Source organism: Capricornis sumatraensis, chromosome 15 (genome assembly GCF_032405125.1).
Source record: "Capricornis sumatraensis isolate serow.1 chromosome 15, serow.2, whole genome shotgun sequence".
Classification (NCBI taxonomy): domain Eukaryota; kingdom Metazoa; phylum Chordata; class Mammalia; order Artiodactyla; family Bovidae; genus Capricornis; species Capricornis sumatraensis.
Window position 1 is genome coordinate 14,257,027 of NC_091083.1, and position 262,991 is coordinate 14,520,017.

Sequence of the window (262,991 nt, forward strand, 5' to 3'; positions counted from 1 at the left end):
ATTTAGAAAGACGGTAATGACGATCCTATATGCAAGGCAGCAAAAGAGACACAGATTAAATAACAGACTTTTGAACTGTGTGGGAAAAGGTGAGGGTGGGATGATTTGAGAGAATAGCACTGAAACATGTGCATTACCATATGTAAAATAGATGACCAGATCAAGTTTGCTGCATGAAGCAGGGCACTCAGAGCCAGTGCTCTGGGACAATCTACAGGGACGGGGTGGGGAGGGAGGTGGGACTGGGGTTCAGGATGGGAGGACACATATGCACCCGTGGCTGATTCATGTCTATGTAGGGCAAAACCCACCACAATATTGTAAATCCTCCCATTAAATAATTTTTTTTTTAACCTTGAAAAAAGTCATCATGTTGAGGGAGATTGGGCAGCAGTGATTAAACTGTGTAAAAGTTATTTTGGGGGTCTTTAGAATCGGAAGTCCATTGCACTCGCTGTGGTTCCTTCAGAAGGAAAATTTATCACTGCTTAATCCATGCAACTGCTGTTTAATATTTGGGTAGAAGTGCAGAGAGTTAAACTTAGAAATTCTAGTAGAGGGAATTCCCTGACAGTCTAGCAGTTAGGACTCTGTGCTTCCATTGCAGTGGGATCAGGTTCTAGCCCTGGTCAGGGACCTAAGATCTCACAAGCCGTGAAGTGCAGACAAAAAAAAATTAAGTGGACCACACTGCCTTAAATAAAAAAGAAATTCTACTGTAAAAAAGACTCTAGTATGTGTGTGTCTTTGTATGCTCTCTAAGTTTTTGTTGAAATCTGGACATTCTGATTCTCCCACACCTCAGACATGAATGATTTTTATTAGTTGAGGACTACAGTTGTCTTTGTGACTTTTCTAAGCTGTTTTTGCAAAGTGTGTTCTTTGTTGGGGGTGGTGACTGACGTTTCCATTCTGCGATGTCTGCAGCCAGTCAGTGACCTGACAAAGGCCTGCCCCACAGTCTTCCTGTTCGTCTTAGCCGTCTCCTGGATGCTCTGAGGGCTTCCCTTGTGACTCAGTGATAAAGAACCCGCCTGCCAACGCAGAAGACACAGGCTCCCTGGGTCAGGAAGATCCCCTGGAGAGGGAAATGGCAACCCACTCTAGTATTCTTGCCAGTAAAATCCCACGGGCAGAAGAGCCTGGAGACTGCAGTCCATGGGGTCACAAAGAGTCAGGCATGACTGAGTGACTCAACAGCAATAACAGAGATGCTCTGCGGGAGTGACTCAACAGCAATAACAGAGATGCTCTGCGGGAAGCTCCTGCAGCCCAAGGAGGCTGACCCCAAGGCCAGAGTCTGCTCCAGGTCCTCAGTCACCAACGAAACACACAGTCCCAGGTCTTGGGTGACATGGTCCAGATTGCCCACTCTGGCTCCAGCCAAAGGACTTTGGGCCGCTGTCCTCACGGCTCCGGTCCCCACGGCGTCGAGGGTAGTGACTGGCTCCTGCTCACCGCCCTCCTGCAAAGATCAGCAGCCTGTTTTCACCACCTTGCTGTGTCTGATCTGGTTCTAGAGTTTCAAATAGTTCCTTCCAGTCCCTCTTTATGGCTCAGTTTTGCTCTGGTGGAGTTTCCTCCCCTGCCACTTTGCATGACGTCACCATTCCCCAGTGTTTCTCATTTAAAAAATTTTTTTGGCCTTGCAATGTGGCATGTGCCCCCTGCAATAGGAGGCTTAACCCCTGGACCACCAGGGAAGTCCCCCCCACAACTGTTTTTACTCATACACTGATGGTCTGTACCCTATCAGCTGTGACACTAGGGATTCAAAATTGTAGTATTCCAGTTCTGTCATTTCTTCTACACTGTTACTGGCTACTTTTGGTAAAGAAGAGAAACTATTGCTTTCTTTATGGTAGAATTTTCTAGTTGAATTTAAGGTAGAACCTGATATTGATACTGAGAGTAAGGTTTTCTGTATTTGCATACATATAGTGATACACATAGAGAAGCTCATTTTTATATGTAGAACCTTATGTGGACAACCTCATGTATATAATCAACTAATTATGTAGATGTTTTATAACCACTGGGTCTGTGGCTATAATCCCAGCATGAATATAAGTACATGTGATTATAAAAATCTTTAGGGAGACTTCCCTGGTGGTCCAGTGGCTAAGACTCTCTGCTCCCAATTCCAGGCTGCCTGAGTTCGATCCCTGGTCAGGGAACCAGATCCCAAATGCTGCAACTAAAAATTCCCACGTGCCACAACTAATACCTGGTGCAGCCAAATAAATTTAAAAAAAAAACAAACTTTAGGAAGTGCAAAGTTTTTGCCCAGTCTAAATACCTACTTTGTAGGAAGAACAAAGACTATATTAATCGCCAATTAAATGATGCATCAGCTTATTTTTATATTGTTGGGATTGAAAAATCCCTTTGATGAAAGTGATGGCCTCTCAAGCTTTATCGCTGAGATAGGGCTGACCTTGGCAAAGTAAGTGAATAAAAAATAAGAAAAAAAGCCATGAAAACAGCTAATGCAGAGATTAATCCTTAAAGCTCAGAACTGCTGAAGTGTGAAGTTTGATTACCAATCCCAAGGCTATTTGACATGGTGCCCAGACCTGCTCTTCTGGAACTCAAGGCTGGGCTTCAATATTTAATCAGAATTGTAACATACTCTCCAGATACAGAACATGCCATCTAGAATGCGACCTTGTTGCTGCTTGTTCTGGGTCAGCACGCTTTTACAGGGTTTTTTGGAGGACCTTGTTTGGAGTTGTTCTGGGTTGCAAAGCTCTGGTTCCACACAGCACACCCAGCTGCTTGTGAGAGGCCATAGTCCTTCTCCCTGTCTTGATACCCAGCAGGTTTCCAGGGCCACGGATTAAATTCCTTCATTGCTGTGCTCCAGTTAAATGCAAACCTACACCTTCCCTCATGGCCTCCAGAGGGCTGCGTGGTCCAGCAGAGTGCTGGTCAACCACTGTTTCTTAACTGGTATTCAGTTTGTTTGAGGGCAGGTTTTTCTCCCCAGGATGAAAACAAGGTTTTTGCCTCACCTGGTAGCAAAGTTTATGCTCCAATTTTAAATAAAGTTTTATAGCATTCATATTACTGAGAATCTACAGATTCCAACTTCAAAAGAATCAAACCGGGATAAGCCAAGGGCTCCTCTTTATCTGGAACGTTGAATGTGGCTGGGCTTTCTGGTGGTTTCCATGCACGGACCTTTATGTATTTGTAGAATCCAGAAAGGATTAAATAATTTAGCTTGGGTGAAGAGAGAAACTGAAGAGGGCCTTGGACGTTCTATTATTTATAAGGACCACTTGGCTATGAGGCCTGCACTTCACGGGTGAGTAGGCCTGGGTGCCAAGGGTGGGCAGTGCAGGACACTGGACCCCACCTGAGGGTCCCCTCTGTCTCCCTTCCAGGGTCCTGCGTGGGGATTCTAGGGGACAGTGTTCTTTGCCCCCATACACAGGCTGGGGAGTCTGAACAGAGTCGGATAATATACTCCTGGCTCCCTGCTGGGAGGGACAGGGTCAAGCCCTTCTTCTCACCTTCTTGTTTTGTGCTTGGGTTGATCCCTTTTCCCCATTGGGAGGGAGGGAGGGGAAACATTTCTGGAAATAGGATTTGAGCAGCTGGGAACCTGGGGACCCGCGTGCAGGATGGTGATTCTGCTGTCATTCGTGGTATGATGAGCGCAGTAGAAAAGATGTCATAGTTCCGAGGTGTTTAGAATGTCCAGTGACTTGTCCAGCCCTTTTCTAGGACTCTCGAGTCCTGGGGAGGCCAGGGGCATCAGCGTGGTTGTGGTACAGACCTGAGCCCCAGCATATATCCCAGGTGGAGGCACCCTTTCAGTTTTTCAAACCTTGCTGGCCCATCTCAGCGCTGAGGTTTGCCATGTTGAATCTTGGCTGAAAAAAGACTCCCATCCTGGTGTGGAAGGAGGGCTCCTGTGACCAGAAGCAGCAACTCCTTTCTGCCAATATTTTCCCCAGGGTTTTAAAAGCAGTACTGTGCTGTGCTTAAGTCACTTCAGTTGTGTCTGACTCTTTGTGACCCCTTGGACTGTATGTAGCATGCCAGGCTCCTCTGTCCATGAGGATTCTCCAGGCAGGAATGCTGGAGTGGGCAGCCAGTTCCTTCTTCAGGGGATCTTCCCAACCCAGGGATCCAACACACATCTCATAATTATATCTCCTGCGTTGGCAGGCAGGTTCTTTACCACTAGCGTCGTCTGGGAAGCCTAAAGCCAGATAAGGAGCCGGGGCAGCAGCAACCCACGAAGCGAGGAAGTAGGGAGGCGATCGCCAGGGACCCAGCTGACCCTCCTGGCCCACGGCGAGGACAGTCGGTCGCCCACATTTGATCCCTCGAGGGGTGCAGCACGGCGTGGAGGGATGAGGGGGTGTCCCCCTTCACGGGTCCCCTCCCCGGCGGCCGGGGAGCAGGGCCGGGATGCCAGCCAGTCTGGCCCTTACCTTGGATGGAGGTTAGGAAGTGTCCTAGCAAAGGGCGCCTGAAAGGTCTTTTGTGCCTGACCTGTAGAATGCTGGTCTGAATCACACGGATGGCATATGCCTGGATGGCTGAAGACAAAGCACCGGCTCTGTTGGGTCAGGGTCTCAGTTTCCTAGGGATGAGAGAAAGGAGAGGAAAAGAAATTTCTGAATGGCCAGGACTCAACTGTGATGTGCAAAGCTGGCATGACTAGGGTGACAGTGGGCCAAGGGTGGGGGTCCTCTTGCCCCTGAAACAGCCCTTGAGTGGAATTGGGAGGGGGCTACGATCCAGTGAGCCCCCTCAGGATGGGGCTGACTCGTCACTGCTCTTGAGAGGGCCTTCAGTGCCCTCTGACCTCCAGCCCCACACCTGAGTTCTGCCCAACCGGAATCTTAGGGCAGGAGTGCCAGGTGCCCAGCAGGTCCTGTGTGTAAGTGCATAGAGAAAAACATAAGTGAATATTTGCCAAAATAGTAATAATGATATTTTTTTAGGTGATGAAATTTTGGATGACTTTGGTCCTCTTTATACTTACCTGTTTTTTTTCTGATTATTCTATATTAGGTACTTTTTTTTTTTTTAACAGAACAAAGTACTTCTGATTTTTCAAGCTAGTAGAGGACGGATTCCCTGCAAACACATCTCTAGCCTCACTGACCTCCTCCAGCCTCGCGCACCCTGAGCGGACCCTGGTGCCCACACCCCAGCACCTACCCTGCCTGGGCCACACTGCCCAGTGCCCCGGGACAGTGGAGGGAGGCGAGGGCCAGTCCGACGGCGCGGCGTCTTCCTGTCCTGCACACGGCCTGCGATGGGATGGACAAGGAGGAAGAGAACCACTACGTTTCGCAACTTAGGGACGTCTACAGCAGCTGTGACACCACGGGGACAGGCTTCCTGGACCGGGAGGAGCTGACCCAGCTCTGCCTGAAGCTCCATCTAGAAAAACAGCTGCCTGTCCTTCTGCACACACTTCTCGGAAACAACCAGTTCGCCAGGGTGGGTACTGGACTTCACTCTCACAGAGAAAAGCATGGAGAGCCTGTGGTGACAGCTGTGGGCATCTGAGAAACACCAGTTGACTAGAGATATTCATCGAACGAAAGTTAGGAGGAAATGGGATGCTATTTTTCCTTTTATGGAACTCTTGTATTGTAGAAAGAGGTTTCTTAAGATTGCCCTTTTTTAAGCATAGTAACTTCCAGAGATTTTTGTTCCGTTTTTCCAAAAAGATATTTAATGTCTGATTTGTCTGGGGAGTGGAAGGTTGTTATGGATGGTTCACAAAACACAGTGATCTGTGTGCAGCTCACGTGCTGGGTCATTCAGAGGCAGCTTCAAAGTACCTCCAAGGCAGATTGTCTCATAAAATTGCCCAGCGTGAAATTCGTCCAGCAGCTGGACAAAACATCACGCATTGCTATTGCAGGAACGAAGGCTCCCTGCCTTCAGAGGTGCCCTCTGAATGTATCTGTCCCAGATAGGAAGAAAGTGTGCATGGAGTTCTTTTCTCTAGTCCTGACGGGAACAGTGAGAAGCGTCTTAGTGTTCCTGTTTCTTAAATGTGTCCAGATGTAACATATTCATTTTATGCTTGTAATTAATGAATTTTTTTTCTTTTGGCTGCCCTCGGTCGTTGTTGCCAGTAGGCTTTCTCCAGTTGCAGCGAGTGGGGGCTGTTCTTCGTTCCTCATTGCAGTGGCTTCTCCTGTTGCAGAGCCCTGGCTCGAGAGTTCAGACTCAGTAGTTGTGGTGCTTGGGCTTAGTTGTTCCACAACATGAGTGATCTACTCAGACCAGGGATCGAACCCCATGTCCATTCCGTTGGCAGGCAGATTCTTAACCATTAGACCATCAGGGAGGTACACATGTTCATTTTAAAAACAGTGCCTCGGAATTCCCTGGTAGTCCAGTAATTAGGAATCTGGGCTTTCACTGCCAGGGGCCCGTGTTCAATCCCTGGTTTGGAAATTAAGATCCCACAGACTGCCAAAAAAAAAAAAAAAAAAGCAGTGCCTGTAATAGTGTTGGTCATCTTACCTTTGAAGGAAGAGTTTTTTCGCCCCACAGAACTCAATAAAACTGGTCTCATTTTGAATGAGAAAAAAAAATTCTAGCCTGGAAAGATGCCTGAGTTGGTTCTTGGGCAGAAACAAACGAAGAACAACCTAAAACGCCTCCCTGCTGGCCCCGGGGGAGCTTCTAGGCGAATCTGACTCCTGTTACTTCCCCAGAGCCCGTGTGGCTGTGCTGTCAGCAGAGCTGCTCCTGCAGCGAGGACTTTGCCTCCCACACCCACCTCACCCTGCTTGGTCACTTTCCTCTCTACTGCTGTTTCTTTATGGACTTAAGCCTCAGGTGTGGGAGCTCCCTCGTGGTCCTGCGGTTAAGACTCTGTACTTCCACAGCAGGGGGAGCTTGTTCCATCCCTGGCTGGTGAACTGAGATGCCACATGTCATTCATGATGTGGCTGGAAAAAAAAAATCGGGTGTGATTTTGATCGCTTACGTCCTAGCCCCTCTTGATATCACCAGGAATTGTATTCGAGGGCAAAAGGCACGTTTGTGAAAATCAACACTGGTTAAAACAGCGTAAACAGGTTATCTGGTTTCATTGGTGTTTTTTATCCTGGCCCTTCCTCCTTTTGTGAGCTGTGATGGGAGAGGACACAGAAACACAGTCAAATGGTATCAGATAAAACAGCAGCACACTCAGCCATCAGGTTCCCTCCTGGTTTTTTTTTTTTTTTTGGTAATGCTACACAGCTTGTAGGATCTTAGTTCCCCAACGAGGGGTTGAACCTAAGCTCTTGGCTGTGAGAGTGCAGAGTCCTAACCACTGAACCACCAGAGAATTCCCAAATCCTCTCCTGTTTGATGGCTCAAAAGAAAGCTGATAAGTATTATCAAAGACGCAAAAGAAATCTGAGACTGGATCAAACAAAATGGTCGCTTCATTCTGCTCCCATGCAGTCAACAAGGTGTGTGTTTTTTTTTTTTTTTAAATATTTATTAATTTATTTAGCTGCACCAGTCTTCCCTGTGACACGTGGGCTCTTTAGTTGGGGCATTTGAACTCTTAGCTGTGGCATGTGAGATCTGGTTCCCTGACCAGCAGTGGAGCTGGGTCCCCTGCATTGGGAGCTTGGAGTCTCAGCCACTGGACTACCAGGGAAGTCCCTCAACAAGTATTTTTGAGCACTTCTTATGTGCTAGGCAACATCTAGAAGCTAGGAGTGTAAAATGAAAGCAATGTAATATCTCTGTGAGATGAAAGCTATGCAAGAATACTCTTGCTAGTATTGATCCACATGGCAAAAGTCTGGATACAGCCTTTTCAATATGAGATTCGTTAAGGTCCATATAGTCAAAGCAGTGGTTTTTCCAGCAGTCATGTATGGATGTGAGAGTTGAATCATAAAGAAGGCTGAGTGGCAAAGAATTGATGCTTTTGAATTGTGGTGCTGGAGAAGATTTTTGAATCAAAAGGAGATCAAACCACTCAATCCTAAAGGAAATCAACCTGGAATATTCATTGGAAGGACTGATGCTGAAGCTGAAGCTCCGCTACTCTGGCCACTGATGGGAAGAGCCAACTCATTGGAAAAGACTCTGATGCCGGGAAAGATTAAGGGTAGGGAGGAGAAGGGGGCAACAGAGAATGAGATGGTTGGATGGCATCACCAAAATGACATGAACTTGGGCAAACTCTGGGAGATGGTGAGGGACAAGGGAAGCCTGGTGTGTTGCAGTCCATGGGGTCGCAAAAAGTTGGACATGACTTGTGACTGAAAACGATAAATTAATAGATCCACCTGATGAAATTGATGCATCATCCTAAAAAAGAGAGAAGAGGCTTCAGACATTGTCATATTAGCAGTTTAGCAAATTCACGCCCACCTTCCAGTGAGGGCTACTAGAATGGTAAGTCCATACACCACAAGGAAGAGTAGTCCCCACTCGCCACAAATGAAGAAAGCCTGCATGCAGCAACAAAGACTGAGCACAGCCAAAAATGAATCAATAGAACTTTTTTTTTAAAAAAAGAAGAAAGGTAAAAGAATGTCTCCTTGAGAAGGTGAATTCTGCTCAGTTTTGAAAGGATATAGAGACCAACACATCCAATAGATATTTGTTGAATATTTACAATGTGTCAGCCATGAGACCACGTGCTAGTTGGGGAGCCAGAAAATAAACACACATATAAGTAGTCCACCTTCAAGTCTGATACGTGTGTAACCCAGGCAGAGACATTCCACAGCCAACAGCTGTGTTTAGTGCTCAGAGGCAGCAATAGAGTTGTGCTCATTCAAGTTCTGTGCCAGGGGTGGGAAGCATGCTTGGACCTATAGCCCCAGGCCTGTTTTTCTAGCACATACCGGTGACATTTTGACCTACAAGTATCTCTTGCAATGATTTCTTTCTGTGTGACTTCAGGTGAAGCAAAGGTAGAGAAAAGAGTTGGGAAGTGTGCAGCTCAGCGAACATCCATTCCAAGCATACCTGGGCCCCCAGCATCCTGCGTCCCTCCTCAGGTGCCCCTGTGGTCCCTCTGGCCCCAACAGTTACCACTGTCTTGATGAGAACAGCATCGATTTGTTTGCCTATTTCTGACCTTCACACAGGTGGATGGATATATACAGCGCATGCTCAGTGCATACTCTGGTCCTTTCACTCAGTGTTGTGTCTGCAGTCTATATTCAGATAGTGTAGGTCAGGGTCAATATGTCATCTCTGTCAGTGTTTTTTATTTCCCCTGTTGTCATCTTTCATTGTCTGACTGAATCACAGTTTATTTACCCGTTTTCTTTAGGCACATCTGGATCATTTCCAATATTCTTTAATAAATTATGTTTTTTGCTGAAAAAAGAATCAAAGTGAAATTAAAACATTTCAGACAATCACGCTAAAAGAGCTTAGCACCAGCATACTTAAGAAAACACGTAAGTCTCAAAGATCTATTTCAAATAGATGGAAAACTATCCCAGGCAGAAGGTCGGAAATGAAGGAAGAAATGAAAAACAAATTGGAAAATATTTGAATAATTGTAAATGAACATTGACTATATAAAACAAAAATATCTTGTAAGGAGTTAAAATAAACGATAACAAAGGCACAAAAATATCAGACAGGCTTTGTGTTGTCCCTGAAGAGGGTAAAACTGGTTAATATGAAACTTCTAAGCTCCATAAGAAAGCTAGTCTCTAGGGTAAAAAGCATTACTGAACTGCAGAGGGTCAGCATTGTATAGTGACAAAGGATTCAATTTACTGAGAGGATATGAATGTATATTCTGTGACCCAGCAATCCCATTCTTAGGTGTGTATACTCCAGAGAAACTCTTAGGATGTATGTGTGACTGTTCAGAGCTTTTTTTTCCCCCCAGTGTAGGGGCGGGGGATTTAATCCGGAAAGGAACCTTGGTGGAGGACTAGCCTAGGTGCTGGCATGTTCTCTTTCTTGGTGGGTAGTGAAGGCATGCATATTTCTTTATGTGTTAATGTTTGTGGTCATGAGACACCTCTTTTCTGTACCTTTTTTCTAACTATGTTATCTAATTTCCTTTTATGGAGTTGTTAATAGTGTTTTTTGGTGAAGGGCTTATGATTCACTCTTTTTTTTCTTTAAATTTTAATTTATTTTAATTGGAGGCTAATTACTTTACAATTTGTATTGGTTTTGCCAGACATCAGCATAAATCCGCCACGGGTATACACATGTTCCCCATCCTGAACCCCCCTCCCTCCTCCCTCCCCGTACCATCCCTCTGGGTCATCCCAATGCACCAGCCCCAAGCATCCTGTATCCTGCATCAAACCTGGACTGGCGATTCATTTCTTATATGATGTTATACATGTTTCAATGCCATTCTCCCAAATCATCCCACCCTCTCCCTCTCCCACAGAGTCCAAAAGACTGTTCTATACATCTGTGTCTCTTTTGCTGTCTCGCATACAGGGTTATCGTGACCATCTTTCTAAATTCCATATATATGCATTAGTATACTATATAAGTGTTTTTCTTTCTGGCTTACTTCACTCTGTATAATAGGCTGCAGTTTCATCCACCTCATTAGAACTGATTCAAATGTATTCTTTTTGATGGCTGAGTAATACTCCATTGTGTATATGTACCACAGCTTTCTTATCCATTCATCTGCTGATGGACATCTAGGTTGCTTCCATGTCCTGGCTATTATAAACAGTGCTGTGATGAACATTGGGGTACACGTGTCTCTTTCAGTACTGGTTTCCTTGGTGTGTATGCCCAGCAGTGGGATTGCTCGGTCATAAGGCAGTTCTATTTCCAGTTATTTAAGGAATCTCCACACTGTTCTCCATAGTGGCTGTACTAGTTTGCATTCCCACCAACAGTGTCAGAGGGTTCCCTTTTCTCCACACCCTCTCCAGCATTTATTGCTTGTAGACTTTTTGACGGCAGTCATTCTGACTGGTGTGAAGTGGTACCTCATTGTGGTTTTGATTTGCATTTCTCTGATAATGAGTGATGTTGAGCATCTTTTCATGTGTTTGTTAGCCATCTCTATGTCTTCTTTGGAGAAATGCCTGTTTAGCTCTTTGGCCCATTGTTTGATTGGGTTGTTTATTTTCTGGAATTGAGCTGCAGGAGTTGCTCGTAGATTTTTGAGATTAGTTGTTTGTCAGTTGCTTCATTTGCTATTATTTTCTCCCATTCTGAAGGCTGTCTTTTCACCTTGCTTATATTTTCCTTTGTTGTGCAGAAGCTTTTAATTTTAATTAGGTCCCATTTGTTTATTTTTGCTTTTATTTCCAATCTTCTGGGAGGAGGGTCATAGAGGATCCTGCTGTGATTTATGTCGGAGAGTGTTTTGCCTCTGTTCTCCTTTAGGAGTTTTATAGTTTCTGGTCTTATGTTTAGATCTTTAATCCATTTTGAGTTTATTTTTGTGTATGGTGTTAGAAAGTGTTCTAGTGGGAGACTTTAATACCCCATTCACACCTATGGATAGATCAAGTAAACAGAAAATTAACAAAGAAACACAAACTTTAAATGATACAATAGACCAGTTAGACCTAATTGATATCTATAGGACATTTCACCCCAAAACAATGAATTTCACCTTTTTCTCAAGTGCACACGGAACCTTCTCCAGGATAGATCACATCCTGGGCCTTAAATCTAGCCTTGGTAAATTCAAAAAAATCGAAATCATTCCAAGCATCTTTTCTGACCACAATGCAGTAAGATTAGATCTTAATTACAGGAGAAGAACTATTAAAAATTGCAACATATGGAGGCTAAACAACACACTGCTGAATAACCAACAAATCACAGAAGAAATCGAAAAAGAAATCAAAATATGCATAGAAATGAATGAAAATGAAAACACAACAACCCAAAACCTGTGGGACACTATAAAAGCAGTGCTAAAGGGAAAGTTCATAGCAGTACAGGCATACCTCAAGAAACAAGAAAAAAGTCAAATAAATAACCTAACTCTACACCTAAAGCAACTAGAAAAGGAAGAAATGAAGAACCCCAGGGTTAGTAGAAGGAAAGAAATCTTAAAAATTAGGGCAGAAATAAATGCAAAAGAAACAAAAGAGACCATAGCAAAAATCAACAAAGCCAAAAGCTGGTTCTTTGAAAGGATAAATAAAATTGACAAACCATTAGCCAGACTCATCAAGAAACAAAGGGAGAAAAATCAAATCAATAAAATTAGAAATGAAAATGGAGAGATCACAACAGACAACACAGAAATACAAAGGATCATAAGAGACTACTATCAGCAATTATATGCCAATAAAATGGACAACGTGGAAGAAATGCACAAATTCTTAGAAAAATACAACTTTCCAAAACTGAACCAGGAAGAGATGGAAAATCTTAAAAGATCCATCACAAGCATGGAAATTGAAACTGTAGTCAGAAATCTTCTAGTAAACAGAAGCCCAGGTCCAGACGGCTTCACAGATGAATTCTACCAAAAATTTCGAGAAGAGCTAACACCTATCCTACTCAAACTCTTCCAGAAAATTGCAGAGGAAGGTAAACTTCCAGACTCATTCTATGAGGTCACCATCACCCTAATACCAAAACCTGACAAAGATGTCACAAAAAAAGAAAACTACAGGCCAGTATCACTGATGAACATAGATGCAAAAATCCTTAACAAAATTCTAGCAATCAAAGTCCAACAACACATTAAAAAGATCATACACCATGACCAAGTGGGCTTTATCCCAGGGATGCAAGGATTCTTCAATATCCGCAAATCAATCAATGTAATTCACCAGATTAACAAATTAAAAAATAAAAGCCATATGATTATCTCAATAGATGCAGAGAAAGCCTTTGACAAAATTCAACATCCATTTATGATAAACTCTCCAGAAAGCAGGAATAGAAGGAACATACCTCAACATAATAAAAGCTATATACGATTCACTCTTAATTGCCTTACTATGTCTTCAGTTTTTTTAAACCTTCAGTAAATATTTGCAAGGAGATCCAACCAGTCCATTCTAAAGATCAGTCCTGGGTATTCTTTGGAAGGAGTCATGCTAAAGCTGAAACTCCAGTACTTTGGCCACCTCATGTGAAGAGTTGACTCATTGGAAAAGACTGTGATGCTTGGAGGGATTGGGGGCAGGAGGAGAAGGGGACGACAGAGGATGAGATGGCTGGATGGCGTCACCAACTCAATGGACGTGAGTTTGAGTGAACTCTGGGAGTTGGTGATGAACAGGGAGGCCTGGCGTGCTGCGATTCTTGGGGTCGCAAAGAGTTGGACACGGCTGAGCGACTGAACTGAACTGAACTATTTGAAAAAACAAATGTCCTCAGTGCTGAAGGCAATATAAGATCTTCCATCTGAGAAAACCTCAAAGCCCAGTGTGTTACGTATGTGGCCTGTAGAAAAGCAGTGTTGACCGCTTTTCTCAAATTCACAGGTTAACTTCGAGGAATTTAAGGACGGTTTTGTGGCTGTGTTGTCATCACAGGCTGGTCTTGCCTCCTCAGATGAAGACAGTGGGTCTTTGGAGTCAGGTAAGAGGCCTTTCTGGTCTTCCTTACGTCTCTTTCTGTGATTCTGTGACTTCTGGAGTGTGATGTTGTACCTGAACAAGGCAGCAGGTCTGTTCCCCAGCTGCATGGACTGGGACCAGCGCCTGGGTTTTTTCTTCTTTGGCTTCCTTTTTTGTTCAGTGGTTCTGTAAGGGAAAAGTCCTGTGTTTTCCTCTGCACTGCACGAAATTCTCTGCATACCCTGGCACTTCTGGTCACTAGATCTCTGTAGTTTCTCCTGCAACAGGCCATTTTGCAACACCAGCTGGGTGTCCTGCAGTTCAGCTCCATTCTGACACTGTCTCCCTGGACACAGCTGCAGATCCCACAGGCTAAGACCGCACTGCCTTCAGACAACAATCTCAAGCCCAGCTTGTCACCTTGTGCTTCTGACCCATTGGCTAAAGATTGGGGGTGCCCATGGCCTCCTTCAGTTGAGTTCAGTTCAGTTCAGTCTCTCAGTCATGTCCGACTCTTTGCGACCCCATGAATTGCAGCACGCCAGGCCTCCCTGTCAATCACCAACTCCCGGAGTTCACTCAAACTCATGTCCATTGAGTCAGTGACACCATCCAGCCATCTCATCCTCTGTCTTCCCCTTCTCCTCCTGCTTCCAATCCCTCCAAGCATCACAGTCTTTTCCAATGAGTCAACTCTTTGCATAAGGTGGCCAAAGTACTGGAGTTTCAGCTTTAGCATCATTCCTTCCAAAGAAATCCCAGGGCTGATCTTCAGAATGGACTGATCCAGAGTCTTCTCCAACACTACAGTTCAAAAGCATCAATTCTTTGGCGCTCAGTTTTCTTCACAGTCCAACTCTCACATCCATATATGACCATTGGAAAAACCATAGCCTTTACTAGACGGACCTTTGTTGGCAAAGTAATGTCTCTGCTTTTCAATATGCTATCTAGGTTGGTCATAACTTTTCTTCCAAGGAGTAAGTGTCTTTTAATTTCATGGCTGCAGTCACCATCTGCAGTGATTTTGGAGCCCAAAAAAATAAAGTCCCCATCTATTTCCCATGAAGTGATGGGACCAGATGCCCTGATCTTTGTTTTCTGAATGTTGAGCTTTAAGCCAACTTTTTCACTCTCCACTTTCACTTTCATCAAGAGGCTTTTTAGTTCCTCTTTACTTTCTGCCATAAGGGTGGTGTCATCTGCATATCTGAGGTTATTGATATTTCTCCCAGCAATCTTGCTTCCAGCCTGTGCTTCTTCCAGTCCAGTGTTTCTCATGATATACTCTGCATATAAGTTAAATAAGCAGGGTGACAATATACAGCCTTGACATAGCCTTTTCGTATTTGGAACCAGTCTGTTGTTCCATGTCCAGTTCTAACTGTTGCCTCCTGACTGGCATACAGGTTTCTCAAGAGGTAGGTCAGGTGGTCTGGTATGCCCATCTCTTTCAGAATTTTCCACAGTTTATTGTGATCCACAGAGTCAAAGGCCTTGGCATAGTCAAGAAAGCAGAAATAGATGTTTTTCTGGAACTCTGTTGCTTTTTCCATGATCCAGCGGATGTTGGCAATTTGATCTCTGGTTCCTCTGCCTTTTCCAAAACCAGCTTGAACATCAGGGAGTTCAGAGTTCACGTATTGCTGAAGCCTGGCTTGGAGAATTTTGAGCATTACTTCACTAGCGTGTAAGATGAGTGCAATTGTGTGGTAGTTTGAGCATTCTTTAGCATTGCCTTTCTTTGGGATTGGAATGAAAACTGACCTTTTCCAGTCCTGTGACCACTGCTGAGTTTTTCAGATTTGCTGGCATATTGAGTACAGCACTTTCACAGCATCATCTTTCAGGATTTGAAATAGCTCAACTGGAATTCTATCACTTCCACTAGCTGTGTTCGTAGTGATGCTTTCGAAGGCCCACTTGACTTCACATTCCAGGATGTCTGGCTCTAGGTGAGTGATCACACCTTTGTGATATTCTTGTTCTTGAAGATCTTTTTTGTATAGTTCTTCTGTGTATTCTTGCCACCTCTTCATAATATCTTCTGCTTCTGTTAGGTCCATACCATTTCTGTCCTTTATTGAGCCTATCTTTGCGTGAAATGTTCCCTTGGTATCTCTAATTTTCTTGAAGAGATCTCTGGTCTTTCCCATTCTGTTCTTTTCCTCTATTTCTTTCCATTGATTGCTGAAGAAGGTTTTCTTATCTCTTCTTGCTATTCTCTGGAACTCTGCATTCAGATGCTTATATCTGTCCTTTTCTCCTTTGCTTTTTGCTTCTCTTCTTTTCACAGCTATTTGTAAGGCCTCCCCAGACAGCCATTTTGCTTTTTTGCATTTCTTTTCCATGGGGATGGTCTTGATCCCTGTCTCCTGTACAATGTCACGAACCTCATTCCATAGTTCATCAGGCACTCTATCTATCAGATCTAGTCCCTTAAATCTATTTCTCACTTCCACTGTACAATCATAAGGGATTTGATTTAGGTCATACTTCAATCATCTAGCAGTTTTCCCTACTTTCTTCAATTTTAGTCTGAATTTGGTAATAAGGGGTTCATGATCTGAGCCACAGTCAGCTCCAGGTCTTGTTTTTGGTGACTGTATAGAGCTTCTCCATCTTTGGCTGCAAAGAATATAATCAATCTGATTTTGGTGTTGACCATCTGGTGATGTCCATGTTTAGAGTCTTCTCTTGTGTTGTTGGAAGAGGGTGTTTGCTAGGACCAGTGCATTGTCTTGGCAAAATTTGCCCTGCTTCATTCTGTATTCCAAGGCTAAATTTGCCTGTTACTCCAGGTGTTTCTTGACTTCCTACTTTTACATTCCAGTCCCCTATAATGAAAAGGATATCTTTTTTGGGTGTTAGTTCTAAAAGGTCTTGTAGGTCTTCATAGAACCCTTCAACTTCAGCTTCTTCAGCATTACTGGTTGGGGCATAGACTTGGATTACCGTGATACTGAGTGGTTTGCCTTGGAAACGAACAGAGATCATTCTGTCATTTTTGATGTTGCATCCAAGTACTGCATTTCATACTCTTTTGTTGACCATGATGGCTACTCCATTTCTTCTGAGAGATTCCTGCCCGCAGTAGTAGATACAATGGTCATCTGAGGTAAATTCACCCATTCCAGTCCATTTTATTTCACTGATTCCTAGAATGTCGACGCTTGCTCTTGCCATCTCTTGTTTGACCACTTCCAATTTGCCTTGATTCGTGGACCTGACATTCCAGGTTCCTATGCAGTATTGCTCTTTACAGCATCGGACCTTGCTCCTATCACCAGTCACATCCACAACTGGGTACTGTTTTTGCTTTGGCTCCATCCCTTCATTCTTTCTGGAGTTATTTTTCCACTGATCTCCAGTAGCATATTGGGCACCTACTGACCTGGGGAGTTCCTCTTTCAGTGTCCTGTCATTTTGCCTTTTCATACTGTTCATGGGGTTCTCAAGGCAAGAATACGGAAGTGGTTTGCCATTCCCTTCTCCAGTGAACCACATTCTGGCCCCTTAGTTCAGTTAGTTAGTTCAGTTGCTTAATCGTGTCCGACTCTTTGCGACCCCATGAATCGCAGCACACCAGGCCTCCCTGTCCATCACCATCTCCCGGAGTTCACTCAGACTCACGTACATCGAGTCTGTGATGCCACCCAGCCATCTCATCCTCCCTCGGTCATCCCCTTCTCCTCCTGTCCCCAATCCCTCCCAGCATCAGAGTCTTTTCCAGTGAGTCTACTATTCTCATGAGGTGGCCAAAGTACTGGAGTTTCAGCTTTAGCATCATTCCTTCCAAAGAAATCCAGAATGGACTGGTTGGATCTCCTTGCAGTCCAAGGGACTCTCAAGAGTCTTCTCCAACACCATAGTTCAAAAGCATCAATTTTTCGGCACTCTGCCTTCTTCACAGTCCAACTCTCACATCCATACATGACTACAGGAAAAACCATAGCCTTGACTAGATGGACCTTAGTCGGCAAAGTAATGTCTCTGCTTTTGAATATACTATCTAGGTTGGTCATAACTTTTCTTCCAAGGAGTAAGTGTCTTTTAATTTCATGGCTGCAGTCACCATCTGCAGTGATTTTCAAGCCCCAAAACATAAAGTCTGACACTGTTTCCACTGTTTCCCCATCTATTTCCCGTGAAGTGATGGGACCGGATGCCATGATCTTTGTTTTCTGAATGTTGAGCTTTAAGCCAACTTTTTCACGCTCCACTTTACTTTCATCAAGAGGCTTTTTAGCTCCTCTTTACTTTCTGCCATAAGGGTGGTGTCATCTGCATATCAGAGGTTATTGATATTTCTTCTGGCAATCTTGATTCCAGCTTGTGTTTCTTCCAGTCCAGCGTTTCTCATGATATACTCTGCATATAAGTTAAATAAGCAGGGTGACAATATACAGCCTTGACGTACTCCTTTTCCTATTTGGAACCAGTCTGTTGTTCCACGTCCAGTTCTAACTGTTGCTTCCTGACCTGCATACAGATTTCTCAAGAAGCAGGTTAGTTGTTCTGGTATTCCCATCTCTTTCAGAATTTTCCACAGTTGATTGTGATCCACACAGTCAAAGGCTTTGGCATAGTCAATAAAGCAGAAATAGATGTTTTTCTGGAACTCTGTTGCTTTTTCCATGATCCAGCGGATGTTGGCAATTTGATCTCTGGTTCCTCTGCCTTTTCTAAAACCAGCTTGAACATCAGGCCTCCTTCAGTTCAGTTCAGTTCAGTCACTCAGTCATGTCCGACTCTTTGCAACCCCATGAATCGCAGCACACCAGGCCTCCCTGTCCATCACCATCTCCCAGAGTTCACTCAGACTCGTGTCCATCGAGTCCGTGATGCCATCCAGCCATCTCGTCCTTGGTTGTTCCCTTCTCCTCCTGCCCCCAATCCCTCGCAGCATCAAAGTCTTTTCCATTGAGTCAACTCTTCACATGAGGTGGCCAAAGTACTGGAGTTTCAGCTTTAGCATCATTCCCTCCAAAGAAATCCCAGGGTTGATCTCCTTCAGAATGGACTGGTTGGATCTCCTTGCAGTCCAAGGGACTCTCAAGAGTCTTCTCCAACACCACAGTTCAAAAGCATCAGTTTTTCGGTGCTCAGCCTTCTTCACAGTCCAACTCTCACAGCCATACATGACCATAGGAAAAACCATAGCCTTGATCAAACGGACCTTCGTCAGCAGAATAATGTCTCTGCTCTTGAATATAGTATCTAGGTTGGTCATAACTTTTCTTCCAAGGAGTAGGTGTCTTTTAATTTCACTGCTGCAATCACTATCTGCAGTGATTTTGGAGCCCCCCAAAAATAAAGTCTGACACTGTTTCCACTGTTTCTCCATCTATTTCCCATGGAGTGATAGGACCGGATGCCATGATCTTCGTTTTCAGGCCTCATTAGGTTTAGTTAATTTGCTAGAGCAGGTCATGGAATGCAGGGAAACCCATTACTGGATCAGCTGTTTATTACAAAAGAATATAATTCAGGGTGAGTGATGCATGGGCTGGCGGGAAGAAGCCCAGCACCCCCACGCCCTCTCCAGGCCTCACTCTTCCCCAGTCTCCCTGTGTTCACCAAGCCAGAAACTCTCTGAATCCCGTCCTTTTGGGGTTTTTGGAGGCTACATTACACAATCATGACTGATGCAGTGTTGGGGCATCAGTGATTGAACTCAACATCCAGCCTCTGACCTCCAGGGGTAGGTCAGGGGTAAGGCTGAAAGTTCCAACCTCTGATCACATCCTTGATTTCCCTGGCCACCAGCCCATCTCAAGATGTGGTTCTCAAAGTCACTTCATCAGCATAAAGTTGGGTGTGGTTGCTCTCATCACTTAGGAAATTCCGAGGATTTTAGAAGCTGTGCAAGGGATGGGAGGAATACCAAATTCATACTTACTATAAGTCACAGTCTCACAAATGTCAAGTAATATCAAGTGCTGTCCTTACAGCAAAGGGTGTGAACAGGATAAAGAGTGTGTGGAGGAGTGAAAGAATTTGATCATCAAAAGCGCAGTGCAGGTGTAAGGTGCTGGCCAGGCTGGGAGCCTTGTGGAGCAAGCAGTATGCCGCCCGCTGAGGCAGCCCTCCGCCGGTCTTATGTCTCAGACAATAGTACTCTGTGCTCCTTGGACTTGTTAGAATCCTGGTTTCCAGTGGGGCCAGTGGAACAAAGTAATATATCAAAACAAGTGAAGAGGGGCTTTGAAACTGGTCAGGAGGTGGAGGGAGAATTCTAGAGGGAGGCCCGCTTGGAGGTATGGACCGTGGGTCCAGTGGGAAGGTGATGGCCGACGTGCTCCTTAGAAGATGGGCCAACCCTTTGGCTGGCGGAGCCTGCCGTGCTCTGGCCGGATGACCGGTCGGGGCTGCATCTGAGGAGTGCTGGGAGGGCGATTGCAGTGGCCGGCAGGTCCCTCCCTCCCCAACGGGGCAGGGATTTGAGGTGTCTGCCCCACACAGGCCTCTGGTCTGCTCCCACACCCCGGGTGGGGCCTTGGTCGGGGGCAGGTGTATGACTGGGGCAGAGGGTTTCATTGGGAGGTTTGGGGGTTATGTACCTTTCATGTAGATTCCAGTGAACCCCCCCAGCCCACCCCCACCCCCCCAGCCCACCCCCACCCCCCCAAATCCTGTGGCTGATCGTACCCATTACTCAGTTGAGGTTTTCTAGTCTGGAGCTAGGCCCTTGGGGAAGCACTTGCAGCCTCCCCTGGGGCTGAAATCGGTTGGTGTCCCACCGCCTCCTGCTGGAGCCATGTGGGAGCCGTGACCTGGGGGAGAGGAGCCTAACAGGGGAGGAGTCTGATAAGGGGGCGGAGTCTGGCTGGGGGAGGAGTCTGGCCAGGGGAGGAGCTTGATGGGGTGGAGTCTGATCAGGGGGTGGAGTCTGACCGGGGGAGAAGTTTAACGAGGGGGAGGAGCCAGCTTGTTGGCGGCTGCCCAGGGACCTGAAGGGTCTGGTGGTTGATAGCTTTGTCTCACGTTTCTCTTCATGAGGTGGGAAGAAGGCCACTTGCGTTTCCTGACTTGGGGTGTGATCGTGTGACCCTGGGCATGAAGGTGCCTGAGAAAGGTCACGCCCGTGCCATCGCTCCCTTTTCTGTGCTGAAACTCCTGTGAGTTGGCAATTGGTGTCCTCTTGGTGACTGGAGCCTTTCTGTACCAAGCCCGGTTTTGTTTTGTGTTGTTTTTCTCTTTCAATTTTCAGAGCTTTCCTCAGTTACCAGTCAGTCGGTGGGGCAGTCGCAGGCCTGCCTGAGGTGGCTCGGCCAGGGCTGGTGCACACGGGCGGCCCCTGTTGGGAGAGCCCGGCGAGCCCTGCCCCCGCCGTCGTGGGCGGTGTGCTTCCCAGGAGGGCCACCCTCCCGGTCTCCCTCGTGGGCTTCATCCCTGCTTCCCCGGCCAGTCCACAGCATCCCTCTCTCCGGCTTTCTAATCTGCCTGCTGGTCCTTCCCACCAACTCAGGCTACATGATTGAAAACATGTGCTTTGATGCTCCAGGAATGTGCGTGGCACCGTGGGGCCAAATGCCTGGGGTTTTGAAGAACATTCTGCTTCTCAGTAGTTCTGCTCATTCAGTGAAGGCCATCACAGAACACATAACCAAAATATTTTTGTTGTTGTTGTTTTTTTTTTGCTTGTTTAATCTTTTGGCTGTGCCACTCAGCATGCTGAGATATTAGTTCCCTGACTGGGGATTGAACCTTTGCCCCCAGCATTGGCAGTGCAGATTCCTAACCACTGGACCACCAGGGAGATCCTAAACCAGTGTATTTTTAACTTGCAGAGTTTGGCATTCTGCTCTTATGAATAAATAGGCGCACACAGGAGGCGCAGGGCGTGGCTGACCTTGTGGTCTGCCGGCCGTCTGGGCGGTGGGTGGGGACTGGCCGAGACCCCCAGAGCTTCCCACTGAGAGGCCACAGCTCTGTGCTCTCTGGGTGGTGAGACGCTGCCCCCTCCTGGCCTGATTTGCCACGTGGACATGTTCCTGGAGACGCATTTCCCCTGGTGGAGGGAGGAGGTGACACTTTCAGAGAACATTTATGAACCGGTTCTAATGTGTGTGATTTCTGGGCGTCTCATTGCTCTGAGGAAAGTGGTGAGCAGCCGAAACAATGAAGAAAGGGGAGACCACATCAAGGGCAGGTGGGTCTCCGGAAGCAGACTGGGGGATCTCAGGAGGGGAGAGGCAGAAGCCGGCAGGCCAAGGGCGCCGGTGCGGTGCTGGCTCACAACCTCCGGTGAGCGGTGAGTGCGGAGCCCCAGGCAGGGGTCCGCGTGCTCTCAGGCGTGCCTGGTTTCCCGAGTGTGTCCCTGCTGCCCACCCCACCTGACATGGCCTTTCTCTTCCCGCTGCTCCCCACTCAGCAACCACCACAGCCTGTGTGTAGACAGAAAGCAGAGCAGGTACGGAGCCTGCATGCAGGCCTCCGCTCCCTGCATGGGGTGCTCAAGCCTCCAATTTCCTCCCTGTCAGTGGGAACACCCCCTCCTCTCCAGCAGTCCCGGGAGTTCCCACATGAGGAGATTTACAGGGCCAGACCCTGCCCATGATAACCTCACAGGGCCCAGGACCATGGTCAGCCTGCCCTCGATGTCCTCTGTCACATGGAACTCAGCATCTTCCGCCCCAGACTCCTGCCTTGTCCTCAGTTTCTGTGGGTCGCTGGCTTCACTGTTTCTTCTGAAGGCCCAGTTGGACCCAGCCTCCTCCTCTGATGCTCCCAAGGTCAGGGGCTACGGGCCAGTTTCAGGTGAGGGGGAGAGAAGGGAGGTGGTACTTGGTCCCTGGGAGCATGACCCACCCATGTGAAACGGTCTGTTTCCCTGGCCTGGCCTTGCTTCCTGGGACCCTATGCCTTTCTCTCCCACTGGCCCCTTCTAGTTCCTTCCTTTTGAACCTGTGTTCTCTCCTGGTCACAGCCCAGGCCGCACCCCCACTCCCCAGTCTCTCTGGCCACGCAGCGTCCTGCAGAGGCAGTGTCATTTCTTCTCCGCCTGCGGAATCCCCATTGCTCCGCAGATGTGGGCGGGTAAGGAGGGAAGACGGAAGTGCAGGGGTGTATTAGGGCTTAAGGGAGCCTCATGAATCCCTCGCTGAAGTCCACACCTGCCTCTGCCCTGGACTTTAGACTCAAGCGGAGTCTGAGCCTTCCTGGCTGTGCTGAGGTCTTTGCTTCTGTGTCCTGTCCAGGTGGGGTGCTGTATTGAGGTGGGGTCAGGTGGGTGGGAAATGACCTTCTGGTCTCTAGAGCACTTGGATTATTGGAAGGTTATTTCTTTGTGTAAAAAGCTAGATTTTTAAGTTTTCCATCACATAACAAAAGCATATTTTGCTTGGAAACAGTGAGAGTTTAGGATGGAAAGTCCCATCTCCTCTTTATGTAAAAAGCTAGATTTTAAAATTAGTTTTCTATCACATAACAAAAGCATATTTTGCTTGGAAACACTGAGTATTTAGGATGGAAAGTCCTGTCTCCCAGCCTAGCTGTCTCAGCCCCAGCCTCACGTTGGCCACTCCCTGTGTTCTGGCATTGTCTCTGTCTGTCCCCAAGAGCCACATCACACCTCCGAATCTGCAGCTTCGTAAGCACAAGTGGGCCCAGAGTCTGTTTTAAAGAGCCCCACACGCCTCCCATTTTCTTTCCAGTTGCCTCCCGGGCTGTGCCCCCAAAGTACGTGAGCGGCTCTAAGTGGTACGGCCGTCGGAGCCAGCCCGAGCCCTGTGGCACTGCAGGTGGAGCCCCAGGTTTACAGGAGCAGCCGGCCAGACCCAGTGCGAGGAGCCAGCTCCGCCGCTCCGCGTCCCTGGAAAGCGTGGAGGTGGGTGGACCCCCCCCCCCCTTGGCTCACATGACATGACGCAGGAGGATGGGAGAAGGCATCTCATCGCTGGAAGAGGGGCTATTTGGGGACCTACATTTGGTTTTAAGGTGTCTATGGGTCTCACTGTCTGCAGGGCAGCTCTGGCCACAGAGCATCCTTCAGAAACGGGGGCCTTGGAGCATCCCCTATGCACCACCACCACCCCCTGGCCCTGCAGGTGGAGGGGAAAGTTAATTGGCTGAGGGTAGAAAGGGCAGCTGTGCCATAGCCACGGTCACCCGCATCCAGCACTCGGACCAAGGCTCACCCTGTACGACTTGGCGGGCTCGTGATGGATGCCTCTGGGACCCCCACTGAGACTCCTTGATCTGTCCACTGCAGGAGCCTTCAGGCCTTCATGTCAGAAAGTCTATCCACGGGGCAGATCCACCTGTGTGGGTTAATCGTGGCTGACGTCCTTTTCTTTCTGTTTTTCCACAGAGTCTCAAGTCTGATGAAGAAGCTGACAGTGCAAAGGAGCCTCAGAATGAATTGTTTGAAGCCCAAGGTAAAGCCTGGCTTTGTGGTGAATGCCCCCTTTGGTCAGTGCTGGGCTGTCAGGCAGCAGGCTGCCAGCAAAAGAGAACTTCCTGGGAGGTGCCCAGTGTGGGTGGTCTCTCTGGGGTGCCCTTCTCCTGGGGAGGTCCCAGCTCTGGAATTCTTGAGGTCAGACCCTTGGGCAGGAGCCACTGGCTAAGAGAGCAGCTAGTTAGTTAGGGTCACAGTGATCCTCCCGACCGGCAGGCATGGGCCAGGGGCCTCCTTCCTGAGGTGCCGGGCCTGGGCCAGCAGCCTCCCCACTCACCAGAGGCCCTGCATGTGCCCCAGGTGGAGGGTGAGACGTGGCTCTGGTGCTGGGAACCTGGCGAAGCACCCGGAAGGCAGTCACAGGTGTGCTTAGAAAAGCTGGGTGCATCAGCATGTGGGTGTGCGGGTTCCTTAAGGACGCCTCTCACCAGCGTGTGTCACAGGGCAGAATGTGCAGGACTATGGCTCCAGCGGGAGACCAGAACTGACCTGGAGCTTCTCCTGAGTGAGAGGTCTGTGCTGGTGCTGAGCACCGTCCAGTGTGGTCCTCTGGGGCCAAGGCTGTTGCTGGCTCAGCGCTGAGCGTGGGGACGTCAGGCGAGTGAACCAAGTGTCTGCGCTACTGGATGAAGCAGATGGACCTCTTTGTGTCCAAAAATCACGTCCTCCATCCCCTGGACTCAGAGTAAATCTAGGGGACGAGAGGAAGGGCTCCAGGGAGGTTATTCAGAGTGATTTTGGGCTCTCTGCCCAGAGACAGGTTGGGTTCTTCTTTCCATCCAGGTTAGAACTGGCACTCGTGCACCAACACAACGTCAGACCTCACAGGCCTTACTTACCTTCTCTGCCAGCCCTGAGAACACCCCCTGGTGTCAGATCTGCTTTCCCCCTTTTTTGGTTCCTGCCTTTACTGATTTATTTTTCTTAATTTAAAATGTATTTATTTGGCTGTGTCAGGTCTCAGTGGCAGCATGCAGGAGCTTCATACGTCATTTGGGACCTTTCTTCCGGTGCACAGGTTTCTGTCTAGTTGAGGGCACAGGCTTAGTTGCTCTGTGGCACGTGGGATCCGAGTTCCCTGACCAAGGATCGAACCCGAGTCCCCTGCATCGCAAGGTGGATTCTTAACCACGGGACCATCAGAGAAGTCCCTGTTTTTCCATTTTTCCGTAGAATTTTCAGATGTTTTCCGCTGGAAGGGGTCTTGGAAGTGGCCCTTTCCTTGTGTTTTCCTCAACGCGATATACAGCATCATCCCTGAGCATGGAGGCCTAGCTTTCCTCAGGAAAGGACTTTCTGATTATTAGCTGGGTTACCACAGTAAAGGCCAAGATGACTCCTCTCTGGAGAGCTCCAGACCACTGACCGGGAGCCGGGGTCTGGTCAGGTGCAGGTGACCCTCGTCCTGTGTCGGGCAGGGTGGTGCAGTCTGGGCGTGGAAGGAGCTGTGCTTTGAAGCCTTGCTTATCTAAAGAGAGCTCTTTGTGGGCACCCCAAGGTCTGTCCTCTCCCAAAGGGTGTTTCTCTGGCAAAGCTTCAGAAACCTCAGTAAGCCACCTGGCTAACGTAGAAAGGCTATGAAACCTGGCCGGCTGTCACCCGGACTCGCTGCTGAGTCTGCATCTCAAAGACCCCTGTGGCTCCTGATGTGAGGTGGTATGGAAAACAGCCCACCTTGGGGCATTTTTGCTGGGGAAAAAAAAAGAAAAAAGAAAACACTCAGCCTGCATCCAAACTAGCCTTTGGTGCTAAGTTCCGGTTTACAGGCGATGTTAAGGATGGAGGGCAGGAGGCCGGGGACTGGGGGGCGGGTGGGAGGTGACCCAGCGGCTCTGGGGGAGTAGCCACACACACAGGGAGGATTCTGGGTTGATGCTGAGTTGAAGAAATTAGCCGTCAGGAGACTTGGGAGAGAACTGGGACGTCGTTGGGTGGAGGGCCATCGTCGCACTGGGGTCAGGAGTGCACACGAAACACTCAGGGGTGAGAACACGGCAGCTGGGATTTGCCTTCAGATTCTTGGGCCAGGGACCTCTGTGGTGATTTATTGTCTAGGACTCCACACTCCCATTGCAGGGGGCCCGGGTTCCATCCCTTGTCTGAGAACTAGAGATCCCATGCTGTAACTAAGAGTTTGCATGCCACAACTAAAAAGATCTCACGTGCAGCAACCAAGACCCAGAGCAGCCAATTAAATATTACAGAAATAAAAAATACGTGGGCAAGAACAAACAGGGGTAGAGGAAGCCAGGGCGAGAGGCTGCCCAAGGGACAGGGTCATTGGCCTTTGCTGGACTGTGCTGTTTGCTTTGGGCAGGTTTGAAGACCTTCTAGACGTTAATTTTTTAAACCTGGCCTTTTTATTCTAAGTGCAAAGCTTGCAGGTATGCTCCAAGTGCTACGGCTTCTGTAGGCTCCCTTCAGAAAATGCCTTCCCCACGTGCAGCAGAGTCCCCCTTTTATTGTGAAATGTGGCATAGAATTAAGTTGGAAGAATTGCACAGTGAGCCCCGTGTAGCCACCATCGGAAGCTTGACACTCACATGTGTTCCTCTGCCCATCTGTCAGTCCATCTGACTTCAGAGTAAAGTACCGCCTTGGTGTGTCTCCCCTGCTTCAGGCCAGCTCCCAGCCTGGGGTTCTGAGGTCTTCGGGAGCCCCCGGAAGCCCCACGGCCACTCCTTCGACACCCCTGAGAGCCGGGTCTGGGGCCTCTGGGAAGAGCTGGGTGTGGGCAGCAGCGGCTACCTCACAGAGGAGGAGCTGGCCCTGGTCTGCCAGAGCATCGGGCTCCAGGGCCTGGCGAAGGAGGTGAGAGGGGCTGGGATGGACCACCCCAAAGGGCTGGGTCTTTGTGGTTGGTGCCGGGCCTGGAAAACCCCTTCACCCTCAGACACACACTCAGTCATCACTGTCTGGCCTGAAATCCTGTGCTGACTCCCAGGGCTTGTGCTGAGGGTCCGTCTCGGGCCACCTTCACGCAGGATGCTCCTCTGCCTGGAGCTCTCTCCCCTCTCTGGTCTCCCTAGGCCTACGGCCCAGCCCAAAGGTGGTGTCCATAGCATCTGGCTGTGACCCCAGCAGCTGTGTTCAGCCCTTGCCTCATTCAGGACCCAGGGAGGAGGGGGCAGTGTGATGGGATGGGCCCCACCTTGCTGACTCAGAACCGCTGGGATTCCGTACATGCATGTCCCACACATACATGTCCCACCGTCCAGCAGACTCCCTCACAGCAGACGGGGTGGGTGTTTGGGAGATGCGGGATGCTCAGCTGGGTGGAAACTGACCAGGCATGGATTTCACAAGGCCCAGCCAGGAAGCCAGTGCTTGGATAGCAAGCCGCCTGCTTGGTGGGGTGGGGGCTGGGCCTGGGCGGGGCATTCAAGGCTGCTTGGGAGCAGCCTCTGAGCAGATGCCTGAGGCGCTTTTCTTTAGGAACTTGAAGACCTGTTCAACAAGCTGGACCAAGATGGGGATGGTAGAGTGAGTCTGGAGGAGCTACAGCTTGGCCTGTTCAATCATGGGTCCCCTCGACCGCTGGAACTGGCCCCGCTTGTCAAACCCAGCGGGTCCTGGCCTCATTACCAGGTAAGGTGGGACAATTAACTCTTGAAGCCCAGGGTGACTGCATCACTCTCCTGAAGGCCTGATCTCTCTGCCTGGTCCCCAGAGTGGGTGCCCAGGAGGTGGTTGGAATGACCTGACCTGACATCGCTTCTGCCTGCCTATGCGCCAGTGGTGAGCTGCTCGCCTTCTCTGAGCCTCAGGTTCCTCATCTGTAAAGTGGACGCACCTCATAGGGATTTTATGTGGATTCCCTGGGGTACACTGCGTTCCACCAACAGCACCCGGTTCCTCCTCCCCGGGGGACAGAGTCACTATCAGGGCCGTGCCTTCCCTGGGACTAGCCCTCCAGGCTCTCCTGGAGCTGTGTTCTTCCTATTTTCCATCCTGCACGAGGCCAGCTGGAGTCTAGCAGACTTTATTTACACTGTGATACTGGCCAGTGCGTTTGGTTCATCTCTGTCTCGGGGTGGTCAGGGCTCCTTCTCCCACCGCAGGGCATGGTTGTCCTGGGGAGTCTTGCTGCCACCTCTTTGGCAGCATGGTTGATCCTGTAGTTTTAGGGCAGCAGTGCAGGAACAGTGGCCTTGTTCTCTGCTGGGCTGGGCGTGTCCGAAGATCAGGTTTCTGCCCCGAAGCCACTGAGACGGGAAGGAGTTGGGTTAGTGAGGACAGTGCCCGACCACCTGAGGGCAGGGACTGCATGGGGCCCACAGCCCAAGGAGGAGGGCTCCTCCCAGGGGCCTCGGCCCCTCGTTCCTGCCCAGGAAGCACTGACGTGGCGCCAGGGCCATGTCCTGTGCATGTGGACACCGGTGTGGCCGGGCTGCGGGTGTGGGGCCTCGCGCAGCAGACCGAGCTTCTCCTGCTCCATCAGGGGAGCCCCTGGGTCTGGTGGTCTGGGGACACCCACCTCAGAGAGGAGGGGGCTGCTGCTCCTCCTTGTTTTGGTCCCAACAGCAAATGCGTGTCCCAAGGGCCCTCCCTGGGGCGGAAGCACAGCTTCCTGGCTGCACTTCAGCCTCACCTGTCAGCTTTCCGGCTGAGGAATTTTTCTGCCCTTGTCTCCAGCCCTGAATCCTGAGGACACGTGCCCTCTGCTTGGGCCGCTCCGCCTCTTCTGAAGCCCATCTTGGGTTTCTCTGCATAGACTGGGTCTCCCTTGGCTGGAGTGTGCCTTCCCAGGCTCTTCCTCTGGGAGGACAGGCGGCAAGCCACCTTGATCAGAGAGAAGTTACCTCGGGGGGCCCTGCAGGTGCTGGGGCATCCCCCTGCATGGCCTCACGCAGACGGCCCTGAGCCCTGGGCTCGGGTCGCCTCTGCGGAGCCTGGAGTTCCCGCAGGACCTCTGGGCATCCTGTTCCATACAGCAGGAATCGGGGAGGCCGCGCCCGCCGAGCACAGGTGGTGAGGTCACGGAAGGTGTGTGGGGAGGCCCGCGGTCCTCACAGCGCTGGTCCCCGTGTGCAGGTCCCGGAGGAGAGTGTTGGCCAGACCACCACGTCGTCCCTCGTGTCCGTGTGCTCGGGCCCCCGCCTCTTCTGCAGTGTGGATGACGGCAGCGGCTTCGCCTTCCCGGAGCAGATCATCTCCTTGTGGGCCCAGGAGGGCGTTCCCAATGGCAGGGAGGTCTTGCAGGTGTGGGCCGGTCACGTGGCTGCCCCAGCAGAGGCGTCTGGGCGGGGGGACTGGGGGAGCCACTGCCCATGAGGGAGGCTGGACAGAGAACCTCGCAGACACAGGCCCCATGGAGGGAGGGCCCGTCATCCTCACTTCTTGCTTTATTTTTTGATACCGATATGTAGGACCTCCTAACTTAGAAACATAAGAAGTAAACAGCAGAGAAAGCCCACAGCCTGAAACAAATCCTCTAGAGGGTAGGTTTCAGTATCTCAGACTCACCCCACAGTGCATGTCGGCCTCCGAGCGGATCCTGGGTCCTGGAGGACGGGAGGGCATCTGAGTGACTGCAGCACGTGGGCGTGGACACCAGGAGGGGCCGCCCACACGTGTCGCGCAGTTTTTCTAATCTGGAAGCTGCTGCCCAGACCTCTTCATCCTCTGCTCCCACCGTGATTTCATTGCTGAGAAGCGTGCTCTCAGCAAGTCATGGCGGCAGCTTCCCGGTCGCTCCGCACGCTTTAGCATCCTGTCATTTTTCTCCCAGAAGTCCTCAGGGCCGTGGAGAAGCGTGGAGATTCAAGTCCCCGCTCCCGCTTTACAGCAAGGGCTTCCCCGTGGGGCCTCCCATGTGCCTGCCCCAGCCGTGTGTCTGCAACTTGTAGTCACAAGCACCAGTCACTGAGAGAGCTGCCACAGCACGTGTTATCACTAGGCCGCTGGCAGGTGTGCGGGCGTTCCCAGCCTACTCTTTTTCTTATTGTGGTAAAATACAGAAAGCACAGTTTTCCTGTTCTTTTAACTTTACCTTCCCCAATCCCGAGGGGGAATGGCTGTGACTCTCAGAAATGCTTGGCTGTGGCTCATCGCTCTATCAATCGTTTCCACCAACAGAACCCACATTGTTCCTATGTCTGTCCGTGCTGTTTAGAGAAATATTAAGGATTCTTTGTGTCTGAAATGGCAAGAACTCAACTCACACTTGGCAAGAGGAGGACATCAGGGATCTTTGTGACCATCTGGGGAAGAAGGAGGAAGTTTAGGCTTGGGGGGGTCCCAGCTCTGGGGGTTGTCAGGACTCTCCTGGCCTCTGGGTCTTGGCTTCAGGTCTTGCACCCTTGCACGGCTCCCCAGGACCCCGTGGTCTATACACCACTTGCTTTGACAGAGGAGAAGCCCTTCTCCAGCCTCCCTATCAATCCCCAAAGTCCTCTGCTTGCATATGCCCCCTTCTGTGTCTGTCTCTTTGTCCAAGAAGGGGGACTCTCCAGCCTGGGTCATGCCCTCCTCCGAGGCAGGGACAGTGAGGGGAGGAGCTGTATGTTGACAGTGGGAGGGCGACATCAGTGTTGACAGGGACCTGGGGAGAGGTACCCCAGAGGGATGGGAGCAGGGGAGAGGCTCCATTCAAGAGGTGGAGACTTTGCAGACAGAAAAGGGTGGTACTGGGACAGTGAGGTCTGGGCCTGTGGGAGCCAGCAAATGTCTGAAGACCCACTCATCCTGCCTGCCTGATGGTCCTTTCTGTTTTCAGAGCCTTGACTTCAGTGTGGACGAGAAGGTGAACCTTTTGGAGCTGACCTGGGCCCTGGAGAACGAGCTCATGATGGTGGGCGGGGCCGCCCAGCAGGCAGCCTTGGCCTGCTACCGCCAGGAGCTGAGCTTCTGCCAGTAAGAGCCGCACTGGGGGAGGCGTGGGGTGCCACTGGCCAGGCTGGCCTCCTCGCCCAGGACACGGGCAGCCTGCGGGAGGAGAAAGGGTGCTTCCAGCATGGTCACAAAGCATGGCATGGAGATTGGGCCCAGAATGCGTTCCTTTTTAATTGGGTTTGGCTCCAGTTGAGCTGGATATTCAGACCATCCGTCTACTGAGCCCGTTGGCACAGAGATTGTTAGTGTATTTTTATTGATACTCTGAAGCTACAGAAAAGGTTGGCAGTAATTGCAGTCTCCATCCCCACGACTTTGCATCTCATTAGGTACCGACAGATGAGACCTCTGACGTCAGGCAACTCTGCAGAGGGGCCCAAAGGAAGACTGCTTTGGGAGGATGAGGAAGGGAGACAAGCTTGGTGCCTCTCCAGTGGGAGAAACAGGCACCAGGGTAGCCGGTGCACTGAGCCTCAGGCAGGGCCTGGGGTGACAGGACAGAGACAGGACTCTCCTCTGCTCTGGGCAACTCCCTGGCACTTAGGTACCAGGCTACAGGTGGCAAGGCTGTGACCAGGCAGGATAATGGGTAGCCAGCCTTATCCCCTTCATGTGTCCAGTCCCAGGTTAGGTGCTGGGGATCTCTGGGGCCTGAGGCCCAGCTGCAGGCAAGGGGGAGCGTGGATAATTTCCCACCTCTTCTAAGGCCGTATGGAGGGGTGAACACTGCTTGCCCCAGGCTCGAACCTCTTGGTTCAGAAACCTGCTAGAAACGCCATTGCAAACCAGTTGGCTTCTTGCTGTATGTACTTCTGTGAAACAGACTCAATAACTCCAGAAACCATCCTGGTAGGAGCAAGGTCAGGCTTCCCAGGTGACGCTAGTCATAAAGAACCCACTTGCCAATGCTAGTGCAACCCGCTTGCCAATGCAAGAGGCGTGAGAGATGCGAGTTCCATCCTTGTGTCAGGAAGATCCCCTGGAGGAGGGCATGACAGCCTACTCTAGTATTCTTGCCTGGAGAATCCCATGGACAGAGGAGCCTGGAGGGCTACAGTCCATAGGATTGCATAGAGTTGGACATGACTGGAGCGATTCGGCACACATGCACAGAAGGTGGGTCAGAGCCCAGTGCTGGCCACTGGTCAGCACTCTAAGGCCAGCTGAGTTTGTTCCTTCAGACCGGCTCACTAGGCCCAGAGCAGTGTCCCCAGTGATCCCTCCTTCCTTTCTGCAGGGAGCAGGTGGAGCAGATGGCCAGGGAGCGAGATAAGGCAAGGCAAGACCTGGAGAAAGCTGAGCAGAGGAACCTGGAGTTTGTGAAGGAGACGGACGACCTACACTCTGCCCTGGAGCAGCTCGCGGAGGAGAAGGTCAGGTGGGTCCTGCTGGGGTCCTGGGCCAGGGTGGATGGTGGACACAGGCTGCTACCAGCTGAGGCCCTGCTGTCTCACCTGAGCCCGCAGCAGGGATCCCGCAGACCAGGCATCACCCATGTAATGGGCTGAGCAGACTCCTGCAGAGTCAGCCCGGCTGGTGGCAGACAGAACAGAGGAAAGCATTTCTGACCTTTGTGAAAGCCTTTCCCTCTCTCTCTCAATGTGTTACCTGCCTCCCTGCGGTTCTTTGCTATGGCTGCGTTTGGCTCCATCCCAGACAGGGGAGGTGCCAGGTCCCATGGGGCTCCTGGCGCACATAGGGCTCATAGGGCTCCCCACTGGGGGGCAGCAACCCACTCCAGTGTTCTTGCCTGGAGAATCCCAGAGACGGGGGAGCCTGGTGGGCTACCATCTATGGGGTCGCACAGAGTCAGACATGACTGAAGTGACTTAGCAGCAGCAGCCTGGTTGACCTGATTCTCCTGACCACCCTGAAAGGACTTGGTGAAGTTCTCTCTGAGTCAGAGAACCAGAGACTCATCTCCATCCAAGAATCTGGTTGGGGGACACAAAGCATCAAGGGCCATGTGAGTGTTTGGATTTTGCTCCATGAGTAACACGGTATCACTGGTACATTTTTAGAAATAGCGTTTGCAGTTGTGTTAGGTTACTCTAACAGAACAGTATTAAGGGATACATGTTCATTGTAGAAAACTTGGAAAATACACACTCGAAAAATAAAAGCAAACATTTCACGTCCACAGAGGTTGTCGCTCCTGACTTTTTTCACGTGTCCCTCGCTTCTTCCTGTGCACGTGGTCGCTTTCAGAGACGTGTCGCTGCTGTAATGTTGCATATCCTTCCTGAGCTCCCGTCGGGAGGCTCTGCCGTATGTTGCTGCACCTTTCCCCTTTAAAGAGGGGAGTGATATGATCACGTTTGTAAAACTCTCCCCAAGATCTGCAGGCTCTGAGGTTAATCACGCTCATCAAACTGTTTCCCTGAGTGACAGCTGCCCTTGTGCCCCAAAGCTCTGTGGTGAGTCTGAGGGAAGCCGAGCCAATCGTTTCTGGTTTCAACCACAGTCAATTGATTGTGGACCCAGCCAGGCGCTGCCGAAATAAGAGTTTCCACTCAGCTTCACTCTAGATATACTGGGTTTGAGAATCCTGTTAAGCAACTGTTTTAGTGATGTTGTTCAGTCACTCAGTCGTGTCCAACTCTTTGCAACCCCATGGACTGCAGGGCACAAGGATTCCCTGTCCTCCACCATCTCCCAGAGCCTGCTCAAACTCACATCCATGAGTCAGTGATGCCATCCAACCATCTTGTCCTCTGTGGTCCCCTTCTCGTTCTGCCTTCAGTCTTTCCCAGCATCAGGGTCTTTTCCAGTCAGCTCTTTGCATCAGGTGGCCAAGCTTCAGCATCGATCCTTCCTATGAATATTCAGGACTAATTTCCTTTATGATGGTTTGATCTCCTTGCAGTCCAAGGGACTCTCAAGAGTCGTCTCCAACACCACAATTCAAAAGCATCACTTCTTCGGTGCTCAGCTTTCTTTATGGTCCAAATCTCACATCCATGCATTGCTACTGGAATAAACATAGCTTTGACTAGATGGACCTTTGTCGGCAAAGTGATATCTCTGCTTTTTAATATGTTGTCTAGGTTGGTCATAGTTTTTCTTATAAGGATCAAGCATCATTTAATTTCATGGCTGCAATCACCATCTGCAGTGATTTTGGAGCCCAAGAAAATAAAGTCTGTCACTGTTTCCATTGTTGCCCTATCTGTTTGCCATGAAGTGATGGGACCAGATGCCATGATTTTAGTTTTCTGAATGTTGAGTTTTAAGCCAGCTTTTTCACTGTCCTCTTTCACTTTCATCAAGAGGCTCTTTAGTTCTTCTTCACTTTCTGCCTTAAGGGTGATTACCATCCACATCTGAGGTTATTGATACTTCTCCCAGCAATCTTGATTCCAGCTTGTGCTTCATCCAGCCTAGCATTTCTCATGATGCACTCTCTATATAAGTTAAACAAGCAGGGTGACAATATACTGCGTTGCTGGCGTCCAGCCCCGGTGGATCCAGGGTAATTCGAAGTGGGGACGGCGTGGTGAGGAAAAACTTATTTATTTAGAAATATAAAAGAGAGATTAGGAAAGAATAGTGTAGTAGGAAAATTTAGTGGAGAAAAGAGGCTGAATAACTTGGTTTATGGGGAAAGCTAATAAAACCTCAGGACAAGAGATTTGCAGCATCTACGTTAGGCCACCAGCGCCTGTTTGAATATCGGAGGGTGCCCCGCCTTGGGCTCCCTCTCTCATGGTTCTTGGAAGCCGGGGCAAGTAAGTAGACATGGCGAGCCTCCCCGCTCCAGATGGGAATTCAGCCTGAAAAGGAGAGTGAGGGAGAGGGAGAAAGAGAGAGAGAGACATGGGGGGAGCCAGATTTCCAAGAAACTAGTTCGAGAGACTAGTCCAAGAAACTGGTCCATCCTTTATTGTTCAGAAGGCTTTTTATACTTTTGATTGTACATAGAGATCAATGGATAATACAAAATTATGCAGTGTCAACTGCCCTGACTCTTATCGAGACCAGGCTTTCTCTCTGCATACCTAGTTGTATACATAAGTCTTAGGTGATTTACATCATCTTCTGGCCAGAAGGCCAATTAGCATTTTACAGCCCTTTTCTGATAAGGGTAATAATGTTATTCTCCCCAAAGTCTGGTGCCACCCTCAGAAAGCACTAAATAAAGTTACACTCTTACATAGCAAGGATACAACAATTTATAACAAGGGAAAAGGAGTACAGTGATTTATAACAGAAAATTAATTAACTCAAAAGTCTGTATTGTTAACATCAAAACTACTATATTTCTATTTCTGTATCCCGTTTACCTTGATTAATATCCTCCCAGGTGCCTAAAAGATAAAAGATATGGAGGCCTGGCGGCAAACGTTAACTCAACAAACTCTTCACCAATCTAATTCTTAACTCTAAAAGGCTCTATATCTTTAAGATGTTTTGAGCTTCGTGCCTCTCATGGTTGGGGGCTGTAAACAATCCACAATGTAAAAGTCCGGGCAGACCTTTAAGCCGAGACCTTCTTTTTATATGCAGGAGACTGTTAACTGGAGCCCTAAGTTAATTCCTTTTAGAGGCCCAAGAGTGGAAAGCACAGTACAGTAAGGCAGGCAGGCTCTGGCTTTGGGGGGTAGATGTTCAGGAAAACCCAGGGGGAAGCCCTGACGCCTGACTCGCTTGCCCGTCAGGCCTCTCCTCATGGCCTTGTCCTGGGTGGGGTCTCCCATGCTGGCTCCCGGCGCTGCGTTGAGCACTCCTTTCCCAGTTGTAAACCAGTCTGTTGTATTCTGTCTAGTTCTCACTTTTGCTTCTTGACCTGCATTCAGGTTTCACAGGAGGCAGGTAAGGTGGTCTGATATTCCCATCTCTTTAAGAGTTTGTTGTGGTCTACACAGTCAGAGGCTTTAGTGTAGTCATTGAAGCAGGAGTTTGTTTTTTTGTGGAATTCTCTAGCTTTTTCTGTGACCCAGTGGCTGTTGGCAATTTGATCCCTGGTTCCTCTGCCTTTTCTAAATCCAGCTTGTACGTCTGGAAGTTCTTGGTTCACATACTGTTGAAGCCTGGCTTGAATTATTTTGAGCATTACTTTGCCAGCAGGTGAAATGAATGCAGTTGTGTGGTAGTTTGAACATTCTTTGGGATTGGAACACAGGAAAATAAAATCTGTCAGTGCTTCCACTTTTTCTCCTTCTATTTGCTATGAAGTGATGGGACTGGATGCTGTGACCTTAGATTTTTGAATGTTGAGTTTCAAGCCAACTTTTTCACTCTCCTCTTTCACCCTCTTCAAGAGGCTCTTTAGTTCCTCTTTGCTTTCTGCCATTAGAGTGGTATCATCTGTATATCTGAGATTGTTGACATTTTCTTGGCATTTTGCATGATGTACTCTCTATTTAAGTTAAATAAGCAAGGTGACAATATACAGCCTTGCTGTGCTCCTTTCCCAGTTTTGAACTAGTCCATTGTTCCATGTCCAGTTCTGTTGCTTCTTGACCCACATACAGGTTTCTCAGGAGGCAGGTAGGTGGTCTGATATTCCCATCTCTTGGAGAATTTTCCGCAGTTTATTGTGATCCACATAGTCAAACACTTTAATGTAGACGATGAAACAGAAGTAGATGTTTTTCTGCACTTTGTTGCTTTTTCTGTGATCCGGTAGATGTTGGCAATTTGATCTCTAGGTCCTCTGCCTTTTCTCAATCCAGTTTGTACATCTGGAAATTCTTGGTTTATGTACTGTTGAAGCCTAGCTTGAAGGATTTTGAGCATTACCTTGCTAATGTGGAATAAGTGCAACTGTGCAGTAGTTTGAACATTTTTTGGCATTTCCTTCCTTTGGGATTGAAATGGAAACTGACCTTTTTCAGTCCTGTGGCCATTGCTGAGTTTTCCAGATTTGCTGGCATATTGAGTACAGCACTTTAACAACATCATCTTTCAGGATTTTAAATAGCAAAGCTCCACTAGCTTTAGTGATAAAGCTAAGGTTTTTCACTGTTTTCCCTGCTGATAGAAATGGTTGTTGGAAAAAATCACTGCAGAGTCTGAGGAGAAGGGCCCCGCCCCATCCTCTGTCTGCCTTGGGATTTGCTGTGTGGTGGTATTCCAAGGCTTGTGGTGGAGGCTGACTTCTCTGCGTCTTCAGTCAGCAAGGGCCCTGATGCTGCCTTTATTTACCGGTGCATTTTTTGATGACATGGAGAAGGTTGAATGGCCAAGGGGTGCCAGAGACCCACCCAGAGGTCACCTGCCAGCTTGCCCCATGTGCCAAGGGACCCACTGGCTCCCTTGTCTGTGTGGGGTCACCTCTGCCAGCCCTGAGGGGGCACAGTTCATGAGGCCTGCGCTGCCCCACAACACTGTAGCTCCCCCGTCTATCAGGCGGGAACAAACGAGTCCCCAATGCCGAGGCCAAGTGTGCTGACGGGAGACCCTGGGGAGGGAGAGGCCGAGATGGCGCCCCCCAGGAGCCCAATGCACTGCGTGCCGTGTGCCTTGCAGACGTCTGGAGCAGGGCTACCGGGGGAGGCTGAGCCTCCTGCGATCCGAGGTGGAGGTGGAACGCGAGCTGTTCTGGGAGCAGGCCCGGCGGCAGAGGGCCGGGCTGGAGGAGAACTTGCGGCGCCTGCAGGCGGAGGAAACCGGCCTCCGCGAGAAGCTGACCCTGGCCCTGAAGGTAGGGGGAGCAGGGTGCTGTGGGATGCCTCCTCAGGGCCCCCCACCCAAAAAGAGGGAGGCTGCATTGTCCGGGGGTCCCTCCTCCACACCCACACCTTCCTGGGCCAGGACTGAACCCTCCCCGCGGCCCTGGGGCCTTGATGCTAAGGAACGTTTTCTGCAGCCACCGAGAGAGCCCATTTCTCAGCCTAAGCGGAAGCGTCCTGGCTTCTCCAGGAGAGACCCAGGCCTCCTCTGCAGCCGTGTGTTCGTCGGGGCTCTCGCTCTCGGCTCTGGGTCGGCGGCTGCCGCCTCCCTGGGACCAGAGCACTAGACCAAAGACAGAAGTGTCACCCGCCCACAGCCCTGGTGTGTGACCTGCTCGGGGCGCTCGTCCTGGCTGTGGAGAGCGTCCCGGACCTGCTCCCCGCCTGCCTTTGCTTCCAGTGAGGTGGCCCCGGCCCCACCTCCTTCCTCTTCCCTGACTGTGGGTTCCTCCACACCTGCCCTGCCTCCGTCCCCCAGAGGAGAAGCCAGGCCTGCCTTCTGATCGTATCCTGTGTCTCCGGACACCGCCTTCCTTCCGGTGGACTCCTGGGCTGTTGCGGTGCAGCTTCAAATCCGTCCTAACACTGACCTGTGTCTCATAGGAAAATAGTCGATTGCAGAAGGAGATGATTGAAGTCGTGGAGAAGCTCTCAGACTCAGAGAAGCTAGTCCTGAAGCTGCAGAATGACCTGGAGTTTGTGTTGAAGGACCAGGCAAGTCCTCTTGCTGAGTGTGAGTCCGCAGAGACGCACCTGTGGGTGCTGGTAAAGGGCGTCAGGGTCTTGATGGAGAATACACAGGAGACGGAATTGGGTTTTTCTGCTAAAATTCCACGTGCTGCTCAGTCACCCAGTCGGGTCTGAATCGTTGTGACCCCATGGGCTGTAGCCCGCCAGGCTCCTCCGTCCATGGAATTTTCCAGGAAAGAATACTGGCGTGGGTGCCATTTCCTGCTCCAGGGGATCTTCCCGATCCGGGGATTGAACCTGCATCTCTTGCGTCTCCTACGTTGGCAGGCGGGTTCTTCAGCGCTAGTGCCACCTGGGAAACCTAAAATTCTGTGATGGAGAGGAAATCATTAAGGCTACTTTGCCTGTATTTCCCTCCCCTTCAGGCAGTACAGGGGTGCAGGTGACACCCCAGTGATGCCCTGCATTTTGACCTTCTGGTGACGAGGCCTGGACCAGTCAGCAACTTCTGCACAGACCCCAGTGCTGGGGTGAGGAGCGCTTACAGACCTGGCCCTTTCTGTCATTTTGAGGGGAGGAGGGGAAGGGAGGGAGGTGCAGGGTCCGTGCAAGGGGCCTCCCAGGTGGCTGAGGCAAGAAGGCAGCCCAGGGTCCAGGTGGGAGCATGACCACCTTCCTGAAATTCCGAACATCCTTCTGCCCCGAGACCTTGTAAACGAAGGGCGGGGAGGAAGAGGAGGGACAGGTGGCTGCGCCTGCAGATGCTGAGTGTACTGCGGCAGTACGAGGGGGTGGCAGCCCACCCTCTACCTGGCCTGAGATCCTGGCCCTCATTTTACTGCTTGCATCTGGCTTTCAGCTGGAGCCTCAGAGCACAGAACTCCTAGCCCAGGAAGAGCGATTCTCAGAGATCCTGAAGGAATACGAGCTTAAGTGCCGGGTAAGTGGCCCCTTGCCTGAGGGAAAGTCAGGCGCTGTCTGCTCAGGACTGGGTGGCCCCTCCCACCTCCTGGCCTTCACGTTGGGGCTGGCCCAGCCCGGGTCCACAGGAGCATCCCTACATGAGCTGGGCGGGCGTAGCTTCCGACGTGGGCTTCCTTCTTCAGCTGAGGTCTTCTGAGCCTCATGTTTTTGTTTTTTCAAATTTTTTTGGCTGTGTTGCATGGCTTGTGGGATCGCAGTTTCCTGACCAGGGATAGAACTCACACTCTCGGCAGTGAAAGCATGGAGTCCTCAATGCTGGACTGCTGGGGAGTTTCCCGAGCCTCATGTTCTGCAAGGAGGCAGCTGGGACTTGGCCTGCCCAGCACCTGTGCCCAGCCCCACACAGGCTGCTCACCCCAGTCCCAAGGCCCCCGTGTGTGTCCAGGCACCATGTAGGGCTTCATCTTGTTTCCTGTGGTTGAGTGTATGCATTTTCTGGGCCAAACCTACAAGTGAGCCCACTCAGCTGGCATTGCCACCATGCAGAGCAGGGTGCAGGTGGTGAACAGTCACTGCTGGGAAACAGATCACACCGTTACTCCCTCAAGATTGTCCAAGACAATCAGATAAAACATGATTGTTTGTAGTCAAGGGTGTAGTATTCACTTGCTTCTTAATGGTTTCCCTCCCGATTAATGTAAGAACTGTCTCTCTGCACGTAATGCTTTGGCCACACCAGAGGATAAAGGTGAGCCCGTGCTGGTCTGCAGTGTGACGTGACCCCTGCCTCCTGCCTGCCACACCCCGAATCCCGGTGCCCCTGCAGTCCTGTGTATGGGTCACCTGTGTAGCCCTTCTCAGAGACCGCGTGGTGTGTGGGTTTTGTGGTTAACTTTCTGGGAGGAACTCTCCTTCCTGCTGTGTTTTCTCCCCCACTTTGAGCACCTATGACTAACCAGCAGTTAATACGTTGCTTTAGTGCACCTGAATTTTTTCATACAGGTGTAACCCCCTTTGTTTTTTTTCAACATGACTGTCACCTAACTGTTGCTACTCATTTCACTTTTGATTCTTGAAATTTTGGCAAAAAAATTTTTACATTTTGGTGCTACTTATTCAGAGATCTTCCCTCTTTTGGGAGGATATTTTTGGCTGTTCCAAACTAGCATTGAGAACGTTAAAAAAAATTTTTTTTTAATAATTTCTAATACACGAAGTTGCAAATGTCTGGGCAGCCAGCCCCTCTGTGTGTGCTGACTCGGTGTGGCTGGCCCCCCTTCCTCTCCAGTGCTTTCCGAGCTGCTGTTGAAACCCACCCTCTCCTGCTTTCTTGCTGAGCTCACCTCTCCTGCTAACGCTAATGCGAAGAGAAGCCTCGAAGGTTCCAGAGCCCTCAGACCTAGGGCTTCACTGTGTGCAGTGGGCTTGCTGCCTTTCCCGGCTCTCGGGGCAGCACCCTGTGACTGCCTTCAGCATCCACAGGCAGCCCAAATTCACGTGCAACCCACACAAAAGCAGGCACATGGCTTCCCAGCCCTGCTGGACGCACCCTGGATGGACAGGCTGGGACCCAGGACGGTGCATGTCATCCTTAGGCGCTTAGAACAGAGCAGTCTGCCTAGCATCATTCCTTAAGGGCCTGTTTTCTGGCTCTGCTGAATTTGTGGAGCATGTACATGCTCTTACAGTAGCGGTCTGAGGGGCAGAAGGAGCCACTGAAGGGGCAGGGCATTGGGTAGAAATGATTCTGTCTGTGTTTCCTGCCATATCAACGCTGCTCAGTAGAAATAGCAGTCCTGTGTGTACTTCCAAGGTTTCCAGTGGTCACGTTAAAAAAGGTAAAAGGAAAAAAAAAGGCAAAAAGGAATGGGGGACGTTAATTTTATAACATTTTATTTACTCCATTACTTTCACAGTGTCATCATTTCAGCATGTAATCAATATAATCACATTTTAAGTGAGCTATTTTGCATCCCTCTTTGGGAGCCTGGTCTTTAAGATCATTGTAGAGTTTATGCTGCACACCTCGATCCAGACTGACCACGTCAGAGCTGCTCGGTGGCCTGTGTGGTGTCGTTGCGGGGCGGGGGGCCGGGCGCGCACACGCCCGCCGCCCCACAGGCCTCCCTGCAGCTCTCGCTTCCTGGCCTTGCCCTTTCCCCTGGGACAGAGGTGCTCGCTCTGGGGAGACTGCGTATTTGCTCAGAGTTTCTGAAGGAGGTACAGTGGTCCTAGTAAACATGTGCTTCCTCTAAGATCAGCAGGGCCTGTCCCGTCTCCCACGTGGCGTAGAGTCGCCAATTAGAGGCTCCTCCTCCCAGGGCGGGTGTGGACACAGGCCAGGCACCGGCCACCAGGGAGATAAGAAAGAACTGACAAGACCTGCCTGGAGAGGAAACTCAGATTAAGAAATCAGAGAGGAGGGCCTGCCCTGGTGGCCCAGTGGTTAAGACTCCAGCCCCGATGCAGGGGGCACGGGTGTGATCCCTGGTTGGGGAACTAAGATCCTGCAGGCCACCTGGCGCAGCCCCCCAAAAAGGAAAATCAGAGCGGGAGGTGGGGCCTTAAGGGTATGCCTGGCTTTGACCCCAGAGCCTGGGTCCCTGGGGGAGGAGCCGGCTGGAAGCGGCATCGCATGTGGCGTCCTCCAGGTAGGGTGCCCACGGCCCGCCCGAGGCAGGGGGAGGAGCACGTGGACCCACCGTCATGGGCGAGCGTGGCGCCCAGGCCGTGGGACCACCTGGGAGAGCGGACTGTGAATGCTGCCCTGCCTGGCCTGTGAAAGCCAGGTGACCAGGTGGGCTTGTTGAGTTCTATTTTATTCTTTGGGTGGATAAATGATGCTTGTTACAAACGAGACCCTTCCTCTTGTATTTTTCCCTCTGTGCTGTGCAGCTTGCAGGGTCTTAGCTCCCTAACCAGGGAGCAAACCCACGTCCCCTGCAGGGAAAGCACTCAGTCCTAACCGCTGGACCACCAGGAAGGTCCCAGAGGCCCTTCCTCTTAAGCCTCATGTCCCCCGAATCTCCCCTACCCCTTACGAGCATGCTCCCCAAATCTCTTGTGGTTTCAGGTGTTAAAAGGTCTCTGTATTTTCTCCATTTCTCACTTTCACTGCACCTTTCTCCCCCTGGGTCCCTTCTGGGTATCCAGTGCTAGAAGGTGGTGCCAGACATAAGAGGTTGGGAAATGACTCCCGCTCCTTGTCGCTCCCGGAGCAGTTCGGTGCCCCATCCTGGAAGTCGGGACCTGCCCTGCTGGGGCCTGAACTGTTCCCCGGGTGCCGGCACCATGCCCCGCTCCTGGGCCTGATGGCCGCAGTGGCTGGAGGAAGTGTCTGGCTCTGCCCACAGGACCTGCAGGACCGCAACGACGAGCTGCAGGCCGCCCTGGAAGGCCTGCAGGTAAAGGCAGCCCCGAGTTGGCACGGCCGCTTGTCCCCGGGACACGGCCCAGCAGGTAGGAGCTGAGTGCTTGGAGGTGGTGGGTCTGCTGGGAGGTGGTGGGTCGCGAGCTCCTGCCCCGGGGGTGGGGCGGTGGGCCAGCCCGCTGTGCAGGGGGTCACAAGTCCTTCGGACCACTTGTGTGGGAGAAGGGTCCTATCTGAGGCGAGGGGTTTAGGCAACCCAGAGCCCCAAGGGAGATGGAGGAGGAGGAAGGTCCTACTGCTTGGACAGAGTAAGTGGTGAGGGTTATGATGACCTTGCTGTGACCTCAGGGCAGGCGTGTCCCCTGTGAGCCTCCTAAGGCAGGGGGGACGGAAGGAGATAACCCTGGGGAGGGTCAGCTGGCCAGGGGAGCAGAGAGCGGGCTGGGGGTGTGGGGGGCGGCCTGTGATGGCTGACGGGGCAGTCCATGTGAGTGTTCCTCGGGGCCTCCGAGGGCAGCCGGGAGGGTCTTCTGTGCACCTGGCCTCTAAGGGAGGCCCTCACCTGCACCTGCAGCAGTGCACTCCTCTGGCCCCCGAGCCACAGCCCTGCCGCCCTCAGCCAGGGGTGGTTGGCGTGTGGCTGCTGTCGTCGCATGCCTCAGTGAGTGTCAGGGGCCCGTGTGGCCAGGGGTCGATGATCTTTATCTCTGGACGGGCCTGAGCTGCAAGGAGTGTGTGGCCCTTGTTGAGAGCCAGGACCTGCGCCCTGGCTGCGGTGGCCAGATGGCTCTGGGTCGTAGCATCGGAGGGAGCCCCGAGCTTCGTGTTGGCGCCGACGCAGCCAGAGCGCTCTCCCGGCTGGAGCCTTTTCTCTTCCCCTTGACCCCATCTAAGGAGAAGGGGTGGTCAGGACAGCAGTGCTGTGGTGCAGGGGTGGGTGGTGGAGGCCAGGCTGGCCGTGCCTCCAATCGGGGCCACTCGTGACCCAGGCGGCAGTTTCCTGTTGTCAGGGCGATGGGATGCTCTCTTTCCTAAGATGCTTATCCCAAATTCTCTCAGCCGATGTTGCCGAGTCTGTCCCTCTTTTTCACGGAATACAATTCGGGAACTGAAAAGAGCAGGCGACAGGTCAGGATGTGTCTGCTCCCTTCACTTTCCAGCCCATCAACCAGCATGGATGAAACCCCAGCAGTGGCCACACTCACATTCTGACTCGAGCCTTGAGTGTGCCCCCTACCACGCATGGCTTGGGGGACACCTGGGCCCAGGAGGGCTGGCCGTGCTGTGGGTCCAAAATCACTGCAGATGGTGACTGCAGCTACAAAATTAAAAGATGCTTGATCCCATGGTGGTCCGAGCAGAACATCTATGGACATGCCCTCTTATTTTCAGGCACCGTCACGTTCGTGGGTGATTCCGCCCCAGCGAGTATAGAAACAGAGATCATGTTGGAGCAGCTGAAGGAGCGTTACCAAGAACTCAAGATCCAGCTGGAGACCAAGGTCAGGGGACTGAGGGAGGCCGCAGAGGTCGGGGAACTTGCTGCTGCTGAGACGCGTCTGCAGGCACATCTGCCCATAGTGAGCACGCTCAGGGGGACGGAGGTTTGCAGGGAATGTGTGTGACCTTGACTTTCTGCCTCCACCCCCTTCAAAAGGAGGCAAGACAGAAGCAGATTCTGGGAGCAGAATCTTGGTTCCTGTGATTGCCCTGTACCAGGGGCTCCCCAGGGGGCGCTAGTGGAAAAGAGGAGATATGTCGCCAATACAGGAGTCATAAGAGACGCGGGTTCGATCCCTGGGTCGGGAAGGTCCCCTGGAGGAGAGCATGGCAACCACTCCAGTTTTCTTACCTGGACAATCCCATGGACAAAGGAGCCTGGTGGGCCACAGTCGGGTCACACAGAGTCGGACACGACTGAAACGACTTAGCACGCAGGGGCTCCTAGGCCACCCTGGCCAAGCCTGTCTTCTTGGGTGACTGTGTCTCTTGCTCTGTTACTCGATTGTGGTGGGTTTTGTGGAGGGATGGTGCCCACAGCTTGTCAGGTGTCACCATGGCCACAGGGTGGTCCTGCCCCTGGGTGCCTGCTGTGGCCTTGCCTTCCAGGCCTCGTGGAGGTGTTGTTCCCCTCTGCCCTCCTCCTGCGGCTACCTGCCGGGCTGCCAGCCTCCCTTCTGCACCTGCGGGCCTCCCCCCAAGGCTGCAGTGGAGGTTACAGGAAGTGATGGAAGCAGGCGGCCACACAAGCCATGGGGAGCCTTTCAGGGGCCTCGGCACCCTGTTGAAGCTGGGCCACCTGCTGTTAGGGTGCTGCACCCAGCAGCCTTGCTTCATCAAGTGAATTGTATTTGGAGGCCCCCGGTCAACATCACTCATGCCTCTATCCTCAGGTTAATGACCACGAGAGGAAAATGGAGGTGACGAAAAGGGCCTTTGCAGAGGAGAGGAGGCAGCTGGAGCGGGCCTTCCAGCTCGAGGTTGGCGTGCTGCAGGGTCAGAAGGCCGAGCTGGCGACGCTGCAGGCGGAGTCGCAGGAGGTGGTCCGAGGCCTGCGGGAGCAACTGCAGAGAAGGGCAGAGCTGGAGCGGGGCCATGCGCACCGCCTCAGCCAGGAGAGAGCACGGCTGCAGGAGGCGCTCCAGAGGCTCAGGTCTGCCACCCCAGCCTTGAGGGATCTCGGGTCCAGGGTATTGCTGAGAACCCAGATTTGAAATTGAATTTGGGCAGATTGCTCAGAGTCACAAGTATGTGTAACCTGAGTGGTGAGCCCTGAAAGCGCAGATTATTTTACACAGGTTCTGACTTTTCTTTCAGCCACACTGTGTGCATGGCATGAGAGAGCTTAGTTCCCTCACCAGGGATCGAACCTGTGCCCCTGTGGTGGACGCATGGAGTCTTCACCGCTGGACTGCCAGGGAAGTCCCAAGGAGTCTGACTTTAAAAACAGTCTCCCTCATCTGTCATCTCGTGGCTCCTGAGGAGGTGGATGAAAGGCCTAAATGCCCCCAAATAATGGGAAAGGCCTTTAGTTTGGGTTAGTGGAGTTCTTGAAAGAATCTGAGATTTGTGGGAAAAGGAGAGAAAAGGTTTATTTGGAAAACTGGAACATGATCTTCTGTGCTAGAGAAGAAGGGCCCACATGCCCATCCTCCGGGCCCCACTAGGAAGCTGAGGGGCTGGAGAGGCCTGAGGGGAGGCTAAAGGGGGGGAGGCGGTCCGTAAGCCGGTGATGGAGCGTCAGGTATGTAGCCTGGCCCTCCTCCCGGGCCCCCCTGGGGCCCAGGCCAGCACCCACTCCATCTCAGGAGCCCAGGCCTCTAGAAGGTCTTTTCCAGGAGCCTCCCAGCACCACTCAGGAGATGACCCGGGTGACTGCAGGCAGGCACAGCTGTGTGTTGTGGTTGTGCTCTCCGCACATTGTGTTTTGGCCCCATGAGTACCCACACAGCACTCCCGCAAGCTCCCCGTGTCCTGTGGAGAGAGAGGCTTCGTGAGCTGTTGTGTCCCTTGTCTGGGCAGAGGACACTGGCTCACCGCACACGCAGGTGTGTCCGGCTGAGGCGCCAGCTCCTGCCCTCAGGGTGACCATGGCATGTTGCTTCACCGGAAAACAGATCCCGTGGGATTTATGATAAGCCAAGGAGTAAGTGTCAGCGCACCTCCCGGCTTGAGAAGGAAAATAGTGGCGCAGCCAGTGGCCCCAGGCTCTGTACCCAGACCCCCCGCACTTCCCCCCGAGGCGCCTGGACTGTTTATCACCCTCTAGACCTTGCTCTAGGCCTCTGCCTCAGACGCGCCGATCCCCTAATGATGTGGAGCCTCGGTCGTGGTGGGCTGACTTCTGAATTCCCTGCTCCATGAAGCAGAGGTGGTGCTGGGCCCCACAAGTGGCAGAGAGCCTCAGGTGAACGTGTGGGCCCACTGCTGCAATTGCGGCTACGATCGAAGGCTGGTCTTGGGCCCAGTGGACCTGCGAGTCCACATCAGGCCCCGGCACACTTGGGGGCCTTCCGTGCGGGATCAGCCCAGCGGCCACACGCCCTCTCTGCCATCTGTCTTGGGCACTTCCTCTGGACAGGCACAAGAGCCCAGTGCTGTCCTGATCCTCCACCCAGCCCCCGGGCCCGGCGGGCTGTGCTGGGCCTCTCTCTGCTTCTCCTGACTTGCAGCACGCCTTGGCTTGTTGGCCCCACAGCTAACGTCACAGTTCCAGTCTCAGTGGTGTCTGGATCATTGGACAGGGTTTCCCGGGGTGCAGCCGGGAGTGAGACAGGTGTTTGCAGCTTTTGGCCCCAGAGTGGTGGGTGGAGAAGGCTCCATTCTCCGGCATCTGTAACCCTTGTTACAGGTCTGTTCAGGTCTTATGTTTCCTCCTGGGTCTGTCTCGGTAGATTGTTTCAAGGCATTTGGACATGGCCATTTTTCAAATCTCCAGACCAGGCGTTTTACTGAATGGTCCTCCACTTGGATGTGTGGTTAGATGCCTTCTTTATGGGACCATCTTCTTCACTCTGATGTGTGGCCTTTCATGAAACTGTCTTTGGAGTACATTCCGTCAGTTTTCCTTATCTGAAAATGTCTCAGCTTCTCTCCCATTTCTGAAGGCTGGTCTTCCTAGGAGCACAAACCTTGATGTGCAGTTGAAGGCTGCCCTCTGCCCTCTGACCTGGGCAGGCTGCTCTGTGTGAGCATCCATTTTCCATTGCTGCGGTGATGAGTTACCAGGAAGTCAGAGGCTTAAAGCATCATAACTTAAGATTCCACGGTGCTTGAGCCTGGAAATCAGAAGTGCCTATGACTGGGCGAGAGTCTCTGTACTGGCAGCCGCCTTCCTTTCTAGAAGCTTGGGAGGAAACCTGCAGGCTTCCCATTCTTGATCCACACCCTCCTCTAACGCCAGCAGTGACTGGTTGGTCCTCCTCGCACTCCATCCCGACTCCCAGTCTTCTGCCTGCTCTTCCACAGTGGAGGGCCCTAGTGGACAGTCTAGGACACTCTTCCATCTAAGGGCAGTGAATTAGCAGCTTTAATTCTGTGTGTTGCGTTGATTCCCCTTTGCTATGAAATAGCACATTTGCAGGTTCTGGATGCAGACGTCTTTTAGAGGCTGTTATTCTGTCCCCACAGGAGGTGATCTGAGTTGTGTCCTCTGGTTGCTGTTAGCATCTCCATCTTTTGTGGTTTTTCTTTGGTGTATTTATGTGTGTATTTCTTTCATTTTAACTTTTTATTGAAGTGTTACATGCACACACACAAAAATTCACACATGTATACAGTTGGAAGAATTGATGAACTGGACACATCTGTGTCACCAGCACCCAGAACATGTCCTCCAGGGTCACTGTTCCAAGTCAGGATAGTGGTAACCCCTGGGGGAGCTCTGGGTAACCCCATTGTTTGTTCTCGGTGCTGGTGTTCCTAAGAATGGAATTGTTGAGTCGTAGGGCATAGGTACTGTTTTCTTTTTATTTACTGCACTTAAAAATTATGCCTGCTGAATATATAGATTTGTGTCCTATGAAAATCTTTCAGATATTCTTTGTAAAATATTGCCTCTCCCCTCAGTGGCCTTTTCAGCTGGATGTATGATATTAGATCTTTTCACTTTTCCTCCTTTTCTTTAACTCTCTTCCATTTCTTCCATCTTCTTTTCTGTACATGGCACGTTCTGGGTACTTTTTCATATTTCTGTGTTCCAGGTCAGTGATTTTTTCTTCAGCGATATCTAATCTACCAGTGAGCTTTTATTTTGACATTGATTTTTTTTTTTTCATTTTCTAACATTCTATTTGGTCCTGCGTGATCATTTCTGATAGCTTCTTGTTGCTTGCTTGTCCATTTTTTATTTCCATCTTTTATTTAAGTAAACATTTAATAATATTTATCCCAAGTTTGTGTCTGATAATTCCAGTATCTGGGATCTGATTCTGTTGTTTTGGCTTCTTCTGACTTTCATCAGTGGTCCTTTCCCACATACGTTGTGGTGACCTTTGGTTGTGAGCTCATGTTCACATGATGTTTATCGCTGGGACTCTTGAGAGCTATAGTAGAGGGTTCTCCCTGCAGAAAGGATGTGTTTTGCTTTTGCCAAGAAGACTTGGGGGCTCTTAATCTGAGACCACTTAACCTCTTCCAGGGAACCCGCCCAGCACACGCGCCCCTGGTGTGGTTTCTCTGGTGTAGGTGTTGGCCTTAGGATAACGCTCAGGGCAACCCCATTTTGTGTTGCTTAATGCTCACAGCTCTGGTTTCAGCATTCAGGTTTTTGTTGAAGGCCCCTGGAGGTTTCTGTAACCTTCTGTGAGGATGCCACACCTTAGATAATCAGCTCTGCACAGGCTCTGGTTATCTGGTGAATGTAGAGGACTGGGATAAGGCAACCGCCGTCTTACTGGAGGTCCAGGAAACTGGAAGCAGAACCCCCATCCCCTGCTGCCACCCAAATGCACACACACACCTGCCTCGAATCAATTTTGTTTTCCATCCAGGAGCCTGAATAACAGTTCAAAACACAGACCTCATTTGAGATCACTCTCCTCATTGAAACCCTTCACTTCTTTTAAAATTCCATTGACTTCTGTGTCTTAATTTTTCTCTAGTTCCTCATGAGAAAAATGAAATCATACTTATGCTTATGAAGGAGATACTTATGCTTGATATTATAAGAATAATATATTAAACATATGAGGTCATGTGCTTTGAGTACTTTTAGATTGAAAAAATCAGAAGCTAATGCCAGGTAGAAACCTAATGCTTAGGGGAATAAATGTCAGTGACACCAGCACATATTAAGGGTAGATTTTCTGGGCAGCAGGCATGGGTTTCAAGCTGCCTCCCCGTGATCTTTATTGGTTAGTTGCTCATCTGTTCCACATCAATGGAGTTACCTTCCATGGAGACTAAGAGCATCAGAAGCCAAGGGCTTCAGGCAGACTTGGCCTGGGCAGCCTCTGTCAGTACTTGCTTTCCCCTCCTGAAGGTTCCACATTGCATCGGATCACCCTCTGTCCGCTGACACGGGCATCTTTCCAGTTTCCTCTACTGGGGTCCAGCCCCAGCAGGATCCAGGGGTTCCCTCAGGATGGATGGAGTAGGCGAGAGAGAGAGAGAGAGAAAGAGAGAGACAGGGAGACCAAGCTTAGGTGGAACAGGTCTGGTCTGTAACTTTATTTTTAAAAAGAGCTTTTATACCTTGGGTGGTACATAGAGGGGAATGGAAGATGCAGAGTCGTGCAGGGTCAGCAGTTCTGACCCTGATCGAAACCAGGCTTTCTTTCTGCATACCTTTCCATATACAAAAGTCGTATGTGATTTACATCATCTTCTGGCCTGGAGGCCTGTTAACAGTTTATGACCCATTTTTCTGATAAAGGTTTGTCAACCAGAAAACTTATTTTCTCTAAAAGTGTTTTTTCTAAAGTCTGGCGCCACTCTCAGAAAGTACTAAATAAAGTTACATTCCTATGCGGCAAAGGTGCAGTGGGTTATAACAAAGAAAAAACTTATTAACTCAAAGGTCTAATGTTGCTAACACCAAGGCTACTACTTATTTTCCCTACATACCAACTATATTAACTAATATACTCCCAGGCACACAATGGGTAAGGGATATGGGAAGTTGGCAGCAAGCTTTGGCTCAACAATGAAATCCTTCATCAGCACTATTCTAATAATTTTTACTCCTCGAAGGGCTCTATGCCTATTAAAACTTTAGAATGTTTAGGTTCCCCTGCCTTTCATGGTTGGGAAGTTGTGAACAATCATGTGCGTTAGTTGTAAGAGTGTGGATAAACCTGCCACACAAGTTAGAATGCTAACAGAGGGGTTTGAATTGAAATATTCCTTTCATGCCCAGGAGACTTATCAACTAGAGCCCTCAGTTGATTTTCTCCAGAGAAAGGTGGTCAGGGATAGCCCCCTGGTAATGCCAAAGGAGTTGGTGAAAGGCATAATACAGTAAACAGTAGGCAGACAGATTTTGGTGTCGGGGTAGATGCTTGAGCCGGTCCGGGGAGTCCCTCGAGTCCTGATCCGCCTTGCCTGTCAGGTCTCTCCTCGTGACCTTGTCCTGGGTGGGATCTTGTGTGCTGGCTCCTGGCATTCCTCCAGTGCTGACCTCAGGGTGTAGGATAGGGGGCACTCCCCATAGGATTCAGCTTCCTGAGTCCTTGTGTTCCTCAGCTTTGTGCTCGGGGTCCCTGGGGGGGATTTCCTTGCAACAACTCCATGAGGACTCTCACCCAGCATCTTGCATCGGTGCCAGCTGTGAGCACGCTGACATTTCAGTGAAGGTGTAAGGAGATGCAGGAATGGGCCAGCTGTAAACACAGAGAACCAAGGTGCCGAATACTTTAGTCACTGGCTAAGAAAACTTTTAGGAGCTAAGAAAACTGTTTTTCTGTAGCTTTTCTCTTGGGAGATGCAAACCAGAGCAGGTTAACACTGGATACAGGAAGGGACTGGTGCCCTGCGTCCCCATCCAGGGAAGGAAAGTGTGGCTAGGGGTCATTGCAAGACCAGACTCTGTCGGGTGACCAGCTCCTGGGATTCCCACTCTTCTTTCTTTTTAATTTGTTATCCAGAATCAAGTTGGAAAAGCTTTCTGAAGAAAACACTCTGTTGAAAAATGAGCTGGGGAGGATCCGACAAGAGCTTGAAGCTTCAGAAAGGACAGAGGCTGCACAGAGGTAAGGGCCAGCTCAGTGGTCCCACCCCAGCCACCCATCCCGGACACGGTTCGCTCATCATAGAAGAAGCTCAGAAGGCATTACTGTAGATAGTGGGACATGTTCACAGATAACCCATATTCCAGGAACAGTCAGCAGAGAACTGTGCTGCCCTCCGACCAGCCTTGATAGGCACAGGAGGGCTCAGGCGTCCTACAGAATACTCCATAGCGTGCTCAAGGGTCAGAGGAGGCATCCTGCATCCCTGTAGGGGCAAGAGGGCCTCTTACAACCTTCCTGGGCCAGTAGAATCTGTTTGTTCTTGTCCTGATGATGATTTCAGCTGTGCTTTTGTCCAAGGTTCATTCCTGGTCTATGGATTTCAGTGTGTCAGATTCAGGGGTCTAGCGCAGGGGCCTGAGCACTGAGGCAGGAGCTGTGTGTATTGCAGAGGATACTTGTCGTTAGATTTCAGCTTTCACTATCAGAGCCTCATAAGAAGGGTTTGGCTTTTTTTTTTTTTTTTTAATACAAATAAGCTCAGCTCTAAACTGCTGAGAATGTGGTATTGATTTGATAAAAGTGCCGGACGATTAAAGTGTGGAATCCAGAGTGGATAGTCACCCAGCGATCACTGTTACATTACAGCAATTCTGAAATCCGAAAGGTTTCTTCCCTCCAGGAACCATTTTCCTTAGGTTTGGTGTTGGGACCCTTTTGACAGCAGACGTCGGCAAATGCAAGGCTGTGTTGATCGTTTCGCTTCTGGATGTGAAGAGCACTCCCACGTGCTGGAGAGAGATTAACATGTGCTGTGCAACTGAGGAATGTTGTGGAGGGTTTGTTCTTACAGTGCTGGCAGGGTTCCTCTGGTTCCCAGGCTGGGATCCAGTTGGACCAGTAACAATAACAGTGCAGGACAGTGACAGACCAGTGGCTGTAGGGTATCGAGAGCAGGTGTACAAACCAGCCAGCACAGTGACCACGGTGAGCAATGACTCATCAGTGATACTGTTAACTTTGCTTCTTCAACAGGAAGGAAATTGAGGTCTTAAGGAGAGACAAGGAAAAGGCCTGCTCTGAGATGGAAGAGCTCTGCACACAGGTTAAGTATTGACACCTGGTGTGAAACGGATGCACCACCCCCTCCCTTTTCTATTGTTTTGAAATAATCTCAAACTTACAGAAAGGAAACACAGAACATTTTTATGGAAGTTAGAAGAGTTGCTGGCCCATCAGCCCCCCCCCACTCCAAGTTGGGGGATCAGTGTGGATAATGACGGGTTGTGGCCCCGTCAGCTGCAGCCAGGACCTCGTGTGGCTTCAGTCTGCCTTTCCTTGTTCTTAGGACCTGGTGCTTTTGAAGGTGATAAGCAGTTGTTTTGGTGTGTCTAGAACTTCCTTAGAATTGGATTCAGATTATGTGGAAATATCCTCTTCTCATTCCATCCTGTCCAGGGACACAAGCTTTAGTGACGTCCTTAGATTCTTGGTCAGGTGGTGTCGGCCAGGCTTCTTCACAAAGTTACTTTCCCCTTGGTTATTCCTGAACATTTTATGGGAAAATCCTTTGAGATGATGTGAATGTCCTGTTCTTCATCAAACTCTCACCCAGTTGTTCCTCCTGTTTATTTAATGGGTTATAATATGTTACCATCAGTATTTATTTTCATGCTCAAGTGTCCCAGGTTTGGCTATAAGAGCCCCCTCGTGGTGAGTTCTGGTCATTATTTGAGCACTTCCTTACTTTCTAGTGTCCCATGATATTCCAGGTTCATCTGGTACTTCCCTTGCCCCAACCCTGGAAGCAGCCACTTCTCCAAGGAATCCTTGGTGACTTTTAGCTCAGAATGGTACTTGGAGACCAAGATTTGGGTACTGGGGGTGCTCACGGCTCCGGGGTCATCACTATGTCCAAATACAGTTAGTGCATGGAACTAGGGAGTGTATATTTATTATGCTCACATGCACGTGGTTTCAGGTATATTTATTTGTACACCTCTCTACCAAAAATCATAAATTCAAACTGCAGTTCCAATATCACAGGGATGATTCTAGCTTTCTCTCTATTTATCACTTACGCCTCTAGCAGTGGAAAGCCTGGTCTCCATCATCCTCAGTGGATGGACTTTCTGTGTGATCAGGCCCCTTCAGCCTGCACGTGAATGCCCTTCTCACTGCTCAGCACTGGCCACCACACTGGTCTCCCTTTGTAACACGAATAAATGCTTTCTGCACTTGGTCTCACTTACTGGCTTTTGTACCGAAGCACACAGCTTGGAGGGCTTCCCTTGTGACTCAGCTGCTAAAGAATCCGCCTGTAGTGCGGGAGACCTGGCTTTGGTCCCTGGGTTGGGAAGATCCCCTGGAGAAGGGAAAGGCTACCTACTCTGGTATGCTGGCCTAGAGGATTCCATGAACTATATATAGTCCATGGGGTCACAGAGAGTTGGGCACGACTGAGCTTCTTTCATTTCACTTCACACAGCTTGGATGTGGCATTCTTTTTTTTTTTTTTTTTAATTTTTTTAAAAATTGAAATTATTACTGATAATTGCAGGCTCACATAAATTACAGAGAAACACGCTTTGTCCAGTTTCCCCAGTGGTCACGTTTTATGAAACTTTAGTGTCTGTGTTAGTATGCTAGGGCTGCCATAGCAAAGCACCAGAGACTGAGGGGCTCATACAGCAGAAGTTTATTTCCTCCCAGTGCTCGGAGTTAGAAGCTCAGGTCAGGGCGGGGCTGGCTTCTTCTGAGGCCTCTCTCTGGTCTGTACACAACTGTCCTCCCCGTGTCCTCACATGGTCCTCCTTCAGATGTGTCTGTGTCGTCACCTCTTATTAGGGCACCATCATACTGCACTCACACGACCTCATTTTACCTTAATCACCTCTTTCAAGACCCCATCTCCAACTGCAGTCCCTCTGTACAGGATTGGAAGTTTGGGCTTCAACGTGTGAATTGGGGTGTGAGGGGGCGCAAGTCAGCCCTTAATGAGCATCGCAGTCAAGCTATTGACATTGATGCAGTCCGTAGGTCTTACTTCCCCAGTTTGGGGGGGGGGGGTGTTCTTTTTCTTGGGGGAGGGGGCTTCGTGGCCCCGCAGCACATGGCATTCTTAGTTCCCCAGCCAGGGATGGAACGGAGTGTCCTGCCTCGGAAGGCAGCTTCTTAACCACGGGACCACTCAGGAAGTCCACGTGCTTCCGCAGCTTTGCTTCTGTTCCCATGTGGGTGTCAGGTCTACATGGTCTTATCCCCTGGGCAGGTTCATGTCTCCACAGCCCAGCTGCAGCTCCACAAGGTCCTGCATATCGTTCATTCACAGCTACATCCGCCACCTGTCTTTCTGCCCTCCTATCCCAGCCCCACCACCACCCTTACGGCAGAAAACAAAGAGGGACTGAAGAGCCTCTTGATGAAGGTGACAGAGGACAGCCAAACTTGTACCATTTCACCAGTGACACACAAGGAACCACACCGAACGAGCTCTCTGGGACTGCCTCTCCTCACACAGCACGGCTCCCTGCTGTGCGTCCACAGTTAGTTTCTTCCTGTCACTGGATGGCATTCCAAGGCGTTAACGTCCCACAGCTCGTCTTCAGTTCAGTTCAGTCGCTCAGTCGTGTCCGACTCCTTGCGACCCTGTGGACTGTGGCACGCCAGCCTTCCTGTCCATCACCAACTCCTGGAGCTTACTCAAACTCATGTCCATTGCGTCAGTGATGCCTTCCAACCCTCTCATCCTCTGTCATCCCCTTCTGCTCCTGCCTTCAGTCTTTCCCAGCATCAGAGTCTTTTCCAATGAGTCAGTTCTTCACACCAGGTGGCCAAAGTATTGGAGCTTCAGCATCAGTCCCTCCAATGAATATTCAGGACTGATTTCCTTTAGGATGGACTGGTTGGATCTCCTTGCTGTCCAAGGGACTCTCAAGAGTCTTCTCCAATACCACAGTTCAAAAGCATCAATTGTTCAGCGCTCAACTTTCTTTATAGTCCAACTCTCACATCCATACATGACCACTAGGAAAACCATAGCTTTGACTAGATGGACCTTTGTCAGCTTTTTGACATGCTATCTCGGTTGGTCATAGCTTTTCTTCCAAGGAGCAAGTGCCTTTTAATTTCATGGCTACAGTCACCATCTGCAGTGATTTTGGAGCCTACGAAAATAAAGTCTGTCACTGTTTCCATTGTTTTCCCATCTATTTGCCATGAAGTGATGGGACCGGATGCCATGATCTTAGTTTTTTGAATGTTGAGTTTTAAGCCAACTTTTTCACTTTCCTCTTTCACTTTCATCAAGAGGCTCTTCAGTTCCTCTTTGCCTTCTGCCATAAGGGTGGTGTCATCAGCGTATCTGAGGTGATTGATATTTCTCTCGGCAATCTTGATTCCAGCTTGTGCTTCATCCAGCCTGGCATTTTGCATGATGTACTCTGCATATAAGTTAAATAAGCAGGGTGACAATATACAGCCTTGACATACTCCTTTCCCAGTTTGGAACCAGCTTGTCTTACTGCTCGCCTTTTAAAGGATGGCTGGGTGATTCCAGTGTTGGGCTGTCACAGAAGCTGCAGTGAACATTCCCAGGCAGGTCTTTGTGTGGATGGTCTTTGTTTCACGGGATAGATGCCCAGGAGAGCAATCGCTGTTCTGTACAGCAGTTGCATGTCTAGTTTCATATGAAACTGCCCAGCCGTTTTCCAGAGCAGCTACTGAGGGTTTCTGTTCCCGCCAGCGGTGCATGCTCGGTCCAGCTGCCCCACATCCTTGCCCACACTTGGTGTTGTCACTCTCGTTTTAGCCAGTCCAGTGAGGGACACTGAGTCAGAACAGCTGGAGGGGGCTGCAGTGGGCTATCCCCTTCCCCTCGCTGGTTCCGACCTGGTAAAGAAGGAGGTTTCCCTTTGTGGGCAGAGAACAGAACGCTCTGTGTACTGCAGAACAGTCGCAGTCCTAGTCTACTCAGGCTCCATACAGAATGCCACAAGCAGGCGGCTTAAACTACAGGGTTTATTGTCCCAAGGTTCCTAAGGCCACAATCAAGGCAGGACTGGCTTGGTTCCCATGAGGCCCTTCCAGGCTTGTGGGGAGCCCCCTCTCACTGTGTCTTCTTATAAAGTCACTTTCCCATTGGATTAGGACCCCACCTTGCGAGCACATTTAACCTTAATTACCTGCTAGCAGCCTTGTCTCCAGACAGTGGTGACTTTGTGGACCCGGTTCTACCCACAGCAGCCACCTTGTTTAGGCCTCCAGCCTTTGGCTCCTGGTGAGCTGTGACGCTCTTTGCCTGTCTTTCTTTCTGGTTTTCAGAGCATTGGTTTGCCCTGTGACTTCAGTTCTCTGATGGGCCTCAGAAGAATTGTTGGCTTTCAGCTACTCAGCTTTCTCTTTGTTCTTGTTGGGAGGGGCGGGTAACGACTCCCAAGCTCTTCCCAGGCCAGAGCGGAAATGGTGTTTTGTTTCTCACGTGGGTTTCTGCACGCTCACTGTCAGGACATAGAAACGTAGTGGATTTCCACCTGCCGACCCTGTGTCCTTGCTGAGTTCCCACTCTCTCTGGGAGGGCTTTTATCACCTCTGGTTTCCCAGACACCTGCTGTAGCCTGGAGAGGCCCGCAGTCCCCATCCGCCTCTTCCCACCGCTGCCTGCCTCCCCGAGCCAGGCTGATAAGGTGGGAACACCCACCCTGGCGCGACAGTGATGCATCCGCCTAGCTGTGCATGGACCCTGCTCCGAGGCACCGAGGGCTTCAGACCCTCAGCCTCCAGAGCAGTTGCGAGGGGAAAGCAGAGGAGCAAAGCATGGTCTGTGTGAAGGTGTGTGGCACACGGTTGGAGATGACGAGCTTCCTTGTGTCGCCTGCTGGCCGCTGTTTAGCCCAGGCCACACCGCCAACGTCCAGCACCCACAGGCTGCAAAGTGGGTCATTTCATCAGTGTGCTGTGTCTAATGACAGTGATCAGATTTTTTTAAGAGAATCATGTGCCTCAGGTTTAGCTAGGTTGTTTTTTTTTTTTTTCTTCAACTTGTGTAAGATAATGTCAGAAATAACCGTGGGAGAAATAAGAAAATCATGCCAGTTCTCCAGAGCAGTGATGGGATGTTGATGGGGTGTGAGTGCTCCTGGTGCCCAGCGTGTGTTTCTTGGGGGATGGATCATAGTTCATCCTCTGCCTGGTGGCCTGAGAGCCCATCATTCTGGGGACACTGAGTGAGCACCTCACCCACTAGTTGCTAACAGTAACCCCACCCCAAGCTGTGATGACCAAAATGGTCTCCAAAGATTGCCAAGCATCCCCTGGGGAGAAGAGTGTCCCTGGTTGAGGACCCCTGGGATGCTGCTGGCTTCAAAAAATAACTTTCCGACCTATGTTTTCTCCCTTTTTGTTCCAGAGTCAGAAGTGTAGGGATGAACTGTCCCAGCTCAACCACAGGGTCCTACAGCTCGGAGAGGAGGCCTCTACCCACCAGACCCAAAGTGAGAAGGATCACATCACCGTCCAGCTGCTGACACACAGACTGGAGGAGGCCGTGCTCCGGGAGGAGCTGCAGGTGAATGGCGGGCGGGTCAGGGAGGGGCAGGCAGCCTGGCCTAAAACACCAGGGACAGCCCTGACGTGCCTGCAGGTAAAGCAAGGGGCTTCACAAGCAAGCCCTGAAAAATGTGTGAACTTTTAGCAGCTTTTGCAAAGCCTGGTACCTCTAGAGAAAGTAACAGAAAGGAATTAAATCCTGATGATAGGAGCCTAAATTGGGATGACCTCTCCAGAGGTCATTATGGCAAAACATACATCAAGAGTGGTCAAGAACATTGGTGTGCTCCGACTTCATGATTCTGCTGTGGGAACTTTACTGAACATTGTGTATGGACTTAGCTGGGTGTATTTTCATTGCTCTGGTGTTTATAATAGCACAACAGAATTGGAATCAGCTTTGAAACATCAGCTGTATTGACTAAGTCAGTAAATTATGGTGCTGCCATTAAAAACCACGTTTTTGAATGGTGTCTGATGCTCTGACATTATAAGAGAGGAAGCGTGGCCTGCGATGTCGTGGTGGCAGCATGTGTGTGTGTGTGGAGGAAGGGTCAGGAGATACAGCACGTCGGGTGTGCTGTGATCACGGATGACTTAGATTTGTGATTCTTGTTTTCTGAAGTTTCTGCATTTAGCACGTATCACATTGCTAATGTTCTTCTTATACTTGTGAAACCAACATTTAAAAACAGGGTAACCAAATCCAAAAACTTGAACTTGAACTTGACCACGTGACTCAGGACCGTCAGAGCCTGATACTGGCACAGTCACAGCTGAGAGAGGCCCTTGAAGAGAGTCGGGACCAGGTGGGTGTGCACAGTGCTCCCGGGCTGACGGGGGTCAGCCTCGCCTCTGACAGCCTGCACATCAGAGGGCCGGCCAAGGGCATCGCGGGGCTGGCAGAGGCCACACAGCTAGGCCGAGGACGCAGTCAGGCCCCGTCCAGGGTCAGGTGGAACACGAGTGAACCGTGTGAAGGGCTGTGCCTGTTCCCTCGTGAGGGCAGGCGGCCATAGCAGCACCTCTGGGTGTGCCCTCTGTAGGTGGAGCAGCCAGGGAACACGGAAGGTGGCCTCTGAGGTCCAGGCCGCACCAGCTCCTCGCCCCAGCAGAGCCCGGGAGTCACATGCCTGTGTGCATGTGTGTGGCAGTGCCGCCAATGCCCTGCCCTGCGCTTGTCCAGCACCTGCCAGGCTCAGAGGTGCAGTGGGGGGCAGGCAGGGAGCTCACGGGCTGGGACACACAGATGTGAGCAGAGTGGGCCCAGGAGGGGTGGCGGGTGCCTGCCAGTGAGAGGTGCTGGGACTCAGGGCTGGTTCTTCCGAGGAGCTCGAGCAGGAGGAGAGGGTAGAGGTGACGGTGTGAGGTGCCCTGAGGGCCTCAGGCCCTGGTGGACTCAGACATGGGGTGCACTTGGAGAGCCAGGGTCTGCAGGGGGAAGGGGCTGTGAGAGAGGGTCTCTAAGCCTCATGTCTCTGCTCAGCCTGGCACCAGGTTCCCCACCTGGCCCCTGGTCTGACCCCTGGACTTAGCTGTGGACACCTGGTGTGAGAGGTCACTTCTCAGATGGCCCAGGTTGCAGAAGGGTCTGTCTGCATGTGAGACCCCTCCCTGTCCAAGGTTTTAGGAGGGGCTGGCAGACCCCTGTGGGCCCAGCCCCCCACTGTAGCAGGCACTTTCTCCAAGGTGTCTCTGTGTACTGGGGGCTCCCTTCCCTGTTCATAGTGCAAAAGGAACCTTGAGAAATTGCCAGACTGGTTTGAGCCTTTGAGGTGAAGAAGACAGATCCATCCGTGGGCAGCAGGGCTGGGCTGCCGGAGGCTTCCATGCCTGCTGGGGTGGGGGGATGCCCAGCACTCAGCCGCTGTCACAGGTAGGAGCAGCTGCTGTGAGGCAGCTGGTGTCACATTTGGTGAGTTATATGAGGACCCCTGAAACATGCCTGGATGAAAGTGTGCAGAGGGAAGTAAGGCGCTTACAGGGCATCTAGGGACCATCGGGGGTGCAGAGGTGAGGGTGCATCCAGAGCCGTGGGGAGGGAGTGGTCTTGAGGTCACAGGGCCAGCCGGGGAGCCAGGCGTCAAAGAGGGCGCTTACACAGCCGGCATCCCGGGGTGCTGTGGGAGGGGCACCTGCACCGGCCTCTCTGTGGTATCGGGTCCTTGTTGCGTAGCAACCAAGCACCCAGGAAGGGCAGCAGCACCCAGGCTGCTGAGCACTGCGCCGGGGGTTTCCTTAGCATCACTGCCGCACATTTGGCCGGGCCAGTCTGGATTCAGGGTGGAGAGATCCGCCATCATCTGAGGGGCTCACTGCCCCACCCCAGCACCCAGAACACGGAGGCCCTGGCTTCCTGGCTGCAGGGGCCCCGCTTCTCTTCTGGGGACATCCTGCCTTCTCAAGTGGCAGTCAAGCAGGGCTCTCCAGAGCAGGCCCACCCTCCACCCACACCTTGCTTTACAAGGAGGGCCTCAGGGGCACTCAGCTGGGCCGTGCTGAAGTACTGCCTGGCCAAGCTGTGGTCAGGCTTCAGAGCTAAGCACTGCATCGGCTGCAGGAGGCAGCAAGGTGCGCAGGCAGGTGTGCAGGACTCAGACCTGGGCTGGAGTGACTGCACAGTGATCATCTGAAGCTCTAAAGCCATGGAGAGGTGGCTGCATCTGGTGGAGGGTGTGTGAGAACTTTCCTCCCCTCTCTTCATCCCAGGAGCATGGCGGCTGCTCCGCTGGACCTGTGTGTGTGGTGTGCTTCTGGGGGTCTGTCCAGGGAAACTGCCCGGGGTGGCCCCTCAGACATGTGGTGACACAGGCCAGTGAGGGAGTGGGGCTGTGGCTCACAGTTTCACCCCTGCCTGGGGTGGCCAGTGCCCTCCTCCCCTGCTGGCCCTCAGCAGGGCCCCTGGTAGAGCTGCCGCCTCTCCCATCCACGGGGTCTCAGAGGGCAGTTCTGTGTGCTCCAGACGAGGCTGCCGGAGCCCGTGGTGTAAACGGTGTTTAAATGGCCTCCCAGGCACTCCATTCAGGGAAAGTGGCCAGGCTCTGGGCAGCCTGGTGCCAGCGATCCTGTGGGTTCTGTGCCCAGGAAGCAGGTGGCCGAGTCCACATCCACACCTCGCCAGATGCTGTGCAACCAACTCCGGGGCCCTGACCACAGCCTGTCTCAGGAGCATGAGCTCTACATTTAGAGGGAGGCTGCTGTACGTGGCTGGTGTGGGTCCCATTACTGAAGGAATTAAACCCAGCAAAGAACCCAGGGGGTAAACAGGACAGAATAACTTTATCCTCCCAGGATCTGGTACAAGGTCACAGGGAGGGCTACAGGCAGGCCTTCCAGGCTCTCAGGGTACAGAAACACCCCTGAATGGACTTTGTGTTAGTCGCTCAGTCCCATCCGATTCTTTGCAACCCCATTGACTTTAGCCTGCCAAGCTCCTTTGTCCGTGGGATTCTCCAGGCAAGAATATTCCAGTGGGTTGCCATGCCCTTCTCCAGGGGATCTTCCCAACACAGGGACCAAATCCACGTATCCTGTGTTCCTGCATTGCAGGCGGATTCTTTACCGTCTGAACTATCAGGAAATGGAGTGTGGGCATCAGATAAACGGACTCTTTAGAAATCGTGGGCTCTGCTGGACATGCCCTTCACTTGTGGGGTGGCCTGCCAGGTAGAGATGCAGTGTTCTGTGTCTGGTGGTGACCCTGTAGCTCTGGGCAGTCACTCCACAACCGCTGTGCCTTTTCCCCGGCAGCTGTATGGAGCCACCCAGAGGCTGCGGCTGGCCCGGTCGCAGCACGCCCAGCGGGTGCGGCAGCTGCGGGAGGAGATGGCACAGCTCGTGCCCGCAGGCCGCGTGGCCGAGCTGCAGCGGCTGCTGGAAGGGGAGCGGCGGGGGGCACAGCGGCTCCAGGAGGAGGCCCAGGTGAGTGGGGACCAGGCTCGGGGGCCAGCTAGGGGTGACGGGGAGGGTGAGTAGGCTCTCTGGTGCCAAGGGGAGGACGGCCTGACAGCCCTCCCACTGTGTGGGATGTTTATGGAAGCCATGGGACCCGGCTTCCGCTGGGAGCTGGTGGGCATTGAGCGGCCGATCCTGAAGTTCCCCAGCCTGTTTTCTGGGCTGCGTGTGTCTGTAGCCAGCCACACATGTGACCTGCTTCCAGGTCTGAAAAGTGGTGATAGAAGGGCCACAAGAGAGGGATAGGCAGGGCTAGCTCTTCGGGAGTCCAGGCAGGTGAAAGGTCCTGAGATGGGCTGTGCTTGGCATGTTTAAAAGCAGCAAGGGGTGGGTGCTGGTTGGACAAGAGATCAGCAGTGACAGCACGGACTTGGGGAGCCCTTCTGTGTGGCAGGCTCACATGTAGAAACAGAGTTGCTGCCTTAAAAGGGCAGCAGAACAGTGGCTCAGCACGTGCACTGCGGGGGACTGAATCCTGGCTCCACCACCTGAGCCAAGTGATTTAATTCTCTGTGCTTCCATTTCTTTCAACCTCAGTGGCAGTGGTTCCCACCTCAGAGCAGTCTCTCAGGCATCAGTGAGTGAACACCTCAAAGTGCAAGCCTGGGGAAGCACATTTGGGTCCTCAAAGTTCATGGGTCAGTGGGAGGGTGAGGAGGGGCAGAGGGCTAGGTGCCTTCCTGAGGAAGGAATTTGTGCAAGATTGGAAAGGTGGGTAAAGTCTGACATTTGTAAAACACAAATTCTAACGAAGAACAGCCTTATAGCACGTTGTGCTGGAGATAATCTGTGCTAGGACAGATTATTGACAAAGGAAATTTAGTCAGAGATCCTCTAGAAAGGCCACCATGTTTGGGGAAACTCAACTTTAAGTCATTTAGGATTAAAATCCTAGGACAAAGAGTCTCTTATCTGCTCACACTACAGTGAGAAATACAGCTTTGTGGCTTGTGAGACATTTCTAACCATCCCTCCCTATGGATGAAAGGTTAGCCAGATACTCAGATTTTGTACACTTCAGCTGATTTCCATTCTAAAGTAAATAAGCCTGAGATGATTCTTTTTAAAACGTACCGTGTTGATCTCTGCTGTTGCTGCTGCTGCTCAGTTGCTTCAGTCGTGTCCAACTCTGTGTGACCCCATAGACAACAGCCCACCAGGCTCCCCCGTCCCTGGGAGTCTCCAGGCAAGAGCACTGGAGTGGGGTGCCACTGCCTTCCTGCGTGTTGATCTCTAACCTCCTCTTACTCAGGAAGCGCATGAGAAACAGCTGAAAGCAGCAGAAGAGCGGGTGGAGGAGGTGGAAATGATTTTGAAGAACATGGAAGTGCTCCTCCAAGAGAAAGTGGGTGAGCTGAAGGAACAGGTGAGTGATGGACGCCTCCTTTGGGCGTCCGGGTAGCTGATGAGGGAGACAGGACCCAAGAGGACCCTGCGTCCTGCGGAAGTGCTGAGAAGGGGAGAGGAGGGCAGAGAGAGAGGAGAAAGAGGCCTTGCTGTCCTATGAGGTCTGCTTGGCGCTCCAGGAAGTGAAATGTGAGCATCTGTGGAAATACTTCTCTTCCACAGTGACCGAATGTGGTTTATCTGCAGCGCCCTGAGCCACGGGTCCCCAGTTCGAGTCACTCCATGCAGGCTGCCCGCTCCAGACCCCCACTGCCCACCTGTGTAGCCCCTGCCCTGCTGGCACCACCGCCCTCCAACCTTTTCAGTCCCAGGGTCCTCACTTTCCTTCCCAGCCATCAGAATCCTGGTGACCCCCCTACCCCCCAGTCACTCTTGGTAAAACCTCAACTGCAAGTAAATCTTGAGGCTCCCACATGCTTGGGGGCGCGGGTAGGGGTGGACTGTCCCAACTGCCGCCTTTCCCCCACACCCCTGTCTGGGGGTCCCTTCCGCTCTGCCTCTGGCCCCCAGCCCCTCTCCCCTCCTCTCAGTTGTGACTTGGGCTTGGGTCCCCGTGAGACCAGAAGGTCCCAGAGAAATGGCCGAGCGCTCAGCTCGCCCAGCCCCGCTTCTGCCGCCCCCTCTCCGGTCTCCTCAGCACCGCCTTCCCGAGCCCCGGTCCTCCCAGCGAGTTCTCTGCTGCCTTGACAGGCGCCCCTTCAGAGCTGTCTGCTCCCAGCCGCCCGCCCACCCAGGGGCCCGTCTCACTCTTAAGCGCGGCCCTCCGTGCGGAGCAGAGCTCCCATCGCCCACCCCGCGCCCCGTCTTTTGGGCCGGACAGCTGGGCTCCTCGTCTCCTCTGCCAGCCCCTCAGCAGCAGCAGTCTTCCTTAGATACGTCGGAGCTGCCAGCCTGCCCCAGAGTAGACAGCGGCTTCCCCGGTGGCCTCGAGATTCTGCAGTACCTGGCCCCTGCCCTCGGCCCCTCGCCCAGTCGGCGTGGCGGCTCTGCCGTCCTCACGGGCCTCCTGGCCGGTCCTGCCACCGCGCATGCGCTGGCCTGCCTGGGAGGTGTGCGCCAGGCAGCCTCCCCCTCGCCCCCATGCTTCCTTCAGGCTTCTCTGTGCACCTCAGGCTCAGCCGTGTGTCCCCCGCCTGGGTTCTCTGTTAACACGCCACCTGACCCTGCGTGCGCTGCTGGCTCCTCCCGTTAGAACGTGTGCCTGTGGGAGCGGGGCCGTGGCCGGGCAGCACTGGCCCAAAGAGCTGCTCCGTAGCTACTTGCGTGCGTGAACTCAGCGCGGACTTTCAAAGCCCAAAGCCGGGACCTCTGCGTCTTTGCATCTTGACTAGTGTATCCTGTGTCCCCATCGCGGAAGCCCCTGTCGGTGTCGTGTGGGTGGCACCCAAGGTGCCTCGGTGCGTCCTGGCTGACATGGTGGGCCTGCAGAGCACACTGAGATAAGGCAATCATTTGGGTACTCTAGAAAGTTTCCTCATTGTCTTTTACAGGCCTCCACATTTGGGTCTTCTTGTCTTCATTTCGTGATAAATCCATTTGTACAAAGTTGGCTTAAATTTTCTCTACCACATAGTTCGTCAGTTTCCTCTCTCATGCCAGGATAACAAAACCTGTCATTGCATCCAACATGTCTCTGATTTGTAAGGTTCCCCAAACTAGTCTGAACATGTATGGAGGAATAGCAAGGGAGAGCTGGGGGCGTGGCGTGGTTGCGTTAGACGTGCGGTACACTGTGGCTTTCTCCCCTCTCCAGTTTGAAAAGAACACCCGATCTGATCTGCTGCTCAAGGAGCTCTATGTGGAAAATGCTCACCTGGCAAAAGCGCTTCAAGTCACCGAAGAGAAGCAACGAGGTGCCGAGAAAAAATCCCGATTCTTGGAAGAAAAAGTTAGAGCTCTCAACAAACTACTCAGCAAGATTGCTACAGCATCCCTCGCTGTGTAGACTGCTTTTCTTCCTGGAGTTCGTTTTGAAAGAACATCTTTAAAGTAAACCACTGTGACGCTGTAGCTTATTGTGGCTCGCTGGTGTATACCCCTGGATAGACGAGGATTGTGATCCTGTTTATCTCACAAGCATTTAATGAAGGTCTGTGTGCCAGATGCTGGGGAAACAGGTTGGAAAAGACTACTTTTTTTTTTTTTTCAGTGGTCCTTGGGTAACTTCCAGAGTTATATTCCAAATTTTGCTACTGACAAGCAAAACAAATTATGGGGTTCTCAGCAAGGTAAATGGTAAAATAAAGCAATTTTAATGTTGCACTTCTGACCTTGGCTACAGAGGTTCAAGTGCAAAGTCAGGGCTTTGCTGTTTAGTGCTATGGGTTTAGTCACTGGCATTCTCGTTGGTGGATCGGTATAGACACTCCAGAAACGTTGCACTTTCTGTGACTTTCAGCTGGTGATAAGGGGTAGAGGAAGGAAGCCTTTTTGTCAGGGCCTGTTCCACCACGAGGGAGTTTAGACAGTGCTGGTATTTTAGGGCTGTGGACTCAGGGAGGATGGTATCCATTGTGAATGCAATCTTTTCCTCATTGAAATGTCATCACACTGGAAAGTGTATGATATGGTTTTTTTAAAAAAAGGAAAAAAGTATAGTTTTATATCCAAGATATACATAAAGTATGGTCATTTGATGTATCAGAATAAACTACTGTAATATGAAGTCACTGTATTTGCAATAAAATCCTTTTCTATTAAAACCGATTAACTTCTAAATGTTTCTTGAACTAAAATATTTCAAATATATAGAAAAATAGTTCTATAGGAAGCACTCATATGTTTTACACAAACATGCAAAGGTGTTAAGGTCATTGTTACAGCATCTTGGACAGAAGCCCAATCCCTGTTCTACTGCAGCCAACCTCTTTCCCCTTCCTGGTGGCAACCGCTTTCCTGAAGCTGCTGCACGCTCCCTCCCCTCCATCCATCTGCACATTTATTTTACTTTATGTGCTTCAATGAGAAAAACCTTAAACCGCTGGAATGGATGGAAAGATCAGATCTGGGGTAGGAGGACTCAACAACATAAAGTGGACTCTTCTCTCCATGCAACTATGGTTGTTTAACCTATGACAAAGGAGGTGAGGATGGACAGTGGAGAAAACCCTCTTCAGTAAGTGGTGCTGGGAAATCTGGACAGCCACAGTAAAAGAATGAAATTAGAACATTCTCTGATACCATACACAAAAATATACTCAAAATGGATCAAAGACCTAAATGGAAACTTTTAGAGGAAAACATAGGCCGAACACTCTTTGAGGGAATTCTCTGGCAGTCCAAGGGTTAAGACTTGGCACTTTCACTGCTGTGGGCCTGAGTTTGATCCCTGGTCAGGGAACTAGGATCCCATAAGTCGCATGGCCCAGCCACAAAAAGGCACTCTGACATAAATTGCAGAACTATCTTTTTTGATCCATGTCTTTGTGTACTGAAAATAAAAATAAAAATAAACAAATGGGACTTAATTATACTTAAAAGCTTCTGCACACCAAAGGAAACAAAAACAACAAACTAACAGAGAGGGGAAAAAATATTTGCAAAGGAAGCAACTGACAAAGGATTAATCTCCAAAATACACAAATGTAGCTCTATGTCAAAAAAATAAAAACCCAAAAACCCGATTTAGAAATGGGCAACACAAAAAAATAAAAAACAGAAATGGGCAGAAGACCTTAATAGACAGTTCCCCAAAGAAGATAGACAGAGTGCCATGAAATGATGGTCAGCATCACTAATTATCAGAGAAATGCATGACAGAACTGCAATGAGGTATCACATCACACTGGTCAGAATGGCCATCATCCAAAAGTCTACTAATAATAAAAGTCTGGAGAGGTTGTAGAGAAAAGGAAACCCTCCTACAGTATTGGTAATACTGTAAATTGGTACAGCCACTTTGGAGAACAGTATGGAAATTCCTTAAAAAGCTGAAATATAATAGAACTACTGTATGATCCAGAAACCCCACTCTGGGGCATATATCTGGAGAAAACTATAATTCAAAAAGATACACATACTCCAGTGTTCATTCCAAACTCTCTTCCCATCCAAGGTTGCCACATCCCGTTGAGCAGAGTGCCCCGTGCTATGCAGTAGGAAAGACCATTGACTTTTCAACCTTGGGTCCATCGCTTACGGTCTGAGTGGCTTTGGTGAGGTTACTTAACCTTCCCCGAGGGGAGCAGCTACTCACCTTCTGCTGGAGGAACCAGGGAGATGAGTTCCCCTTTGTCCCCTCCCCAGCAGCACATTCCTTGGCCCTGGTCCAGTGGTACTTTGTTTTGTCCAGGCAGACGTGTTTAGGCCTGAGTTCTGCTCCTCTTCAGTCAAGAACCTTCATCATTAGCCTTCCTCTACTCACCACCCTGGGGTCTGGGGCCTGGTGCCCACCTGTCCCAGGCCCCCTGCCTCCTGCCCACTCTCCAGAGCAGCTGGAGCCCTCCTTCCTCCCCAGCCTTGCCTTGATTATACCTAGTGTCCACCCTTACTAGACTAGCATTCCACCTAGTGACAGCGCATCTCTGATTCTGCAGAAACAGTGATCATGCACAAATGAACAAGAGTAGTGACCGCTGCCGCCTGTACGCTTAACAAAATGCCCCTTCACTCTCCGTGATAACCTCCAACACCCACAACTTCATAAAGTTGGATGAGACAATTGAGGCTGACGGTTTAAACTTAATATCTGAGCTGGGATTTGCACACGCACGCCCTGCCTGCCACCAAAATCTGACTCTTGCTGCTGCACCCTTGGTTTTTCTTTATCACTGTGGGGGTTAATTTATATTAGTGCCAAATCAGTACTGGAACGGCCTTGCTGGGTGAGGGCTATCCCTCTCCCTCCCCAGGAAAACAGTCTAATTTGCAGGCTGAGATCACAGTAAACAGGAGATAGATCCATGGATCCATAGAGAAATGGAGAAAATAAATTGGTTGAAATATCTGAGGCTCATTTAGGGGCAGCGCCAGAGTAATAATTCAAAAGGATTCCAGCATCCCAAGCTTTGTCTTACCCACATACGACTATGATCTCTCTTCTCAAAGCTGAGGGCCCAGACGTGGCCCTTGGGTTCTGCCCTGCTACAGATGTGGTTTATTTAAGCATCTGAACGCCAGCATCCCACTTTCCTTTAGACAGATTTCTTGTGCTCTGACAGCTTCAGAAAGTAACCAGGGAGCAGATGTGGACAGAGCAGCCCAAGGACTGCTTGGAGCTGCCGGCTGCACTTGCTTCGATCCTGGAGAAATAATTCTCCCATCCCTCAGCCTCATTCATGGGCTGAAAACAGCCCCAGGGCCCATCCATGTCCGTGATAACGAATCCTCTCTCTCCACCCCACACACACCCAGGTTTAGACCTGGGCCAATTTCACCACCTTTCAGGTTGGCTGTTGCCTGTCCTGCGGTATCAGAAATGAGAGGTTGACACTATACTGTGAGTTTGGATCGGAATGTGCTCTTGAGCAAATGTGTGTTTCCTGCTTCTTCCCAGCCTCAGCCACTACCTGGGAAGAGAGGAAAAGCTCATTGCTCTTTCCTGGGAGCCAGGCTGAGGCAGGTTGAACAATCCGCTCCAGCTGTTCACACCTGAGATACGTTTAATCAGAGCCGTGTGTCAGCCGCACAGACACAGGGCAGGAGTCCCCTCCCCACCGGGAAGTGACTACAGCCCGTGACTGCATGCACGTCAACTCACCCCCCTCCCCATCTGTGGGGACAGATCAGGGACTGAGGCTGTTGAGCTCTTTTTCCCTCCAGTGAGGATCCAGCTTGTGGCCTCACCATGTGACCCCTGGTAACGTCACTGGCAGCTTTCTCTGAACCTTACCGTCTAGCACCTGTGACGTGAAATGCTGAGAGCTCTCCCCCTTCACTCGCAGGCAAGCCATTTGGTTTTGGCTCCTCTCGACTCCCGTGGCACAGAGAACAATTCCAGAGTGAGGGAGCAAATCTAGGCTGTGGTGAGGAGGAGAGAGTGAGGCTGGGCAGCTCCTTCAGGGTGTTCGGTTGTGGGTTGAGCACCGTTGAGGCTGCAGGTGAAGGGGGCAGCGTAGTTAAGGGAGAGGTGTTTTTTTTTTGTTTTTAATTTATTTTTAACTTAAGGATAATTGCTTTACAGTATTGTGTTGGTTTCTGCCAAACATCAGCATGAATCAGCCACAGGACAGAGGGCTTTTTTCTTTTTAAAGATGGCAGCCATCCTGGTCAAAGCCTCTTGGTCCCTGCTTTTCCTACTATCAGACGCTGTTTTCCCAAGTAGACTATTTTCCCTGTTGGCTCAGTTGGTAAAGAATCCACCTGTGATGCAGGAGACCCTGGTTCGATTCCTGGGTCAGGAAGACCCACTGGAGAAGTGATTGGCTACGCACTCCAGTATTCTTGGGATTCCTTGGTGCTCAGCTGGTAAAGAATCTGCCTGCACTACAAGAGACCTAGGTTCTATCTCTGGGTTGGGAAGATCCCCTGGAGAAGGGAAAAGCTACACCTTCCAATATTCTGGCCTAGAGAATTCCATGGACTATATAGTCCATGGCATAGCAAAGAGTCAGACACGACTGAGCGACTATCACTTTCACTTTTCATGCTTTTCATAAATGGCCTTTATTATATTGAGGAAATCTCTATTTTATTGAATTTTTTATCATGAATGGGTTTTGAATTTTGTCAAGTGTTTTTTATGCATAATCTTACTTTCAATTCTTACTTGAATGTTGGTAGAATTGAGCTTTGAATCCATTTGGTCCTAAGCTTTTAACGTTTGGGATTTTTTAAAAAATTAATATTTGAATCTCCTTATTTGTTACTGGAGTGTTGAGTTTTTCTATTTTTTCTTGTTTTAGTCTTGACAGGGTGTATGTTTCTCAGAATTTATCTATTTTCTAGTTTTTCCAATTTGTAATAGTTCATCAATAATAATGGCCCCTTATGATTATGCTTCTTTACTTCTGAGGTATCTGTTGTAATGTCGCTTTCCTTCCTGTGTTTATTTCAGTTTCCTCTCTTTCCTTCTTACCTTAGGTAAAGGCTTGTTGATATTGTTTGTTTCTTTCAAAAAATGCACTTCCAGTACTGGGCATTCTGGCACACGGGCAATGTGTTCAGAGGTGTCGCTTAGCAACAATCATTCTGGGATGGAAGATTCCAAACCGTTGAGCTTCCCAGCTGGGAGGTTGTGGCGGGACGGCTCTGGCTTACCTGTAGTGCTTGTGTTGGGTTTAGGGGACTGTGAAGAGCCGAGGGGGAGGTGAGGTGTGTTTGGAGCCCATAGGCTCTGCGATGAAGAAGATTTTTGACTTCAGGAGTAAGAAGGGCAAGTCGCCCTTAGGCTCCTTCACCATCCTGGGGAGAGACAGAGGTCATCATAGAACCAGCTTCCAGCCCGGGTACCACATCCAAGACAGGGACCTCGGAAAGATCCACAAAGCTGCCAGTGTAGGCAACGTAGCCAAAGTGCAGCAGCTTCTCCTGCTCGGAAAGAATGGCCTGGAAGACAAGGACAAGATGAACAGGTAAGCGGGGAGGAAGGGCCTGGCAGGGGTCCCTCCTGTGAGTTTCCCCTCCAAGGCTCGCAGACACTTTTGTAGGATCCAGCACCCCAGACTTGATAGGCTGCAAAAGCCTTAGCTGGTTTAGGACCCGCTTATAATTCCCCTTATAGAGCACTTTACTGGTCGTTTTAAAGTGATTTAACTGAATATCAGTAATCACAGAACAGAAATAAAACATGAATAGCATCTTTTTTTCCTTCTTCTTCCTCCTCCTCTTCATTTGTTGTTATACATGTGTTAACATGATCTACTTATGAATAGGAGAAGGCAATGGCACCCCACTCCAGTACCCTTCCTTGGAAAACCCCACGGACGGAGGAGCCTTGTAGGCTGCAGTCCATGGGGTCGCTAAGAGTCGGACATGACTGAGCGACTTCAATTTCAGTTTCACTTTTCACTTTCATGCATTGGAGAAGGAAATGGCAACCCACTCCAGTGTTCTTGCCTGGAGAATCCCAGGGACGGGGGAACCTGGTGGGCTGCCATCTATGGGATTGCACAGAGTTGGACATGACTGAAGCAACTTAGCAGCAGCAGCAGCAAGAGCTCGCAAGTTCTATAGCCCTCAAGAAATTTTCTGGAACTCCCTGGCTCTCACATTGTTTTTCTCATGTGATTTATGAAAACTCTTCTTCCCATGGATCGTCCATTGGGGATATTGGCTGTGGACAGATTTTTGATGTTGTCAGCATCTTATTTTTAATGTACACACTTTTATACCATAATGTTTTATATTACAAAAAAACTGCGTAGTAAGAAAAATAATCCCCAGGTCAACTTCTGGGTTAAAAATTCTTCCGCTACAATTCAATATCCATTTTATATCAGTGTACACTTATGTGTATATGCTCTTTGCTGAAGGACCTTAGAAGACAGCTTTGAAGTAGGAAGCTGGCTGTGTCCTTGAATAGGAGGACATTTTCTTAGGATATATGGTCTTTCCATATTTAAACCAATAAACATATCGTGATTTTAAAGATTTTGGGTTACACATGCTGTCTTTAACTGTTGTGATGAAATTAAAAGTTTTGTGTAGTAGGCAAAGATTTGCCCCTTTAGATATCAAAATTTGCTGGGTGACATTTTCTATTAGGAAAGATAAATTATGTGTAGATGGTGGAGAAATAACCTGGTAACTATTTAGAAAAAAGTAACTAGATTTTTATCTCCCCAGCAAGTTTCAGATGGAGTATGGATCAAAAATTTTAAATACACAGGGTGAGAAAAGTACCAGAAGAAAACTGAAATTCCTATCTATACATTTTCTGTGTGCTGACAAAGACCTTTTTTCCCTAGTTCTACTGTTTATTAACTTTAATATTTTTTTAATTAGATGGTAATTGCTTTACAATGTTGTGTTGGTTTCTACTGTACAACATCATAAATCAATTGTAAGTATACGTATATCCCACCCCAGAGACCTTTCTAAGGATGATTTCAAAGGCAACAATTCTGGAGTTTCCTGGGTTTCGCCTACCCCCTGTCAAAAAAAAAGAGAAGAAAAGAAATCTGAAAGTTGATTTAGCAACCCCCAAATTTAAAAATCTCTGTAGATCAAGCTGTCTGTAGGGAAGTTGGATGAGCAGACAGGATTTGTCTTTCTGGCACTAATAGGAATGCGGCACAGATAAAAATAATTTGTCATTTTCAATTTAATTTAGAATTTTTTGTGAGGATTGGTATCCTGTGACACTTTCAGCCTTTTCAGAAGTCAAGGGAATCTTGGGAATTTCCTGGCTGTCCAGTGGGTAAGACTCACTGCTCTGGGGCCAGGGTTCCATCTCTGGTGAGGGAACTAAAATCCTGCAAGCTACAACGATATATTGTACAACACGGGGAATATAGCTAATATTTTATAGCCCCTGTAAATGCAGTAGTGGGTCATTGTACAGGGTCACCTGTATTTTGTAATAATATATAACATACATTATCTCTAAAGCAAACTTAGACGAAAACACTTCATGGGAATTAGACCAACAGGAAAGAAGAGAAATGAACAAACGAAAATGCTACAATTTATAGCTGCAAAGACTGTGAATTATAAATTATATTCCAATGTCAGAGACGTTAAAATGTGAGAAAATGAGCATGTTGAATCATCGAAGTACAATGTTGTCTCTAATCCTCAAAACATATCTGCAAAGGAGGTGTAATATCCTTTGACTTCATTCATATGTTGTCCTTGTAAGATAGTAGTAATAGTAGTAAATATAATAATATAATCTAACAATTACTAGCTGTTACCTGTGCAAGGAATGGTTCTAAACGCTGTGCGTGGATCTCATTTAAGCATCACAGCAGTGTCCTGTGAGATAACTACTACTCTCTCTCCATTTTGTGGGTGAGGAAATTGAGGTACAGAGAGGGTGAGCGACAGCTAATAAGTGACAGAGTCAAATTTAAACCCAAGTTGAGCTGAATCTCAAGGTCTCACACATTCTATTCAAGCAGACTGTTCTTTCTTTACTGTGTAAGAGGAGTTAAACTAATATGTGCTGCTCTTTCTCCAGAAGAAAATGAAATATTTGTTTCAGAGGGATAAGAGTACTATGCTATTGAGTGTTTTCAATCACACAAACAGTTATTTGTTTTGGAACAGTAACACTACAGTTTCCTAAACACTCCTCTTGCTTTCATAGGACTGCACTCCACTTGGCCTGTGCCTATGGCCATTCAGAGGTGGTCGCTCTCCTCCTGGAGAGAAAATGCCTGCTTAACCTCTGTGACAGCGAAAACAAGACCGCGCTGATGAAGGTATGGGGCAGCGAACCATGTCCACATGAGATGGATGTGATTTAACTACTGAGAGTAAACGAATTTATCTCATTGAAATATAGGGAACTGGTGAAGCTTGTGGACTGTTAATTTTGAATTCCTAGAATTCACACTCTTGTTTCTTGGCACAACACTGACAGGCCGTAGAATGCCAAGAAGAGGAGTGTGCGACTCTTCTGCTGGAGCATGGTGCCGACCCCAATGTCACGGATATCAATGGCAACACCGCTCTCCACTATGCTGTCTTTTGCCAGAATATATCACTCGCAGCAAAGCTGCTTTCCTATAACGCCAATATAGAAGCCAGAAACAAGGTATAGCTCAACTAACTTTATTGACAAAATATTTGCAAACCATTTTTCTAAACCAGAAGTGTTTTATTAATAACAGTATGTAAATACGTAGACTGAGTAGTGTCCAGCAGGCCCTGTTACCATGGAAACAACTCCAAAGCCAAGTCGGGGTGGGTGGAAAACGTCAGAGCCCATAGAAAGGGCAAAGCTCTCTCTCTCAGCCACCCTTCTACCCTAGAAGGAAGATTTTCCCACTGGAATGTGCTCAGGAGTGGGTGGTAGGCTCAAGTCCTACAAAAATTAAGGCCTGGGGGGAGTGAAGTGATGTGATGGGTGGCTGCTTCCAGGGGCTAGGGAATGGAAGGAGAAGCAGTGCCCAGCACGGGGAGCTGGGGGGTGCAAGTGGGCCGGGGAGGCAGCAGGCCTGGAGCCCTGAGTCCTCCAGGACCCCGGTTCTGAGATCCGGTCACATGGGTCAGGTCATGTTTGACACCCAGCAAGGGTGTTCACTTGTGCTGGTGACCACTTGGTTCGCCAGGTACAAGTGGGTCTCCCATACTCAACCCTGGGGGACTGCTCGGCAGGGTTGCAGCTGAGTGTGGGCAGCTGATGATGGTGAAGCTGCCCCTCCTGCTTTTTCTCCTGTGGCTGCAGCCTCGCCAGGAGCTGCAGAGAGAGCTCCCCCACTCTCACAGGTGGGCTCAGTGTTCCTTGTTTGGAAGCTCCAGCCTTCTCTAAGTGAAAATATTTTGAAAGCACTTGATTGTCTAAGATGTCACTTTAAATCACGATATTGCTCAAGCAGCATTAGAGAGTAAAGCATTCATTTTTGTGTTGATGGCAGATATTTGTGATAACACTGCACTTGTTAAAGGTAAAACTTTTTCCAAGTATTTTTCCCTTACTGAAAAAAATATTTTTTTTCTAATTAGTCTAAAATAACATAGTAAAGCAAAATTTGCCTTGGAAATAGACTTTGTCTTAAAACTCAAGCATTTGACAACATAATAGAAATCTTACTGCTGTTAACACATTCCAATTTTATGAAAAAATGATTTATATAAAAATGATTTCTCTCTCATTGCCCAAGGCTTCTGAGGCTAAAAGGAAAGGCAAAGGAGCGAGCCTTTGGTGAAGAATGCAGATCAAGTTGGAATTTTGGCAGTTGGGGTATACCAAGAAAGAGGGTTTTTAAAAAATATTTATTTGGCTGTGCTAGGTCTTAGTTTCAGCATGCAGGATCTAGTCCCCTGACCAGGGATCGAACCCAGACCCCCTACACTGTGAGCACTGAGACTCAGCCACTGGACCACCACAGAAGTCCCAAGGTTTTTGGTGTTTTTTTTTACCCCCCTTCAGTTTATATATTTCAGTAAGATGCTTTTCAGTTTCAGGGATAATAGTTGTTATTTTGAGAAAGAGATTGAGTGAATTGGAGACTTGCCTAGATACCAGTTTTAGGAAGACTTTGCAGAAATCAGATCAGCAGTGAACAGGTGGTGATTAAGTTGGAAAGAAAAGAGAAGAACAAATATTTAACAGAAATATTATCCTATTCTGGCAGAAACAGCCAGTTAGATAAGAGTCTGGACTCTGCTCTCAATCTAGAAGGTCTTTATGGAAAGTAAGGGGTTTATAAACAATGAGATCAGGTTGCCTTTTGTGTTTATTAGTCCCTATTCTACCATTATTTACCCAGGAAAATTTAATTCTGTTTTGATGACTCTTACCACTTATACTTTTCTTTTTTCTTCAAATCCTCAAGTAAGAGAAGGAATTGGCCATGTGGGTGAGAGATGAGACTGGAATGTTTGCTGCGCTGATTCTCAGCTAGATTGTGCTGGTGAAAACCACAATCATTTGGGAAAGTTTATAAAAAAATTTACAAGCCTAGGCTGTTCCCTGAAGATTTTGATGAAATAAATCAAGAAAGGCCTGGACATGTGTATTTAGAAATATTTCCTTGAGATTCTGATACTATCCTTGGTAAAGAACTATGGAGTGATTAAGGATAATTTCTAAGTGCACCTATCTCAAAAATAAGTAATCTATAGAAGAGTTGGAGTTTGATCAGTGCTAGCTACTTCCATCAGCTAGCAATATTAGTCAGACTTTTTCCTCTGCCTCTGTGATTGAGAAGTTAAAAGGAACATTTTTGGCAATGTCTATTGGCTTGAATAATATAATTCCTTTTTCTTCCAACCACTAATTATTCAGTGACACTCCAAGTGTCTTTAGAAATTTGCCCCATGGCAAAGTCACTTCATCTGTAGAGTCTGACCCTTTAAGAATTTTACACCTTCTGTTATCAACCAGGTCATTAGGTCAACAGATGTTTGTTACCAACGGAGTTTTCCTGACTGCACTAATAGTAACTCATGAGCCTTCTTTTGGTGTCAGCAGGACAGACTCTTGCAGTGTGTCTGTTTGATTTGCTGAGCCCTGGCATAAGCAAGATGACAGCTTTAAACTTCAAAACCCATGAAGTTAGTACAGATGGGGATTCTTTTAATAATTTAGTTTCAGCAGTCTTAGGAACTCATTATCCATTTGGTTAATAATCTGGGAGAATTCTAGAAATAGATTGTCATTTTAACAAGCAGTGGAAACATTCTTAAAGTGGGAATTTTGAGTCTTGTGTTTTAAATTTATTTTAATAAAATTATGAGTCAACAGCAATTTTTATTACATATTGAGACCCACTTTTCTTGTGAAACACATGAAACTAAAGAAAGGAAAGCTTTCACATACAAATATTTGCTTTATACCCACCTGTTTGGAAACAGCAAAATGTGAAACCACAAGTGGGCTACAGACCAGATGTGGTCCTTGGGTATGTTTAGCTTACCTACCTCCACAAACTGAGTCAACATCTAAATTTTAGCAAACTCATGCAGAAGTCTGCATTTCAGACTTCTCAGAGAACTCAATCTGGTCCCCCTAGAGCCCATTCTACTGTTTGGTCTGCATGTGGAGGCCTCCCTTTAAGTATGGGGTGTGTGTTCGCAGGTTTGCCAGCCTCACCTGGCTTTTTCACTTACTCAGGTCACCAGCTTTCCCTCCATAAGCATCTGAGTTTCCAATTCTTGTTTTATAGTTTATTTTGATAACTATTTCAAGATTTTAAATACAGTCTAATTAATCTATAATTGATTTCGTATTTTAAAAGAATCTCTTAAGGATGGGATTGAATTTTTCAAATTAGAATTTTTAAGTTGGTTGTGGCAGTTTCACACTGAATGAGTCTCCCAAACACACAGGATTATGAGAGAGAGCATAAGGAGGGTTCATGGAAAAGCAACTCCCCGAGAAAACACTGAGTGCATATTTATTGGAAACTTACCTTGTAATCTTTAACTAAGAGCAGTAAAGCAAGACAGAGACCAGAACACTGGGATTAAGGAAGCTTCCTCCTGGAGGTCTGGAGGTAATCACATGAGAGTCATCAAGAAAGGTCTTTGAAGATAAGCGGTATTGTTCTGTGTCAAAACAGCATCTAGCTAATGCTGACCTGTCAGTTTAACTTAAGGGCAGGGGAAGGAACAAGCAAAGGAGAATGAGTAAGATTAAATTTCAGGAGACTTTGCTGAGAAAGCCGAAAAACATGGTGCCCACAGTTGGTTTTTTGGAAGAAAAAAAACACAAAACAATTTTTCTCTTTGCATGTTCATGTAGAGGATAATATTCCCATTGGAATGTCTGTAAACTTTATGAGGTTACTCTTGGCCATCCTTGGATAGGTTATGCATGCTACAGATAATATTATATATTCCTGCCTCAGCATTGTTCCTAAAATATGCAGATGATTTAGTAGCTAATTGATTCTCTCTGGAGGAGTGTTGAGCAAGTAAATACTACAATATTCCTGATAAATACTACAATAGAAGCAAAGATCCTTGGAACCAGTAAATGTTGAAAGTGAGTCTTAGAGAATGACTCTGTGGTTCGTCTTTGGAAGAGGTAGAAGAGGAGCATTTTATTATTTATCTTTTTGAAAGACGTATTTGGCTGCACTGGGTCTAGTTGTGGCACATGGGATCTTCAGTTTCGGCACGTGGAATCTAGTTCCCTGACCAGGGATGGAACCTGGACCCCCTGCCTTGGGAACTCAAGTCTTAGCCCCTGGACCCCCAGGGAAGGCCAGGGGGAGGAGCATCTTGAAGAGACAGAAGGTGCGCGGGGGGATGAGAAGGGGCTCCCTTTTATTTACTTTCTGAATTATATGTTTGAGTTCAGAGAATCTATTGCATGATTTTCAGTTCAGTTTAGAAATAGGTTAACTGTGTACATTAGAAATGTTTTTTTCTGTTTTACAGGATGACCTCACACCACTCTTACTTGGCATAAGTGAAAGGAAACAGCAAATAGTGGAATTTTTAATAAGGAAAGAAGCAAACATACATGCGGTTGATAAGATGAAAAGGTACAGTTGTTCTTTTTCTTTTTAAAAACCTTAGTGCTGTTCTCGGGTGCTAACATCAAGATTAAATTAATCAGAGGTTTCATTTGTGATCAACACTTCATCAGTTATGTACAAAATCAATTATTCTGACTGGGAATCGTGAAAAACTATACAGCGGGAATATATTGCAGGATTCATATTCCTTTATAATATTGAGTGATATCATATGCAACCTATTTTTTTTCTGGTTGATCTTGTAGGAGCTGAGGGATTTCATACTAGTTTCATTAGCTTTATAAAATATGGATTCTGCTTTTTAGTTTACCTTATGACAGTACTGAATTTCTTAATTATTTTATAATGATTGTTTCATATCTACTTCTTATATATTTTTCCTTAAAAGATGCATACTAAACATAAAGGACTTGATTTTGTCTTTTGGATGACTTTTTGCTTTCAATTACTTTCTTTGAAAAATACTGATATTATTAGATTGCAGAAGAGTCCTTCGCAGTTTAGTGACTAAACAGCAACAAAGAAGTGATTAGTAATCACTGTCACCAGATACCGTGGGCTCATCAGTTTTTATCCTTTTTCATTTCTAGTACATTTTGATGTTTTCATTTTAAATGAAGGTAGAAGGAAGAATGATAGGTTTAATGGATAAACAGTTCCTTTAACAAAGATAAGTCAAAGGTGGATGATACAGATGAAAATGATGGGCTTTAGATTCAGACTGGGTTCAATTCTTAGCTTTCCTACCTATTAGGGTTATGACCTTGGGCACAGTACTTATCATCAGCAAATAAGTTTCCTGATACAAAAAGGCAAATAGTGATGCATCCTTCAAAGGTGGCTGTGTGTATATATAGTATTTCATTTAGTGAAGAGCACATGCTTGTCAATATCATTAAGTGCCACGGTGACTATTTTTATTTCCATTATTGTTAATATTTTTGTTTTAAGCCCGCAAATAGCCTTTGCTTAACCCAACCTCTAGCTGACTTTGAAGCAAAATATATCAGACTAAGGAGGAAATGGGGGATTCGTCCCTTAAATACTCACCTGCCTATCAAGGACTTTGTTATTATTTTTTTAAAGCATTTATTTATTTGACTGCGTGGGGTCTTAGTTGTGGGAACTCTCAGTTGCAGCATGTGGGATGAAGTTCCCTGTCCAGGGATGGAACCTGGGCCCCTTGCATTGGGAGCCTGGAGTCATAGCCCCTGGTCCATTAGGGGAGTCCTCATCAGAGACTTTTGAAATAGTAAGTGCTGCTATGTGCCATCCCAGTGGGACAGGAGGCTTCTTTTCCATCCCTTCGTTTTAGCCTTGGAAGTAATTTATAAGGATGTACACTTGAGCATGTACATGGTCAGTTCGTCATGGAAGGGCAAGATGTTAACTTGGTAAAACATATCCAACGAGCTGTTTCTGTAAGTTAACTCAACTTCCTGAGGGTGACGTCATCTCTCTGTTGTTTTAGAACCGCCCTCATACTTGCTATCAATTATGAATCTCTGAATGTAGTCAGTCTTCTCCTTCAGCAAGGTGCTGACGTCTTTTCTCAAGATGTCTTTGGACGGACTGCAGAAGAATATGCTGTCATTAGTGGTTTTAAAATGTAAGTGTTCACATTAAAATGCCAGTTATCACTAACCTGCAGCCAAAAAGAATTTTACCTGTTACTTGTTACAGGACCAGTGAGAGTTGTCTGTTTGGTGCAGGCAGTTTCTATCCTGTGGGGGCACCTCTAGGTCATAGCTTCCCTGAGATCCTTCCCAGAGGAGTGGGTGTCAACTTGCCTGAGATTCCATAGTTACAGTTGGCCCCCTCATGGGATCTGTTCCCTGTAATAATGAAAATCTTCCAAAGGATTTATCTGCCTCAACCGTAAATGTTTTCTGAGTCTGCCCCATTCAGCAGAAATCCTTAAATCTCAAGTAAATTAGTTTTAGAGAGGAATTTAGAGAGGTAAGCCCTGCCTAGGACTTGACAGTATCCATTGTAAGAGTAGGGTTACGTCTTCCAAGTGACTCAGAGATGAACATGGAGATTAAGCATCACTGTCAGAAGGATCTGCTGGTTGAGAGTTTGAGCAGGTAGAGAATGGAGAGTAGTGGTCCAGGCCAGGTCTTGATTGTGATTAGTTTTCTGTGCTTGGTGTGATTAGCTGCAATAATGGGGGATAATTATGTTATCTAATGTAGTGAGTTCATATTTTATAAATAAATATAGGTACAAATTATATAAGAGCTGAGATTCCCTAAATTGCAAACCACAAAGAGCAGCTAATCACCATAGTTAATAAGTTTCTTGCAACCCTTGAATGCTAAACCTATAAGAAAACAGACATTGGTTTTATTTGGGATTTCAAAGTAGTTCCAGCAATAAAGTTCAAGAACAAATTATTCCATTCTTTGACTGTTTCTGTAAGCATTTGGGGGGATATATTATCTCATTAAATCCTCTTAATCCCCTTGTGAAATAAGGCAGTAAGATCCCAGTTGTGTAGAGGAAGACTTTGAACTCAAGAGAAGCAACTTCTCTAGAAACAAAGAGCAGTTGGTTACAGAGCTAGGATTTGCGAGTTTGAAAGAGTTTTCGTATGCTAAGCTAAATCTAGTTAATCTACGGAGCTATACTGCCCTCAGTTCATGACTACTTCATCTTTCTTTTCTTTCTCCTTTAAATACATGCTAAGTAAAACTTTGTAGAACTTAGAAACTTGCAATGTATGGGACAATTGTAGTTTTGATATTATCGCTGACATTGTCTGTCTGAAATAATCTAAGAATTTAACATATTTGGTAGTTGTTTTTCATGTTAGTGTTAAAATATTATTTATCACATTTTTAACACATAGCATTTGTGAACTGATCTCTGAATATAAAGAAAAGAGGCCTAAAACTCCTCCCGAAAAGAGCAACTCAGGTACGTCATCTGATAATAATGAATTACTCTTGGTGATTCTACCATAGATAAAGTAGGAGTGAGGAAGTTTCAATAATGAAAGAACTACGATAAAATTAGTGTAAACTGCATGTGTATTTCATTGTTAAATTAATTTCTTAATAGTCTAGTATTCAGAATTGTTAAAGTTAATTGTAGGTAATTTAACATCAGAGACAGTATTTCCTGAAAAGAATTCCATGTATTTAATCATAGCCCCTAAAATCCTGTATTAGATTTTTGTGTAAATTAGAAAAAATATGCTAGTATGATATATATTTTGTCTATAATCATATTATAGCAAATTGGACTTCTTATGAAAGTGGAACTTTAATTTTTACAAATAGTTTGCATTTAGTGAATAAATAATTATTAGTTACTGTGTAGTGATTAGTTTCATTTAAAAAGTTACCATCATTTAAACTGGGAACCTCAACAATCCCTTCCTGGTAGGATAAGAAATGATAAACAATAAGAACTGCAATGCTGAGCCAGTGTGCAGCGTACCAGGAAGAGATTAGTTTCAAAAGATACCTTCCAATAGTACAGATCAGAAAAGCAATGCCTAGTTGAGAAGCATCAGTTATTTTGCCTATTGTACCAACAAGGTCTCTATTACCAACTTTATTCCTCACAGATCCAAAAAGACTGAGACAGGTTCACTTCATTAGAACCAGATGCTTCCTTCTGTGTGTTGGATAATTGTCATGATAGTATAGTTTTGTAAGAACAACATGTTCTGTTGCCATTATTTAAAAGATTATCATAACAGATTTTCAAATAGATCAACTTGGGACTCTGCAGATTCTAATAAAAGACCCAAAACACTTCACATTAGCAAAAACACCACTATGTCCCCTTGAAGTGGCATCTAGTACACCGTACAAGCTGTCTGAGAACACCATTAAACTGAGTAGACCTCTATCTAATCAAAAGGGGCTTCCCAGGTGTCTCAGTAGTAAAGAATCCACCTGCCAATGCCTGAGATAATGGTTTGATCCCTGGATCGGGAAGATCCCCTGGAGCCCACTCCAGTATTCTTGCCTGGGAAATCCCATGGACAGAAGAGCCTGGTGAGCTACAGTCCATCGGGTTGCAAAGAGTTGGACACGACTCAGTGACTGAACAACAACATCCGTCAAGGAACTTCTGTAGGTTGGTTTTATACATTAGAGAAGATACAGAGATGACATAGAGTCTTGGTCTTCGATATGTTCAGAACAGAATAGAATTGTCCCTGGTTACTGTCTATAGTTTTCTAAACAGACTTTTCACAGAAATCATTCTTATTTGTTCATTTGTTCACTAAAGAGATAACTATCAAGTGTCTTTTATGTACCAAGCATTGTTCTGATGTCACAGGATGCAAACATTTAAAAATCACTGCCCCTGCCCTCCAGGCTCGAGCTTGGAGGACTCCTCTCCCCATGGAGTCACTCCATGTGAGTCATCCCTCCAGCAGCAGATCATGACGACACGTGTGAAATGTTGTCCAACAGCACCAGAGTCCGTAGCTGCTTCCATCCTTCCCTCCCTCCCCTTGTTCACCAGCTTAGGGTCTGATGACAAATGCCTTCCAAGCTGAAAAAGCATGATTTCTATCAACATTTGCCATATAATGGGGAGGACTGATATAATGATATCCCTCAGTAGAAGAGAGCACTGTTGGGACCATCCTGCTCTAGGTGGTCCAGATACCCTTGAACAAGGGAAGGAAATAGTCTCAAGAGAGTGTACTTTTCAAATTTATTAGTACGTATACATATATATATTTAAAACATTAGAAACTTCAGCTTCTGTGCGCCCGACTGCCTGCTCACCACTGCAAGTCTAGTCCCCGTCCTCACCACCCTGTTGACCCCTTTTACCCATTTACCCTCCCCCACCTCCCTTTCAAGAGATTATCCTTTATAAATCTGGAATCGCTACATCTTTCCTACTTCTCTTGCATTTGGAAAGAGGGCCAGGAAGACTTCCTTTCCTATGTTTTACCACGCTCTGAAGTTCAGCGCCTGTAGACCAAGCTTCCCTGTGAGAGGGTGTTTTCATCCTGAACTGAAGAGCCAGGGAAGTTGTGTTCTGTCCCAGCAAGACACCTGCAGGCTCTGTTCACTGCTCCAGGCAATGGAAGTCCAGAAATCCTGCTGTGCTGTTTAAGCGTGCTAGTGTCAGTTTATAGAACTGATTCTATTAATGGTGTAGTACTGTTTTCTATCAGTCTCCTAGAGTTTGGTGAGAATTATGGTCATTGTAAACAGCAGTTCTTTCTTCTTTCTTTCTGTTCTACATTTGATGACTCTAAAGGAGAGCAATGGTTCTTAGGCAATAATGGCCCAGGAGTATAGTACAATCACCATTCCCTCTAGTGTGGTCCCCAGGTGTGGTCCCCAAGGAATATTTTTAAACAAAACATCAGTCTTGAGGTTTTAATAGTCTGTATTTTTCTTTTGTTGATTTAAAATGTGTCTTACTTTTTTCTTTAATAGTGGATAAGAATTCTGAAGAAGACTCTTTAAGCAGGTAGGATTTGATGGATTGTTAAAAAGTGTATGTGTTACTAAGAGAACACACAGAGAAGAGAAGCTAATGTTCGCTGAGTGCTCTACTCTGGGTTAGAGACTGCATGATGTGCTTAACATTCGTGATCTCATAGAGTCATCAGAACAGCTTTGTAAAGTAACTGTGTCCTACTTTTACTTAATTAGGCAACTGTGGTTTGGGGAGGTTAATGAATTGACCCATGATTCCATGGTTACAATGAGTTGACCTGTGATTTGACAGCTGGCCTGCCTGGCTCCATCATCCACTCTCGTGTCCCTCAGCAGAGATTGAGAAGTACCCGTGTAGCATATAAGTGAAACATATAACTTATTTCTTAGACTTGTGTCCATTTTAAGTTTTAGACTTTGCGGGGAACTCCTGTATTCCCTTTACAGTAAAGGGGGGGGGGGTGGAATGGGGCCTTCTCCATAAATTATTTCCCTGCTGAAGGACCAAGACTGCCATTTTTGATGGACACAGATTAGTCTCTGAACCAGGGACAGACAATGGGAAGGAACAGCATATCCTTCTACTTTAAGTCGTCAGGTTTATTCCACTTGGGGCAAACAAAAGTTATGTTAAATCCATCAATTAGATTTTCAGTTCAGCTATTAGGATTTGGTGAAAACATATTATTTTCAGGCTCTGCCAATATATTGGCTGTCAGTCTTTGTTATGGAAACTAAGAACGAGTCTTACCTAGATATGTCCTATGTTGGGAGAGATGGAAGCAGAAATAGGTAACTAAAATCTTTTTTGGAGACTTCTCTGGGGGTGCAGTGGTTAAGATGGTTAATAAGACTTCTCCTTCCAATGCAGGTGGTGTGGGTTCAATCTCTGGTCGGAGGAGCTGAGATCCCACTTGTCTTGGGGTCAAAAAGCCAAAATATAAAACAGGAGCAACATGGCAACAAATTCAATAAAGACTTTAAAAATGGTCCACATCAAAATATCTTTTAAAAAATGTTTTAAAACAGAGGCCTAATTTTGATTATGTCAAGAAACTTCGTTTACTACATAGATAGCCAAACTTTCACTTGCTTCTTTTTTTTTTTTCATTTAGAGAAATGAACTCACTCATTTTTGTTGTGTTTATGCTCTAAAGGTTTTCCGACACACCTGGTGTTGATTCACAGTTTGCATCAGATGATGAAGTCTTAGATTTTGAAACCAAGGTAAAGGGCACTCTTGGGAAATTAGTTTTCATGCTCTGAATTTAGTTTCATGTAATATTTACTCTTAAATTCAGTAATGGTGTCCCTCTCACTGTTTTATGTTTGTAATGGAAAGTTCTTCAGAGCAAACTATTTTAGAAAAATATGACTAGTTGATTTTTTTTTTTTAACTTTGGTAAATATTGAAGGTGGGGTGAAGAAAACAATGGGCTGGAAAATATACAGTGACAGGAAAATTGTATTGGGAAAAGCTTTCCCACAATAAAGGAAACATGAATTTTGGTCAAGGATAAAGAGTCTTACTGTGAATTTTAAACCATAAGGACATGACTTTTGCAACACTCATAATGATATCTTTAGTGGATATAATTACTTATTTTAATAATCATGGAATCTTCCCAGAGCCTTTCAGTTCCAAAACTATATAGCATATATCATCTAGTTCCCCCCGCAACCCGCCACCCTTGGACACTTTATTTTGGTTTCTTAGAGTTGTTAGGAGGGCCTTTTTTTTTTTTTTTTCTTTCTCTGTTTCTGTCTTGGCTCTGTATTAAGACTAAAATAAAAGTTGAAATTATGGAGATTTAGAAATTAAAATTCTGTTTCTCCAAAATCCATATTATAAAGGGATTTCACTGTGTTTTCTCAAGCATTCCATTAAGAGTATATTCACAACTGTTCATATCATTGAAGAATACATGTTTGCCTAAAATAATAACCAGCTATAGTAGCAGCTTCCCTTGTGGCTCAGACAGTAAAGAATCTGCCTACAATGCGGGAGTCCTGGGTTTGATCCCTGGGTTGGGAAGATACCCTGGAGAAGGAAACAGCTACCCACTCCAGTATTCTGGCCTGGAGAATTCCATGGACTGTATAGTCCATGGGGTTGCAAAGAGTCAGACACGACTGAGCAACTTTCACTTCACAGAAGCAGAGACTTTTAATAACCGTAAGATAAAACTTACAACTTGAGATTTTTTTTCTCTATTGTAGTTTTAAAAAAACCTACTCCAAGTCCTTGTGTCACATTCTAAAACTTCAGATTTCAGACATTTTGTATTATTGTGATTTAAATATTCATCTTATAGCCCCATATCAGTGTAAGCTAGTGGAGTTCAGGAAACAATTGTACATCTCCTGGAGCGTGTAGCATAGGTCTCGAGTGTAAGAATCATGTTAATAGTTTTTGAATGTGAATAAATGAAGAGACAAATGGTATCCTATATACTGTTACAGGTAATATAGTTCAGTTGAGTTATGTTGAGGAAGGAGGTCTTGCATAACAAGGAAATAAATAAAAAATACATGAAAAGTAAAAGGTTGCAGTATTTTTTTCAGTGTCCACCAATTGTGAGATGAGAATTTTAGGTTAAAATATTTGACCTTTTTAGCCCCATCTTGTGTTCCATTAAATGTTTCTTTTCAAGCCATACATTCTCCTCATAATTTTGATTACCAGTTCTTTTTCCCAGTGAATAGTTAGGAATATTTCTTAATCAATTTTTCTCTCTCAAGTAATACTTTACAACATTCAGGTAGTGATAGATGACCATGTGTGGCTAATCAAATGACATTTTTTATAGTGGCAAAATTCAACTCTAATATGGTAGTATTTATAAACAAAAAGTTTTAGAGTAATACAGATCGCTATACTAGGAATATATTATGAACAAAAGCCTCTGTCTTAAATATATGTTTTATACACAATGTATGTTGATACTTTCATAAAATTTGAAGAACAATATAGATGTGTAATCTATATATTAATAAAAGCATAAAACAGAGGCTTTGTTCATGGTATATCCTTAAGAATACTGATATATTACTGATCTATTGTATATGAATTTTAAATATATGTGTTTTTCCACAAACCTTATTATACTATCTTTTTTCCTTAAGTTTGTACTTGATTAGGAATGTCTCTCTCTTTGCTTTCTTTTCCTTCCCCACTTTTTTTTTTTTTTTTTACTGTTAACCTAATTTTTCCTTGCAGAATACTTTTCTTCAGTGTCTGTTCTTTCAGTCCATCTCTCTCTGCCTCTATTGTGAACATGTTTGATTATGGCTTTCTGTTTAGTGTGTTTGTGGCTTTCATTCATGATCATTTCCCTACAGGTTTACTCTTTTTTTCCCCTTTTTCTTTGAAGGAGCCAAATTGAAACAATCATTCGTCTTTAGTTGTTTAACAAACAGAATAGAAGTAGCTTATCCTGTTCACACTTGTAACCTATCTAAATAAGGTCCTACTAAAATCTAAACTTTCATATTTCCCTTCCCAGTGCTAATTCATGCATATAGAAATCATGCAAGCAAATTTCAAAATATAGCAATTAATTTAAATGTCTTAGTTTTTCAATAGTACTCTAAACTGCCAGGGATAAATATTTTTTCTAGAACATTTTGGTAGAGAAATAATCTAGTGAGTGTCATTGTATTTGTACAGCAGTCAATTTGGGGTAAGGAGAGGAACATCTGGGGCTTCTGATGTCATCTGTGATAATGCTTACCCCATGAGAAGGTTAGTCAGTGGCAGAACTGGGATTTGAATCCACATCTGAATGACTCCAGAGCCTGTGTTCTTTGTGTTAGATCATATAGTAATGGGGGAGGATATAATTCTTTTATTCAAGTTGATAATTGTTGTTCATCAAGCTCTTATTTCCTTCTCCAGCCTGCCCCGAAACTAAACTTACAAAAGCTAATGGAGGCTTTTCAGCAATCCAAGAGAAAAGGTAAGTTATTTGAAGACTGTCCTCCTGGTGTTATTCACTGATTTGAAATGACACAGGTTCTCATGTACTCTCCCTTTTTTTCACTGTATTAGAAGCAGAATGTGGCATTGTGAGACAAGAGAGTACCGCCTTCTCGGAGAACAATAATTCTGATAGTAAAATTGAAGATGTGGTTGAAACCTTGCCCAAACCATCACCTGGAGTCCAGGGCTTCTCTCATCCTGCCTTCCCAAGGCCTGATCCTCTTCCAAAACCACTCAAGACTCTAGCAGGCCTTGGTCTTGCAAAGGTAAGTTGTTTTGTTTTTAACTCTTTTTCCCCGTGTACTTTTTTACACACCATTCCCTTGATCCTTATGATGACAAAAAGGATGCCACCGCAGAATTGGAAGACTTCAAAGTCACGATACAAAATGATGTGATAATAAGAGCAATATATGTGCATGATTCAGATTTATAAATGTTCGCATACTAAGTATGCCATTACGAAAGAAAAACATTACAAAGCAATTAGGAAGAACAGCTAGATGAATATGAAAATGGGGAGGGTGATGAAGGGGAAGAATTCATTTAAGAAGGATAGGATGAATACGAGACGAGACAGAGGAGGTGGTCCTAAGATGGTGGAGGAATAGGACAGGGATACCACTTTCTCCCCCACAAATTCATCAAAGGAACATTTGAACGCTGAGTAAATTCCACAAAACAACTTCTGAACGCTGGCAGAGGACATCAGGCACCCAGAAAAGCAGCCCATTGTCTTCAAAAGGAGGTAGGAAAAAATGTAAAAGATAAAAAAGAGACAAAAGAGGGAGGAATGGAGCTCTGTCCCGGGAAGGGAGTCTTAAAAAAGTGAGAAGTTTCCAAACACCAGGAAACACTCTCACTGCCGAGTTTGTGGTGAGCCTTGGAACCACAGAGGGCAACATAACTGGGAGAAAAAATAAATAAATAATTAAAATCCACAGATTAGGTGCCCAACGGTAACTCCCCCAGTGGAGAAACACCGCAGACGCCTGCATCCGCCACTAGCAAGCGGGGCTGAGCAGGGAGGTGTGGGCTGCATTGCTTAGAGTAAGGACCGGGCCTGAATGCCCCAAGGGCAATCTGAGGGAACTAACTTGGGCTAGCAAACCAGATTGTGGGATAGCTACCACATGAAAAGCCCTAACCTAAGATGCCACCAGGCCTGCTCACAGAACAAAGGACTGAGCAGAGCTAGCCGGCTGCAGGCCGGCCCATCCCCCGTTCCGGTGACAGGCAGGCAAGGGCAGCCAGAGCCGGAAGGGGGCAATCACAGCCCCAGAGAGGCATTATCTACCAAACTGCAAGCAGGCTCTGTTGCTAACCAAGACTTCTTGGGGTTCTGGACAGTCAACATCCACCTGAGAAGGTGCGCCGGTTGTACACCCAGAAAACCGAGCGTCAGGGACGGGGGAGGTGATAAGTCACAGTGACCACGCTTGCCAAACACCTGGTCACCTGAGCTGCTTGGACCTAGAAAGGGCACAAAACGCAGGCCCACTGGAGTCTGCACCTCTGAGGACTATCTGAGTGCCTGAACCTGAAGGGCTTAGACCTGGTAGGTGCATGCAGCTCAGGGCCAGCTTCTGATGGTTCCTGGCAGAGCAACCTAGAGCCTGAGCTGTGTGGGCAGGGAGGGCACACACGCAGTGAGTGGGAGGCAGGCCCAGTGTGGCTGAGACACTGCAAGCACATGCCAGTGTTATTTGTTTGCAGTGTCTCTACCTCCCCACAGCACGACTGAACAAGTGAGCCTAAAAAAGTGTCCACCACCGGCCCCCTTGTGTCAGGGCAGAAATCAGATACTGAAGAGACCAGCAAACAGAAGAAGCTAAAACAGAGGGAACCGCCTTGGAAGTGACAGGTGCAATAGATTAAACCCTGTCGTTAGTACCGACTACATAGGAAGGGGCCTATAGATCTTGAGAAATATAAGCCGGACCAAGGAACTATCTGAAAATGAACTGACCCCACACTGCCCACAACAATACCAGAGAAAGTCCTAGATATATTTTTACTATCATTCTTTAATTTTTTAAAAAATTTTTAAAATTTTTAAGTCCTATATTACTCCTTTAATTTTCATTTTTATAACCTACTATTACTTTGCAAAAAAACAACAAAAAAAAGAGAAGACCCTATTTTTTAAAGCAAACTTCATGTATATATATTTTATAATTTTTATGACTTTGTTTTTTTTTCTTTAATATTGTATTTTTGAAAATCCAACCTCTACTCAGATTTTTAGTCTTTGCTTTTTGGTATATGTTATAAATTTTGTACCTTTAAGAACCCAGTCTTCAATACCCACTTTTACTTGAGAGCGAGATTACTGGCTTGACTGCTCTCTCCCCCCTTTGGACTCTCCTTTTTCTCCACCAGGTTGCCTCTATCTCCTCCATCCCCCTTCTCTTCTCTACCCAACTCTGTGAATCTCTTTGTGTGTACCAGATGGTGGAGAACACTTAAGGAACTGATTACTGGCTGGATCTGTTGCTCTCCTTTTGATTCCCCCCTTTATCCTCTTGGCCACCTCTGTCTCCTTCCTCCCTCTTCTCTTCTCTGTGTAATGCCGTGAACATCTCTGAGCAGTCCAGACTGTGGAGCACACATAAGGAAGTGATTACTGGCTACCTTGCTCTCTCCTCTTTTGATTCCACCTCAACTCATCAAGGTCACCTCTATCTCCCCCCTCCCTCTTCTCCATGTAAGTCTGTGAACCTCTCTGGATGTCCCTCACTGTGGAGAAACTTTTCATCTTTCACCTAGATGTTTTATCAATGGTGCTGTTTAGATGGAGAAGTCTTGAGGCTACTGTAAAAATAAGACTGAAAACCAGAAGCAGGAGGCTTAAGTTCAAACCCTGAGGACACCAGAGAACTCCTGACTCCAGGAAACATTAATCAACAGGAGCTCACCAAATGCCTCCATACCTACACTGAAACCAAGCACCACTCAAGGGCCAACAAGTTCCAGAGCAAGACATATCATGCAAATTCTCTAGCAACACAGGAACATAGCCCTGAGCTTCAATATACAGGCTGCCCAAAGTCACTCTAAACCCATTGACATCTCATAACTCATACTGGACACTTCATTGCACTTCAGAGAGAAGAAATCCAGCCACACACTAGAACACTGACACAAGCTTCCCTAACCAAGAAACCTTGACAAGCCACCTGTACAACCCCACCCACAGTGAGGAAACTCCATAATAAAGAGAACTCCACAAACTGCCAGAATACAGAAAGGCCACCCCAAACACAGCAATATAACCAAGATGAAGAGACAGAGGAATACTCAGCAGGTAAAGGAACAGGATAAATGCCCACCAACCCCCCAAAAAGAGGAAGAGATAGGGAATCTACCTGTTAAAGAATTCTGAATAATGATAGTGAAAATGATCCAAAATCTTGAAAACAAAATGGAATCACAGATAAATAGCCTGGAGACAAGGATTGAAAGATGCAAGAAAGGTTTAACAAAGACCTAGAAGAAATAAAAAAAGAGTCAATATATAATGAATAATGCAATAAATTATATCAAAAACACTCTGGAGGGAACAAATAGTAGAATAATGGAGTCAGAAGATAGGATTAGTGAGATAGAAGATAGAATGGTAGAAATAAACGAATCAGAGAGGAAAAAAGTAAAATGAATTAAAAGAAATGAGGACAATCTCAGAGACTTCTGGGACAATGTTAAATGCCCCAACATTCAAATCATAGGAGTCCCAGAAGAAGAAGACAAAAAGAAAGACCATGAGAAAATACTTGAAGAGATAATAGTTGAAAACATCCCTAAAATGGGGAAGGAAATAATCACCCAAGTCCAAGAAACCCAGAGAGTCCAAAACAGTATAAACCCAAGGTGAAATACCCCAAGACACATATTAATCAAATTAACACAAACAACAAATATTAAAAGCAGCAAAGGAAAAACAACAAATAACACACAAGGGGATTCCCATAAGGATAACAGCTGATCTTTCAATAGAAACTCTTCAGGCCAGGAGGGAATGGCAAGACATACTTAAAGTGATGAAAGACAATAACCTACAGCCCAGATTACTATACCCAGCAAGGATCTCATTCAGATACAAAGGAGAAATCAAAAGCTTTACAGACAAGCAAAAGCTGAGAGGATTCAGCACCACCAAACCAGCTCTCCAACAAGTGTTAAAGGATATTCTCTAGACAGGAAACACAAAAAGGGAGTATAAACTCGAACCCAAAACAATAAAGTAAATGGCAACGGGATCAAACCTATCAATAATTACCTTAAATGTAAATCGGTTGAATGCCCCAACCAAAAGACAAAGACTGGCTGAATGGATACAAAAACAAGATCCCTATATATGTTGTCTACAAGAGACCACCTCAAAACAAGGGACACATACAGACTGAAAGTGAAGGGCTGGAAAAAGATATTTTTCCAAAAGAGACCAAAAGAAAGCAGGAGTAGCAATACTCATATCAGATAAAATAGACTTTAAAACAAAGGCTGAGAAAAGAGACAAAGAAGGACACTACATAATGATCAAAGGATCAATCCAAGAAGAAGATATAACAATTATAAGTATATATGCACCCAACATAGGAGCACCGCAATATGTAAGACAAATGCTAACAAGTATGAAGGGGGAAATCAACAATAACACAATAGTGGGAAACTTTAATACCCCACTCACACCTATGGACAGATCAACTAAATGGAAAATTAACAAGGAAACACAAATTTTAAATGATACAATAGACCAGTTAGACCTAATTGATATCTATAGGACATTTCACCCCCAAACAAGGAATTTCACCTTTTCCCAAGCACACGTGGAACCTTCTCCAGGATAGATCACATCCTGAGCCATAAGTCTAGCCTTGGCAATTCAAAAATATTGAAATCATTCCAAGCATCTTTTCTGACTGCAATGCAGTAAGATTAGATCTCAATTACAGGAGAAAACCTATTAAAAATTCCAACATACAGAGGCTGAACAACACGCTTCTGAATTACCAACAAATCACAGAAGAAATCAAGATATGCATAGAAATGAATGAAAATGAAAACACAACAACCCAAAACCTATGGGACACTGTAAAAACAGTGCTAAGGGGAAAGTTCATAGCAATACAGGCATACCTCAAGAAACAAGAAAAAAGTCAAATAAATAACCTAACTCTACACCTCAAGCAACTAGAAAAGGAAGAAATGAAAAACCTCAGGGTTAGTAGAAGGAAAGGAATCTTAAAAATTAGGGCAGAAATAAATGTAAAAGAAACAAAAGCGACCATAGCAAAAATCAACAAAGCCAAAAGCTGGTTCTTTGAAAGGATAAATAAAACTGACAAACCACTAGCCAGACTCATCAAGAAACACAGGGAGAAAAATCAAATCAATAAAATTAGAAATGAAAATGGAGAGATCACAACAGACAACACAGAAATACAAAGGATCATAAGAGACTACTATCAGCGATTATATGCCAATAAAATGGACTACATGGAAGAAGTGGACAAATTCTTAGAAAAGTACAACTTTCCAAAACTGAACCAGGAAGAAATAGAAAATCTTAACAGACCCATCACAAGCACAGAAATTGAAACTGTAATCAGAAATCTTCCAGCAAACAAAAGCCCAGGTTCAGACGGCTTCACAGCTGAATTCTACCAAAAACTTAGAGATGAGCTAACACCTATCCTACTCAAACTCTTCCAGAAAATTGCAGAGGAAGGTAAACTTCCAGACTCATTCTATGAGGCCACCATCACCCTAATACCAAAACCTGATAAACATGCCACAAAAAAAGAAAACTACAGGCCAATATCACTAATGAACATAGATGCAAAAATCCTCAACAAAATTCTAGCAATCAGAATCCAACAGCACATTAAAAAGATCATACATCATGACCAAATGGGCTTTATCCCAGGGATGCAAGGATTCTTCAATATCCTCAAATCAATCAGTGTAATACACCACATTAACAAATTGAAAGTGGTCAATCACTTGTAAAAGAATGAAACTAGAACACTTTCTAACACCATACACAGAAATAAACTCAAAATGAATTAAAGATCTAAACATAAGACCAGAAACTATAAAACTCCTAGAGGAGAATATAGGCAAAACACTCTCCAACATAAATCACAGCAGGATCCTCTATGACCCACCTTCCAGAATATTGGAAATAAAAGCAAAAATAAACAAATGGGACCTAATTAAAATTAAAAGCTTCTGCACAACAAAGGAAACTATAAGTAAGGTGAAAAGACTGCCTTCTGAATGGGAGAAAACAATAGCAAATGAAGCAACTGACAAAGAATTAATCTCAAAAATATACAAGCAACTCCTGCAGCTCAATTCCAGAAAAATAAATGACCCAATCAAAAAATGGGCCAAAGATCTAAACAGACATTTCTCCAAAGAAGACATATGGATGGCTAACAAACATGAAAAGATGCTCAACATCACTCATTATCAGAGAAATGCAAATAAACCACAATGAGGTACCATTTCACACCAGTCAGAATGGCTGCTACCCAAAGTCTACAAGCAATAAATGCTGGAGAGGGTGTGGAGAAAAGGGAACCCTTTTATACTGTTGGTGGGAATGCAAACTAGTACAGCCACTGTGGAGAACAGTGTGGAGATTCCTTAAAAAACTGGAAATAGAACTGCCACACGACCCAGCAATCCCACTGCTGGGCATACACACTGAGGAAACCAGAATTGAAAGAGACACGTGTACCCCAATGTTCATCACAGCACTGTTTATAATAGCCAGGACTTGGAAGCAACCTAGATGTCCATCAGCAGATGAATGTATAAGAAAGCTGTGGTACATATACACAATGGAGTATTACTCAGCCATTAAAAAGAATACATTTAAATCAGTTCTAACGTGGTGGATAGAACTGGAGCCTATTGTACAGAGTGAAGTAAGCCAGAAAGAAAAACACCAATACGGTATACTGACACATATATATGGAATTTAGAAAGATGGTAACGATAACCCTGTATGCAAGACAGCAAAAGAGACACAGATGTATAGAACAGTCTTTTGGACACTGTGGGAAGGGGCAAGGGTGGGATGATTTGGGAGAATGGCATTGAAACATATATAATATCATATGTGAAATGAATTGTCAGTCCAGGTTCGATGCATGATACAGGATGCTCGGGGCTGGTGCATTGTGATGACCCAGAAGGATGGTATGGGGAGGGAGGTGGGAGGGGGGTTCAGGATGGGAAACACGTGTACACCCGTGGTGGCTTCATGTTGATGTATGGTAAAACCAATACAATATTGTAATTAGCCTCCAATTAAAATAAAAAAAAATTTTTTTAAGATGAATATGGGACGGAATGAAGGTCAAGATGAAACAGATTATTTTACAAACACAACAGAAATAGTGGGGGTAAGTCAGATGAGGTACTCTATATTATAAATATGAGATAAATTATTTCAAATTCAACTTAGGAGAAAGTGAGGTTGTGAAAACTCAATACTTATACTCTTCTGAATGACATATAGCTGATTTTTATGAAGAACTGAAAGAAAATTTGATACTTAGCTTTTTTGGTGGTTGTTTTTGAGGTTGGTGGTTGTTTTTGTCTTTTTCTTTAATTGAAGTGTAGTCATTTACAATACTGTGTTAGTTTCAGGTGTATAGCAACGTGCCTTGTTACACTTGTATATGTATATATCTATATTGAATATAGTTCCCTCTGGAAGTTCATTTCAATTTGAAGTGATTTCTCTTTTTAAAAAAATTCTCACTTTGAAATTAATCAAGTGATGTCTTCTATTTAATCTAGCAAAACTTTCATTCATAGGCAATTCTAGATGAGCTCTGTTTTAGGCCTTCAGTTCAGTTCAGTTCAGTTCAGTCGCTCAGTCATGTCTGACTCTTTGCGACCCCATGAATCGCAGCACGCCAGGCCTCTCTGTCCATCACCAACTCCCAGAGTTCACTCAGACTCACGTCCATCGAGTCAGATGGCCATCAAGATGGCCATCCAGCCATCTCATCCTCTGTCGTCCCCTTCTCCTCCTGCCCCCAATCCCTCCCAGCATCAGAGTCTTTTCCAATGAGTCAACTCGATATATTATGAATTAAGAATTTTTGGCCTTTCTGTTTCTTGTGGTTACTAACTTACTGTTTGATACATACTTAATGTACTTAACTAATTTATCTTACTGTTTGGTATAATCTTGCTGGAGGTTTTGGATCTTTTTGAAAATAAAGAGGAAATAAATAAGCATTTTATCTTGTCTTTTACTAAAATTATAATTTATAGTTATATAAATGAGATTCCTAAGCTCTCTTCATGACATGAAAAAATTTTAAGCTGCAACAGTCTTAAAGAAAAAAATGTAGAACTCTGCCCGCCGCCTCCCTGGAGAGATTCTGATTTATCTTTTCCTAACATCTGCAAGTAATGGGCAATTACACACATTAAATGAATGAAATCACAATTCATGATTTTTTTCTTATGTAGACTACTTGTTATAAAATCATAAGGAAAGAAGAATTAACAACAGAGTTTATAAAATAATCTCAGAAGGAGTATTTTTTACTTTTTAAAATATCTCTAGTAATATGTATATTCCATTTTAAGAATTTTATTAAAGAATAAAATTTTAAGAAGTTTATTTTTAAGAAGTATTTTTTTAAGTTAAGAAGTTATTTTTAAGTTAAGTTTTATATTTAAGAAGATTTATTAGCTTTAGTATTTATAGGTGTTAAATTAGCATGTCAGTTCTTTGTTATACATTTTAAACTAAAATGCAAATTCTTCTGTATCTAAAACTCAGTCATTGTGGTTACTTGATTTTTTCAGCTCATTTGTTCTTTCCTGATGTGAATATTGAATCTTGCTTGAAAATCATAGATGTATTTGAAAACTTTTAAATTTCCAACTTGGATAATCATAGTTTTACTACGTTTTTAATATCTAGACAGTTCCTTCAGTCTTTATCTGCCATTGAAGAGGGCATAGATAGAAAATTAGAGCCATTAGTGTGCTGTTTACAGGGGAAAAAGAAGAAAACGATGAAATTTTCAAATGGGGTTTTTAGAAAATGTACTTATTTTTCAATTGAAGGATAATTGCTTTACAGAATTTTGTTGTTTTCTGTCAAACATCAAGAATCAGCCCATAGGTACACCCATGTCCCCTCCCTCCCAAGAGTTGACTCATTGGAAAAGACTCTGATGCTGGGAGAGATTGGGGGCAGGAGGAGAAGGGGATGACCCAGGATGAGATGGCTGGATGGCATCACGGACTCGATGGACGTGAGTCTGAGTGAACTCTGGGAGATGGTGATGGACAGGGAGGCCAGGCGTGCTGCGATTCACGGGGTCGCAAAGAGTCGGACACGACTGAGTGACTGAACTGAACTGAACTGAACTGAACTATTTTTCAATTGAAGGATAATCGCGTTACAGAATTTTGTTGTCTTCTGTCAAACATCAAGAATCAGCCATAGGTATACCCATGTCCCCTCCCTCCCAAACCCTCCTCCCATCTCCCTCCCCATCCCGACCTTCTAGATTGTCACAGAGTCCCTTTCTGAGTTCCCTGAGTCATACAACAAATTCCCATTGGCTATCTATTTTACATATGGAATTGTAAGTTTCCATGTTACTCTTTCCATCCATCTCACCCTCTCCCCTCTTCCCCTCCCCCCATGTCTGTAAGTCTGTTCTCAATATCTGTTTCTCCCTTCCTGCCCTGCAAATAAATTCATCAGTACCATTGTAGATTCAGAATCTTTGTAGATTCCATGTATATGCGAATAGTATATGATATTTATACTTCTCTTTCTGACTTGCTTCACTCCAGAGAATAGGCTCTAGGTTTGTCAACCTCGTTAGAACTGACTCAAATGTGTTTCTCTTTATGGCTGAGTAATAGTCCATTGTATATATTGTTCTAGTTCTATGAAAAATGCCATTCGTAATTTGAAAGTGATCACACTGAATCTGTAGATTGCATTTGGTAATATAGTCATTTTCACACTATTCATTCTTCCTACCCAGGAATATGGAATATCTCTCCACCTGTTTATGTCGTCTTTCTTTTCTTTTCTTGGTGTCTTAGAATTTTCCATCTTTTGTCTCCTTAGGTAGGTTTATTACTAGATACTTTATTCTTTTTGTTGCAGTGGTGAATGGGATTGGCTCCTTAATTTCACTTTCTGATTTTTCATTGTTAGTATATAGGAATTCAAGTGATTTCTGTGTATTGATCTTATATCATACAACTTTGCTAAATTCATTATTTAGCTCTAGAAAGTTTCTTTTACTAGAGAACAGACAGTTTCTTTTGGGTTTTCTATGTGTAGTATCATGTCATTTGCAAAAGTGAGAGTTTTACTTCTTCTTTCCAGATCTGGATTCTTTTTATTTCTTTTTCTTCTCTGATTGCCATAGCTAGGACTTCCAAAACCATGCTGAATAATTGTGGTGAGAATGGACAACTTTGTCTTGTTCGTGATCTTAGAGGGAATGCTTTTCATTTTTCCTCATTGAGAATAATGTTTGCTGTGGGTTTATTCTATATGGCCTTTACTATGTTGACGAAGGTTCCTCCTGTGTCCATTTTTTGAAGTGTTTTTGTCATAAACAGGTGCTGAATTGTGTCAAAGGCTTTTTCTGCCTCTATTGAGATGATCATATGGTTTTTATTTTTCAATTTGTTAAGATGGTGCATCACATTGAAATTGGTTTGTGTATATTGAAGAATCCTTGCATCCCTGGCATAAACCCAAATTGATCATGGTATATGAGCTATTGAATGTGTTGTTGAATTGTTTGCTAGAATTTTGTTGAGGATTTTTACATCTGTGTTTGTCAGTGATATTGGCCTGTAATTTTCTTTTTTGTGTTGTCTCTGCCTGGTTTTGGTATCGAGGTGATTTTGGCCTCATAAAATGAGTTCAGAAGTGTTCCTTCCTCTGCAATTTTTTGGAAGAGCTTCAGAAAAATAGGCATTAGCTCTTCTCTAAACGTTTGATAAAATTCCCCTGTGAAGCCATCTGGCCCTGGGCTTTTGTTTTTGGGAGATTTTGGATAACACTTTCAATTTCAGTGTTTGTAACTGGCTTGTTTGTAATTTTTATTTCTCCCTGATTCAGTTTTGGGAGGTTGAACTTTTCTAAGAATCTGTCCATTTCCTCTCAGTTGTCCCTTTTATTAGCATATTGTTGCTCATAACATTCTCTCATGATCCTTTTCATCTCTGTGTTGTCTGTTGTAACCTCTCCTTTTTCATTTCTAATCTTGTCAATTTGATTTTTCTCCCTTCTGTTCTTGATGAGTCCGGCTAGTGGTTTGTCCATTTTGCTTATCTTCTCAAAGAACCAGTGTTCAGTCTGATTAATCTTTGCTATTGTTTCCTTCATTTTCTTTTTCATTTATTTCTGCTCTGATCTGTATGATTGCTTTCCTTCTGCTGACTTTGAGAGGTTTTGGTTCTTTTTCCAGCTGCTTTAAATGTAGGGTGTTGCCTGTTCGATGCTTTTCTTGTCCTGGAGGTGGGATTTTGCTGCTATCAACTTCTCTCTTAGAAGTGAAGAACTTCTCTCTTTTACTGAATCCCATAGGTTTTGGGTGGTTGTGTTTTTGTTGTCATTTGTTTCTAGGAATCTTTTGATTTCCCTTCTTATTTCTTCAATAACCATTTCGTTATTTAGTAATGACTTGTTTAATCTCCATGAGTTTGTGTTTTTTCACATTTTTCTCCTGTAGTTGATATCTAGTCTCATAGTGTTGTGGTCAGAGGAGATACATGATATATTTTCAATTTTTTAAATTTACTGAGGCTTGATTTGTGGCCCAAGATGTGGTCTATCCTGGAGAATGTTCCATGTGCAGTTGTGAACAAAGTGTATTCTTCTGCATTTGGATAGAAAGTCCTGAAGATATCAATTAGATCCATTGGGTCTAATGTTTCACTGAAGTTTTGTGTTTCCTTATTGATTCTCTGTTTTGATGATCTGTCCATTGGTGTAAGTGGGGTGTTAAAGTGCCCCACTATGACTGTGTTGCTGTTGAATTCCCCTCTTATGCCTGTTAGTGTTTGCCTTGTGTATTGAGGTGCTTCCATGTTGGGGGCATAAATATTTCCAATTGTTATGTCTTCTTCTTGGATTGATCCTTTGATCATTATGTAGTGTCCTTCTTTGTCTCTTATAATATTCTTTATTTTAAAGTCTATTTTGTGTGAAATAAGGATTGCCATACTGGCTTTCTTTTGGTTACCATTCAAATGAAATATCTTTTTCCATCCATTTACTTTCAGTCTGTATGTGTGTCTAGGTCTGAAGCGGTGTCTTGTGGGCAGTATATATTTGGCTCTTGTTTTTGTATTCATTCAGTTATCCTGTATCTTTTGGTTGGTGAATTGAATCCATTTACTTTAAAGTAATAATCAATAGATATGTTCCTGTTGACATTTTCTTAATTGTTTTGGGTTTGTTTTTGTAGGTCTTTCCTTCCTCTTGTGTTTACTGGCTGTAAATCCCTTTAGTATTTGTTGTAAGGCTGGTTTGGCGGTGCTAAATTCTCTTCAACTTTTGCTTTGTCTGTAAAGCTTTTGATTTCACCATCAATTTTGAATGAGATCTTTTCAAATGGGGTTTTCTGTTTCTTTCTTATGTCATAGTAGTACTTTAAAATGCCTCATACTTCCATCCTCACATAAGCATTTCTCCTCTACAAATTAAAACTTGTCTTTTAAGATCAATTTTAAAACAGAGTCTTCTTGTAGCATCTTGAATTGGTGCTTTACAATTAAACCTTTTCATTAAACAAAATGCTTATTATGGTAATATGAGAGAAATGAGTATATTCATATATTTATAAAAGTATATTTTTATATCCTTGAAACATGTTGAAATATATAATTGACAATTTTAATCTCATAGTTTTCTTCCCCTGGTATTGTTTTATTTTCAAAAGTTCAGAATTATGCCTAGGTTTGCATTAATTATACCAGGTTAGTATCTTTTACAAATAATTATCTTTATAGTATGTTTTTCCTGAATGTTTATCTATTTCTAATTCAAATGTATTTACCCAAATCCTTTCTTCTGAGTCCCTTGCATGCCTCAAAATAATTTATTACACCGCAAACTGAAGGCGTTGTCCCTGACGCTTCCCTCATCCCTGACTCTTTGTAAGCTATCCCTTCATCTGTCCTCCCCATCCTAGTAGACAGCATCACTGAAATGCCACAGCAGGAAAAATACTGGACTCCTAACTTCCTTGAAATTACCGCCTCCAGTCACTCAGGAAGCTCAGTATTTTCTGCCTGCTTATCATTTTTTATATCTTATCACCATAACTCACTGTCTCACCTATAGTCTTGAAATATTCTTTTCTAGTTTTGCTACCCTGATGTTCTTTTTTATGTTGCTGCCAGAGTAATCTTTCTAAAATATACTTGTCCATCTTTTCACTCCTCCTGGCTCTGCAGTTTGTTTTAGAATGACTGTTACCATTTTTATTTGGCTATTTTAAAAGCCAAATTAGCTTTTTAATTACAGTTTAATGGACACTTTGGGTGATGTACAGTATCTACTGTGCTTACTGTCCACTCTGGAGCATTGCTTATAGGGTTTTTTTTTAATGCTCTCCTGTAAAATACCGTCTTATTTGCTATTTCCTTCAATCTAAGTCTGAATTTGGCTATGAATTCATGGTCTGTGCCACAGTCAGCTCCCAGTCTTGTTTTTGCTGACTGTATAGAACTTCTCCATCTTTGGCTGCAAAGAATATAATCAACCTGATTTTGGTATTGACCATCTGGTGATGTCCATGTGTAGAGTCTTCTCTTGTGTTGCTGGAAGAGGGTGTTTGCTATGACCAGTGCGATCACTTGGCAAAACTCTATTAGCCTTTGCCCTGCATTCTGTACTCCAAGGCCAAATATCCAAATAGGGAAAGGAGTACATCAAGGCTATATATTGTCACCCTGCTTATTTAAGTTATATGCAGAGTACATCATGAGAAACTCTGGGCTGGATGAAGCACAAGCTAGAATCAAGATTGCTGGGAGAAATACCAATAACCTCAGATATGCAAATGACACCACCCTTATGGCAGAAAGCAAAGAACTAAAGAGCCTCTTGATGAAGGTGAAAGAGGAGAGTGAAAAAGTTGGCTTAAAACTCAACATTCAGAAAACTGAGATTATGGCATCCAGTCCCATCACTTCATGGCAAATAGATGGGGAAACAGTGGAAACAATGACAGACTATATTTTCTTGGGTTCCAAAATCACTGCAGATGGTGACTGCAGCCATGAAATTAAAAGACACTTGCTCCTTGGAAGAAAAGTTATGACCAATCTAGATAACATATTAAAAACAAGAAACATTACTTTGCCAACAAAAGTCCGTCTGGTCAAAGCTGTGATTTTTCCAGTAGTCATGTACGGATGTGAGAGTTGGACTATAAAGACAGCTGAGTGCCAAAGAATTGATGCTTTTAAACTGTGGTGTTGGAGAAGACTCTTAAGAGGCCCTTGGACTGCAAGGAGATCCAACCAGTCCATCCTAAAGGAAATCAGTCCTGAATATTAACTGGAAGGACTGATGCTGAAACTGAAACTTTGGCCACCTAATGTGAAGAACTGACTCATTAGAAAAGACCCTGATGCTAGGAAAGATTGAAGGCAGGAGAAGAAGGGGATGACAGAGGATGAGATGGTTAGATGGCATCACCGACTCAATGGACATGAGTTTGAGTAAACTTTGGGAGTTGGCAATGGACAGGGAGGCCTGGCGTGCTGCAGTCCATGGGGCCGCAAAGAGTCGGACACAACTGAGTGACTGAACTAAACTGAACTTTCTACTTCCTAGTGCAGTGTAGTCTTTTCCCTTTCATTTGAATAAAAGCATGGCACCAAATAAAATAAATTTGTGATGATGTAATGCCTTTACGTGTTTAGTAGATCCCTGTCACTTGAAGGAAGAAGATGACACTTGCTTTTCCCTGTTTGAACCTGGTCCTCCAGTTTTGTCTCTCTATACAGTTCCCAGTAACTGTGATCTCGTTTTCCACATGACTGTGAACATTGTTTCACACCTCATCTGTTGGTTCGTGCCATCCTTCCTAGAATCCCCATCACACCCCAGCTCTGCACTCTGTCTTCTGAGACGCAGCCCTTTGTCACAGCGTTCCTTGAGCTTCGCAGGTACACCTGCCTCCTCTCTCCTTTGTGCACATCCTGTGCTCTGTCCACTTCAGCTGCAGAGATGTCGAAGGATACTCTTCTGCTCTTGTTTGTTTCCGTGTGTCTCTGCCTTGCCTAGACGCAGAGCAGAGTCACTCTTCTCTTTACAGTTCTAACTTCTCCCAGGACACCCTAGAGGATGTGCTGGACACAGTGATTGTTTGTTGTCTCGCTGACGGGGTGAAGGACCAATGAATGAATATGTTTTCTGAAGTTGGGTTTTGGTTTTATTTTGTCTTGTTTTTATAGGAAGGAGCCACAAAGCCAGAACTTGTTGAAAAAGAAAGTGATGCTGATATCATTGAAAGGGCTCCTGAAGGGCAAGCAAATCATGACCATTTGACTTCTGTTGATAGAGCACGTGAAAATGATAGAAGTGGTAAGTTAGTGAATGCCTGTAAATTTTGTCTATACTTAAAAGCAAATATAAAAACATGTAAATGGTATAGATCCAAATTCAATATCCATTTCATTTTAAGTACACTTCTTTCACTCTTTCTTCAGAACCCACCTACTACCAACTTTTTCTTCCTGAAAATGCTTCAACCCTCTGAAATTCTTTTCCACCACTTTATTTTATTGAAATATTTGTGGATAGAGGTAGACTTACATACGTCTTTAAAATTCATAGTAGTGAATGTTCTCATTAATGTATCTGTGACTGCATTTTACAGGCATGATGTCAGCCCTAGAACTGAGAGAAGAGAAAGATATAGAATCACCCTGGGATTCTGAGGTACTGTCTTCTGTTATTATTTTGAAATGTAAGCCCTGAGTAATGTAAGTACATGAAAGCGGGAGATGCTGTGACTCTCCCACCCTTGCATTTCCCCATCAAAACTTTTTTCTTGCTTTTAACCTATATTGAATAAAATAACTCTGTGCTAAATACTACCACCTAGTACACTTTTGTTCATTTACAAGATTCACCTAGTGAAGTCAGTGTAGTACAAAAACCAAGGGTTAGAGATCATAAGGAATCCCTTTGAGTTCTGAAGCTACATTTATCTGAAAATTGAAACCTTATATTTCAGGTCAGCCCATGGCCAAATGTTTCTTTGTTTTGTGTGTGTTGTGTGTGTGTGTGCGTGTGTGTGTATCACCTCTTTTTTAGATTCTTTTCCCATATAGGCCGTTGCAGAATATTGAGTAGCCTTCCCTGTGCTATACAGTTGGTCCTCACTAGTTATCTGTTTCATACACAATAGTGTGCAGTGTGTATGTGTTAGTCCCAATCTCCCAACCAAATGTGTGTTTTTTTGGTACATATGCATGTGTAAAACTGCTAGAGAGGGTCAGAGAGAAACAGGTTGAATTGTGGTTTTTTATTACTTGGACCTTGAAAGATAGTGCTTGAAACTTGAAAGTGTTACTGTGTTTGGATTGTCAGGTTAATCTGGAAGAAAAATTTAAGAGAAGCAAAAGCATGGGGAGTAATAATAACTATGTGGGGTTATAATAATAGCAGTTTGCTTTAGCAATGTTTTAGTAAGTACAAACCATTTTGGATTGTTTAAGTAGCTGGGGACTTCCCTGGTGGCTCAGAAGGTAAAGTATCTGCCGACATTGTAGACCAAGGTTCAATCCCTGGGTCAGGAAAATCCCCTAGAGAAGGAAATGGCAACCCACTCCAGTACTCTTGCCTGGAAAATCCCATGGATGGAGGAGCTAGGCAGGCTACAGTCCATGGGGTTGCAAAGAGTCAGACACGACTGAACAACTAAACTTAAGTAGCAGGGCAGACTACCTTTATGGCAGCCGTACTTGAGGTAACATAAAGTAACGATGCCCTGTTTGAAGGTGGCAGCTATGGAAGGAGATAGGAAGGGCCTAATGTCTTCATTGCTGGCAGCCACTGCCTGGTGATCCAGCAGTATATGAAGTTACAATGCAGGTTCTGTCATTTGGCAGCTGTGAGATCTTGGCAAAACCTGTCTTAACCGGGTTAAATGTAGGCAGTTTTTAAAAGTGGGGTATTTTCTTAAAAAGATATTAGGAAATCCTCATGGAACTCAATATTGATTTTAACAGAGTATCTCTGAGAGCATTCCACCGAAGTTTGTGGATCATTTATTTGGAGATCAAAGAGGAAAAAATACATTAAATGGACAAGTACAAGGTGAGAACTGTATTTTATAGAAAAGCTATTTGACAGAACATTGATTTAAAGTGGGAATATTCTAACAGGCAAAAAAACAAACAAACAAACAAACAAAAACACCTGTCAGATGCGTAATGAGGAAAAAGACAAGAAGAGGAGGGAAATTGTGCATCTTATCAGGTGTCAGCCACAGATTAAATTGAGAGTCCAGTTTAAGGAGCTAAATGATTAGTTCCTGGACTTCTTGGAGGTCCAAATGTTAAGACTGTCCAGTGCAGGGGTGGAGGTTTGATCCCTGGTCAGGGAACTAAGATTCCACGTGACACGTGGACAAAAGAAAAAATAATTAGTTCTGTTTCAAGACACTCTACAACCAAAGGAAGGTTGAGAAATAAGAGGCAAGAGGGATGAAGGATGAGAGGCAGAGGGTGCAGGGAGGAAATGAAGACAGGAAGCACAGGTCTGTGGGGGAGGGGGCAATAAGTAATGAAGGTCTCTAGATGAAGGGAGAGTGTTTGACCTGGGTGATGCATTTGAAGTGAGCTTCCAGCACCAAAACTTGTCAGAGAAGAACAAAGTTCTCTCTCCCTCCTGTTTACTCGTTGTTAGGAAGACATTCAGAACTGCGGTCCCTGGGCGTGCAGAGCGGTGTCTCATCCTCTGGGGGAGCGTGGGCATAGGTGCTCAGCTGTAAATGTATGCAAATTGGTGTCATACGAAGTGTTGCTGCTTTCCAGGATGGTGTCACATGGGACAAAACAAGAGAGCGGGAAAGAAGGAGAGAGTGGGGGACACACTAGGGAGATAAGGAACCTACAGCCTGATAGAGAGTCCACTGGAAAGTGTCCAACTTCTAATGCAGTTTCAGTTTGGGGGGAAAGTGTTAGAGTGAGGAAGTTGAGGCTAAGATTTCAGGAGAATAAATTAAGTTGAAGTAATGTAGAAGCAGACTCCGTATAGACCAAATAGTTTCTCAAATTTTAATTAGTCGCCTGGGGACCTTGTGGGAAGTGCACATGCTGAGCATGAGGTCTGAGATTCTGCATTTCCAACAAGCTCTCCGAGTAGCAAGGGTGTAGCCTTGCATTTGGAGAAGGCAATGGCACCCTACTCCAGTACTCTTGCCTGGAAAATCCCATGGATGGAGGAGCCTGGTAGGCTGCAGTCCATGGGGTCGCTAGGAGTCGGACACGACTGAGCGACTTCACTTTCACTCTTCACTTTCATGCATTGGAGAAGGAAATGGCAACCCACTCCAGTGTTCTTGCCTGGAGAATCCCAGGGACGGGGGAGCCTGGTGGGCTGCCATCTATGGGGTCGCACAGAGTCGGACATGACTGAAGCGACTTAGCAGCAGCAGCAGCAGCAGCAGCCTTGCATTTAGAGAAATCTGGAAGAAGAGCGTTGGCTAGTGCAGGCCATAACAGGATCAAGGAAAAGCATTATTTTATTTTTCTTTCTGAGCGTGTTTATAGCCAGAGGGAAGCAAAGAGTCGAACTAGCAATTACAGGTGTAAGATGCCATTGCTAAGCAAAGAAGGAAAAGAAGTGGTGGGGATGATCCATAGAGAGAATGTAAAGGGGGAAGAATTCAGACCACAGATCCAGAGATTACCCTCTAGTGAAAGGACAAAGGGAGGAAAGTAAGGCTTTAGGGAGGTGAGTTTGGAGTCGATGGGGACACTTGAGAGAACTCCTTAGAGATGGCTTCAGTGTATTTACACTGAAAAGAGATAAGATCATTGTTGTTCCCAATAATAAAGGAGGCAGGATGGGGTGCTAGAAATAGGGACAACCTCAGCTACTCCAAGTAACTATAGACATCAAAGATATATGTTGTACTGGTATTTGTTATTCAAATTGGATTAATTTGAATATGGAGGGATTGACTTTTTATTTTTAAGATAACTGATTTTTTGACAATTGTTTCACAGAAGTCCTTTTAAGCATTAGCATGATGTACCCAACCAAACTAAGTTGTGAAACAAAACAGATTGATAGGGTTCATTCCCTAAATGCTAGAACTGTTATTTTCAATAAATACTACACTGATTTTAAAACATGCAAGATTTTTAACATCTAATAATTCTGTGGCAGTTACACTTATTATTTCCTTTTTGATCATTATATTTCAATGTTGAGAATTTATTGTACATTATCTCATAGGTGTGTCTTATATGCCTTCTTGTGTGAGTGGATCGGGAAATTTTAAGATGGCTAAATTAGAGGAGCCAAGACATGCAGGCATACCAGTAGCCCACATGGGTATGGAAAAAAATGAATATTTTTATGAACCATTTTTCTACAAGTGTATATTCGAGCTAATCAGTTCATTACTCTTTCCCTGATGAGAAATGAGCTATATATTCTGGTGAACTGTCATCCCAACTGTGCACTTCTTAAATGACTGGATAGATTGAAGAACATGTTAAATACTTGTAGTATAATGGTGTAAATGTTACCGCTGTATTGCATTCAAGATATACTGGTGCATTTTACTATCAGCTTTCACGTTTATCTTCTTGGGTTCATGATTTGCTCCTCTGATTGAGATTAATTTTCTCCTCATCAGTCAGCATGTTCACATTGGTCTATGTGCTCTTTAATATTTTCTGAGGTCATTGAAAACATGATGTTACTTTTGAAATCTTACTGCACGTTTTTGTAAACCTGTATTCCTGTTTTTTCTTCACTCTCTATAATGGATTCCTATGTCTGTCTCGCCTGTGTCCTAACATCCCGCTAAAAACAAGACACTGAAACCGAATGTATTCAGTGTCAAGGCTTGGCACGAGGATTCTGCTCAGTACTAACTCTGCATGAATGTCTAGCTGGCTTTCATATTTACATGTAATTAACTCTATGTCCGTTTTGCCTTTTAGGTTCTCCTGCTGCTGCTGCTGCTGCTAAGTCGCCTGAGAAATGTCCTAATGTGAAGGTAAAAACACTTATGCTTTTATCTTGAATTATGAACTGTGGATTGTATCATATGTACATTATTTATTAATAACTTGTTTCCAAACCAATTCAGCCCGCAGTCGGAGTGAAAGATTCTGTTCCTAATACAACAGTCGGAATGAAGGATCCACAAACATCTAGTTCAGGTAAATTTTGCAATACACACTTAACTCTGGTTGTTGCATTGCAGGCAGATGCTTTACCATCGAGCCATCAGGGAAGTCCCTTCTGGAAAGAGGGACACTGAAATACTTGAAATGCTAGCTCTTCGTACTCCTAACTTCTTTTTGCAAATTTAACTGAAGAATTGGACATACATAAGGCAAATGTTATTGTTGGTATCCATGTTTTGAAAAAAAAGATATTTATAAGCATATGAACAAGAAATGTTTAAAATGTAAGCTTGAACTCAAGATGTTTCTGTATATGTTTCAATACCCTTAAGTTCTCAGTTTGGAATCTCTATACTCTCAGGAATTCTCAGAAATTAATTATTAGACTCAAAGATTGTTCAGCAAATTTGGAAAACTCGGCAGTGGCCACAGGACTGGAAAAGGTCAGTTTTCATTCCAATCCCAAAGAAAGGCAATGCCAAAGAATGCTCAAACTACTGCACAATTGCACTCATCTCACACACTAGTAACGTAATGCTTAAAAATTCTCCAAGCCAGGCTTCAGCAATACGTGAACCGTGAACTTCCAGATGTTCGAGCTGGTTTTAGAAAAGTCAGAGGAACCAGAGATCAAATTGCCAACATCCGCTGGATCATGGAAAAAGCAAGAGAGTTCCAGAGAAACATCTATTTCTGCTTTATTGACTATGCCAAAGCCTTTGACTGTGTGGATCACAATAAACTGGAAAATTCTGAAAGAGATAGGAATACCAGACCAGCTGACCTGCCTCTTGAGGTACCTATATGCAGGCCAGGAAGCAACAGTTAGAACTGGACATGGAACAACAGACTGGTTCCAAATAGGAAAAGGAGTACAAAAGGCTGTATATTGTCACCCTGCTTATTTAACTTCTATGCAGAGTACATCATGAGAAATGCTGTGCTTGAAGAAGCACAAGCTGGAATCAAGATTGCCAGGAGAAATATCAATAACCTCAGATATGCAGATGATACCACCATTATGGCAGAAAGTGAAGAGGAACTAGAAAGCCTCTTGATGAAAGTGAAAGAGGAGAGTGAAAAAGTTGGCTTAAAGCTCAACATTCAGAAAATGAAGATCATGGCATCCAGTCCCATCACTTCATGGGAAATAGATGGGGCAACAGTGGAAACAGTGTCAGACTTTATTTTGGGGGGCTCCAAAATCACTGAAGATGGTGACTGTAGCCATGAAATTAAAAGACGCTTACTCCTTGGAAGAAAAGTTATGACCAGCCTAGACAGCATATTGAAAAGCAGAGATGTTGCTTTGCCAACAAAGGTCCATCTAGTCAAGGCTATGGTTTTTCCTGTGGTCATGTATGGATGTGAGAGTTGGACTGTGAAGAAGGCTGAGTGCTGATGAAATGATGCTTTTGAACTGTGGTGTTGGAGAAGACTCTTGAGAGTCCCTTGGACTGCAAGGAGATCCAGCCAGTCCATCCTAAAGGAGATCAGCCCTAGGTGTTCATTGGAAGGACTGATGCTAAAGCTGAAACTCCAGTACTTTGGCCACCTCATGCGAAGAGTTGACTCACTGGAAAAGACCCTGATGCTGGAAGGGATTGGGGGCAGGAGGAGAAGGGGATGACTGAGGATGAGATGGCTGGATGGCATCACTGGCTCAATGGACATGAGTTTGAGTGAACTCCGGGAGTTGATGATGGACAGGGAGGCCTGGCGTGCTGTGATTCATGGGGTTGCAAACAGTCGGACAGGACTGAGCAACTGAACTGAACTGAACTGAAGATTTTTCCAGTGTCCAAAAATGCTTGTTTGAACTCTGACCTTTACCTAGAGTAAAGCTTCACTTGCTAATATGTCAGCTGTATTTCAGCTTATAATTATTTCATTTTAGTGTTGTTACACAGATGAATGAAGGCCGATCAGATGTTTTGATTAGCAGACTGTGTGTGTGTGTGTGTGTGTGTGTGTGTGTGTGTGTGGTGTCTTTGATTATTAGAAGTAGGGGAAGTAATCATACCTTAGATTCGATAGACATAATCTTTTAAAACGGTGATTCTGAAAGTTTTTGGCTTTAGGTTCATTTTATACTTCTTAAAATTATTGAAAATTCCAAGAAACTTTGTTTAAGTCTATTGTTGTTCACTATATTGGAAAATAAAACTGAAAAACTTAAAATACAACCACACACAATCATAGTTGCTAATTCCATTAGTCCTTAATGTTATGATATCACATATTGCGTCTCTGAAGAACTCCACTGTGCCCTCAGAATAGAATGAGAATGGAAGTAATGTTTAGTGTTGTTGTGAAAATAGTTCTGACCTCTGGGACCTCCTGACCCGATGGGTCTCTGGACTTCAGTGATTCTGAGGGGACACTTGAGAACCACTGTTTTAAACCATTGAAGTGGTTGGATATAAAATGATAAAAGGGCCCTTCTGTTGACACAGGGTTATAAGTTTCACTTTTACATTTCTTGCTTTTTTTTTTACTTCTCTTAAGAAATTTAGATCTGACCGTTTTCATTTTTTGTGGCGTATTCACTCCTGTCTCATGGCCCTCTGTGCTCTTTGGATCCAGTGTGGTCCTAGACTTACCTATTTTCACATGGAAACAATTAGTCACACACCAGGCTATCATTTCTTATATAAGTTTATGATATTTTTGTTTAGTCTTAAGTTGTGTTCAACCACTGCGACCTCATGGACTGTAGCCCACCAGGATCCTCTGTCCAAGAGATTTTCCAGGCAAGAGGCAAGAATACTGGAGTGGATTGCCATTTCCTTCTCCAGGTTATGACGTTTATCCAAGGCTTTAAAACTGAGTTCTGACGACATTTCTACATTGAGGAAAGACTGTCTCATTGAAATTAAAGTAGTTGTTGATGGTGGTGGTATTCAGTCGCTAAGTCGTGCCCGACTCTTTGTGACCCCATGGACTGCAGCCAGGCCTCTCTGTTCCTCACCATTTCCCAGAGTTCACCCAAGTTCATGTCCATTAAATCAGCGATGCTGTCCAACCATCTCATCCTCTGCTGCCCCCTTCTCTTCTTGCCCTCCCCTTCTCATCCTGCCCTCAGTCTTTCCTGGCATCAGGTGCTTTTCCAGTGAGCCAGCTGTTCGCATCAGGTGCGCCAAGTATTGAAGCTTCAGCTTCAGCATTTAGGATTGACTGGTTTGATCTCTTTGCTGTCCAGAGGACTCTCAAGAGTCTCTCCAGCACCACAATTTGAAAGCATCAATTCTTTGGCGCTCAGTCTTCTTTGTGGTCCAACTCTCACATGTGACTACTGAAAAAACCAGAGCTTTGCCTGTACGGACCTTTGTCAGCAAAGTGATGTCTTTGCTTTTTAATATGTTGTCTAGGTTTCTACCATTAATTAAAGTAGTACCACTCATTAAAAATGTTTTTAAAACCATGGTCTCTAGAACACACAATATTATCATGCAAAATTAAATGTAGAATAAATTAGAGATAAATTTTGTTAATAAAATATTTGTATGTTGAAGGAAAATAATTAAGTTCTTATTAAATACAGGTAGGCAGAGTTGTATTTTTATTCAGATTCTGATAAATGGAGACTTTGTTTTCACATTTTTCAGATTGGGATTTGACTAGTTTGAGCGTCAGTGGTGAGACTTGTGAAAAAGCCGGGCATTTGAAAGTTGATGATCAGCATCCGTTGGTGTCCCAATCAGTGACCAAAAATCAGTCAGCACCCACAGAACTTGGACAGAAGACCGTAACAGATAAAGAAAAGATGAAAAATGCAGCGGTGTTTCTGGCAGGGAATTCCATGCCCCATCACCCGTGCCAGTCCCCGCTGCCAGGAAACAGAGGAAGCAAAGAAGGTAATGCAGAAGCCCAGGGCACTCAGCCGTGTGCCACCTGGGCACGGCCTTACCGTCCTTCTGACGGTTCCAGATTAGATTTTGTGGCAAAATCGACCTTGCGCTGACTCCTTTTATGCAACCTGCCGCCAAACAATATCTCTTAGCAAGGTGCTTGCATTCTCCCTCTGACCATAGTAATATAATAAATAATAGAATTTGGAAGAAGCAAGTTTGTTTAGGCTAGTATTTAGCATACATCTGAGGGTGGGTAGCAGGATTATATTTAGAACTCTGGGACTCTTTGTGAGACCTAGGCAGACAAGTAATTATTGAAAAAAAATAAAGAATGTTTATACTAAGGTGATTTTTAACAACTTGTCCTCTGTAGTCTAGAAGCCAAGAGAATAGACATGTGAAGAAATGATTTACAGTTCAGATCTATATCTAAGAAGTCTAGAAAGGTACACTAGAAAAATCTGCAAAGTACTAAGGTAGCTACAAGGAAAGGGATACCTCTTTATCAGGGGAAAGAGAGCTGTAATCAAGGGCAACTTCACAAAGCAGGTTGAGTCTTAAAAAATGAAAAGTAATTTGTCAGAAGAGTACAGGGAGCATTTCAGATGAAGGAATTGATAAAAGCATAAAAAGTAAGAGCAATTTTGTAAACTAAGAATAATACTGCAGTTGAAGCTTGGCGTGTTGTTAAAAAGGTTCTGTGATGAAGTAGAGAAGAGACTATACTGTGACTTTATATGTCTGTCCTGTATTTTGAAATTTTGTTTAGTTTCTGATTGTTTTTTTTCACTGGTGCTTGGGTGAATTCATTAATGAATCTTTGAGGTGTTTGTGTGCCTGTATCCTGGTGACATCTAGTATTTCCCAAATGGTTTGTTGAAGTTTTTGATCATTGGAAGTATTTCTTAAAGAAGTCAATATTCATCTGAAGACAAATATTGACTTAAGCTGTCATTTGATACAATGTTTTAAATCTGTGTTTTAAATAAAGATTATGTCTTTTATCTAAATATTCTAAATAATTTTAACCAAACATGCAGATTTGTCAGGAGAACTAGACTTGGAAGTGATATTGGAGGAAGAACAAGAAAAACCTGATGGAGATGAAAATAACCGTTTACAGGTAAGCAAAACTATGAATTTAAATTTCTGGTTTAATACCATTTTCTATGCTTTAGCAACACAATACAGTGTGTGACAGAGTCCATAACAAATAAAATTGCCTTTCAAAATTACCCTTTTAGAATTGATAGATAATAATTTAATAGTTTTTATAGCACTTTAATTATACAACTTAAAATACTGTTAGAATCTATTATAATTTATAGTTTGTCTTTGGAATTGCGGGGAAAAATTTTCCTGACTTGTTTACTTCCTCCACTTTTATAATTTCATTACATGATTAAGAAGATGATATCAAATACTGAATCATAAGATTAAGCAGTTGAAATTATGAACAATATGATGGCCCCTGACCTAGATATATGTAAAGAGAAATCATTCCCAGTGGCTCAAGCTTTTCCTTTAAAATCACCAGCCACTGATGCCAAGATGAAAGATTCATTCTGCCTGTGATCTCGGTATAATTGACTAGGGACGAACATTCAGGGAGAGAGTGGGGTCACAGAATCAACCCTAGTTGCCTATTAAGAGAATCGAACCTTCTAGAATGGACCTTTGTTTTTAGGGTACAAATAGTAATGTTCTAATTAATTTCATTTCAGGGTGGGAAATCAGTAGATATTACTAAAAATGCTTTATCCACTTTCTTTGGTGGATATTAGAACATAATATAACTGAATGTAGGGGCTTCCTGGGTAGCTCAGCCGGCAAAAAATCTGCCAGCAATGCAGGAGACCCCAGTTCAATTCCTGGGTCAGGAAATTTCCCTGGAGAAGGGATAGGGTACCCACTCCAGTATTGCTGGACTTCCCTGGTGGCTCAGACAGTAAAGAATCTAGTATTCCAAGCATGTCCTGAACAAAAAGAACCCAGTCTCGAAAATGTTTTTTCATCAAATAAACTATAGGTCCCAGGGATATGCTTGTCAGTCATCTTCAAAGCTTTGTTTCAGTGAAAATAAATAGACCTTGAAAGTCATAAACTAGATATTGAACACGTGTTTACCAAAAATGAGGAGAGTTTTTATAATGATGCAGAAAATTTAAAAAAGTAGGGGACCAGGTAGCTACATTTGAAGTGAAAGAAGACCAAGAGTTTGATATGTAAATGTCAGACAATATGAGGCAAAATCCCACTAGTTGGAAATTAGACATCAGACAGACACGTCAGTCGAGTCTGTGGCTTGTCTGCTCCGGTAAGATGAAACACGTAATTCAAATAAAAAGTCACGGTACTCCTGCTGTCGTTAAAAATACTGATCAGAAAAGCAAACCAATACAGGACTGGTTCCAGAAGCCACTACATGCGGATAATTGCAGTGCTAGTGACGATGAAAGCGTGGAACCCGATTTAGAAAATGGGAATTCTTCTCCACCGAATAGTCACAGAGCATCCAAACTGTATCTAAATGAAGAATTACAGAAGGATATGCAGAGGTTTAAGAAGGCAGTAGACATGTTACAAGTAGTGTTGTTAGCTTTGGAAAAAGAGAACGTTCAGCTTCCAAAAGAGGTAGAGGTTCATTTGCTCTCGCTTTGGTTTTTCCCTTTCTGGATGATCTGGTCCATTTTGATTTCTACTTATGAATAAAGTAGGGTCATCTAAATAGGTAATTGTGTAGAAATAGATTATTTCTGCCATCCAAATAATAGGAATTCAGGAAAGTGTTTTCATGGCTTTTGTCCTTCAATCAATCTAATTCTGTTTATGTCAGTCTTTCATGTGGACTGGGAAACTCATTTAGCTACACATTATGTAACCATCTGAGCCAGAATAAGCACCAAGGAAAGTGTTTAAGGAGTATGATCAACTAGGGTTTTGCAGTGTTGTTTTTTTTTAACTTTGTTGGATTAAATATAAGTTGCATTTCCACAGAATGGGAAGAAAGCAGAAGCTGAGAGAAGGGACATAAACACGTATTCCCTCTAATCTCTTCATTGTGGTTGAGTATGTGTGATCTTCTCTGCTTTCCTCAGTCCCTGGGCACTTAGATATACAACATGGCCAGGATGTTTTTAATAACAAATACATGCACTCCCACATATGCCTTAATCACCACTTTCAGATGTCTCTTTTGAGAGAGACCTCTTCACTATGTTGTTTACTAAAATGTAGTAAGTTTTGGCATGTGTGTATAGGTAGTATATGTGTGTGAGAGAGTTGTTCAGTCGTGTCTGACTCTTTGCAACCCCATGGACTGTAGCTGGCCAGGCTCCCCTGTCCATGAATTTCTTCAGGCCAGAATATCATTGGAGTGGATAGCCGTTCCCTTCTCCACGGGATCTTCCCAACCCAGGGATCGAAGCCAGGTCTCCTGCATTGAAAGCAGATTCTTTAACATCTGAGCCACCAGGGAAGCCCATAGGTAGTATAAACCCTCAGCAAAAAAAAAAAAAAAAAAAATCAAGTGTTTATCTCCAAAGGAAAGAACTGAGGTTTGAGATGCTGTGAGATTTTTCTTTCTTCAGTAGTAGGTTTTTAAACTTGCTTGCTCTTTTGTGTACAAAAAAAAGAAAAAAATGTAGCTATTCTCCTTTAAAGAAAAAGGAGAATGAACTCTACCCCAACTAATGAAATAAATTACTTTGCCGAAGTCACACTTTTAACTTACCTGATTCATTTGAGGAATTCATTTGGTAATTTTATCAGATTCAAGATTACAGAATCGTATCATCTCTTTTGGTGCCATAAAATGTTAGGGAAGGCCACTTTAGGGGCTTTGAACAAATCATTTAACCTGTTTTTATTTTAAAGCTGTTATTGGTAAATAGTGGGGCAAAGGTAGATAGTTATTTCTATACCCTCTAGCTATAAATTTGATGGTTATTGAATGTGGAATTGGGAAGCATTACTTATATTCCAGAATTCCACACTAACTAACACCTCTTCAGTTTCATTCTGCTCCTGTGTTTTGGTAAACTTTGGTTCGTATATTTCAGTGAACACCATCAGGTTTTTGCTATCTCCTGAATCCAAATGAAAAAAGAATTGGAAAAGGCAGTGGGGAAAGAATACCTTTCATGCAGAAAGAAGAGAGTTTCCTTTCTGTCTCTGAGGCACTAAGGTGTCACATCCTCTCCATCTGACTGTTTAATGGAAAATCCAGGTGGTAAAGACCAAAGAGGCCAGATGTTGTGTGTTTTTATTTCTCTATCTCTGCCAGTCAGATGGGGAAGACTGGATGTGAATAATTGCATCTTATGAAGAAAGCCTTTCTTGAAATTTTGGGAATTTTGTTTCTTTCCCTCAGAAAGAAGTACATTTTACAAAAATTTCGGTGACTTATAAGTGATAAAATTAATGTAAGCACAAATGTATTTTTATCACTTAAAATCAGGGCAAACGCTGAGTCAAATAATAAATTGAAAACAGAGTCTCTAGAATTAAGTCCTAGCAATTATTCTTAGTGTCAAACTTTCATTAAAGGTTGAAGGAGAAAAGAAGCACAGAAGTAGTGAAGTAAAAGTATCAGACAACGTATGCAATGCTGATGCTGAGAGTCGATTGATTCAGCAGAGAAAGAGTGGAGGAAATAACAAGCAGGCGTTTTGTGCTATGGAGAGTAAAGGTTCTGATAGGTAAGCCTATATCAATATTTAACAGTAGGTCATTTGTTATTTTCCTGTAAAATCATTTCTAACTTGAGCTAATGTTTGTGATTTACGAATTTCATATTTTACGAGGGATATAGTTATTTTTAATACTCTTGTCCTTTAGCCTTAATACTAGAGTTACTTGGTTAACATACCACCATGTTACAGTATCAGAGTATTCTGGATTTGACTGCATACTTGCCTTAACCAGTGTGTTGTAGATTTAAATTTATTTTATGACACTAATGAACATCCTTTCATTTCAGTCTGAGGACTTCTTTCAGCATTTCTTATGAGGCGGGACTAGTGGTGATGAACTCCCTCAGGTTTGCTTTGTCTGGGACAGTTTTTATTTCTCCTTCATTTCTGAAAGACACCTTTTCTGGATAGAGTACTCTTGGCTGGCAGTTTTCTCCTCCTACCACTTTGAGTATGTCCATGGATGGAGGTCGAATTGTTGTTGGTGGCAGCAGAACTGATGAGGCACCTGCCTTTCATCCATGATGCTGCCGTCACTCATGTGGGTGGTTTACAAGTAAACTGTCCCCTGCCCCGTCTAAATTTGATTTCTTCTTTCATGGTGGATGTGCCACGTCTCATTTTAAAAATCACCTAAATGAAGTGTTGCTTTTTCTTTGAGGGTCTTTTTTTTTTTTTTTTGGCTACACTGGTTCTTTGCAGCCGCAGTGCTTGGGCTTCCCATTGTGGGGGCTTCTCCTGATGCTGAGCATGGGCTCTGGGGTGCTGGCTTCAGTGGTTGTGGAGCACAGGATTCATTACTCCTCAGCTGACCAGGGATCAAACCTGTGCCCCCTGCATTAGCAGGCAGATTCCTAAGCACTGGAGTACCAGGGAAATTCCTAAATTAAACATTAATGTATTTAAAAGCAAAACAAAAAATATAGTGTGAATCTAATTATGGCTCCCATGTCTAAGAATCATCGTGTTTAGCCAGTGGACTCCAGCTTTTCAGTGTAGCCCTTGAGGTTCTTCCCAAGGTCTTTCCGGATGCATCTCTCTACTTTCTTCCATGTGTTTTGTACTTTTCCTTCCAGATTCCTAGGAAACGACCTAGATGCTGTGTGTCTGATCTGTGTACTCATATTCTAATCTCCAGTAGAATGATTTCTTGCTTTTCTCTTCCTGTTGACCTCCTCTCTTCACTTCTGTAAAGCCTTCCTTATTTCACTTATCACTTTCTGTTTTCTTGCATATGGTTGGTACTTCATAACTGTTTTGTGAATTAATCAATGACTTAATATGGGTAAGAGTTGGAATTTTACAAGAATTGTTTTTTTATTCTTTATTAGTCGAATTATTTGAAAACAATGCTTTTTTGTGGACTTTTTAAAGTAGTGAGCATGGTGTGCCCAGGAAGGAAATAGAGAAAAAGAACAATGGCAAATGGACACAGGAAGAACGTGTGATTGCACCAATATTTGAAAAGACCGATTCACTGACTGGTGGCCTGCTGCACGTGAATGATGACAGCATTTTAAGGAAAGTGGATCAAGATGATGGCAGGTAACATGGACAAATTCTTTATTCCTAGGGGAAGAAATATTAGCACTGAATACTTCTTCTGGAAATAGAGCAGCATAATATAGTATACAGGCCAAGAGAAGAGAATCCTCAACTCTACTGGATGAACACTGCAGAAGGGTTAAGGAGAGGACCCGTGCCTTTGGCAGGAAGTCGTTTCAGTAAATAGTCCACTTGGAAGCTGGACTGTAGTGAATACACATAAACAGCTCCGTAGGGAGTACTTCCTGGGAGAGGCAATGGAGACCTGGATGGTAACTGAAGAGGAATGTGGAGCTCAAAGGAGTTTGTTTCTTGTTTTATGTTAAGACGGGAGTTTGTAGAGTGTGTATGCTGTTGGAAATGAGCCAGCAGAGGAAGTGTTTATTGAGTTTAATCTTATTTGCATTTCCAAATTAGAAAGCTTCTTGATTGTATGACATTATCTGTAAACTATTACAATAAATTAATTGTACATTCTTATTATTGTACATGATTATTATGTACCTATGTACTTCTGCTCATATGTAGTTTTTGGTAAGGGCTTGTTCATTGGCTCTGAAGCATAATATTCTTATGTAAATGAATATGTAGATGATTACTTAAGTTAATTCTATCATATATAGATTTTTAAAAATTATATAATCATGACTTTACAAATACTTAGGTTATACTGAATAGGATTGAGTTGTTCCTTGATGATTCTAATTGATAGTATCATCATGGGTAGCTATGATTTTTCTGAAACATCACAGCATGTTGACTTCATAGTTGTTTACAGCTTCCAGGGAAAAGGGGAGGATTTTGTTTATTTTCTCCTTTTTTTTTTTTGCAAACACACAAAGGGGTTTTATTTGCTAGCTCAAGCTAGGGCTCAGGGCTCATCCAGTGCAGTGGAGTCTTGACAAGAGCCCCGAGCTCTGAATCACATCTACTTTTAAACATGTTTATTTTCAATAGAAACAATTAACAATCTTTTACAGTTTATTACTTTGGGTGATAAAGATCTAAATGACAAAAACCATGCTTCCTGTACTAAAAGTGTCGTTAACACATATTGTGTGCTCAGTAAGTGTATGTCAGGTGCATGAAGAAACAGTAGAATGATTGAATGAATGTGTATTGATGAATTTCTTTACAAAAAACAAATCTTTGTTGAAAGTAGATTTCCTACATCTAAATATTGCCTATATCTAAAGTCTTTTTGTTTTGTTAGAAATATGTTTTAAGATTCAGAATTATCATTTGTAGTTATAGCTAGACATGAAATAATAATATAGATTCATTTGGTATCATATTACTTAAAAAGACTTTTCAATATCACTTTCTCAGCATATTTTGGAACAGCAGTGTTCAGGCCAGATTTCCTGGGTTTGAATTCTGGGCTGTTGGTGAACTGCTGTGTGGTCTTGGGCAAGTTCCTCAGCCTTTCTTTGCTCCATGTCTTCCTCACTAAAGGATCTAATATATTACCTATCTCCCAGAATGATCGTGAGGATTAAAATGCCTTTAAGACATGTCAAATGCTTGTAATAATGCATAGCCATTGCATAATAAGCCCTCAAAAAGCTAATATCATGGTGATTTAAAAAATGGGTTTCTTTCTTATAAGGATTTAGGGAATACTTCCAAAATAGGTTTTATTGCCATAAAAGTTAGTTCTTATTAAAAATGAGAACTGCAAAAAAACCCTGGTATACTGCTTCTATCACATAACGCAAGTAATGTTAGGTTTTTCCTTTTCCTTTGATCTAAATTTAATGTTTTATTAATATTACAGATATATTTTCTTTGTCCTTTAATGCTACTCTTTTTTGTTGTTTTGTTTCATCCCTTTATAGAAATTACTTATGAATGCAAAGATGTTATATAAAAAAACAAATGTTAAGGTATTATTTATATTTTTGAGTTATTAAATTTTAGTCTGAAAAGAATCATTTTTTTTTTAGGACTGCAAGGAAAACAGCATATGAAAAGAAGAAGGTATAGTAAAAAATCAACTTTAAAATATATTATCCTCTAAAAAATGCTTTGTAAAAGGAATGGTGGCAAAATAGAAAATCTTCCTTTGCTGAAGAGACATTTACTTTGCAAACATAATTTAGAAACTCTGTTGATAAAGTTATCCTATTGATAAAAACCTGTTCTTTTAAGAAGGCTCTGCTTTTGCTTTGATAAAGATATTTATCACTTTTGTACACTTGGTATATTTTATACATATTTTAAGGACATTGTGAACCAGTATTTATGTGTAGGTCAAAGAACAAATTAACTACATGAATGACCTTGATGACTTAACTCAGTCATCTGAAACTGCTTCCAAGGATGGTAATATGCTTTACTCTAAAAATTCCCCGTTGCCATCTGGCAGGTGGCTGAGGGTCATGGACCGCCTCCCCCTGTGCCTGTCAGCCCTTGTCCACCTGCTCCATGAACAGCTCAGAGCTGGCTCCAGCGTTCCCAGCTGGGTTCTGCCTCACAGTAGAGTCCTCAAAACAGCTGTGTTTAACTGGTGTCCTCAAGAGGTGCAGGAATGCTCCCCGTGGATTTTTTCCAGCAGTTGGTAGAAACCAAACACTCTTGAAGTTAGTTGTCCTTCATTCTGCAGAGCTCCCGAGTGGCATCTCAGAGCAGAGGAATTCACTCCCCCACCCAATGTCCCTCTCAAACGAGGACCGGGTCCCATGCCCGAGGTCCTAGCAGCAGATCTCCCACAACAAAAAGCTCTCAGGAAGAGCTTGGGAAAGTAGTATTTGTAATTCAAATCCATTTGCCTACAGCAGTCAGGTAGGGAGGGACACACCATGGCCTCTTCCAAGGACAGGCCTTTAATATTTTCCATAGGAATTGATCTCAAATTTTTGCAACTGTCTCTCAGAGCCAGCACCCTGATTGTGGTTTAGGCCAGGTCCGTGTGTGCTCCACTGACGACGGCATTACGCGACCAAAAGTCCCCCTGCTCTGGAGTGAGCGTGTTGGTCACACCACGCACGTCATCATCTTCAGCGTCTAAATCAGAGTCTGTTCTTGGCTCCACTGTCATTTTTTTAACCAGTACCCTATCAACGGCCTTTTCATATCATTTACAGTTTTTCAATTAGTAAAAATTGCGACATCAGTTGTAAAAATACTTTTGTACACTTTAAAAAGTTGTTTCTTTAGAATAAATTTATAAAAGTCCCCCTCCCACCAAGGAAAAAAAAAGTAAAAAAAACTCTTGCTACTAACAGTAGGTATTCTGGCATTTGGTAGAGATTTCCCTTCCTTGATCGATGATTAGGTTAGTTTATCACTTCCACTGAAAGTAAGGAGGAAACTATAGGCAGTTCAGAGACCACATCGGAAGTCATTCTTGTACTTGTAGAAAGTGAACCCTCTGCTCTGTGTAGTGTCCTGTGTCAGTACAAGGAAACAGTGATAGATATGCCATAGTATACATTTAGTGATCATTATGTTTCTCATTGTATTTCCCCCATCTTACTATTTTAAACAGTATGAAGAGAGAATGAAAGTTATTGCAGCAGCAAATAATCTCATGATTCTCTAAGACCTCTCTAAATTTTACCTTATTTACCATTAGTGTATATACCATGAATGAAATAGGAGGATTATTTTGTATTGATATGTTTGTACTAGAGAAGTAACTGTGGTTTGATGTAAGAGGACTGATAGAGTCAGAAGATCTGGTGGAAAGCCTGCAGCTTACTTACATAGTTTTAACTTCCTCCTTTCCAGAATCATTATAGCTAATGAGTTAATTGATGTTTGTAGAAGTGCTTAGTACAGTTGTCAATAGGTATAAGCCTGTAATTGCCTCTTAAAATGTTAGAGAGGTAGCATATTCTCAAGAAAACAATTTTTGTATGAAATTGCATTTATTTAAATATATACAGAGCTAAGGCTCTTACTTGAAGTAGCTGTATAGGAGGTATTAGATGCAGTGTTTTTAAAGGTAGCGAGTGGTGTTGTTATGGAATTATAATTGATTTACAATATTCTGTTAGTTTCAGGTATATAGCACAGTGATTCAGACATATATGTATATATGTGTGTGTATATTATACAAATGGGGCTTCCCTCCTGGCTCAGACAGTAAAGAATCCACGTGCAATGCAAGAGACCTGGGTTTGATCCTTGGGTTGGGAAGATCCCGTGGAGGAGGAAATGGCAACCGACTGCAGTATTCTTGCCTGGAGAATCCCATGGACAGAGGAGCCTGGTGGGCCACAGTCCATGGGGTCGCAAAGAGTTGGACATGACTGACTAACACACACACACACACACACACACACACACACACACATTCCTCTTCAGATTCTGCTTGTAGAAGATTAAATGTAGCTCCTCATGCTGTACAGTAGATCCTTCCTGGTTGTTTCATATACACTTGTCTGTATATAAAATGGTATGTGTTAAACCCAACCTCCTAATGTATCTTTCCCCTACCCCCTTTCCCGTATGGTGAGTAAGTTCGTTTCCTATGTCTGTGGGTCTCTTTCTATTTTGTAATAAGTTCCTTTTAGATTCCACATATACACAGTATGACTTGTCTTTGTCTTACTTACTTCGCTTAGTGTGATCATATCTAGGTCTGTCTTTCTTGCTGCAAATAGCATTATTTCATTATTTTTTATGGCTTCATAATTTTCCATTACATAAATATTCCACATCAGATACAATTTTTAAGTGTAGTCAGATCTATAAATCTTTTATTTTAAGCCTTCTGTGTTTGTTGTAATTCAGAGAGAAGCCTTTCAGTTCTGAGCTTCTTGAAAAGTCCCTTGGGCTTTCTTTCTCCTTTCATGGATTTATTGTCTTCCATTAAATTTTTGAACCTTTGGGAATCTCTGCTTGTATAATAAGGTCTGAGGTTTGTATCGAACCTTATTTTCCCCACTGGGAGATCCACTTGGTGCAGTCTTTTCATTGTAGAAACATACAGGTTAGTCTTTCATTTCAGAGGAAATGATGAAATGTCATTTTATTGAGTACTAACTAAAAGTCTCCTTTGTCTCACTTAGGTTTCTGACAGTGGTAGAAAAGCAAAACGTCAGTTGCGCAAAAACCTCATGCAGGATGAAATTACCAGCCTAAGACTGGAAACAGACACAGTGAAAAATCAGAACCAGGAACAAGAAAAGAAATCTTTTGAGGATATTGACATTGTAAAAGGAGAGAATGATTATCCTCAAAAGACAAAAAAACTGTACAAGGGAACGTTGACAAAGGCCATATTCCAGCATACTGGTCAGCTTAAAGTTCCGATAGCTGAAAATACAATGCTAAACCCTGAGCTGGAAAATGCAAAACAAAGCAAACAAAGACTGGAAACAGAAGTGGAATCCTACCGTTCTAGACTGGCTGCTGCCACACACGATCATGATCAAGGTCAGACATCACAAAGAGACCTGGAACTTGCCTCCCAGAAAGCAGAAGATAAGAGGTTACGCTTGCAGGACCAAATGGAGTTCAATATGGCTAAGCTGGAAAGTAACAATCAGATGCTTTCCCAGCAACTTTCTAAAATGAAAAATAAATTCAATCAGCTAAACATAAAGCTGCATCAGACGAGAGATGATCTCAGAGAAAAGACTTTGATATTAGAACGTGTCCAGAGAGACTTAAGCCAAACAGAGTGTCAAAAGGAGGATGTTGAACACATGTATCAGAACGAACAAGGCAAAGTGAATGAATACCTTGGAAAGCAGGAATCCTTAGAGGAGAGATTATCTCAACTCCAGAGTGAAAACATGTTGCTCCGACAGCAACTGGACGATGCACAAAACAGAGCCGACAGTAAAGAGAAGATGGTCATTAGCATCCAAGACCAGTTACAGCAGATCATGAGAAAACATGCTGAACGTGAGAAACAAGTTCTGATGCTGGAGGAAAGAAACAAGGAGTTGGTCAACAAATGGAATCATGTAGAAGAGAGAATGCATCAGTATGAAAATGAGAAAGCAGAAAGAGAAGTAAGTATCCAGAAGGAGAAATAATTCTCCGCCTTCCTGAAAGAAAATTCAAAGTGATTCTTAATTCTGGCTAAATGTTGAATCTAGCTGAATATAAAAAACACACAGGCTGTGAATCTACGGTCTCTAAACCAGCCTAAAAGCACGCCTTGTATCCGGCAAATAAAAATTAGACCCGAGAGATGCTTCACTTTGAGTGGAGACATCATGTCACTTATGAAATGTTAAGAGATTCAGTTCTAAATTTTTAATATAGACGGGTATTAGTAATTTACTCTTTTACTATTCAGATACTAATTTTAATCTCTATGTAACCACATGTCAGTATCATGATGAAGCAGATAAAAGAAACTCTCAAACTTAAATTGAATATTTTGAAATTAAGCTTCAGTAACATGGATTACCTTGACAGTCAATTCCAGGTTTCCCAGATGCTGTTACTTATATATCATACTTTGGCTTCAGTAGCTTGACACACTTTTTTGTCATATTTGTTGGTATAATTTTAGTTTTATTCACGTAAATTTGAATTAACTTGGAAAACATTTCAGGCTTGAGTCATTTATTCTTATGGCCTCTCAACTCTTTAAAGAGTTGTAGTTAAATTGAGAATTCATTGACAAGTCATTTAAATATACTTGTCATTAAATCATAACTTGGGACTCAAGTGGTGAGCTTTAACCAAGCTCTTCTTGATTTAATCTTCCCACTGCTATTTACGCCATTTACTTAGAACATTTTTACAAACAGTTTGCTCCTAATTCTCATTTTAAGGGTCAATTACTGTCATTTGAATACCAGTTTACCCAATAAAAATGGAGGCTGGCAGGATTCGTGAGCAGCAGGGCGGAGTGAGTCAGGGAGAGGGCTGTAGGGGCTGCGGTCTGGAGGAAGGTGGAGGCCAGGTTATTGAGGCTCCTTGAAGGCATGGGAGCAACCTCATTTTTAAAGTTTCATTATTCTTTTATATTGGAATGTAGTTGATTTACAGTTTTGCGTTAGTTTCAGATGTACAGCAAGTTGATTCAGTTATAGGTATACATATATCCATTCTTTTTCAGATCCTTTCCCATGTAGATGCCTGCAGAATATTATGGTTAGCCAAGGGTAAAGGTGGGGAGGAGGGATAAATTAGGAGTTGGGGATTAACACAGACACATGACTAGATATAAAATAGATAAGTAGCAAGGGAATGGCCTAATTTTTTTGCTGAGGAAGGAATCTGTTGGAAAGATCTGAGCACTGGATTGAATATGTGAAGATCTCTGATGTTAATTGAAGCCTCTAATAAAGAAAGAGGAAAAATGTTTTCACAGTGTGGACTTTTCCACCGCTTGTCCCACCTACACACCTGTTTCGTTCTGGACGTGAGGTGGTGAAGCTCTGCAGATTTATCGGGAGGGGCAGGGTGTGGACAGTGGGGCTGCCTCCTTCGTCTGAGGAACTTAATATCAGGAAGGCCAGTGGGGAGCCCTTCTGGGTCTGTAACCACATTCAGGGAGGAGGAAAAGAAGGTGAGTTGGTGTCCATGGTGATAGTTTTCAAAGTACATGTGTTGGAGTCATCTATTACTAACATAACGTAATAGTAAAGTGATTTGATAAACTCAGTGACAAGGCATCTTATTAGGCAGTTGTGAAACACCTTCAACAAGAACTGTCTGACACCTTCAAAAAGCAGGCTGCGTTGGAGGCATCCCTGGACGTCACGTCATGTCACCGTGCCAAGTTAGAAGTTGAGGCATTGGATTTAAAGAGCAACTTACGTCAACTCACAAGTCAGGTATGTGTGAAATTGAATGTGTCGACAGTTAATACGTAGGATAAAGTGTTTTAGGATGCTCATTTTCATGGACAGCTTTCTTTTTATTTTCATTACTAGAAATTTACTATAATTGTATTAATCTTTAAGTGCACTTGTTTCTTAAACTCTGACTTTCATTCTGCCATTTACATTATATATATATATATATATATTTTGTATCTTATATACCCTTAGGAAAGTGGAGAATTGTGCATCATTCTTCACACAGGTTGAGAGACTTTTTTTCCTATTGAACAATATTTTATTTCGTGATCCCTGTATTACCATGATGAGGCAAGCCAGATAAAATCAGAGGATAATGTTTAATGGAATGTTCCAGAAAATTATCATTTCTCATCTTCACTTCTGTGAATGGCTGTGGAGTTCTGTATATATTTATTTCCTGCATTTCAGAATAACTTGTGCAAAAATTGTATTATACAAACCAGCTGAAGTTAGGCACTGCCTTCTTTTCTTTTCATTTAGGATACATTGTAAAAGCATGTAGGTACTCAGATGGAGTATAACACGTCCATCGAAAATAGAGAATTAAGAACATTATCTAGATAGTGCCTTTGGATTTTTAAAAAGCTATTGAGATATAATTCATGTATCATATAATTTACCCATTCCAAGTGTGTAGATCAGTATCTCTTAGTCTAGAGAGATGTCACCTGTGACCACAGTCAATTTTAGAGCATTTCCATCACCCCCCCAAAGAAACCCTGCATCCCTTAGCTACCTCCTAAGGCCCCCCCATCTCCCTTAGCCCCAGGCAACCCCCAGTCTAATATCCGTCTCTGGAGACATGCCTGTTCTGGGTAATTTATATAAATGGAATCATGCAGTATGCTCCTTTGGGATTAGCTTTTCTCATTTGACGTCATGTTTTTGCGGTTCATCCATGTTACAGCACGTATCAGTTCTTCCATTTCTGTTAACTGTCAAACAATAAACAGTACATGGCTATATTTATCCATTCATAAGTTGATGGAGATTTGGGTTGTTTCCACTTTGCAACTATTAATAATGCTGCTGTGAACACTGGTTTATACCTTTCTGGATGGACATGTTTTTATTTCCCTGTGGTGGGATTTTACCCTGACTTAGCTGGCTGATTTCTCCTTTCCCTGGCCTTTGCTCAGACTGTCCTTTCTGTCTTCACAGTTTCTTTTCTCTTGGGTAGTCCTCCGTTTATTCAGACCTGGTGCCCAGACTCTCCTCCTCCAGAGCTTTCCTGACTGTCCAGCTCCCATTGAGCCTTTTCTCTTCAGCCCTGCTACGTAGTCTGTGAAGAACAGTTTAGCCCTTAATTTTGCATTGTTGTCATTTTTTTCATGAGGGAGAATCTTATCTAGGTATACCTTGTTCTAACAGGGAATATTTATGGATATGCACAGCACTTGTCTTGCATAAATGGAAAACAGTTTAGTTTAACAATTGTTAGGACACAACTAAGTACTTCATCCCACGCCAGTTATTTCTTCTTGAAGATGTTTGTATAGTAAAACTTTTATTAAAATGTATTTTAAGCAACTAAATGTAAAATTGAAAGCGCTTAGTCTAATAGAGGATTTGACAATTAAATACTCATTTCTCTCCCTGACTCTGGGAGAAACGTGTAAATTTGCCTTCCTTCATTATGTAGGCAGAAGTGGGATTTACAGATTTCTAGCCTTTCACCAGCTGTAAAGTTCTGGGAATAGCTTCTCAGATATCCGTACTTCGTAATCTTAATTTTCTCACCAGAGTACTGGCTAGACATTAACAGTTGTGGGAATGAATTGACTCAGAACTTTGATTTAGCAGTAGGGTAATATTCCCATGGCAGTGACTTCACCCTTCCTCTGACGGCCGTGTAAGGTTCTGTACCACTCTGTCCAGGAGGTGCTATTTGCATATTAACTGGTGGTCATTGTCCACTTAGTACAGAGAGGAAGGAAGTTACAAATTACTGTAAGTGGAGAAAAGTACTAGAGTACTAGTTGGTTAGTGGAGTCAGTGAACATTTTTGAAGTGTGGACACGTGTGTTCTGGGCCTCATGCTCCCCCTTACTGCCCCTTGCAACGGTATGGAGAGTGAGCTCACTATGACTTGTGTAGAGACCACTTCCGTTGGCATGTCGTCTGCCTGAAGTATCAAATTGTTTTGCAGATAAAATACAGCAACCGTAATAATGCCAATTACAAACAGCTCTAAGTATCTGCCACGTCCTCTTCTAAATACATTATGTGTAGTCCCCAATTTAATCTTCCCAGCATCCCACTGAGGTTGCTGCTACCATTATCCCCATTTTATGGATGGAGAAACTGAGATACAGTAAGGTTAAGTATTGCCCCAGGACTCACAGCTCAGAACTGATGGAATTGGAACACAGGCCCACGGATTCTGGCTCCTATGTAGCTACTGCCTCTCACACTAGTCTCTGAAGCATCTGGTTGTCACCAACAGCAGTGCTAGCTCTCATAATCACTGGGAGAGCCATGGTCATTCCCATATGTGGATATTTAAAGTGATGGCTGATGTGGAGCTTGGAATAAAATATATATATATATATATATATATGTTTATCATCAGGTAATTTTCTGTCTTTCCCCATTTGGCCAGTTTATAAATAAATTTGTGTATTTATTTGAGAAAATCTAATTTAAAGCATGAATGATTTTGTGTTTGAGTGCTAAAGGGGAGGTCACTAACGTACAAAGGGCAGACAGTAAATATTTTCACTTTTTGGACTGTGAGGTGTCTATTGTAACAACTCAACTCTGCTGGATGGCAGGAACAATATGCAGATTAAGGAGACAGAAACTGACATTGGCAGATTCACTAGGTTATTAGTAATTAAAACAGTTGTTTTTTTTTTTTTCCTTTTTTTTTCTTTCTTTTTAGTTGCAAGAAACAAAGGATCAACATACAAAGGCCGTGAGATGTGCTGAAAAAACACAGGATCACATCCAAAAGTATGATTTAAAGCAGCACAGAAAACAAATATAGAGCAGATAAGCAGTATAATATGAGAATTAGATCAGTAATGATAATAAACACATCACTGTGAAGCTGGGTAATATTTCACCTTTGGGCTGTTTTGAGATGCATAATTTTCCCCCATTATTTCCATATTTTGCACATTATCCACAAGTGAAAAGTGAAAGTGTTAGTCACTGAGTCATGTCTGACTCTTTACAACTCCATGGACTATAGGCCACCAGCCTCCTCTGTCCATGGAATTCTCCAGGCAAGAATCCTGGAGTGGGTTGCCATTTCCTTGTCCAAGGGATCTTCCTGACTCAGGGATCGAACCTGGGTCTCCTGCATTGCCGGCAGTTTCTTTACCGTCTGAGCCACCAGGGAAGCCGATTGTCCACGAAACACAACTAGAAAAACAGTACAGTTGCCAAATCACTTACTTTTCTAAATTCTAAGATCCTCTGTAATTGAACTGCAGATGTTTGTTCAGAAACAGTGTGGTATTTTAAAAATCTATGTGTGAAGGACTGCCGGGACAGTCCAGTGGGTAAAACTCTGCCTTCCAAGGCAGAGCGTGTGGGTTTGATCCCTGGTTGGGGAACTAAGATCCCACGTGCCTCACAGCCAAAAATCCAAAACATAAATCAAAAGCAACATGGCAGTAAATCAATAAAGACCTTAAAAATGGTCCACATCCCAAAAAATCTTTAAACAAAAAACCCTATGTGTGAGAATCATTGTTTTAAAATCTGCATTTTAGGCTTGAAATTGAAAATGCCGAGTTACAAACTACAGTCAAAAAGCAAGCGGGCAAAATCGAACAGCTTCAGAAAAACCTGTTAAGTATAAAATCGGTAAGTCAACCTCTTAATTTCTGTCATAGTGAGGAAGAATTTTAACTTTTTTAATAATAATATATAAGAATATTTTGGACAATGTGAAAAGTCTCATTGATTAAAAAGTTTATGGTATTTTTACTGATACTGCTTGCTACTAATAACATAATTACTCTTTATAGAAGGAATGGACTGAATTCATAAAATTAATGATTTTGTAGTAAGATTTGTGACAATCCAGTCCAAAAGTAATATTTTATATAGAAAATATTTTGTGTATTCATTCCTCTGTCAGTGGAATCAGGGGTTTTTCCACTTTTTGGCTATTGTTAATGATGCTGCCTTGAACTTTGTACACAAACATCTGTCAGAGTCTAGAAATTTGAGTAATGATTTGATTGAGAATTCTGAATTTCTCTTGTAATCCTAGCCCTACTGTGAGATTTTTGAGAATGAGTCATTTTTAATATTGTAGCTTATTCTCTTCACCAGGAATGAATACTATGTCTGTATAGAACAGTGTTTCTGAAAGAATGTATTTTTCCTTTGTTGGATTTTTTTTTTTTAAAAAGAGCTGAGGTATGCATGGGGATTTTTCAAAAATTACTTTAGTAAGATGATATTTATCCTGGAATATCTTGAACCACTGATGAAAATTATTTTAGAGCATCTTTAGAAAGTAAAATGTAAATATAGCCACGCTTTTAAAAAATTTCATTAGCATTTAGTATTTTATGTGTCAGTTCAGTTGCTCAGTCGTGTCTGACTCTGCAACCCCATGGACTGCAGCACACCAGGCTTCCCTGTCCATCACCAACTCCCAGAGCTTGCTCAAACTCATGAACATCGAGTTGGTGATGCCATCCACCCATCTCATCCTCTGTCATCCCCTTCTCTGCCTGCCTTCAATCACTCCCAGCATCAGGGTCTTTCCCAATGAGTCAGTTCTTCACATTGGAGCTACAGCTTCAGCATCAGTCCTTCCAGTGAATATTCAGGACTGATTTCCTTTACGATTGACTGGTTTGATTTTCTTGCAGTCCAAGGGCCTCTCAAAAGTCTTCTCCAACACCACAATTCAAAAGAATGAATTCTTTGGTGCTCAGCTTTCTTGATGGTCCAAATTTCACATGCATCCACGACTACTTGAAGAACCACAGCTTTGGTTAGATAGACCTTTGTCGGCAAAGTAATGGCTCTGCTTTTTAGTATGCTGTCTAGGTTGATCATAGCTTTTCTTCCAAGGAGCGAGGGTCTTTTAGTTTCATGACTGCAGTCACCATCTGCAGTGACTTTGGAGCCCAAGAAAATAAAATCTGTCACTGTTACCATTGTTTTTCCATCTATATGCCATGAAGTGATGGGACTGGATGACGTGATCTTCGTTTTTTGAATGCTGAGTTTTAAGCCAGATTTTTCACTTTCCTCTTTGCCTTTCATCAAGAAGCTCTTTAGTTCCTCTTTGCTTTCTGCCATAAGGGTGGTGTCATCTGCATATCTGAGGTTATTTATATTACTCCCATATATCTTGATTCCAGCTTGTACTTCCTCCAGCCTGGCATTTCACATGATGTATTCTGCATAGAAGTTAAATAAGCAGGTGACAATATACAGCCTCAATGCACTCTTTTCCCAGTTTGGAACCAGTCCGTTGTTCCATATTTGATTCTAACTGTTGCTTCTTGAGCTACATACAGTTTTCTGAGGAAGCAGGTAAGGTGGTCTGGCATTCCCATCTCTTGAAGAATTTCCACAGTTTGTTATGATCCACACAGTCAAAGGCTTTGGCGTAGTCAATAAATCAGAAGTAGATGTTTTTCTGTAATTCTCTTGCTTTTTCTATGATTCAACAGATGGATGTTGGCAATTTGATTTCTAGTTCCTCTGCTTTTTCTTTTTTTTTATTACTTTATTTTTTTAATTTTTTTTAAATTTTAAAATCTTTAATTCTTACATGTGTTCCCAAACATGAACACCCCTCCCACCTCCCTCCCCATAACATCTCAGTGGGTCATCCCCATGCACCAACCCCAAGCATACTGTATCCTGCGTCAGACATAGACTGGCGATTCAATTCTTACATGATAGTATACATGATAGAATGCCATTCTCCAAAATCATCCCACCCTCTCCCTCTCCCTCTGAGTCCAAAAGTCCGTTATACATAGCTGTGTCTTTTTTCCTGTCTTGCATACAGGGTCGTCATTGCCATCTTTCTAAATTCCATATATATGTGTTAATATACTGTATTGGTGTTTTTCTTTCTGGCTTACTTCACTCTGTATAATCGGCTCCAGTTTCATCTACCTCATTAGAACTGATTCAAATGAATTCTTTTTAACGGCTGAGTAATACTCCATTGTGTATATGTACCACTGCTTTCTTATCCATTCATCTGCTGATGGACATCTAGGTTGTTTCCATGTCCTGGCTATTATAAACAGTGCTGCGATGAACATTGGGGTACATGTGTCTCTTTCAATTCTGGTTTCCTTGGTGTGTATGCCCAGCAGTGGGATTGCTGGGTCATAAGGTAGTTCTATTTGCAATTTTTTAAGGTATCTCCACACTGTTCTCCATAGTGGCTGTACTAGTTTGCATTCCCACCAACAGTGTAGGAGGGTTCCCTTTTCTCCACACCCTCTCCAGCAATTATTGCTTGCAGATTTTTGGATCGCAGCCATTCTGACTGGTGTGAAGTGGTACCTCATTGTGGTTTTGATTTGCATTTCTCTGATAATGAGTGATGTTGAGCATCTTTTCATGTGTTTGTTAGCCATCCGTATGTCTTCTTTGGAGAAATGTCTATTTAGTTCTTTGGCCCATTTTTTGATTGGGTCGTTTATTTTTCTGGAATTGAGCTGCATAAGTTGCTTGTATATTTTTGAGATTAGTTGTTTGTCAGTTGCTTCATTTGCTATTATTTTCTCCCATTCAGAAGGCTGTCTTTTCACCTTGCTTATAGTTTCCTTTGTTGTGCAGAAGCTTTTAATTTTAATTAGATCCCATTTGTTTATTTTTGCTTTTATTTCCAGAATTCTGGGAGGTGGATCATAGAGGATCCTGCTGTGATTTATGTCTGAGAGTGTTTTGCCTATGTTCTCCTCTAGGAGTTTTATAGTTTCTGGTCTTACATTTAGATCTTTAATCCATTTTGAGTTTATTTTTGTGTGTGGTGTTAGAAAGTGATCTAGTTTCATTCTTTTACAAGTGGTTGACCAGTTTTCCCAGCACCACTTGTTAAAGAGATTGTCTTTACTCCATTGTATATTCTTGCCTCCTTTGTCAAAGATAAGGTGTCCATATGTGTGTGGATTTATCTCTGGGCTTTCTATTTTGTTCCATTGATCTATATTTCTGTCTTTGTGCCAGTACCATACTGTTTTGATGACTGTGGCTCTGTAGTAGAGCCTGAAGTCAGGCAAGTTGATTCCTCCAGTTCCATTCTTCTTTCTCAAGATTGCTTTGGCAATTCGAGGTTTTTTGTATTTCCATACAAATCTTGAAATGATTTGTTCTAGTTCTGTGAAAAATATGGCTGGTAGCTTGATAGGGATTGCATTGAATTTGTAAATTGCTTTGGGTAGTATACTCATTTTCACTATATTGATTCTTCCGATCCATGAACATGGTATATTTCTCCATCTATTAGTGTCCTCTTTGATTTCTTTCATCAGTGTTTTATAGTTTTCTATATATAGGTCTTTAGTTTCTTTAGGTAGATATATTCCTAAGTATTTTATTCTTTTCGTTGCAATGGTGAATGGAATTGTTTCCTTAATTTCTTTTTCTACTTTCTCATTATTAGTGTATAGGAATGCAAGGGATTTCTGTGTGTTGATTTTATATCCTGCAACTTTACTATATTCATTGATGAGCTCTAGTAATTTTCTGGTGGAGTCTTTAGGGTTTTCCATGTAGAGGATCATGTCATCTGCAAACAGTGAGAGTTTTACTTCTTCTTTTCCAATTTGGATTCCTTTTATTTCTTTTTCTGCTCTGATTGCTGTGGCCAAAACTTCCAGAACTATGTTGAATAGTAGCGGTGAAAGTGGACACCCTTGTCTTGTTCCTGACTTTAGGGGAAATGCTTTCAATTTTTCACCATTGAGGATAATGTTTGCTGTGGGTTTGTCATATATAGCTTTTATTATGTTGAGGTATGTTCCTTCTATTCCTGCTTTCTGGAGAGTTTTTATCATAAATGGATGTTGAATTTTGTCAAAGGCCTTCTCTGCATCTATTGAGATAATCATATGGTTTTTATTTTTCAATTTGTTAATGTGGTGAATTACATTGATTGATTTGCGGATATTGAAGAATCCTTGCATCCCTGGGATAAAGCCCACTTGGTCATGGTGTATGATCTTTTTAATGTGTTGTTGGATTCTGATAGCTAGAATTTTGTTGAGGATTTTTGCATCTATGTTCATCAGTGATATTGGCCTGTAGTTTTCTTTTTTTGTGACATTTTTGTCAGGTTTCGGTATTAGGGTGATGGTGGCCTCATAGAATGAGTTTGGAAGTTTACCTTCCTCTGCAATTTTCTGGAAGAGTTTGAGTAGGATAGGTGTTAGCTCTTCTCGAAATTTTTGGTAGAATTCAGCTGTGAAGCCGTCTGGACCTGGGCTTTTGTTTGCTGGAAGATTTCTGATTACAGTTTCAATTTCCGTGCTTGTGATGGGTCTGTTAAGATTTTCTATTTCTTCCTGGTTCAGTTTTGGAAAATTGTACTTATCTAAGAATTTGTCCATTTCTTCCACGTTGTCCATTTTATTGGCATACAACTGCTGATAGTAGTCTCTTATGATCCTTTGTATTTCTGTGTTGTCTGTTGTGATCTCTCCATTTTCATTTCTAATTTTATTGATTTGATTTTTCTCTTTTTGCTTCTTGATGAGTCTGGCTAATGGTTTGTCAATTTTATTTATCCTTTCAAAGAACCAGCTTTTGGCTTTGTTGATTTTTGCTATGGTCTCTTTTGTTTCTTTTGCATTTATTTCTGCCCTAATTTTTAAGATTTCTTTCCTTCTACTAACTCTGGTGTTCTCCAATTCTTCCTTTTCTAGTTGCTTTAGTTGTAGAGTTAGGTTATTTATTTGACTTTTTTCTTGTTTCTTGAGGTATGCCTGTATTGCTATGAACTTTCCTCTTAGCACTGCTTTTATAGTGTCCCACAGGTTTTGGGTTGTTTTGTTTTCATTTTCATTAGTTTCTATGCATATTTTGATTTCTTTTTTGATTTCTTCTGTGATTTGTTGGTTATTCAGAAGTGTGTTGTTCAACCTCCGTATGTTGGAATTTTTAATAGTTTTTCTCCTGTAATTGAGATCTAATCTTAATGCATTATGGTCAGAAAAGATGCTTGGAATGATTTCGATTTTTTTGAATTTATCAAGTTTAGATTTATGGCCCAGGATGTGATCTATCCTGGAGAAGGTTCCATGAGCACTTGAAAAAAAGGTGAAATTCATTGTTTTGGGGTGAAATGTCCTATAGATATCAATTAGGTCTAACTGATCTAATGTATCATTTAAAGTTTGCGTTTCTTTGTTAATTTTCTGTTTAGTTGATCTGTCCATAGGTGTGAGTGGGGTATTAAAGTCTCCCACTATTATTGTGTTATTGTTGATTTCCCCCTTCATACTTGTTAGCATTTGTCTTACATATTGCAGTGCTCCTATATTGGGTGCATATATATTTATAATTGTTATATCTTCTTCTTGGATTGTTCCTTTGATCATTATGTAGTGGCCTTCTTTGTCTCTTTTCACAGCCTTTGTTTTAAAGTCTATTTTATCGGATATGAGTATTGCCACTCCTGCTTTCTTTTGGTCTCTATTTGCGTGGTATATCTTTTTCCAGCCCTTCACTTTCAGTCTGTATGTGTCCCTTGTTTTGAGGTAGGTCTCTTGTAAGCAGCATATAGAGGGGTCTTGTTTTTGTATCCATTCGGCCAGTCTTTGTCTTTTGGTTGGGGCGTTCAACCCATTTACGTTTAAGGTAATTATTGATAACTATGATCCCGTTACCATTTACTTTATTGTTTTGGGTTCGGGTTTATACACCCTTTTCGTGTTTCCTGTCTAGAGAATATCCTTTAGAATTTGTTGGAGAGCTGGTTTGGTGGTGCTGAATTCTCTCAGCTTTTGCTTGTCTGTAAAGCTTTTGATTTCTCCTTTGTATCTGAATGAGATCCTTGCTGGGTATAGTAATCTGGGCTGTAGGTTATTGTCTTTCATCACTTTAAGTATGTCTTGCCATTCCCTCCTGGCCTGAAGAGTTTCTATTGAAAGATCAGATGTTATCCTTATGGGAATCCCCTTGTGTGTTATTTGTTGTTTTTCCCTTGCTGCTTTTAATATTTGTTCTTTGTGTTTGATCTTTGTTAATTTGATTAATATGTGTCTTGGGGTGTTTCGCCTTGGGTTTATCCTATTTGGAACTCTCTGTGTTTCTTGGACTTGGGTGATTATTTCCTTCCCCATTTTAGGGAAGTTTTCAACTATTATCGCCTCAAGGATTTTCTCATGATCTTTCTTTCTGTCTTCTTCTTCTGGGACTCCTATAATTCGAATGTTGGAGCGTTTCATATTGTCCTGGAGGTCTCTGAGATTGTCCTCGTTTCTTTTAATTCGTTTTTCTTGTTTCCTCTCTGATTCATTTATTTCTACCATTCTATCTTCTATTTCACTAATCCTATCTTCTGCCTCCGTTATTCTACTATTTGTTGCCTCCAGAGTGTTTCTGATCTCATTTATTGCGTTATTCATTATATTTTGACTCTTTTTTATTTCTTCTAGGTCCTTGTTAAACCTTTCTTGCATCTTCTCAATCCTTGTCTCTAGGCTATTTATCTGTGATTCCATTTTGATTTCAAGATTTTGGATCATTTTCACTATCAATATTCGGAATTCCTTCTCAGGTAGATTCCCTACTTCTTCCTCTTTTGTTTGGTTTGGTGGGCAACTCTCCTGTTCCTTTACCTGCTGAGTATTCCTCTGTCTCTTCATCTTGGTTATATTGCTGCGTTTGGGGTGGCCTTTTTGTATTCTGGTCATTTGTGGAGTTCTCTTTATTATGGAGCTTCCTCACTGTGGGTGGGGTTCTATCAGTGGCTTATCAAGGTTTCCTGGTTAGGGAGGCTTGTGTTGGAGTTCTGGTGGGTGGAGCTGGGTTTCTTCTCTCTGGAGTGCAGTGGAGTGACCAGTAATGGGTTATGAGACATCAAAGGTTTTGGAATAATTTTGAGCTGCCTGTATATTGAAGCTCAGGGGAGTGTTCCTCTGTTGCTGGAGAATTTGAGTGGTATGTCTTGTTTTGGAACTTGTTGGCCCTTGGGTGGAGCTTGGTTTCGGTGTAGGTATGAAGGCATTTGATGAGTTCCTATTGCTTAATGTTCCCTGAATTCAAGAGTTCTCTAATGTTTTCAGGCTTTGGATTTAAGCCTTCTGCTTCTGGTTTTCAGTTTTATTTTTACAGTAGCCTCTAGACTTCTCCATCTATACAGCACCGATGATAAAACATCTAGGTTAAAGATGAAAAGTTTCTCCACATTGAGGGACACTCAGAGAGGTTCACTGAGTTACAAGGAGAAGAGAAGATGGAGGGGGTAGTTAGAGGTGACTGGAATGAGATGCGGTGAGATCAAAAGAGGAGAGAGCAAGCTAGGCAGTAGTCACTTCCTTATGTGTGCTCTATAGTCTGGACTGCTCAGAGGTATTTACGGAGTTATACGGGGAAGAGGAGAGGGAGGAAGTAGACAGAGGTGACCAGGAGGATAAGAGAGAGGAATGAGAAGGAGAGAGACAAATCCTGCCAGTAACCAGTTCCTTAGGTGTTCTCCACCGTCTGGAACACACAGAGATTCACAGAGTTGGATAGAGAAGAGATGGGGGAGAAAAGAGACAGAGGCCACCTGGTGGAGAAAAAGGAGAGTCCATAGGAGAAGAGAGTGGTCAAGCCAGTAATCTCGCTCTCAGGTAAACTTGGGTAGTGAAGTTTGGGTTTTTAAATGTACAAAACTGACAACAAAAAGCTAAGAGCAAAGATTAAAAATCTGTTTTTGAAGACAATGGTCTGCTTTTCTGGTTGCCTGATGTCCTCTGCCAGCCTACAGAAGTTGTTCTGTGGAGTTTGCTTGGCGTTGAAATGTTCTTTTGAGGAATTTGTGAGGGAGAGAGTGGTCTTCCCGTCCCATTCCTCCACCATCTTTACAGTTCCTTTCCAGGGTTTTAATGAAGGGTTTTACAGCCTACAGGTTTTACCTTTAGACCATGTTTTCCTCAGCAGCACCCTAGGTTTGATCTTAGCCAAGAAGCCATTTCTGTCTTTTTGCATCATGTGACAGTTGGAAGGTGGAGATGCTGTAAAGGGGATACAGACATTGAACCCAGTGAGTCCTGGTTCCTTTATATTTAATAGTGCCTTTTTTTTTTTGGTCTCATAGCTTATCCTTCTCATTGACTTTACTTTCAGCTGCTTCATAGCAAGCATCTCCGCCTCCCATGTTTTAGTGTCATTTTCTTCTCTTGCCTAGAAGCTGTCACTGGCAGCCTCTTCAAGGGCCATCAGGCTTCTGTTTACAAAGTCATGAAGCCCTTTGGGTTTTCATTTCTTTCTCTGCATCCATTCAGGTCCCACCTACATCCAGGTTCAAAAGCATTCTCACGTGTTTTAGTTCTTTTTTAATGGCAATACCTCATTTTGGGGCATCACTGACTCGATGGACATGAGTTTGAGCAAGCTTCAGGAGTTGGTGATGGACAGGGAAGCCTGGTATGATGCAGTCCATGGGGTCACAAAGAGTCAGGTATGACTGAGTGAACTTCACTGAACCCCATTTTTAATATCAGTATGTGTGCCAGTTATTTATTGCTAACAAATTGCATTAGAGATCATCCAAAGCCTAGTGACTCAAAACAGCATTTCCTTTGTTCACAAGTCTGCGTTGGGGCAAGGCTCAGTGAATGAGGCCAGCTGATTTCTTCTCCAGTCCTTATCAGCTGGGATGTTGTGAAGGTGGGGACCAGGCTCATCTGAAGGCTTGTTCATGCACATGTCTGGCAATTGGAGCTGGCTTTTGGATGGGTCATTAGGTGGGGGCGGTCAGTGGGGACACTGACATGTGCTCAGTATGTGGCCCGGGCTTCGTCATAGCGTGGTGACTGATGCTAAGAGTGGGTTCCCCTTGGAGCAAAGTCAGAAGCTATTTAGCTTGAGAAATAACATAGCAGTTCCCCTAGACTCTGTCCACTAGAATCAGTTACTGAGGCCAGCACATATTTAAGGGGAGGGAATTTCATGAGAAAAGTGTCAAAGAATTTGTAGACATGTTTGAAAACCACCAGCTCCACTCACCTCAACTTACCAAGTAATCACTCTGTCTAAATGAAAGTTCTTTCCAACCCTGTGTCGCTGAAATTCCAGCAAATATTTTTGTTTGTTTTGTTTGCTATGTTCTCTTATTCTGTGGAGAGCAACAAAGGGTTACAAGAAAGAGGCATTTTTTTGTTGTTCAGAAAAATGTATGATCATCTCACTAAATTTTTAGGAGAACAAGGATATCTTTAGCCTTGCGAATCATTTCTGTTTGGAATGCAATTCAAATTAGGAAAAACTATTTCTAGTTCAGAAAAAGGCTTATTGGATTAGAATCCATATTTACAAGATTTAGTCATTAGAGTCTTATTTTCACAATCTTCTTCTGGGAGGCATTTATTAACTCAGCCCTAGATAACTCAATACAGTATACCTCTAACTTCTTCAAAAACTATGGGACACATTGAGGGGAAGGAGCAACAGACGTTCTACTAAGGGGTGACTTGCAGTCATTTCATGGAGGAAAGATAGAAAAGTTTTATTATAGAACAATAAAAGAGTGTAAAATCAAGTGCAAATGTTGTGTGACAAAGATGACGACAGTGAAGAATATATTTTGTGACTCTTGGTGACTTCTTTCTTGATTCTCTGAGTAATTCCTGGTCCTACATTCAACAATACAGATATCATCATATTTATTTGATCCTCCGTTTGTATGAGGCTAGGCTCAGTCCACTTCCCTCATTACCAAATGGTATTTGTTTTATTCTTGCAGATTGATGATCTTCCAGCAGAGCTGGAAACTGCACGTTCAGAATGTCTGCACATGAATGCAAAAATTCAGGTTCTTCAAGAGGAGTTATTATCAATGAAAGGAACACAAAAGAAATGTGAAAAACTAGAGAAGAATAAAAAGAAGTTGGAGCAACAAGTAGTGAACCTCAAAAGTCATATAGAAATGAATATGATAGAATACAGTCAAGTAGAGCAGTATAAACAGGAGATTGAAGAAAGAGTGAGGCAGGATCTAATAGAGAAATTAAGAGAAATCAACATGTTTTTACAGGTTAGTTTGTTGATCTATCATGTACTTGAATTCACCTCACTGTAAATTACATTTTGGATCTATACAGCTTATGTGTTTCCTCTGCTTCCCTTAGGACAGTTTGTTTTGTAGATTTCTGGAAGGAAGGGGGCACTTGTCTCTCCCTGAAGAGAAATATTTCAGTTTCCATCACAGTTATCACTAAATTGATCTTTTCAGAATGATTCTCACTAGAGGATCCTTTTATTTATAAGACCAATTGGTATAAAATAAGACCATGAGGAAGGAAAAAAATACTGTGGTTTAGAATGAGTACCATCCTCTTGAATTATTCTCAAGTTGTCTTGTTCAGTTTTTAAAATTTTAAGTTGATCTTCTTATTCTCTGAATTATCAGGTTACATAAGTACTTCTATAACATTGATTCCACTTTAATTTTATAATTCACATTTAATTCATTTCACATTGACCATGATTATTTTAAAGTTTCATTTTTCTTTTTTTCACATTTAAAATTGCTCTCTGAATTACTGACTCAAAACTAAAGGGAACAAATATAATTATTCAGGTTATAATCATTAACAAATGAAATATATCTTTTAAAATTTGACTTAGATACAAGCAGCATCTCAAGAAAGCTTAAAGCAGTTACAAGAGAATAATACTGCTTTGAAAACAAGTCAGATGGAAATCAGAATTAAAGAGTTGGAATTTGAACTCTCCAGGACGAAAACTTCTCAAGCAGAGTTGAAAATATATAGGAAACTCTACCGAGAAGAACTAAAAATTAGAAAGTCATTGGAAAATAAGCTAGACACGTAAGTCAAAACACAGAATCACAAAATAAATTTAGTTCATTAATTTGTCTCTAAAGCCTAATTTTTATAGAGCCAGGCTCCTGAAATTAGTAGGAAGTGAAAGCTAACTAGATGGCCACTGCTAGAGGGCACCCTAAGACAAATTAGTAATACTATATCCTTGTAAGTTTTCCTACAGTATGTAAAATCATGGTTGTGAACTCGGGGGAAATGAACATAGAGGTGAATGGCAGGATAATTCACAAAGTGCCTAAAAATAACATGGTGACCTGACTGAGGCGGGTGTGGAGAATGCAAAGGGCAGATCGCGGCACCTCCAGTGCCGAGTCCAGGCTTCCCTACTGCCTGAAAGCAGAGCACTCCTCGGAAGCCTTTCATAAGCCAAAATAGCATAAACAAAGCAGCAGGGACCTGAGGACACATTCTGCTAGTAGATGCATAAAATGAATGTGCACGAGTAAAGCACAGGTGCTCCCAGACAGGGTTCAGGGCGGTGGCGACTTGATGCTGAGATGTGGGGTGTGGCTTCCGGGGAAGGAGCTCGGTGGGGCTGGTCTCCCTGTTTGTGGAACACGAGGCCTCTCGCTGTAAAAACACGCACTGAACACCGTTTCAGCTTTTTGCCTTTTTAAATGAAACCAAAAATCCTCTTCAGATTTTTTTATTATTATTATGAAAAACAGGTGCCTATGTAGGCCCTTTGTAGAAGTGAAGCAACATAAAATGAACTTTGGAAAAGCAGGGGATGCTTGTAATTGTTCCTGGGGCTGTTTTAGCCGTTTTCAGTCTCACCCAATGACTTTCTCATCCTACCCTCGAGATTGTGGCTCTAGGTGATTCCTCAGAGCAAATGCTTAATTTTTCTGAGGTCATGAGTGAAACATTTATACAAGGGTGGTGAAAGCAAATTCTTGAAAGTGGCTTTGTGGGATGGTGTGTTTCTTCATCCCTGAACTGTTTCCTGGAGGCAGGTGTGTCCCAGAGGCAGCAGGTGTCACTGTGACGCCCTTTCTCTCTGACGCCCTTTCTCTCCTCTCCCAACTGTGACTTGTTACTTGAGGAGCCCCAGACACGTGTGTACTTCTTTAGAGCAAGGTTACAGCTATCATTGTTTACAGGAGGTCTGCTCTGTGCTTTCAGTGTTCAAACAGTTTAGTGGGGCATTCCATTTACTATATGGCAACTTTAAAAATGGAAATCATTTAGGGAATCATGCTGTAAAGAGCAATATTGCATAGGAACCTGGAATCTTAGGTCCATGAATCAAGACAAATTGGAAGTGGTCAAACAGGAGATGGCAAGAGTGAACGTCGACATTCTAGGAATCAGCGAACTAAAATGGACTGGAATGGGTGAATTTAACTCAGATGACCACTATATCTACTACTGTGGGCAGGAATCCCTTAGAAGAAATGGAGTAGCCATCATGGTCAACAAAAGAGTCCAAAATGCAGTACTTGGATGTAATCTCAAAAATGACAGAATGATCTCTGTTCGTTTCCAAGGCAAACCATTCAATATCACAGTAATCCAAATCTATGCCCCAACCAGTAATGCTGAAGAAGCTGAAGTTGAATGGTTCTATGAAGACCTACAAGACCTTTTAGAACTAATACCCCCAAAAGATGTCCTTTTCATTATAGGGGACTGGAATGCAAAAGTAGGAAGTCAGGCAAATTTGGCCTTGGAATACAGAATGAAGCAGGGCAAAGGCTAATAGCGTTTTGCCAAGAGAACGCATTGGTCATAGCAAACACTCTCTTCCAACAACACAAGAGAAGACACTACCCATGGACATCACCAGATGGTCAACACCGAAATCAGACTGATTATAATCTTTGCAGCCAAAGATGGAGAAGCTGTATACAGTCAGGAAAAACAAGACCGGGAGCTGACTGTGGCTCAGATCACGATCTCCTTATTGCCAAATTCAGACTTAAATTGAAGAAAGTAGGGAAAACCACCAGACCATTCAGGTATGATCTAAATCAAATCCCTTATGATTGTACAGTGGAAGTGAGAAATAGATTTAAGGAACTAGATCTGATAGAGTTCCTGGTGAACTATGGACTGAGGTTCGTGACATTGTACAGGAGACAGGGATCAAGACCATCCCCATGGAAAAGAAATGCAAAAAAGCAAAATGGCTGTCTGGGGAGGCCTTACAAATAGCTGTGAAAAGAAGAGAAGCAAAAAGCAAAGGAGAAAAGGAAAGATATAAGCATCTGAATGCAGAGTTCCAAAGAATAGCAAGGAGAGATAAGAAAGCCTTCCTCAGCGATCAATGCAAAGAAATAGAGGAAAACAACAGAATGGGAAAGACTAGAGATCTCTTCAAGAAAATTAGAGATACCAAGGGAACATTTCATGTAAAGACGAGCTCAATAAAGGACAGAAATGGTATGGACCTAACAGAAGCAGAAGATATTAAGAAGAGGTGGCAAGAATACATGGAAGGACTATACAAAAAAGATCTTCACGACCCAGATAATCATGATGATGTGATCACTCATCTAGAGCCAGACATCCTGGAATGTGAAGTCAAGTGGGCCTTAGAAAGCATCACTATGAACAAAGCTAGTGGATGTGATGGAATTCCAGTTGAGCTATTTCAAATTCAAAAAGATGATGCTGTGAAAGTGTTGCACCCAATATGCCAGCAAATTTGGAAAACTAAGCAGTGGCCACAGGACTGGAAAAGGTCAGTTTTCACTCCAATCCCAAAGAAAGGCAATGCCAAAGAATGCTCAAATTACCACACAATTGCACTCATCTCACACACTAGTAAAGTAATGCTCAAAATTCTCCAAGCCAGGCTTCAGCAATAGGTGAACCGTGAACTTCCTGATGTTCAAGCTGGTTTTGGAAAAGGCAGACGAACCAGAGATCAAATTGCCAATATCTGCTGGATCATCAAAAAAGCAAGAGAGTTCCAGAAAAACATCTATTTCTGCGTTATTGACTATGCCAAAGTCTTTGACTGTGTGGATCACAATAAACTGCGGAAAATTCTGAAAGAGATGGGAATACCAGACCAGCTGACCTGCCTCTTGAGGTACCTATATGCAGGCCAGGAAGCAACAGTTAGAACTGGACATGGAACAGACTGGTTCCAAATAGGAAAAGGAGTACATCAAGGCTGTATATTGTCACCCTGCTTATTTAACTTCTATGCAGAGTACATCATGAGAAATGCTGGGCTGGATGAAGCACAAGCTGGAATCAAGACTGCTGGGAGAAATATCAATAGCCTCAGATATGCAGATGACACCACCCTTATGGCAGAAAGTGAAGAGGAACTAAAAGCCTCTTGATGAAAGTGAAAGAGGAGAGTGAAAAAGTTGGCTTAAAGCTCAACATTCAGAAAACGAAGATCATGGCATCTGGTCCCATCACTTCATGGGAAATAGATGGGGAAACAGTGGAAGCAGTGTCAGACACTATTTTAGGGGGCTCCAAAATCACTGAAGATGGTGATTGCAGCCATGAAATTAAAGGACGCTTACTCCTTGGAAGGAAAGTAATGACTAAACTAGATAGCATATTGAAAAGCAGAGACATTACTTTGTCAACAAAGGTCTGTCTAGTCAAGGCTATGGTTTTTCCAGTGGTCATGTATGGGTGTGAGAGTTGGACTGTGAAGAAAGCTGAGCACCGAAGAATTGATGCTTTTTAACTGTGGTGTTGGAGAAGACTCTTGAGAGTCCCTTGGACTGCAAGGAGATCCAACCAGTCCATTCTAAAGGAGATCAGTCCTGGGTGTTCTTTGGAAGGACTGGTGCTAAAGCTGAATCTCCAATACTTTGGCCACCTTATGCGAAGAGTTGACTCACTGGAAAGACTTTGATGCTGGGAGGGATTGGGGGCAGGAGGAGAAGAGGACAACAGAGGATGAGATGGCTGGATGGCATCACTGGCTCGATGGACATGAGTCTGAGTGAACTCCGCGAGATGGTGATGGACAGGGAGGCCTGGCGTGCTGCGATTCATGGGGTCGCAAAGAGTCAGACAGGACTGAGCGACTGAACTTAAAAAATGCAAATCATTTTGGGAATCATGAACAAAATTGGTGTTTTCCATCTTCTCCAGCACTGATGGGAGGCTGGCAGAGATGAGCACCAAACTTGAGGTGGAGAAACAGCAGGAAAGGTCTTTACTGAGCACTCTCACCACTAGGCCAGTCCTGGAGCCACCCTGGCATTGAAAATTTCAATAATACTTCAATGTTCCTTATGAATCTTTCTCCAAAAGCAAATGTAGGATTCTCTACCTCAGTTCCACACCCTTCAAATAACAGCATGGTGACTTACTTGATCAAGATTAGTTCTACAATCTTTTTTTCCTTGGGTTTAGGATTTCTGATATGATTCTTATTTTTAATTTGAACTTCTGGACTGTTTATTTGACTTACGTGCACTGAGTAAAAGCCATAATTAACTGTGCTAATCAAGGAGAGAAAAATTTTATGATTTTTTTGTCCTAGATTTCTATTTTTGAGATACCTATTAACTTCTTAAATTTCTTGTAAAGCTGTATTTAAATTCTACTTTAGAAATGAAATCTTATACTTTCAGACATCTGACCTCCTTTGTAATTGATTTCACTTTGGCAAGTGTTCACAATCATCTCCAAGCTCTGCTGGACCCACTGCCGTTTTTCTACCCCTAAGCATAAGTGAATGACTGGCATCTAAACACTAAGCACATATGGACTTTTTTTATTTGAAGGAATCCTAGATAAATCCTCTTTATGGATTAAACAAACTTGTAACACTTGTAACAGAAGATTAATTTCTAGTTTTAGGTGAACATTTTTGTCATTTTCTTACACAAGAGTGCATCTTTAATTTCTATTTTACCTAATAGCCTTGTTATTTAAATTTCTAAAGTATTTTCTGACCAATTGTAGAATGTTTCTAAATTTGTAGTTAAAGCAAACATGAAAAAATTTAAAATGAAGCTCACTTTTGTCTCTATTTCAACAGCACCTGGATGATTGATGACTAAGAGAGCAATGATGCGGAGTCTTTAAGTTGCAGCTAGTTTTCAATGTGTAATCACTGTGATTAAAATATCCATTTTAGTCAGAGCACATGGGTTTATGGTTTTGATGGTGTTTTCATGATGGTTATGGTGCAGATAAAAATAGCCCTTGTTAAGTGCAGTCTCAACCTGTTTGCTCATTTGGCTTCTTGCCATCATAGAAGAGCAATCTAAGGTTTCTTCGACAGCACTGCAGCTACTTTGGGTCTTAGTACTTGAGAGCCGTGAAACTGGAAAACGTACTTTAGCTGTGCATTCATAGCAGGCCTCCAAACTTCATCCCAATCAGACACTTACTCCTGCAGGCCTAAGAGGAGGAAACCAATGTTCAATCCCCGAACCAGGGGCAGGCTGCCTACAGCAGACTCAAGTTCACGGTGCTGTGGGCACATACATCTTTTCAAAGAAGAGATTTGGAACCAAGCAACCACTTCTTAGTCCCATGTTCCATACACACCTGTTAGGTAAATCTCCTTGCTTCTCATGAGGAAGGTAGGAGTATAAGTCCTCCCCTTGAAACTTCAGGCTGAGGAAATGAAGTTCAACTGTAATTTCTGACCGGATTTAGATTATAGTTGAGATTACACTCATACTTTTTGTATATACCAATTAACGATGAGAGCTCGGATAGAAGTATGCTAAATAGTAAAGAGAGATCTTATTTGTGTCTTAAATTTTGTCCTAAATAACTCAAAACCTGGATAATTCATTTTGCTGACTCATTTTAACAAACCAGGTTTTATCTGGAGGAAACGAACATCCTTTTTAGACTAATCTCTTCAGTTTTGGTCTGCTTGATTCAACTAAAGATATTCTTTTTCAAGTTTCCTGTCCTGTGTTTAAAAAAATATCTATGCTTTACAAATTAACTATATCGACTGCTACAAATAGGAGTTTGATATTGATTTATTTTGTTCATGCATTTAAGACATATAATTTAAAGCATTTATTAAATGCCACAAGCATTACTGAACTATGTAACAAGGTTTTACATATTCATTTTCTCTATGTTTAGTTAAAAATCTATATGTGTTTTCTTAATCTGAGGAAGTAGCTGGCATAGGACTCTAGACTCTTTTGTAGAATTATAACTTTGACTAAATTAATGACTCTCATACCTTAAAAAAAGTTTTGTTTTTTCGAAGAAAACCACCTTTCTTTTTAAAAAACCTTCTGCACAGAACCATATTATATAAAAGAGACAAGCATAGAGTCATTTAGCTAAAGGACTGGCCAGAGACGTATCTGTCCCTCAACCCTTCAGGGACCCCATGGGACCTTCCCCTTCTATGGGACACAGTTCAGGAACTAACACTTGGGAGAGAATCCTTCTCGCTAAACACCTTTAGAATGAAAACTTGCCGGTACATTGTTTTCTGGTGTATAATTTTCTCACCTTTCTATGTTTTTGCTAAATGGAAAAGTTTAAAGAAAACTGCAGATGTGTTCTCCTTATTAATATGTGACTTCAAACTACTTCATTTGAACATGACCCTCACCTAGAAATCAAAATAAAGGTCTCAGAAGGAGCTGTTAAGGGAAAAGATGGTGATCTTGTGGGCCATTACCAGGATTATGGGTTATTCCCTAATTCTCTGAAATTATGTACTCAATAGACTGATATTTATACTTTTTATCAGATTAATCTAAATAGCATTCCATATATATGTTCTCTGTTATCTAAAAGCAGAATAAGTAGGAATTCATTTTATTTATGTGATTATTTTCCTACCTAAGTAATCTTCAAGTTAGGTCTAGTCTCTAAAAGTATTATTTAAATGTCACATGTAGTAAATTATATGTCATTCCTATGATAATATCTCTTGTTTAACTTAAACATAAATAATATTTGACTTATTTCAGATGCAGCAGGAATTGGACAGGAGTATAACTAGAGAACTAGAAGAAGGTATGTTGCCAAAACGTATGAATTAAATTTAGACATTGATTTCTGAAATACATGGTAAACAGTCAGTGGCATCTCCTTCCATTGTTTGGATAACAGTTGCTATCAAATATTTTTTCTTACATATAGCTAATGAAAAATGTGAAAGCATGAGCAGTCATAGTGAAAAACTCCTTCTTCCTCATTTACTCACCATGTTCCATTGCTTGAAAAACAATCCCATAAGGTCTATGTATTTCTTTTATTTCTGGCTGTTTCCTTCTTCTGCTGCCTCCATCCCTGTGGAACTATCCGCCTGCACCCTTCACCATTCTCAGAACATGTGGCGTTCACCAACTTCTCAAGTGTCTGACAGTGGTTAAGGCTAGGAAACCCAGACTGAAGCAGTCACGTTTGTGTAGCTGTCACTTGGTGAGTGACTTTAAAATTTCTCTCTCGTTGACTTTGTCACCAGTTTATCTTTCACCCTCAGGAAAAGCTCCAAACACCCACATCAGTTTGGTTCCTGCCAAAGTAGTTGACCGTATCTCTTTAGCACCTTACTCTGTCCCTCCGCTCTGCATCTAACCAGCCAGACTGTGTCGGATCCCACAGGTGCGCTTCCTCACCTCTGGTCTTTGTACATGTTTTCCCCTCTACCTCTTGTACTTTTTCCTGTCCTTCAGATAGCTACTTACTTATCACCTCCATCAAAAAGCTGGCAGTACTGACACAAAGCTGGCAGTCTCTTTTGAGCGTTCCTTGTGCCATCTTTTATATGTCTTAGTATTTACGACTCTGTATGGAAATCGCCTGTTCATCTATTTTTCCAGTTTAGGGCATATCATTTTTCAGCATGCAGTGGGTCACCTTCATCTTGCAATTCCAGTGCTTGTCACAGCACCTTTGCACATAGTTACTGAGTACATGAATGAAGAATGAGAAAACCAGAAGACCTGATACTCAGCCACACGTGCGACCATGAACAGATTATATAATTGTAATCTTGTTTTTTGTGTTGTGTCATCTATAGATATATTTCATTCTTCAGAACACTTGGAAAGGTCTCAGTTTTGTTTTGTCTTTTTCTTAACTAATACTTAGTTAACTCAAGTATTTTAGGTAAAGAATATAATTCTTTCCTTTTCTTTCCAGTTGACGCTGTATTTGCATCTAATTCCTTTAGAGTGTCTCCTTGAGGATCTACAGATGGGTCAAATGTATATGAGGACCTACTATTGAAAACATCACAAGAATATGTACCGACTTTGAAAAGAAAAGAAATGATTTTAACAATAAATAGTAAAAGTTTCCCTACGGGACTGTTTACATGAAGTTTTCATTGTTTCCCATTAAACATGATAAGAAATTATTTAAGGAAAATATTTTCATATTATGTGTGTATGATAAAAGTGTATATGGTATTTTAAGCGATGTTTCTCTGCATCTAAACTTAGCAGACTTAAAAACCAGCACTGTTGAGTTTTCCATATTCAAAATGATACTGTTAGTCACTCAGCCATTTTGACTCTTTGTGATCTCACGGACGAGCCTGCCAGACTCCTCTGTCCGTGGAATTCTCCAGGCAAGAATACTGGAACAGGGAGCCATTCCCTTCTCCAGGGCATCTTCCAGTCCCAGGGATCAAACCCAGGTCACCTGAATTGCAGGTGGATTCTTTACCATTTGAGTGACCCTTTATGAACTCAAACTGAGCCCTAATATCAGCTGTCTAAACAGCATCCAAACAACCAGACTTGTCATTAATATTTAGTGGTGTTGATTGATAGCTTTTTTGTATTTTCCAGTTTTTATCACTATACATAGACCTAAGGATTTAGATACTGCTGTTATGGCTATCGTCAATGTTTTGATGTATTACAACTGTTAATAGTGGCATAAAACTTACTATATGTAACTTTAAACATGAATTCATAGGTCTTTCCTCATGGAGAAATAAGATTTGCCTGAGTTTTGCCTTTGCAATGAATTAACTTTAAAAAAAATTTTATTTTTAATTAAGAGGATAATTACAATATTGTTTCTGCCATACACTGAGTTGAATCAGCCATAGGTATGCATATGTCCCCTCCCTCTTGAACTTCCCTCCCACCATCCTCCCCATTCCACCCTTCTAGTTTGTCACAAAGCACCAACTTTGGGTTCCCTGCATCATACAGCAAATTCCAAAAAGACACATGTACCCCAGTGTTCACTGCAGCACTATTTACAATAGCGAAGACATGGAAGTAACCTAGATGTCCATTAACAGATGAATGGATAAAGAATCTGTATATTATTCAGCTATAAAAAGAAATGCATTTGAGTTGGTTTTAATTTTGATTTACTTTTGGAAACAGTGTTAAAATGACAGAAAAGTTCCAAGTGCCAGACAAACAAGACATTTTTGCAAAACTCCCCTATCTCCCATATATCCTCCTAAGGTACCATTTATATTTCTTAAATGTTTTTTGTTGTAAGTGCCCCTCCTTCCCCAAGTCACCTGTTTTTCAGAAGATGCCTTTTTGTCCTACTCCCTGTCATTTATTAAGTAGTATATCAACTCCCAGTTGTAGTCACCCCTTCAAGTCACATTTCTTTGTGAACCTCTGCATGTTGTTGTTATTGTTCTGCTGCTCACTCATGTCCATCTCTTTGCAACCCCAGGGACTACAACATGCCAGGCTTCCCTGTCCTTCACCATCTCCCAGAGTTTGCTCAAACTCAATGTCCATTTAGTTGAAAATGCCATCTAACTGTCTCATCCTCTGTCGCCCCTTTCTCCTCCGGCCGCAATATTTCACAGCATCAGGGCCTTTTCCAGTAAGTCAGCTCTTCCCATCAAGTGGCCAAAGTATTGGAGCTTCAGCATCAGTCCTTCCAATGAATATTCAGGGTTGATCTCCTTTAGGATTGACTGGTTTGTTCTCCTTGCTGTCCAAGGGACTCTCAAGAGTCTTCTCTAGCACCACAGTTTGAAAGCATCAATTCTTCAGCACTCAGCCTTGTTTACGGTCCAACTCTCACATGTGTACATCATTCCCGGAAAGCTATTTAAATATTTTTTTTCTCATGGTTATCTGCTTTTGTCAATTTAACTGGCAGATTCCCAATAACTGAACCTAAGAGGGTGGAGGAAGCGTTTTCCTCTCCATCAGTTCCAAGAACTGACATGTTACTAATGCTCACTTAATCCTCGATCCCCTTGTCTTTCTGTCCTTTCAGTGATCTGACTTGGCAGAACTCCAGTTTTATATGAGACAGATGATCCTTCTGCCCCGACACCCTCTCCAAGCGTCTCTGTGCTGCACTGCCCAGTGATCCTGCCACTTTTTATTTAATTTGTATCTTCTGATAAGGATTTCAGATCTCTTTGCTACAAACTTCTCACCATGCTTCTCCCCTCTCACTTGTACCAGACAATCTTAGGTCCCACAACAAACTTCTTGAAAGGTTCACCTGGATCCCTAGCAGTTCTAGACTGTCTTCCCTTTCCTTCCCAAAACTACTTCCAAGTCACTGATGACTACCACATCGCTGAATCAAAGCCGCACCTTTCCTGCCCTTGTCTAAATTTCTCCTACCTCTTGGCGTTCACTCTAACTGACCTCTTGGAGACACTCCCTCCTTTTGGCTAGGCTTTCAGTATTCATTCCTTTTATCCTGAAGGCACGGACAGGTCATTGTGATCAGAGACACAGTTCTTATTAAATAGCTCACAGTAAACATACAGGTGTTGCCCCCTCGCCCAGGACTGCACCTGGGGCCGTGTGTTGAGAGCAGCTCAGCTGTTCCACCCCAGCAGGTGTAGAACGGAAGGAAACCTTGTTCCTGCTGCTGAGAAGGGCCTTCTCCTCTCCTGGGAAGGATGTCCTCCTTACTCTGGCCTTTGGTACATAAGTAAAGATGTCACCCACCCCAAAAAGGGTCCTTCTACCCAATGTTTCTCTGCCAATGGAACGAGTTGAGAAGCAAAGGAACTGAAAAGTGGGAGCACCCACTGTACAGTCCACACTCTCCAATAGGCCATGAGGCGGGGCTGCTCTGTAGGGCTCTCATCAGCGGGGGAGTGGGTGGAGTTGGCAGGGTTCTGGGGAGCAGAGATAGGCACAGCTGCTCCAGGTAATGGGGTTCACAGGGCTCATTGCCATCTTGCACTAAGGTGTCGTGTGCAGTGTCTCCGGACACAGCACCCCCAGCCCAAGCAGGAGCATCGGCCAAGCTGGTTCACACCAGGAACTGGGGTTTGAAGACCCGGGAGCAAGGCCTCTGCAGGAAACACCCGGCAAGCAAGAGAAACCAGACTAAGCACAAGGGAAAGGAGGTTAGTATTTTTATTCCTAATATTGTTTTTTTTGTTTGTCTTTTTAACTTGGTAACTGTTTATGGGCTTTGCTGGTAACAAAATCTCTCCGGAAGCCTGATCTGGAGTCTCCAAGGTTCTGGGCCTCATCCCTTCTTAAAATATAAATTCTTAGGGAGATGGAGCACCTTCAGGGGACTTACTCTGGGCTGTAGCCTGCTCCTTGGGGAGATGAGACTATGAATTCTTTCAGATAGGAGCTATTAACTAGATGAATGGCTGCAGATGTCTGCGCTGAAGAGTCTCAGAAGATCTGGGCTTTTTACAAAACTGCTGAGAAATCCCAGGAAAGTTTATTTCCCCACAATTTCCCTCCTTGTTCCTAGAAGAGTTTTAGGCCACAATTCAGCCACTGTAACCAGTCCAAGGAAACTTGAAGCTGATGGGCACCAAATCCTTTTGGCTTGTCTTGGGCAACATGTAATCAGCAAGGCCCTTACTGAGCAAAAGAAAATGGTCTCAGCAGAAGTCCCCCAAGTCTTAGATTCAGGAATCTAAGCAAGTCCCCCAAAATTTTAGGGACTATTTTGGGAAGCAAGGTGGCTTCCTCCTTGTGTTTCCATATTAACCTTTTCTACCTGATCCAGGATATTGTAGGGAAGCAAAATTTGTCACCTCAAAATGTGTCTCTTTGGCAAGAGAATGATTTTAGGAAGAATATTTTTAAGAAACAAAAGACTCAAAGCCTTTCTTTTGACCGCCTCCTTAAATGTTGAATAGTTTAGATAAAGGGGCTGGCCCAGGAAAACAGCTACTACCAGAGATACTGAGAAAAAATGTGGGCCAGGTGTGGTCAGGGGAACTCCAAATATTTAGAGTTCCAAACACTTGCTTTTCCATCTCCATGTGCATCACCTTCCTCCACATTCTAGTCCCAAACCACTACACACAATATTCTCCTTTGTTTCTAGCTGAAGATGGTATTTAAGGTGAGGGTTTCAACCATTCTGGTGAGTTACTCAGGTTTTCTGGTTCTCACCCATGTATACAAAAGTATACATGTTGTTAACCTTTTGTTTGCTTTTCTCCTGTTAATCTGTCTCATGTTAAGTCGCTTCTTAACCAGCCAGATGAACCTAGAAGGATAAAGTTTTTGTCCTCCCCCACAGGACACACCTGAATACAGGTAGTTATGCTCATTTACAACTGGCACAGACTTTGCCTCGTCTTCAAGGAAGAGATCTCTGGTAAACTGTTATCTATACAGCAACACCAGCCAGTGAGCTGACACTCAGGTGAAGGCCTTAGACATAAGTAGCATCATCCTGTTACCAAGTCCTATTGCTTCCCACAGGATGGGCCGATAAATCGGGATGAGTTGTTGGGGCAAGGAACAGCAACTTTGTTTGGAAAGCTGGTAGATCAAGATAATGGTAGACTCATGTCCAGTAAGAACCATCTTGCCTGAGTTAGAATTCAGGCTTGGTTTACACTGAAAGGAGAGAGAGTCAAGTCAAACCTTTCCTGGTTCCCATCAGCCTCTGAAGGGAATGTGTTAATTCCCTTCCTGCAGTCATTGACAGGTGGGCTTGGTCAGGTTGTTTCCTGGGAGGTAAACCCAGGTATTTCAGCTTAATCCTCATTATGCAAGAGGCAGGGCTCCCAGCAAGAATCAGCTATGTATAAGATAAGCATAAAGGCAACATCCCTTTAGTGCTGAACTTGTAATAGAATACAAAAGGGTCTTCCCTATTACAGTTGTTCACTCCAGCAGAAGTCAGGGACAGATTTCATACTGGCTTTTGTGAAAGAAAAACCATGGAGTTGGTAACACTCTCTAATTTGAGCAAACTCCATGAGATATTGAAGGACAGGAGAGCCTGGCATGCTGCAGTCCATGGGGTTGCAAAGAGTTGAACATGACTTAGCCACTCAGTGACAATAATGCTCCCTAAAGAGCTCTCTGAAACAGAGCCAGAAGGCCATTAACGAGTGTGACATAGGCATGTCTCAGCCTGGATGGAATCTGACCTTCCCATCATCTGTTGTCCTAATGAAGTCCTCCAAAACATCTGCTAAAAACTCAAGCTACTTCTTGGACCACCCCTGCCCTAAATAACTTGTGATTCTGTAAGGACAAATATTTCCTGGCTTGTATCAGAGTGGCTCACAGTTTTCATCAGGCAATTTTTGACAACCTGTGGCCTTTTGTCTTCATAAACCCCTGACTCCTTTTCGGAACACTTTCAGTTTAACCTGAATCTCTGTTTCCCGAATTGCAATTTTGCTTCCCCTTCCAGTTTTATTGAGATGTAATTAACATGCAGCAGTGTATAAGTTTAAGGTGCAGAGCATAATGACTTGACTTACAAGATGATTACCACAATGTATTTTACTATAATTATAAACATAACTATATTCCTGCTGCCTGGATATAGTGAAACATAACTAGAGCCACACTGCTGGAATACAGTAGAATTTTTAAGGTTCTCCAAAGGGGGAATAAAGACTGTAGGGGATTCGCTATTTATCTATCCATCTGTCAGGAGACCTGAAATCTGTAGAGTGAGCCAGCAGACTGGAGATTCAGGGAAGAGTTGATGTTGCAGTCTTGAATCTGAATCCCCAGAACAATAGTCTGGAAACTCAGCCAGGGTTTCTATGCTTCAGACTTGAATTCCTTCCACTTTTCGGTTGCTGTTCAGTCACTAAGTTGTGTTCCACTCTTTGTGACCCCATGGACTGCAGTCTTCAGGGCTCCTCTGTCCTCCACTGTCTTTTGGAGTTAGCTCAAATTCACGTCCACTGAGTCGGTGACGCCATCCAAGCATCTTGTTCTGTGCTGCCCCTTTCTCCTCCTGCCTTCAATCCTTCTCAGCATTAAGGTCTTTTCCGAGAAATCGCTCTTTGCATCAGGTGGCCCAAATATTGGAGCTTCAGCTTCAGCATCAGTCTTTCCAATGAATATTCAGGGTTGATTTCCTTTCGGATTGACTGGTTTGATCTCCTAACAGTCCAAAGGACTCTCAAGAGTCTTCTCTAGCACCACAATTTGAAAACATCCTTCCACTTTGAGGAACTTCAGTATTTGGGCTTGCAGCCTTCAGCTGATTGGATGAGGCCCACGGACATTACGGGGGGTAATCAGTTTTATTCAAAGTTACTGATTTAAATACTAAGCACATCTAAAATATACCTTCACAAAAGCATCTAAACTGACTGGAAAAAATGAATGCATTTCTTGGTAAGCCAGAATAAAGAAAAATATGTGGCTTAGGTTTCCTAAGCACAAAAATAATTAAAAAAAAAATATTATTGGAGTATAGCCAACGAACAATGTGGTGATAGTTTCAGGTGCACAGCAGAGTGACTCGGCCACACAAATACATGCATCCACTCTCTCCCAAATTCAGGGAAGGGTTTTTAAAGGCACCGTTAGGGGTGATCAGATATAAAGCCTGATAGCTGGTGTACATCCTTCTGGATTGGTTGGTGGTGAGCTAATTGGGTGCTTTTAGGAGTCAGTATCACCAACCATCAGGTTTCAACTGGTCTGGGGTCTACACAGGTGTAGTCAGCATGCAGTTAACTTCTTCCACCTGGTGGGGGTTTCAGTATCTGCAGAACTCCAGGATATGGCTCAGAATGCTATCTACAGCCCTTGAGGGGGACTTGACTTTGATGTTTTAACTACTGTTATTTTGTCTTGGACAGTTTTCATTTGTTTCAGCATTTTCTCACTTCTCTGATTACGTTTGCTCTTTGGGACTTGGGCAAAGCCTCAGAGGCTAAAGCTTTTCTACAAACAAGAGGCAGGTGCCATGGGGAGGTCTTCACAGTGTTCTGCTCCATTTCCATTAGTTTTTCTTTTTGTGTGTCCTCCTTTATGTTAAATAGATTCAAGAGGTGGAGGGAATGTTCCTAGTTAGGAGTTTTTCATTTGTTACCCACCTAGTCTGAAAAGTCTAGAAAAAATCTATCTTCTTAAAATACTGTGTGTCATATTCCCCCACCTCAGCTATTCAGTGTGTATCATGTCCTTCAGAAGCTGCACACCCAAAACCAACCAAGTCCAGAGTCTAGTCTCTGTGCTGGATGCTAGAGATTCGAAGAGCAACAAAATGTGGCTTCTTCTCTCTCGTGGGTTGTTACTGGTTGTCATTGGGCCCCTCAATGCTCATGACCCATTGGACTGAATAAAGGTACTTTAGGAAACTGCAAATTTAATGGAAGGAAGTCATAGGAATGACCCCTTAGCATCTGAGATATTTATTAGGAGTTGGAGAGATTTGTTCTAAAGAGATATAAAGCCTTGTTCCAGCAGGAAACAATTTTTTAAAAATTTCATTGAAGTATATTTGACTCACAGTGTTGTGTTAGTTTCAGGTGTACAGCAAAGTGATTCAGTTATATATAAATATATATCTCCATTCTTTTCAGATTCTTTTCCCATATAGGTTATTATATAACACTGAGTAGAGTTCTCTGTGATATACAATAGGTCCTTGTTGGCTATCTGTTTTATGTGTTGTTGTTGTCGTTCAGGGGCTCAGTCTTCTCCAAGTCTTTGTGACTCCATGGACTGCAGCACACCAGGCTTCCCTGTCCTTCACCATCTCTCAGAGCTTGCTCAAATACGTGTCCATTGAGTTGATGATGCCATCCAACCATCTAGTCCTCTGTCATCCCCTTCTCCTCCTGCCTTCAATCTTTCCCAGCATCGAGGTCTTTTCTAATGAGTCGGCTCTTTGCATTAGGTGGCCAAAATACTGGAGGTTCAGCTTCAGCATCAGTCCTTCCAGTGAATACTCACGATTGATTTCCTTTAGGATTGACTGGTTAGATCTCCTTGCAGTCCAAGGGACTCTCCAGAGTCTTCACCAGCACCACAGCTCAAAAGCATCAGTTCTCTGGTGCTCAGCCTTCTTTATGGTCCAACTCTCACATCCATACATGACTACTGGAAAGTCAGTTCAGTCATTCAGTCGTGTCTGACTCTATGCAACCCTATAGACTGCAGCAAGCCAGGCTTCCCTGTCCATCGCTAACTCCTGGAGCTTGCTCAAACTCCTGTCCATCGAGTCGGTGATGTAATCCAACCACCTCATTCTCAAGTCCCCTTCTCCTCTCCCTTCAGTCCTTCCCAGCATCATGGTCTTTTCTAATGAGCCAGTTCTTCACATCAAGTGGTCAAAGTATTGGAGCTTCAGCTTCAGCATCAGACCTTTCAATGAATATTCAGGACTGATTTCCTTTAAGATTGACTGGTTTGATCTCCTTGCAGTCCAAAGGACTCTCAAGAGTCTTCTCTTTGGAACACCACAGTTCAAAAGCATCAATTCTTCAGCTCTCAGCTCTTCTTTATGGTCCAACTCTCACATCCATACATGACTACTGCAAAAACCATGCCTTTGACTAAATAGGACTGCTTTGGTATTACTTAACTACCAACACTATTTCATTTTTTTGTTTCTTTTTTTTTTATTGGGGTATAGCCAATTAACAATGTTGTGATAGTTTCAGGTGAACAATAAAGAGACTCAGCTATAGATATAATACATGTACCCATTCTCCCCCTTGGAGAAGACTCTTGAGAATCTCTAGGACAGTCAGGAGATCAAACCAGTCAATCCTAAAGGAAATCAACCCATAATATTCATTGGAAGGACTGATGCTGAAGCTGCAATACTTTGGCCACCTGATGTAAAGAGCTGACTCATTGGAAAAGACCCTGATGCTGGGAAAGAATGAAAGCAGGAGGAAAAGGGAACGACAGAGAATGAGATGGTTGCATGGCATCACTGACTCAATGGACATGAGTTTAAGCAGGCTCCAGGAGATGGTGAAGGATAGGGAAGCCTGGCATGCTGCAGCCCATGGGGTCACACAGAGTTGTACAGGATTGAGCAACTGAACAACAATTCTCCCCCAAACCCCTCTCCTATCCAGGCTGCCACATAACATTGAGCAGACTTCCCTGTGCTATACAGTAGGTCCTTGTTGGGATAGCTAGTGAATTTGAGACAGTCATGTACACACTGCTGTATTTAAAATGTTTTGTTTTTTCAGTTTTGGTAATGCTGGGAGGGACTGGGGGCAGGAGGAGAAGGGGATGACAGAGGATGAGATTGCTGGATGGCATCACTGACTCGATGGACGTGAGTCTGAGTGAACTCCGGGAGTTGGTGATGGACAGGGAGGGCTGGCATGCTGCGATTCATGGGGCCGCAAAGAGTCGGACACGACTGAGCGACTGAACTGAACTGAACTGGATGTAGTAACGAGAGTGAACGAAAAATCCAAAAGGAGAAACCAAGATACATGAAGGCTGGAATCTTGAAGAAGTGCTTCACAGAGGGAATGAATTCAGGGTAGAAGGGACATGAGAAAGCCAGTAAGGTGAGAACAGGCAAAATGTCTTGCTGTAACTGCACTTCCTAAGCACACAGTCAAATGAGACTTGCCCTTCTGATGGTTTCTGAGGCTGTTTCTTTATCCACAGAACTGTTTTTAAAAAGGTAATACACCTCCACTATATTTGGACCAACTTACTAGCAGCAGAAGAAAATCTCTTGGGCTCAGCCAAAGCCCAAACCTCAAAACGTAAGCAGGCGTATTCCCCCATGCCAGTGGGCAAGGTGCGCTTTAGTTAGCTGTATATCTTTCTGATGTTCTTGTTTATGTAAGATCAGGAATCCCTTGTGGATTCATTCAGGAACTTTATTATGGGTATGAATCTTCAGGTGTTCAAATGTCTAAGGAGGTGGACAGTCAGTACTGAAGACTGTGTGCATCTATTAATAACAGAATGCAATTGCTTTGTATAATAGTTACAGGTGAGCATGGTGACGGTGGAGCTCACGTGCTAAAACTGCACAGAGGACCCCACACACATGTGCTCATCTATATACCTGTGAAATGTGAGCAAGGGCCCTGATAGTAGCAATGTCATAGCAGTGTCAGTTTCTTCTTGTGACTGTACTCGAGTTGTAAGACATTAACTTTGGGGCAAGATGGGGAAAAGGTGCATGGGACTTCCCGGCTGTCTTTGCAAATTTCTGATAAGCTATAACTAGGAATTTCAAAACAGAAAATTAGAACAATGTCATCTGTGCAATAATCATTTAGCGAGATGTTTACAGAAAAACATCACGCTTGGGACCCTTGCTATAGGCAGTGAGTGAGTGAGTGATAGTCGCTCAGTAGTGTCCGAATCTGAGACCCCATGGACTGTAGCCTGCCAGGCTCCTCTGTCCATGGAATTCTCCAGGCAAGAATACTGAAGTGGGTTGCCATTTCCTTCTCCAGGGGATCTGACCATGTTCGTTACAGCTCTCTGCTCTATCATGGGAGGCAGTCTGAAACAGAAGGCTGGAGCAGTTAACCTCACAAGGACAGCAATGATGTTCTGTAGGGGAAGCCTGAGAGCAATGATGTTCTGTAGGGGAAGCCTGAGAGGCAATGGTGTGGAGGCTGACCATGAGTGGGAATGTAAGATCGGCAGGAAAAGGTGGGGGTCTCTCTGCAAGGCCCACCACTTACCAGTCGGTCTTCCAGGCAGTCGACGGCGGCCCCCCGGGTCAGCAGGTACGGCACGCAGTCCGGGTGTCCCATTGAGTCAGCCTCGTGCAGAGAGAGTCCGCTTGTAGTCCTGGTTGACGGCTTCGATGTCTAGGCCCCGGGTGTCAACCAGATAGGCCAAGATGTCCCAGCGGCTGTGGCGCGTAGCGTGTGCAGGAGCGTATCTCCGGCAGGCCCAGCGCAGTCCGCGCGCCCAGCCGCGTGCAGCTCCTCTCGTGCAGCTCCTCTCATCCAGCACCAAGGAGCACAGCCGCCGCGGAACCCGGAGCGCGGTCATGGCCACGGGCTCGGGTCCGGCGGGAACGCCCCGCGACCCTCCCCCGGGCCCGCCCCGCGACCCTCCTCCGGGCCCCGCCTCCGAGGTCCTCCTCCACCCTGCCTGTCAGGACCCTTCCTCAGACGCCCCGACCTTCCCCCCACCCAACCCTGAGGTTCCCGGCTGACCACGCGACCTGCGGGCTGCAGCTAACGCACACGAGGAGACTACCGCCCGCACTGGTTTCACTTTGAGGAGAAAGATTAGGTGAACCCCGGGGACCACCACCGCAGGTCCGGTCACAGGCGGCGCGAGCCCGCGAGGACTGGATGGGGCCCGTGCGGCCCCGCCTGTGGCCCCGCCCTCCGCGGCCGGTCCCGCCCATAGTGTTGGCCCCGCCCTCCGCGGCCGGTTCCGCCCATACTCTTGGCCCCGCCCATACTCTTGGCCCCGCCCATCGCGCCGGCTGCGGCCCCTCCGTGAGTCCCTAAGCTCGGAGGAACTCTGGGAAAGTTACTGCTCGCCTCTTCCGCCCTGGCGGAAGCGCAGAAGGGGCGGGGCCTGCTAGCGATAGAGCGGTTTAGCATCCCGATTGGTCGCCGCAGCAGTCCGTCAAGTGCGCCCTTCCTCTTGCGTGCTTCAATTGGCCGGTGATGCATTCCGTCGGCGTCGGCGGCGGGCTCTTCGCGGCCCTGTGGCGGCGGCGGAGCTGGTGGAGGAAGTCCACGGCCTGCAGGGGCTCTCACTGCCCCTGGGAAGCCGCGACCGGGAACCCGGGTGGCCCGGGACCTGAGGCGGCGGCGGCGAGAGCCCTGATGCGGATCGCCATAGTGCGTGAGGCCGCCGGCGTGGTGGGGGCGCGGACGGGCCCGGTCGCGTGGACGCTGAGTCTCTGGGGTCTTTAGCGGGTCTGGTCTCTGCGAGGTATGGTCCTCGGGGGTGGTGGAGCGCTGGCTGGGGCCAGGGCGGATCAGAGAGCGGCAGGCTGGGGCGCTGTCAGTGATGTGGGCGTCGCCGGAACGTGGCCTCGGCCGTGGGCAGCCAGCATTTCCTTTCCTGCTGCTCAGCTGTTTTGACCTTGGGCGAGTCATTTTGTGGCATCCTTTTGCCTCTTGCATTTGCAGTTGCCTTCCCCCTAACCTGAATATTGGGAAAACTGGGGTAATGTGGGGGGACCTGGAGCTGGTGTAGAGTCTGTGAGTACTGAGCAAGCTGTGCGGGGTGGTGGCGGACGTGATGGTCGCTGTTGGCTTCTCTACCTGATCTTCCGAGGTGCTCGTCGTTTAACCCTCCCGGTGTTTTCTGTCCCTTCCGAGGGAAAATGGGAGCAGCTCTGCTTTTCAGGCCTGGAAATCGTTATACTTTGAATCTTGTATGGCACTGTGGTTTACAAAATACTTTACGTTAGTTACCTCACCCGCAAACAAGCCTCTAAGGCCTCATGGCAACCCACTCAGGTGAGGAAATTGAGGCCTGAAGAAATATAGGGATTTTCCCACGGGAGGATAAAGATCTCTGGAAGGAAGGATGGTAGCCGCCAGTGAGGGCCTGCTCGTGCCTGGTAATCTGCTCAAATAAGGAAGATAAAATGAAAAAAGATCTCTGACATGAAAGCAAGCTCGTTTTGCTCATGAGCGGATTGAATTTGATTAACTGAGTAGTAAGAATAGTCCTTGGAGACAGAATCAGGTCCGGTATCAGCTTTACCAAAGTTATCGTTCCCTTCTGTCTCACCACTTCAAGAAAAAAAAAAAGGAAGGCATGAAAGTTCTTTAAGGTTCACTAAGTTTTGGGAAATGCCTGGGGTTGTTCTTACTGCAGCCATTGGTATTGGTGCAAGTGCTTGAAATTGCTATATCTGGTTACTCCACACACTTTTTTGCTGCTATCCTTCCCCTGCCCACCCGCCCCCCAATCCTTATTACCAGTTGACTCCCTGGAGAAGGGAAAGGCTACCCACTCCAGTATTCTGGCCTGGAGAATTCCATGGACTGTATAGTCCATGGGGTCCCAAAGAGCCGGACATGGCTGAGCAACTTTCACTTCACTTTCACTTTCCACCTTTTCTTGGGTTAAGCCTCCAGTTTCCTTGCTTTTAAAAACAAAACACATATTTGCAGTATAGGACAGAATATTTTAAATTCAGATGATTGGTTGTTTAACTGGTGTTTCACAGGCAATTCTCTTGTATTCTTTTTTTTTTTTTTTAAAGAGTATTTTATTTATTAATTTGGCTGCACCAGGTCTTTGTTGTGGCATGCAGGATCTAGTGCCCTGACCAGGGATCGAACCCGGCCTCTGCACTGGGAGTGTGGTGTCTCAGCCACGGGACCACCAGAGAAGCCCCCCTTTTGTCTTCTTTAGGAACTGATTTTGGCCTGAATCCCCCTTTCAGCAGCTAGAGGACAGTGTGTGTGGATCTATTCACAGTGCCTTGGATTGTCTAGAGCAAAAGCTTGCTGTGCAGGGGACAGATCTTGACAATATGCTTGCGGAAGGAGATGTTCTGGGGTCTTACTGGTTTCCCCATTTTTGCTTGTCCCTTTTGTGCAAGTGTGTGGAATTTGTGGTGTGCCCTGTAGTAATTCATTTCTCCCGTGGCTTGCCTTGGCATCATTGCCTTGGCTAACCTCTTTCCTTTTTCTCTCTTTTTTTTTTTTGTGGTTCTGTTGCATTCCACAGTTGTCATCAGAGGGTGTCCTGATGGGTTGACAAGTTTCGTGGCCTCTGAGTGTGCGAACACTAGACTTTTGTTCATAGACTTAGAGCTCTAATTTCAGATTTGTTGTCATCCTCTCTCTCTGCTTATTGTCCCCCTCCGTCCTTCCTAAGCTGATTTTATTTAAAGATTGTGAGTTCTGTCTTCATCGATCTGTGGAATCGTCTGCTCTTAGAGCATCTCACCAAAGCACCTCAAATCTTCTGTCTCCAGGTGTCACGATGTTTTGAGGGCTAGTTTCCTATTTCAAAGTACCTCCTGGAGCTTAACCTGTCACTCGACAGATAATTTGAAAGCGAAACAAGCAAGTGTTTTCAAAACTGAGAACTTTCATTCTCCCTTGACTCCTGGAAGAAGTGATTAAAATGCAAACACAATTTCTTCTTTACTCCTCAGCGTGGTTAATGCTGTTATCACTGAGATCTAGCTAGCAATGTCAGTTACCTGTGTTTTTTCTCTTCTGATCTCTCTCGTCCAGTGTTGGTCTTCACTTTCCCCTTCTCCCTGTTTTTGCCACTGCTGCCCTCAGTCCTTGACCAACTCTTGCCTCTGTTAGTAACGTGACTTTCTGCCTTGTTTCCCTGACAGTCTGCATGTTTACTCATCCTCTGCCTGCCTCCAGAGTTCCCATTCTAAGATGTAAATTTGACCAGTCATTAACCCCACTTAGAATTAGAGAGATAATTCTCTGAATCCCTCTAAGATAAAGTCCAAGTTCATTAGCATTATACTTGAGGGCCTTTGTACTCTGTTTCCAAATTCCCTTTTCATCCTTGTGAGCCTCTCCATGTGATGAAACCCGACTTCCCACCACTCCACTGCCATGCATTTCTTTTGTGTTCCTGGATCCTGCTCATCTTGTGAGGCTGATCTCTTCATAAAGCCTTTTTCATCTTTCCTAACTGGTCACTTGTCTTTACTCCCATAGCGTTTCATAAACGTGTTTGTGTAGCACCTGGCTGGATGGCATCACAGACTCGATGGACGTGAGTCTGAGTGAACTCCAGGAGATGGTGATGGACAGGGAGGCCTGGCGTGCTGCGATTCATGGGGTCGCAAAGAGTCGGACATGACTGAGTGACTGAACTGAACTGAGCACCTGTCATGCCTTATGTATAGTAACTTGTGTGTGTGTTGAGAGCTACCTCGTGGACAGGTGAAATCATTCATTTTTAAATCTGCAGTGTCTCAAGTAGCATGTGACCCAAGAAATGCCAAGAGAGGAAGCCCTCGAAATGTTTTTCATGAATCTGGGGCATCATAAGTACTTACACGTGGTTGCAGGATGAATTGGCAGTAGAAAAAGCCTTTCAAATCTTTAGAAATACAGTCTAGTCCGTACATCGTGATCATTTCTTGTTTTTCCTTCCTTTCTCCATTCCTGAAACACACATGGGAATAAAGCTGTCTCCATCCTCGCTTGCTGGAGCAAGTGGTTGCTGCTCCACGAGACGAGCAGGTGTTCGTAGGCATCAGAGAGCCTAACTGGGGGCCTGGGAGAGCAGGCCTTTGGGTTTGTAGGACACAGAGACTTGGCCCTACATTGAGAGCAAGTCCTTGGAGGAGCTAGCACATTTGCTTCTCGCACAGCTCACACTTCCAATGAATTCAAAAATATTTAGAGCTTTTTCCATTTTGAGTGTATAGTATTTAGTGATGTCATGTTCACACTTTCCTGATGGGCATCCCTGGTGGCTCAGACAGTCAAGAATCTGCCTATAATGCAGGAGACCCAGGTTCGATCCCTGGGTCAGGAGGATCCCCTGGAAGAGGCATGGCTACACACTCCAGTATTTTTGCTTGAAGAATTCCATGGACAGAAGAGCCTGGTGGGCTCCAGTCCTTGGGGTCTCAATGAGTCAGACACAACTGAAGGAGTAACACTTCCACTCTCCTTACACTTAGGTTTTCTAAGTACTGGAAGTTGGAGCTTTGGTTATGATGTTCCACAGTGGTTTCTAAAAAAGGGACAGAGAATTTAAACCTGAGGTTTTTAGAAGCTGCTTTGAATCTTTCTGGTGGATTTGGAAGGGAGAATATTATCTTTCTTCTTTTTTTTGGCCACGCAGCATGTGCGATCTTACTTCCCTGACCAGGGATCAAACCTGCATCCTCTGTAGTGGAAGCAAGCATAGAGTATTAACCACTGGACCACCAGGGAAACCCTGAGAATATTACCTTCCATAGGGAGAACTCCGGTCTTGAGGAGTCAGAAGGCCTAAGTTGTATCACCTACAACTGTTGTGATTTCAGGCAAGTTTTCCCTGAGCCCCAGTTTCATCGTGGCGCAATCACAGGGTTGGGCAAAAGTCAGATGAGAATTTGTGAAAGAACTTCAAAAGCTGTGAAGCTCATTGGCACACTGAGATAGTGTAGGAAATCAAAACCGAAGAAGACAACCTCAGCTTCTCCAGAGAGCAGTGCCATAGTCGGTACATTTGTTCATTCCATTCGTTCATTCATTTCATTAATATTTATGGAGCAGTGGGTGTTGGGTGCCTTTCCCCTCCCTCCCATCCAACTGTAAAGCTTTCATCTAGGGGTAGAAGACATGCTGATACACACCTAAACTGTGGTTTGAAAGTGAAAGTCACTCAGTAGTGTCCAACTCTTTGCGACCCCGTGGACTATACAGTCCGTGGGATTCTCCAGGCCAGAATACTGGAGTGGGTAGCCTTTCCCTTCTCCAGGGGATCTTCCCAACCCAAGGATTGAACTCAGGTCTCCCACATTGCAGGTGTATTCTTTACCCCTGAGCCACAAGGGAAGCCCAAGAATTCTGGAGTGGGTAGCTCATCCCTCTCCAGTGGATCTTCCTGACCCAGAAATGAACTGGGATCTCCTGCATTGTAGGTGGATTCTTTACCAACTGAGCTAACAGGGAACATGTTAATAAAATATATTATAGTAATAATACCAGTCTGTATGTGAACAGCTCCTGTTAAGTACATAGTTGTACAGGTAATCACTGCACTGCTGCACAGCCTTGCCTGGGTTGAATGAATACTTTCTGTCTCACTGAGGTTGGGGACCACCACCATCCACGCTGCTGAGATTGGGGTCTTAGATCTCCCAGGGCACATTTGACCTGTGAAGTACCCAACTCTTGGTCACAACGGGCCTGCCGCAGCGCACCTCTGCTGTCTGGCCAGAAACAAGATGGTGTCTGCTTGACCTGCACGGAGCCTCTCTGAGAAGGGCAAGAAGCTTGTGGGAGCAAATGGGATGAGGTTGGGTTTCTTTTGATTGGTGAAACCTCCCAGTGCACCTCGTGTTAGCAGCTGTCGCTCTCGTCAGGCCCCTATGCCAGAGTTACCTTGATTTTCCTTTTTCACATTTTTATTTAATAATCTTTCTCTCCAGGAGTTGTAGATACTTATCCTCAGTGTGTCCATTTAGGTCAGTAACCTGCACATCTTGGAGGCCTGTTTGGTATGAATTCTGATTAATGAAGGTTAGGAATGCAAAAAAGTGAGTTGGTGTCAATTTCAGGTGACCCTGGAATGGTTAGGGTGGGCATGACCTCAGTAACAAACAGATCCAAACACACAGTGACCTCAGGACTCCAGCTCGTTTCTCTGTCTTATAGCAGTTTCAGGTGACAGTAGGGGGCGGGGTGTGTGTGTGTGTGTGTCTGAGTGTGTGTACGTACTCTGGTGGTTTACTCACTAAGTCACGTCTGACTCTTTGCGACCCCATTGTCTGTAGTCCACCAGGCTCCTCTGTCCGTGGGATTTCCCAGGCAAGAGTACTGGAGTGGGTTGCCATTTCCTTCTCCAGGGAATCTTCTTGACCCAGGGACCGAACTCAGCTCTTCTACATTGTAGGCAGATTCTTTACCAACTGAGCCAGCAGGGAAGTACTGGTGCTCTTTAAAGCAAAGGACCCAGGCTGTTGGAGGGTCTTGCTTTTTGAATGCGTGGCCTCCAGGTTTCCCTGGGGTCACCTTTCTGTTCGCTGGACAGGACTAGAGCCCGGAGGAAGGGGCAGGAGAGGCTTTACGGGCCGGGCTTGGGAGAGGTGCACACTCCTCCGCGTGTTCCCTGGGGCCCCAGCTCCCGGCACTACGGGGAGGTGTGGACCAGCCGTGTGCTGAGGAGGGAGGGGATGGGCTGTCTTCACCAGGAAACCAGGAGCACCCTGTTCCGCTTTGGGTGACTTGGCTTATGGGAGGATGAGAAAATGAAGCCAGGTGGATTCCAGCAGAATTGAGGCATCCTAGCACGAACTTCTCATTCAGTCAGCGCTGGAGTAGCTGTGATTTGCGGAGTGTAGTGCTGAGTGCTTTGAGGAAGAAGTTGAGGGGACGTGTCCCTGCCTTCCCAGGGCTGGGGTGTCTTGTGCAGCTGTAGTGATGATCAGTATAGTAATGGTCGTGCCGGGGGGCTGAGGAGAATCTAGTCTTCGGCTGTGCGCTTGACCTGGGGGGGCGGGCAGTGGGGTGATGCCAGTCAGCAAGGTGAAGAGTACAGTGATCGGCAGAGGGCTCCAGGTGCTCACCACTTGGGAGTCAGACACAAGGACTGGGACCCACACTTGCAGTGCCAGTGGTCTGCCAAGCAGAGTGGGGTGGGGGGTCGACTCTAGCAACGGGGGCCTAGCGATGGAGGATCTGTGGGGCATCTCGCTGTAAGAGAGCCGTCACAGGAAAAGCAGCATGGGATGGGCAAAATCTTGTTTGACAAATGGTTTTCCTGCCTTCCCAGTGTTTTTCTGTTGTGACATAAGGGATATGACACTGTGCTCGGCTCTAGAGGCACAGGTGCCCGCTGGCGCCTGGAGACAATTCTGCTGGACCCTTCTGGGGCCTCGCATAGTTTGGAAAGCCCACCAGCAAGTGTCATGTCCCTCCATCCCTCTTAATGGTACACTTTCATCACAGTGCACTTTAGCTGCTTCCTAAAGAATCACGAGCATCTTCTAATAAGTGCCCTTGGAGAGCCATGCAGAGAACACCTGCTGTTTGGAGGAGGGGACCTCACGAGGTCTGGGGACTCAGGGAAGGAAGGGGTAGCATTTGAACATCCTTATTCTGGTAAAGTTAGGTTTAAGCTGCTGATTTTAAAATATATTAACAAGGCTAGAAGCTGGTTAGAATTTTACTGTAGTAATTTTAAACACTTTCGCAAGAACATTGAGGCTGTTAGAACATAGCATCTTTTAAGAGGCTCATCGTGGCATGGTCCATGTGTAATTCTGAGCTGATAGGCTGTGTCAGCCTCCCTGTGCGTGTCACTAGGTGCTTCTGTCTGTCTGGTTGGAACCGTGTGACTGTGGTGTGAACTCCGCATGTCAGCTCCTCAGGGTCCTCGTTGTGACTCGACTGTGAGTGATTGCGTAGAGGAGGCCTCCCCGCTCCAGATCGGAGCACATCACATGGCCTCAGATGCCTTGCTAACTCCCGAGCTGGTGGCAGGGGCCCCGGCTCCCACACAATGAAGCACAGAGACCCGAGAGGCAGGAAAAGCAGTCTTGGTTTCTGATCTCTTGCTGCAGTCAGAGGAGGAAGTAAGTGGTGAAAGTGCCACCTCTGCCTCCCGGGTTTGTAGTCAGGGCCGTGGGGACCATTCTGGATGGACAGGGCAGACCGCCTTGCTGGTGCCCAGAGGCCAGATAACCCCTCCTGGGCACCTCTTTGCCAGCGATGGCTTCATGCAGGAACGCTCTGGGCTGTACCCAAAGGCTGGAAGCAGAATACTCGCGCAGGTCTGTGCCAGCACCAAGGCCCTGGGTCATGTGAATTTGAGGGTTTGACATTGGTAATCTTTGTGATTTTATCTATGAAAACTTTCTCTCCAGGCCAGCTTACCTATAGACCTTCACCTTCTTTAAATAAGACATTCTCCGACTATCGGTAGCTTTCCTCAGCTGTCTCCAGTTCTAATTCTGGACATTGGGTTTGCCAGCTCTGAAACAGTTGGACATGTTGGAGGAGAAAGCCAACATGAGTCACATAACTGGGATCTACAGGGTTGGTGGGTTTATTGGCTGGAATTCTGCAGCTGCTCCTGTAGTTGAACCGAGTGGGTTTGGAGCACCTGAACGAGGGGCCAGGGTTCGTCAGTGTAGTCGTCCCAAGGTATCCGCAGGGGAGTCCTTCCAGAACCCTCCACGGCACCAAAATCCTAGCGAGCTCAGGTCGCTCAGAGTCTACCCTGTGGACAGGGACCTCTGAGTCCTGTAGCCTCAGATGCATGCTGCCACGGGTCACGTTAGTGTTGGTCTGTGGCTGATTAGCTTAGTGACATGAAAGATTCTGAGCGGGAGAGGCAAACTTTCATGTCTTACTTTTTAAAAGAGAATAATCAGACTTTAAGCTTATTTTTTTTCAATATAGAAAACTTTTAAATTTATCTTTTTTTTTTTATTATAGAAAAACAACTTTTTTTTTTCTTCCATCTGTGAGTATGATTATAAGACTTGGTTTTTAGTGTAGAGGAATTGTACCACAATGAAATAATGAAATTTATGAAACCATTACAGTGGAAGGGATATTTTCTGATCATAATAAGAGATTAAAACATATGACTTGGCTTTATGAAGGGTGTTTTCAGTAATACAGAACAGGCTGTAACTGGACTGCTGACATACTTCATGTCTTGCCATTAGGTACTGTCTTTATAATTTGAAAGTTATTTCAATGTTTTATGCAATCACATCTAAGCTTTGTTCCAGAAAATAAGCAGATAGGTAAATTTGTGTCGAGTTTTATAGTTTGACAAGTCTTTTGGGGTGTGTTTTCTCATTTAGTCATTATAGCACCCCTGAGCCTTCAAGAAGCTAAGTGATTGGGGTCCTCTGGCGGCATTTTAACTCTGAATTCTGGTAATTAAAAGGTCTCTCTAGCATACTTTCAGAGGGCCTTGTAGAGCTATTTTTGTGTGGAGAAATAATTTTCTATAAGTCTTGAAATATCCATGAAGTTTTTTTTAAAACTTCCGTTAAACCTTCAAAAAATGAATTGAAATTTTGAAGCATTGTTTCTGAAGAAGCTACGGGCTAAGGGTGGGGTGGGGGGTGGTGGGTGGGTTATAAATTATACCGGATACACATATTAGTGTCTTGGTTTTAGATGTTTTCAGGGTTACGGGAAATGTTGAGTGAAATTCTGACATGAGATGTTACAGTTTACTGTAGAATGGTTTTAGGACCTGTGGCAGTATGGTGCTGGCAGGAAGTCGTTTCATGGGCCATCTGTAAAGGGTCACTTTAATTCTCTTGCATGTGTTCTTCTCCTCTCTTACCATTTTTTAAAAATGTAACTATTCTGTTTTACAGTAGTGTAACTATTGTATTTAATGACATCGGAAGGGTTAGATCTTAAATGTGATAATATGCAGAAACAGGAAGAGCATCGGCTAAATATGGAAAATAATTACCTGGCAGAAAATGCCTGATATAAACATAAATACGTCAGTACTCTCAAGACAGAACTCTGGGCTCAGTTGCTGTTGTGTTGCTGAGGGGGAATATGAAACTTCGTCCCATGAAGATGCTGAAGAGTGGTCTCAATTCTTTTCCTCTCAGGGGCCTTGCTGCCATCCTGTCAACACCAGTGCTGAACGTTGGGGGGCTCGGGAGGTCGGGGTGCACCTGGGGGTAGGCGGGGGCGTGCAGGGCTGAGCTACCCCTTGGGGAGCCCTCAGGGACTGTCCCCTAGTGCCTTCTGCTCCTGCCATTTGGGGAAGCTGGTGTATTCAGGGAACAATGTGTTTATTTTTAAAAAGCTACAGCTAGCTCTTAAAATATTTATAGTTAATACGGGAATATAAAGGGCCTGGGTGAAGTCAGCAAAAGATGGCAGATCTCCGTGTGGGCAATAGTGGCAACTTTTCAAATGAGCGTTTCATGATCAGGGCTTCTAGAAAGCATGATAGGCAAAAAAGAAGGTTATTTTAGGATTCTAAAATCCTGAGGAGGAGATGCTAAGAAACTATGAGAGACTGAAAATTGATGGGAAAGTAGAGAAGATGGAAAGGGCTGGCTCGGGTGGTCCACAGTCACTGTATTCCTAAAAATTAAGTTTAATTTGCTGACTAGCTTGTAGAATTTGGATAACTAACAAGAGTCCCATTTCTTCTGCCCTTTGGTACAAAACAGTGAGACGGTTTAAGCGGAAGCATCTTACAGCCATTGAGTGCCAACATCTCGCTCAGAGTCACTTGGCTGCATCCCAGTCCTTTGGTCAAAGATGGACAAGCAGAGACCCGAACCACGGTCTCTATCCTAGACCCAGAACCAAAAGAGGGACCAGGGGTATGTCTTTCCCCAAAATACCTTGTGTTTCAGAATCTATAGTGTGTATGGCCTTTGAGTATCTCAGTATTTGTAAATGTTGTTACAGTGATCTTACAGTCCTGTTGCAATAGTCTGACCATATGATAGAGCCTGATATAAATATTTTTTGCATTAAGCTTTATATGTAATCAGTAGACCAATAAATATATCCTTGTTTCTTTCCCATAGTAAAATAGATAATTGAAAATTAGTTTGTCTCATTCGGGTCAGCAAAGGGTCATCACTCCTTCCTCATTTTTTATGCGTTCTTTGTGGGTTCTCTGTCTAGGGCGAGGATGCCTGAGATACAGCCGTGACTTCTTCCTCGCTGGCCAGCAGCAGTGCACCAATGACATGGCCAAAAGCAATTCTGTGGGCCAGGACAGCTCTAAGGACTCAGAGGATGAAATGATCTTCGCGGCAGGGAGCCCCTGTGCCCTGCCTCCAGGGGGAGACGGAGACGCCAGGCTGCACTCGCCAGGCTCTGCTTTGCCTGCAAGGAAGCGGTCTCGGTCCTTAGAGGATGAGAGGAATCCAGCCCCAGGGACCAGTCCGTGGGATGGGGTGTCTAAGAAGACCCCATGGCATCACTCGTCCCCATCCTGCACACGGCCCAGGGAAGCCAGTCCGGAAGCAGAGGTCGGGGTGGGGCAGCTCAGCGTGCAGCCTGGAGAACCCAGCCAGGAGGTAGAGGACATTGGTCCAGACCCTGTTCCTGACCCTCACTATGGGCTCCTTGGGACCTTGCCCTGCCAGGAGCCCCCAAGCCACATCTGCAGCCTGCCCAGCGAGGTCCTGAGGCACATCTTTGCTTTCCTGCCCGTGGAAGACCTCTACTGGAACCTGAGCTTGGTGTGCCGCCTCTGGAGGGAGGTCATCAGCGATCCGCTGGTATGGAACGCGCTCTTCGTTCTCTGATGTTTGCTCTAAATCTTCACGGATTCGCCTCGCTTAACGCGTCCTCCTGACGATGGCGTTTCTTCAGAAATGTTAGTGTCCGTTGTCCTCCAGAATCAAATCCCAGCCCCTGGAGGCACCTGAGACCTTCCGTGTGTGTCCCACCTTTAGTTACTCCAGGCTTCCTGCTGACTGCTCTCCAGTCCACCCCGGTATTCTGTCCACAGCACACGATGTGCTGCCTCTCAGCTGGGGCCTGTGTGGTACTTCCCTTACGTTGATCTAATCTGCACCCCACAGCCGACCAGTCCCAAGAGCCCCTCATATCTCTGCTGACCTCTCACCTCTTCCAGGCTGCACTCCAAGTAACTCCTCTTCTCTGTTCCATCCCATGGAAGGCACCCTCTCTCTCTTCCTTATGCTATTATAGTGATTTATACCTCTGTTCAAGCCTATGATCTTCTGCTATGATCTTAGAGAGCCTTCCTCCTTAATTTAACATTAGAGCACTGCTGGAGGGCTGGTTGTCCTGTCTGCATTCTCCACTGTGTGCTCCACTGTGTCTCACAGTAGTTTACATGTATTAATAGGAGATGATTGCTAAATGAGTGTTGCGTGTAGTCACAGGAGTACCTTCTGAGAACGACACAGGGGCAACCCACGCTCTCAGAAAGGATTTCCTGGTACCGTTAGCCCACAGCCTGTGCTTCCGTTTGTTGTGTCATTATACTTCCCAGGTTCAGGTCTCCAGGAGGGCCAGGAGAATGTTCTGCTTAGCTAGTGTGTCCCTTAGACCAGCCGTTGGGAATAAGCCAGAGGTGGAGTTTAACCCGGAGAAGGCAATGGCAACCCACTGAACACCCATGAACACCATGAACCCAGGTGTTCATGCCTGGAGAATCCCAGGGACCATGGAGCCTGGTGGGCTGCTGTCTATGGGGTCACACAGAGTCGGACACGACTGAAGTGACTTAGCAGCAGAGTTTAACCCATTCTTCAAATGTGTGTGTTTAGTCACTCAGTTTTGTCCAACTCTTTGTGACCCCGTGGATGTAACCCACCAGGCTCCTCTGTCCATGGGATTCTCCAGGCAAGGACACTACAGTGGGTTGCCATGCCCTCCTCCAGGGGATTTTCCCAACCTAGGGATCGAACCCAAGTCTCCCACATTGGAGGCAGATTCTTTACCGAGTGAGAAGTTGAAAACCTTGGAGATGGAGGGCAAGATGGAAATGTTGAGAGTTAGTACATTTCTCTTCCGAGCCCAAAGGATTTTGGAGGAAATTTCTCATCGCTCTTGCTCCATATTTTGCTTGGTGGTCTTGTCTCCTACCTTCAGACAAATATCTTTCTGTTTTTAGTTGTGAACTTTATTTTGGATCAGTATTTCTGGGCACTTGATTAAGGTCTCTGGTCGGAAATGGGGATAAGTGAGGGTTCCTGCCGTTCTGCTTGAGAAGATTTTGGGACGATATCACAGCTTATTCTTACATCTTGAAATGTTAGAACAATGCCCTTTTTATCATCACCAGCAATGACATGATGGTGTTACTTTCAGTGACCTTGTCACAGCTCTCATTTTCTTTTTATTTCTTGTGGTATCTTTGTCTGCCTTTGATATAAGGTTATGCTGGCCTCAGAATAAGTCTGGAGTGCTCCCTCCTCTTCAGTTATTTTGAAGAATTCGAGGGGGATTGATACTACTTCTTTAAATGTTCAGTAGAATCTTTCAGGGAAGTAGTCTACTCCTGAATGATTCCTTCTGGGGAGACTTGATTACTGACCCAGTCTCCTTACTCAGTGGGCTTCCCTGGTGGCTCAGGTGGTAAAGAGCCCGTCTGCAATGCGGTTGACCCGGGTTTGATCCCTGGGTTGGGAAGATTCCCCTGGACCAGGAAGTGGCAACCCACTCCAGTAGTCTTGCCTGGAAAATCTCATGGATGGAGGAGCCTGGCGGGCTCATTATTGATCTGTTCAGATTTTGTTTCTCCGTGATTCGGTCTTGGTAGGTTGTGTGTTCCTAGGGATTTATTCATTTCTTCTAGAGTGTCTGGTTGGTTGACCTGCAACTATTTGAAGTATTCTTATAGCCCTTCTTATTTCAGTGACATCAGTTGTAACATTGCTCTTTCATTTCTGATTTTGGTTATTTAAATCTTCCCTTTTTTCCATAATGTATCTAATTGTTGTCGATTTTGTTGATCTTTAAAAAAAAAAACTTTATTTTATTGATTTTTCCCCCCCTATTTTTCTATTCTTTATTTCATTTATTTCTCCTCTATAGTCTCTTTTATTTCCTTCCTTCTGCTAGTTTTGGATTTAGTTTGTTCTTTTTCTAGTTCCTTTAGGTGTAAATTTAGGTTGTTGATTTGTGATCTTTTTTAATGTAATTTTTATAGCTATAAACTTAACTCTAAGCATTGCTTGCATTTCATCTCATGCATTTTGGTATCTCTGTTTTTATTTGTCTTAAGGTGTTTTCTAATTTCTTTGTGATTTCCCTTTGGACCCATTGGTTGCTTTAAAAATGTGTTGTTTAATTTTCTCATATTTGTGGGTTTTCCAGTTTTCTTTCTGCTGCTAATTTCCAGTTTCATTCTGTAGTGATTGAAAAACATACTTTCTATCATTTCAGTCTTTTAAAATGGATTAAGACTTACTTCATGGCCACATACATGATCTATCCTGGACAGCGTTCTATGTGTACTTGAGAAGATTGTATGCTGTGGTAGGGTAGAGTGTTCTTTATATGTCAGTTGGGTTCGGTTGGTCTAGTGTTGTTTGTGCTATCCGTTCTTGAAAGTGGAGCGTCAGAGTCTCCTGTTGTCTGGTTCTCTCTTCAGTTCTGCCCGTATGTGCTTCCTAGATTTAGGACGTTGATATTTGGTACATGTGTGTTTATAATTGTTATAGCTCCTTGGTGAACTGACCCTTTTATCCTTATGTAATCTTCTTCTTTGTCTCTCCTAAAATTTTTGACTTACAGTCTGTTTTGTTTACTATTAGTACAGCTGCAGCTCTAATGTTGTTAAATCCTAGTTGAAACTCTGAGTCATCAGTGTCTCGACAGGCACCAGACTGTTTCATACAGGAAAGCTGAAGCTCTAGCTCTCCCCAGATTCTGTAACAAGTTGGTGTTGGAACCAAGAAACTGAGACCCACCTTCTTGTTTTTGACTAGAATCTGTGTGATGTTTCTGCCCTTTTGTCCAGCTTTTGAGTTGTGAGCTGTAGTTGTTTTCTAAATAGCTGTCTATATATGTAGCCTGGTCTCTAATAGCCATTGCCTACATGTCATTTTGGATTTCTTAAACTATCTAGTTCATTCCTTGGAAAAAGCTGTATCACCGATACCTGATGAATGAAGAGCAAGCCGTCAACAAGGTGGATGGCATCCTGTCGAGCTACGGCATAGAGAAGGAGTCAGACCTGTGTGTGCTGAACCTCATCCGGTAAGTCACCGTCCTGTGGGAGGAAGTGGGTTTCTGAAGTTCTTTCTGAGAGATCAGCACTTAATGGATCATTTTCCCACGGACACTGCTGTGAATGTCTTAACAGCTACACAGCCACCACGAAGTGCTCCCCGAGTGTGGACCCTGGACAGGCGTTGTGGAGTCTGAGGGATCACCTCCTCCTCCCCGAGGCAGAGGCCTGTGTGCGCCAACACCTCCCTGACCTCTGTGCTGCCCCTGCCGTACGTGAAGAGGCTGTGGGGAGGGCTGGGGAGGTGGCGCCTTTCCTCTTTGGAAGAAAATGTCTTGGTGGTCAGGTGTGGCTAAAGGTTGTTTTAGATTTATTTTTAAAATCTTCCTTAAGTCTCTGCTTTGAAGCCTTAATCTTTGTCATTGGTCCCATAAAGAAATAAATGGCCACAGATTCTTTAATTTGGAAGGAGTTTTAAAAAGCATTTCATCCAGTTTTCTATTCTGTTGAGCAGTTTCAACAGAGGATGGTCACCTAGCCTCCAAACACTGATTGTAAGAGTTTCTTTACAAGGCATCCCATTGTATTGGAGACAACTTGGATTTTCTGAAAGTGAAAGTCGCTCAGTCACGTCTGACTCTGCGACCCCATGGATTATACAGTCCATGGAATTCTCCAGGCCAGAATATTGGAGTGGGTAGCCTTTCCCTTCTCCAGGTCGTCTTCCCAACCCACAGATTGAACCCAGGTCTCACGCATTGCAGTTGGATTCTTTACCAGCTGAGCCACAAGGGAAGCCCGGAAAAATGACGGGCTTTGTACTGACACATGGTGAGTTAATGAGATGCTGGAAATAGTCCTCAGTGTCCTGACTCCATCTTCTGGAATTGTCATCTAGATCAAGGGTTCTTCTTAAATGTTCTCTTGGAAACCACGTGCAACCCCAGCCTTATTCTGCAACCAGTGGAAGGTTGGAAATCTAGCCCTGTGCATTTCTCTGCCTTTTGTGAAGTGGCTGTCGATGGTGGAGTGAGGTTTGTTTCATAGGACGATTGTAGTGAGAAATGTGCAGAACTTTCCTTTCATGGATGTGTTTTTAACAGGGAGGCTTGCAAGGAGTTAAGAATAGTAGTATCTATTTTTGATATTTCCATGTTAGTGAACATTTTCTCAGACATTGATAACTGGAGCATATTGTGTCCATAATCATACACTTTGAATAATTTATTTACTACTTATTAGACTTAATAAATATTCTTTAAAATTCTACCTATCTTTTTTTTTTTTTTTAAGTTTTTTAAATTTATTTGGCCGCTCGGGGTCTTAGTTGCAGTATGTGGGATCTTTAGTTGTGGTATGTGAACTCTTAGCTGCGTCACGGGGGTCTGATTCCCCGATCAGGGACCTACTCCGGGCCCTTGCCAATGGGAGTGCAGAGTCTTAGCCACTGGACCACCAGGGAGGTTCCATTAATAAGTTATTAAATAATCGTAAAGTAAGTAGTAGATTAGCATTTCTTTTTAAAAACTTATTTTTTAGGCTATGCTGGGACTTCGTTCTGCACAGGCTTTTCTTTAGTTGCAGCAAGCAGGGGCTCCTCTCCAGTTGTGACGTTCAGGCCTCTCATTGCTGTGGCTTCTCTTGTAGCACACAGGCTTGCGGGCGAGTGGGCTTAAATAGTTGCTGCTCACAGGCTCCAGAGCAGAGGCTCAGCAGTTGTGGCGCACAGGCTTAGCTGCTCTGCGGCATGTGGGATCTTTCTGGATCAGGGATCAGACCCTTGTCTCCTGCATTGGCAAGTGGATTCCTTACCACTGAGCCACCAGGGAAGGCCAGTAGTAAATTAACATCTTCATGCCATTGAATTGTCAGCCTTGATTTCTCTGTGAAGACTGCTGTTTTCTTTTTACCCGCCCTTTTTGGCACATTTATTAGTAAGCTTATTGGACTTGAGTGTCTGGACCTGAGAGCTCACACTGACCTGGGTGGGGAGAATGTGGATTGCCTCTGTGCAGGGTCTTATATTAGGGACTTTATAAATATTATTCAGTCGATGGAAACTGAGAAGTCAGATCCAAAAGTGATGAGAAGGAAGGAATCCAGGGCAAGAGGAGACATTCCAGTTGTTTCCCAAGTGTCATTTGGGAAGTTGGCCTCCTTGCAGCGGGTCTGTAGGAGACACGTGAACCCTGAGCCTGACTTTCCTCATTGTCGTCCCGTGTGCTTCTCACCGACTGTGTTTCGGGTCTCCTCTCTCACCCCCTCCGCCTCCCTCCTCAGGGCATCAACGTGTGGGCCTTGGTGGCGGCCATCGTGCTCCTGTCCAGCAGCGTCAGCGACATCCAGCAGCTGCTCTTCTGCCTGCGGCGGCCCAGCTCCACTGTGACCATGCCGGACGCCACCGAGACCCTGTACTGCCTCGCCGTGCTGCTCTACGCCATGCGGGAGAAGGGGGTCAGCATCAGCAACCGGTACGGGCCCCGGGCGAGCCCCCCGCCCACCGCGCCCCGGGTTCTCAGAGAGACCAGAGTGCGACGGTGCCAGCAAGCAAGCGCACTCCAGGGACAGGAGGCACTTTTCGGTCACGCAGCGTCCCGGGGCCGCGTGCGCACTCGCGGCTGCGTCCTGTTCTCCCGAGAGCATGTACCAGTCTCTCCTCTGGGCCCTGCAGCCAGGCCTCTCCCAGAACATGCTCTCTGGATATTTACCTGCACTGCTGCTTACCTGCAACAGTGCAGCTAAAGACGCCTCAGCTCTTGGTGTATTTAAGCCCTTTGCTGCTCTTGTTTTTTTTTTTTTTGTAAAATAATGGTGCATATTTTCTTTTTAGCAACAGTTAGGAGTCTGAGGAAAAGTAATATACAGATTGTGACTGAATATGAAAATCTCTAATCTCCTTTCTTCCTGTTAGGATTCACTACAACATTTTCTATTGCCTGTATCTTCAGGAGAATTCCTGTGCTCAGGCCTCAGGAGACAAAGAGGAACCGTCAGTCTGGTCGGGGTACGTCCATCTGCAGATGTGTTGTGGTGTGTTGTCCCCTTTGATTTGTGACTGTCACGCTTAAGGAGAAAAAGGGTTTTGTATTAAGCACTTTATTGAGTTATAGTTTACATTGCATAAAAATCACCATTTTAATTGTTAAATTCAGTAATTTTCAGATTTACTGAGTGTTCAGCTAACATCATAATCTAGTTTTAGAATGTTTTTATCACTCTAAAGGACCACCCTCTCCTTTTTCTCTTTTTCTTAAAGAAGAGAGAATTCTTTTTAAAAAATAATTTTATTTTTTAAATTTTTGGCCCTGTTGGGTCTTCACTGCACAGGCTTTTCTCTAGTTGCAGTGAGCAGGATCTACTCCTAAGCTACAGTGTGCAGGCTTCTCCTTGTGGTGGCTTCTCTTGTGGAACCACGGGCTCTAGGCACTTAGACTCAGTAGTTGTGACTTGCAGGCTCTAGAGCGCAGGCTTGACAGTTGTGGCTCATAGGCTTAGGTGCTCCGTGGCGGGTGGGATCTTCCAGGACCGGGGAGTGAACTTGTCTCTCCTGCTTTGGCAGGTGGATTCTTATCCACTGTGCCACCAGGAAAGTCCCTTCTCCTTTTTTTTTTCTCATTAAATTTTATTCATTCCATTTGGTTTTTCTTATTTGGTTTTTGGTAGTCTATCCCTGATCTTTCCAATTCCTTGCTCTTTTCCTGATTTCTCTTCTAAATGGTTAGAAAGAAAACAACCATCCAGCTGACACATGAACAACAGCTGATTCTAAGCCATAAGATGGAGCCTCTCCAGGTGGTGAAAATAATGGCATTTGCAGGTAAGGGGCTGCCACTCCTGAAGACCTCTCATCGCTGCCTCCCCCTTCCCTCTACCTGCTGAAGCATCTTACCATCACCTGTTATTCCCCTTCTGCAATTAAATCATTTAAAAATCAGTTGTCAGGGAATAATTGCGTTTTCTTACCACTCCAGGGAGCATCCACCCTGGAGTTCCTGGGGGCAGATGGTCCACAGTTTGTGGGATTGACCCAGCCTGTTACGTGTCATCGTGTCTGTTCACACACAGGTGGCTGTGGGGCTGCAGGTCGTGTGACTGTCTTGTTCAGACAACGTCAGGAGTTCCTGGCTTTCTGTAGAGTGAAACCTAGAAGGGCTTCTGCCTTCTGATTCTAACCTGCATCCCCAGAGGTGTGGTCCCGTGTTTTGCCTCAGTCAGCGAGTTGTGCTAGCTGGCTCCTGAAGTACTTGGTCACTCTTTGTCTGACCTTTGCCCGTAGTGCTTTTTCTCCCTGTGTGTTGCATGCACACGGTTGAGGAGCAGACCAAAGCTCAAGGAAGTCAGTGGGCCCCTCGCTAGGGCAGCTGGGGCTGTGACCCCAGCCTGGGTGGCTCTGTCTCAGCTCTGCTGCTCCCTTCACTTCGTGGCTTCTGGTTCTCATCTGTGCTGGAGGGCTTGCCACTGTCAGGTCCCAGGCTGGTGGCAAGATGAGCACAGGAAGATGCTGATTAGGGCGCCGTTGGAGCAGTTCTTCCTGGTCAGAGGGTGACCTCCCTTTCTCTTGGCGTCTCCAGGCACCGGGAAGACCTCCACGCTGGTCAAGTATGCTGAGAAGTGGTCTCAGAGCAGGTTTCTATATGTGACCTTCAACAAGAGCATCGCCAAGCAGGCAGAGCTCGTCTTCCCCAGCAACGTCATCTGCAAGACCTTCCACTCCATGGCCTACGGTCACATCGGGCGCAAGTGAGCATCACGGTGCTGCTTTCACATTGCAGTCAGCGCACTGCAGTGACGGGGCAAACGTAGTGCCTTATCTCCGTTTACAAGCAGGGGACATCAGGAAAGATTTAGTGCTTTATACTTCTACCCCAGAGGGATACATTGTCAACTGAGGGAGGCATGCTCATTTCTCTGGAGTTGAGGCACAGGTCAGATGACAATGTCTGAAGTCGCAGGTACCACCAGCCTGGTTGATCAGTTCAGGTTCTACTTGGAAGTGGGAAGGGAGAGGATGGGGCTGAGGGGCGCTAGACCCAGGCTTCAGGGCCCTGAGCCACGCCCTGTTGGATGAGAAGGCTATAGGGAGGTTCAAGGTCCTCCTGGGGCCTCCTGGAGTTGGGTCCACACCATGAAACAGCGGTGTCTGCTGTGAGCCCCTTTGTCTCCTGGGTTATTAGATCTGAATACTAGAAAGCCTAGAGGAGCCCTTTCTGGTCCTACAAGGACCTCACTCAGCCCCTCGCTGGTTTCCTCACCTGGAGGAGCCAGTGCCAGCAACCTGGTGGTGTCATTTGGAGAGAAGGTGGGGAGGCCCGGGGGCGCACAAGTCCTTTGTGGCCAGGAAGGCCGACCCTGTGCCCTCAGAACGTTCGTTGCAGGTACCAGTTGAAGAAGAAGCTGAATCTCTTCAAGTTAACCCCCTTCATGGTCAACTCCGTCCTCACTGAAGGGAAGGGTGGCTTCATCAGGGCCAAACTTGTGTGCAAGACTCTGGAAAACTTCTTTGCCTCTGCTGATGAGGAGCTGACAATTGACCATGTGCCCATCTGGTGCAAGAACAGCCAGGGGCAACGAGTCATGGTGGAACAGAGCGAAAAGCTGGTGAGCGGCTCCGTCTCCCTGGAGTTAAGGCTTGGGAGGTTGAGGGCGTGGCCTGGGGTCGGGTTGTCCCAGCCTTCGGTGTCTTCAGAGCTGCTGGCGGGAGGCAGAGGTGGAGGCAGGCCACAGGCGGGTGTGGCAGCAGGCTGTCCACAGTCTTCCGTGCAGTGTGGTCCTCTCCCGGGGCCCTCAGCCTGGCCTGCACTGCATCGACAGGGCTCCCACCAGGGTTATCAGAGCTCCTCATGGGGTCGGCTAGTCCTGGGATCTGGGGATGAAGTATCTCTCTTCTAATTTTTATCAGTTCTTTTCAGTCATTGGTCACTTTTTTTCCCTCACTCCCACTGCACAGCATGTGGGATCCTAGTTCCCTGACCGGGGATCTAGCGTGTGCCCCGTGGAGTGGAAGCACAGAGCCCTCATCTCCAGACTGCTAGGGAAGTCCCTGGCCACACTCCTTATGAATTATAATCACCATGGGTCATGAATCTAGAGGAATCATCCAGCCTCTCCTGGTTCGTTGGATGCTGTGCTCCCGGAGAGATGTTCTGCCGCTGGGTGTGGTCCAGCCCTGGCTGCTTGCTGTCTGGGTGCCTGATGGTGTCACGAGGCCCTCATGGAGCCGGGGGAGGTCAGAGAGGGGCTGCCACTCACCGTGTGCTAGAGCCTTCTCTCTGACCCGTGTGCACACGTGAACCCCTTATTTCTGGGCCCTGACCTTGGTGTCACTGTGTCACTTGCTTTCTAGAATGGAGTCCTCGAAGCGAGCCGGCTTTGGGACAACATGCGGAAGTTGGGCGAGTGCAAGGAGGAGGCTTACCATATGACACACGATGGTACGCGTGGGCCTGTCCTGACCCCTGACCCCATGTGGACCCACCTCACCCCATGTTCTGACCCTTCTGCCCCTTCTCCTAGGCTACTTGAAACTCTGGCAGCTCAGCAAGCCCCTGCTGGCCTCTTTTGACGCCATCTTTGTGGACGAGGCCCAGGACTGCACCCCAGGTGATAAAGCATTCAGAACACCAGTAGTCTCAAACACATAGAAACTGCATCATGCATGTCAGAGGACGTGTGTGCAGTGAGTCCGTGGTTCTTATCTGTAGTAGGAGAAAGGGTATCTGATGCTTAGTCACTCTGAAATTCTTTACTCTTTGATTCAAGATTTCAACAGTCTCTGCCCTCACTTCCACCCAAGGGAGACTTATTTTCCTCTAAATATTTTACTTGGGTTATTCTTAAAATATTGGCTGAGCCTAGGTCATCACATTATTAGGACAAAGACTCATGCCGAAAGGAAAAGGTAGTCAGTTCAGAATGAACGTTTTTTTCCTCTAGTGGCCGATAGAAAATAATGTGATTTGGTAGGTCATCTTTAAGCACCAAGTTATTATATTAAAGAGGATAATTTGCATCATTTTATATTTGCCTCTATGATGTCTTAGACACAGTCACATGTTCAGGAGTAAAAATAATCTGCATTCGTAGGATTAGAAACTGTTTGTCTGTTATAAGCTTGTTTCTTGGGGACTTCTGGATGGTTCGTGGTTAGGACACTGCACTTCCACTGCAGGGGACGCGGGTTCAATCCCTGGTCAGGAACTGAGATCTCGCATGCCTCGCAGCATGTCCAGAAATAAATACACGAATGAAAATTGTTTCCCTGGACTGAGTGCATGTACCCTGCAGGGAAGGGTACCCCGCCATCCAGTGTGCAAGTGTTCTCACCCTTTCCTGTCTCCCATTTGGTTTCTTTTTGCTGTGTGGGTGGGCCTTGCGTCAGAGCGCTCACTTGCCCCTTGTGGATTGCAGCCATCATGAACATCGTTCTGTCTCAGCCCTGTGGGAAGATCTTCGTGGGAGACCCCCACCAGCAGATCTACACCTTCCGCGGCGCCGTCAATGCTCTGTTTACGGTCCCTCACACACACGTCTTCTATCTCACACAGGTAAGACTCTTCTTTGCTTCCCAGCCCCTAGATGCATGTACACATACACACACACAACACAAGTCTATGTGGGGCTCCTCACCCCGGTTTTCCAGTGCTGCCTGTCTGCTGGGCCCCGTGGAAGGTTTTGCCTGAGCTCACAGTGTGCAGCAAATCCACGCCTCTAAGTAGGGGCTCTCTGTGGTTCTCGGGGGTCTGCAAAGTCAGAACGGTTTTCAAAATAGTCACTTGCCTTTTGCGCCGTGACATTTGCACCGGGATGATGCAGAGCCAGTGGTGAGCCGTGGCCTCAGTGCCAGCCTGCCCTTGCAGTCTCTGTATTCTTCCATGCAAGGCGCTCACTAAGAGCATCCCTGATAGCAGAGGGAAGAAAGTTTCTGTCCTGCAGACCCTGAGCCCGTCTCTCCAGCAGTCCGTGTGCGGAATGGGAAGGAGAGGGACGCCCTTCTGCCCCTGCAGTGTGCCGGCCGCTCTCACTTGGGGCACTTCTGTGACTGTGTTGTGAGCTCCACCGGCTGCTGCTTCCTTTTGTACTTGAGTGAACAGTTGACAGACCAACTCTGGTTGTTTGGACTTGGGGATGTGGCATTTTCTCAGGAATGAATGCAATGAGCCGTGTCTTCAAGGGGAACAGCTAACAAATGTTCATTGCCAAAAAAAAGTCTTGCTTTCAAGTGAAAACCAGATTTTGAAAAACTAGTTTCCAGCACAAGCACAGCAACCCCTGGAGCCTTGATTGCCCGGAAAGACTCAGAGCGCATCTGTGTGAAGCCGTCACACCAGGCTGGACACCCACAGAGCCCTGAGAATCGGCTCTCCTCTCTTAAGCTGGGAACTAAAGAGATTTGCAAAAATGTAGAAGTAGTGACACTCTTGTCTCTAAAATATTTTTTAGGAGGAGGGGAGACTACAGTTTTTGAAAAATGTGTCCTTTGTGTTATCATGTAATGAGATTATTGTTGTTAATGTTTAAATTAACTAAAGTTACTAACGTGGTAATTGTAGATAGATAAAACTCACATAAATACAAGCTTCCTTGGGTCCTCACTAGTTTTCTGAAGCGTGAGGAAGTCCTGAGACAGAAATCTGTGAGAACCACTGCTTTTAGGGAGCTCCCAGTTAGGGGGTGTGCGCGGTGCCGAGGCACGTGGACGTCATCTGCACCATGAGTTCTGCTCTGGGGAGCCCCGGGCCCCCGTCTGTGACGCTGTCCCCAGGCTTTCTCTTATTGTTTGCTCTAGCGATCTAGGGCGACGTCAGCAGAGAGGAATTTTTTATAATGGACATTTTTAGTTTCAGATTTAGAAAAAAGTCGAGAAGACAGTATGGACAGTTCTTAAACATGCTGCACTCAGCGTCCTCCAGTGTTCGGGTGATGAGTTTGCCACAGTTAACGTGTCAGTGTGGGCACATTATTATCAACTATAGTCCAGTTTATTCAGATTCCCTGGTTCTTACCAAATTCTTGTCCTTTTCCTATTCCAGACTCTTACTCAGATGACCCCACTGCATTTAGTTGTCAAGTCTTCTAGGCTTCTGTTGACTGTGCTGTGTGGTTTCCCCGGCTTGCCTTGGTTCTGGTGACCTTGAAGGGCACCAGTTAGGTGTCTTGTCACATGCCCCTCTGATGGCATTTGTCTGGTGGTTACACTGATATTTGGGTCCATACCATCAACATGATTTACAACTGATGACGTTGTCTTGGTGGCCTGGCTGAGCTGGGGTGTGGCAGGTGATTCCCATCTTCACCTCCGTCTCCTCTTTCCACACTGTGTGCCCTGAAAGGAAGTCATGGCTCGCAGCCCTCAGTTAAGAACAAGAGTTGGAATGTCCACATAGATTGATTGGAATTCTTCTGTGAAGGAGATACTGTTTCTTCTCTTCAGTTTGTTTATTTTTTCATTTATCTGTTTGTATCAGCATGGACTTGTGGATCTTGATAATTTGGGGGATGGCTCACTTAGAAAAGGAAACATCAAGATGGTGGAGTAGAGAACCCCATGCACAGTATGAAAGGGTGAGAAGATATGACACCGAAAGATGAACTCCCCAGATCAGTCGGTCCCCAATATGCTGCTGGAGAAGAGCGGAGAAATGGCTCCAGAAGGATTGAAGAAACTGAGCCAAAGTGGAAACAACTCCCACTTTTGGATGTATCTGGTGGTGAAAGTAAATTCTGATGCTGTAAAAAACAGTACTGCATAGGAACTTGGAATGTTAGGTCCATGAATCAAGGTAAATTGGAAGTGGTTAAACAGGAGATGGCAAGAGAAAACATCGACATTTAAGGAATCAGTGAACTAAAATGGGCCGGAATAGGCAAATTTAATTCGGATGACCGCTATATCTACTGCTGTGGGCAAGAATCCCTTAGAAGAAAGGGAGTAGCCCTCTTGGTCAATAAGAGTCTGAAATGCAGTACTTGGGTACAGTTTCAAAAATGCCAGAATGATCTCTGTTCATTTCCAAGGCAAACCATTCGGTATCATAGTAATCCAAGTCTCTGCTCCAGCCACTAATGCCGAAGAAGCTAAAGATGACCGGTTCTATGAAGACCTTCTAGAACACACCAAAAAAAGATGTCCTTTTTATCATAGGGGTGAGTAAAAGTCACTCAGTCATGTGCGACTCTTTGCAATCCCATGGAATATACAGTCCATGGAATTCTTCAGGCCAGAATACTGGAGTGGGTATTTCCCTTCTCCAGGGGATCTTCCCAACCCAGGGATCTAATCCAGGTCTCCTGCATTGCAGGCAGATTCTTTACCAGCTAAGCCACTAGGGAAGCCCAGGAATACTGGCGTGGGCTATCTCTTCTCCAGCGGATCTTCCTGACTCAGGAATCAAACCAGATCACCTGCATTGCAGGCAGATTCTGTACCAACTGAGCTTTCAGGAAAGCCTCATCTTTGGGGACTGTAGTGCGAAGGTAGGAAATCAAAAGATACATGGAGTAAACGGAAAGTTTGCCTTGAGTACAAAAGGAAGCAGGACAAAGGCGAACAGAGTTTTGCCAAGAGAGTGCACTAGTCATAGCAAACACCCTCTTCCAACAGCACAAGAGACACCTCTACACATGGACATGACCAGATGGTCAATACCAAAATCACATTGTGTTATCTGCAGGCAAAGATGGAGAAGCTCTATAGATGCTGTATATAGAAGAGAAGCTCTATATAGATGGAGACGCTCTCAGCAAAAATAAGACCGGGAGCTGACTGTGCTCAGATCATGGCACTCCTGTTGTAAAATTCAGACGCAAACAAAGTAGGGAAAACCACTAGGCCATTCAGGTATGTGGAGAAGGCAATGGCAGCCCACTCCAGTACTCTTGCCTGGACAATCCCATGGATGGAGGAGCCTGGTGGGCTGCAGTCCATGGAGTCGCTACGAGTCAAGTACGACTGAGCGACTTCACTTTTACTTTTTACTTTCATGCATTGGAAAAGGAAATGGCAGCCCACTCCAGTGTTCTTGCCTGGAGAATCCTAGGGACAGAGGAGCCTGGTAGGAGGCTGTCTATGGGGTCGCACAGAGTCAGACATGACTGAAGTGACTTGGCAGCAGCCTTCAGATATGACCTAAATAAAATCCTTTACGATTATACAGTGGAAGTGACGAATAGATTCAAGGGACTGAATCTGATAGAGTGCCTGAAGAACTGTGGATGGAGGTTTATTGCATTGTACAGGAGGCGGTGATCAAAACCATCCCTAAGAAAATGAAATGCAAAAAGGCAAAATGGTTGTCTAAGGAGGCCTTACACGTAGCTGAGAAAAGAAGAGAAGCAAAAGGCAAAGGAAAAAAGGAAAGATAGATCCATCTGAATGCAGAGTTCTGAAGAATAGCAAGGAGGGACAAGAAAGCCTAAGTAAACAATGCAAAGAAATAGAGGAAAACAATGGAATGGGAAAGACTAGAGATCTCTTCAAGAAAATTGGTGATAAAGAGGGAACATTTCTTACAAAGATGAGTACAATAAAGGACAGAAATGGTATGGACCTAACAGAAGCAGAAGAGATTAAGAGCAAGAATATACAGAACTATACAAGAAAGATCTTAATGACCCAGGTAACCATGGTGATGTGATCACTCACCTAGAGCCAGACATCCTGGAGTGCGAAGTCAAGTGGGCCTTAGGAAGCATCACTATAAACAAAGCTAGTGGAGGTGATGGAATTCCAGCTGAGCTATTTCAAATCCTAAAAGATGCTGCTGCTAAAGTGCTGCACTCAATATGCTGGCAAATTTGGAAAACTCAGCAGTGGCCACAGGACTGGAAAAGGTCAGCTTTCATTCCAATCCCAAAGAAAAGCAATGCCAAAGAATGTTTAAACTATTACACAATTGCATTCATTTCACACATTAGCAAAATAATGCTCAAAATTCTCCAGGCTAGGCTTCAACAGTACATGAACCAAGAACTTCCAGATGCTCAAGCTGGATTTAAAAAAGGCAGAGGAACCAAAGATCAAATTGCCAACATCCTATGATTGTTGGATCATAGAAAAAGCAAGAGAATTACAGAAAAACATCTGCTTCTGCATCATTGACTATGCTAAAGCCTTTGACTGTGTGAATCACAATAAATTTGTGTGGAAAATTCGTAAAGCAGTGGGAATATCAGACCACCTTACCTGCCTCCTGTGAAACCTCTATGCAAGTCAAGAAGCAACAGTTAGAACCAGACATGGAACAACAAACTGGTTCCAAATCAGGAAAGGAGTACATCAAGGCTGTATATTGTCACCCTGCTTATTTAACTTACATGCTGAGTACATTATGAAAAATGCCGGGCTGGATGAAACACAGGCTAAGATTGCTGGAAGAAATATCAGTAACCTCAGATATGCAGATGACATCACCCTATGGGAGAAAGCGAAGAACTAAAGAGTCCCTTGATGAAAATGAAAGAGGAGAGTGAAAAAGCTGGCTTAAAACTCAGCATTCAAAAAACAAAGATCATGGCATCCGATCCCATCACTTCATGGCAACTAGATGGGGAAACAATGGAAACAGTGACAGACTTTATTTTCTTGGGCTTTAGAATCATTGCAAATGGTGACTGCGACCATGAAATTAAAAGACACTTGATCCTTGGAAGAAAAGCTATGACCAACCTAGATAGCATGTTAAAAAGCAGAAACTACTTTGCTGGCAAAGGTCCGTCTAGTCAAAGCTATGGTTTTTCCAGTAGTCATGTATGTATGTGAGAGTTGGACTATAAAGAAAGCTGAACGCTGAAAAATTGATGCTTTTGAACTGTGTTGTTCGAGATAACTCTTGAGAGACCCTTGGACTGCAAGGAGATGAAACCAGTCCATCCTAAAGGAAATCAGTCCTGAATATTCATTGGAAAGACTGATGCTGAAGCTGAAACTCCAATACTTTGGCCACCTGATGCGAAGAACTGACACATTGGAAAAGACCCTGATGCAGAGAAAGATTGAAGATTGGAGGAGAAGGGGACGACAGAGGACGAGATGGTTAGAAGGCCTCAATGACTCAATGGACATGAGTTTGAGCAAACTCCAGGAGATGATGAAGGACAGGGAAGCCTGGTGTATGCATCCCATGGGGTTTCAAAGAGTCAGAAACGACTGATCAACTCTGAAGAGCACCACTTAGAATATTTCTGTAGCAGCAAAGTTCTACTTATTGAAAATCTCACTCTCTTTCGACTGTGTTCTTGCTGGCCACCCAAATATGTAGTACTTCTTTACCTCAAATTATAAATGGGTGGGAAAAGGGAGTAAACACCATGAGTTTGGGCAGAAGCACTGACTTTCCAGCTGCAGAGGTCAAGGAATTAGTGCGTTGGGCGCTGCTTCGAAGGGTAGGAAATTATTTTGCCACATGCAGTGGGCGGGGACGGGGAGGAGCCAGGAAATGCTCAGGACTTGGTGATCTTTCTCACGGCTTGTTAAGTAGAGCAGTGGTTTTACTTATTTATTTTTTCCCGAGAAACCTTGTGCTCAGTACAGTGAGAGTAGCTGTGGGTAATGCTGTGTGTTGTGATGTCCACTTTCATCTCATCTGTGCCTTCCTCGGTGGGGCAGTGGCTCTACATGGGTGTTGAAGGAGCCTCACAGGGCAGGGAAGTGCACCCGCCCCCCTTGATCTTCTGTGTATAATTCATGTAATTTATGTTCTTTCTTCAGATGTTGTTTGGAAAGAATGAGGGATTTGCTTAAAAGGAAAGTCTGCTGCTGGTCTCAGGGAACAAAGGGGCTGAGAGGGTCCTGAGAGTCCACACCCTACCTCTTTCTTCGTGGGTTGCTCTTCCTGTTTGCGGCGAGGCACAGGGCTTTATGAAAGTGTGTGGCAGAGGATTCATCTGGCTGAGAGAAGGGGCAGGAGAGGAGGGTTGGAGGCCAAGCAGGTGAGACACGAGGCGGGGGTTTCTGAGCTATGCTGAGAGCAGCGATAAGAGAGTGTAGAAAATGTGGTGAAAAGATTGTCAGAGTTTGGATTCAGGGGCAAGAGATAAAGACAAAAGGTCAGTCTCAGGTTTCAAGATGGGAAACCCTGTTTTGAAAGCTTAGAATAGTGATGTCTGCCACTGAGGCTCCTGTTGCATGTGAGTGGCTGTGCAGGAGGGAATTTCCAAGGACCCTCTCAAGGTTGGACGAGTCAGGAAAGCGCTGCAGGGTTCGCAGAGGCCAGGCCTCGGTGGTGACGGCAGTGCGCTCCTTCTTTAGTGGCTGCTAACACCATTTGTTCTGTTCTTCTCCCAGAGTTTCCGGTTTGGTGTGGAGATAGCCTACGTGGGAGCTACCATCTTGGATGTCTGCAAGCGAGTGAGAAAGAAGACATTGGTTGGAGGCACCCATCAGAGTAAGGCTGCAGTTCCTTGTGTTTGTTACACAGATGAGCTTCCCTCGTTGCCTGGATCTGCCGAGTTTGTGCTCTCTCCCTCAAGGTGGCATCCGGGGTGACTCGAAGGGGCAGGTGGCTCTTCTGTCCCGCACCAACGCCAACGTGTTTGACGAGGCCGTCCGGGTCACAGAGGGAGAGGTGCCTGCCCGGATTCACTTGATCGGGGTAGGAGTGTATGTCTGTCCTCCACTCTTACTCGGAAACCTCACCCACACACACAGCCAATGAAAGTGCCCCACACGCTCAGACTCATCCTGCACACAGCAGTTGGGGTGACTGTCCTGCATCTGCGCTGGGAGACATTCCCCCCCGGCTGTTCTGCTCCAGCGAGTCCTGTAAACTAAGGCCCAGCAAGGACCGCGGACCTTTTCCCCTGCTCTCTAAAAAAAAGTGCATGCCCTTCTTGCCTGTGTGCACACACAGAAGCTTGCCGCATTTATGCTCTGGGTGCAGTTTAATTAAGAGTCGGTTCCAAGAAGCCAGCTCATTTCAAAATCCCACCTGTACATCCTCTTTACTTTGTCTTGTTAACAACAGTAACAAAAACAAAAAGACGAAAAGAAGCCCAAAGTTTCACCAGCAAACTTTTTCAGGGGATTAAATCGTTTGGATTGGACAGAATCATTGATATTTGGACACTTCTCCAGCCAGAGGAAGAACGGAAGAAGCGTGAGTACTGCCTGGCCGTGTGGGGCACGCACAGGCACCCTGGTGTCGGGTGGGAGGTGCGCTGAGTTGCTTGATGTCTGCCCTGGAGGAGCCGATGTGCTGCTTCTGGCGGTGGCGCGGTGCCCGAGGCTGCCTGTTCTCGGAGGCGATGACAGCTCTTTCCAGGCCTTGCTCTCGGGAGTTTAGATGTCTCTCACACACTGGCCCCGCGGCCATCGTCTTCACTCTCTTTCTGTTCCATCTGCCTGAGGACCTTACACGTGGTGACTTATACCTGGGCCCTGTGCGATCGTTTCTAACACTTCCATAGCACGCTTGCTTTTTCATTACTGCGTTGTTTCAAATCCCCAACGAGCAGGGATCTCAAGGGCAGGGCTCTTGACCCCAAACTTGATGCACAGGTCACTGTGCTGACTCACCGCGCCGCCCAGGGCAGGCTCTGGTGCCATCAGGCCTGGACCCAGGTCTCCAGCTCTGAGACCATTCATTTGTCTCATGGTCCATTAAGAATGCGGAACTGCCACCACCGATATGGGTGCAACTGCGTCCCATATCGGTGATATGGGTCCCCCTGACCCGCACTCATGTTCCCTCTAGGAAACCTCGTCATTAAGGACAAGTTCATCAGGAGGTGGGCACGCAAAGAGGGCTTCAGCGGCTTCAAGCGGTACGTGACCGCGGCCGAGGACAAGGAGCTGGAAGCCAAGATCGCGGTCGTGGAGAAGTACAACATCCGCCTTCCAGAGCTGGTGGCGAGGATAGAGCGGTGCCACATAGAGGACTTGGACTTCGCAGGTGAGGACGTGGGGCGGGGGTGGCCTCTGGGCCTCTTGCCGGCGTGGACTTCACATGACCAGGGCGGCCACACCAGCTGAGGGGAGCCGGGCTGCCTTCCTCCCGCCCCCCTCTCTTTCTGCTCTACTTCCAGCTGGAAAAGGGGGCCCCTGAGCCCCAGCTCTGCCACTGTGGCAAGCCCCTGCCCTCCCCAGGGCCCCTGTCCCCTCGTGTGCAGGAAGTGGGTGGCAGGTGGTAGCCGTGAGCTCTGGACCGGACTCTGCTGTGTCCTCAGCCCCTGCAGTGGGTTTCTCATTCCCCTCATCTGTTTATTGTCTCCCTCCCTCCCTTTTTTTTTGTTTTCAAACTGAGGTTCCCTCTTCTGCAGAGCTGCACCCGGGTGAGAAAACGCAGTTAGGGCAGCATACACCTTCTCCCCTCCCCTCTCTCCCCCTGCCTGCCCTGGCTGACGGTTGGCTGTGTTTCTGCTGCAGAGTACATCTTGGGCACCGTGCACAAGGCCAAGGGCCTGGAGTTTGACACCGTGCATGTCCTGGACGATTTTGTGAAGGTGCCCTGTGCCAGGCACAACCTCGCGCAGCTGCCCCACTTCAGAGTCGGTGAGCAGACAGAGTCTTCCTTGTGGGGCTGCCTTGCTTTTTCTGGGATGGTGTGGCCTCTTGGAAGGATCCTCCTAGAACAGAAAGGTCCTCCTGGTCCTAAATGTATTATTTGACTGTGGTTTTTAGAAAAACTGAGCTTCCCGGGCCTACCTCTGTCAGGCTTCTCCAAGGGCAGGTGGGTTTATCGTGTCTTGATTTTTCCCCATCAGACAGAAGCTCTAAATCATAGTTTACCCACCCATCAGGGTGTATTTTTCTGTAATTTTTTTTTTTAATTAAAGAGGCCTGAGAATCTTAAAAGGCGTCAGTGTACACTATCATTTGTCTTCTTTTGTATCAGTTTATACTTGAGGCTACCTGTTAAACTCTAAGCATCAGTGCTGTTGGTTTGGGGTTTAAGTCTTAGAATGAAACCATTTGAAGTCTTCCTATAAACAGACAAAATCTCTCTCTTAGTCATGGGTTAAAATTTGGGTCATAGCCTGCATGGGCGAGCCTGAAATAGAAATACTAAAAATTCCTTAACCTCTGACAAATATATTCCTAAAACAAGAGGAAGACATAGTGTTGAGCATACGTTGCTTTGGAGCAGGGAGACACAGTGGCCATAGTGATACCAGCTGCTCTGTCTTGAAGAAGTGAAGTTTATTTAATAATGCAATAGAGTGTGGCCTCATGCAGCCCTTACCAGAAGATTGTCACTGTGCCTTACGATTACTGCCGCACTGTTAGCAGTCCTGCTCTCTCATTGGTTGGTGCCACAGGGGCCCCTCCCACAGACAGCTGGCTGTCAGGGAGCGACTTTTAGCGGTCCGTTCAGCCAGCTGTCAGTGGAGTGGTGGTCATTAGGAGAGTGAGGTGAGAGGCGGAACCTGGCTTTCTCCCTGTGGCCCTTCAGCTCACCCATCCCTGGACCAGCACGTGAGCTGGGGGCCCAGGGAACAGGCTGGGGGCCTTGTCCTGCAGGGCTCCAGAGCCTTCACCAGGACTGCACCCTGGCTGGGCCCACGCCTTGAAGTGGTGACCCGGTCCCTGATCCCCACCTCTGAGACCTCACGGCAGCAGCCATCTGCATGTGTCACAGTCTGTGGGGCCTGCCCCCACCGTACTAGCAGCCTGCAGAGCCTGAGGGCTGTTAGGGCCTGGGTGCCCGGTTCCCTCAGTGATGACAGCCACACAGGGTCTGGAGGCCTGGCCCTGAGGGAGCCGCCAGCTGAGATCTGCCTCCCCTCAGCCAGGACCAGACCTCAAAGGGTGACGGTTGTGCCTGGGGACTGTGTCCTTTCTTATCAGAACAGAGCATAATATTCACTTGGTGGAGGTTTACAGGAGCATCGTTCTCTGACCGTGACCTGACCTCAGGAACACGGGCTCTGCCACCAAAATGTTGGCAACAGCTCACTCATCCCTCCCTCCCCTGCCCTAGAAAAGGGCTTTGCTGAGAGCTCTCGAGAAGTTTGGGCTGTTTTAGGGCACAAGCCATCCAACTCTTTGCAGGGCCCTGCATTAAACTCTTCTCTGCTCCAGAGTTCAGTGTTGTGGTGTTTGGCCTCATCCTGTGCCCACCCTTCTAGGGGGGATGGCACAGCTCCTCATGTGTTCCCAGGCCCCCACCTGTTGTGGAGGGCTCCTGTGTGCAGGCACTGACAGGGCGGAGATCGCGCGAGCCCATCCAGACTGGCTGAGGGAGAGGGACGGTGTTTGGAGGGAAGAGCATAGCCCCCGAGGCAGGAGGCGCAGGCGCCCCGGGACCCTTGTGTGGCTGTGGCTGAGGCCTGTCTGTCCAGGGACTTCACCTCCATCAGCCTGATTTCTGCCAGCCTCCTGGTTGCCATGACGAAGCTCCAGTCACGTCACTGCTGACCATGCACCAGGTGCTGGGTGACCAGTGAACAAGCCCCCAGGACTTGCCAGAGGCAGCACAAACAAGCACTCAAGGTCCTGTGTCCCTTATCTTGTAAGGTTTTGTTTGTTTCTGGAGTTGGTGTTTGTAGGAAAGCTTCATTTATGAAGCCAGCAGATCTTTAGGGGTTTTTGCGGGGTAGGTGGGGAGTAGTAAACGTTTCGATGAAAACATAAATTTTTGTAAGCAGGCTTGTGTGTTGATATATTTTTTCCCCTTTTCTTTCTTTAGAGTCATTTTCTGAGGATGAGTGGAATTTACTGTATGTAGCAGTAACTCGTGCCAAAAAGCGGCTCATCATGACCAGATCTCTGGAGAACATTTTGACTTTGGCTGGGGTAAGCACAGACCGTTGTTTGCTGACTCCTGATTTATAGATAAGCCTGGCTTTTCTTAGCCTAAACCAGTACCTCAGAGAGTGAAATAAGAGAGTAAATTTTATGTACAAATAATCTCTACCTGTTGTGTGAGTTTCGTTTCTGCATGAACTTTGATCTTACGTATTCGTAGAACCTGCGTTACGGTAGTGGTTAGATCTGTAACAGAAGCAAATTATCACATTGGCAATTGATAACAGATGGCTTGTAGAGTAGTGATACCATTTCACAACATGGGTTACGTGAGGAAATCTGAGACATTTTAATGTTGAGACAATGATATATTGCAGTCCTATGTCTGCGTATGTTTGGAGTCCATGTCTCTGAAACACCGGGGACTTTTCTTTCATATCCACAGCCCCTGTTATTGTCTCAAAATTTATGGTGATTCCACATGGCCTCTACCACTCGATCCATAATCATACTTTTATGATTATCTCAGAAATGTCTTTTTACAGTTGATTTGTTCAGATCAGGACCCAGATAGACATTTGGTTATTAGGTCTGTTAAACTTCTTTATTTAGAGCAGCCCAGGACCCCTCCCTCATCCCTGACACTTCTGACTGTTTGTGGAAACTGCGTCAATTGTTCCCCAGAGCGTCCCCTCTTCTCTGTTTGCTCTGCGGTCGCCTGCCCTGGGTCGCCATCACGGGAAGTCACCTGAGGGGGGTGACTGGGCTGGGGTCTAACTGTTCTGGCAGGAACGCTCCACGGTGCGGGGGCAGCAGGCTTCGCTCTGTGCTGTGTCCCGTCAGGAGGCAGCGGTTTCAGATTCTCTCCCTCTTAGTGATGCTCAGACTGTTCACCTCTTTAGCAGACAGAGCTAGGAAGTCCATATTTTTGACACTGATCATTTCACCCCAGTTTTTAATTTAAGCTTCTTGTTAAATGCAACACAGATACATAAAATAGACACACAGGTGCAACGAGCAGGAGGTGGGCTGCCCTCTGTCTGCACCGTTGGGAGCTGGTGGCCAATTGCACTTAGAACCCTCGTCATTTGTGGTTCTCCAGCTCAGTCTTTTAAGGATTTTTACTTCTTTACACATTACACAGTTTACTTTCTTTTACATTTGAATCTTTTCTCTTATACTGAAAATCTTGGTTCAGAACCGTATTTATTAATTGCTTATTTATATTATTCTGGGTGTAAAATTTTTCAAGTAGTACCAATATTACTGTTGACAGAATACTGTGTGGAATTAAAGATTTCCTAACAGCTCTGTCTCTCAATATTCCGCTGAAGATGTGTAGTCAGAGTACAGTGTTTTGAAGTACCATGCTTGAAATGAGTCTTTTCCCCTCTGTGTGACTTGATCACCAGTTTAAGTGCAGGTAGACGTAAATTTGTTTATCTGCAGCCCCTACAAGGATTGCTGTCCTTTTTCATTATCTTTTTTGAATGTATAAAACTTATGTTTCTGAAATCAGAACTTTGTAACGGTGTCCTTTGAGAAGTCTTGTTCCCTCCCTATCTCCTGTGGACTCTCTCTCCTTCCATCATGATAGCTAGATTTTAAAAATTAGTTTTTAATATTTTCTTTTGCAGATATTGACAAATATGTGTAGATGTATTTTTCTATTTTCCATGAAAGGTAGCGTTCTGTAATATTCTATACCTCACTTTTTATCAGTTTCTAAAGCTTTCTGTCCTCCTTTTTACAGCTAAGTAGCATTCACTGCATCCATCTGACATGATTTATATAGTTCTCACCCATGGATATTGGATTTTCTCCAGTCTTTCGCTTTTAATACTTTTGCCACCAGGCATGATCTTAGGCACAAGTCATTTTCTGTTTTAGCTAATGCATCTTGGGGATACAATTCTACAGTCAAAATTTCAGGGTAAAGGATAATGAATGTATCACTTTTCTAGGTATTACCATATTCATCATGGGAATTGTATGTCTTGGAGTCCCACAAGTTTTGTGTTAGAGTCTAGCAGACTTTTTAAAGCTAACTGGAAGCATGTCAGTTGCTCATGCACACATTTTATGGGGGGAGAGCTTTCTCCAAGGAGAAAAGAACAGACTCTGGAGAAGTACTTCCTTCTCACTAAGGCTGGTTAGGAGACATCTGTTGGTCCAGGGGCTAGCATAGCCCATTTGTATAACCAGATGATTCTTAGTCTGAAGGACCTTGCATGAGGGAAGGACTTCTGCTTTTTCTCTGTTGTGGCTTATGACTCCATCTGGGAGCATCCTGTTTCAGACGTGGTGAAGTCCACCCTGGTCAGCAGTTAGTTGTTCGTACACACTGGCAGGAACATGAGCATTTGTAGATTTTCTGTTCTTTCCTGTAGCAGGTAGGCAGACCCTGAAAGACAGAAAAACCACATAAATCAGAACCGTAGACCTGGATTTTTTTGGGGAAAAAAATTGGATAAATAGCTAGTTGTAATTCAGAAAAACCCATGAAATCATCCTTGCTTTGTTGGCAAGCATTGGAGGTCTTTCTGGTACGCCAGCCCTGGTTGCCCTCCTCTGCGGCGGCGGCAGACCAGACCCTGGTGCCTGTTCTCGGGGCGTCTCCCATCTGGGAGGGCTCTGGCATTTGACATGGTGTCCACTGTGTGCAGACGACATGCGCCTGGCACACGCTATTGTGCATCTTCCTCCAGCAGCCAGCTGATCTGGGTGCTGGGTCCGTGCCTTTTGCAGGTAGAGCAGCAGAGGCTCAGAGCTCGCGCATGGGAACAGCCAGGGGCTTGGGGAAGTGGGCATGCGCAGGTGTTTGAAGCTCACTGGGCTGTGAAGAGAACATACAGATCATGTTTAATGTCGCAGAGGCAGGTCAGCCTCAGATAAAATCCAGAAGTAGTCCTAAAATATTATAGCCAATAGTGTCACATGTTTGTCCATTAAACCTTTTTTTTAAACCAGTCATTTTAGTAAGAATGCAGCTGGACTGGGTCCCGCTGTGCATGTTCTTTCGGAGTTGGTGTTACGCACAGGGAAAAGCCAGAGAAACAAGGGAAGCTGCTGTGGTCCGTGCTTCTCTTATCTTGGGACTCATATGATGGCCTAGAGTGTTGGACGTCCAGGTGGAAAATTGCAGGGGCACTGCGGTGACACCCTTGCTCTCTCCTTCCCAGGAATACTTCTTGCAGGCGGAGCTGACGAGTAACGTGCTGAAGACAGGCGTGGTGCGCTGCTGCGTGGGCCAGTGCAGCAACGCCATCCCTGTGGACGCCGTGCTCACCATGCGCAAGCTGCCCATCACCTACGTATGTGTCTTGGCCGCTGCCTCTGCCCTTCTCAGCGTTTAGCTCAGTCATCCAAGCTTTATCGCCAGGCAGCTGTGAGCCTGTCTGGGCCGTGGGTGAGGGAGGTGAAGGGGAAGCTTGTCTGATCCTTCCATGAGGAGGTCTGGAGGTGCGCTGTGGACCTCAGCGTCACAGACACTGGACCCCGTGGGGCCAAGCCAGGTGGCAGTCTGGGAGGCAGGCTGGTGCAGATGCTCAGGTGAGGACTGTTTCCTGGGGGCCTGGCTAGCTTCTTCCTGGCTTTTTCATCTCGTGCCTTAATACGCCCTGGGAACTTGATAAAGTAGAGTCCACGCTGGATGCTTTGCTGGAGGAGGTGTGACCTCAGGGCCACACGGCAGGTCTGAAAGCATCAGAGTCTGATGGAGGGGGTCACACTTATTGGTGGAAAATGCTTGTCCTCCAACTGTCCCCCTCCCCTCCTTTCCTTATCCCCCCCTGCAGAGCAACAGGAAGGAGAACAAGGGTGGGTACCTGTGCCACTCGTGTGTGGAGCAGCGCATCGGGCCGCTGGCCTTCCTGACCGCCTCCCCTGAGCAGGTGCGCGCCATGGACCGCACGGTGGAGAACGTCGTGCTGCCCCGGCATGAGGCCCTGCTCTTCCTCGTCTTCTGAGCGCTGGGATGCCTGGGGGACTCCTGCCCCTGCAGACGGCGGTGTGGGGGGCTCCCTCCCTGAGGCCAGACTCGCTCACAGAGCATTTTCCAAGGATGATGACGGCAGCCAGAGTTGGACCTGCTTTGTCTTCACCCCTGGAGGTAGCCAGACCCTGCCGCCCCTCCTCCACATCAGTGGGCCAGGAGCGCGGGGGATGGCCTTTTGATAAAGAAAAAAAAAAAACATTTTATGTATTTTAACTTTTATTACAAGGTCTCAATTAAACAGGCATTGTAGCACTGGCATTCCACTGTGTGAGGCCCCTGCCTTCACCCCCGCTGTTTCTGGACTTTCCGTTTCTCCACTTACTGTTGTCAAAGCTCTGTGACTCTTCATATCACACACTGAACAAAGTAGGAGGCTTTATGTCCAGGGACAGTTGACACATCAGAAACGAGATGTTTCATGCTCTGGGGAGTCGGGCACATGTGAGACCCAGGGTGCGCCCTTTCGTCATGGGGCTCACAGCCTGAACAGGGAGGCACTTGACACACAAGTGCACAGTGACCATAGCTAGATGTCTCACGTCCCTGCAGGTGAAGCAGAAGACCAGAGCATGAGGGTGGGGCGCGGCCGGCCAGCCACCACGCGGGACACAGGCAGTTGGTTCCTGGTTGGGTGCTGGGGGGTATCAGTAACACAGCTGTTCTCACAGAGGCGTGGCTTGGCCGGTGTTTGCACGTTTTCGCCATGCAGCACATCAGGGATGCAGACGGCAGGTGGGGCACTGCCGGAGCTCCCTGGCTCTGGTGTCTGAGCCCAGGCTGCTGAGTGGGGAGCAGGCTTCCTGCCTTGAGCAGCTCCGCTCATCTCTCCCACATCGGGCCTCTAGTGGAGCTTAGTGAGCGAGCAGGCCGGTGAGGAAAGCAAGGGTGCTGGCGGACGGGGTGGCTGTGTGGAGAGGGTGAGGGCTGCGTTAACATCTGCACGGGGAGGAGGATTCACGCGGTGGGCCCTGAGCACAGCTGGGGCGGACTTCCTCACCCCGCTGCCGTGCTCCTGGCCCAGCCTCACTTGGTGCTCCTGGATCACTCGGAACAAAGCAGCGAGTGGGAGGGAGTGGTTTGGATTTGCAGTGTTCAGAGTCTTTCAGTAGAAGGATTTGGGGAGGGGATGGCTAGAGAGGGCCCCACAAACACATTTTCTGAAAGTCTGGTTTTGCTCACTGGAGAGGAAGGCGCTTGCGAAGAAGTATATCCTAGGCTTCCACTGAGCACCTGTTGGGCAGGCATTCCATGTCTGGAATCACAGGCAGTCCTGACTCGGAGAGGGCAGTCAGGACTGTGATGCTGTGGCGGGGGTGGGTTAGAGGAGGGCGTCCAGAGCTGGAGCCGCACTGCTGCTCTGGGGCCCAGGAGGCGTCCATCAGAGTGGAGGGTGGGGGACCACCAGAGTGGTTGGTGCTCGAGCTGTGTTTAATATCAGCATGAATGGCTAGCTACCTACTAAAGAAGGAGAGAACCTTCTGGAAAGAAGGAGCAGCGTGAAGGACAAACATGTTTGTGGTCACGGTGCCACAGTAAAACATCAGTGTTAGTGTTTTGGTACTTATTTAAAAATAACAGTATCCAGGAATTGATACTGGTACTTTATTTTTTAAGTGTTATATAAGAATTTCTAAAATGTCAGTAAAATCAAATAGTTGGTGTGTTTCAAATAGAAAAATAATTTTTAAATACACAGTAAAAATAGAAATGTTATTTATTTTAGTTTCTTAAGGAAATCAGTAATCAGTTTATTAAGATAGAAATTCCTATATAAAATTTATAGTTTTGTTAAATATACTTATAAAGTTAATTATATTTATTTTTATTACAGATTTTTTAATTGACGTATAGTTGATTTACAATATTATGTTAGTTTCAGGTGTACAACATAATAATTTAATATTTTTATAGATTACACTCCATTTTAAATTATTAAAAATGGTTATATTTCCCTGTGCTGTACGATATATCTTTGTTGCTTATTTATACATAATAGTTTGCATCTTCTAATCCCATAGCCTTGTGTATAAGTGTTAAATATCCATTATCATTTTAAAATGAGTGATTAGATGAAAAGAATAAAAGTGTTATTCAAAAATATAAACTGAGCACTACATGGAAATGAGACTCTTTTAGATCCTTTATAAAGGTTAGTCTTTAAAACATGGAGCTTCCCTGATTTCATTTAGTTGTGAATGTGTTTTTGTGCACATTTTCTGTAGAGATTTTTTTGTTTTCACACCACATAAATTGGGAGAATAAGGAAAATAATTATAAGCTAGTTCCAGATATTTTTCTTTGGTTCATTCATTTTTAAGTAACCCCTTCTCATTGATAACTTAAATGAGATCTTTTTAAATTTGTTTAAGAATGTGCAGTCTGCTAATAGCAAGTTCTAGTTTTTTATTTCAAAGTTAGGATTTCTGATTTGTCTCCATCTTCTTTGATTTTATCGTGTATATAGAGGTTGTGATGCAGAATTACCCATATAAAAACAAATTCTGTTATGTCATATTCCATTTGTTTAGAAGTTATTGGAAATAAAAATTATTCTTGAAATAGAATTGTTAAAATATCATAGTGCATTGTAGATTATGCATTACTTTGTCCTTTCATATAATTATTCTCAAGGCATATTTCAGATTTTAGATTTTTTTTAAAAACTAGGTGATAGCATTTGACCAACCTAAAGTATTGGTACAGAGAAATTTTAAAATATCACAGAATATCAGCAACTGAAATTGCAGTCACTAAAAGTATGACCTATGGGAAATGTTTGGAGAGATGAGATGTGTTTGGCTGGGGCGTGTGTTCAGTAGGAGCAGGCTAGGGAGGGACCAGGTCACCAAGGACGCTGGACACGGAGGAGTGTGGGTGGTGTGCTCAAAAATTATGAGAGGTCAGTGAGAAATTGTAAGACATTAGATTTTCTTTTCAGGAAGAGCATTCCAGTTGTAGATTGGAGGATGTTTTGAGAAGGTCAGCTCAGTTAAGAGGCTCAGAGTCGTGATCTCAGCGAGAAATGACATCTGCTGGGCTGGACCAGCACCGGCGAAGTGGTCCAGTGAGGTGGGCTTGTCCTCTGGTGAGTGGTCCCCAGAGTGTGGCCCCCAGGTGAGCAGTGTCACATACCCTGGGACCTTGATATAAAGGCTCATTTTGTTCTTCACCCACATCTGCTGGGTCAGAACTCGTGAGACTGAGGCCAGCAGTTGGTATTCCTCTATTATTATTCCTTTTTATTAGAATGTCTTTGCTTTGCAGTGCTGTTAGTTTCTGCTGCACAGCAGTGTAAATCACTTGTAAGACATATACACGCATCCCCTCCCTTTGGGGTTTCCTTCCCATTCACATCATCATAGAGTATTGAGTACAGTCCCCTGTGCTTAGTCATCAGTTTCATACGTAGTGCTGTATATGCGTCCATCCCTGTCTCCCAGTCCATCCTGTTCCTCACCTCCTCACTTGGCACCCATATGCTTGTTCTCTGCACCTGTCTCTTCATTTCTACTTGGCAAATGAATTCATCTGTACCATTTTTCTAGATTCCACATATAAGCGATGTTTGTTTTACTCTTTCTGACTCACTTCATTCTTTATGACAGCCTCTAGGTCCATCCACATCTCTGCAAATGGCACAGTTTTGTTCCTTTTTGTGGCTGAATAATACTCCATTGTATATACGTACCACGTCGTCTTTATCCATTCATCTGTTGCGGGACATTTGGTTGATGTTGATGTTTCACAAGCCCTACAAGTGATTCTGATGTGCACTGAGTTCTGAGAACTTATGCTCGCGGGATTAAAGAGGTCGAATCAGTAGGACTTAGGGCTTCATTGGGGGTAGTAAGTCGGTGGTAGAAATCCTGACAGGACCCCTGGGTTTCTGGCTCGTTTGCAGTGTGGGTGAGGGTACCCTTCATTGGAACCGAAAACACAGGGTGTAGTAGGTTTGTGCAAAAACACTGATGGACTTGGTTTTGACTTGTCAAGTTTGGGTACTTATAAGAAACCCAAGTAGGTTTGCTGGTGGGGACACGGGTCTGTAGGTCAACAGACTGGCATGGACTGGAAGCAGTTTAGAGTTATTGTGTGTAAGTGGCATTGAGGAAGACCAGCATGAGGGTTTCAGCGAGTCCACTCCACCATAGTGTCCAGCAAGGAAAGCACAGAGGAGCACCAGGCTTGAGCTGAGAAAGGAAGAGCATTCTTTGAAGAGGCAACAGCCAATTCCCAAAGATGGAGTTGCTGCTGAATTCAGGAGAGGAAGGCGTTTAAGTGGAAGTGGCTTCAGCGTCCAGCACTGCCTGGACCAGCAGCGGTGGGGAATAAAGTTGCGAAGCCAGAGGCGATGTTAGCATGGTCAGTTCAGTGAGGTCAGGAGCTGGACGGTGGGGACCACCGTGGGTGGGGCCTTCAGGTAACCAAGCGTGATCATGGACCAATCATACGTGTGTACTTTGGTTGCTTCCTGAAGCTATACTTCAGGGACAACAAATAGGATCCTTTTTTAAAGGCATAAACCTGTTCGGACAAAGACAACAGGGAGAAAGTGACAGCTACAAGAGTCTGGAGGTTGGGAAGCAGAAAAGTGAGTGATGACTGACAGCTCTCCAGGCCCAAGAGCTCCGACAAGGGGCGGGACTCGATGGTGCTGGGACCACGGGAATTAGGAGTAAAGGTGGAGCAGGAACAGTGGCAGAAAGTTTGAATAAAAGCCAGTTACATCCTCATGTTCTTGCTGTCCTGTGAAACTGGGCAACGTCTCGTCCTCAACCCTGGCGGAATCCAGAGCTTTGGTCTCTGAGGAGGATTAACCAGGAGGCTCTCCTGAAAGAGACCAGGCACAGCTGAGGGCCAGGGCCACGGTGGACACAGGCCGTCATCGTCACGAGCTCAGGTGCCTGCAGCAGAAGGCTTGTAACCTACAGACTCCAACTCCTCCCAGCTCTGGAAGCCGCGAGTGTGAGGGGAAGGCACTGGCAGGTGTGTCGCCTGTTGAGCACCTGCTTCCTGGTTCACAGAGAGCATCTTCTCCCTGTCCTCCCTTGAGGAAGGAGCAGGGAGCTCTCGGGTCTGTTCCCGGGACGTTGATCCCATCCTGAGGGCTTCACCCCATGACCTCATCACCCCCAAAGGCCCCATCTCCTGACACCGTCCCCTTGGGGGGCAGTGTGGTTAGGAATAACATCCTTGTTTTATACACACATGCATGCACATGCTAGATGGGAGACCAACTCCTGTAGGGAGTAGAACCAACTTCAGCAAAAACACCCACAGTGATGTAGATTCCTTGGGTGACTGGCCCCCTGGGACCCACGCCGGCATCAGACTACCCAAATGCTTGGGGTTTCAAACAAGTTTTTAGTGCTCAACCCTTAAACAGGAGCAGCAGACCAACCATATGTGGGTCTCCAGCCATCTGAAAAGAGCTCCAAGACGAAAGTGGGATATCAAAACAGAAAAGAATCAACTTGAAAGAAATGGGCTGTACAAGGGAAAGAAAAAATCTAAATCTCTTAAATGTATTCAAAGAATAAGAGAAGATAGTGTATGCATGAGATAACAGGATCGGTTGTGTGTGTGTGTGTGTGTGTGTGTGTATTTGGAGACAAAAGTATAAAATGAAAAACCAATAGAATAGTTGCAAGAAATAAGTTGAAAAAATAATACAGGAAGTTGAACAAAAGTTAAGATTGAAAGGAGACACATGGTCAGAGCCACCTTAAGAGGTTGAGCATCTCAATGCCAAAGGAGTTTCAGAAAAAGAAAACAGGCTGGCAACTTTCATTTTTTAATTATGAAAAATCACCCAGAACTGAATTATGAGTTTCCAGGTTGAAATGCTCAGCAAAGTAAATGACGACAGACCTCCAGCGAGACCACTGTGGTGCAGTTTCAGAACACCAGAGATGGAGATTCTACAGGAAGAGCATTACCTGTGTGCAAATGTCCAGGAGTGGAAACGTCTTCAGGTTATGCGACTCCACGCCAAGGAGCTGCACCTTGAAACCCAGGGAAAGCGATTTCCAGCCTCGCATCCCAAACCCAACCAAAGGACCAGTAAAATAAAGGCGCTTTTACGTGTAAAAATGTCATCCGCCATGCTGCCTTCCTCGGGAAGCTGCAGGAAGGCTGAATCCCAGCAAAGTAAAGGGCCAGTCAGGATGAGGAGGACCTTCCCCAGCAAACAGCAAGCCTGACCCAGGACAGGGGAGTCCTGGGCAGAATATTTCTGTAGAGGGCAGAGTGTGGGCTTGAGTTGGTGATGCATACAGAGTAATCCAGATTTGCTTTCCTGGAGTCTGGGTGAGGTCCGCTTTCTTTGATGCACACGACAGTGTGGAAGAGAATTAATACCCCAAAGTGGGAACTCATTTGAGAAGGAGGGAGGGAGCAGGCAGCCACTGGGGCCTGGTTGTCCAGTATTTGCATTGACCTTATCCAGAAAGCAACTTCAATGTTTATGAGCCTGGTAGACATACTTGGGACACCAAGTGTCACCTTGTTCAGCTCTCCCGACAAACCTGAGGGAGCAGATGATGAGGCAGGCTTTAGGGTGACTGATCAGTAGCACATAGCATAGTGCTCAGGTTGAAACCAGTGTGATCTTCAAACCCATGGTGTTTCCACCACCAGCACGTCAACAGTTGGAACTAGAGCTCTTCCGAAAACCCAGATGTGTCAGAAACAAAGCATGGAAGGCTTTCAGATGTTCTCAGCCATGGCATTCTTCAAACCAAATTTTACTCACAATAAATATAACTACCATAATTAGAACTCAGGGTAGCAGCTAGAATTCCTTCTAAGCTCTCCCCTGGGAAGCCCCCAAGCTGAGCAGCTTCTAAGGGTTCTGGGAACAGACCAGAGACACTGCAGCCACATGTAGCCCAGGGGGCACTGGACCTCTTGGAGTTAGAGCAACTCTGGCGCCCGCCTGATCTCAGTTTTCTCAGACTGAAGATACCATGCATGTTTTGTAATTAGTACCTTCGGCTCTCTGCCCAACTATGTGAAGAAACAGTCCGGTACAGATAACCAAGTTCATGGTGATGGAATTCATGAGAAAGGGCCCCCTGGGTAGTGCCTGGGACTTGAGCAGGACCCAAAGATTCTGCTGATTGCAACCAGTCCCTGCACAACCTCCACTCTTCTAGGCTGCTTTTGTTTCAGTTTGTTTATATAATAGTCACTGAGCAATCCTCCTGGAGCCAGCTAGGGTCACAGCGACCCCTGGAGTGGGGGAGGGGGTTGTAGAACCACAAAGCCGCACAGTTGGTGAGTGTGCCACTCCTGCTCCGTCTCAGGCTGTTAGCAGAGCTTATGCTGTTCTTCTGTCAGCTGTAAGGCAGATCACCATTCAAAGTTACTCCTCCTTCCCTGCTTCTCTGTGATTAGCAACACTTCTACTACCAAATCGTTCTGGTGGGACTGCTTTGGTTACAAGCAATGGAAACTGAGTCTGTAATAAGGAAAGAAGATGCACTGGAAGAATGTTGGGGGCTTGGAGGATCACAGGCATTTGGAGGATTGGGTTAGGAAGGCTGGGAGGAACCAAGGCACCCGGGAGAGCTAAGACGTCGGCAGCGTGACCACCACGTGGTGCTTCCGAAGCATTGCCGGGCGCTGCTCCGTCAGTTCTGTCGTGTTTGCTCGTGCCATACTCGCTGCTTCTCACCGGGTGAGGGCATCCGATGGGCCTCACGTGGGTCTGGGTCTGCACCCTGGTGGGGGCCAGAGAAGGGGATATCAGCCTCTCTGCGTGTGGGCGGGAGGTCTCCAACATCACTGCAGGTCACTTTGCCAACAATGGTGCGTTTAATCAAAGCTTTTTCCAGTCGTTACGTGCAGATGTGAGAGTCAAACCATAAAGAAGGCTGAGCCCTGAAGAATTGATGCTTTCAAACTGTGGTATTGGAGAAGACTCTTGAGAGTCCCTTGGACTGCAAGGAGGTCAAACCAGTCCATCCTAAAGGAGATCAACCCTGATTATTCATTGGAAGGACTGTTGCTGAAGCTCCAATACTTTGACCACCTGATGAGAAGAGCTGACTCATTGGAAAAGACCCTGATGCTGGGAAAGATTGAGGGCAGGAGGAGGGGACAGCAGAGGATGAGATGGTTGGATGGCATCACCGACTCAATGGACATGAGTTTGAGCAAACTGGGAGATAGTGAAGGACAGGGAAGCCTGGCGTGCTGCAGCCCATGGTTTCACAAAGATTTGGACACGAGAGCCACTGAGCAACAATGACAAATTGGAGAAGACAGAGCGCCACATCCCAGGTTACTCAGGACCAGAGAAGTAGAATGGGTGGGTTCAGGGATGGGACCCTAGGGGAGAAAAGTGTGAACCACAACTCCTTCATGCTTGTAGCACTGTATGTTTATAAATTCTGTGAAAATGTCACATGTTGAGTTCCTGATTTGTTCCTGACAGTGTGAGGTGTTGGGGATGCTTTGATTTGAATTGAGCTGGTTTCTTTGCCTTCAAGACTTATGGGAAAACCAACAAGTAAACCCAAGAAATTCTGAGGCCAGAATTGAAGCAGATTTGGTCAGTTGGAAACATGTAACCACCCCATCAAATATGCCCTTTTGGTCCCTGTTCTCTTACTTCCTAACATCTAGAAGAGAGTTTATAAAGAGGAAATTCTTACTTACTGATCAAGTCAAAGTAAAAAAGATGATGGGCAGTTTTCTTTGTGACAAATGTTGTGTAAGACAGGAAATGAGAGCAGGGGAAAATATGAATTGTGTAGGTTCATAGCCAGCTGACAGAATCATCTGTAGAGCTCACAGACCCTTTTGAGTCCTGTGTGCTTTCTCCACTAAAAATAAAAAGATGCACTCTTCCTAGCGCCTGGCAGGTCCTGACCCCTATCATTCTCCTCACTCATCCATCCGACACTCCTTGGCATTTATAGAGTACCAAGGATGGAAGGACAGATGCTGGCCCTGGGCAGTACCGAGGCAGAATCTCCCAAGACGCTTCCCCTGATTCCTTCCCTCCTCTTTTGTCAGCCCACCACATCTCCGAGAAGCTGGGTGGTCCAGTGACTTGCTTTGACCAATGAAATGAAACAGATGTGCCCATAAGATGTGGCAGTCCCCACCCTTAAGGGGCCTGGCAGTTTCTTCTTTCACCTGGAAGTGGTCTGGCTGTCCCGAGGCCACCATCTGTGAAGAAGCCCCAGCTAGCTACATGGAGCGTTCATGCAAGGGAGCTCTAGGGCCCCAGACAAGGGAGGTCTTCTCAGACCTCCTAGCTCAGCCCAGCAATTAACAGAACAGAGACAAGTTGACAACGTGCAGAGCAGACCTGCCTGGCTGAGCCCAGTCAGCCCCCAAGGGCAGCAAACAGTAGTGGTCTGGAGCTGCTGCTGGGGAGGCCCGACGCGTGGTGACAGGTCGAAGGAAGCGACATCACATCAGGTCCACCTGCAGGACCCTCCCCGGTTGGCTGAGTCGAGGCTTCCGGGTCGGATGGGAAGTGGTGGTTTTGGAGAACTCACAGTTGGCCTGCAGGTGGGCACAGGTGTGAGGGAGTGGGAAGGAGTCCTGATGCAACAGAAAAAGTGCACCAGAGACCCCACGTGCCACTCATTTGCCCTTCCAGGTAGGTTGTTATGGTCTCCATGACGACGCCTCATTTCTAGGCACCTTGTGTCCTCCCAGGCCAGCCCTCTGGGATCAGCCACTATCTGCATATAGAAATGGGGGACATGTAGAACTTGAGATGCTTGGAGGTGTCAGAGAAGGATGGGAAGGTGGGTGCTGAGTGTCCCCAGGTTACCTCCTTTTAACTCTGCCTGAGAACCAGCTCTCAGAACATTTTACCTTATTTTGATTAGGAATATTTTAATTAATCTATTTTTTAATTTTATATAGATTGTGAAGAATTATAGACTTTGAGAATTTATTAAAGGGATGATTTTAAATGAGCTACAGAAATCATAGGCACCCATAGGGTCTTAGCCTGAGATACACTGTGTGATCATTCATTCAGTTGTGTCCGACTCTTTGTGACCCCATGGACTGTAGCCCGCCAGGCTCCTCTGTCCATGGGATTTCCTAGGCAGGAATACTGGAGTGGGTTGCCATTTCCTTCTCCAGTGGAATCTTTTAGTTTGTTGATCTAGCATCTGTTAATGACCTTCAGGGCAACGCATCAGTCTCTGAGAGAATTCAAAGATGAACACATAGTTCTTTCCAAGATGTTCACTGCTTGATGGATGCATTCTGGGGCCTTGGTATGTTTTGGCATCAGAGGTTGTTTAAACCTTCCCCTAGAAGGATTGTACCACCTGGTAAAAGAATTCATTTTATCCCTTGGACTGGAAAAAAAAAAAAAAGAAAGAAAGAAAGCCCTGATTGAGTGATTGATTGATCTGTCCCTACCCAAGCCCTCTTGGTCCTTTGAGACCTCGACTCCATCCAGCCCTGCTTGCTGCTATGTCTAGATCTAATTTTTGACATATAATTCACCCAGCTTGAACTTGGTTGGTGCTTGTTGGACAGCAGACTTCGTGCTGGACCTGAGCAAGGTGATTCCACAGCATCACATCACTCACTCTCCCCAAGATGATGTGAACTTGAACCATAAATCCACAAGCTAGCCCTGTGACCCAGCCCTCTTCCATCCCATAGAAACCTTTCAAATCCCTGGCTCCACTGAACATGTGCCTTTTTGTTGATGTTGTTCCTGTTAAATAAGTTTTAAAAATAACAAGGGTCATACACTTAAAAATTCTTGTGAAGAACAAACTGGATCCAGTTATTAATAAACTCCAGAAACTTAGGGACTAACAGCTGTAGAAAGAAGCAAAAAAGTGTAGGTAACCAGTGTATGTAAGGATAACTGGATAACCAAGTGTACATAAGGCTCAGCGAGTGTTAGCAGTGTTTCCTGCTCGTTGAAAGAGACAGTGAATATGGTACCTCTCTGAAATCCCCAACACCAACTGTTTAGAATTCCTACCCTTTCTTCCTTCACTCTTTTTTTTAAATTAATTAATTTATTTTAATTGGAGGCTAATTACTTTACAATATTGTAGTGGTTTTTGCCATACATTGACTTGAATCAGCCTTGGGGGTACATGTGTTCCCCATCCTGAAACCCACCTCCCGCCTCGCTCCCCATCCCATCTCTCAGGGTCATCCCAGTGCACCGGCGCTGCTGAAGGCATCTAAATTCATGACCTAAGTCACAGGAGAGAACACTGAGAGCCCAGCAGCAGGTGAACTGGGTGCTCTGCCTCCAGTCCACCTCCCCTCCCGGCTACACTGGCCTTGTGATGGGGTGGCTGACACCTGGTTTACAGTCCCGCCCTGTACCTGCCCCTACCCCAACTCTGAGACTCTGCATGAGTAAATGGGCAAGTCACTTCTCTAGGTGTCAGCTTTCCCATCTCTAAAATGAAGAGCTGGGACAAGGCCCATGATCTTATAAACAAACATAAACATCAAAGAAGGAAAGAAAGCAACCCAGGGACAGCGTGTGCAGCAGAGAGGCACGTGCTTCTCACGTGCAAACACTACCGGAAACTCTCCAAAGCCACAGTCTGACTCGGCTGCAGGCAAGACTTTCTTCCTTTCAGAGAGAAAAGCTGACCTCAGTCATGTGGGACTCTGCATTCCTGATCTCCTTTTTTTCTTTGTGGTACATTTCTCGTCAGTGATTCTTTCAGTACAATCTTTTTTTTTTTTTTTTAATTGAAAATAGACATTTTATATTGTTTATACAAGGAACAGTTTCAAAATACAAATCTTATAAAATGTAGATATAAAAGACAAGGATATAAATATAAATGCATGTCTATAGAAAAACATCACCAAGTTAAGTTTTCTTCTTTCTGAATCCTTAAATCTAGAGGATCGACTAGGCACAGTCTCTCTCTGCTCCCTTTCCATGCACGCAGAGCACCTGGCCGAAAGAAGGTTTCACAAGCTGAAATGCTGGTGTCATCCTGGTTAACACCTCCCAATCCAAGAGAAGTCTTGTAGTTCACTTGGAGCCTCAGGTATGTTTCTTCTCTGTAACCTGCAGGTCAGGCTGAGGAATGGGATGGAATCGAGTGGACAAGCTGTCCTGAATAAATGTCATGATGGAATAAAAGCCCTGATTGGAAGCCCTGAGGCCTTCACTCCCTCCTGGGTAACTGTTGACGGCTGGGACTTTGGGAACTGGGCCTTAAGCCCAGGGCGGGCAGGCAAGGCAGGCAGACAGTGGGCATCTGTCCTGAGCCCAGAGAACCTACCAGTAAGGGCGATGCTTGAGCTGGGCCGTCGGTAAAATGACAGCCAGATGTTTCCTCACCCTGGGGGTCTTTCCCCTGGGGCCAGTGCCCCAAGTCTTCCCTAGGTCCTCTCTGGCTGGGGAAGAGCTGGGCCTTCACTGCGGCCGCTGCTGGCCTCGGAGGCTCCTAGGCCATACAGGTGGATTTCCGTGTCCTCCCTTCTGGCATCTGCCCCCATGGTCATCGGCACACTCTCCATGCTCTCCATCTCAACACCGGGTGTCTGCTGGGCTCGCCTGGAAAACAGGATAATTGACAGAGGAGAGGTTGTGTCAACAAACACTTCCTTTCGGACACTCTGACGGAGAGCACCCGGACTGCCTCCACTCACAGGTGGCCTTTAGATCTTATTTTGCATTTCACCCCTTTGTCCACCAAGTTTTACCAGCACTGTGGGGGCAGCTCCCCCCGCCTTGCCAGCCCCCTGCCAAAAGGCAGTGGTTCCAGTGCCAGGTGCCATGGGAGGAGTGAGTGACCAGGAGCCTGGCCAAGCCAGCATCAACAGTCCTGATAAAAGTGATGTAAAGGTTATAAAGCTCACTCAGTCATGTCCGACGCTCTGCGACCCCATGGCTGTAGCCCCATGTCCATGGGGCGCCACTGTCCATTGGATTTTCCAGGCAAGGGTACTGGAGTGGGTTGCCATTTCCTTCTCCAGGGGATCTTCCCAACCCAGGGATTGAACCCAGGTCTCCCACATTGCACACAGAGACGTTACCATCTGAGCCACTAGGGAAGCCCGGACATTTATTTAGTAAGTGTTAAATAAACAAATATATTAATCAGTTCTTGAGAAGCCAGGAGTAGGGGATGCAGAGAACCTTAATCCCATGCCTCCCCACCTGTCACTGGATGTGTGTTTTAGGTCCTGAGTATGCGGACCTGTGGGTTGCACAGTCTGCTTCCTGAGAAGCAGCCATTTTCAGGACACTGTAGAGTCAACGCCTGAGAGCCTTGGAGTGAGGCTTAAACTATAAATCAGAGCTCTAGGCCAGTTTACAAAGCCAGTTTTCTAAAACCCAATTTGTTGAATTGCTAATCTACCTAATAACCCATTTGCAAATTAATCAGCTTATGGAAAGAATCAGCTCACCACACAGCCAAGCAGCAGTGTTTATCATGTTTACCAGTTCTTAAAGATACATTCATGACTGTTACCATAAGTACAGTCAGTGAATATTGATGTACTCCTTTTAGGAGCATATTTATTGGTCATATTTATCAAATTTACAAATTCTTTTTAAGAATATATTTGTAATGTCTTCTTTAAAAATATCGTGTATTTATTCTTTTTTAATATCATCAATGAATATATTCTATCTCCTAAGAATAATTCTAAATACATTTTATGTAGAAATTATTTAACTGTAATGATATTCTTAAAATCCTTTTAAAAGTAATTTTCTATTTTGCAAATATTTTAGCATTTAGGGGGATTTTTTTGATGAATTTTCAAGTAAAATATCAGCTTTCTTTTCTTGATTTCTAGACTATGAAGTTTATGGCATTTCTTTTTGGTTAGGGTGATATTAATAGCTTTTGAAGATGTGTGTGAATATTTTGATAGCTGTTTTATATTTTGGCTTTGCAGTGCCATTTCATGGAATATTCATTTTGTCAAAGTTAGGCTTGAAGAGTGGTATAATCTTTTATTGATATAATATTTAGGAAGAAATTTTTGTGACTAGTAATTAAAAGTTTAGTTTCAACACACCTGATATGTCTGGAACAGCCATATCACTATGGAATGGTAAAATACTGGCTACCAGCTGATGGAAGTACAGAGTCAAGGCTAATATGCTATTTGAGGCTTTTATAAGTAAATAGTAAAAATGCCTAAAGATTAGAAAAATAAAAGCTGAAATGTCAGCAAGTGGCAGAAACAGTCTTGCTGAAATATAGAATTTCTAGTATTAGAAATCCCAAGGCCAACACGTATGAGCCTATTTATGGGAACGTGTGTCCATCTTTAACAAGTACATTCAAGAGGAACATTCCGTAACTATATCATACACGTCCATCAAATCAATTACTTGGCACATTCTTTCCTTCTGAATTGGCTTTTGGTGAATTGGCCCCATGCCGTCCATTGATTTCTGGCTGCCTGGATTCTGACCAGTGACCTGCAGGCTGCCTTTGGACAGTGAAGGGAACGGCCTGATTCAGTGACCACTTGGCCTGGACGCTCCTTTTGCCCAGCACAGGGTAGGTGGGAGCACCCACATCTCCAGCCAGGAAAGGGTCTTCCTTGGCAAGGGCAGACCTAGGTCATCAGATGCAACCCTGCTCTTGGGGGAGGAAGCATCTTGTCCAGCGTGGGTCTCCTGTGCTACTCACCTTGACATCAGGCAACGTACCAGAAGAAACACCAGGCACACTGCAAAGACAACAGCGACAGGTATGGAGACAGCTGCTGGAAAGAGAGCAGAATGAGTCGGCACCCTGCTCAAAGTCCCAGCGTTCCTGAGCCTGAAAATTCTGTACAGTTTACGCTTCTGCAGAGAGATCTAGATGCCTTCCCAACCAGCTCACAGTTACTAACAGAGCCTAAGATCCACGCTGTTCTGACTGTTCTACATCAGGGCAGAGAGGACACTCCTTTCCTGCCAACACAGCCACAGTGGTTGTTTGGGAGTTGTTAGGGAGGGTGGGACTTCATGTGGAAGCAAGAGGGCTGGGCCCAGGAGCAGGTGAAACAGTACTATTTTTAAAACACTTGTATCAATCAGAAGCTCCCAGCAGATTTGGCCAGTTTGCCTTAATATTGTGAAATCTCCCTGCAAAAATCACCAACGTGCCCTGCGTCTAAGATGACAATCTGGGGCTTCCCTGGTGACTCAGTGGTAAAGAATTCACTTGCCAATGCCGGAGACATGGCTTCTATCCTTTGTCTGGGAACATCCCACTTACTGCGGAGCACCTGGGCCCAAGTACCCCAACTACTGAGCCTGTGCTCTAGAGCCCAGGAGCCACAACGGCTGAGGCCCATGCGCGCCCTAGAGCCCGCACTCCACGAGGAAGAAAGCCACTGCAACGAGAAGCCTGAGCACTGCAACTAGAGAAAGGTCCACATGGTAATAAAGATCCATCGCAGCCAAAAATAAGCTTTAAACAATTTAAGGTGACAGCTGAGCAACTGCAGCCCCAGGAGTCTCACTGTGGCCCAGGAGGCATATTGATCGCCTGGAGCCTTGAGCTTTTCAGACCTGCGCCTAGGCAGCCAGCCACAACTGTGTGTGCAAGGACTTGGCCTTAAACTACTCGAACTGTCATCAAAAACAGCTAGAGATAAGAGGAGGGAACATACCCACATTTCTGCAGGATAGGAGAGGAAACGGGCAATGTGTAACGGAAGCTTCAGAGAAGACCATTCCTTTTGACTCTAATTTCACTTCTAGAAATGTATTCTAAGAAAATGGGAAATGCATACACAGGAGTAGTCACTAAAGCATTTTAGTGAAAAAGCTGGTTGAGATAAAAATGAATAAAAGAATTTCCAGTAAGCCATGTATGTGTCCATATACACAAAATAGGCTTGAAGAATATATGCCAAGTACTAAGTAATTCTTTGGGCTTGTAGATAACTTTATTTTCTTTTTTAAAAAGTTTGCATTCCCCCCACCCCCGGATCTTTTTGCAATGATGCTCTAATCAGAAGAGACACTAAAGTTACAAAAACAAGACTACTTTTATTTACCTAAGTAAATAAAACTTAGAAAAGCTATTCCAAAAGAAGTAAGAGAAAACATGAGAAATTAGTGAACGTTGTTCTGAGCTTCTAGATTAAACATTAATCATCATCATGACTAAAAGACAAATTTCTTAGCAGAGATGTTGTACCCTCCAGTAAGCGATTCCTTCACATTGACTAATCAGGTTGGCATGCATTTACTGTTCACGGAGAGATTTATTGGAAAAGGCGAGCTGATGTTAACTCTAGTTCCACTTTCACAACGCTGCTTCCTGTTTCTAACTGAGAATAGAAGCTACAGACTCAGGCTCAAGGGCAAAGAGGGGTCCTGAGCCAATGCTATGACAAAGCAATTTGAATTCAGCCCCTGGAACTCAGACACTTGATTCCTTCCCTAGTTATTTCCAGGTAAATGTAGTAAAGAAATTGAAACAAGAGTCACCAAATTTAGTAAAGAGATTGAAACCAGAATCGCCAGAACAATGCATTAATGCATCGGCTGTCATGTTTTCCACCCTTTTATGTTTCCTAGCAGGCTGCGGGGGTTGGAGAAAAAGGAAAAGAGATTTGATGAGACAGAGAAGGAAGGAGGATTAGTTTGAGAGAGGAAGGAGAAGCTGGATTATTGCACAGGAGGCCAGAAGGCAGCAGCCCCTGCCTTGCCTTCAGCCTACGGTGATGTTGGGTCTTCAGTGGAGAAGATGGCTGAGGTGGCCAGTGGACCATGTTCAGTGTGGGTGAAGGAGTCCTCTGTAACCACAGTGAGGTACCACCTCATGCCAGTCAAAATGGCCACCATCAACAAGTTGACAGATAATACTAATTTGAAAAGCTTTGTGTACCCCAGTGTTCATAGCAGCTCTATTTTCCAAGTCAAGACATGGAAACACCCCAAATATCCATGAACAGATGCATGGATAAAGAGGTGGTATTTATGTACAATGTAACATTGCTCAGCCATAGAAAAGAATGAAATTCTATCATTTTCAGCAGTGTGGATGGGCCTAGAGTATATTATACTTAGTGAAATAGGTCAGAGAAAGAGAAATACTGTATGATATCACTTATATGTGGAATCTAACAAATAATACAAATGAATGTATATGTAAAACAGGAACAGACACAGAGAAAACAAACTTGTGGTTACCGAAGGAAAGAGGGAAGAGAGAGGGGCAAATTAGAGATAGGGGATTAGCAGATAAAAGCCACCATACATAAAATCGATGAGCAATAAAGATACACTGTACAGCAGAAGGACTTACAATTATCTTGTAATAACATGAATGGAGTATAATCTACAAAAATGCTGCACACCTGAAACTAACATATTGTTGTAAATCAACTATATTTCAGTTTTTAAAAAGTGTTCTCTGTGCATATCCAGGGAATCGTCATTTCTTGGCAGTACCTGCAAACTAGCTCAGTCAGATGGTAGGGTATCTGACATGCTGTGTGCCTGCATTTGCTGAAGGCATTTATGAAATGAGAATGTCAACACCTTAGTCCCTGGCAATGGTTTCTCTTTTGTGTCTTCCTGTACTGAGCACATAGGAAGTGCTGGGTTCAGAGTGGGTAATCGATAAATACTTAATTGATGGAATTAAACCATTAACCTTCTGCAAGCTAAAGAACTGGAAAAGGTCAGTTTTCATTCCAATCCCAAAGAAGGGCAATGCCAAAGAATGTTCAAACTACAGCACAATTGCACTCATTTCACATGCTAGCAAGGTAATGCTCAAAATCCTGCAAGCTAGGCTTCAACAGTGCCTAAATCGAGAACTTCCAGATGTACAAGCTGGATTTAGAAAAGGCAGAGGAACCAGAGATCAAATTGCCAACATCCGTTGGATCATAGAAAAAGCAAGAGAATTCCAGAACAACATCTGCTTTATTGACTACGCTAAAGCCTTTGACCGTGTGGATCACAACAAACTGAAAAATTCTTAAAGAGATGGGAATACCAGACCACCTGACCTGCCTCCTGAGAAATCTGTATGCAGGTCAAGAAGCAACAGTTAGAACCAGACATGGAACAACAGACTGGTTCCAAATAGGTAAAGGAGTATGTCAAGGCTGTGTATTGTCACCCTGCTTATTTAACTTATAAGCAGAGTACATCATGTGAAATGCTGGGCTGGATGAAGCACAAGCTGGAATCAAGATTGCCGGGAGAAATATCAATAACCTCAGATATGCAGATGGCACCACCCTTATGGCAGAAAGTGAAGAGGAACTAAAGAGCCCCTTGATGAAAGTGAAAGAGGAGAGTGAAGAATCTGGCTTAAAATTCAACATTCAAAAAACTAAGATCATGGCATCTGGTCCCATCACTTCATGGCAAATAGATGGGGAAACAATGGAAACAGTGACAGACTTTATTTTCTTGGGCCTGAAAATTATTGTGGATGGTGACTGCAGCTATGCAATTAAAAAGCACTGCTACTTGGAAGAAAAGCTGTGACCAACCTAGACAGCATATTGAAAAGCAGAGCCATCACTTTGCCGACAAAGGTCCATCTAGTCAAAGCTATGGTTTTTCCAGTAGTCATGTATGGATATGAGAATTGGGCCACAAAGAAAGCTGAGTGCTGAAGAATTGATGCTTTTGAACTGTGGTGTTGGAGAAGACTCTTGAGAGTCCCTTGGACTGCAAGGAGATCCAACCAGTCAACCCTAAAGGAAATCAACCCTGATTATTCATTGGAAGAATTGATGCTGAAGCTGAAGCTCCAGTACTTTGGCCACCTGATGAGAAGAGTCGACTCACTGGAAAAGACCCTGATGCTGGGAAAGATTGAAGGTGGAAGGAGAAAGGGATGACAGAGGATGAGATGGTTGAGTGGCATCACTGACTCAATGGACATGGGCATCACTGACTCAATGGACATGAATTTGAGCAATCTCTGGGAGATAGTGAAGGATAGGGAAGCTTGGCATGCTGCAGTCCATGGGGTCACAAAGAGCTGGACACAACCGAACGACTGAACTGCAGCTGAAGGACATGTAAAGTGCCATTTGCTTTTTAATGAGAAATCTGCATGTTGTTGCAGCTTAGGACCACATCTGGCACAAGACAGGAGCTCAATTTGTATCATTTGAACAGACGACTGTTATGATATAGAGGTAGTCCCTTTAAAGGCTGAGCATGTAACCTGCAGCAGGTGTACTTCTGCTCTGAAAGATGGAGGTATATACAGTCTGAAAAATGAACCCTTCCCCTGGGGTGCACTAAATGGACACGGCAGTGTAAACGCCGTCGTAGCTGACATTCTATCGTTTTATTTCACAACCGGGAATCTTCAAAAATAGCCTAGGTAAGGAGCAGAGACAGACACTGGAGTAATCAAATAAGGTTACTGATTACAAAGCAAGGCTGCCAAGTGAGTGCATAGACATAGAAGATAGTGAAACGAGGACCATTTCCCTCAACATGAATTAAAATGTTAGAGCCCTCAAACTCCAATGAGTATTTGCTCACTCACTTATGGAACATTTACTATTTGCCATTTTGTTGCACTAAAAGAGCCACTTTTAAAAGTTGTGAAAGGGACTTCCCTGGCAGTCCAGGGGTTAAGACTTCCCCTTCCAATACAAGGTGCGCGGGTTCAATCACTGGTCGGGGAGCTAAGACCCCACATCCCTCGGGGCCAAAAACATAAAACAGAAGCAATATTGTAACACATTCAATAAAGACTGTAGAAATGGTCCACATCAAAAAAAATCTTTAAACACATAAAAGTTGTGATAATAATTTATATAATTCATTTTTTAAGAACTATACTGGTAATACCAGTGGACTGATTAAAACATTACATTAATATCTACTGAGCAACTGCTATGGTAAAACATTATTTATATCATCTTCCAAAGATGATCAATCAGTGGCTTATTCTTGCAGAAACAGTAGCCCCTACCAATACCCAAGGTGTCATGAGCACCTCTTGTACCTGGCGGGACACACTCCTAGGTCCCAGGTGGCTGGGATTGTGTGTGACAGGCATACTTTGGAGAAACTGTTCATCACTAAGTGTTTCTAAACACCTAGCAGGGTTTTAGTTTTCATTCCAATCTTCTTAGCCGATGAAAATTAAATGGATCTCATTTTCATGTCTTTGCTGACTAGGCCTGTCTTATAGTCAGTGTTTACATTAAGCAGTCTGGAAGAAAGAAATCTTATTCATGCCACATAAAAGATTTAAAGTGTTTTTTTAAATCTCTGTATTTCCACAGTTCCTTGAGCAGAGCTATCTTTGCCTATTGTAGGTATTCAGTTAATGTTTATTATCTGGCATTTTAGAATAAGGGAGAGAATTTTTGATATTTTAATCCAGTGAAAGTCATGAACTGGAAAGAAATACAGATTAGATCTCATAATAAAATAATTTGGAAATCCACATTGGGAAAAAATTGGCCCTCAAATTTTGTAGGTTTTTTCTTTCGGATATACTTGCACAAGGGCTTCCCAGCCGGCTCAGTGGTGAAGAATCCACCTGCCCCTGCAGGAGATGCAAGAGACTGGGAGGTTCAGTCCCTGGGTCGGGAAGATCCCGTGGAGAAGGGGATGGCAACCCACACCAGCATTCTCTCCTGGGAAATCTCCTGGACAGAGGAGCCTGGCAGGCTATTGTCCATGGAGTCACAAGAGTCAGACATGACTTAGTGACTAAACCAGCACCGCCACCAAACTTGCACATGTGTGAAGCGATACAAGCTGTTCCAATTAGTCCTCCTTTGGTACATAGCCCAAGAATGTAAGGAACTCCAAGGCCCAGTAGGGGTTTTGGCTAGATACATTGTGGCAAATCCATATAATAGAACATCCTGAGCTGTTGGAAAGAATGAGGTGGTTTTTTCATCTATTGACGTGAAAAAATTTCCAAGACATACCATTAGGTAAAGACAAGGTGCAGAATAGTGAAAATAATATACCTAACTGTATCGTGTATCTTCTACATGCTATTTACAGATTGAGTCTCTCTGAAGGATATCCTGAAATCTAGTAGCAGGAGTTCCTGCCTGCCTGCAAGGGGACTTTCAGTCAGAGACGGGCTTTTTACCTTACAGCCTTTTATAACTTTTAATTGTTAAGCCCTGGGCAAATATTAACAGTTCAAGAAAATGACTAAAAAAATGTAAAAGTCTGTAGAAAAATTAATGTAATATGTGACACAAGGAGAAAAATTTGGTCATCTCTCTTACTTATTGGCCACCTCTTAAATGATAAACATACTTTTGTTTCAACGTCGTTGTCATTAAACACCACAGTTTTTCCATGAAAACACTCTCCAGAGAGCCTTTTAAAAATATCTTGCATTGGCATATGTTTCGATTGTTCTTAAAACCATTCTAATCAACTAAATGCAAAAATGACCAAAGCCACTTGGTTTTTTCCCAGAACACACTTGATGCAGATAAAATATAACTACAAAAACTTGAATCATTCTCTAGCCAGGAAACTTGTGAATAGAAATTAGAAATTAATTTTTGCCTGCATTGAAATTATAGTTTTCTTTCCTCACTGAAAGCTTGCATTCCTCCCTGCGTCTGTTTCCTTCCATTTCTTGCGTTTCTCCCCGCTTCTGTTTCCTTGCATTTCTCCCTGCTTTTGTTTCCTTGCATTTCTCCCTGCTTTTGTTTCCTCCCCTCTCCTTTTTTCTCTCTCTCTTCCCTTCCTCTTAGTCTTCCATTCTTGCAAGCACTTTTCCATTTTCCTCCTTATACTCTCTGGGACTTTCTCCCCCAGCCTTAAAGTCATATGTCTTCTATAAAGATGCCTTTTATACCAAGAACGCGAACTCCTTGCTGTTGAGTGTATAGTGCTAACTCCCTGTGAAAGATAAGTGTGGCTCATGGCAGAACATCATTTAATGATGTTAACTGGTTTTCCAGTGGGTCCTGAATGACAGTCTAGCCCCCACTTAGTAGGCCTGAACAGCTGCACAAGGGTGCCCTGTGGTGCACTGACCCTGGCTTCTGTACCAATCGCCTGACCGTGAGAACCTACCAACATTAAGATAAATAGCCAACCTAGAATTCTGCACACACTGTAAACAGCGCAGTCATGTAACTCATCTGCACAGAGATGCTTCTGAGAGTGAAAGGGGCAGCTGTTGGTGACCACACTGGAACAGCAGGCGTAAGTCAGGACCGTCCAGCACCCTGGCACTGAGGTCCCCTGAACATAGACACCACCACTTGATGCAGATAAAACATAACTACAAAGGACCAAGGAAATACTCACCGGTCACAACACTGGGATTGTGCTGATATGCACCTGCAGGGAAGAGATTACAGCTCAGTTATTGCCACAGTCCTGAAGGCACTAATTTCTCTAAGCAGGAGAACTCCGGGACAGTTTGGCTCTCATCTTAAAGCCCTGAGAAATTCACAACCAGCAAAATCAGATTCACTTTAGCACAGAACCAGGATCACTTGTTTCCATGCTGAGCCATGCTTAGGAATCAGAGGCGCATTTACAGAACATGCAGATTACCCAGAGAGCGTGCCCCTATCCCTCCACCGTGATTCCAGATGGCAGAAAGTGTCCTCTCTATCCCTCCACCGTGATTCCAGATGGCAGAAAGCGTCCTCTCTATCCCTCCACCGTGATTCCAGATGGCAGAAAGCGTCCTCCCTATCCCTCCACCGTGATTCCAGATGGCAGAAAGCGTCCTCTGTCCTCTCATGTCAGGAGGAGGCAGATCTTAATCAGATTTGCAGCAAAGGCTCTGCCATGCAACTTTTAGTGTGGGCAGAGACAGTTCCCTTCCCTCTGAAGCAGGGTGGAGCATAGAACAGAGGCTGGAGCGAGAAGGCTGTGGCAGAGAGCAGGAGGCAGAGGGTCACGCAGTCACCCTGATTGTGGATTGGATGGTGTGACGTGATCGGCCTACTCTGGATCTGCACCCGCGTCTCAGAAACAGCCCCCGGGAGCTGCGCTCTCCTCCAGCAGGCAAAGCCAGCACTAACCGGGCGTGTCCTGCAAGGCCGGGTGTGTGTGTTCCGGAGCCTTGGCTGCTGTCTGAGCTGGGACGTAGGTGGTCTCCTCACTGACTACCCCTGTGGTTCCCACAGGAGGAGCTGTGGACGGCAGCCTGGAGCCTGGTCCAGTAGCTGGCTTTGTGGTCACTTTGCTGTCTGACTTGGAAGTAAGATCTGGCTCTGCAGGGGAGTGCAAGACACGGACAATGAAAACATTGAGAACAGTGTCTTTTCTCAGCTCCAGAAGAGAGTGGACCAACACCTTCTCCCGTGAGCCCACCCCAGCCAGCCCTCTCCCGGCAAACTCCTCCACAGCTCTGGGGGAAGATCCCTTGAGTGGGTAACATCTTCGTCGGTTCTGAATGGCCAAGAGGCTTTTGCGGACACTAGTGGATTTATGACTATTTATCATGGGCCACATAAGCTAACAATCTCAAAGATTTGAGTAGAATCAGGCACTGGAAAAGTGGTTACCAGGAGACCCAGCTCAGACAAACAAGTGAAATTGGAGATTTCCCTGGTTATCCATTGGATAAGTATACACCTGCCAATGCAGCGAACAGGGGGTTCAATCCCTGGTCTGGAAAGATCCCTCATGCTGTGGAGCAACGAAGCCAATGCACCTCAACCGCTGAGCCCGTGCTCTAGAGCCCACCAGCCTCAACCGCTGAGCCCGTCTAGAGCCCACCAGCCTCAACCGCTGAGCCCGTGCTCTAGAGCCCACCAGCCTCAACCGCTGAGCCCGTGCTCTAGAGCCCACCAGCCTCAACCGCTGAGCCCGTGCTCTAGAGCCCACCAGCCTCAACCGCTGAGCCCGTGCTCTAGAGCCCACCAGCCTCAACCGCTGAGACCGTGCTCTAGAGCCCACCAGCCTCAACTGCTGAGCCCGTGCTCTGCAACAAGAGAAGCCACGGCAGTGAGAAGGCTGAGCCTGCAGCTAGAGAGTAGCCCCCGCCCACCACAGCTAGATAGAGCCCTCACACAGCAATGAAGAACCAGTGCACCCAAGAAGGGAATGAATAAAATTAGTTAAGAAAAGTGGAACTGTACTTGCCAAAGACATCAGGATGCTAATTTTAGTTTACTTTTTACATACTTGCACAAAACTTTTGAAATAAGGTGAACCTGGGATTCAGCCCATCAGACCTTTCGAGAGTGGACCTGAGGGATGCGTCCTGGCTCGGCGCCCATCTCTGGGAGGAGACTGAGCTGCCTGCCTTGCGCTGAGGTCCTTGATCTCCCGTCCCGCACTGGCCAGCAGCTGCCACAACCTGTAGGCTGCAGTGGCACAACCCTGCTGTTCTGTTTCCATGGTGAGTGGGTCTTCCAGGGTGATAATACAGTCCTGATGAGCCCAGCCCTGGAGGCGAAGCTGTGATCGCACATCCCGGGCTATCCGGCCCCCTGTTAGGGCCCCTGCGCCACGCTCTCCCAGCCACGTGCGCCGGAGGAGTCAGCGTGCCCTTTCACCCTCTGTCAGCACCTCGTAGGGCCTAGGTGCTCTGCACACCATGCTCCCCCTGACCCGGAGCAGGCCCGTGAGGTGCCCCTGGTCACAGCACCCACCCTGGAGGTTGCACTCACACCTGAGATTTCCCTGCATGGCTGCAATCTGCCAAGTGCTTGAGGCATGAAGGCCAGGCTGAGAGAGGTCCCTTGAGCCAGGTGTGACTCAGGTCAAAGGGGTTGTGGGCACCCCAGCCTCTTCTTCCTGTTTGTCATCGGCTCAGTAACTGGAAGGAAACCCTTGCTCCACCCCTCCACCTTCCCTTCAGCGATGGTTCTCAGCCGTGGCCCCCTGAGGGTCCCAGGAGAGCTTCTGGAGCTCCAGTAACCGGTGCTCCCCAGACCACCCAGAGTTCCAGGAGGTCTCAGTGAGCATCCTCAGTTAAGAACTGGCTCTCGAGGGAGGCAGCCCGAGAAGCGCTGTCAGCCACTGTGGGATGGCTGCGCCTGGAGGGAAAGGAGGGGGCGGGGCCAGGAGAAGCCCGGCACTGGGGCTTGCCTGATGGCTCAGTGGTAAGGAAGCCACCTGCCGACGCAGGAGACACAGGTTTGATCCCCGGCCCAGGAAGCTCCCACATGCTGCAGGGCAACTAAACCTAGATGCCACAACTAGTGAGCCAGCGCACTAGAGCCCTCGAGCCACAACTCCTGATCCACGAGCTGCAGCTTCTGAAGCCTGGGCGCCTAGAGCCTGTGCTTCCACAGCAAGAGAAGCCACAGCAACGAGAAACCCACGCACCGCAACTCAACCCTTGCTCACCGCAGCCTAAGCATCAACAAATACCCAGCACAGCCAAAACAAATAAATAAAAACCTCACACTGGGTAATGGGCCACAGAGAATCAGGAGTCAAGAGAGGGTGTCAGAAGACACAGGGCAAGTCTTCCCAGGATATTTTGCATCCAAGAGCTCAGAGTTTCTTAACAGTGCAGAGGAAACTAGGGTAGAGTTTGCCTAAGACTTGGTCAAAATGCAGAACCCTGGCAGCTTTGTGCAAGCGTGTGTACCAAAACAATCTCAGGTAGGGTTATTGGGAGATGGTGTGCTTGGGTCTCTCCCAGTTCTGCACGTCTTGCCAGTGGAGGCGCCATCTTTTCAAGGATGCTTAGATGGCCTTGGCAGGTGGAGATAGTATCTCCCCCCAGAGCACAGGGCAGATGTGTTCACACCAGCAGTAAAACATCAGGTTCCTGCTCAGGCTCCCTCCTCTCCAGGGATGTCCGCCGCCCACACGGGCACCTGCTTAGGCTGCTTAAGGCACGTGTGGATGAGGGACTTGATGAGACCTGCCAGTGGCCTGCTGCCTGCAGCGCCAGGCAGGAGAGTCCTCCGTCTCTGATCCAGGAGGGTTGGGTTTTCTGCCAGTGTCCGTGAGGCTTAAGAAGGCTGATATGCAAGGTGGGCAGAACCTCAGCCCCCACTCCCCCTATTCTTGAAGCTACGCATCTACCACAAAGTGTGATCTGGCCTAGTAAGAGTGGATTTTAAACCATTATGAAGTGCGCACCCGTGAAGACTGGTTGTCCGGCAACTTTGGCTTAAAAGAGAAAATGAAGTTAATGTCAGTTCTTATCCTTGACGTGAATAAGGGGTGTTTGCGGTGGAACCCTGGCAGTGGTTCACGGATCTGCAGGCTCTCCGTGGACCTGAGGGCAGCCGAGGATGGGAATCCTGAAAGAGTCTGCGGCATTCCTACCTTTTCCGGAGGGGGTGGGGCTCTCTGGCTCTGGGGTTAACCCTGTCGGCGCTGCTGTGGAGGGTGGCCTTTGGTGACTCAGGGAGGGGTCTCCTAGAGAGAGGATAACCACACGGCATTTATGATCCCAAGGGTGGAACCTGGGGTGACTTCAGAACTGGATGTAGATAAAAGAATAATAATAATAAATGTATACTTTAAATAAATAATACGTTTATAATTTAAAGTGGACACATCTGTCCGCCCAGGTCTGGCCAGACACACAGGAGATAAACAGCTGTTCGTCCGCAGTTCCCAGAGCAGACTGCACAAGTTCAGAGGCAAGTGTCTTATCTTTGGCTAGAATGATAGCAATGACCTCAACTCAGTTTTTTAACGCTAGCTTTTGCATGAGAAAACAAATGATTACTCAGTTGATTGTTTTGGGCACAAGCTGTTGGGGAAATCATGGAGGGAGTGGTTAGTAGTAAAAGGTGGGGCTTTGAGGGCTAAGACCTAAAGGTTCCCCTAGTCTTTGGTTCTAAACATCTATGATTCTAGGTTTACCCCCATCCTTCATTCCCCCCGCCCCACCCTAGAACCCATCCTGTTCAGTTCAACATCCTTGATTCATTCACCCAGAGGAATTGGAACATTGAGGAAACGCCCACTTTCTCTACAGTAGGAAGCCCTGATTTTTGCCCCTGGACAAAATGGGTTCCAACGGGTCCCCAGGCTAGACCGAGGAAGACAGCCGCGCTCTCCCCAAAGTTACTGCTCAGACCTGGCCTCACCCAGCCCATTCCCATGGGCCCAATGGTCCATGCGGTGGGCACCCTGCTCCCAGCCCAGCGATGCCTCTGCTACAAGCAGAAGGCCTGCCTGGCCTCTGAGCCCTGCACGGTGGCCATGCGGTGGCAGGGTAGGGGCACAGGGTGAACTCAACACTACAGATTCAATAGAAAGACTGGCTTTTCAAGGAGTCCCCCAGCCATGAATCTGCTCTTGAACAACCCCGTTTGTCTGCTTTCCCCTGAAAGGAGCTGAGAATGTCCACAAATGTTACTTGAGAACATATCTCACCTGGACACACACCATGTGTGCAGTAACTATTTAACGCATCCTTCTCTTGGAAGACTATGGGTTGCTCTTTCCTTCTCTAGAGTACAGGGCTTAGTCTTCCTGAAAATAACCCTGCTGGCTTCCACTCTAAGATTCTTTGACTTCTCCTGGCACGGTGATCCAGCTGTGGATTTTTTTTTTTTTTTAAGGTGGGGAAATTCCATAGATCTCTCCTCATTCTTGGTCAGGAGCTCTGGCTGGATCCCAGACAATGTCTGGACCAGGAGGTCTCTGCTCCATGGGTCTTCCCACTTCTCTCAGGCCAGGTATCAACAGGGGAGGAAGGGCAGTGATTTCCCTGTGGGCTGTCTCCTGGGGAGGAATCGGGCAGCCCTCCAGGGAGCAGGGTGCTATGAGCAAACACCTCTGTCTGTAGCCCAGTTCTTGCTTCTGTGATCTAAAGCACTGATGGTAATAATAGTTAATATTTACCAGAGTTTGCTTACTCCTCCCACAACCCACAATGTTGAAAGGACCTGATGAATCAGGCCCATTTTCTTGATGAGGAACCAAGAGATCAAAGACATTGAAGCCCTTGCCCAAGGTCTCATGGGTGGTCATGTGGCAGAGCCAGGATTTGAATCCAGAACTGTGTGACCCCCACAGCCCACGTAGTTCCCCCTCTTTGAGCTGTTTAGAGGCCCATTGGTTTATTTAGCCTCAGTCCTCAACCCAGACGGGTAGGCTCCCTCATCAGCTGCCCATACTGCGGTCTGCTCTCTGCGTGGCCATGGCGAAAGGGGTGGAGGGACAGTACTGGGACAGCCACTTACTGATGCACTTGAGGTTGGGAGTGGTCCAGTGGGCGACTTTCGCGGTCTCGTTAAACACACACTGGGTCAAGCTGGAGGTCCCAGCTTTACGCTTGAAGCCAGAATTACAAACATACCGCTCCCTGGAGTTGATGCTGTAATTCTTGACCTGGATGTCTGCATGCTCCACGGATGTGGGAGTCGGGCAGGTGATGCCTACAGAAGTGTAGATGAGAGGGAAGATGTCAGCAGATTGCAGCTTGCTCTGTGGGATGCTTGGGTGGAAGTCAGTAACTTTAAACCCGAGGGACCCTGGGGATCCACCCCCCAGATTCAAGCATGTGGAAGATGTCGAGTAAAGGTGCCCACCATCTAGAAGTGGTCCAGGATCTTTCCTTAAGAGCCAGCCACTGAGCATCACTAGAGCCCGGGGGGCATCAGTGGAGACCCCTCTCCCTGTCCTCCACCCCCATGTCTCCAGCCTCCATATCTTTCAAACATATCCACCTCTGTCTCTCTCCTACCCTGCATCCTTTGCCTGAACAACAGCAACAGGCTCCAGGTTGCTACCTTTAACAAACCTTCCATTTCAACAAGGCAGCTGGCCTCATCTTCATATTTTAAATAGTTTATGTATTTATTTCTTTGGCTGTGCCGGGTCTTAGTTGTGATATTCAGGATCTTTAGTTGTGGCATGTGAGATCTTTAGCTGCAGTATATGGGATCTAGTTCCCCCACCAGGGATGGAGCGCAGGGCCCCCACATTGGGAATGTGGAGTCTTAACCGCTGGACCACCAGGGAGTCCCCATCAGCATCTTTATAAATGCATATTTGATGACTTCACTCTCTCCTGGTTGCCCACTGCCGTCTTTCCTGAGTTTAATGTCACTTTCTTAGGAAAGCCCTCCCTCACCCCTACAGTCACCCGAGTCCCAGAGTTCTGTGCCCTTTTCCTCTACTGTGGGTTCCATCCACAGCTGGATTTAAGACACAGAGCCTTGAGGAAGGCTCTGCTGGCCCCGTCTGCCTCTCCAGCTACTCTTGCCTCTGGCCACACTGGCCTTTGGCCCATCACCACCCCCTATGCCTTCACCATGCCCCCCTGCCTCCCCCCATCCCACCCTTCCTAGCTTAGTTCAATGCCACTTCCTCAGGAAAGCCCTCCCTCACAAGGGTCCTCAGACCCAGCCAGGTTACCACCTTTCCTCCAAAGCAGCCTCCTTTAAGACTGAGTCCCATCCAAAGCCAGGAAGAGTCTATTGCAGCTAAAGTTTCAAAGCAAGATTTTCCTGTAGCCACTTGAAACAACTGTATGACTTCTTAACGCTCTTTCCCCTATCAATTCAGTTCATTATTAGGTTTTTTTGTGCATGGAAGAGATGGGAGAACTAGTTTCTGAGGGCAAGCCTCACATTAAGTGGGGCAACTGAGGCAGCTGAGAGTGGGCTGTGCTGGAGAGAAGGTCCCACGGAGGGAAAATCCTCAATAGCATTTGCCATCATCCTGAAGGCCCCCTTCTCAGTTACTGAAGGGTGTGTCTGTGCCAAGTGGCTCTTTGGTTGGGTGCCTGGATGCCCACAGCTGCCTGGGAGCTGACTTCCGGGTTCCAGGTTGGGAAATGAGTAAGTCTCTGCTGAGCAGCTGGAGCATCATGAGGGTTAGGACTCTGGCAGCAGAAGTGAGTGAAGTAATCTTTCTGCCAGGGAGGGACTCTGAGGGGAAGACTGAATGTAGCGCCAGTTGGATTCACAGACTGGAGGAGGAAGGCACCCTAACTGCCCCTGTGCCGGGGGTCCAAACTAGGGCCCAAGGGCCAAATCCAGCCTGCCATCTACTTTTGCCAATAAAGTTTTATTGGCACACAGCCTTGCTCATTTGTTTATGAAGATAGATGCATTCACTCTGCAACAGCTGGACTGAATTTTTACAACAGAGATCTAAATTATTTACTTCCTGGCCCCTTTCAGGAAAAGCCTGCCCCAGGCTGTGTAGCCTTGAAACAAACCACTGCCCTTGTTACTAAGACCAGCTGAATGAGTCAGCACAGAACTCTAGTGCATTTCTTGGAGTAGCTGAGGTTGACAAAAGTGATACTGCCCCACATAAAAAGAAAAACTGCCCCACATGGCAAAACTCAATGTGAGTCAGAAGACAAATGACCAGACTGAAAAACAACTGCATTTTCTATCATGTAGTGTTAACTTCTCTCATGTCAAGAGCTCCTGAAAGTCAATCAAAAGCCTGCCGATCCCAAGGGAAAATAGGAAAAGAGTATAAACTGGAACTTGGCAGAAAGGAAATACACATGCTCTTAAATATGTTTTAAAAATACTCAACCTCAGTCATAATGAAGGAAATGTAAAATAAAACTACCTAAGGCAGCGCTTTCAGCTCCCAAGTTGGAATAGAGCCAAAAGTTGGTTACTACACGGTTACTTGCATGTCGCTCATACAGCCCCAAGTGAGACATACTTGCAATCTAAATACCCATGCATTTTGACCCTGCAATTCTGCTCCCAGGGCTATATTTTACAGCTATATCTGCATTCCTGTGAAACGTTACAACACGTATACATATACCCTTGAACTCAGCAGTTCCACCTCTAGGATTTGCCTTACTGGTGTATTTATGAAGTGAGTGTGTACAACGTTATCCATTAAAATAGCCAGTAAATTACCCTGTATGTCGTCAGTAGGAGAATAAATAAATCACAACAGAGATTATAGCACCACTGTACCATGAAGTCCTACCCAACTCTTTACAATAGAGATTAAGAAAAAAAAAAAAAGAAAAAGTTACTTATGCACTGAAGTGGAGAGATTTCCAGGATAATCTGTTAGGTTTGGAAGAAAAAGGACAGAGCGCTGTGTATTACACAATACTCTCAGTGAGAAATGAAGCAATACATATATCCAGTTTTTTGTTTATACATAAAATCTCCAAAAGTATACACAAGAAACTATTCACACTGGAGGTGAGGCAGCTGAGGGATAAGACTGCTGCCTTTTCATGCTTCCTGAATTTTTAATGGTGCAAATGCTTTTGAAATATTTTGTAATGCTGTTTCTTCTGCTGATGTGTACACAGGTGTTTTGTTTTGTTTTTCCATGATATATGCTGGGGTAACAATCAAATAGCTAGCAACCAGACAGTGGCCTGATTCAGTCAGCAAACAATCAAAATAGCTGCTGGCATTAACCAGGACCCGGTGGGGTGACCACTGGCCACAGATCAAAAGCCACACCAATGATGAGAACCGGCAGAATATCAGTCATGTATATATACTATATACTGTTTTAAATATATGAATACTTCATAATAAAAAAGTGGGGGATGGGATTTAAAAATACCCCACCACAGGAAGTCAGAAATCACAGGACAAAGGGGAACTGAACCACGCAGAGCGTGTTCATTGCTTTTACTGTAACACCATGCCGCCTCTGCGTGGAGCCCTAGCTTTCTGCTTTCCTGCCTGACCCTCTGCCCAGGGCTTGCCCATCTTCTCCTCCAGAAAGTGCCCTCTGGGTTTCCATACTCCCCAGCTGCTAACCCAGGTGCAGATGTCAGAGAATCACTGCCAGAATCAGTGGGACACGCACTAACCTCTCAGGATCACCACCTCCTGAACCCCTTCTGCCACATCCTGGCTAGGAGGGCCTCTTCAGACCTCAGATCAGAGGGAGCCAGCTCCGCATTCAGAGTGTGGTTGCAACAGTTACTGCCAAGTGCTCAGCAGTCTGCAGACAGGCCAGCCACCACTGGGTCAGCTGTTAGACCCTCCCCTCCCGCTTCAGGGTGTATTGCCGAGGTGTCAGCATCCTCATACCTGAACACACCCGAGCACACCTGAGTCCAGTGGGTCAGTCACTCCAGGCTTTACTTTGGTCTTCCCAGTCTCAGAAGGGAAAATAGATTGTTTGATTTTCAGTCTTAATCCAACCCTGACTCTTCTTTTAAAACCCCATTGACATCTAATATTAGGTTTTTTAAATATTTATTTACTTATTTAGGGTGCACTGGGTCTCAGTTGCCACATATAGCATCTAGTTCCCCAATCAAGGAGCATGAAGCCTTAGCCACTGGACCACAAGAGAGATCCCTAATATTACATTTTTAAAACTATCATATCCAGCTTGCTGCCCTTTATCACTCCATCCTGATGCTGACAATGCTCTCTTCACTTACAGTGATTCTATAGTGGACACAGCATTTTCATTCCCTTTTCAATGAGATCCTAAGATAATCATTATTTTAATGTACCAGTTTTCTAAAAAAGAAATCTTTTCCCCTATTAACTTGTGTGAACAGAGATCACGGGAGAAGCGATCTGGCTGTTTGGGTGTACTCCCTTCCTCCTCCACGCTCTCCATCTGATGTCTGGGTTGCATCTTGCTCACCTGAATCCCTTCCCAAACATTCTTATTTGTCTTGTAGTCCTCAAGTTCAGCTTCATCCACGGATTCCAATTTCGAATCATGCTTTGAATCTATTGATCTTTCCTTGGTCCCCCCCCCCTTTTTTTTTTTTTTGTCTTCACTGTTTTCTATGTTGTCTTCAGATTTGAGATGGTGTGTCAGCAAACTGTCCTACGTCTTCTAAATCTGGAAATCCTTTCCTCCATTTAGGGCAATGGATTTCAACTTTGAGTGTTGGTGGCATTCTGAAGTAAAACATTTGCCCTGTCACTCGAGGGGATTTGAAAGGTTGAGGCCATGGCAACTATCACGAGAAGAGCCACGAGAATCACTGCCACAGTGGAAGGTCACCACGCGAGTGTGTCATTCTGCAGAGCTGCCTGCTATGTGGGTGCGACAGTTTATTGCATGCATAAGTACCTAAGTTTACGGCATATGTAATAATTCTAAGTTTTGGGCAGGCTTCAGTAAATAGGCAGTCTTCTCCACGGTGGCCTGACTTCACCTTAGATGCATAGTTCACCTGTGACACGATAAAGATGTGTGTGAGCGCCCTGGCAGGACGGAAGGAGCGCTCCTGTTCCTGTGCACTTGGGAGACGGCTGCCCTTGCCGCTCCCGCTGTCACTCATCTGCAGCCCCCACGGGCGGCCGAGCAGCTCCTCCAGCCCTGTGACCCTTTGCTGCCTTTGGGTCAGGTGTGTCCAGCTCCAGGATGAGGAGTCTCAGAGGGAAGATGAAGGACCCATATGGGTTCCAGCTCTGCCTCTTGGCTCCCAGGGGGCTCTTGCTTCCCCCTGGTTTACATCCATCTTCCCACCAGACCATGACCTGGAGGCTCCGGCTTCAGATGCAGAAAGGACAGCTCACCTAGACAGTAACTGGCTCCCACAGCAGCACAAGGTGGTTCTGCTCCTCCTAGACCCTTAGGACCACAGTCCTGACCGATCCAGTCTCAGAGTATCTCCCACAGTTGGTTACTAGTTACAACGGGGAAAATGGTAACTACCTTGAAGAAAGCTGACAGCTACCACCTGAACCACGTGATCAGACATAACATCACAGGGACTTCCCCCTGCTGGTCTAGTGGCTATGACACTATCCCCAGTGCAGGGGGCCTAGGTTCGATCCCTGGTCAGGTAACTACATCCTACATGCTGCAACTAAGACTTGGTGTGGTCAAATAAATAAATTAAATATTAAATAAAAAGAAGTAATATCACCAACATGGGGATATACAGCTGTCATATGCCTCCTGATCTGATTCACTGCCAAGGACACAGGATCACATCTGTGGTCTCCCTCCCCCAAATCCATAACCTGAATCTAACCATGAGGAAACATACAGAATGTTCCAAACTGAAAAAGGCTAAAGAGATACAATAACTAAATGTTACACGTGGTCCTAGATTAGATCCAGAATTAGGAAGAAGACAGCTAAAAGGACATTAATGAGACAACTGACGATATTTGAAAAAATGGACCCTGTATTAGATAATATTATGCTGAGATTAAATGTCCTACTTTTGATAGTCATACTGTGATCTGGTAAGAGTGTTGTGTTTTAGGAAGGTATGTAATAAAATGTGTTCCTAGGAAATATACATTGAAATACTTAGGCATAAATATTTCAAGCATAATGTGGCAAACAGTTTAGATGCTTCAGAAGAAGATATACATGTAATATAAATATGCAAATGTACATATATTTAGAGAGAGGGGGAAACAGTAAATAAAATAGTGGTCCAGTGGTCAGGAATCTGCTTTGGAGTGCAGGGGACACGGGTTTGATCCCTGGTTGGGGACTAAGATCCCACATGCGGCAGAGCATCTAAGTCCATGTGCCACAACTAGAGAGTCTGTGCGCCGCAGTCTCGCGTGACGCAGCCAAGACCCGACAAAGCACATACGTAAATCTGAAAAAAATAAAATGGGGCAAAATGTAAACAGTTGGCAAAGATGGGTAAAAGGTATTCAGATGGCCTTTATACTGTCTTTACAACTTCCTGGTGAGTTTGAGGTTGTATCGGAATAAACAAAAGTAAAAAATAAGTAAGCATCCAAATAAACACTAGCTGAGTGGTACCTGGGGCCCTTTCCTTGTGATTTCCTCTTGAAGGAAACTCTAGGAGCCCTCTACAGCTCAGACCACGATTACACTTTGGTCAGGAAAATCTTTGGTTAGTTCCCTCACTGTGATGTTCATGGTGCTGACTGCCCCTCATTACCTCTCTTCACACCTTTTAGAGTTTCTTCCTCATTTCCCGGGGGCCGGTAGTGGTGCTTCCACTCTTTCTACACTTGGTCGCCTTTCTTTCTTTCTTTTTTTTTTTTTAATGTTTATTTCACTGCTGTGGGTCTTTTTAAAATTTTGCTTATGCTATTTCTTTATTTTTGGCTGTGCTGGGTCTTTGTTGCTGCGCGGGCTCTTCTCTAGTCGTGGTGATCGGGGGCTACTCTAGGTGCGGTGCTGGCGGCCTCTCTTGCCGCTGTAAAGTGCGAGAGCTGCAATAGTTGCAGCTCCAGAGCACAAGCTCAACAGTTGTGGCGCACAGGCTCAGTTGCCCTGCAGCACACGGGATCTTCCCGGATCAGGGGTCGAAAGCAAGCCTCTGGCACCGGCAGGCAGACTCTTTGCCCCTGAGCCACCAGGGAAGCCCTGCTCTGGGCCTTAGCTGCAGCATGTGGGATCTCTTAGTTGCAGCTCGCAGGCTGCAGCCAAGAGTTCTACATTGTCCCTGATGGGAGTGAGTGTTCGTCTCCATCAGGGCCACGCTGGAGGCCTTGCTCTGCCTCGTCAGCTCTGCTCTTTACTGCCTTTACCTTCCTCTTCTACCCTCCTTGTCAGCGCTTCTCAGATGTACACCAGAACCTTCTGGAGGGCCTGTGACAACACAGGGTACTGCGCCCTCCTCTTGGAACTCCTGAGTCAGCAGGTCCCGGGCAGGAGCCAAGCATCTCACTTCCTAACCCCCACCCTAACAAGCTCCAGGTGATGGCGATGCTGCTGGCCCAGGGACCATGCCTCCTGCTATTTACAGGTGCAGAAGAGCCTCGGCACCACGGCAAGTTACTTTTCAGCATGAAAACTGCTTGCTCTTAGTTTTTCAGGTCATGGTCTTGGTTCCATCAGTGAGGATGTCTTTTATGGTTCTTCCTGGTGTGCTCTTCTGAATTTATAATATTTTTTCATTGACTCTAATTCTCCCCCACCTCCGGCTCAAAAATGTTCTGTGGGTGTGTGTGTGTCTAGCTTGACAGTACCACACCACAAAATCGTAAATTAAATCTCAGATTTTTGCTACCAAAATCCTAAATCTGTACCTGTGGGGCTTTGCTATACGTGAACAGAGCTGGGGAAGTATTTAGAAGTAGACGGGTAGGTTGAGTGGAGAGGAATGATCATAAAACTCAACCCTGGAAGCATTTGACCATGACCAGCATGGACAGTCTCATAAAAACACTAGACTCTGTTCTATGATAAAGTGCTCCTTCCTTCTGTGGGAGCCTGAGTGGACCTTGGACCTTTGGACCTCTAGGGTGCATTACTGATGGCTGGACGGTCTCTCCAGTCACAGAGGAGTTAACCCCAGAGAAAACAGCAGATGGGAGAGGGCTCGGCAAAGACGGGATTTAGTTGGCAAGAGTGTATTTAGCTGGTTTCCTTCCTTACGCCAAGTCTGGTCTCTGGAGCTGACACCATCGTTGTCTTGGCCTTGGGAGAGGCTGTAATGTCAGAGTCGAGTGCTGAGCCTCTCTGCCAGAGGTTGTTCTGAAACCTTAGAAAGGAGGAGACTCAGAACTCCCGCCTCACCCCTAAACACCAAGCACACAGTGATTCTCAGGACCAGTCCATTTCCTCAGAATTGCAAAGGCAACGTGCTCAAAGCTGTACCTGTCTTTTTGTGACCAGCTTATTTCACTTAAAGCGCTTCCCTGGTGGCTCAGATGGTAAAGAATCTGCCTACAGTGCAGGAGACCCGGGTTTGATCCCTAGGTGGGGAAGATCCCTTGGAGGAGGGCATGGCAACCCACTCCAGTATTCTTGCCTGGAGAATTCCATGGACAAAGGAGGCTGGTGGGCTGCAGTCCATGGTGTTACAAAGACTGAGTGACTAACATACTATTTCATTTAGCATAATCAATATTGTAGCATATTTCAAACCTCCCTCCTTTTTAAGGCTAAATATTGCACTGTATGGATAGACCACAGTTTGACTGTCATTCATCTGCTGATGGACACTTGTGTTGCTTCCACAATTTACTTGCTGTGAGTAATGCTGCTATGATCATAGGTGCACAAATATCTCTTTAAGACCCTACTTTCTTATCTTTGTTCCTCTGTATATAATGTATCTTTATTCTTTGGATCATGATTTTCTCTCCCTCCTTATTTTTCAGCAGTCTGAATATGATGTGTCTGGCATGAGATTATTTCAAGGGAGTGGCATTTTTCCTGCTTGGTGTTCTCTCAGCTTCCTGCATCTGTAATTGAATATCTTTTATAAATTTGGAGAAATTCTCAACTAGCATCTCTTCAAATATTTCTTCTGCTCCATTCTCTTTCGTTTCTGGAGCTCTGATTCCACATATACTAAACCACTTCCTACTGTACCGCAGCTCTTGGATATTCTGTTCTGTGTCTCTGTTTTCCCTCTCATGCTTGCTCGTTGTCCTGCCGTTAGAGTAATTTGTACTGACCTATCTTCAAGTTTACTGATTCTTCTCTTGGCTGGGTCAAGTGCTCTGATAAGCTTGTCAAAGGCTTGCTTCATCTCTATTGTTTTTAAAATTTTTCTAACATTACCATTTGAGACTTTCTCACGACTTCCATTTCTCAGCTGAAATCTCCCCTTTACTCATGAATGCTGTCTATCTTTTTCACCTGAGCCTTTAACATGCTAATGATATTGAGCTGGCAAAAGGCTCCTTTGGTTTTTTCCGTAAGATGGCTCTCATAGATCTTAGTTGTCTTTGACTTCATTGGAAACAATTTCGTTAGATTGTATTGCGACAACTATCATATCAGCATACATTTTTAAAAGCTTATCAAAATTGGTGAATTTGTATGTAGCCATTTTAAATATTGAAGACGGAAGAAAAAAGCAACATTTTTGGCATATTGCACATTATTATTTCAGGAAAGGGAAAAAACTGCAATGCAGAAAAATATCTGTGCCGTGTATGGAGACCATGCTGTGACTAATTGAACACGTCAAAGGTGGTTTGCAAAGTTTCATGCTGGAGATTTCTCACCGGATGACACTCCATGGTTGAGTAGACCAGTTGAAGTTGATAGTAGTCAAATTGAGACATTAATTGAGAATAATCAATAAACTGTTATATCATGCAGGCGACTGCCGACATACTCAAAGCATCCAAACCAAGGGCTGAAGATCCTGTGCACCAGGTTGCTTATATTCATCGCTTTGATGTTTGGGTTCCACAAAGTTAAGCTAAAAAAAAAAAACAAACCAAAAACCTTCTTGACTGTATTTCTACATGCGACTCTCCACTTAAATGTAATATCTTCCATTTTTAAAACAAATTGTGACAGGTGATGAAAAGCGGACACTGTACAATAATGCAGAATGGAAAAGACAGTGGGGCCAGGTGAAGTGAACCACCAACAACCATACCAAAGGCCGATCTTCATCCAAAGAAGGTGATGTTGTGTATATGGTGGGATTGGAAGGGAGTCCTCTATTATGAACTCCTTCTGGAAAACCAAACGATTAATTCCAACAAATACTGCTCCCAATTAGACCAACTGAAAGCAGCACTCAACGAAAAAGCGTCCAGAAATAGTCAACAGAAAATGCATATACGTCAGCATAACGCAAGATCGCGTGTTTCTTTGATACCCAGGCAAAAACTCTTGCAGTTTGACTGGAAAGTTCTGATTCATCTGCCATATACACCAGACACTGCACCTTTAGATGTCCATTTATTTCAGTCTTTACAAATTAATGGAAAACTTTCAATTCCCTGGAAGACTGTATAAGGCACTTGGAACAGTTGTTTGCTCAAAAAGATACAACGTTTTGGGAAGATGGAATAATGAAGTTGCCTGAAAAAAATGGCAGAAGGTAGTGGAACAAAACAGTGAATACATTGTTGAATAAAGTTCTTGGTAAAAAAGAAAAGAAAAGAAAAGAAAGTTCTTGGTGCAAATAAAAAATGTCTTTTATTTTTACTTAAAAAACTGAAGGAACTTTTTGGCCAACCCAACAGTTCCTTTAACTTCCAGTCTGATAGTTTCAATTTCTGGGTCATCGGTGAGTTTTGTTTATTGCTTTTGATCCCTGGGTCGGAAAGATCCCCTCGAGGAGGAAATGGCAACCCACTCCAGTACCCTTGCCTGGAAAATCCCATGGACAGAGGAACCTGGTAGGCTACAGTCCATGAGGTCCCAAAGAGTTGGACACGACTGAGCAACTCTGCTTTCACTTCATAGTGGGACTTTTCTGTTGTTGCGACACACAGATATACAGTATGTTGAGATATATTTTTTGTATGTCCCAATTTTTGATTGAATTATTAACCATATTTGTAGAACGGAGATAAACAGTATTTATACTTCAAACTGTGAACACTTCTAATGCTAAACTGATGATGTGGGGAAGGTTGAGTCAGTCAAATCAGTTGTTGAATTGGATTTAGATTTTGTTGTTGCTGTGGTTACCTTCAGACTAGCACTGGCTTCAAATTCCCCCAGTTTTCTTTTTTTTAAGCGGGGGGTGGGGATGGGGCAGGGCGGGGGCCGTGCTGGTCTTCGCTGCAGTGAGCAGGGTCTCCTCTCTAGGTGCTGTGTGCGGGCTTCTCACTGCAGTGGCGTCTCTCGCTGCAGAGCATGGCTCCAGGCACACACAGGTTTCAGCAGTTGCTGCTCCCAGGCTCGAGGGCACAGGCTCAGTAGTCGCGGCACACACATTTATTTGCTCTGCGGCATGTCGGATGTTCCTGCGCAGGGATCGAACCTGTGTCCTCTGCATAGACAGATGAAGTCTTTACCACTGTGCCACCAGAAAAGCCCTCTTTTAGTCTTTTCTTGTGCTTAGGGTGAATTTGAGTGAACTCTGGGAGATAACGGAGGGCAGAGGATCCTAGCGTGCTGCAATCCATGGGGCTGCAGACACCGCGTAGTGACTCAGCAACAAGTGCTTCGAGTGGGGGCTGGAGTGGTGGGGCGTTTTTCTCAGTGTTCCTGCTCCACCCTCATCTTGAGTCCTTTTCTGTTTATCTAAACCGCAGGGGTTATCTCTCCACACTCCTGCCCACCCCGCCCTGGGCAGTTGCTGGCTGCGCTTGTGACTTGGCGTTTGCTTGCCTGGATGGGATGGGGTCAGGGGAAGCTGCCTCTTGTCCTGGTCCAGCCTCAGTCTTAGGCAGGCCCGCTGTGCCTCGCGCCCAGGCTTGCAGCTTTCAGTCGTCTTGCCTTTTCCTTTCGTGGCAGCCAACCGCTCCCTCGTTATCTTGAACAGGGTTTGTACATGTAAAAGCTCCCCGCCCCCCGCCCCCCCCCACCCCCCAGCAACAGCAGTAGTGGGCCTCCAGTGGTGTTGGTATAGGATCTGTACGCAGGACCGAGTATCCGTGGGGTTATTTAGGGACTTGACATTCTGCTCCATTGATATATTTGTCTATTCGTTCATCTAAGACATCCAATACCTTGCTGTCTTGACTATCGTAGCTTTATTGTTGAAGTCAGGTAGTGTAAATCCTCTGACTTTGTTAATCATTTTCAAAGTTGACTTTGGTCCTTTCCTGGGTTATCGAATCAGTATATCAATTTCTAACTGGAAAAAAAAAAAAGCCTGCTGAAAGTTTGATTGGAATTGCGTTAAATTTATAGATCAAGTTGGTGAAGAACTGACATCTTAATAGTACTGAATCTTCTCAATACCCATAAACACAGTCTTTCTTGATTTAGTTAAGTCGTCAGTAATTTATCTCCGAAGTGTTTTCTAGTTTTCAGTGTATTGATTTTGTACATCTTTTGTCAATGTATCCCTACGTACTTCATATTTTTACAACACAAATGACATTATGTTTATTTCAGTTTTTAATGGTTGCTAGTATTTTGTATATTGATGTTTGTAAATTGATTGCATACTCTGCAACTTTGCTCTCATTCCATTAGCATTTTTGTAGATTCCATGGGATTTTCTATGCAGGTGGTTCCATAGAAATTTCATGATTCCATTTCATTTACTGTGTTGTCTTGCTAAATGTAACGCTTTGTTGTATTATTGCAATGTTTGCTTTCAGATCTGTAGTATATGTCTTTACCTCATCACAGCTCACCCACAGGTGAAATCATACTGCTTCACATGTGTAGTATAAGAACCTTGAACAATATACTTTCATTTCTTTCCATCCAGCCTTTTGCTATTCTGTCAAATGTTTTGCTTCTCCTTATAAACACCACAATACATTATTATTATTTTTACTTTAAACAGCTGATTACATATTTTATTGGCTATGGATTTTAATAGATGTTTTCTATATATTATTATCATTTCTGGGTGTTTTGTTTCCAGCAGAATTTTTCAGAATGTCTACTCCATCATTTTACTGAAAAAGGAAGTCTACTTTCCACTGTGAACAGTGTGTGTGTGTGCGTGCATGCTTAGCCTCTCAGTTGTGTCAAACGCTTTGTAACCCCATGGACTGTAGCCCGCCAGGCTCCTGTGTCCATGGGATTTCCCAGGCAAGAATACTGGTTGCCATTCCCATCTCCAGGGGATCTTCCCAACCCAGGGATCGAAACTGTGTCTCCCACATTGCAGGCAGATTCTTTACCACTGAGCCACCTGTGCAGCCAATCAACCACATATAGGTCAGTAACTCACTTTACAAAGCTAGACTCTCACAAGTGTAATGGAGGTAACACATTTGATTGTGTCAATAATCTTCATCTCAGAGGCCTTAGTCACACCTTTTGAAACTTCAATTATAATTTCTCTTCTCATAACACTGTTCTCTAGATAGTCAGGGAAGCAAATCTCACCTTGTTTACAACACTGTAAGCTCCTGAATACAGTTCTCCGGTACTCTTATTACAGGAGCTAACCCCAGTATGTGATGGGTGTTTTCTGAAGTTAGTTTTTAGCTTATGAATCTATAGAATGGAATGGATGAAGTAATGGAAATGGGAGAGGATGTAAGATGCTTGGATTTTCAAAACTCTTAAGTAGGCAGAAAATATACATAACAAGTCCTAACGATTGTTTAAATGAAGTCACCAAAATATTTGTGTAGGGCCACACCTCTTTCTACTTCCCAGAACCTGTGAATCAGACTTTTTTCTATCATGAGTAAGTAACCCTGGCCTACTCTCGAATCCAGAGTTCAACAGTAGCAGGCTCCTCCCCTTCTGTAAGAAAAGTCAGAATCCGTTTCAGTATTTTCTGCCTCTTATTCTGCTGTTGAAACACCAATAGCACGCTGACTGTGGTGGGATACCAAGACGTACAGGATACGATCTCTGCCCTCGTGCTCGCTGTGACACTGATGTAGCCAGTGCATAGAAGCCTCTCTGTGTCTTCAATAATCCATTTTCCCTCCTTATTCTGGCTGACGCACCAGCCAAGCCAGCACACATTTCCCTCTTGGCACTCGGTGTAAGTACCCACTACACCCAGGTCATGCCTTTAACTCGTCAGCTCTCTTCTCTCTCAGGCTCGTTAACTGAGCCTCCCAGTCTACCTTTTGCGTGGTAGGTAGACTCATCATCATTCAACGGCTTAAATTATGACTTCTGAAAGCTTGGGAGACTTGAGTGGCTGTAGGCTGAAGGATGAACAAAAGTGAAAGAATGAAATACATTCTATACTCGAAGGACTCAGGAGGAAATCTGCCCCCCCCCCGCCTTACCAACACCGCCTTGGTTCAGGGTTTCATCATCACTTACTGGAACTATTGCAAAAGTCTCCAGCTTAGCTTCCTGCCTCCAGAATCTCTTGCCTACAGTTTATTCTCCACATTATTGACAACAGTAACCCTTACACCACGTGCATGCATGCTAAGTCGCTTTAGTTATGCCCAACTCTTTGTGACCCTGTGGACTTGTAGCCCGCCAGGCTCCTCTCTCCATGGGATTTCCCAGGCAAGAATGCTGGATTGGGTTGCTATATTCTCTTCCAGGGGATCTTCCTGACCCAAGGGTTAAACCTGGGTCTCCCACATTGCAGGCGGATTCTTTACCATCTGAGCCACTAGAGAAGTCCAACTCTTCCACCATACAGCTCCAGTAATATCCCCCTGGACCCAGCCCTTAATTACCTTCCCACTATGCAGGAGAAAATCATCCTTCCAAGTAGCAACATTCAAATAACATCAATCATGTTTAATAAGTAACATGGATATGACTCCAAGAGTATGTACCAGGGGACTTTATACATGTATTTACTTAGTTATGTGCTATTGGGTAAAATCAGTTTGGTAGAAGTGATCTAGCCCAATACAAGTTAGCTGGAGTGATGATTTTATTGAAAAAGAATATCCTCAAGTGTTTCTGCCATTTAAAAAAGACTTTGAGGGCTTTCCCCTGGCCTTATTTGTTCTATATAGCTAATTTTCATCCAACTTATTTTACTCTATGCTGTTTAGAATATCAGAGATTTTGAAACAACCTGAATATCCATCCTTTGGCAGGTAACAGAAGCCTACCAACAACTCTAACAATAAGGAATTATTTAAAGAAGTCATAAAGGATTATAAAATATACATATATAGTGCAGTTATATGCAGTGACTTTATAGAGCCCGATTTTGAGCAATCTGCAAAATGTATAAAGCCACAAAAAACATTGCGAAACAAGATTGGTTATAATTAATTAAAGATGAACTAGAAAAAAACTCCAAAATTCTAGCTCTTTTTTGAGTTACTTCTTGTGTAGTTTTATTTTTTCCTTTCATTACAAAAGCAATGCAAATTACATCAGAAAGACAAGAAAAGGCAGACAACTACACAGACACAGACGCATACACACACAACCTATCGTCTCTCGACACTAGATCTTTAGTAAAGGCTGAATCATACAATGCATACTGTTTGAAAGCAACCCTATTATATTTATGCAGTCCTCCACTGCTGGGCATTCAGGTTGATTTCAACAAATCCATATTTTGTACATTTAAGTTTGTATCACTTTTTTTGCCATCAGTAGCAGCACAAAGCAAAAATGAGATAAAAATGGTTTGATAAAAGTTTTAGCAAAACTCCCCAGATGTCTGAAAAATGGCTTATTAATTTAAAAAATGTTTAAAGACATAAGTTGTACAACCACCCTTAGGCACACCAGCACCCTGCATAACAAAAGCCAAGCTGGTGAGCAGGGATATTCACCTTCAAACAAATCATCGTCATCTCCAGCTGCTTTGGGCAAATCACCTGAAGCCTCACAGGTTACGAGGGTCTTTAAAAAGCTGCCTGGCCAAGATGATGCGTTCCCCTCCAGATCAGGCCTCCTGAATCAGAACAGATGACAGCAACTCGCTTTGTCTATTAGCACTGAAAACTAGCGGGAACAGATCTGAAGCTATCATTTACCCAGCTAGTTGTAAGGAAGGAGCTGCTCTGTACCCGACCAGGATCACACTGCCAAGTAGCAAATCTAATCATATGTGTCCACTTCCCTTCTCTGTTCACTTAAAAACATCAGGTACCCTTTGTTCTCTCAGCTATTCATCCATTTCTACACCAGTAGAACACGTCCTGGCGGCTACCCAGGTGGCATTAGTGGTAAAGAGCCCGCCTGCCAATTCAGACCTGGGTTCGATCCCTGGAGGAGGGCATGGCTGTCCACTCCAGTATTCTTGCCTGGAAAATCCCACGGACAGAGCAGCCTGGCATGCTTCATTCCAAGGAGTCGCAAAGAGTCGAACACAACTGAAGCTCTTAGCATGCACACTGTCCTGATTACTGCAACTTTATAAGTCTTAAACTCAGAAGTGCTGATCCTCCAGCTGAGTTGTCTTTCAAAGCTGTTTGATTGTACTAGGTCTTTTCCCATCTCGATTTTGCGATCAGCCTATCATTTTGTGTAAGAAAGCCTGCTGGAAGCTTTATCTGGGGAGAACTGATACCTTAGCAGTACTGACTTGTCCAGTCCATGAACATGACGCACCTCCATTTGTTTAGATCTTCTTTAACTTCTCTCAGCTTTGTGGGGTTTAGTGTACAGTCTTTCTCATTTTTTTTTTTTGGTCAGAGTTATCCCTAACTTTCTGATGCTATTGCAAATGATATTGTTATTTAAAAAATTCAGTTTCCAATTACTCATTGCTAATGTATAGAAATATAATTGATTTTCATGTAGTGATGTTTTGTCTACAGCAACCAATATATACAAACAGCTGATGCTGAATACAGGTGTAAGAGCAATTCAGCAGAGATCATCTTCTCAACAAATGGTGCTGGAAAAAGTGGATAGGCACATTTGCTTGGAAGACCAAACAAATACAAAATTTTCAACCCATATTTCACATTATATGAAAAATTATTCAAAATGAATCACAGACATCAATAAAACCTAAACTATAAAACTTCTAGAAGTAAACATTGAAGAAAACCTTTGTAACCTTGACTTAAGCAAATATTTCTTAGATATGGCACTAAAAGCACAATACAAAAGAACAAATTAATAAGCTGAACTTCATCAAAATTAAAAATGTCTTCTCTTCATCAAACACTGTTATGAAAATGAAGAGAGACATCACAGACTCTGAAAATTTTTTTTTGCAAATCATATATCCAATAAAGGACTTATACCCAGAAAATATAAAAAACTCTCAAAACTCAATAATAATTCAATAACTCAGTTTTTTAAAGGGCAGAATGTTTAACTAGACACTTTACCAAAAGAAGACAGATTGATGGCAAAGAAGCACAAGAAGGGATGCTCAATCTCATTAATTATTAGGAAAATGCAAATTAAAACTATGAAAGACAACTACACACCTACTAGAATGGGAATGATTAAAGAGAAAGACTGATCACACACACACAATTGTTTTCTTCTGGTAACTATGTGAGCTGATGATGAATGTGTTAATCATTTCACAATATATACACATATCAAATCATCACTTTGTACACCTTGTGTGTGTGGTCAGTTGCTCAGTTGTTCCGATTCTGCGACCTCATGCCCTGTAGCCCACCAGGCTCCTCTCTGTCCATGGGATTCTCCAGGCAAGAATTCTGGAGTGGGTAGCCATGTCCTCCTCCAGGGGATCTTTCTGACCCAGGGATCAAACCTGTGTCTCTGGCATCGGCAGGTGGGTTGTTTATCACTGTGCCATCTGGGAAGCCCTTTGTACAGCTTAAACTTGCACAACATTATTTATCAATTACATATACCTCAATAAAACTGGAAAAAAATTAAAAGTTAACAAAAAAGACTGGCCATACCAAGTGCCAACAAGGATGGAGAGGAAGTGGAACTCTTGCCCACTGCTGACGGGAATGTAAATGAGTACAATTACTTTAGAAAACAGACTGGCTGTTACTTTAAACAGTAAGCATACACATGTCACGTTATCCAGCCATTTACTCCCAGCCATTTTCTCTACCCAAGTGAAGTGAAAACCTCTGTCCACACAAAAACCTATATGGAAATGTTCATAATAGTTTTATATCTAATAGTCAAAACCAGAAACAACCCCCAAAACGTCCAGCAACGAAACGGATGGATAAAAAACTACAACATCCATGCATTACAACAGTTCTCAGTAATAAAGAAGAATGGATTGCTTGATATAAGTTACAAGCTGGAGAATTCTCAGGATAATTATTATAAGTGAAAGGAACACAGGACATGAGGAAGCTTCTGAGAGTGATGATTATATTTACTCTCGTGATGGTGGTGATGGTTTCCTGACTTTACGTTTACCTCTAAACTTATCAAATTGTGCAGTTTATATGTGCACTGTGTATTATCTGTCAACTGCCCCCCAAGAGAGCTGTTTAGGAAAAACTAAGAACCATCAGGAGCTAAGAGATGGAAGCCGTGCCTCTGTGAGGTCAAAGAGCTGCTGGAGCTGAAGAGCTTCAGGGAGCTTGCCTGCAGCCTGATCTGCCCTGGGAGGTACACCGCTCTGGGTTTTCCTGGGTTCTGACTAAGGCTGCATTTCACTTTCACATCGTCCAGTAGACTTGCCCCCATTGTTCTCCCCTGGGTCATGCGGGACACTGGCTAGGCAGGTGGGAGGAACTGATATCATCCACATAACTCGGATTCTCAGATATGGGGGAAAATCCAAACATAGTCTCAAGAAAAGAAAACCTCAGGGAAGCCAGAAGAGCCAGGGGATTCTCAGCAGGCTAGCCGGCCGCCACTGCGGATGGGTCCTCCAGCGGAGGACGGGCCGACTGACCCGGCTGGATGTAAGTTACGAGGAGTGTTGCCTTAGACACACACATGCGCACAGACAGGTCGCGGGATGACTCTCCTCCGGAGAGTCCATGCATGGCCTTTGGGAGCCCCTTAACCCCAAAACTGTACGCAGGTTTTGTTAAGTTTGTGCGTTCGTGTGTTTTTCAGAGGAGAGGGTTTGTAGCTTTCATCAGACCCTCGCAGCTCCGTGACTGCAAAATGATTAAGGCGCGCCAACGCGGATAAACGCGGACACATCCCTGCTTTCTCCTCCCTCTTGTCCAGCTCCTGGGACGAAAACCCACCACCAGCAGGACACTCATTTGAGTCTGCCCAGTGAGTTGACAGCTGCGTGTCTAAAATTCCTCCTGAACACACACACACACCCAGCCATCCTTCCACTTCATTTTTCCCGGTTGGTCTGGGAGCGCGCCTTCCGGACTGCGGCCCGCACCCCCGCGCGCCCTCAGGGTTTCCTAACGCTGAGACTTCCCAGCTGTTGCCGGGCCCCCCAGGTGTGCAACCTGCCTGCCGTTTTCTCTCCTCTGGGACGCACGCGGTCCGCACCCCGTCGTACCGCCCGCCCACCCGTATAAGCTGCTTTGGTCGAGGGGAGGGACCCCCCGCGAGGACTGCCGGCTGTTGAACGCTCTCCCTGCTTTCCTCGCCCGGCTCACGCATTTCTCGAAATCGCGGTAAAGCTCCCAAGTGGAGCTCGTGCGGCACACCCTGGCTTCTTCCCTTTGCCTCGGAAATTGGGGAAAACGTAGAATGAAAAGCCCGGCGACTCGCTGCCTGCCTTGAGTGGCCAGGCGAGCGGGGCCCGCAGCCCGTGGTCCCCGCGTCCCTCCACGTGTCCCCGGCGCGCGGGGCGCACCCTCGTGCTGGGGGCCACCCCGCGCCCGGCCGCCCGCCTCCCTGTCCGCCCGCTAGCCGCGAGCGCCCTACCCGGCGTGGCCGGCGATCCGAGCAGCAGTAGCAGCAGCAGCAGCCCCAGCGCGGGGAGGGCTCCGGCCCCGCGGCCCCTGAGCGGCCCGGACATGGCCGGACTTCGGCCGCGCCCCCGCCGGCCGCCTCCTGGGCTCGCCCGGGCCGGGACGCCCCGCCGCCGGCGCGCGCAGATGCCCACGACCTGGGGGAGGCGGCGGGCTGCAGCTCCGGACCGGCCGCCCCGCGAGCCGCATTCGCTTTCGCTTTTGCTTTAGCCCCCGAGGGCTGCAGAGAGGTGAGAAGCGGTGACAGTTCCGTGACTCAGCATCCCCGCCCCCTCCCCTGGAAAAAACCCCGGCGGCGCCGTGACCCCCGCGCCGCCGCCGGGTTCCCGCAGCGCCGCCGGCCGCGCCCTCCAGCCCCTGCTGTCCCCAGCGGTTCATTTCGTCGCGTGTCCCCGCTTAGAGGGAGTGGGAGAAACCGACTCGTTCCGGTAAACACTGCCGGTGGGCGTCACACCTGGCTTCGCCTCCACTCGGTCACGTCCCCTGGCTTGTGTGCGTCTGTCGCTCTGACTTAGACGGCCTGGACTTTGGGCTGCCGGCGAACGAGTGGCCCCACGCCCTGCCGGTCCGGGCCTGTGACGCTGGGTGACAACTGGTCTGTCGCCCGGCGCGGCTGGCTTGGTCACCTGCCCTGTGCGTCCAGGCCCAGACCTGGCGCGCAGCCCCAGCCGCCTGACCCAGCGTTCCCGACTCCTGGCACTGGCGCCTTCTTAGTCTTGCTGCATCTTTCTTCCCCAAGAACATTTCAGCTATGTAAAGGGGGCTCGTCGGGAGAGAAGACCGACCGTGGTTCCCCTCTGTGCCTTATTCCTGCGCTAGAGGAATTCGCCTGCTGCTGGGCAGGCAGTTTGCTTTCTTGGGATCTCCAGTTAAGCTGGACAGTACTGAGAAGCCCTGCGCTATGAGAAATCTCCCGATGCGCAATCGAAAACCCCCAGTTTGGGAAGTGAAATGAGGCCGACGCGGCGTCTCTGGCCTGGGCCTCCCTCCATTCTCCCAGAGCTAACATCCTGAGTAACTCACTCGGCAGCCCTGACTCAGGTTTGGTCCGTTTTCCATGACTCAGGGTAGGGTGTGTACTCAGTTCTAGGCAGTCTTGTCATGTGTGAAGATGTCTGTGTCCCCCACTGTCAAGACGGAGAGCGCTCGTCACCAGCACCCTGTCATGGAGCCCTGGCCATCGCCGAGTTTCTCTCCATCTCTGTGACCTTGTCATTTGAAGGATGGTATATAAGTGGAATCATACAGTTTGTAACCACTAGAGGTCCACTCTTTTCCCCTGAGATCCATTCAGGTTGCTGTGTGTCAGTACTTTGTCACTTTTAGTGAGCAATAGATGGTTTCTTTTTTAAAAGGTGTGAGACTCCACCATCCACACCCAGATAACCCTGTGCTTTTGGGTCTGTGTTAGTTTGCTAGGGCTGCCTTAACAAAGTTTCAAGAACTAGGTGCTTGATTACAGCAGAAAGTGACTCTCTGCTGTTCTGGAGGCCAGGAGTCCCAGATCCGGGTGTCCCCGGGGGCCCAGCTCTCTGGGAAGACGCTGGGGGACCATCCTACCCACCTCTTCTAGCTTCTGGAGTTCCTGGGTTTGTCAGTGCTCTGCTGCAGTTACTTCCAGTTACTAACTTGCCTTCCCTCTGTGCCTGTCTCTGTCCAAATTTCTCCCTCTTCTATAGACACCAGTTGTAATGGATTAGGAAGCACCTTAATCGTTAACGACCTCGTTTTCTCTTGATGACCTCTTAGAGATCCTGTTTCCAAAGTGGTGACATGCTGAGTCACTGGGAGTTAGGACTTAAGCATATGTTTCTAAGATGACACATTTCCACCTAAACAAGAGGGTGTTTGTTTTCTTTTTTAATTTGTTTTCATTATTTATTCAATTTTTGGCTGCACCAAGTCTTCATTGCTCAATGGGCTTTCTTTAGGGGTGGCGAGCGGGGGCGTCTCTTTAGTTCCAGTGTGCAGGCTTCTCATTGTGGGGGCTTCATATTTTCTGCCCCCCAGGCTCCAGATCAAGGGCTCAGTAGTTGTGGTTCCCATGTGGCTCACATGGGACGTGTGATTGAACCTGTGTCCCCTGCGTTGGCAGGTGGATTCTTACCCACTGAATCAGCATGGAAGCCCCTATGGTATCCTTACTTCTGAGAACAAAGTCCAAGACCTGTTTTTCAGGCCAAAGGGAGTGAGCAGCTGGGTCCCTGAGGTATCCACACCTCGAGGGTGACTCATGCAGGAGTTTGTCCCAGGGCCTTCAAATCAGAGGCCCTTACAGGGCTGGGGAACTCGGTCATCAGCTGCCACTCAGAGTGCAGCTAGGGTTGAGGACACGGCTGTGGGAACAGGAAAGGTGATTCCTGGTTGCAGGGTCTTCAGCCATAGCCCTTCCTCTGGAGGAATAGACAGTGGGCCCTCAGGACAGAAGGGTAATGGGTCACATTGGGTCACCCAGAAGAGGAGGCCGTAGATCAAGGCTAATGGATTATTCCCCACCCTCCTTCTCCTCCTCTGCCTCCTTCTTGCTTTAGAATCTTAACGTTTAAAAATTATTTATTTGGCTGCACCAGGTCTTAGTTGCAGTATGCAGGATCTGCGACCTTTATTGTGACATGTGGGATCTATTAATAGTTCCCTGACCAGGGACTAAACCTGGGTCCCCTGCATTGGGAGCTCAGAGTTTTAGCCACTGGACCACCAGGAAAGTCCCAAGAATGTTAAACTTTTAAAGTAAACTGTAATTCATATAACAGTAAATTCACCACTTTATTGTGTATAATTCACTTGTTTTTATTCAAGACATTGTATGCGTGTGTGCTAAGACATTCCAGGTGTGTCTGACTCTGTGTGACCCTGTGGACTGTAGCCCGCCAGGCTCCTCTATCTATGGGATTCTCCAGGCAAGAATACTGGAGTGGCTTGCCATGCCTTTCTCCAGGGGATCTTCCAGACCCAGGGATCGAACCTGCATCTCTGACATCTCCTGCACTGGCAGGCATGTTCTTCAACCACTAGCGCCACCTGGGAAGCTCATGACATTGTATGCTGCTGCTACTGCTGCTAAGTCACATCAGTCGTGTCCGACTCTGTGCGACCCCATAGATGGTGGCCCACCAGGCTCCCCTGTCCCTGGGATTCTTCAGGCAAGAACACTGGAGTGGGTTGCCATATCCTTCTCCAATGCATGAAAGTGAAAAGTGAAAGTGAAGTCGCTCAGTTGTGTCCAACTCCTAGCGACCCCCTGGACTGCAGCCTACCAGGCTCCTCCATCCAGGGGATTTTCCAGGGAAGAGTACTGGAGTGGGCTGCCATTGCCTTCTCCATGACATTGTATCACCATCACCAATAGTGAATTCCAGAACACTCCATCATCCCAGGAAGAAACCCAGTGCCTGTCGGAGTTACTCCCAGTTCCCCCCCTCTCCTTAGTCCCTGCTAACCTCACATCTTTCTTTTCCTATGGATATGCCTGTTCTGAATCTTTCACATAAATGGAATCATAAGGTATGTCCTTCTGCGTCTGGTATCTTTCACTCAGCATAACTTTTTCAAGGTTCATCCGTGTTGTAGGGTGTATCAGTACTTTATTCGTTTTTTTGGCTACATAATATTCCATTAACTAGATATTCCACATTTTGTTTATTCATAAGCCAGTACATGGATATTTGAGCTGTTTCTACCTTCTGGCTGTTAGGAACAGTGCTGCTGCGAATATTCATGTACAAGCCTTTGGGTGAATCTGTGTCTTCAGTCCCCTTGGGTGTGTGCCTAGGAGCAGAATTGTTGGGTCGCATGGACACACTCAGATTCTTGAAGGACAGCACCAGGCTGTCCTTCCTACCAGATGTGGGAGCCATTTAAAGACCAGGCACAACTGGTCCCCAGACTGGGGGTGGTTATTCCACTGTTCACCAAGGGATAGCATCCCTGACTTTGGGAGATGCTGACTTAGGAGCTAAGGCGAGGGAAATCTGTAGGGATCAGTGTACAGGCATGTAGCAGTAGACAGCCCAGGGAAACTAAGGCAGCAAACTGCGATACAGGGACCGAGAGCAAACAAGTCCACGCACTGGGGAGCCTTGCTGAAGAGCAGAAAGACGAATCCTGGCTGTAAGAGGAAGGAATTGCTTCTCAATCTTCAGAATATAAAAAATACCACATTTTCTATTTTTGTAAGTCTTCATATCTGGCCCCAAGCTTCCATTTGCCAAGATCAACAAAAATCCGATACGACTCCCCCCTCCTCCACCCCTGCACCCCTCCGAAAGCAATGGCTCTCTTTCCTTCCCATGGGTTTTTTCAGGAAAACTAGAGGGGAGGCCTGCCATCTCTGACTTCTTGGTTATTTCTGAATAGTTGTTGTCCAGACCCAGGCTCCAGCCTCCGGTTTCAGCAGGCCTCTCTGACCCCTTCTGGGGATTCCACCTCCGTTCCCCTCAATACACCATTTTGCGCAGCCTCACGGGCAGTCTCAGCAGATGCTCTCAATTAGCTGAGGTCCTCATCCAGAAGAGTCCTATGTGGGTCCACCTCCCTGGTACCTAGCTATTAATCAGACAAGTTAACATCAAAACAGATGTTAACACTGTATAAACTGCATCCCTGGGAGAGCCCAGATTCTGGAACACAAAAGCCTTTTCACCCTCAGGGAAAATCACCCCTTAATTTCTTCCCTGTGATGAGTCTTCAGTAGCAGAAATCTCCGAGCGGCCAATCCATCCCTTTTATTTGCTTGTTTCATTTTCGTTTTGGCTGCATCAGGCCGCTGCACAATCCTCGTTGCGGCCCACAGGCTCCTCTCTAGCGACGATGCTCAGGCTTAGTTGCCCCTGGAGTGTGGGATTTTAGTTCCTTGACCAGGGATCGAACCTAGGCCTCCTGCATTGGAGGTCAGATTCTTAACCGCTGGACTGCTAGGGAAGTCCCCTAGTCCATTTCTTGATATCACAATTATATTCATTTGTAGTCTCATAGCCATACTCGAATCACTTTTGTAGTTGAAAAATGGAGTGATGGACTTTGAATTTTAAAGATTTAAACATGTCAGAGGAGCGTGTGTTTAACAACTCTTTGCAGTTTCTTTCTTTTTTTTTTTTGACTCAACATTGTTTTGGATCTTTTTATTGAGGTGACAAGACTTATACCAAGTTTCACTTGTAAAATGTTTTGTTTTTACTTCTGTCTACCCTGCAGAGTGCTCGTCACCAAAAATTTACTTTCCTTCCATCACCATACAGCTGATCCCCTTTATCCGTTTTACCCTCCACTACCCCTTCCCCTCTGGTAACCCCTGTTCTGTTCTCTGTATCTGCGTGTTCATTTTCGTTTGATTTGTCTTGGAACTTTTGCTTTTTAACTGACTTTGAACCACATTCTCTCCAGTTGTGCACACGTGGTAATAATAAGATCCACACCATAGGGTGGCCGTGAAAATCAGATGAATTAATAAAACCATTTTGTGTGCCCCACATATAACACTCGATAAGTGTTACATATGGGACATATAATGTGTAATATGTAATGCATTGTCCTTTATAAACTGCCCTAGATGATTGTAAAGAAATGTTAAGTACAAGTTAGGGGCCGGAAAGGGGTTGGGAGAAATATTACCTATGACACTAAGTCGAGCCATCTGCCGAGGTGGGGGCCAGACAGCCGGAGGAGCCCAGCGGGTGTAACAGAAGGAGAGCACGCAGGCAGTGGTCTGCTGAAGGAGGGTTGGCGAGGAGCCTTCTCAGCATCCCAGCTCCAGCTTTGGGGAAGTAAAATCCACGGGGGCCTCTTGATTGAAGGCAAAGTCTCAGTGCATCCACACAAAGGAGGCAAGGACTTATCATCACTTACAGATCCCAAAAGTGAGGAGGGCGCACAGCTGACTCCAGCTGACTCCAGGAAAGACAGTTCCCCATCCCAGGCCGCAGTGAGCAGGAGGTAGAGAGGAGGGGACCAAGCGTCTATTACTCATGAAGTCCTTGGGCGGAGGTCACTAATTTTTCACAGGCTTCCCTGTAAGCGGTAACTTTAAAATGCACCCCGAGAATACTGAAGTGGGAACTTGGAGTGATATCCTCCATTTGAGTCTTTATCCGGATGTCCAGACTCTGGGTGTGAGAAGGATTATCACAGCATACAATGTCTCAGCAGCAACTCAGAAAGACAAAGTTGTTTTTCTCAAAAGTCTTTTTTTTTTTTTTTCCCGCTCATCACACCAAAGTCCCAAGAAGATGGACAGCGAGGCCCCATGAACAGATGGTGAGAATAGAAACCCCACCCTGGGTAACGTCCCAACAGCTGGGACCAATCTTCCCACTTCTACCATTACCTCCTACAGCAAGATTACAGCCAACTAAGATGCCGAACTCATGAAGCAAATCACCCCGAGCTGAACTGCCTTTGTGTTTCATTTTCAGTTACACCATGAGAATCCCCTCCTGTCCCTCATCCACCCAAGGGCCCAACGTGGCCAGTTGCCCTGAGGCTTCTTCCTTAATCTTCAGAAATACACCTGCCCCTCCTCTCTGCCCCTCATCCTGTCCCTTCTTCCCTTGTCTCATCTCCCATTGAGGAAGCTTGAAGACGAGGACCAGCTTCGTGAGCCTCCTGCTCTCTCCATTGTTTTTTGGTTCATTCCTGAATAACTCAGGATAAAACCAAGGAAGAAAGTGACAGAACCTTAGGGTTTTAAAAATGCAAATTCATGACTTAGCCCAGAATCTCAAACCCAAATAAATGCCCACAATGGTCAGACAGCAGGGCATGAGAGGAAGTGAGCTGAAAGCTCTTGCAGGCTTTGTAAGCTGTGTGTGTCCAACATATAGGTCCTTGTGTGATAACTCCTGGTTTACAAACAGTGATTATTGTTTTAGAAAAAACTCAAGACAACCATGCAAGCCCAAGAAAACCCATTTATAGGCTTTGCAACATCTAATATATAGTAATCTTTTTATTCAACCACTCAGCTTCCTCCACCATGCTAAAAATCAGAAATATTACTTTATTGAAATGAGTTCAGTTCACACATTTTAAAATCTTATGTCTATGACCAATCACAGATTGCAGGGTAGCCACAAACCTTCAATTTGTGAAAGAAGGTGCATTATCTGAAAAACACAATAAAAATGAAGTGCAATGACTCAGTAAATTTACTAAAGTCATTTAATTGTAATTTAAAATTGAGTGGATATTTTGGTATGTAAATTATACCTCAATAAAATTATTTAAAGAGGTACAGAAAAGTGCAATACATTGTGGGCTGCTGTAATTGCCTGATAGAAGAACATGCATGCCCATTGATGGGTGTAAATACTCTTTGCTTCAGTCTCTACTATTCTTGTACACAGAAAATTTAACATTCAATCCAAATAACAAGCTATCCCCCACCCAAAAAACAAGATGACATGAGGTAAAACAGTCAACAGAGCCAGACACAGAGGTGGTGCAGATGTGGAAACTATCAAAAACTTTAAAAAGAACTGTGACTAATGTATTAAAAGGGCATAGTGGGGAAAGTGAACACTAGAAAACGGTTAAATCAAAATTCTGGAAATGAACATCATTTTTACGGGCTAAATTCCCCCCTGATTCATCTGTTGTAGCCCTAACCCCCCAAGGTGACTGCATTTGGAGATAAGGCCTGCCCTAGCAGACTAATGAAACCACGATATGAGATATGAGAATTCCTCAACAGGCTTATTAGCAGAGGAAAGAACCAACGAGCTTGAGGAAAGGTCAATAGAAATGATCTACACTGAAACATAGGGTGTGAAAAGGGAGAACAAGAAAGAACAGCATCCCGGGGCCACAGGATAGTACAAGATGGTCTTACATGCGTGTTACTGAGCCCTTGAAGGATGAAAGAGAGGAAGATGGAAGAAGAGATAAGAGCTGACATTTTCCAAGGTGCATGAAAAACAACCAACTCCAGATATAGGAAGCTGAAAGCACCCCGATCAAGATAAATACCAATAAAAACAAATAGCATGTCATTGTCAAACTGCTGAAAATCAGTGATATAGGGAAAACCTTAAAGTCGTCCAGAATGAAATAATGAAATGATCCATAAGGAAGATACTGCATTCTGAAGACTTCACATAGGGTGCTATGCAAACCAGAAGAGAATGGAGGGACATGGTTAAAAAGCAGAAAGAAAGGACTTAGCTCGTGGTCCAGTGGTTAGAACGCCACGCTTCCATTGGAGGGGGCACAGGTTCAATCCCTGGTTGGGGAACTAAGGTCCTACAAGACATTCAGTGTGGCAGGAAAAAAAAGAAAAAAAATGTACTTGCAGTTTATTTATTCTCCAATATCCTTGTCTCTAAGGATCCCAGAGTTGGACTGTGAAGAAGGCTGAGTGCTGAAGAATTGATGCTTTTGAACTGTGGTGTTGGAAAAGACTCTTGAGAGTCCCTTGGACTGCAAGGAGATCCAACCAGTCCATTCTAAAGGAGATCAGCCCTGGGATTTCTTTGGAAGGAATGATGCTGAAGCTGAAACTCCAGTACTTTGGCCACCTCATGTGAAGAGTTGACTCATTGGAAAAGACTCTGATGCTGGGAGGGATTGGGGGCAGGAGGAAAAGGGGACGACGGAGGATGAGATGGCTGGATGGCATCACGGACTCGATGGACGTGAGTTTGAGTGAACTCTGGGAGTTGGTGATGGACAGGGAGGCCTGGCGTGCTGTGATTCACGGGGTCGCAAAGAGTCAGACACGACTGAGCAACTGAACTGTACTGAAGGATCCCAGCACATGGTTTGTCACTGTAATATGCCTGAGGCATCTCTAGGGAGAGGAACCATGGGAGAAGAGGGAAGGAAAAGCCTGCCAACCCCGCAGGTGTAGTTTTGGGGAGCAGAGATGCCATCTGATTTCCTACTAAGTGAGCAGACGTCTGCCTTCACAGGACCTAGGTGGCAGAAGCATTCTAGAGTTGTGACAATAATTTCTTTTTTAACATCTTGCATATATAATTTATTTAAGTATCAAAATGAAATATTATTTTAGGAACACAGACATTATGAAAGAAAAAACACACTGTACTTCTCTTCACCGAGGCTCCATCCATTCTGAAATGTGTGACAATAATTTCTGACTCTAAACCTCTGACCTGCCAGGTACATTCCATTCCACCTCACCCACTCCACGCTGTCCCTCCATCCACTTCAGTCAGCTCGCAGGTCAATTATTAACTGGGTCCAAGTTTCATCCCCTTCTTCCTTGGATGGGGGGATGTCTGTCTTCAATTTCTGCCCCGGTGTCTCCAGGTGCTGAGTAGGGGTTTCCTGTTCCAGTCCCAGCAGTTCCGGGGTGGGCGGGGGGTGGGGGGTGCCCTGCAGGAGATCTGCTGATATCCTGAGCCTTAACTCCCTCCCTGCACCCAGGCTCCCTCCTTGCTGAGGCCTGGAGAGTGTGCGGCCCCTGCCTGCGGTGCACCGGGCACCTGGGGACCTTTGGATTCTGTTCGGGCCTCGTTTGCCCTGAGGGGAGCTCAGCACTTGGGCCATCTCTGACAGGTCCTCGGCTTTTCCCCACTTCTAGGGGCACAGGATTAGTGTCCTGGCTGCCCCTCCCAAAACAGTCAGACTCCCCTAGGCTGTTTTTTTTTTAAACAGTTTTGTTGGTGTTCTTTGACATGTAAAAAGTACGTACCCTGAAGGTGTTTGATACACGTGTGCCTCATGGAAAGACCACCAGGCTCTTTGCCGTCCCCTGCCCCTCGGCAGTGGCCCTGGTCTCCTGCGTGTCAGTCTAACGGTGCCTGTGTCAGAGCCTCCCACCCGCCCCAGCGCGGGGGCCGTGGGCTCTGAGCTCGCCCCTCCCCTGCCCTCTCCTCTGCCCCACGGGCATAGGGAAGGAAACCCGCTCTCCCGGTTGTCCCAAGATCCCCCTCCTTTTTTGTCCCACACCGTTGGTGGAGTTTCCTTGAGCCAGATTGGCATCTGGTGACTTTGTTTTCATGAGTCCCAGCGTCGGTGGTTGCGGGGGTGCGGGGCACAGTCTAGTCCTTTCATTTCTAACACAGTCAAAACGTCCTCCTTTGTGTATGATCCTATCATACCGGCTATGAAGCTGTCTGCCTGGTTTTCCCTAGAGACTGGTGCTCCATATTTGTAAAATGAATACACAGCAAGCTGAAACTCCAGAGGCCCTAGGAGAAGTTTCAGCACCGTGGTCCTGATCTCTGTGGCCTGGATGTCCCGCTCCCTTGAGTTCACCAGTGAAATCCACCCCTCTCGGGGCATGCCTGCTGCACCTCTAGGGACAGTAAGCAGGAGTCTATTTGCAGTTTTGGAGGAGTGGGCCCGGGGGACAAGCCCATGGGGGAAGAGAGGACAGGCTAGTGCCTGTCTGAGGTTGTCCTGGTGGTCTGGCCCCCTGGCCTTGGATGAGAACCTGAAAAGCTATTTAGGTGTGAGCTGAGAACTTGGGGTTCACAGAGACTCCAGGTGAGATTCCAGGGTGCACGGAACTTGCTTTAGTGCAGATGCAGTCCTAACAGCCAGATCCTGGGGATCCCCAAGGATGCCTAAGGGAGACGGTGTGTGTGCGTGCGCGTGCCGTGGGTGTGTGCGGGGCTGAAGTCCGACACCAGCAGGTGGAGCGAGAACTCTAAGGGAGACGGTGTGTGTGTGCGCATGTGCCGTGGGTGTGTGCGGGGCTGAAGTCTGACACCAGCAAGTGGAGCCAGAACAAGGCATTATGGTTTATCCCCAGTAGCCTGGCTTCATCTGAGCCTGCAGGCTGGTGAGGCCAGAAGACATTTCATTCAGACGCCAGTCTCCCCTCGAACCCCCCAAACCCTGCCACCCCACCAGGAACTTCAAACAGAGGTGAATTTTTCAGAAAGCATGTTATTGGAGGGGGTTAATATTTGAAGCATACGGTTGGGTAGGTTTTGACATGTCCGCACCTGTAAACCCACAATCACACAAAAGCCCTTTGTAACCCTTACTCTGCCCCTCCCTGCCCATCTTCCATATCTCCACTTAACATATAAAATCTTTCCTCTAGCTTTTAAAAAATCTTTTAAAACTAGTTAATTACTTTTGACTGGGCTGGGTGTTTGCTGCTGTGGTTGGGCTTTTCTCTAGTTGCTTGCGGTGAGAGGGATTTACTCTAGTTGCGATGTGCCGGCTTCTCATTGCGGCGGCTTCTCCTGTTGCCAAGCGCAGGCTCCAGGCACACAGCCTTTCGTTGCTCCACGGCATATGAAATCTTCCCAGATCAGGGATCGAACCCGTGATCCCTGCATTGGCAGGCAGATTCCTAGCCACTGGACCACCAGGGAAGTCCTCCTTTATCTTTTTAAACAGATGGAATGCAGTTACTGTTACCGTTTTAATGGGTCACCTGCTTTGGTTTTGATCACTTGACCTTTATTCATTGTGAGTCATATACTCCTGCTTGCTGGAATGGCCCGTACATCCTGACTGGTTTGTGGATTTTATCTCGTTGGCTGCTGGATGTTTTTCTGCATTCCTGTAAACAATCTCGAGCTTAGTTCCAGGGTGCAGTGAAATGCGTGGATACGCTTTGATCCCTTTGGATCTCGCTTTTACGGTGTGTCAGGAAGGATTTACACAGCTTGTGGCCTGGAGGTTGTTATTCCACAGTGCTGAGGAGTGGCCCCTCTGAGCGTTCTACCCAGTGCCTCACGAGTTACGGGAAGCTTTAGGCTGGCTGGTGGGAGCGGGCGCTGCCCATGACCTCCCGTGTGCTGAGTGTTGTCCCCCAGGTCTCAGGCTGGTGGGAGCGGGCGCTGCCCGTGACCTCCTGTGTGCTGAGTGTTGTCCCCCAGGTGCCAGGCTGGTGGGAGTGGGCACCGTTTGTGACCTTCTGTGTGCTGAGGGTTGTCCCCCAGGTCTCAGGCTGGTGGGAGCGGGCGCTGCCCGTGACCTTCTGTGTGCTGAGTGTTGTCCCCAGGTCTCAGGCTGGTGGGAGCGGGCGCTGCCCGTGACCTTCTGTGTGCTGAGTGCTGTCCCCCAGGTCTCAGGCTGGTGGGAGCGGGCGCTGCCCGTGACCTTCCGTGTACTGAGTGTTGCCCCCAGGTCTCAGGCTGGTGGGAGCGGGCGCTGCCCGTGACCTTCCGTGTACTGAGTGTTGCCCCCAGGTCTCAGGCTGGTGGGAGCGGGCGCTGCCCGTGACCTTCTGTGTGCTGAGGGTTGTCCCCCAGGTCTCAGGCTGGTGGGAGCGGGCGCTGCCCGTGACCTTCTGTGTGCTGAGTGTTGTCCCCAGGTCTCAGGCTGGTGGGAGCGGGCGCTGCCCGTGACCTTCCGTGTACTGAGTGTTGCCCCCAGGTCTCAGGCTGGTGGGAGCGGGCGCTGCCCGTGACCTTCTGTGTGCTGAGTGCTGTCCCCCAGGTCTCAGGCTGGTGGGAGCGGGCACTGTCGGTGACCTCCCGTGTGCAGTGTTGTCCCCCGCTTCCTCAGGGGGCCCTTTTCCTGGCCTGAGCAGTCCCTCACACAGCCGATGGCCGGCACTTGCGTGAGAGGAAGGGCGCTAGTGCCGTCTCTCCAGAACCCGCCGGTCTCCGGGCCCTCTCAGTGCTGGATCCTCCTCCCTGTGAACCCTGAGGCCTGGCTCTCTCTGGACACTCAGCTGCATCTCCTCCCCACACCTGGCCTGAAATGTAACACGTAAGCTGGGCCAGCGTAGGCTCTCCTGTCTGTTTCTCACCCCTCAGGGATGGGAATCCTTCACTGCAGCACATCCAATGTCTTGAAAACCATTGTTGCGCTTCCCTGGTGGTCAGTGGCTAAGACTTTGCCTTCCAGAGCAGTGGGTGCAGGCCGACCCCTGGTCGGGAAGCTAAGATCCCACATGCCTCAGGGACAAAAACGATAAACAAGAGACGCGGTATGATAACAAATTCAATAAACACTTTAAAATGATCCACATTAAAAAAAAAGTCTTAAAAAAATCCTGTTATCTCATTTTGTTGTTTCCCATTTTTGTTTCTTTCAGGCATGAGGGTAAATTCAGTTCCTATTTCGCCATCTTGGCCTGAAGTGGAAGCCTAGGCAGAGCTTATTTAATACAAGGATCTGGTTGCATTAAAACTAAAGGAGCAAATAGGACAGGTCTTTATTTCGGAAAGCCAAGTGTTAGTCACTTAGTCCGTCATGTCCGACTCTTTGCAACCCCATGGACTGCAGCCCACCAGGCTCCTCCATCCATGGAATTTTCCAGGCAAGAGTACTGGAGTGGGTTGCTATTCCCTTCTCCAGGGGATCTTCCTGACGCAGGTATTGAACCCAGGTCTCCCACATTACAGGCAGGTTATTTAAGGTCTGAGCCACTCCGGGAAGCCATCAGGAAGCAAACCCTGGAGGAACACAGGGAAGAGGTGGGATTACGTAAGCAGACTTTTGGCTGATTCTGCAGGAGACTGTTGCTGCGGTTGAAATAAGTGCTGCTGTAATTGCAAAACTATTTTGGAGCCTGCAATGGCAGTCAACCACTGCTGTCTGTACCGGGGCTGCCAAAGGCTGTTGGAGCCCACAGCCATCTCTCGCTGATGGAGAGGCCACGAGAAGCTGAAAGGAAGGATTATGGCTTCTCTTTCTTCATCGGCCTTCCAAACTCTTCTTTGGACTTCCCGATGGCCACCTAGCCCACAGCCAAGGCAGGAGCAAGTGGGAAGTTGCAAAGACACAGCCCCTCACAGTAGAGACCCGGGCTTGCAAGGACAGGAAGTCATCACCTATCTGCGGCTACATCTCTTACTCCCTTGCTGATCAGTGGTGTTTACCTTCTCAATTAATCACGTGGCTGTGAAGCATCTACTCCACTGAAGATTTCAGGTAGTTTATAACTTCTCATATTGGGGTCTGTTCTTTCAAGGTGATCTAAAGGACTTAAGCCAGATTCTCTCTTCCGACTCTACTAATGGAAATCAGTAGCCGTCCATCTTGCCCGACTGCTTGAAGGTAGTTCTTAGCCTAATTTTTTCCAGATGGTATTCTCTGTTATCCCACCCTCGTAGCATTAGGATAACTCATGTAAGTAGGATCACTTACTACTGTAGAAAGAAACTGTAGAAAGAAAAAGACGTACGTTTTGCACTGCACTCTTTCACAGGAGGAATGGAGTAATGAGGGGACTGGCTCTGCACACCTCAGCCCTCCCTCTTCCTGATCCCTAGCTTAGCCGGAAAGGACCGTCCGCCTGGAACATCCCCATGTGAGCCCACATTTTTGGAAAGCCTTCAGGGACACTGCAGACTGCAGTCATTCTCTGAAGATGAATAAGCAAGTAGTCAAATGAGTACAGAGTGTCAGTGCTGTTTCCTTGGATGTACTTCTTTACCTCCTGGAGGGAGACATTTTTTAGATAATATTTATGAACAGCAAACATGTACTTACTTGAAAGTCTGTTTAAATGTTGCATGATCATTCTTGTCTCATTTTTCCACTGAAAATATTTGGATACTGATAAGACCATATAAGCCAAATTTGGGGGGAGAGGCATGTCTGTCTCTGATATTGGTAGGGGTGGATGTTATGGAATGTTGATATAGCTGTTCTAACAAGGGCAGACATCACAGTGGCCTAGAAAGGAGAGTATTCCTTTCTTTCTTTTTGGTAGTTATAACTGTTATAAGGGCTGCCCAGGTGGCTCAGTGGTAAAGAATCTCCCTACCAATGCAGGAGATGCCAGAGAAACTGTTATAAATGTTACATCTGCATTTTATTTTTCAAAAATTTTATGTTTGCACATAATTGATGAACAATGTTGCATACGTTTCAGGTGTACAGAAAGTAATTCAGTTATACATATACATGTATCTATTCTTTTTCAAACTCTTTTCCCATTTAGGTTGTTACAGAGTGTTGTGTCGGAGTATTGTGTCGCATTCCCTACGCTATGTAGCAGGTCCTTGTTGATCGATGTTATATACAGTAGTGTGAACATGTCCATTCCAAACTCCCAATCTGCCCCCAGGGGAGGTTATTTCTGCCTCACGTCCAGTACAAGTATAAGCAGTCCGGGCACGGCCCCGCCATGTCAGACATCCTGGCTCCTTTGGTTTTATTTCAGTTTTGATCCCACTCCTGGTCTGACTCCCACCACCAAGGCTCACCTGCCGGCCAGCGGAGGAGGTGAAGGAGGGGCAGGACATACCCATTCTCTTCAAGGGCACATCCTAGAGACTGCTTGCTTCACTACACTCACACCTCCTGGGGCAGAACTTAGTCATGGGACCCACTGAACCCCAAGGGAGGCTGGCAAATGTAATCCTCAGCTGGGAGAGGACTGTGTCCCGCTAAAACCCGGGGCTAAGGGAAAGATGGATTTAGGGAGTCGCACAGCACCACCCACTCCAGCGTTCTTGCCTGGAGAATCCCATGGATGGAGGAGCCTGGTGGACTACAGTTCATGGGATCGCAAAGAGTCGGACACGACTGAGCGACTTAACTAACTTAACTAACTAAACTAACTAACTAACAGCAATCTCTGTTAGAACGACTTGTTTTCCACAGTGGTTTTAAATTCCCAGCCTGGTCATCCCAGCATCTCCGCCATGTCTGTATTTGGTTCTGATGCTGGCTCTGTCTCTTCAAACTGTACTTTCTGCCTTTGAGCTTGCCTTGTAATTTTTTCCCCCCACTGCTTGTCTTGTGGGATCTTAGTTCCCTGACCAGGGATCGAACCAGGGCCCTTGGCAGTGAAAGCAGTGAGTCTTAACTATTGAACCACCAGGGAATTCCCTAGCATGCTTGTACTTTTTTGCTGAGAGCTGGATATGATGTCCCAGGTAACAGGAGCTGAGGTAAGCAGGCCTTGGGTGTGAGGCTTTGTATGCTGGTGTAGGAATTAGGCTGTGTTTAATGCTTACAATACCTGGGATGTCAGAGGGTGAAACTGCCTGTGGTGTAGTTGTTTTTTCCCCTGCTTTTCCCTGGGTTTTCTATGGGTTTCCCTTCAGATTTTTTCTTAAATAGGGTCCGAGACATGCCGGTCTTTGGGCTGTTTTGCCGTTGTTTAATTGCTCAGTCATGTCCGCCTGCTGCCTGGAGCCCGCCAGGCTCCTCTGTCCATGGAGATTCTCCAGGCAAGAATGCTGGGGTGGGGAGCCATTCCCTTCTCCAGGGGATCGTCCCTGCAGTCTCTACAGTCCTGCATTGGCAGGCAGGTTCTTTAGCGCTGCGTCCCCTGGGAAGATGTACTGCCCTGCACCCGTCACGTAACCACTCATGCCAGCCCTGGTGAGCAGTGGTGTGCTTCAGTCTCTTTGGAGCCGCCTCTCCTGCACATTTTGTATAAAGGGCGTCATATAGCACGTGGCATTTTATGTCTGGCCTCCTTCACTTAGCATCGTGTTCTTTAGGCTCATCTACGTGGCAGCCTTTTTTGAAGGCCTCATTCCTTTCTGTGACTGGGCTGTATTGCAGTGTGTGGAGAAACCACGGTTTGCTTACCCACGCATCCACTGGTGGGCGTTTGGGTTGTTCCCATCTCTTGACTGTTTGGCTGTGATGCTGTTATAAATAGCCTTATACCAGTTTCTGTGTGGACATGGGTTTTCTTCACCCCTGGGTAATATACCCAGGAGTGGAATTGTTGAGCCATGTGGTCACTCCACATTTAACTTTTTCAGAAACGACTACCACCGTGGTGGCACCATTTTACGTTCCCTCCAGCCATGTATGAGGGTTCCTATTTCTCCATATTCTTGTCAACATTTGTTATTTCTTTTCTTTTCTCCTTAAAGTTGTCTTATTGGGTATAACCATCTCACTGTGGTTTCGATTTGCATTTCTTTTTTAAAAAAGGTTTATTGAAATATAGTTGACTTACAATGTTCTGTTAGTTTCAAGTATATATACAAATGTTCTTCTTTTACATTCTCTTCCATTATAGGTTTAGTATAAGATTTTTGAGTAGAGTCCTCTGTGCCATACAGTAGGTCCTTGTTAATTATCTATTTTTCTATATAGTAGTATTTATATGTTAATCCCAAACTCCTAATCTATCCCTCCCCACTTCCCCTTTGGTAACCATAAGTTTGTTTTCTATGTCTGTCATAGAAAACAATATGTCAAAACATATTGTTTTGTTAATAAGATCGCTTGTATCTTTTTAGACTCCACATATGAGTGATATCATGCAATACTTGTCTCTCTCAGTCCGACTTAGTTTGCTTAGTATGATCATCTCTAGGTCTATCCATGTTGCTCAAAATGGCATCATTTCACTATTTTATTTTATTTTTTCTGCACCCCACCCTCCCCCATTCCATTATTTTTATGGCTGAGTAATATTCCATTGCACACAGGTGTGAGCACGCACCTGTGTATGTGTGCACATGTACACCTGATTCGCCTTGCTGAAATGACCGGTGAGGATGTGCTTGTTAACTGTCTGCTAGGACCTCTGTATGTTATTAAAAGTATTGAGGGCTCCCAAAACTTTTTGTTTATATAGTTACATCTTGTGATACTT

The 262,991-nt window shown here is 45.6% G+C and overlaps 4 protein-coding genes across 5 annotated transcripts; 3 read left to right on the forward strand and 1 right to left on the reverse strand.

The window, feature by feature from the left end:
• The first annotated feature begins 5,286 nt into the window (after positions 1-5,286).
• Positions 5,287-65,362, forward strand: NINL (ninein like). The gene is made up of 22 exons (XM_068987607.1): positions 5,287-5,469; positions 13,410-13,506; positions 23,144-23,316; positions 23,800-23,866; positions 26,507-26,697; positions 27,322-27,474; positions 28,921-29,088; positions 30,605-30,741; positions 31,958-32,098; positions 37,192-37,366; positions 37,998-38,108; positions 38,944-39,024; positions 42,362-42,467; positions 43,771-43,880; positions 44,772-45,031; positions 50,964-51,068; positions 52,083-52,152; positions 57,454-57,612; positions 58,289-58,402; positions 61,344-61,514; positions 62,800-62,913; positions 64,708-65,362. Exons 1-22 carry the CDS (start codon positions 5,287-5,289, stop codon positions 64,897-64,899), a joined length of 3,078 nt encoding a protein of 1,025 aa, XP_068843708.1. The 3' UTR covers positions 64,900-65,362.
• Positions 65,363-70,232: 4,870 nt separating this feature from the next.
• LOC138091625 (ankyrin repeat domain-containing protein 26-like) lies at positions 70,233-148,928 on the forward strand. The gene is given in 26 exon segments (XM_068987538.1): positions 70,233-70,465; positions 73,144-73,258; positions 73,420-73,593; positions 77,889-77,995; positions 80,841-80,908; positions 83,413-83,446; positions 84,573-84,642; positions 87,314-87,374; positions 87,467-87,663; positions 102,893-103,022; positions 103,318-103,379; positions 104,675-104,762; positions 106,911-107,009; positions 107,654-107,682; positions 107,776-107,848; positions 120,809-120,912; positions 122,927-123,881; positions 125,511-125,659; positions 128,571-128,641; positions 129,409-129,502; positions 139,581-139,871; positions 140,465-140,667; positions 144,757-144,865; positions 144,867-144,984; positions 147,571-147,618; positions 148,750-148,928. Coding segments are annotated over 26 exon segments (3,861 nt in total).
• Positions 148,929-160,441: 11,513 nt separating this feature from the next.
• On the forward strand, positions 160,442-197,952 carry FBH1 (F-box DNA helicase 1). 2 transcript variants are annotated; one of them, XM_068987122.1, is made up of 21 exons: positions 160,442-160,564; positions 170,554-170,709; positions 171,020-171,621; positions 174,948-175,078; positions 175,185-175,320; positions 177,330-177,520; positions 177,961-178,053; positions 178,772-178,866; positions 179,621-179,789; positions 180,425-180,647; positions 181,393-181,480; positions 181,563-181,649; positions 182,457-182,593; positions 189,331-189,430; positions 189,516-189,637; positions 190,066-190,141; positions 190,739-190,936; positions 191,410-191,535; positions 193,673-193,779; positions 196,914-197,045; positions 197,529-197,952. In XM_068987122.1, coding segments are annotated over exons 1-21 (3,141 nt in total). In that variant the 5' UTR covers positions 160,442-160,563; the 3' UTR covers positions 197,700-197,952. The 2 variants fall into 2 exon arrangements, with proteins under 2 accessions (XP_068843223.1, XP_068843224.1); XM_068987123.1 differs by having other exon boundaries at positions 196,929-197,045.
• A 12,136-nt stretch (positions 197,953-210,088) lies between these two features.
• Positions 210,089-245,923, reverse strand: IL15RA (interleukin 15 receptor subunit alpha). Its single transcript, XM_068987539.1, has 8 exons — positions 245,834-245,923; positions 245,499-245,682; positions 225,776-225,970; positions 223,902-223,994; positions 220,688-220,879; positions 219,960-219,992; positions 212,365-212,440; positions 210,089-210,263 (listed from the first exon to the last, which is right to left on the reverse strand). The coding sequence occupies exons 1-8, from the start codon at positions 245,921-245,923 to the stop codon at positions 210,089-210,091; spliced, it is 1,038 nt and encodes a 345-aa protein (XP_068843640.1).
• Positions 245,924-262,991: the final 17,068 nt, after the last annotated feature.

Coding starts and splice junctions, on each gene's coding strand:
- FBH1 (XM_068987122.1), top strand. Junction 182,594..189,330: donor ACGTCTTCTATCTCACACAG/GTAAGACTCTTC, acceptor TTCTTCTCCCAG/AGTTTCCGGTTTGGTGTGGA. Junction 190,937..191,409: donor AGAGGACTTGGACTTCGCAG/GTGAGGACGTGG, acceptor TTTCTGCTGCAG/AGTACATCTTGGGCACCGTG.
- NINL (XM_068987607.1), top strand. CDS start 5,287: ATGGACAAGGAGGAAGAGAACCACTACGTTTCGCAACTTAGGGACGTC. Junction 51,069..52,082: donor AGGACAGAGGCTGCACAGAG/GTAAGGGCCAGC, acceptor CTTCTTCAACAG/GAAGGAAATTGAGGTCTTAA. Junction 61,515..62,799: donor GGCTCCAGGAGGAGGCCCAG/GTGAGTGGGGAC, acceptor CCTCTTACTCAG/GAAGCGCATGAGAAACAGCT.
- IL15RA (XM_068987539.1), bottom strand. CDS start 245,923: ATGAACCGCTGGGGACAGCAGGGGCTGGAGGGCGCGGCCGGCGGCGCT. Junction 245,683..245,833: donor GGGGTCACGGCGCCGCCGGG/GTTTTTTCCAGG, acceptor CGCCTCCCCCAG/GTCGTGGGCATCTGCGCGCG. Junction 223,995..225,775: donor TCCCAACCTCAAGTGCATCA/GTAAGTGGCTGT, acceptor TCCTCTCTCTAG/GAGACCCCTCCCTGAGTCAC.